At 35.2% G+C, this 265,244-nt stretch overlaps 1 protein-coding gene, 1 non-coding gene and 1 pseudogene across 6 annotated transcripts; 2 read left to right on the forward strand and 1 right to left on the reverse strand.

The window, feature by feature from the left end:
* Nucleotides 1-8,479: 8,479 nt before the first annotated feature.
* On the reverse strand, nt 8,480-241,352 carry KIFAP3 (kinesin associated protein 3). Of its 5 annotated transcripts, none has more exons than XR_011645490.1 (21): nt 206,672-206,827; nt 164,043-164,174; nt 159,819-159,973; nt 157,229-157,284; nt 156,514-156,655; nt 145,488-145,587; nt 144,247-144,371; nt 142,076-142,174; nt 132,177-132,355; nt 116,059-116,221; nt 82,850-82,950; nt 75,420-75,528; nt 74,075-74,187; nt 73,491-73,656; nt 72,757-72,882; nt 69,454-69,552; nt 64,883-64,968; nt 61,515-61,629; nt 46,003-46,192; nt 38,905-39,004; nt 8,480-8,940 (listed from the first exon to the last, which is right to left on the reverse strand). XR_011645490.1 is itself a non-coding variant. In XM_058310103.2 (21 exons), the coding sequence occupies exons 2-21, from the start codon at nt 206,749-206,751 to the stop codon at nt 8,832-8,834; spliced, it is 2,430 nt and encodes an 809-aa protein (XP_058166086.1). In that variant the 5' UTR covers nt 206,752-206,791; nt 241,334-241,352; the 3' UTR covers nt 8,480-8,831. The 5 variants fall into 5 exon arrangements, 4 of the variants coding, with proteins under 4 accessions (XP_058166086.1, XP_058166087.1, XP_004464209.1 ...); XM_058310103.2 differs by lacking the exon at nt 61,515-61,629 and adding an exon at nt 241,334-241,352 and having other exon boundaries at nt 206,672-206,791; XM_058310104.2 differs by lacking the exon at nt 61,515-61,629 and adding an exon at nt 12,956-13,024.
* Nucleotides 98,201-98,677, forward strand: LOC101439044 (small ribosomal subunit protein uS17-like; annotated as a pseudogene).
* On the forward strand, nt 177,623-177,752 carry LOC111765527 (small nucleolar RNA SNORA31). The gene has a single exon (XR_002797841.1). It is a non-coding gene; the product is annotated as a small nucleolar RNA SNORA31 (small nucleolar RNA).
* Nucleotides 241,353-265,244: the final 23,892 nt, after the last annotated feature.

The raw sequence follows: 265,244 nt of genomic DNA on the forward strand, positions 1-265,244 counted from the left end.
TCCTGGTGATGCCTCTTTATTGCGAGCGATTTAAGGATGCTGCAGATTGGCAGCCAGGCCTAGGGGGCGGGGCTCTAGCTGGAAGTGCTGATATTTCGTGTCAGAAATCCAAAATTCCACACCTCCCAAAAAACTCCGTCTGTCTCACCAAATCGGTTTCCGAGGGCCTCCTGCCCTGTAGGCCCCTGAATAGCCTGCTCAGGGCTTATGAATTCCCCAGCACCGCAGAGCCTCCAGGAATCCCCGCCTCAGTGCCGCGGTGCCTCCCGCCCCAGGGGGGAGCGTCCTGCGCACAGCCCCTATCCCCCTGTAAGAGAGCCTCAATTTTACCTTTTACACAAATCTTCTCTGTTACTGTTCCACCAAATCAAAGTCCAGACACCTCCTGCCCTGCAAAATCCCAAAACAGCCTGGTCCTGAAGAATTTCCAACGCTGCCCAGCCACTTCTTTGCAGGAGAGACTATAAGGTTCACTCACTCAGACACCATCTTGCCCTGCCTCTGACATCATCTTATACATAGAAAGATTCTAGTTAAAATTTCAGTCTTTGCAGATGACATGATCCTATACATATAAGCTTCTAGAGCTTATAAATGAGTTCAGTAAAGTCACACGTTATAAGATCAATGCACAGGGAAGCAGACTTGGCCCAGCGGTTAGGGTGTCTGCCTACCACATGGGGGGCCCATGGTTCAAACCCTGGGCCTCCTTGACCCATGTGGAGCTGGCCCATGCACAGTGCTAATGTGTGCACGGAGTGCCGTGCCACGCAGGGGTGTCCCCCACATAGGGAAACCCCACACGCAAGAAGTGCTCCCTGTAAGGAGAGCTGCATGGCGTGAAAGAAAGTGCAGCCTGCCCAGGAATGGCGCCACACACACGGAGAGCTGATACAAGATGATGCAACAAAAAGAAACACAGATACCCCATGCTGCTAATAAGGAAAGAAGCAGTCACAGAAGAACATACAGTGAATGGACACACAGAGCAGATGACTGGGGGTGGGGGAAGGGAGAGAAATAAATAAATCTTAAAAAACTATAATGAGATATCATCTTACACCCATTAGACTCGTGGCCATTAAAAAAAAAACAGGATTAAAAGTTTTGGGGAAGATGTGGAGGAATGGGAACCCTCATTCACTACTGGTGGGAATGTAGAATGGTCCAGCCATTGTGGAGGACAGTTTGGCAGTTCCTCAAAAAACTAACTATAGATCTGCCATATGATCCAGCAATTCCACTGCAAGGTATATACCCAGAAGAATTAAAAGCAAGGACATGAACAGATATCAACACATTAATTTTCATAGAGGCATTATACACTATTGCCAAAAGTTGCAATCAACCCAAATGCCCATCAATTGATGAATGTATAAACAAGATGTGGCATATACATATCATGGAATATTACTCTGCTGTCAGAAGGAATATTACTAACACACAGGATAACATGGATGAATCTTGAGGACCTTATGTTGAGTGAAGCAAGTCAGGCATTTAAGGACAAATATTGCATGACCTCACTGTTATGAATTAAACAAATCAAGCAGACTCAGAGAGCTAGAGTCTGGAAGATAGGTTTATAGAAAACAGAAGGGAAGAAGGTTGTGAGCCAATGCCCATATGGGCAAAATCTATGATAAAGTGGAAGTGAATAGTTGTGTTTTCAAGGGATATGACAGGGGTGTAGTGACAGTATTGGGTTGGGCAGTGCATATTTGACAGGGGGGTAGAATGGGGAGAGTAGGTTGGATGGTCCATGGAACTGGGTGGAGGGTTGGGGGAGGAAGCAGGTGAATACTGTGGATGGGTGGGTATGTGGTTGAAACTACATTGGGAAAACTCTTTGGCAATATGACAGGGAAGGATTTCTGGTTTAGGGTGTTGGGGGGGGGCATTTGGAACATGGCACACCTGGGGCAGTCTTCTAGAGAATGTGTGATTATTTTGTCAGTGCATTGTATCAGTGGGTGGTGACCCACATAATAAGCAGGAAGGAGTTGGCTTTCATCCTGGGGAGACTGGATATGTTCTCAAACAAAGGGGAGGGTGTCTGAAGAGTATGGGTGGTTCCTAATAGGGGAGGACAGACCAGAGTGTCAAGCCCTCAGTGTTGTTAAAAGTAACTATGCACGGAGGAATACTGGTGTGGGATGTTATTGACAGGGGACACATGCTTGGCAAGGAGTTCTACAGGGCATATATCCAGGGTACATAAAAATGGTTGGATATTTTCATAGTGGCTACAATTAAAAACAACAACTGAGGGAGTGCTGAGTTCCTAGCCAGGGGAGCTCTATCACAGTCCCTAAAAGAACAGCAACAATCCCCCAAGTGCAACGGCAAAGACCAAAAAAGAATTAAGGTCCAACAATGAGCCCTTGATACTAATGACTATGCTTGTGAGCTTGTGCACCTGAAATAAGAACAAGGCCTAGAGCTGCAGGGTGCCTAAGAGTTACCTCCTGAGAGCCTCTGTGTTGTTCAAATGTATGCAGTCTCAAAGCCAAACTCAGCATGTAAATGCGTTGCCTTCCCCCCAGTGTGGGACATGACTCCTGGGGATGAGCCTCCCTGGTGCCGAGGGATTACTACCAAGTACCAGCTGATGCTGTAACTAGAAAATGACCTTGAATAAAAGGGTCAACTTGGACCAGCAGAATATCTCAGTCAACATATAATACCAGGAGTTAAAAATGCTTTTTGACCTGAATCAAGGGGGAAATAGAAAGGACAAATGAGTTTATATGGCTATGAGTCTCCAAAAAGAGCCAGGAGGTTATCAGAGGGGTTGCCCTTATGCACACCTTACTAGAGTCCCAGAGACAGATAAAGTAGATACAACTCCAGATATTGGTTCTTCTGAGGGCTAAAGAGACCCACAGGTTCTATGGTCATGGCAGATGGAGTTCACTGCCATGTCAGTTGGCCCTTCTCTGGAGTTGGTGTTTCTGCATGATGGAGCTGGACTCAGCTGTGATCTCTTTTCACAAGCCTTTCCTGCTACTTTACTGGAATTGTAGTTGGTGCTGGGGTTTAAGATGTATCTAGGGGATCTGAATCTCTGGACTGACAATATGATAGCCAGGCCCTGAGCCTCAACAGACTTTAGCTCCTACACTCTGGTTTATTGGACTTACTCCACTCAGCTAACATGGAGTTGAAGAATGTCAACCACCACACCATGGAGCCTAGAGTGCCTACAACTGAAAGCAGGAGGATTGCATCCAGCATCCATGTGGAATCTAAGCCCCCTCTTGACATAGATGTGGAATGGACACAACCAAGCCAAGGTCCACAGGAAGGAGGAATACAGTAAGGATTAGAGTGGACTTACTGATATTCTATTCATGAACTATTGTGGTTAGTAATCGAGAAAATGTGGCATTGGTGTGGAAAAAGTGGCCATGGTGGCTGCTGGGTGTGGGGAATGGGAGGAAGAGATGAGATGTGGAGGCGTTTTTGGGACTTGGAGTTGTCCTGGGTGATGCTGCAGGGACAGTTACCGGACATTGTATGTCCTCCCATGGCCCACTGGGTGGAACGTGGTAGAGTGTGGGCTATGATGTGGACCACTGACCATGAGGAGCAGCGGTGCTCAGAGATGTATTCACCAAATGCAATGAATGTCTCATGATGATGGACGAGATTGTTGCTATGGGGGGAGGAGTGGGGTGAGGGGTTGAGGGGGTATATGGGGACCTTATATTTTTTTAATGTAATAAAAAAAAACAAAGACAAAAAAAAAAAGTAACTATGAATTTTGTCCTTCAAGGAGTGAAGCCTGGTGGACTCTGTGGGTCCCAAGGGGAGGGGGAGGAGGAATAGATGGAAAATGGGGTAATAAGGGGGCAATGGAAGTGTTCTGCATGATCTTGCAATGATGGATAAGGCCATGTTGAATTTCATAAAAAACTTATATAAGTGTGTGGTCTAGAATGTAGACTATAATGTAAACCATTGCCCATGGTTAGTGGTTAGGTGTCAATATTCATATGTCAGGTTTAACAAATGTACCATCTACATATTAAAAGGTTATTTTTATGAGAATGGGGAAAAGGGGGAGGATGTCAGGTATATGGAAGTCCCCTGTGTTCTATATGTAACTTTGCTATGACCTAAAACATCTTTGAAGGCAAAATGAAAAAAAGTAAGACACTGGGGAAGAAACTGAAGAAAATGTCACTGTACATACAGGACGAGAGATATTATAGTGATGGAAGGCAAAATGCCAAAAATTTTTTAAAAATATTTTTACTATTTTTAATATCCCAATTAAAAAATTTTAGTTTTAGTTTTTCTAAATTAGTATGTATTTTATTTCTTATTTTAAACCTATCATTATTTCATTTTCCTATTAATTGTATTTGGCAATATTCTTGGCTTCATTTTTGAAGAAGTTTTAGATCACAGAAGGGTTACAACTGTGACAGGGGAGGATCACTGGTGTGTTGTGTCAGTGATGGGGATACATGGGAGGAAGTTCACCTTGGCATACATATAAGGTATACAAAAGTGTTCAATGTTCATAGGGCATTGTCACAATGGGTGGAAATTCACACAATAACCAAAGAATATTGATTTCCCATCCCGGGGAGCTCTGCTTTATTCTCTAATGGAAGAACAACAATTCCCCAAGTGCAGGGGCAATGACAAGTGAAGGAGAATGGTCCACTGATGGACCCTTGATATTGATGACTGTGCTTATGAGCCTTTTCTCTTGATATTACAACTTAGCCTACTGTTGTGGGGTGCCTAAGAGTTACCTTTGGAGAGCCTCCAAACTCAGCATATAAATGCATTACCTTCCCCCCAGCATGGGACATGGCTCGTGGGGATAAGCCTTCCTGGCATTGGGGGATTACTACCAACTAACAATGCAACTGAAAAAAGACCTTGAATAGAAGGGGAAAAGTTTAAAGACAAATGAGTTTATATGGCTAAGGGACTTCAAAGTGAGTCAGCAGGTCACCCCAGAAGTAGTGCTTATGCCCATTTCAGCAAAGTAGATACTCCACCAAGTAGTGGGGCTTCTGAGGAGTCTGGAGTCATTCAGGTACTACTGTCATGGCAGATAGCTCTGGAGTTTGGTGCCTTGCCAGTGGGCCCTTCTTTGGAGTTTGTGCTTCTGAGTGTGACAGAGTTGGACTCAGTTATGACTTCTCTACACATGCCTCTTCTGTCCCTTCTATGTGAACTTATAGTTGGTGCTGGAGTTCGTAGGTTTACATCCAAGAGACTTGAATCTCTGGGCTGTCCATGTGCCAGCTGGGCTCTGAGCCTCAGCTGAGTTGCAACACCTACTCTCCAGTTCATTGGCCTCACCCAGGACAACTTACAAGGAGGTGAGGATGGACAACCACCATACCAAGGAACTGTGAAAGTCTACAACTACAAGCAAGGGTCCCATCCATCAGCTATATGAGTTCGAGGCATCCTCTCAATTAGAGGTGGAGTGGGCATCACCATCCCAGACTCCTCAAGATTGGGGAATAAAATATGGACTAGAGTAGATTTACTGGTATTCTATTACAGACTGATTGTGATTCTAGCAATGGGAGAAATTTTATCATTGATGTAGAGACAGTGGCCACTGGAGGTGCTGGCACCAGGGAGAGGGAAAAAGAGGTGTAATATCGGACCATTTGCATTTGTTTCTTCCAAGTACTCCGGAACTTCCTATATAATGATACTGTAAATTTGAACTCCACATTCAAAGATGTTCAACCTTTTGTTTCACTTTTCAGGGAGACTTCTCCTTCCTCATCCAGAGCCCAGGCTAGATAGTCCAGATTTTTCTATGACATACTTTCTTAAAGGTCCTTGCCTTAAGCTTTGAACAGCCCACTTTATATGCATCCAAAACCCCATTCTTCTGTCTCTTCCATAGGCTTTAAACCTAAGGCTAGGTAGCTGACACTGTCAAATGCTCTCAGGGTAGGCATGGCTTCAGAGCTCACTTATCACTCTTGCTTCCTCCTTTCTTTTCACATGTGATACCCAAATAATTTCCAAATTTTTTTGCAAGCTTACGAAGCATTATTCCCTCAATCCACTTAGGTTTTAGAACCATGTCATCATCACTGAATTATTTTGCCATATACATTTTTTCAGGAATAATGTTTTACTTTTAAATTTAGTTTTGTAATCATTATATATATTTGCAAATGTTTGATTTCACTACCATTTTATAACTTCCTTTTCTAGAACTAAATTTGCCTTATTTTTTTTTTTTTAAGATTTATTTATTTCTCTCCCCTTCCCACCAACCCCACCCCGGTTGTCTGTTCTCTGTGTCTATTTGCTGTGTTTTCTTTGTCCACTTCTGTTGTTGTCAGCAGCACAGGAATTTGTGTTTCTTTTTGTTGAGTCATCTTGTTGTGTCATTCTCCGTGTGTGTGGCACCATTCCTGGGCAGGCTGCACTTTCTTTCGTGCTGGGCGGCTCTCCTTACAGGGTGGCTCTCCTTACGGGGTGGCTCTCCTTACGGGGCGCACTCCTTGCGTGTGGGGCTCCCCTACCACTAATAATAGTATGTTATTTTGTGTAATATACTTTTCTATCACTACTGAAATTTCTGTGAAGTCACCATAAAACATAAAGCTCAGTTCTGTCATGCTGTGCATAATTAGGCAAGAGGAGAGGCCTGGATATAGAAAGGGATATGAAAGGGGAGGGCAGCGTTTTCTTCTCCAAGCCCTAAGTGGAGGTAGTGGTAGCTCTCCCCTGTGGAGGACATAGCTCATGAATATGACCAACATGGTCAGCAGTGTGGGGGAAAGAGGAGGAGCCAGAGCAGGAGGAACCTGTTCCTGGCCCTGAGAGAACTCTCAAAAAGAGCAAAAACCTTGTGAGAAGAAATAATTTTCAGCTATAAACCATGGCCTAAAACCCTGACAATTTAGTTATTAAAAATACATCTTAATTTGTAGTTAAAATCTGATGAGGACATATAAATGGTGTTTCTAAAAGTGCCCAAGGCCAAAACCTTTTGTTCTCTGAAGTAAAAAGCAATTTTAGATATTTTTATTAATTCCTTTAGCAAAACTTTACTTCATAAATAATGCATAAGTAAGCCAGTTCATGTCTGTGGAAAGGTCACAATTTCTAAATTTGTAGAATCCTAAAATAATGGAAAAAAAAAATAGGGAGTAAAAACATATAAACTTCAGTGAGCACTACCCTAAAAACGTTTTGAACTATCAGGAATGTTCTTCTGAAATCAATTTATAACAGTATGAGAGGAGTACAAACTGTAGATTTTTACTTTACCTTTATATTAATGTCACTTATTATGTAGACTTATACGTTGTATATATAGCAAATAATGGGGCAAGATATTTAGTATTGAGACTACTAGATTGTAAGAAAAGAGACAGGTTATGTCACTCACTAAGTACGTAAGCTTGAGCAAGTCATTTAACCTCTCTTGGCCACAGTTTTTTTTTTCAACTGTAAAAATGAAGGAGGGGGAGAGGGCTACTTCTAAGGCCCTTTTCAGCTTTAATATTCTATGGTTAAAATATAAACTGTGTCATATAAATATACATTCTCAGAAAGATCAACTAGATAGTGAGTTCAAATACACAAACCATTTCTTAGATTCACATATTCCCTAAGGAACCTTATATTATTTCCTTACACATAGTCAAGGTAGTCAAGAAAATATCTGTTCATATTTAAATTTACATAATTGGGTTTCTCAAATAAGTAGATGGACCTTTTCATCTTTACTATCCTGTAGATAAAATATAAATCAAGCCAAATAAATATGTGTAGTTAGATCAATGAGATTTTATATTCAAGGACAGAAGCCTTGTCTCTGATGTATGTATTCCCTTAGAAGTCTCATATAATTCCTTCCACAGCAGGTGCTGGATATTTTCCTTGATTAGTTTATCAAGCAAGTTTCCTCACATTGTAACATCAGTGAATTATCTTCAAAACTCATTATTAATCATGTCTATAAATTTTTATTGTCTGAATTTATCTTAGGAAAACAAATGAACAAATGGGAGAAAGGTATATAAATGAGCTAAAAATTCTCTTCCTTATTTTTCCTCAATGAACCTTGTAATTAGCCCTTCTATTAATTTAGACCCTAAATTTCATTAATAATAAAAATGAACAATTTGCTACTAATCTTGTGTCATTTATATTGTTCCATGTTTTCTCTCCATAAAATCTGGACGACATGAGTTCAGATCACTGAAGGAACCATAGTCATATATACATCATTTATGGCATATGATCCATTGTTAATTGAGAATGGATAGTAAATAACTGGGAAGGAACCTTTCAGGCACATGGTAAGGAAGAAAAGGTTATGTTATTTTTATAAATTTTGAAGGTAGCAAATATCACATGAATGACTCAAAAGTTTACAAGTGGGAAAAAAGAGCAGAGAAAAATAAAATTCATGTGCACCCTATGCAACTTCTAAACATTAAATAGAAACATATGACTGACTCATTCATTTGTACTTTGTGTTTCTTTTTAATAGAAATTAAATTAGTCACTTAATATACATAATGTACTGTTTGTTTTCTGGTCTAGGAGCTTTTCAACATTTACTTTTGAACCTCATAGGAAATATTATTCAACATCAAGATGTGGTTTGATAAGTGAACAGTGTCAACATCAACTGTACTTAACACAAGACAGGGTTAGCATTAGGGATTGCAGTTAATCTGCAGCTAACAACATGGAAAAATAAAAAGAAACACAGACCCATCATAGTACTAACATGCATTATTAGACCAAGATTAAGTTAACCCAACCCACACAGATTTCTTTTAAGCAGCGAGTACACACGAAAAAGGGTGAATTTATCGAGCTCCATAACCATAGTAGTAAGGTTCATCAGGGCGGAATCCATAAGCTGTGGCTGGACGTCCAAGAATGCCAACTGATTGGCCAAAGCCGTCCATTCCAAGGCTAAAAAGAGAAAAAGGAATTGTAAGTTAAGTTTTTTACTACACATTCATAGGGCAGGTCAAGTAAGAGGCCTGGAGTGTTATACCTCCAACATCGTCTTCCTAGCAGTGATAGTGATTTATGTGGCTATCATTAAACTTTTTTCTTCTTTAAGTTAATATAATCATAAAAATGTATATAATAAAATGTTTACTTCTAAAAATGTGTTAAAAACATTGGAACATATTGACATATGACTTGCAGCAGGTACTATTCAAGAGAAAATGGAAGAAATCAGATGAGAAAATTTTTATTTAATAAATTACATCTATATATGGTTTTATGTTAGAATATGAAAGGATTTTACATGCTAGTATTTATCAGTAACACATTGCTAGGGAAGGATAAAATTTAAAACTGTAGCAAACTGAGCTTTTTAAATTTATAATCTTAGTATGTCCTTTTTATATGAAGATATAGGATTAACCTGCCATTGGTAGAAGAATGAAATTTGCGTTTTAGCAGTAAATCATCACCCAGGGCAGAATCATATGATGAATGAGTTCATGGCTGAAAAAGCAAGGCAAGGAATTCTACAAAAGTTGAAAGTCAGCCAAACTATATCTGCAAAGCCTTCTTCCGATTCTTCGAGGCAAAAAAAAATATTATATAGTAAGTTTCTTTTGAGTGACAATTATAAATTCTGCTTAAATTTATTCTATGCAAATAATAGAAGCCCCCCCCAATCTGTTTTGACCTAATAAAATGTTTGCAATCTATTACAGTGTTGTCAAGATAGCCTGAAGCATAGCTAAACTTTATGAAATTTCTGATTATTTGGTATACCAATGAATCACTTAGAAAAAAATTTGTTTTACAAGAGACTGTTTAAGGACCAGGGAATTATCCAACACTTAGCAAAATGATAAAATATTTACTTTGCTAGGCAAATATGGAAGATATAACATGCTCATGCATAGCTCATGCAGTGAATGCTAGTGAGCTTATTTCCAACCAAAAGAAACTATTTATAACGCAGAAATCATATGCTTTGAAAAAATATATTTAAATGATTTAAGGTTATTTGAGAATTCACTAGAAAGATACACTTTTTACCAGCAAAATCTCAGTATGCTTGAAAATAAATTCATATAAGCACTAACTTCTCACAACTCAAAGTGATATTAAGTTAAAATACTTTAGAAGGAACTATTAAAATGTTAAGGACTTATATAATTTGTGTGTGTGTGTGGACTGGGATAGAACTAAAGAATAAAGTGTAAAGAATCAAAATACATATAGGACACATAGTTCATGTGACTCTTCCTCTCAGTGAGAGAATTTCTGAGATACAACCTATAGAATTTGTACTGAGTGATACTGGACAAATCAATCTTTACTGGGTTCTTTCTATATTAAAAACTTTTTATACTTTTGAAAGTTGGCTAAAGTTTTTAAGTTTGAATTTTATTTTGAAATGGTAAAAAAAAAAAAAAAAAAAGCACCCACCCCCTTACTTGGTCCCATGGGAAGGATTACATTTTATGATGAAGTAGGGAAATAACATTCTAACCATTTTTTCAACAATGTTTCAGAAATTAAAGGAGTTCATTAACAAACTAAAATGATAACCTGAATCATTTTAACATTAGAGGAAAAGTTGGCTGTTGAAAATTTTTCTTCTGAAGTGCTAACAAATACTCATGTATCTATATAAATCATTTATATAACGGTTGCTTATATAGCTTGTGGATTTCAATTCCTTCCTTTTTCAACTTTGTATCATTTGCTTCCATCTACTTCCTATATTTGTAACATCTCTCCAGAGACTGAACAGCAGTAGACATGACTACACTCAAGTTCATTTTATCATGTGTCAATTCTAGGGCCTATGGTGAGATTTCTTTCAAGAACTTGGAAACAAGAGGTACATAGTGGATCAGAGAAGAAATATGCAAAGGCACCTTTAAAACAGAACACCTTACAGAGGACTCTATAGTGTTATGACTGTAATTTTATATAAAAATTTTTGATCATCAGAAGGGCATCTGTCAGCCATGTTGGCACAGATCAAGGAGCTTTTTGGGGGCAATGTTGCAAGTACCAACTGAAGCAATTCCTTGGAGAGAGGGTGACCTATATATGATACCATCAGGAGAATATGACTTTTTTGGTAGACTTGTCCTCACTGACGAAGAAGACTTAACAGGTTCTCAGAGTCTGAAGTCATTATACAAATTGTATTAACTTTCCTTTTTTGCTATGATCATTAAGCAAATTTCTTATTCATTTTTCCCATGTGGCTTGAGGGTAAAGAGTAGACAATAACCAATCTGCCTGATAGTTATACATTTCATAGCAAATTACACATATTCTATGTTTTCCCCTTTTAAAAAAATATGCTAGTCACATTGTTGGTAAGAATTAACACCTCCAAGTTAGTGAGAGTAAGACTGAAAGACCTTTGAAAACTAATGAGTCTGAGCTCTGGAGCCTCCAAAGCTAGGTCTGGAATAGTCTTTAGGTTACTACAGTAAAGTTCTGTTTATGCAGCCAATGGTTCATTCGGAGACACCTGTGTATATTACAGTGCATAGAACATGAGTTAATTTTTAGAACTCCCATAGATAATATGTGGGAAAAGTTTTCAAGAAGGAAATTTTGAAATTAACTGCTAACACGACCTTTTCTGGAATTATCTACTATCTATTACAGATGAATCTGCTGTTTAAAGAAAAGAATATCTGAATCATTTTGTCTAATTTGGAGGTTACTTTGATATAGGTCCTAGTTCTTTTGTTTATGAAAAATCAACTATGAGTAATATAAAATAAAATAGACTCTGAAACAGAATAGTCTGTTTCTTATTTAGTAATTAATATAGTGGGGGAATGGGGGTTTTCAGGATGCTAAAACCTGAAGGCATATAATCTTTTGGGATAGGTGGACACTACTCTACCTTCTCCCTTGGGATGAGGACATAGCCTTGCTAATGCTGAGTCTGGCTGAAAACCAGGAGAGCCTAACAGCTAAAGCATTCCTTTCAACGGACACAGATTCTTCATGCATGTTTTTCTGGAAGGGACAAAACATCAATGTAAAAGGACAGTGTCTCAGCAAAAATTCAGTACTTTCCTGAACCAGTTAAGACTTGAATTAGGTCAACCAGTATCACAGGCAGTTGTATGCCCTGATTAGGGAACCCTGAGAACGAAAGGAAACTATGCTCAGATATGCTGCTCCTGCTCTTCCCTTATGTGACTATTTAGCTTCAGATAAGAGTTTGTATATTTGGTTATTTATATTAGTAACTCCAATCTGGCATTACATGTGTACTCTGTATGTACTTACTCTCTTCCTGCTATCCCTAACCTACATGAAAAGCTGCGTGTTTCCTCAGACTAGGATATGCCACTACTACCCTACTTATTCTTTACAGGAATAGTTATTTGTGTCACTTAACCTTTGTCTTCAATGTTTAGATCTCATATTTCAGACATCTGAATTAGAAAAATAGCAAAATGCAGTATCACTTGAAAATACAGAATTTCAGTTTAAAGAAAATAGTTAGTTTGTTGTAAAAAAGATAACTAGGAAAGGTAAGACCAACAAATTAATCTGCTATTAAGTTTTCTGTCCTAAGAACAATGATTTCTGGGTACCTGGAAAGGAAGAGGACAAATTCTTTATAAATAAAAAAAATATTTAAAATTAAATGAAAACTATAAAACCACAACCAGAGTTTGATTTTAAATCAGCAAATTTAGACATCTGATTAGCATTCAGCAAGCAGAAGAATGAATTTTCTCTAATATTTACAAGGCTTCTGACCAAATCTAACAGCATTCATTATAATTCTAAACTTGAGAAAATTCATAGGAGGAAAAAAGAAATCTAGACAAGACAAGTGGTGCTTCTCATGCAGCACATTACAAGGGAAATGGCAGCCAGAAATGAATCCTAGGCACTCTGAGGGTCTTATTAAATTTCTGTGCCAGAGTTGACATTCCTGCAGAAAGGGAAGAAAATCACCTACCTCTGGCTGTTTGTGAGGCTTAATTAGTGCATATTTGTAAAGCACTTTGAAATCCTTGGATGAAAAGTGCTGCATAAGTGAAAAGTATCATCATTATTTAAAATTAGTTAAAAACAACAGATTGTTTTCTTCTTTTAAAATCCTTAATCAGCCATCTGAATGCAGAGCAAGTAATGAATACATTAGTGGATGATACAAAAAGAACAGAGAGAGAGAGAGAGAGAGAGAGTAAATTTCAAGCCAAATTCTTTGTTTAGGCTTCCAGAATCTTTGCCTTGGAAACACTTTTAGAAATAATCTAGTTACTATACTTTCATTCACAATATCTTTGACAGGATATTGTTCAAACAGCTCCTGTCTGAACACCTCCAGGAATGGAGTCCTCACCACTATTTCAACTAGTTCATTCCATTTGTAGATAGGTCAAACTGTTATAAAGTTCTTTATTACACTGAGCTGAAATCTGGTTTTATTAGTCTGAAATTACCCTCCGGAACCATGCAAGAAGTCTAGTTTTTCTTTGATATGACTGCTTCACAGCCTTTTTTTATTCACTCCTAATAATATGGTCTCCAAAATCTTTTATCATTTCATTATTTGCTCTCTAAAATCATTTTGGTTTTCCAGTATTTATCTTAAAATGAGACATACATATAATTTTCACTTTTAACTCCCAGGTTGAATTTCATATTTTTAGTTTGGTTCTGTCTTTAAAGATTCTCTTCTCCATAAGACAAAATCCTTTATGATAGTATTTACATTTATAAATAGGGAATAGTGATTATTAATTACCCATCTTTATGATTATAACAAAGGCTGAATTCTTTGGGGATTGTCAAATGAATGACTTAACATGAACTAACTCTTTTGGGAGAAAACTTTTCAGGATATTACAGCACCATATGAAATGATGCATTAATTTTCTGGAGTAGTTTGTTATTTTTGTCCATTGTGCCAACTTATTGATCATAAAATAAAAACCAGTATGTTTCTCTTCCTTTCTAAGTAGATGATTAAATTGGTTGTCAGAGAAATTTTGGCTTAAAGTCTGATTTGTCATGGGAAATTTATGTCTATATAATAGTGATGTTATTGTCCATTCATCCATTCATCCACCTAGCCATCCATCCATCCATCTATCCATCCATTCATCCACAGCCAACCATAGTACGTTTACTGAATTTCCATGATGTTAAGTATAATATTGGGAGCCAATATGTAAAAACAAAAAACCCCACACATAGTGCTAGGAAGGGAATGATGAATAAGACTTGGACCCTGACCACAGGATTGGAGGCAACTAACATGTAACAAACATTATGGTGTTGTACTACCCTAGTATATGTATCAATTGCTACAGTAGAGGAGGGCCAAATATTTATTATAGTGTAGGAGTATATTAGAGATGTGTACAAATTGCTTCAGAATACTCTAGGAGGTTAGAAATGCTTCATAGAAAATATTTCAGTTGTATGCACCTACCACTTCCTGATATTATATGTTTGTTTATTGTCTTTCATCCCTATTGGAATGTAAGCACATAGTGGACAAGACTGTCCTATTTATTGATATATCCCTCGCATCTAGCACTGCAACTGACATGGAGTGGGCATTTAAAAATTATTTGATTGCATGAATGAATGAATCATAAAGGACAAGTAGGAGTTCACAAGTGAAGAGAGGGAATTCCTAATGTATGGGCAGCCTGGGGAAGAGAGAGGAGGGACTTAAGGAATGGTTTATTATGGTTAAAGTCTTAGCTTCAGGATATAAATGATAGGAAATAAGACTAGAAAGGGAGGTTAGGAACAGATTTTGAAACTTTTTATAATGCCATGCTAAGACATATGTTTTTGGAGAGTTGTCTACAGTTTTAAAGAAGGGAAATGACCTAGTTCGGTGGTTTAGAAAGATAAATGTGGTAGCAAAGGGAATAGAGGTAAAAGCATGGAGAATATTTAAGAGACTATTATGGCTGTCCTTATGTGAAGGAATAAGGGCATTGGTAGGAATAATAATGATCAAATACGCTATCTTTCTCAACAAAGAATGGTAACTTTTCCCTTTTGAATTTTTTTTTTTTATTGTTAAACCTTTACTACTTGGGAATTGAGAATAAAGAGAAAGTATCTTAAAATTGTCCAAAAACTTAAAGGTTATAATTGATTAGCATGAAACAATTTTTGCCTGTTAGGATGGAAATATACTTTATCAAATAACTGACAGGCTGTGGTATTCCATGCCAATGAAATCAAATCATAGAAGTAACTTGCTTCTGTATTCAATAGTAAAGACCGGAGTATTCAGGCAGTATAGAACTTTTTCTTCTTGACATTCTCTATATAGTACGAAGAGAAGTGCAGATTGAACAGGATCGATAATACCTATAAAATACTTAACATTTGTACGGACATATTAAAGCTAGATCTAAATAGTTGTAATTTATAGATTAACCACTAGATGGGGAGCTTGTCTTACCCTTCTGTACTTAAGTTTTAAAGCTAGACATCAAATTTAAACTTCTCAGCATACTTAATGTTGACAGGATATGGCTTTCATTGCTTTCTCAGATAATCAATGCCTTCACTTTATAAATGTGAAATAATTTAGTTAAAAATGAATAGTTTTATGAAAGTGGGGGCCTGTGGAAAAAATGGTAGAAGAAATGTTGCTGATTATCTTAGACACTGAACAATGTAATGTTAAAGTATTATTATTACCAAGGAATAGCTTCTAAAATTTTCATTGAACCTACACCTATGGACTCTTGTTTCTGCACATTTACATGTAATAAATATCTATTTAAGTTTGCTGAAAGATACTACTATTACTTTGGAGTTGAAACCTTTGTATTATTGAGAAATTGAAATCCAAAAGCACAGGTTAAGCAATCTTTATTTTCATCTATATAAAATTTAGCTGTCACTTTCCATTTAGTTTTCTCTTTTTCTTAATCTATTATCATGCATAATTATCAATTTTCCTTTTGTTATACAACCAAATGTCTAAAGACTCTTTAAGAATCACATTTTCATTGCAATCAAACTAAGTAATATTTTTCCCAAAGTCAAGAGCAGTTGATATGAATGGAGGGAGGCTATAGTTAAAGCACTTAACTGGAGTATGTAAGAAAAATTAAAAAGACATCTGTCAGTTCTAAGGGGACAAATACCACCTTGGGCACAGATCCTTTCAATTTTTTTATCACACTGATGGTGCAGATATAAAGTAATTTGTACTAATGATGGAGGAAGCATGTGTGAAAGTCATTAATTTATTCCAAATGGTAAAGAAATTCCATTTCATCGATTCTCCTCTTATCTCATCCAATTTGCACTTTTCTTACTATCATCCTAATAAACTGTTTAACCTATCTCCAGAGTCTGTTTTAATGATTATAGTTTTCATGTTGAGAAGTTACAGTTGGTACTTTTTCATTATATATCATCTTTGCATTGCATTTTCTATTCCTTATTATTTATATTTTATGGTCTCTTTGAGATTCTTGTATTAACTCTAGTTCTTGGGCATCCAAACTCTTTCTTGGTTTTTGCATCTTATGATTATAGTCCTTTCTTCATGAGTTTTCTAATATTTTATTCTGTGTTCAACTTCAGAGTTGTTTGGTTTTGTTTGTTGCACTTTAGGCTGTGGAAGTATTCTACAGAGTGATTCTCTACTTGTTCGTAATATATCAAAGGTTCTTGGATTATCAGTGTTCTGAATCAATTTGGATTAATTTCCTGACTTGGGGTTCCCTGAATTTGATGTCCCTTACAAATTCTGAACCCACTCATGTGCATGAAGCAAGCGTGCAGTTTCTCTTTCTCATGGGTTACTATCTTCCCTTATCTAGGGCTTTAAGGGAGAAGGCAAACGTATGCCATGTCTCTAGGCTGAACTGGTGAATTAAATTCATCTTGCCTCTTTTCAACTGACAAGAAAACGCCAGCTCTTTGAAGTTTCAGGCTTAACATAGGGATCTTAGGTCTTCCTACTCTTTATAACCTATATCTAGTTCAATACTCCTGTGGGTGGTTCTTTTTTTTTTTTTTTTTTTTGGCACCTGGGAGTGTTCCGTATCTTTCTGATGAACATGGAAATGTATTAGCCTATAGTCTTGGTGAAGTCCTTTCCATTTTAGGCTTATCTGCTCTGCACATATAAGGAAAGATTTATAAACCTTGTATTACTGCTACTCAAAATTGGCGTTCTGGAAGAGAATAATGACTTGAAAGAAATAACTGGAGCTACTAAAAGTTTTTTTTTTCTTTTTACTTATTTGTAGCAATTAACAGAAAAAAATACTCTAATAGGTGTCAAATGGAAGTTGTCAAATGTGATTATCAAGCTGATGTGCACATTTACTTAAACTTATAATGAACTCAGGTTTTTTATCACCATTTTTAAATGAAGGAAAGCCATCTACTCATTTTTTATATTTCTTCAATTAGGTTCAAGGACTTTTTGATATTGGCAGTTCTGTAATACCAAGCAATGCCTCATTTCACACCATCAAATGTTAAGGGAATTTAGCTCTTAAGTAATTTCTGGGTCAATAAACTGAATCATAAGCATCTCCTAATGTTGTTGGTTCAACATTTACATAATCTGTCACAATACCTTGGTTTTTTTGAGGTACAAAAATTACTGCTGTAGGCTTAGAGTAGAAAATATTTAAATAGCAACATTTTCTCAGTGATAGTTCAGCCGTACTGTTTGGTACTGAGTGAGTTAAAGTTTGAACACCACAACTAATTACTATGTAATGCTAACCTAAGTTGCTGGTTCATTTTGAGACTCTTTAAAATATGAACTGTGTATTTTACCCCTATGCACTCTCTTAATGATTTGTTTTTTTAGACTGAAATCACTTCCAGCCATCAGTTATACTCTTGGTTTCTACATATGCACTTCTCCAAGTACAAATATTTCTTTTTCCTATTGGTCTGCCAGCCCTGTCAGAGCAAATTTCACTTTAAACTAAATGCTATGATACTTAAAACCTCTTGGATTACTCGGGCTGCTAGTGTGATCTATGACCTTCCAAGAATGACAGCTGAACTTTCCAATTTGCTTATACTGCTTGGGGAACTAGAAAGCACATGCCAAAGAGGAAAATGTTTCTGATGTTGAACAGAGAGGAGAGCTCTTGTAAGAGGTAGAGGCAGAAGACTATTAAATACTAAAAAATACTAATAAGAAATGAAAAGAAACTAAATATGCTGTAAAGTCTAAGACCTCAAACATAATTCAAAAGGCAATACTAGTATTAAAAAGTCTTTAGCCCAGTTAAAACATGAATAATGACCTTTAGTTACTGAAATTCAAGCACCAATCTAAATCTTAAGTGGTACTGTACTATCAAAAAGAACAAGTTCAGGAGATGGAATAGAATCTAAAATTATCATGAGTACTATACAAAAGAGGCTATAACAACTCCCCATTTTTATAAAACAGATAGAAATCTGACATGTGGACATAACCAAAGGTAATATGGCCATATGACATGCATGCTAGTCCTACTGACATACTATCAGTCTCTCCTAAATGAAAAATTTCTGTTAAGTTTCTGGCAGAACTCATATCTCCAAAGTTCTTAAGTAAATAATAGAGTTTAGGAATACCTTGCTATATTTTTGAAACCTTTCTTTTTTCTTTTACTACCTCCCAAAAGAAGTAGACTGATATCTATATTTTTAAAATTCTCAAGCTTAATATAATGTTTCCAATTTATGTCACAGTATGCTTACTAATTTATTTTTCTCTTTCTGTAAATATATTTAGGTGAAATAAATTAGTTTTCCTTTGATAAAAATCAAATAGTGGTTAATAAGTAAAGAAAAACTTTTTTTTTGCACAGTTAAATCAAACTGAGTAACATTATTCCAAAATTAAGGGCAAAAACATGGATAACAGAAACTATTTAAATACATTAGAAGTGCTAATGTAAGTGAGCATGAAAGTTTGGAAATATGATTCTAAATAAATTTCTAATTTCAAATGTACAACGAAAAGGCATTTCCCTCCCTCATTAACCAGGCTATTCTTGAACATTTACATTGGGCAGTGTTATAATATATTTGATGCTTTCTACCACAAATTCGGTAATTTCAGTAATCCATATGGGTCAGCTAAATATTCAGCAGTTATTTAGTGTCCCCTAGAGGACTCAAGGATTTCAGAAGATTGTGTAATCTACTAGCATTGCACTTAGCACTAGAAAAATAGGTACTAAAGCAAATCTCTTTAAATTTCATAAGCTCTCTTGGTCCCTGAGAATAAATTTGATTTACATTATAGGTCTAGTAAAAAAAAAAAAAAAAAAAGGAAATTCACTTCCTGTTTGGATCCAAGGCTAATTTTAGATTGTCAAGATATGGGTTAAATGGTTTAAGTCTTTCTGAATAACTGGACTACAAATCTTCTAATGTTGAAGCACATATTTCTGTATTATCTTCACAGAATAAAGCACCCTTTGGGCAGCTGCTGCAATGATATCAAGTAAATTTAGTGTAGACTGGATGCAGAGGTATATGATTTTAATTATTTTTCTGGCTTGTGCCCTATTACATTTTAAATCAAAATTACTATTTTCAATGTGGCATACGGAAACACCATACTTTTTCCCCCTTTATCATTAACATACATGAACATTTTCCCCCTTAATTTAAGGACTGATAATTACATTTAAATTCAACAAAACTAATTTAAATATGAACTGAACTAATAACTCCTGAATTTTATTAAAATTAGTGGGGTACAATTACCTCAAATCCAGAATAACTAGATGTGATTTTTGTCTTTTGTTCTGATAGAACTTGTCTCAGTCTATATCTGTAACATTCTTTGTCATTTCCTCCTTTGTAAAATAAGAATAATAGCTATTTCTTTTATTCTCTCTAGACTTCGAGATTATTATATACCCTAGCCTCTTATAAGACCTCCTTATATTGATAGTATATGCCTGCTGCTATTGTTATGGTATGAAAATTATGATGGAGCCTCCCCTATAAATGCTTAGGAAATTCTGCCTCCTGCCATACAATCTAGAGAGTTAAGAGGTATTTTATCACACTTGGCATGCTTTTTACACACGCTGTTTGCCTTTATAGAGTTCTTACATAATTCATAGCGATTTATGTCTATACATTGGCATATTAATTTTTGTTGCACTAAAATAATGCCATGGCCAATCATATGTTCTTTTTACAAGTGTGAGATGGGACTGCTTATAGGTTATTTAATCAAAATCTTTCAGATTCTATGTCATGATTGATGAGAATGACACAACACTTTAGGGATAAAAAATACTGGGAAAGTCTCTTTACATGGCTTTTCATGTTATTTTACATTCAGTGAATTTATTTTCAAAGCAGTAAATCAAGGGTAAGATTTTTAGTTATCTCACACAAATCATCACTTCCTACATTGCACAAATTTTTGTATTCAAGCTTATTATTCCTGTGTTGGCTTCTCTTAAAAAGGACACGGGTCATGGAAATGTTTAGGGTAGAGTATTTTTATTCTGTGACATTCATGCTGTCTTTGGGGTTGTGCCAATCCCCAATTTGGGACTTAAAACCAAGCTGGGCAACTATGAGAATTCTTCAGGGAAATGGGAATACAACACATTTTTGAGATTATCTTATTACATGTAGATTTTAGGAAGTATTCCAAACTAGCATATAGATACCTATACTGGTTATTTCAAGTACATAGGACAAGGAACAAACTACAAGTTGATTCAATTTAATATGACAATGCTGCCCACTTGCTGATGAGAAACAGTACCTCCTCTGTCCCCAGAATTTAAGGGAAAAAGGCAAACTGTAACTGTAAGAAACTAAAAATTTTTTTCCTCATAGTGTAGATACAGAGGACGAGTTAAATTCTAACAGTCCAATATTTATAAAGGCCTTACAACTCAGAAACCTTTTTTTTTCAATAAGAATTTATTACCTTACCAAAGATCTCAGCACGAAGTCTGATCACCCATTTGAAAAACCTATGTAAACACAGCTTTATCGGGTATTCTATCAAATTGAAAAGATGTAATTTTTAAGTTACAGTTGCAATTTAAAAATTTACTTGCCTAACTATGTTCATAGAAGCCTCCTCTCATCTTTTCACATTTGAGGGGCTCTAAATTAGCCACTTGATATTGTCCAAACAAATCTGGATTCCTTTTTAAGATTGCTTTGCCTTTTAATTTCTGATAGGTCAATATTAAGGTGCTTTGTTTTTGGCTGGAAAAACCTAAAATGGAAAGAATTTCTGAAAAAGTCGGATGTATCAACACTAGATATAATTTTTTCTAAAGCTAAATAAGAAAACAGACTTAATACATATTCATTTACATATATACATATATATGTTATATTACTTGAGATGGGATGCTGACTTATGTCCAGAGAAGAGAAGATATACAGGAAGTCATTAATTATGCTCCTGTTGCTAAGTCTATTTAAAAGACTAAGATCTTTAACCAGATCAAAGATTACTAATTGTGCCTCACTCTTCTGAAATGAGACCAAATATGTGTAACTTTTATTTAAACCAACATAGATATAACACAGCCTTTACACACAATGAGTTTTAGTAATAGAAGTATAAAGCTTAAAAAATTACTAATCATTCTTCTCAAATATAAAAAGTAGCATTTGAAATAATTTGTATTATAGAACGCCACACTCTGAAGAGGCTCTGCATTGTATTTAATTCATGGAAGCTCTGAGAAGTTTTTAGACTACCAAGTGATTTGGACTACCAATGACTATTAAAGACTATTGACTAAAATTCATATAGGCAAAATCTACAGAATTATAGTTACAAATTAATCTCTTTAATGCCAGATATCTCTTTTATTTTCAAATAACCATCACTGGAGGTTTATTAATTTTTTTCTTAATGAGAAAACCTTGTGCGTCTTAACAAATTCTTTGTAATCTAAAACTCTTCCAAATAGAAATTATATTTGTAAGATTCATTTATACTTATGTCAGTGTTCAAAGACTAAAATGTATTGTCATTTGTTCCCTTAGGAATAAATGTTTGTCTGCCCCATCCATCCATCCATCTATCCAGTTATTATCTATGCAAATTGCAAGATCAGTTTCTACTCAGTGTATCTTTGCCCATGAGATGGGAGGCAGAAGACATGAATATTTACACTAAACTCTGTATACAATGGCTCTCTCCAAACCTCACAATTACTCAAATTACATTTCACAGGACATTGATTAGTTTCTAAATAGGCAAAGCTCTATTACAGAGGAAGAAGTTGTTGTTTGGACTAATCCCTCCAAAATGCTTCTTATGATGAAGTGACTGAACTCTAGTGAATTATGAGACTATCAAAGAGCAATGTTTTATTAAACAGGCTACACAATTCAGGAAGTTGTATTTCAAAAGCGATTCTCTGTCAAATATTGCACTACTTAGTTTAAAATACCATAAAATTTGAATCTATGAATCTTTTACTTTTTCCTAAGACAATTCACCACATTATCTAATTAGATTGTGCCTATTCTGCAAGATAATACTAAAAATCTATGCTATTATAACTGAAGTTAATGAATGACAACACTCCAAATAGCAAGCCCTTCAAAGAATGGGTTCATAATTTAAGATAACACGGCATTCTTTTCTAAAGATAATTAACTTGGTTGCTTCTTAAACTTAAGGACAATTAAGAATAATGTTTGAGATGTTTATTCCACTAGAATTACAAACATAAATATATTTTTATAAAAGTGTGAAAATAACATAAAAGTAGGTATTAACAGGTTGAAGACAATTGATATCTAAATACTAACACTGTAGTATTAATTACTTCTCTAAGGCCGATAATAATACAATCCTTCAACATTTTCAAGAAAATATTTTCAAAATCGAACACAGGACATTAGAATTGTTCTGCGTGATCTTGCAATAAATTAAAATTTAAAGGCCATTTAAAATTTCGTCAAAACCTATAAAAGTGTACACTGCAAAACATAAATCACAATGTAAACCATTGATCATGGTTAGCAGCAATGCTTCAATATTTGTACATTAATTGGAACAAATGTACAATCCACATGTAAAATGTTATTAATAGGGGAGAGTGGAAAAGGGGAGGGTGTTGGCTATATGGGAATCCCCTATATTTTCTCTGTGATCTTTCTGTAACCTAAAGCTTCTTTGAAGACAGAATGAGAAAAAATAAGACACTGGGGGAACATATGGAATAATTATTACTGTACATACAAGACAACAGATATTACAGTGATGAAAGACACAATGTATAAAATTTATTAGTTTCAAATTTTTAAATTTTAAATTTTTGCATTTTTTTGGATTCATTTTTGGAGAGGTTTTGGATCACAGAAGGGTCACAATTGTGGCAGTGGAGGACCACTGGTGTGGGGAGTTGTGATGGGGAGTGTGTGGGGATGGGTGCCGCTGGGGCATGTCTCTAAGGCAAGTGTTCATGGGGTGTTGTCTTGCTGGGTGGAGACCCACACAATAACAAAAAGAGTATCGAATTCTCATCCTGGGGAGTCCTGCTACATTCTCGAATAGAATGGCAAGAATTCCCAGAGTATATGGGCAATGCCTAGTGAAGGAAGACAGACCATTATGCCAGGCCCTTGGTACTGATGATTGTGCTTATGAGTTTTTCTTGTGAAACTGAAAGTTAGGCTAGTCTTATAATTGCCTAGGAGTTACCTCCTGAAAACCTCCTTGTTGCTCAAATGTGGCTTTTCTCTAAGCCAAACTGAGCAGATAAACACACTATCTTTTCCCCGGCATGGGACATGACAACTGGGGATAAGCCTCCCTGGCACAAAGAGATCATTACCAAGCATCAGGTAGCAATGCATCTGGAAAAAGAACTTGACCAAATTGGGGAAATATTAAATACAAATGAATTTTTATGGTCAAAAGATTTCAAAGTGAGTTGGAAGGTCATTCTAGAGGTTACAATTATACACATCTCAGCAGGATCTCATTGACTGCCACAGTAAACAGTGCCTCAATCAGGGGCTTGTGAGGGCTCCAGAGACATCTAGAACTATAAGAAGGGCAGACAAGCTCAGGAATTCAGCATGCTGTCAGAGGACCTTACTTTGGAAGTTTTGCTCCCCTTTGTAACAGAGTTAGATTCATTCATAGTTTCCCTTCACATGGTTCTTCTGCCCCTTTTATTTGAACCTATAATTAGCACTATACTTGTTTAATGCATGTCCCAGAGACTTAAATCTTTAGTCCATTCATATGCTGGTTGAGCTTCTGAATCCCAGCAGAGCTGCAACACCTCCTCTCCAGTTCACTGGACTTACCCAGGACAACTAACAAGGAAGAGATGATGGACAATGCCCATCCCAAGGAACAGAGAGAGTCTGTAACTGCAAGGAAGAAAGTTCCATCCAACTGCCCCAGGATCTAAACCCCTCTCAATTAGAAACAAAGTGGGTATCACCATCCCCAAATGCTCAAGATTGGGGAATGAACAATGGGCTAAAGTAGACTTATTATTCTCTTATACTTATTCTAGCAATGGAAGTACTTTTTTTTTTTTTTTAATGTATTGGGGGCTGGGGATTGAACCCAGGACCTTGTATGTGGGAAGCCAGTGCTCAATCACTTAGCTACATTGGCTTCTCTGAGTTGACTTTTCATTTGTTTTCCTTGTTGTTTTTGTTTTTTCAGGGGGCACCAGGATCCGAACTCTGGACCTCCCATGTGAGAGGCAGGCACTCAACTGCTTGAGCCACATCTGCTCCCTGGAAGAACTTTTATTATTGATATAAAGGCAGTGTCCACCAGAGTTTCTGAGGGGAGGGAGAGGGAAGAATAGATGTAATATTGGGCATTTTTGGGACATAGGAATTCTTGCATAACAGTGCAATGACAGATACAGGCCATTATACATTTTGTCATAACCTATAAAATTGTTCAGGGCAGAGCATAAACTATAATGTAAACTATAGTCCATGGTTAGTAGCAATGCTTCAATATGAGTCATCAGTTGTAACAAACGTACCCCACTAATGAAAGATGTTGTTAATGTGGGAAAGTGTGTATGGGGAGGGGTGGGGCATATGGGAATCCTGCATATTTTTTATGTAACATTTATTTAATCTAAAGCTTTTTCAAAAATTAAAAAAATTAAAAGAATAAAGTGTAATATATAGTATGCTTTAACTTCTCTCAAATATTATATTTTAAACCTGCACTATATCTCAAAGGGAAAGGGACTGTTTTTTCACTGATCTTCCTAACTCCAGATCCCAGTCAAGTGCTTGTCAATGAAAAAGGTTACTGAATAAATGAAGGAAATTTAAATGTTAAAACATTAAATACATATTTAAATAAAAGTAAAAGTTAAGGAAAAGTTAATATCTTTTGGAAATAACAAAAACCAAAATATCCCAACAGCATTTCTCATATATGTCTGATTTATTGATTACCAATAGTAAGTAAGGCATATCTGTGTTTGAAAACTAGCTCTGATATTTATAATTTATTAATTAAATAAACATCTATTGAGAATTTACAGTGTGCCAGTCACTGTGGATACAACTTTGAATAAGACCAACAAAGTCCTTGCCTTTTTAGAGACTATATTCTTTTGGAAGGAGGCAGATAAATAAGTGAACCAAAAAACAAATAGTGTGGTGCTATAATAGATAGTAACTGTAGGATGAGGGAGAAGAGATAGCACTTAGATAGTTTGGTCAGAAAAAGATTCTGAGGTAGTGATATTTGAACTCAGACTTGAAAGATAGAAGCCAGTAATGTAGCGCCAGGTAAAGAATGTTCAAGTTAAGTACAAAGGCTCTGATGAGAGAAAGGACTTAATTTGTATTTGAAAAACATAAAGGAGACCCGAGTGAGCGGAATTAAGAAGGAATTGGGAAATCTGTAGGAAAAGAGACTGGAGAAGTAGATAAAAATTGGGTAATTCAGGGCCTTAAATAGGCCATGGTAAAACTATTTAAGGCAGGTGGAAGAAAATCTGATTTATACTTTTAAAAGATCACTATGGTTACATGATAAAAACAAACAAAAAAATCACAGATTACAAGGTAAGGCAAATGTAGAAGTAGGGAAATACTTTAGGAGCTATTTAAGTGGTTCAGGCAACAGAAAATGATGGTGATATTCAATGAGATGGAAGACTGGGAGAACAATCTCTGTGTCTGATTTCTCAAAAGTTTGATTTCTCACACTCAAACGCAAACGGTATGAAAATTTTATTAAACATTCAGTTGGACAGGATTCAAATAGGGAGGGGGTAAATCTGGTGCTCAGGTAAAAATATAATCCTTTAGATATTACTTAAAACCATGGGATCTGGAAGAAATCCTCTAGGTTGTGAGTGTAGTTAGAGAAGAAGGCTCCCAGACAGGTAGAGAACAGGCTCAAATCACTGAATTAACTAAAATTCAAAGGTGAAGAAGAGGAGAAATAGCTAGCAAATAAGAATGGGAAGAAATGGAAGACTGAGGAAGAAAATCAGAAAAATGGGGTGTTTCAGAGCTGTGAGAAGGGAATTTCAAGAAGCAGGGCCTTGGGAAGTGGATTTGGCTCAACTGATAGAGTGTCCGCCTTTCACATGGGAGGTCCAGGGTTCAAACCCAGGGCCTCCTGACCTGTATGGTGAACTGGCCCACACGCAGTGCTGATGCGCGCAAGGTGTGTGCCCTGTAAGGAGAGCCACCCTGAACAAAAAAAGTACAGCTGGCCCAGGAGTGGTGCTGCACATACGGAGAGCTGACACAGCAAGATGACACAACAAAAAAGAGACAGATTCCCAGTGCGATCTACAAGAATACAAACGGACACAGAAGAACACACAATGAATATACATAGAAAGCAGACAACTGAGGGGTGGGGAGAGAGAAAAAAAATCTTAAAAAAAAAAAAAAGCAGGGCCTGGACAACTGTGTCAAACAGTACTGAGAGTTAAAAATGAGAAAGGCATATGGAGATCACTGGTGGTTTTGACAAGAATGGACAAGTGAATGGGAGTTTGGGAGTGAACTTAATTTGATAGGAGTTTAAATTGGAGATTTCTGATTATATGCTGACAGAAATCATCCAATAGAGGGGGAAAGAGTAATGACTTGAAAAAAATTCCTTGAGAAGGCAAGGGATGGGGTCCAAAACACAAGTGGACTGAATGGACTTTGAAAAAAGGACACTTCTTTAATTGTAACAGAAGGGAAGAAAGAAAAGGTGGAAAAAAATAAGAGTAGTTTATAGACTGAGTGTTTGATAACCTTGGGCAAACTGCTTAACTCTACAATTTTCAGTTTTCTCAATAATGATTTCTGTCCTGAGCTGTTGTGAAGGTTAAATTAGATGTAATAAATTGCAAATAACATACTGCCTATTACTCAGTTAACATATTTTAATAAATGCCATTATCAGTCAACAGATCTCAGATTGTGTTCAGATTTGAAACCATTTAGAGAATAACATTTCAAATAATAAAATTAGAATGGAGATTATAAGTCTGCATGATACTGAATCCTGCATTATTTTTAATTACTTTCTAGTAATTTCATTTAAAACTGGATTGGAGTGTTTCTGTCCCAGAAACAAACTCTTTCAAGCAGCTTTACTTAAGATTTTTTTTTTTAAGAACAAGAACAACTTAAAAAATTAATGTTTATTTTGTACAGAAATTTTCTGTGGACTTTCAAGTTCAAAATTCTGGATGGATTTGGACTAATGACCTGACACCGATTTAAAATTGAAAAAAAAAAGAAACAAACTATGGAACAGGCTACCAGATATTCAGAGGCATAAATACTATTTTAGCCTCTATCGCTTTTTTCTCCACATGTAAACTATGATATCACAATTAATTAGACATAGAAAGGCTTATTTGAAAACACAATAATTCTAAGAATACAGGCTACAAATTTGAAGTTCAACATTTCTACAGTATACCTAATACTTTCCAAAAGGCTTATTAGTGTTGTACCTCTTTCTATCTTTTAAAATTTTCAAACCATTTCACTTTCTTACCCTTCTTTCTTCTTGGGAGGGGGGGGAAGTCTAGGAGATTGGATTTTACAGTCCTCATTTAGAAAAAATCTTTTGAGTTCTCAATACTCTTTAGTTACTGTTTTCATGGCAGTTATCTAAATCAATGGAAAGGTATTATTCCAATATTTTGATTTTTACAAAATAGAAATTATTTATTCTGTGAAATAAAATAAATGGCCATAATTGCAAGTGACTTCAATGGTGAGAAAACAGAAACTGATTTACTTTATATATTTAAAATTACATAAGCAAAAATGATATATAAACACATAACACAAAATATATATTATTAATGGCTGTCATCTAAAGTGGACTTCTGAGGGTGAATTTCTTGACATAGGAATTTCTTGAGGTAAGAAGTTGCTAAGTTCCAATTGCCAACAACAAAATAAGGCATTATAAAAGCAAGATAAATGGTGTAGGTGAAAATAAATTTAACATATATTAATTGTATGAAATAATGTCTCAACAAAGAAGTTTCACTTTAGAACAAAAGATTTTACTGTACTTCATTGTATATATGCATCTATTAAAAATGTATACTACTCAGGTGTTTAAATGTGATTTTGAAATTCCACTGAATTATTCAACAGATATTTGTAATTTTTCACTATGTATAAGAATCCATTTGATAAAAATGATGGTCAGTGGATATTTAAAACAAGGTTGTTTTTACTTTAAGAATACCTCTTATAATGTAGAGATCAAGTTTTTTAAAAAACATCTTTGGATGTCCTTTAAATACTGTGGTATATTCTCTGTAAACAAAAGTGAAAAATAATGTTCTGACTTATCAAGTAAATTCATTAAGTGCAAATTTATGTTGAAACTGAACATATAATATAATCCCAAACCGGTTATTTTGAGGAGAAAGGTATGGTCTTTTAAAAGCATTAAAATAGACCCAGTTTGAATCTTAATGATAATATACATGCACATGCACAACTCCCACCTCACCCCACCGCACACACACAGACACACACACATAGACACACACACCCATTTTCTCAGTTTATTAACATTCTAAATCTTCCAGGTTTGGCCTTGTAACCACTTAACTTGATAAAGTAAGTCACTTAAAAAGGAAGAAAACTCAATAAAATGAATTACAAAGGCAACAAGATTAAACTGATTGCACTGTTTTCATACATTGTAGTTTAAATTCTGCAAATAAGCAGTTGGCTGTGGGTTGGCATTTAACAGCATGTGATCAGTAAGTTGGAGGAAATTTTATTCTCATTAACTGTTGCAGATTTACTGCAGTGAAAAAGAACTATGTAACCCGAGATGTGACAGTACAGAAAGATCAAAGCCATGGGTTGGAAACTAAATAAACCCTCTGGCTACTTCCTGCAAGGAAAATTCACTTTGGCAATGTAAAACAGAGCCCAGTTAAAAACTACTCTCAGTTTTATGAGCTGTCATAGCAGCTCAAGTGGTTTGGATTGGCTGAGTTTAAAACACTGTATTTCCTTGTGTTTTTTTTTTTTTTTTGTCTTAGATAATTCTGTAAGCAGTTTCATAGTTTTTTAAAAAAGTAAAACAACAACAAAATAAAACTTTTTTTTTTGGTTGAAACTGAGAAGGTAACCAATAAACTCATTAAAGGAGGCAGTCTTCATTTGTACTTTCCTTTTTCATTTACTACACTTTAATATTTTAGTTTTAGATTTATTTAGCAATATACATTTGTTTTAATAATTCATCTGCATTTTGTATAATTTCTATTCAAAATAGGTGCAAATCAGTTTATAGAGTTCATATGGGTTATATCTGAGGCATGAACTATTTTTTAACAGTACATCTGGCAGGATGATGGGCAATATGAAGAATATGGGGATTAATTAATATTACTTTTTAAATACTTATATGCTTTAAGTTTTAGCTGTTTCTTTAAAAATATTTGAGTTTTTAGTTTAACACTTCTAATATAAGAAATATTTAATAATTGTTCATAAATATTTAAATCACATTTAATCAACCTTAAATTAGAAAATATCCCTGAGTTTAGGAGTTAGCTACCTAATATTATTAAATACAAGCTTAAAGAAAATAAAAGATGGCATGCTCTACTTCTCTTTTCAATGTGGTATTAACCCCACTGCATACAATTTAGTTACTCTCATTAGAATATGAATAAGCAAGCTTTATATTAGTAATTTGTATCTTATTCTTTTAAAATAGATCTCATAATTTTTTTTTGAAAATAAGAACATTTTATAGATTTAATAAGTCGAAGAGTCATATTCGCTTAAGGACTTTCTATTGTCTCTCCATTTAAATTTACAACTAATTTTTATATATCTGGACAACCAACAGATGCTATTAATACATGTGAAAAATGTATGAACTTTAACATTAGATAATCAATTTTAATTGGTGGTGATATAATTAATTTACCAATCATAACAGAATTAATTCTGTCATTTCTTCAAGTACAAAGCTATACCATAATTGATGTATTACATTTTAAAGGAATCAGTTATATCCATATTACTTTTTATTTATTGATTCAGTAATGCGGAACTTCTTATCCTTAATGAAAGTCCTATTAAAGTGACAAATCTGTTTTTTCTTGGGAGTATGTTTGGACTAACTTACAACAAATGCGCATGTCTACAAAAACTTCGTTGAGATCACCAGATTGAAAATTAGCAAAAACTTGATGAAGGCAGTTCTGTCACCAACTTCTCTTCCTTCTAAATTTCCAGAGGAAACTTAATCACTTAAAACATTTTTCTAAGTCAGGAGAATAATTTCTACAGGATATAACATCTTCCAAAATTTCTAGCATTCTAAATCTTGATTTTTGGCTCATATTCCTATATTTCAGTGAAGTTTACAATTTGCTAATGCTGATATGTGATAATCTAATAAAATCTAACCTTAAAGGTTATGGGCCCAATTTACTAGTAAAACCTAATTCAATTCTCCTTGGGAAATACAAATCAATTGTGCCTAAGCAATGGAACTGAATTTCCTTGCATTTTAAAGGCTAGAAAGAAGAGGTCTCTATAAAAAGGCTAAACAAGTAAGACAAATGAGACATATATAATAAACCCATGAGGATTCACTTACAGGCATAAAACAGTATTATCAAGCATTTAAAAAATCAGATTGGTTAACTAGCTAAATAAAATAATTTTGATGAGACAAACAACCCTTCTGGACTGAGATTATTCCACTCATTTTATCCCTATTTTTTTTTTTTACACAGCTGGATTTAATTTGTAGAGAACTTAGTGAACTGACTACTTGAAAGAATTTAACTGTAGGGATACAACTACTTAATGTGTTAATAACTTTTAGCAATTGTCTCTAAGCAAATCTGAGGCACTAATTTACAGGAAACCATGTCAAACATTAGAACAAAATAGATAATATGTTGTGTTGCACAACAAAACTTACATATCTTACTCTGAATTTTAATGTTTGCTCTAAAACGTGTAAAGCGCAGTTCACTGATGGACTGATATATTTTCTTGTTATTTGGAGGCAGTATGGTGGAACAGTAAGGGTGCTGGCTCTTACTGAGCTTAAAGGCTTCACTATTTATTAGCTACCTTGGTTTTGGGCTATATTCAAAATCGCTGAGCTCCTTAATATTATTAAATCCAAACTTAAAGAAAATAAAAGATGGCATGCTCTACTTCTCTTTTCTTTGGAGAGGGTAGTGAGATCTCTGAGCCTTAATTTTGACATTTGTTAAAATAGGGAGAGTACTACTCTGTCTTAGCTAGCTCACATAACTTGCTGATGATCAAATGAGATATATGAAGATATATTCATAAACTGATAAAATGCTAAATAAATTTGAGTTATTTCCTTTTGTTTACTTAGATTTTAAACTAAAATAAGCCTTAAACATTTTATTCTTTGAAACTTTTAGGAATATTCTACTTTCTTAAATAAAAAAGTAACTGACAGAATCGCTATCAGAGTATTCAGAATGAAGAATAAAATTTGTTGTAAGGATTACTTTAGAGTAAGAGCTTCTTATTATAAAAACATTTATTTGCCTTGGTTTGATTTCCTCATCAGAACTATTACATAGCTATTGGTACTCTTGTTCTCCTGTTTTCACCATTGCAAACATATAAGAGTAAAAAGACCACTTAGGTACAATTTTTACCTCTCATATGGTATTATTCCTTTTGAATTATTTTATTCATTTCAAAAAATTTTACCATACATTTCTGCTTGGTTAATAATGATTAAGGTGGGAAGAATGTAAAATTATTTCTGCTGGTCATGTATTTATACCTTGGTATAACATTTATCAATGGAATTGAAATACATGTTTATATATTCTAAAAATAATCTTATTTGGATAACTGAATATAAGAAAAGTACACAAGATCTGGATATTTTAGATCAACTCATTCTTAGAACAACTTTTTAAAGTAAACAGGATAATGTCTTGTTATTCAACCCCACTGTTCTTCTGAATGTATTTTAATCACAGTTTAACAAAATTCTATTTAAACTGAGAAGCAACTGTTGCAAATATCCCAGCGCAGATACAGCTAAGAACAAGTATTAGGGGTCTGTGAAAATATACATGTCAAGAATCAAGAGTAGTAAAATGTATAAAAGTGCACTGCATATACAAGGCATTTATCGAGTTTTTGTTTTTTTAATATTATTTATTGTTTAACAATAGGCTTATTTCAAAATGAAAATATATTTCCACATCAAGAGTAAATCAAATATATCATCATAGTTTTATAATACATGCAAATGCATATAAATGGAATGACCAAATATTCTTAACAGTATTGTGTACTCTCAATTATTATAATTACAGATGTGGCAGTGGTGTACCCAATTTTATGCTATTCAAACATCATAGGTGAATAACATTTTTATATAAAAAGAATTAACAATAAGGAAGCAAGTTAAAAACTTTGTGGTCAAACTTTAAGAGAGCGAAAAATTTTATGTAAGATGAATAAATACTGTTAAATGTAGCTATATTTTTAACCTATTTTGACCAGCAAATATTGGGTTTACTTAAAATTAAACACTGTATAATATAATCTAATATGTGGACAAAAGGAGATATGGAAAATTATTCACAATTAGATAACTGTACCTTAGTATATGAGTATATTTTCTTTGATACACACAAATTTCTTTATTCAGTCTTCATCTCTACCTCATAAGGATATATTTTTAGAAGTAAAGTTATTGAGTTAAATAAAAGAAGTGAACAAATTAAGAGTCCAGTTCTCTATTTCCAAATGTCTCTCACAAAGGTTTCATCAATTTAAATTCCCATCAGAGGTGTTTCAGAGTATCTCTTTGTTCCTATATATAAGTATTAGCATTAAAATACTGTAGGCAATTGATAGGTAAAAATGTTATCAGGTTGCTTTATTATGTAACCATTAAGTCTCAAAAAACTACTAAAATCAGGAGGTAAAGGAGCCAAGAAGCAGGTTCTCCCTGAGAAAAAGTCATAGGAAAAGAAATCTATAAATAACAAAAAGGCGATGATCATTTTTGATAAAAGTTTAATCACACACTAAATACAGTAGTATTCTAGTTAATGATTATCTTTTAAGATTTCATAAGTATTTATCAATAATTTAGTCCTTACAATCTTGCTGAGCAAATGAGCAACTGGTCTCAATATCCAAGGAAAAGTTTCTGGGAGGTTCTTTCCACGTTCTTTTGATTTTTATACTTTCTATACTACTGCTGTAATAATGAAAGTTGCTAAAATTTAAATTATTAGAACAAAATTGAAGAGGTTAGAGTTTCATTTATCAATTAAAATTGATAAGGGACTAATCAATGAAGGGAATTTGTAGGCATACTTACATTCCTCTCCATATAAAGGAATTTCTTGCTTGGTCAAATGAAGAGTTGTAATCAGGAAAACAATTTTAGTTCTCCTTTGACTAGATGCTTTCAAGAAACTCACAATATGTAGTTCCACTAATGATTTGTAGTTTTATACATACCACATGATGACTCTTAGGCAGAGAATATGTAATTTTGAGGTTGCGTGATCAAGTGAAAAAACTGAGTAAACTAAATAGCTAGGTATAATTAAGGTGGCCTTATAGCTAAGGAATTAGTCTAATTTTTACATGTAGAGTTTTAGTCTTAGGAAAAATCATACATTAAAGAATTTGGACAAAAGATTATTTCTTATATTTTAAGGAAATTTACAAGTTCTCTTCGATACTATTTCTAAATGTACACTATCATTATAACTGATTTAATATTTGAAAATAACTAAATCAGACAGAACAGAATAAAAGACACATATAATACATATAATGAACAAAAAGTTAATACTCAAGTACTTTAGAAGGGAAAAAAAGGCTATAACACACACACAGAAAATAAAGTGTCAGAATCAGATGGCTCAGAAAATGTACGCACTGAGTTCATCTTTGACCCCAGTGAAGTGGTCAGTAAATGACACTCCCGTGCCAACCACAAAGAACTCCAGGCTCTCTGAAAAATATTTTTCAAAGCCCCAAGGAAACCTAAGCAGTCTCTGCAATTTTTTTTCCAGTTTATGAAAATTGGATTACTATAAAAGAAAAATGGACCATTTTTACTGCAACAAAAACTGATTTGTGAAAGCTGGGAGCAGTTTAAAAATACTCTTAACATGAGGTTCTTGTTAGTCTTGAAAAGTAAGAGTTATAATAAAAAAAAAAAACAGTCCAAAAATATGGTGTGGATACATGGTATAAAAGGGGGAAAAGTCAGTCTTGCTCCTATTATTTTTAATTAGCTTCAATAGCAAGTAACACTTCACTTTCTAACACCAGTTCAGGTTTTGGGAGGGGAAGATTTACATCTGACGTTCTGGGATTGGCAACTCCATAGCTGGTGCCTTGGAGCCCTAATGCATTTTGCATTAGCTCTAAATGTCGGCAAACCCTGGCGCCAAGAGGTTTAAAACGATAGTGACATATGTCTAAAACCAGGATTCCCTGTCCAACTGCCAGTATCTATTTTATCAAACATCCAGTCTCCCTGTAGAATGGGATAGATGAGTTTAACAGTTTTCACTGTTTCCAATTAAACTGCCTTGATATATTATAAAAAAAAAAATTCAGATTAAGAAGGAACCCCTGACTTAGATTTTAAGAAAATCCCAAATTGAACATTTTCAAACAGTTTGTATCTGGCTTAGTTTCTCTATTTTAACAGACTGTCCTATTAATAAACTATGTCTTTTTTGGAAGAAAGTGAAGAATTTTTCTGTGGGCAATTAAAAAATATTCTTCATATAAATCAGAAATTTATTCTTTACCCTGCAGGGAACTGGGATCTCTATTTCACAAGAATCTACTCAAATTGAAATGTAAGAAAACAACAAAGACCAAAAAGCCGTGAGTACTGGCTGAAGGGTATGCCCCTTGGCACTGTCACATTTTGTTTCATATTTCATCCCATGCCATTGGCACTCAAATAATTTTAAAAAATGGTAATGGTAAAAATTCACATTTTATACATTAATCTTTCATTATTCTTCCTTCAGATAACTTGACAGTACATATTTATCAAAGACATATGATAAAGAGGCAGGAAAGGAATTTGTAAGTCATCTGGACAATTCCATTGATTTAAAAAAAAACAAACCCACAAAACACCAAATGGATAACATTTCTTCTTTTTAAAGGCATCTAAAGAATATTCTATCAGCTTTTTCAACATTTAAAATTCAGTCAAGACATTTTTTTCATAGTTAAGTCAAATTCTTCATTTCTAAGTCTGATTATTCTCATCTTCATAGCAGAGATGAAAAGAGAAGTTTCACAATTTGTTTGATGAACTTGCATTTCTTAGAAAATATTCCTATTTTGCTTAAAATCAGCTAAAATGAAAAAATTCAGAGTTGTGAGGCAATGTTATCTGAGCTAATTAGCTCTGAATTTACTTATTGGATATCAGAAGCTGAAAGGTAGTTTCTAGTTTAAAGTTTCACATCTGGGACATTACGCAGCAAAATTAACATACCCAAATATCTAAATAATTATGCAGAAATTTAAAATACTTAAATATTTGCAAAAATTTAAAATATGCTAGAATTAATATCTATGGTAACTATCAAAAAAGCCTAGAAATCCTATTAAAAGAAGAACCAACAAAAAATGATTTAATAAAAGAAAAAGTAAATGATCCCAGGGAAGGTCAATAAAAAAGAATGTGGAAAAGAACAACTATGAGTCTTTGGATGCTGTCTGTATCTTTGCTGGTATCATTTAGAGTCTCTTTTCATTTGCTCTACCACCTCCAAAAAATTGAGGAAATTCATTGTAAATTATTTCTGCTTGAAATAAAAGAGAAAAGATACAGTGATGTGATTTAAGGCCTGAAAAATTAAAAAAGACAAGAGATGAAAGATGACTTTCTCAGGGGAAGTTCTTTTTAAAGGGCAAACAATTCCCAAATCAAAATGATTATAATAAGTATATCACTCTTGATTTGAAAAATAAGTCTACAGCAAGTTTCATTACCTTTAGACCAACATTATTGTAACATTTCTTTAGCAAAGTAAAAGAAGGTATTTAAATATTTTTACCCTTGAAAAATAATTTAAGGTACATAAATAAAGGATTTTTCTAAAGGCGTTTTTAAAAAGTTAACAGGAGAACTGTGGAATAAAATCCCACATAACTTAGTCACTGTGTACAGCTGTCTTTTAAAACATTTTTATGGTTTTCTAAAATGATCAATTTTGAAAGCCAGCAATAAGAAATTTTGACTTGATGAGCTCAAGATCATTTAATCTGTATATTCAATTTTGCAAAAATTTTTAATTTCTAAAAAATCACATGTATATATAAAAAAATTAAAAGAAAGTCTTTCCCAAATACATAATGCATGATTAGTTAACAGGTGCCCTTCTTTAGATTAACAATATCTGCATAAGATACAAAAATAATGGTTTGCTAATAGTGAAACATAAATAGCCTATTAACTAATCTTATAAATACTATCAGCAAAATTCTTAGATATAAATATTTTAGCATCACATACCCAAATTGTTTCTTTTCTAGTTTCAGAAAACATTTGTGCAGTGAATTGTCATGTGTAGTACACTAGTTACAATGATTAAACAGAGGCTCTATTTAAATAATTATAGCTAATATAGCCAAATGCATCAGAAGTAATCAAAAGCCATATGCTTTTAAGTATTTAGGCATGTTTAGCTTGTATTTCCTAAGGGTTACCATGACAATCCAGTATACAGATGAAACCTAGGTTTTAAAGTGCTATTATTTATTTAAACTCCACTACAGAACACTAAACTACATGTAAGGAGCATTATATATATATATATATATATTCACATTTTATATAATACTCCCATGATTTTCCACCATGCTCTTAAAGTTTTGGTCAGAATCATCAATGAGTTGTGAAATCAAATTATTGGGTTGTAATCTGCGTTTATAAAAAAATGAAACCGAATAGAATAAAGAAGAACATACTAAAGTACATTACAGGTAGTAAGAGAAAATACTTTAGGGAATTTTTGTTTTATGTGTACATGTCTGTACATGTATGTATACAAACATGTAAATTAGGTTGCAATATAAAGGGCATTTCTTAATATGGATTGTGGCACAAATATCTCAAAAGTCACAATAATATACTATATCTCCTTTCAAATGAGGCAGCATATTGTACTAGAAAGAACATAAGTTTTGGAGACATATAAGCCTGAGTGCAAATTCTTGTTCTGTCTTCCTACCTGTGTGAGTTGGTTACTTAAATTTAAATTTTTAGAGCCTTGATTTCTTCACCTGTTAAATGGTTTCAGTGATGTCTGCTATAAAATGTTGCTGTTCAAGTGAAAATAGGATGAATATTTGTAAAATAGATTGAACACTACAGATAATCAGTGGTTGCAATTGTTATAACATGTTGTGACCCATAATAGCTATTCACCTCCTCTTGTGGCAGTACTGAAATTCTAAAATTTTAGCTAGGCCCATGGCCATCCAAAATATAGACTGCATTGGTCAGGGTTTGCCAGGAAAGCAGAACTATTACAACAAGGAACTTATTATAGGGACAATTATAAAATTGTCATAAAAAAAAAAAAAAAAAAAGGAGTTGTAACTATTACAATTGTATTCTTTCATTTTAAAAATACATCAACACACATTCCCCCCAAAAAAAGTCATGCTAACTAAACATAAAATTTTAGAAGAGGAAATTAAATCAATAATTTAAATAAAAACTTCAATGTCTAAAGGGAAATTAAAATTTTATTTATTCATTGGACTAGATTAATGTGAAATTTCAAGAGTCAGCCTGAATGAAACCATTACACCTCTAGGAATGATATGGAGGGGGAAATATTGTTTGTACTTTCTGGCAAAACTTTAAAAAATCTATGACATCAGTAAAGAAGCTGGATAGCTGCTCAGCAGGAACTTTACTGTAATTATAGAACAATTATAGCATGTCAGATTTTTTTCCCTTAAATATTTTAATTCAATGCCATCTAGGGGGGAAAAGTCTTTAATCAAAGCACTAAGGCTTTTAAAAAATGATGTCTGGATTATTAAAATACATGCCTTGTATTCTCATTTTCTATTATACTTTATTGATTTTGGAAAGCACAGGAAATAATATATGTTTATTAATTTGGCAAAAGTACTGTCTATTCCAATAAACAGCCCATAGTTTCCAGGGTAAGGTAGTGTGTGTGTGTGTGTGTGTATATATACATATATATATATCCCTCAGATCTGTGATTTGTTTTTAACATAGAAAATAGGATTTCATAAGTAAAAGTCAAATAAACCTATTTTTTAAAAGACTGAGGAAAACAGAAGAAATTTTGGCTTTTCAAAAGAGAAAGTATATTTCTCTCCCAAAACTATACATTACATTTTTCTTAGAAAACTGCTTACCTGCCAGGAAATGAATGCTGTCCCACTACATCTCCATTTTGAAGGTGATAATCGCTGAAGAAATCTGGACTAATGGCTCCTTCAGAGGCAATTAACCCGTCTAGGAAGAAGATAAGTAGTAAACAGTGAAACACATTTGTGGGAATGAAAAGGAAACTAACCTAGCAAGCAATACAACAGAAAATTACCTAGATTTTTAATTTGGAAAGAAAAATGTTAACATAATATGCTATTCTTTCTGAGTATGAAGAGAAGACCATACATACTTAAATGTTCTATTTCACATTAGTTCAGTACAAAAATTCAACAACCATTTATTTATCTGCTATGTGCTAGGTACTATGCTAGGACCAGAAATGAATAAGATAGTCTCTGCATTCAAGAAGCTTATAATCTTGTGGTGAAGAAAGACACAGAAAAAGATAAGGGGCTGAGGTGAGGGAGTAAGGATGGTATAGGCTAAGGAAAAAGCAAGAGTAATCATAGCATGGTATCAGTAAACAAGTGACATTTTAGTATGACCTATGTTTTATACCAAGAGTGCTTCGTTTATATAGCTTGATTTAGGGAATCCAGTATTTCCAATAAGTTAATTTCTGAATAAGCACTGTTTGACATAAATGCCAAACCTTAAAACTCACACACAAACACTTAGGTTAGAAATCTTTGTAAAAGTATATTTTACATTCCCTGTGTTCTTAAAAGAGTATACACAATTTAACCACTTCTTTATGAATTCAATCTTCATTATAATCATCAATTATTATAGTCACACTCTAGGGTCATTAGATATATTTGACTACTCATGCTGAATGGCTCTTTACTATGCAGCTTTTGAGTCTTATTTGCTTATAAAATACTTTTTTTTGTAAATTTAAGTCTTTGCTATAACTTTTAATTAATTATTTATTTATTTTTAGGTGTCAGGGCCGGGGACAGAACCCAGGACCTCCCATGTGGGAAGCAGGCACTCAACCTCTTGAGTCACATTTGCCCCCTATCACTTTTTTTTTAATCCCCCCTTGTGGCTTTTTTTTTTTTTAAGATTTATTTATTTATTTATTTCTCTCCCCTTCCCCTCCCCCTACCCTGGTTGTCTGTTCTCTGTGTTCACTTGCTGCATCTTCTTCTTTGTCCGCTTCTGTTGTTGTCAGCGGCACAGGAATCTGTGTTTCTTTTTGTTGCATCATTTTGCTGTGCCAGCTCTCCGTGTGTGCGGCACCATTCCTGGGCAGGCTGCACTTTCTTTCGCACTGGGCAGCTCTCCTTAGGGGGCGCATTCCTTGTGCATGGGGCTCCCCTACATGGGGGACACCCCTGCATGGCATGGCACTCCTTGCGCACATCAGCACTGCGCATGGGCCAGTTCCACACGGGTCAAGGAGGCCCAGGGTTTGAACCACGGACCTCCCATGTGGTAGACGGACACCCTAACCACTGGGCCAAGTCCGCTGCCTCCTTGTGGCTTTTTGATTGCTGTTTGATCTCTGTGTCCATTCACTGTATGTTCTTCTGTGTCTGAATTTATTTATCTTATTTCCCCTCTCCCTTTGTGGTTTGCTTGCTGTCTGCTCTCTGTCCATTCGCTGCATGCTCTTCTGTGTTTTTTTTGCTTGTCTCCCTTTTTTTGTTGCATCAACCTTGCTGAGTCAGCTCTCTGTGGTGCTTGTGGGCTGGGGGCGCTCCACGGAGTCTGTGGGCAGTGGCTCTCCACAGCATGCAGGCAAGCCTGCCTTCACAAGGAGGCCCTGGGACGTGAAATGTAGATGGGAGCCCAAATGATTGACCCACAACCGCTTCTCTCCCTATCACTTTTAATTGATTTTAGAGTGGTATCACTCTCTCATTTTGTCCAAAGGAAGAATCTAAATGCCAATTTTTTATTGAATTACACATAAGGTAAGAATAAAAAGGATCTGAGGGGAATAGCTCTAAGTGATGGTTTTGGGCTGTCCCATATATGAAGTGAATACATTTTTGGATGTGGTTTTTGTAATAACTATTTGGATAGCTCTGAGCCATTTTAAACTTCCCTTTTCTGAAAGAATGCTTATTGCTGAATAACATCTAGATAAATGTTGGCTAGGTCAACTTATCACACTGCTTATAAATTTGGCACACAGTATGCTAATTGCTCAGTTACCACATGATCATCTTACATAGATCACATGTATAATAACATTATGCTAGGTCCTGTAGGAAATATAAAAAATTACAAACCATAATCTCTGTTTTCACAAATTTTAACTTAAGTGAAAGAATGTAAGACAAACATTAATATGCAATTAAATAATACAGTTCATTAAAAATAATATGCAACAGGAATGGATATATGTACCAAATTGGTGGTAGAGTCAGTAAAGGTTACGGAGGGATTACTGTGTTCTATGGGGGTTTGAAAATGTCTACTTGGGGAGGTGGATTCTTGAAAGGTAGGATTCAAACAATGAATCTGTTTGGGGGAAAAGGGTATTAAAAATTGAGGAAATGGTACAAGTAATAATGTTGACAAATGTATAAGCAAGTTGATTTCTATTTCCATAACACTCCCTGCACTACTCATTTGTTATATATATACTTTTGTTACATATCACATATTAATGGCTTATAATATTATATAATTGTTGAATTGTTAATGATTATCTCAGGTATTTGTCTTATTTCTTCACTAAATTTAAAATACTTGAGAGATAGCATGAGTCTCCAGTAAAAGTGTCACTCATGTATAGTACAGTTTTTATGTCCCCTAGAAGGTAAAGATTCTATAAATCAAAAGGCCAGCTAAACACAGAAAAATTACAAAAAATGAAGTTATGGGACATTTAAAGCCACCAGAGATGGAACATTAAGCAACTTTAAAAAAATCAGTTTTATATGGATGCAGGATTTTGTGAATCTGGCTAAAATTAACAAGGTTAAGACCACAAAATCAACAAGTTCCTTTGATAAATGAAAGCCAAATAATTGAGGATCAGGATTTAAGAAAGCTGCCAATTTTTGAGGAACAAAGCAAAGTAGAATGCCAAAGTAAAATGTATGCCACATTTAGAAAATGAATGGAAAGATATTCAGCATGCCAGTAGAATGAAGGATTTTAAGATGTAGAAATATTTTAGATATAAATACAGCCAAATGAAAAGATACCTGAATTATGTAAAAAAGTTCATATGATATGAATCATGACCTAGTGAAGAGAGCCAGATTAGGAAAAAATTAAATGAAAACTGTGATCAAATTATCAACATCTTTTTAAATTGTAGCTACAATGAGGAGGTAGCCAAAGGATACATGGAATATAGGGAACTCATCAAATAGAAATCAAACTAAATTTCTTGAACTTAAAAGATTCAGTTAGAAACTGTATAAGTCCAGAGTATAACTAGCTTAATAATATAATAAGTCTAATTTAAAGTGATTAAAAAAGTAAATTGTTTAAAATTTTGAAGTTTGTTTTTAATAATTCCAGGGCACTACAGTTCATTCAGTAAATTTTAGCCTCTAGACTGTAGCTCTAGAGTGTCCTTTAAAATGGCTTGACGAAAGTTAGGCAGCTCTGACATAAGAGTAATCTTTCTTCCCTAGAATGAGGTATAAAGGTTCCATTAAAGTCTTACTTAAATACCTCAATTTCTTTGGAAATATTTGTTTCTCAGCATTTTATATTCCAAATTAATTATTTTACACAAATAGTAAAAAAAAAAAAAAAAATCATATCTCCTTGATTCCAGAGCACAGATAAACATAGAATTGTCCTTCTCAAGCTCCTGCTCTTAGCCAACAAGTTTCAAAGATATAACAAGGAACCTAACAAATTCATGTGACATTTAAATGAACAGAGAACAAACAGAAAACAGAGGTGATATATACCAGAGCACTCTGTATGCTGTAATGCATTTAGATTATTAAATTATATGAAACATTTTAGACCAGTTATATAAAATACCCTTCTGAGATATTCCAAGTAATAAAGATAAAGGTATTCATGAACAAAATGGGGTATACACTGGAAGAGGGATGAAAGCCATAATATTGGGCTCTTCAATGAACTAGTTATAAGTGACATTGTGATTGTGTGGGAGAAAACAGATGTCAGTAGCAGAAAAAAAGAAATGACTAAAATGATCAATCATAACTTATTTGGCTGTACCTTATACTACTCATCACAGAAACACATAGGTAAATGACAACAATGAGTTTACAATGCATGATCCTGAGGCAGAAAAAAAAACAGTTTTAGCTTCATATTCCAGGAATACAGTCACATAACAAGAATAAGATTCTCCATTATTGATGAAGAACAATGAAAAAAAAGTAGTTGAGAAGTATGTAGCAGTAACACAAATTTATAAATTATGCTATATTTCCAGTATGGAAAAAAGTACTAAAGCAAACAGCTTCATTTTCATGATAGAAAAGGAAGTTAATCAGTGACTATAATTACAATAATTTTAGATTTTAAGAAAAAACTACTGTAACTAAAAAGACATTAGATTCTTATGTCATAGGACAACACAGATTTTTTAATTAAAAAAGTAAGGGAGGGAAGTGGACTTGGTCCAGTGGTTAGGGCATCCATCTACCACATGCGAGGTCTGCCGTTCAAACCTGGGGTCTCCTTGACCCATGTGGAGCTGGCCCATGTGCAGTGCTGATGCGTGCAAGGAGTGCCGTGCCATGCAGGGGTGTCCCCGTGTAGGGGAGCCCCATGCACAAGGAGTGCGCCCTGTAAGGAGAGCCACCTAGCACAAAAGAAAGTGCAGCCTGCCCAGGAATGGCGTTGCACACACGGAGAACTGACACAACAAGATGATGCAACAAAAAGAAACACAGATTCCCATGCTGCTGACAACAACAGAAGCGGACAAAGAAGACGACGCAGCAAAAAGACACAGAGAACAGACAACGGGGTGGGGTGGGGGGGAAGGGGAGAGAAATAAATAAATAAATCTTTAAAAAAAAAAGAAAAAGCAAGGGAGAAACAGATACATCCTAACATATTTTAATAGTTTGAAAATATAGAAGGCAATTATAAAGACTAGGATGTTGCAAATGCCATTCATTTAATTTTAGAGTAAAAGATTAGACCCAGGGAATCATGTGCCAGTCAGCTTAACCTCTGAGGCTAAAAAGCTATTAATGCTGCTTTTATTGGAAGCAGCCTAGTTTCATGGAGACCCAGGGGCTTAAATAAGAGGACTAAAACATTCAAACAAATCTGTTGTGCTACGATATTTTTTTCTAAAGGTATAATTGCTTATAATGAGAGGTCAACAGTATGTAGTTTTCCATATGACATAGGAGATGCTAGTTTAGTAGGTAAACCATTAATGGAATGAACTTAGTAAATAATTCATAAATTATCAAAAATATCAAAACTATCAAGAGCTTGATATAAGAGCTGTATCTTTAAACTCATGGTATGTAATTTCCACTGTTAAATGACTATTGCACCTTTAGGTTACAGGTATTAAAAAGGAAACCCATGAAGATATCTAACTATAATACTTATCTCACACCTCTCAATTTTTAAATTTATTTTTCCATCAGCTTAAATTTATTCATTTATTATTCTATCAACTATTGCTATTTTTAAAAATCTGGATATATAAAACTATATATATAATTCAGTTTCCCCACAAAGGCATATTATACATTTTAATTATGAAATATCTCATAGAAAAGTATTAATGGTTGTCATTTTAAGAGGTTAATTTTATGTACATTAATTTAGAAATGTGGTATGACTTTTTAGAACTACTTTTAGAAATAAAATTATATTGTATTAAAAAACTAATTATTTTTAAATACAATTAGAATTGAATACTAAGGTGATTAATAGTTTTACTCAGTTTTGGAAACTGATAATTCACACTGACAGGTAGCTAAAAATCTTCAAAGCAAGAAACTTGATTCTAAGAATACTCTGATTCCTATTAACCAAATAACTCATATCATATATATTTTACATCATTTTACCTCATGAATATCTAAATATGTAAGAAACAGCTGCTTGCCATTACTGAACTAAGAAATTCTGGTTGGTTAAAATTAATGATCTACTCCATCTGGTTTGAAACACAAAGCAGTATCTCATAACTACTGTAAAGTTCAGTTAGGAAGAAATCTAATTTTCAAAGCAATGCAGCAATTTTACAGAATTCAATTATCTATATCAAACATAAAAGAATATTTTCTACTAGCTTAAAAATAATACATCGTGTTTATGGGTAATATTTGCATAATACACAAATATGCAAACAAATACACAGTAGGAAAAAACAAAAGATGAACCATTAATTCAGATACAATTACTTTGATGCTTTTTATTTCCAACCTGCCACAGATTTTAATGAGAAATCCTTTCCTTCTTTGCCGCAATTAAATGCCTTCAATGAAGCAATGTTGATATTGGCAACAGTGTAATGGATTCAAAGCCAGAATCTGCGAAACTTTACCAATCTCTGTACCAAAAACTCATCCCTGGAAAAAGGCACTATGGCAGAATGATAAAAGCAATACCTGTAACATTTATGTAAAAATTAAATTTTACCTGGAAAGCACTGGCAGGGTTTAGAAAGAAAAAACTAGTGCTGGTGCTATAAAGTATCTAAATCTTTTTGACCACCAAATAGAGTTCAATGGTTTGAAAATAAAGCAAAACCATGACAAAATTAAACTGTTAAGATTAAATACATTGGAAGACAAAACATTTGGTATAAATTTAACATAAGTTATAAATTTAACGAATATAGACTAGAGAAAAATGAGTATCACATTTTCAAATAGAAGTCAGAAATCTTGAAGATGTCAGTTTAAGTTATACATTCTAGAAAGTAAGAAACTTCTAAGAACAATTAATTTTCCTTCCTACAGTCTTTCTTATAGAGATTACATCAAAAACTAACTAGGAAAAGAGTAATGGCGAGTTAAGAGGTTTGCTTCATTTGTATAGATGTTACATCTGAAGTCATTATGAGAAGACCATTTCATTTATAAATAAAAAGAAGTGCTTACAAATCTTGGGAATAAGCAAGGTTGGCAGATCAAAATTCATAGTATGCAGAAAAGAGTTTTTAAAAATTTTTTATATCATCTTACCTGAGTTGTAGAAAAGGTCAGGTCTTTCAAGAATATCTCCTTCATGGATGTATGGTTCAATTCGATCATCACCATATAAGTACTGTTCACTCTCATCCATCTGACGACTCTCTACCATCTCCAGCCACTGAGAGTTATGCCAGCGAAACTTCTCACTCTGAATTTTCTTAGCCCATTCTTCATCATATTCCTGTTGAAAACAAGTAGGGGGCCTTATTATATAAGTTTACTAAAGAACTTCCTTGGTACTCAGATAGCAGTACTTTTGTCTCATGAAAAGAATATCTTTGAGAACTGTCTTATATAATTATGAATAAAAAGCAATAAAATATGGATATTCTTTATAAGTCTTTGTCTGGGTTACCAATAACTAATAGCAGTGGCAAGCCCTGAAAGAAGTTTAAGTTTCACAGATTATTTATCTAAGTGTTGCCAGAATTTATGTAAGCAAGCAGGCTTTAGCTTCCAGAGTTCTTATGGATATAATTTGTAGTACCAGTGACAGGTGGCTAGCATTAAAATGATATGTTTTGCTAGGTATTTTTGTTTGCATAACATCTTTCATGAGGGGAAAAAAGCACTAATATTTCTCTTAACTTCTTAAGTGGTTTACTTTTGAAAACAAATAGAACTGAGTTTAATTTTGTTCCAACCACAAAATTACTGATATCTTATTTATTTGTAATTATTTCTTTAAATGTCCATCTCTTGCATGGAACATGAACTACTGAAGAGCAAAACTGTGGCTCATTCATTGCTCTATCCTTAACACCTATGGTGGATTGAATTGTGTATCCCAGTTTGGACATGTGGTCTTGGTCCACATTCTGGTGGGTGTGGACCCATTATAAGTAAGATTTCTTCAAGATATTACATTCAGTGAAGTGTGGCTCAACTGAAATCAGGTTGGGCTTTAATCTGGATTACTGGAGTCCTTTATAAGTAGAGTGAAAGTCAGACAGAGAGAAGCCATGGGAGCAAACAGAAGCTGGAAATCAATGGAACCCAGAAGAGAAAGAAGACATACTCATGTGCATTGCCACATAACAGAAAAGCCAAAGAACCCCAAAGACTGCTGGCCAGCCAAAAGATATTGATCCCAGGAGGAAGCAAGCCCTGTAGCCTCTGAAACCATAAGCTAATGAATTTCTGTTGTTAAGCCAACCATTGCATGACATTTGTTTTAGCAGCTAGGAAACTAGAACAGTTTTGGGTACCAGAGACTGGGGTGCTGCTCTGGCAAATACCTAATATGTGGAAACAGCTTAGGAATTGGGTAATGGGTAGAGGCTGGAAGAATTGTGAAGCATTTGATAGAAAAGGTCTATATTGCTTTGAAGAGACTTGGTAGAAATGTGGACATTAATACTGCCAAAGAGGACTTAGAAGGAAATGATGAATGTGATATCGGAAACTGGAGGAAAGGCAATCCTTGCTATAAAGTGGCAGAGAACTTGGCAAAATTGTTTTCTGATATCCAATTTGAAAGTGGAACCTGGAAGTGATGAACTTGGATATTTAGCTGAGGAGATTTTGAAGGTAAGTATGGAAGGTGCATCCTGCTATCTCCAGCTAATTGTGGAAGGTGCAGCCTGGTATCTCCTTGCAGCTTATATAAACAGTGAGAGGAAAGGGATAAATTGAGAATCACTCCTAAGCACAAAGGAACTAGCAACTGATGATTTTGAAAATTCTCAGCATAAACAGGTTGTATACCCTGAGACTAGAACCAGAAGCAGCTCCATCAGAGACCTCCCTGAGCTTTCAGGAAGTGAGCCCCAAGAGGACAATGCGCCAATGTAAAGGTGTAACTGAACAACCTTTTGCTAGTGTGGGAGTGGCAGAACATGGGTCCAGTCTGCCATGTCAGTGGAAATCAGGATTGGAAATGCAGTTATCCAGGAAGGATCTATGGAAAGTTGTGTTGTCTGATAGTTCGGATCCATTTGTACTTTACAAAAAGTCAACAAAGCAAAATTTGTATAAACAGAAGCAAAGCCTGAAAGGGACAGAAAAAGGACAAACTGAAGGAAGAATGAGTTCAAGAGCAGATCCATGAAAGCTGAGGTCTGGCCTAAAGATATCTCGTTGGGCCAAGACAGTGGGCCTACCCACTTGAATGTGAATAGGGCAGGCCCACCCCTATGCTTGAAGGGGGCAGCCCTTGCACTTCATTGTTCTGGGACAGTGCTGCCACTGCTTGGAGATGGTGGGGCTTGTGCCCCTGTATTGTTTGGGAGCCTGGTTGCCATTTCAATGCTTGGAGAGGCCTGGACCTAAACCCCAGTGTTACAGGAGAGCATGGCTACTGTGCCAAGTGCCTAGATGGGGTGGGGCTGCCACTCCATCAGGCACAACAGATGAGGAATCAAGTCACATATGTCTTTCAGAACTTGAAATCTAATGGAATTTTGCCCTTCTGGGTTTTGCAGTTGTTTGGGACCCATGATTCCTGTTTTCCTTCCAACTTCTCCCTTCTGGAATAAGAATATTTATCTTATACATATTCCACCATTGTATAGTGGAAGCGATAATTTGTTTTCTAGGTTTCACAGGTCCATCAGATAGAGGATTTTGACCTATGACAGACCATTGCCATAGCTAATTTTGATGAGATTGTACTTAGCATTGTTACTGAAATGACTTAAGGCTTTTGGGATGCTATGGTGGAATGGACATATTTTGCATGTTGGAAAGAACATGTCTTTTGGGGTCCAGATGGTACATTGTGGTGGACTGAATTGTGTACCCTAGTTTGGAAATGTTCTTGGTCTTGATCCATACTCTGGTGGGTGTGGACCCGCTGTAAATAAGATCTCTTTGAGATGTTACCTTCAGTTAAGTTTTGGCCCGACAAAATCAGTTTGGCTTTAATCTAGGCTATTGGCACAGTGAAATTCAAGAAAAAAGGGAAGTGATAGGTAACAGACAGAAGTCAGAAGTCAATGGAACCCAGAAGAGAAAGGAGAAGACATTGCCATGTGCATTGCCACACAACAGAAAAGCCAAGGAACCCCAAAGATTGCTGGCCAGGCAAAAGGTACCAACTTTGGGAGGAAATAAGCCTACTTCCCTCTGAAACCATGAGCCAATAAATTCCTGTTGTTAAGCCAAACCATTGTATGGTATTTGTTTTAGCAGCTAGGAAACTAAGCACCACCTATTACAGAGAAAGTCCTTGGGGAATGTTTTTGAAGGACAAATAAGCAAATTACTTTAAGTTGCAGCCAAAACTATCTCCCTACTTGTCCCATACGTTGTGGTTACTTCTGACTACTGAGTTTACATAACAATTAATGGACTGTGGAAATAATAGCATGGATGGAAGAAATGGCTTCAGAGATTTGTCATTCTTTCTCTAGGGTTCTTGGATTTAAATTCCTATGTCATATCTTTAAACATTTTTGTTTCCAGTAGTCTATAAAGGAGTTGAAGGGGTACTGGGCAATAGCACTGTCCCCCAGGGGACATGAACAAATAAATGGTTTAGCTAAGCAACTTTCAGCCAAAGCTGTAATGTAAGTAAAAAATCACTGAAGAATGAATTTCTGGGATGTAAAAATAAATTTAAAATACTTAAAATAAATGCAATTACTGTAACATTCTTGCTAAAATTTTACTTATTAAATTTTAAAACTTTCATATTATCAATTTTGTAGTAACATCAGCTGTCACATTATGGGCTTTATATTGTACATTTGTGAAAATATGTAGATGCTGCCTTTCAACCACAGTTGGTGGAGGTAGAAGAGATTTTTTGGCTATAGTTCTGTTAACAGCAATTTTGCCCCTAAATTATCAAGCTTTCCATTCTTTTCTTTTAGATATCTATCAATGTTCTTATTAGTTATCAATATATTTCCTAGTATAATTACTTAAAATTGTTCTTATAAAATTAAGATCTATCAAACATTAATTATTGCATATTATTTTAAAAATAAACATCATTCAACTGATAGAATTGTAATATTTAAAACACTAAAGGAGATTTTTTACTCTAAGAAACATCTACAGGGCTAACTTATACTTAAAATTGATTATTCAGGTTAAACAAATCCAAATGACATACTTTATTGATATTATTGATGTGGCTACAATGATTAAATATGATGGTACTTTAAACAATCACCCAATCACTGATCCCACACAAATTGTTCTGATAAAATGAGATAATACATGTAAAGCATTTAGAACCCCTATACTGAGAACATTTAATAAATGTTAGTCATTACTGTTCATTAACTCAAATAACAACTCTGAGGTAGGTATTATATGACTGTTATTATACAAATGAGAATATAAGGACCAGAACACTGGAATAACTTGATCAAGTATACATGGTTGGTTGTGGCTATTAAAGCACTGCAAACCCTGGGCCAGCAATGTGGAAGAGGCAGTGAGAGAATAAATGAACATTTGTTAGGGTCATTAATTGATTTTTTTTTTTAAGATTTATTTTATTTATTTATTTCTCCCCACCCCCTTGTTTTTCACTTGCTGTATCTGTTCATCTTCCTTGTCTCTTTAGAAGGCACTGGGAGCCAAACAGAGGAACTTCGACATGGGAGGGAGGTGCCTAATCGCCTAAGCCACCTCCATTCCCTCCTTTATTACGTCTCTCATGTTTTTTCATCCCTGCTTAGTTCTGTCTCTCATGTTTTTTCCTCTTGTTGCACCATCTTGTGCCAGCTCAGTGCACCTGCCCGTCGTGTCTGCTCACTATCTTTTTTAGGAGGCACGAGTAACCTCTGCTTCCTGCTTTGTGTCCTCATCATGCTTTTTCTTCCTGTGTTTCTTGGGTCAGTTTGCCACACTTGCCTGCTGCATCAGCTCGGTGTCTTCCTTAGGAGGCATTGGGATCTGAATCAGAGACTTCCCATATGGTAGGTGGGAGCCTAGTTGCCTGAGCCACATCCATATCCCTTATTCTTCATTGAATGAGAATATAATAAATGACCTCCAAGATCAACCTTCAGCACTGAGGCTCCGTGAATGGTCTGAACTGTTGATCAAGAAGTGATAAGGGAAGTAGCTTCTAGTCTGGTAAGTGTATATATAACAAATTCTACTCTCATCATAGTCTTCAACCCTGGCCCCACTTTGGGAGGGTGCTGGGGAAAGAGGGAGTTGGAAAAAATAAGCACAGAGATACTGTTATCAGCACTTTCGTCTGCATAGCTATTGGTGGTTCACTTTGGATTTCCAATATTAAATAAAATACTAAATAGAGACTAATTATATAATATAGGCACTGTGATTAGTTTCAAGGTAATTTAAGCTGAATGCTAAAAATAACTCAGAACTTCTTTAAAGTGAACTGACTTCACAAGTTTAATTACACGTAAACTTATATGTGGCATACTGAAGGCACTCCTTTAAAGTTAGCTGCCAAAAGGTATTAGTGTCATATCAGAAGTGGCCAGATAATTTAAAAATTGATCACATACACTTATATTAAAGGGAAAGTATGGACTTGTTATATATAGAGAGATAAAAATCTAATTCATTAAAAAAAAAGCAAAATGATATTTTGGGCAATAAATTCTCCATACCATTGGCATTTTTTTTCCTAAAAGAAAAATTAGTCATAGGTCACCAAAATTCCTAGCAGAATATGCCTTAGAATACCAGAATTCCTATTAAATCTACATAAAATACTGAAGTAATTTGAGTGCCATTGATTCTTTTAAGAACAGCAGCTTAAATAACCAAAGTGTCTGCCAACCAATGAATAGATATACAAAATATGGCATGTACATATGATAGCATACTGTTCAGCTATAAGAAGAACTAAATTAAAACAATTGGGGAACCATATGACAGCACTGAGGAACCTTGAAGACATTATGTTGAGTGAAACAAGCCAGACACAAAAGGACCAATATTTTATGGTCTCACTGATAAGAACTAAATATGATGAGTAGACTTATGGAGTTGGACTATGGAGTGTAGGCTGGTGGGAGATGGAATGTGGGTTGAGAAGGGGAACTGATGCTGGATGTATGTAGAATGTTTAATAAGGTAAATTTTAAATATGTGGTAATGGATGGAGTTGATGGTATAACATTACAATGAGTGTAACAAACACTGCTGATTTATGGATGTGATTGTGGCTGAAATGAGTAGTCTTGGGAGGATAATGTTAATTGGAGGACAGCTGGAGGATAATATAAGGAATGTATAGCAGTAATCTTGGCAGTAGATGAAGATTGTGGTTAATAATATAAATACAGGAACGTTCTACAAGGTGTTAAGAATATGGTGATACATGGGAAAATACAACTCATGTAATTTATAGACTATAGTTAACAGCAATGTTGTAATATTTTTGAAGCAAAAGCAAAGAAGGTACTATACTAATGTTAAAGGTCAAAAAAAGAATACAGAGTTTGGTTTTGTGAGATATGAATTAAGCAACTTTTTCTCTTCTTCATTTTTTTCATTAACAAGGAATATGTCATCAAATTAATCTGTGCTCACTGTGTACCTTTCTGAACACTGCAAGAACAAATGAGTTTGCTTTGGGATTAGATGAGATAAAAGTGCCTGGACAGAACATTTTTGGAGTAATGCTTCCATAACTTGTGGTCTGTTATTTTATTTTTTAAATTTGAAATAAAGTTTGAAAAAAAAAAAAGATTATGGCATGGGGCATAAAAATATATTCACTTTGATAGAGAAATTGGCAATCTGATTAATTATCTAAATGAAGTGGTAGTCAAGGAGATGATAGAAAAACAAATGATCAGACTGTTTTATTTCAAATTTCTAGTAGAAGAAAAGGAATAAAAAACTAAGTTTTACTAAGAGTAAAACTTGCCTCTTACTAATCCCTGAGAAATGTTACAGAGGTAGTAAAATTAAAAAAATATATCCTTGAACCACATATGCATAAAATGTATTAAGCTTAGTAAGGAAAGCTCTATACCAAGAAAAAATTCCTGCTTACTCCAGGAGTTATGATTTTACATCTTCTAGAAGATTATGCTCTCTTAAATCATCCTAATTTAACAATAACAAAAAAACCATCTTCACAAACAGCTCTTCAAACTTCAGCCTTCTTATTCTATGAGCTTGCAGTAATACTTATTAATCTAATCATATAAGCCTGAGTTGCTTTAAAGACTATTCACTCCATTTGACAGAACTACAACACGATAAAATATCCACAAGCACCCATGGCTAACTTCTGACAGTTCAACTTTGACTTGTCAGTGTCTTGGGAAAATAGATTTTCTAAGGCAGTAAATTAGCATAGAACCTTGCACTAAATGCAATAAGTCCTCCCTTACCCTAATCTGAATCCCTTAAAAAATTTTTTTCACCTTCCCTTTTATCAGTTCATGATTGAATTAACCCTTAAATACAGTGCCATCTCTTAACATCAGAAGTCAAAAAGGTATGGTAGCAATGATACAGGTCGTCCTGTCATTTTTCTTTTAAAAACAATTTTATTCTGACTTTTAAGCATTTTTGGACTAAAAATAAGTCTTAATTTCTATGACTAACATAATGATTAACACGTGTACTACTGTTAACAGGACCACAATGAATACACTACAATTATTTCCTCAGTTCTTTGAAAAAATGAACAAACTGCTTCTTCAGGAAAAATGAGATTATATATTATTCTACACCAAACTGTAATCTTTTAGGATGAAGAAAGTTATGTTTTGCAAAAGATGCAACAAAGATGATAGAATCCTACTACAATGAATCCACTTTAGTGACAAGTAGGGTTTTCACAAGAGGTGCCCTTGAGATTTAAGAAGTAGGTGTGGCTTTCTGTTAGATTAAAGTGAGAAGATGGCAAAAAACCTTGACCAACCAGTATCAAGATCTTAAAGGGCCTTCTTTTTAAAGTCCCAAGCACTTATAACATGACTTTTGAAAAGAATATTTGGAGATTTATCATTATAAAAGTATTATGTTTGATTCTAAAATTTGAAAATTACAGAAAAAATATCCATGATACCTTTACTTAGATGGAACCACAATAAATACTGATATATACCCTTCCAGTTTTTAATGGTTTTCTTAATTCCAATTTTAGTGTCTAACTTTGTAAAATATTTAAAAACTTGTCACTTTTAAATTTAGAGGTGAAGTATGAAACATTATTAAGATATGATACTTGTGTCATGAATGTTTGCTCTGGTTTTTAACAATGCAGTCCCAGGTACTCTAATATTCACCAAATGGAGGAGCTTGGAACAAAACTTTATAAGGAACATACTATCCATTTAAATATTTTCATTTTTCTTTTTCCTTGGTAACAAACATTAGTTTGAATTAAATGGATAGTATTGTCTTGCTAAATGATGCTGACTCTTAATCTTTATGTTTCTGAAAGATTTCTTGAAAATCAAATATTTTAGCTTATGGTTATTGAGATTCTACTTAGCAAGTATGGTGAATTAACAGGCTAGAACAATGGTCCAAAGAATAAATAAAGATACTTTCTCAAGTTAGAACATGTTGACACCCTTACATTCTCTCTCTCTCCCTCCCTCCTCTCTTACTCCCCCCTCCCCATGTGCATGTAAACACACACACACACACACACACACACACACACACACTTTTTTTCTTTTTTCTCTCCCTTCCATTTTGGGGAAACTGCTAAAAGCTTTATCATATTCCAATGTCATAGCTATTAAACTATATTCATTGAGGAACCCCAGAATACGTACATAAAATAGCTGAGGCTGAGCCTCAATCCTCAATGAATATAGTTTAATAGTTGTGGCAAAGTCATAGGTTCTTTGTGTCAAAGTCAGGATTTATACTTATTAATAATATGCTATGGTATAATACAATAGGAGTTAGGAGACTTGGGTTCTGACTGTACCTCTGCTACTAATTGAAGTATGTCATCTTCTAAAGGTATTTTAATCTAATTGAAAATAAAATCCAAAAGAGGACTAACCAAACCTATCCCATTTGATCTTATGGAATTGGGAAATGAAAATCGAACTTAACAAAACTGACAAATGGAAATTTATCAAGACTGTAAAATAAGCAATCTCTCTGATGCTTTATTTGTAAAATGAAAAATCTAAGATTTACTATTTAAGCTCTAATCTATAGATAAAAATCTATGATAAAAATCATTACTTTGTAAGGTTACTGAAACAATTATTACAAATAAAATCTTTTAAAAAGTTAAATACAACTCTAAATGAATACAGTTTCAATATTTTAAAAATAAATTCAACATATTATTAATTAAAATCAATTCCTGCCACTCCCCCCATCGTCTTCTTCCTCTTAGCCAACTCCTCTACCATATTCAGGAAATAACTATCAGAATTCAGCTCAATCACAGTCAAAATGTGTCATTAAAATCTATTAAGCCATTGTGGAAATATTAGGATGCAGCTATTTTTTCATCCTTTGGAAATATCAATACTATTTTTCACAATGAATGTACCCTTATATCCTTGTGTTGAGATTTGAGTTTATCCTATATTTAAAGGAAAATAAACTTTATTTTAAAATTTTCTTCTTTCCAGCTCCTGACATTATGGTCTTAACCACTCAATTTTCATAAATTCTAAAATGTCATGAAAGACGTATGGTTTGATTTTACATGGAATGTACCATCTGTTTTGAAGTCCTGCATCATTTTGTTTACTACTTAACCAATGAAATATTATGAAGCATTAGCCAGACTATTATCAGAGCCTGCTCACTATCAGGAAAACTCTTTGTCACTGGCTTCCATCACACCTTGTATCTGATTAACACACTATAGGATAACACAGAACTACATAGATCTGCTTTGTGTTCTAACAAACTGATGGAAAACAGATTTTCCTTTCTCCTTTAATGTGGCAGCCCCCCTAAATGAGACTGTAATATGGTTTATTTAATACAATTTTCATACTAAATTAAAGTGGTCTAGAGTAATTTAGTGGCTTATTAAGCTTAAGGTAGTAGCTGCTAAAAAGCTGTCTTTTATAACCTAGAAAATATTTCTCACAATGATATATATATATAGATAAACACATAATTAAAAACACAAACAGTTGTTGACTTTTATGTACATACTATCATAATTTCTATTTCTTAAAAGAATTGTACCAAGCGCTGCCCTTCAGTTTTCACTGTGGTGTTTTCTAACCAGACCTCAAAGTACAATTACCTCCACTAATAACTTCTGCTTAAAGCACTGAGGAGGTTAATTTGTGCAATGTTATTTCAAATATCATATCAAGTCATACAACACAGTAAAAGATTTAACTAAAGATTTATTTAAACAAGAAATTATGATTCTTACCTTTCATAGTGTGCGTGGGTTCTTTTAAACCCAACTGTTTCCAATTAAAAAAACAATAAAGTAACATGCATAAGAAATAGGCAGGGAACACATACATACACAGATGCATATCTATTTATGTGTATATATGTGGAAATTCTTACAAACTGGAAAAATATCTTAAATTTCTGCATTTTGGTTTTATGCAACTTAAAAGTGAAATCCAAAAGAGGACTAACCAAACCTATCCCATTAAACCCAATTTGATTTTATGGAATTGGAAAATGAAAATTGAACTTAACAAAACTGACAAACAGAAATTTATCAAGACTGTAAAATAAGCAAAAATAAGTTCCACCTGCTCTGGAAAGAGAAGATCTACAACGTTTCTGTCAATATCTTACTTGAAAATCTCTGCTCTGTGCCCATCTCTCAACTTTCAGCCAATTAAAAGTGACTTCCACCTACCCATTTCTACCCAGTTCTTAGCCATGCCTTACTTTTGAAAACCTATCCTGAAGTAATCTGAATTCTGATGGTAACCCTAGCCCTAATTCTACAAAAACTTCCCTGTAACTTCCCCTTTCAAGATGTTGTGAAATATTTTTTAAAAGTGTTCTCCCTTGCTGGTAAAATTAATAAACACAGTCTTCTTATCTGATACGGTCTTTCCTGTAATCATTATGAGGGCCATAAGAGAACTGATATATCTTAGAGTCTATATTTAAATCTACATGGTTTATCCCATTTTAATAAGCCATTCTTATTAAAATAATTTGGTCTGTCATGGAATAAAGATAGCGCTTTATTTTCCAAGTTTAAAATAAAGTTTTGGAAATACATTGTATATATCAGAGTTAGTTTATTAAGTTCAGATTATTAAAACTCACATGATCTGCCCATGATCACATGATCAGAATTAGAGTTACAAAAAGAGAAAGCGCTACCATCCAAAATCTCAGTGAAACAAACCTTGTACTTATTACCAAATCACTTTGCTGGTCTGTGTTTGGGTAGAAAGATAACAGACGTCTGTCTTTAACCAGAGAATCTAGTTACATTCCCTTTCCTGTAAACACCCTGTGATGAAGTGTACCATTTACAGACCATCTATAGCTAAGACTATATAGTAAGTACTTCTCCTGGAATGTTAGTTCTCATGTCCAGGGGACAGCGTCTGGTATTCCCTACAGTCTAAACAATAAACTTTTAGATACTAGAGACTTTGTGTTGTTGAGTTTTGTATTCCCAGTCCCTATTACAATGTTTAGCACATAGTATATTTTTAATAAAATGTATTAAATGTCTGATAACCTGGAAATGTCAGGGGAAGGATTTCCTATTGATTAGGGAGGAGTTTATAAGGTTCTCAAATACTCCATGATCTGAAGGACACAGAAATTAACTGCATGTTTAGAAGCTCTCTATATTGGATATGTAGAGGGTTCTGGTCTTCCCTTAATAATTCCCAAGGTTGGATGAGAAAAGGTAAGGGTCAATTGCCTTATAATCCCCTTCTAAGACTGAGTAGCTAGGCTAGTCTCTCCTTGCCTCTCTGCATCTAGCCCATGTACCTGCCTCCCCAATCAACAAGTAAGTCCTAGTCACACAGGCGATAATTTGCTGATGAGACCAGAGACTTCATCACCATGCTATGTAATTCTCCATGGGACAGAGTACTACCACCACACATATGTGTCAATTAATCAATTGAAGACATGGACCCAACTACATTAAACAAATCATCACCAGAGTAACATTTCCATAATTTTTGTGACAATTACTTTATTGCAAAAGGTATACTTCCCCTTAAGCCTTCCAAGACATCTACATCTATTTTTTCTGAGTATTATTCCATGCTGTCTATCTTGAGTGGAAACAAGTTTGTTTTCTTAAAGATAAAATACTCTGAGCTACCAATATCCCCAATCTCCCTATATATATATATATATATTTATATATATATTTATATATATATAAATATTTAAATTATAGAACATAGTCATGCTGAGAAGACTAGAAAACCAAAATCTAGGTATGAAAAGAGTCTTAAGAAATCATCCACTCTTATCCCAGACAGGTTTCTAAAAAAATGATCTTATCTTCTAGTTGGTTATTTAGCCATTACTAAAGCTAACTGAAGGGCAAAGACTACATTCTTCCTTAACAGTCTATTTCTAGTGTTTCATCATCCTTGCTATAGCCAATCAAAGTATCTCTTGCTTCAATTGTTAGTTTCCTCTTGTTTTCCTTTTGGAAAAAGATTCAGAACAGGCAATTAACACCCTGTAATAAAAGTACCCTCTACTAATAAAGCCCTCACTCAGAGAACCAAAGATTGGCAATGATTTCCTTAGCAGATCAGAGAAGTTGTCTGTTTGCTGATGCATTAAATTTGGCCCACTCCTCAAATTTCTCCAAAATAAGGAAGCCCAGAAAGCTAGGAGTGTAACTTTGGTCTGAGATTAATTTGTAAACTGAGTCCAAATCCAAATACATCACCAAAGATTTCAGAACATGGGCAATTTAACAGATGAAGCACTTCTACACTATAATAGGCAGCTACCTACTTACTAGAATGCCCTAAGGCAACATTTCAATTAATTGTTTTATTCACTTAAATGCACTGACATAGCTTAAAAATGCCAAATTCAGTCATTTTATAGGATAATCTCAAATATAAACTATAAATTGTAGTATGTTCAGCCAAAACACTTGCTCCAAATAAGTTTCCATAGTTAAATTCCATATAATAGATAACCTTCCTGAACCATATAAAATATTAAAATTAACAGTAAACAATATAATTGTACCAAGGAAAGAAAAGAGTCCAGATATTTAATATACATATAAACTCCTTGGTTAGCTCTGAGTTTTAGTCTAGTTTGAAGAAAAACATATTAAATGCCCATTATGTGGTAGATGTTTCCTACATACTTTCTCTAATCCTTACAATAACTTTCTAATCCTTAGAAGTGCCATTGTAAATTGAGTCTTCAAAAAGTTAAATAAATTGAAATTATTTGGCAGGTAAGTGGAAGAACTAGAATTCACTTGTATTACAGATGCACTATTCTTTGTATGAGACCAAACTGCTACTTCATGGAGGTAAAAAATTGAAGCTAAGATCAGGTCCCTTACCCAGTTGAGAAGAAAATGTTTTAAGTAATAAGCCGCTCTCAGGGATACTTTTCTCTATTATCATTAAGCTAAGATACAGCCAGAGCCTTGAATCTTACAGGAGTATAATAGCAAAAAGGTAAAGAAACATTTGCCCAAAAGAAAGTAGGCTGTTTCAACAGCCTGCTGTCCTACTGGTGATATGATGAGTATCACTCAGTTGTGTGTTAGAGTGGGATTCCCAGATCACATGAATCATCCACACATGGATATCTTTAAATATTCTCAGTTTAATAATTCTAGCTTTTCTAAATATGTTTCATACTCAACTCTTCCAAAGTGTGAAATATATTTATGTGGTTTTATATCAAATACTTATTTTGTAAATCAGTGTAGAGGTTCATAGAAAGATTAAGTGAACTAAACTCCTCAAATTACTTATACAGATCTGTTTTTAAACTAATGCTAGTAATCAGTCAGGATTTTAGGCAGTCATATATAGCTGACATATCACTAGTTTCATATTGCTTATTCTTTTCCTTTGAAGTCTTGCTATCAATGAGGCTCTTTATGATTGCAATAATCTAACATAATTTTCTCTGTGATTTAACATTTTAACTCTGACCAGGACCAGTATTCACAAGTTCCTTCAAGGAGAGTAGGATCAACAAAGTAAAATGAAGACTGAAAATATGCATTGGAATATTGGGCTTCACTTTTCAGGAAGTTTTGTGTGGGCAAGTCGCCGACGCCTTGTTAGACGTAGGAAAACCTCTCTAACTATAAGGCCTTTGGGGTTCCACCCAAAAGATGGTGCCGAGACATGCCTTCCCCCCAGCAACTAGAGCATATGAACCAATCAGCCTCGCTAAATTAGCATAGCCAGTAAGCTGCTTGCACGTTGCCTCACGGTCTATAAAAGCTACTACACTTCCTCAATAAATCAGACCTGTGTCACCAGCCTGCGTCTCCAGAGCAGTTACTGTGTGCTGTCCTGCTCTGTTCGTCCTTACCTCTTCGGGAGTGGAGCTGCTGGACGGCACCGCAACATCTGGTGCCCGAACAGGGACCTGAAAACCCCGGAGACAATATCAGCGAGCTATCAAGTGCAGCTCAGCTTTGCGGTTGGTAAGTGACCCTCGGAATGGGTAATCTTTCATTCTCTGAGAAGGCTCCACAAGCGCACACCCTACATGCCCTTTTGGTAAGTAGGCACATCAAAGTTTCTGAAAAGGAACTTAATCAATATTGGGACCTTGTTGTTCATTTTAACCCCTGGCTCTCCACAACCGCCTTATGGGATCCTGCCACATGGGCGAAGCTGCTTAAGCACGTGTGCTTTGCTGAAGTCCATGAGGGAAAAACCTTTTCTCTAGGGCTCATTCCCATTCTCTTAGCCATTCATGCTTGCCTTATGGGTCCTCCGCTAGATGTACCTTCCCCAATCCCGCTTTCCGTCATGCCCGCAACTCCTTCTACCCCCGCGTCCCCTTACGTACCACCTGACCACGATCCCTTATAACCATCGCTCAAAGATATATCCCAAAGCCCCAACTGCTCCCCCTCTGAAACTTCCCCTCTGCTCATCCCGACACCTGCTACCAACCTTTCTCAAGCTGCGAATATTTTTGGCCTCGCAGTCCTGCAAAAAATGGAGAGATATACACCGTGCCAGAGAGCCTGGCTGGTAGCCAATGATGGGTAAGATCCTCAGAGGAGGACAACCTAAGACAGGCACAGTCACCTTGACACAAAACAACACTGGCGCTTCGCCTTGCCTCTAATAAAAGAAAAAAGGGGGAACTGTGGGCAAGCCACAGATGCCTTGTTAGACGTAGGAAAACCTCTCTAACAATAAGGCCTTTGGGGTTCCACCCAAAAGATGGCGCCGAGGCACGCGGCGGACATGCCCAGGCATACCCGGGCATGTCCCTTGGAAATCTGCCTTCTCCCCACCAACTAGAGTGCATGAACCAATCAGCCTTGCTACATTAGCATAGCCAGTAAGTTGCTTGCACGTTGCCTCACGGTCTATAAAAGCTACTACACTTCCTTAATAAATCAAACCTGCGCCATCAGCCTGCGTCTCCAGAGCAGTTACTGTGTTTTGTCTTGCTCTGTTCATCCTTACCTCTTCGGGAGCAGAGCCGCTGGACGGCATCGCAACAGTTTTGGATCACAGAGAGGTTCAACAATGGCAGCAGAGGAACACTGGTTGACAGGGGACACATGGTTGGCAAGGAGTTCTACAGGGCATATATCCAGGGTACATAAAAATGGTTGGTTATCTTCATAGTGGCTACAATTAAAAACAACAACTGAGGGAGTGCTGAGTTCCTAGCCAGGGGAGCTCTATCACAGTCCCTAAAGGAACAGCAACAATCCCCCAAGTGCAATGGCAAAGACCAAAAAAGAATGAAGGTCCAACAGTGAGCCCTTGAAACTAATGACTATGCTAGTGAGCCTGTGCACCTGAAATAAGAACAAGGCCTAGAGCTGCAGGGTGCTTAAGAGTTACCTCCTGAGAGCCTCTGTGTTGCTCAAATGTGGGCAGTCTCAAAGCCAAACTCAGGATGTAAATGTGTTGCCTTCCCCCCAGTGTGGGACATGACTCCCGGGGATGAGCCTCCCTGGTGCGGAGGGATTACTACCAAGTACCAGATGGTGATGTAACTAGAAAATGACCTAGAATAAAAGGGTCAACTTGGATCAGCAGAATATCTCAGTCGACATATAATACCAGGAGTTAAAAATGCTTTTTGACCTGAATCAAGGGGGAAATGGAAAGGACAAATGAGTGTATATGGCTATAAGTCTACAAAAAGAGCTGGGAGGTTATCAGAGGGGCTGCCCTTATGCACACCTTAGTAGAGCCCCAGAGACAGATAAAGTAAATATAACCCCAGGTATTGGTTTTTCTGAGGGCTACAGAGACCCACAGGTTCTATGGTCATGGCAGATGGAGTTCAGTGCCATGTCAGTTGGCCCTTCTTTGGAGTTTGTGCTTCTGTGTGATGGAGCTGGACTCAGATGTGATCTTTTTTCACAAGCCTCTCCTGTTACTTTTACCAGAACTGTAGTTGGTGCTGGGGTTTAACATATACCCAGGGGATCTGAATCTCTGGACTGACCATATGATAGCCAGGCCCTGAGTCTCAACAATCTTCAGCTCCTACACTCTGATTTATTGGACTTACCCCACTCAGCTAACATGAAGTTGAAGAAGGTCAACCACCACACCATGGAGCCAAGAGTGCTTACAACTGAAAGCAGGAGGATTGTATCCAGCATCCATGTGGAATCTAAGCCCCCTCTTGATATAGATGTGGAGTGGACACAACCATTCCAAGGTCCACAAGATGGAGGAATAGAAAATAGATTAGAGTGGACTTACTGATATTCTATTCATGAACTATAAAGATTAGTAATCGAAGAAAAGGTGGCACTGGTATGGAGAAAGTGGTCATGGTGGCTGCTGGGTGTGAGGAATGGGAGGAAGAGAAGAGATGTGGAGGCGTTTTGGGACTTGGAGTTGTCCTGGGTGATGCTGCAGGGACAGTTACCGGACATTGTATGTCCTCCCATGGCCACTGTGTGGAACATGGGAGAGTGTGGGCTATGATGTGGACCACTGACCACGAGGTGCAACGGTGCTCAGAGATGCATTCACCAAATGCAATGAATGTCTCATGATGATGGATGAGATTGTTGCTATGGCGGGGAGGAGTGGGGTGAGGGGGGTAGGGGGTATATGGGGACCTCATATTTTTTGAATGTAATATTAAGAAAATAAATAAAGACAAAAAAAAAAAAGAAAAAAAAGAATTAATGGAGAAAAGGACATAAATTGTTTGCACATAGGAAAAAAAAAAAGAAAATATTCATTGGATTTAGAAAAATGAAGGTCACATTAGTGAGTGTTATTGCAATGCAGTGATAGAGGCAGAAGTCTGAATTGGCATAGCCTGAAAGAAGGGTGGGAAGAAGTGAGGACATAAAGTAAAATTGAGACAAGTTTTTCAAAATGTTGGCTCCAGAGAGAAGGAAAGAAATAGGATAGTATTTAGAAAGAAAAGGGTGGTGGTACCTCTGGCTTAAAAGAGATTTGAGGTCAGAGTTATGAAATAATTGGGAATAAAATATTTATATTATAATTAATATTTTTATACCATACACTAAATATTTTTATAATAAGGCTGGATTATCCTTAAGGAATTATCACTAACAATGTATGTTCTAAACAAAACATACCTAATATGTAAATCTAAATATATTATTACTTTCCATCTATCTTTTCTCAAAAGAAGTTTTTTAAAAAAATTATGCTGAAGGCAATTCATAATAGGCTGACATATCTCACCTTTCTTCACTGCCTAAGGTAAGATAATCACATAGAGTACTTTGGGAAGTTTCTTACTCTTATACTACATACTTAATATGTAACAATAACATTAGTGAACTACTATAAAATAGTAGATTATTGCTCTACAAGTAATAAATGTCAAAAGCCCCAAGGCATTTGGCTGACAGGTATGCGATATCTTGGTAGGGAAAGGATTTAATATGTAGTTTTTTCTGTATTCAGATTTAGAGATCAAAGTTAAAATCTCACGGTATCCATTTAATTCTAGACCAGTAATAAGATATACAGTTAAATCCAAAAAGCAGATGATATCAAATAAGATGAATTTCTGAAATAAAATGTGGAGTACTAAGAAGAAAATTGAAGCAACACCTGATGGTGATCATCAATTTCATAATGAAATCACTACCAGAAATGTTAATTTAGAAGATTTCCAATGAAGGTGTTTAATGATTATTTAAAATGTTATTCTGATTTGGTTAAAAAGCTTAAGTTAAAGTTTAAAAATCACTGAATAGGCAATATTTAAGAAACTTTTTATAGGGCATGCAAAATAAAAAAGTATAAATCCAGTTCAAAGAAGGAAGTAAGCAGTAAAAGGCATGATTGGAAAAGAAATCAAAATAATCTAGTATCTGGCACATTGCTGGTACAATGCCTGAGACCAGGCAGAAGGCTGATGGGCAGCCAATTTCTTGAGAAAAGTCTGCAGGATCAGGATTCAGATCAGAAATTGTCAACTCCCTGCTCCTATGCAATAATTTTTCAGAAAAACAAGTGATTCCAAGATGATGTGGAGACAAGAACCTAAAGATCTGGATACATACAAAATCTTTTCTAGTTAGGAACCTAAACTTAAAACTTGAAAGCCAAAGGTCTTAATGTTTAAAAAGTTTATAGTATCATCATATTTCCTGAACTTTACCAAAAACAAATTTGTGTTTACATTGAATACATAGTGCAAACTAGGTTTACAATTAAAAAAAATTTTTTTTAGGAAGTACTAGGAATTGAACCTGGGACCTCAAATATGGGAAGGAAGCACCCAATCACTGAGCTATACCTGCTTCGCTATAATGTATTCTCCCCACCAAATGAAGTCTATTATACTTTGTGTAGAAAGAATAATTACTTACCGCTATAATATCTAAAGTATTATCACAGACCTTTCGGATTTCATTATTTTTATCATGCATCAGATCTATGAGGTATGCTGGAGCCTCTGAATAAAAATAGTTAAAGATACAAACTGCTTTTGAGAGTGAGGATATTCAATCATATTAGAAAATCCTGCATTTTTCTAAATTCAAATGCTAAGCTTAAAATTCAACTTCAAATTGTAAAGTAAGATCATAAATACAGGATGACCAGAAACATTTAACATTTCATTTGTGAAAAAAAAACAAAAAACAAAAAACAAAAACAGGAATAGAAGGGGCATAAGAAACTCTGAATACAAACGGATAAGAAAAACTGAGCTAGTAAACCTCAGAAAGCAAAAGGTCATATTTTGTAAACATAAAATTCATAAAACTATTTGAGGGAGCTCTTGAGCTACATAGTTGTTAATAGCTTTTTTTGGTCCATCCAGTCCTCCTAAAGTTCTTGAAAACTAATTTCACACATCAGTTAGCAAAAGGAAAGAATCACAGTCAAATCGCATAAGGTTTTTATGAGAAAACACGTTAAATTTTTACATAAAAAATAAAACTGCAACCTAATATTTCAAAAAGAGATAAAAGAATTTAATGTTAGAATATAAATGAACAGCATAAATCAGAACTGGAAAGACCCAGAGAAATAAAAGTTCAATAAAAGATTAAAAATAAAAGTAAAAAGTCTTTTCAGATATATAGACTAAACTTAAAGTAATACAAGAGTAAATAAACACAACAGATAAAACCTTAAGAGAAATTGAAGGCAAAAAGGAAAAAAAAAAAAGAAAAATGAGAAGAGTTAAAAGAGATTAGAAAATGAATGACATGCAAAGACGATCCAAAATAACAGAAATTCAAAGAAGACAACCAAAGTAACAGAATAGAACTAATATTAAAACCTTTAATTCAAGAAAATGTACCTGGAACTAAAAATCCTTAAAACTAGATACTAAAAGAATATACTTGCATATTTGGAAAAGTCCACCCAAGACTTTTCTAGTAAAATTCTAGTAAAACTAGTTGATCTTAAGAAGAATTCCTCTGGTAATCCTGGCAAAAAGACCATGTCATTTACAAGGGAAAGAAAACCTGTCATCAGACTTTATACAGATAACAATAATTAGAATAACTACAAACTTCTCATAAGCATCAATGCAGCGCAGAAGACAGTGGAAAAATACTTTTAAATTGTTGATGGATATAACTGTCAACCTAGAATTTGAAATTCTGTAAATTATTAAAGAGGACAAATTAGTTATTTTCAGATAAAGATTTTATTATTTATAAGATATTCATTAAAATAAATACAAAAGAATGTACTCCATTAAAAAAGGAAAATCCATGCAGGAAGAGGAACAGAAATCAAGACAAGAGAGTAAATGAGGAAATTGGTCAACGTATTGTAAATCTTCAGCACTCACTTTTTAAAACAATAATAAAAATGATTAATTTTGATGTTATAAAATTTTATAAAAATGAGGTGAAATAATTATATAAAATAGTTAATGTCATAGAAGATGAAGTAGAGATATTTGACTTACAAGCAGGAGAAGGATAAACCCCTTAATTTAAAACTTCTTTTCGAAAATGTATGTTGAAATTTGAGTGTAACTTCCAAAAGAAAAGAAATGGGATGTAAAAATTACAAATAAGGGTGGTAAAAAAGGAGAATAAAGAAAAGAAATCAATAGGAATCTTCAGTGAATCTAAAAGACTGTGAAGAAAGGTTATTACCTCCAATACTTTCATTTAGTCTTGGTTAAACTTACATTTGCAAATTGCTACAAATTTCTGCCAAGAAACTCTAGCACATATTGCAAGTAAAAAATATTCATTATAATACTGATTATAAGGCCAAAAATATTTCATCAATAGTTTCATGACTAACAAGTGGCAAAGGCAATACTTAACCCACGTCTTTTACTGTTAGTATTATTATTCTTTGGGAAAAAATACACATATTTAAAATAAAGAAAAAAAAATACAGAGGGCAAATAAAATATGAGTGAACATTCTGAAACTCATTTTAAAAAATCTGTAAAGAATATAGTGCTTACTGCCTCACCCCTTCACTGGATCGTAAAATCATTATTGCAGGAACTGTTTATTTTCTTCACCATTGCCTCCCCAGCTTCAAGAACTTAACAGGTACTCAATAAAGTTTTGTTTAATGAATTAATAAATGAATTCTACTCTACCTACTTCACATGGTATTTGTGATGATAAAATGAAAATCAAATTCTTAGGAAAATTTGAGAAATTCTCAGGGGGAATCTAAGAGGATCTAGACAAATCTGAGTTATTTTTATTTCCCATATTGTAATTGTTGGATTATATAAAAATTAATGATCATGATAGCACTGGTTCTCAACTTCAGGTGTTAGATTGCTATGTGATTGAGTTGTGTTGAGAGCCATTTTAAATATTTCAAACACTGTAATATAAATCATATATCTATAATAAGCCTACACTAGTCATCTGAAATATCAACTTTATTTCATTCTGTTTGAAATTATAAAAAAATGTTTCCCAATCTTCTGATTAAAAAAATGGGAAAAGGAATGAATTCTTGTGTAATAAATGCTTTATTTAAAATGTTTTAAAATACTAGTTTCATGGGGATAATCACAATAAAAAACTTAAAATCATGATAAAATGAAATACTTTTAAAAAACTAAATTATGTCACAAGCTGCAACATAACAAGCTGAAGTGGCATTCACATGACCCAAAATCCTGGTTTTTGAACACCAAAAACATTTACAAGTTAGGTATTTTGGCAAAAAGCACTTTAGCAATTTTTATATTAATACAAACTCTGGACATGATGAGCAGCACCAGATCTAAGTATTATTCCTTGAGGCTTCTGTAAAAATTTTTAACTTAGCAGGTCTATTATCTCCCATTCCCACCATTATGAAAATATTGCAAGTTTAAAATAGTATATAATGACACAAAAAATGTGTCAATGGCAGCTTCATTAGAACAACAACAGAAAGTTCTCCTATGGTATTACTTTAAAAAGGGTATTATTTAGATACAGTAATTCACTAAGGAAACAAACACATCCCATATGTGAGGTATTGTGTTAGAAAAAGAGTGTAGACAAAGCCAGTCCTTAAGCTTAAGGAGCTAAAAATCTTTTGGGGAGAGACAGGCATATAAATAGATAAAAGTAATTTATTAGAGGTAGAAATAAAGAAATTAGTTCTATGTGGGGTAACAGGATTAGAAAGGATTAACTGAAATGTGGCACATAAAGTAGTCTTTGAGGAGTGGGAGACTGTCTGGTAAAAAAAAGGAGGAGGAATTTATCCGAGGTTGATGAGGCACACAAAAAGGCATGGATTGTAGCAAGGCAGGTCATGCCTGATAAATGACAAAAAATTTGGATATTGTGGGACTGAAGGGAGAACATAACACTTTGGAAAAGTTAATAGGTTAAGATGTGGTTATGAAGAACTATGTATGTTAAGCAAAACAGACTTTTTTCACATTGGTAATGAGGATTTAGTACAGTAAAGTTAAAAGATTTTTTTTTTTCAAACACAAACAAACAACCACAACTAAAAAGCAAAGAAAGATTCAGCTTAAACACCACTTCCTATGATATTCCTATCCTCTCATGTGCCCTGTGCACCTTCCTTTATGATGCTCATCACACTGAATTCTAATTAATTTTATATTTCTTATTTGTCTATCCCTCCAATTAGACTATAAACTCTTTGAGGGCAGGGACAGACTTTCTTATACATCCAACACTTAATGTCTGTTAAATAAATGATCAGCCCTTCATAAATGTTTGCAGAATAAATGAGTGATTAATTACAAGTCAGTGATGATATAGCAGACACCAAAATTTTCAATGTAAGAGACTGTGTGGATGATACTGTTATCTGCATGAATACCAGAGGCGGAACAGTTTTGTTTTGTTTTTATAGGAGAGTATGTTGGTAATACTGAGTTCCCTTTTGTGTGTAATAATGATAAACTACCATTTACTGAGTATCTGTTTTGGGAACTAGTATAGGAACTTTAAACCCCTTAATACTTATAATCTTCCTAATCCTGTACACCCCACATAGAACTAATTTATTTTCACCTCTAATAAATTACTTTAAATTATCTATTTAAATGCTTGTCTCTCCCAAAAGATTTTCAGCTTCTTAAGCTCAAGGACTTGCTTTGTCTATACATCTTTTAATATTATGGTCATTTTATAGATGTGACATTTTGTGCTCAAGGAGGCTAAGTAACTGATAGTCCCAGGAACCTCTGATATTTAAGCCTGTTAGTGGAGAAGGAAATTCTGATAGGTTTGTTAAATTTCTTAGGAATCACAGCCTGAAAAGTTTAATAAAGTTGTTTCTATATTTTATTTATAGATTGATTTGGGGCAAGTGTCTATGGAAAATAGCTTGTTCTCTGAAATTATTGCAAAGTTAGATATTTTCTATACTATTTGAGCGTTTGTAAAAACAAAAAACCAAAGATGATTCTTTTCTGAATTATCTGAAATACCATTAAGTATAATAAACACTGAAAGGATACGTGTTTCCTTGATTATGACATCTCTGGTGGCTTGGTGGAAAACCATCTGGTAAAAGACATAAATGATCTGACACACAAATTCATCATCTTCTTGTTGTGCTGAAAGGAAAAAAAATCAAGTAAGAGAATACTATGTTTATATCCCAAAATGAAAAACTGTAAGGGAAATAATGAGAATTAGAAAAATTAAAAGTGACAAGGAGGCAGGCATAGGACAACTAGTTTAAATTATTTATTATTAAGACATATCATCTATGTCTTAGGTATTTTTTCTAAATTGCATGATAATGATTCAGTGAGGAAATTTTATAATAATGTATCTTCAAAAGTTTCAGAAGAAATTTTGTTATAGTTGAAATAAATCTGTTAAATCACTTTGAAGTATAAGAATTAAAAAAAATGAAGATTTTGAAAAAGAGAAGTTCTATCATCACTGACAATAGACTAGACAACCTGAGATAGTTTATCTCAAAAGATCAGGTTGTATCTAGGAAGGACTAAAGGCTAAGACTCCTTTAAGAAAATAGTGACACTGTTTCTGTATAACTTTCGCTATGCCACCTGGTATGATGAAAGTGATTACATTAACTTCTTTGCCCCTAATGTGAAATGACAACATATTTACCATTGTTTTTTTGGTTCATAATTATAACTGACATAAAAATCATTCTAGTTTGTCTCTATAATGTTGATTTCACATGAGAAAAACAGTTCTTAGAAGAGATCACATCCTCTAAACTAAGTTTTGCTAGAAATTGGAAAACTATAAAACAGTATTTTCAATGTTACCATAATTAAACTACTTATTGGCAAGAAATAATAATGGATTTTAGTTTCAACTTTAATTATAATAATACAGAATGTTACATAATCATACAGGCTAATTAGTAAATGTTTAATATCATATGAAGAATAATTTAATAGAATAGCTGATATCCACTGATGACAAAAGCAAATTACTAATAGAAACCTAATTTTAGGTACTTGTTATGAAACGTGGCTTACAAATAGTGTAGCTTACTATCAACTATTGGCAACAGTTTGATGATAGCCAATAGAAAAAGATTTACATGTCAACAGAGTATCCAACTAGTTGTATGAAATAAATTATAGCCCCTTTTAAGTCCAATTTGTCCTAAATGATTTCTCTCACAAACTTGTCAAAGTATTATTCTCTCAGACTTCTTGGGCTGAAAATTCTCAAAATTAAGTACAGTTTCAGTTTATACAGTGTCTTCTTTCTTAAATCCAGGAGTTTTAACCACAAAAATCCATATTTTTTTTAATAAAGGGTATAACATAGTCTCTATGATAATTTCATATTAGAGAATGTCATCACTTAGTAAAACACTCTGAGCTAGCTCTGTCAGCTCTTTAAAATATATCAGATCTCTCAAACATAATGGACATGGGACAACAATTTCAGAACACAGGTTATGATGCTTCAGCTTTCTCCAGCAATGTTCTTCAACTCCCAAAACTACATTGCAAAATATTCATTCGTACTCTGCTAACTACACTATCTTCACCTTCACTTCTCAATTACCTAGTCTACCTTGCTTTTTAAAATTATTTCTAATCTGAAAAGTCTTGACTGTGAGCAAAGTGTGCCAAAGTAGATACATATATAGCATAATTTTGGGAAAGAATGTGTTAAAGAACTTTCAAAGCAACAACAAAAATTAAGAGAAAAAACAGGCAAAAGACTTAAAATGGCACCTTACTTTATTGGATATGTCTAAAAGGCCAAGAAACACAAAGAGGTACTCAACTTCATTTGCCATTAGGAAAATTCAAATTAAAACTATTATGTGATACCACTGGAAAAGCTACAATAAAAGATATTGACAATGCCCAGTGTTGGTGGTTATGTAGAACAACTAGAACTCTTGTACATTTCTGGTGGGACTAGAAATTGGTATAGCCATTTTGTGAAACAGCTAGGCATTTAAAGTCAAATATATGTAATTCCATTCCTAGGTATATGTCTAACAGAAATGAATATATATATATTCACAAATGAAAGTTTAAGGATGTTCATAGTAACATTTATAATAGCTCTCTCCTCAAAAAACAATAGCTACTATCTTTCTGCAATAAAGGGATAAATTGTGGTATATTTATGCATTGGAAGACTACCTACAGCAATGACAATGAAGAAACTACTGCTATATATAACAACATAGATGAATTTTATAAATATATGTAGGGCAAAAGATACTCATTTCCATTTATACACTTGGTCAAAACCAAGCAAAATAATGGATGATAAAGGATAGAAACCACTTTGGAGGAAACAGTAAAAACTAGGAATAAGCAGAAGAACTTTGAGGGAGTTGGTAATGCTTTAGCTCCTTATATGGGTGTTAATACCATAATGGCATTAGTGTGCTCACTTTGAAAATTCATTAAATTATATATTTATAACTTGTGTCTCTTTCTTTATGTAAGCTAAACTTTAAAAACAATACAACATGCATATATATTATACGTGGTATAGGAAGGACCAAGATTATGCATCTTCTTTAGGCTTCCCATATTAGCATATTTACTTCTACAGAATTAGCTACTTTTAATTTATAAGATACTTAAGAATTTAGCCTTGATGGACTAACATATGATTCATATAAATTTTATATGGCCCTTAAGAGCAATGTGAGGGTAAGAGTAGGACTCTAAACTTGCACTGTCCAATACTGCAGCCATAAGCCACTGTGACTAATTAAATCAAATTAAATTAAAAATTCAGGTTCTCAGTCATGACAGTTATATTTCAAGTGCTTAACCATCATATATGCTGGAAAGTGCATATAAAGAACATTTTTATCATGGCAGAAAGTACAATGGTCCATACTGTCTGGACCTAGGGGGGGTTGTGATATTTAGCACCAACTTCTGAATCAAATTTTCTGCTTAGAAATCAAGATATAAAAAGAAGGGTTTGCATAAGAAAAGATATCCAATTCAACCAACACAAAGCTCAATAGAGAAAAGAAATGACAGAATATTAGCTGTTCAAGGCTGGTGGGAGAAAGACAGTATATGTAAAATTGGTTTTGAAAATTTGGTTTTATCATAACATTCTTAACTTTGCAACCTAAAGTTCTGATATTAATCTATCCAATTCCATTAACAGGTATATTTAATTAGTTTTTCTTAACTATATAATTTAACTTTCTAGATGATTAATATAACAAGCTAAACACTATTTCATGATTGCAGCTCTGCATTTTATTTAAAAATGTAAACTAATACCCTATTCAGGCATTAGCATGAAAGTAAATTAAGATAAATTATACTTACCATTTAGCAATTCAATGAGTGCAGGGATTATCCCAGATTTGGCTAGCAATGCAGCACAAGAGTCATCCATAGATACAGTTCCAATCATTATAACCACTTCTAAAACAAGGTCATCTTCTGCAGCACCTAGATAAGTCAAAGTTTTCACTGAAATATCCTGATTCAAATCCTTTCATATTATCAAAATTTCAATGCAGAGGAAAAATATTGAAAGCTATTCGATCAGTTCCTATGAATCTTTGATATATTTATAAATTTGTCCTTTTTCCAAATGTCCATGTTCATTGATGACAGTGGTGGTGGTGGTGGTGGTGGTGGTGAGTGGGGGAAGGGGGAGTAAGAGAAGTGGAAATAAGTCTTTGAAAATACAATGTAGGCACTGAGAATAGGAAACTCATTTTAGTGCCTCAAAGGATGCTATGTATATGTGCATAGAAGGGGAACATGTTTGGCAATTTTTAAAAAAAATGGTAGGCTCAACATCAACAGTAACAAAAAGGCAGGATAAGAAAGGGACACTAGTATTAAGAAACCATACTGGTAGGAAAAAGACAACATAAATCTAAGAGAAGACTCCATGACCACTACTCTGGGAGAACATCCGGATATAGAGCTTTGGGAAAAAAAGTGTTAGCTAGTATAATGGAAGTTATAAAATACAGCTCTAGCAGCCACATATAAAATAGAAAGAAATAACTTAGTGCTTATACAAAAGTGAAATGTTTAGCACAGACCTGGTTTTAGTTTATCCTTGAGGTATGGAACCAACTTGTACTCCTTAAGAACCAATTCCCAGTCTAAGTCTGGGATGGTCAGATTTGCAAGTGTTCCCAAACATTCTATCACAAACTCCTCCTCTTCATCATTAGAAATCTGGGCTGCAAGGTCCCCAACATAATCCTGAAAAAAAGAAAAAAAAAAAGAAAAGAGAATTTTCATACAAATTTAAAATATGATTCTTGTAGAAGAGCCAATACAATGATTTAACATATGGGAAGAAAAAATAAGTTATCAATCCCTATTCTCTTTTCATTATTTTGAGCTATTTCACTAAGGAGACCTATGGTAAACTGGTTTAAGGCAAGAAGATTGGGAGTGGGGGTAGAAGTAGGATGCAAAAACCCAAAACAACAGCATTAAAACTTGAGTTGGGATTTCTTGGAGCTATACTTACAAAGAAGTTCCTAACAGGAGAGCCAATATTGGTCATGAGTTTGTATTGAGCAGAGTTCCATATGAATGAATCTCCAGGTGCAGCACCTTCAAACTTCAATTTTCAAACTATTTTAAAGGACAGTAAGCCAAAAACTATACTTACAATAAATAAATTTTTAGTTGGTCCATCATGCTGGGAAATATTCCTAATCATTTTCATCAGTAATGGATCTTTGAATTTCAGAGCCCTCTTCATGAGCATCTTCAGCCCATTTCCTAATAGAGAAAAACAGAAAATTTCCCCAATAAAATTAAATTTAATGATTTTTTTGGGTTTATTTAATACATTTCTCAAAAAAATTTTACCTATACTGAGATGCAAAATCTTAATGTGCAATTTGATTAATTTTGACAAATAGAAATATATGTACTGATGGAACCCATACCCAAATCAAGATATGGAATATTTCTTTCTAGTCACTCGAGAATGTATCCCTTCTAGTCAATTCTATTCCCTAGATGCAATCATGTTCCTCTTCCATGTCTTCTTATTTTTTAATACAATAGGTTAGTTTTGCCTGATTTAGAACTTCATATAAATGCAATCATTGAGTATTTGTGTTTGGACTAAGCAGCACAAATTTCAAAAATGTAAATACTTTTTGACTCAGAATAATTCTACCTATAGGAATTTATTCTAAGAATATAAAAATGGAAATGAATAAAGATTCAGAAAAAGGATATTTACTACAGTACTGTTGTAACAGAAAATAACTGGAAATGGACCAAATATCCAATATAGAGATTAAACTATAGCAAATTCTTTCAATGGACTATTTTGCAGCTATTAACAATGATGTTTTATAAAATCATTTAATCACATGGAACCATATTCAAGAAAAATATTAATTAAAACACAAGTTACAATATATAGAGAATCTGATTTTTTAAGATATTCAGAACATTACACCAAAATTTCACCTAAGATTATTTTTGGATGGTAGAAGTAAAGATTTTAATTTTTTCCTGCTTGCTTTTTTGTACTTTTTATAATGAACATATACTACTTTTTAAATAAGAAAAAAATATCAAGCAGACTGCAAATTCCTAATGTATGCCAAGCCATTTACCAAGATAGTAACATAGAAACAATAACCTAATACATTTGGATTGTATAGTCTAAAAAAAAAACTTACATTGTAATAGATTGTTTCTTTAATAAAATACTTGAATAAAAGATTTCATTTCATCTAGAAAAATATTTTTAAAAATCAATTTTCAATTAAGGCTATCCCACAATGGTTCAAAATGTCACTGAAGGGTAAGTGGCTCCACTCATGAGGTAATAATATTCTAAGTCTATTTGGCCTTTAAGGTATAGCTATAATAAACGATTTAAAAATAGGATTTATATAGTTATTATCATTCCTAATTCTTATTATCTACTTTTCATTATATGCTAATTGCTACATGTTAAAACATTACCTATGAAGCTCAAAGACACTAACCTTCACAAATAAGCTGTACATTCCTCTTGTTAGCAGCAAGATTAATGCAGAAAGAAATGAGTTCCAAGTCAATTCGCTCATCTGAACATTCAAAGAGCATCTTCATTAACTAGCAAGAAGTACAGAACATATTTCACTTCAAAATAAAACCAAAAACCCAGAAGCTATATTTTATCACAATATGTCATTTTTAGATTATGCATTAGAAATATCAAAATATAATTCACATTTCCCAATGCACAAACTGGGTAGGCTCTTGCTGTTGAATAACTAAATAAATGAGTAATGAATTATTAGATGCTCATTATGAAATATAAACTTCCAAGTGCAGTGAAGAATACAAGAGAAATATCAGACAAAACCTCTTCACGTAAGGAATTTAAAATATTGCTTAGAAGGAGAACATACAAAGCAAAGCAAACAGCTTGTGCACAGGTCACAAGGCAGGAAAGAACACGATTCTTCTGAAGAACTGAAAGAAGGCAAGCCTAGTTGGAGTGAGGGAAATAGTGTTGAGAGATAAGACAGTAAAAGCCAGATCATGTAGGGTCTTGAAAAACAAAAGGATCTTGGGCTTCATCTTAAGGATAACAGGAAGCCATTAAAGGTTTCCAAATAGAAAAATGTCAGGATAAGGTTTGTATTTCAGAAACCAGTGTAGAAATAGGATTAAAGAGGGCAAAAAAAATGTGGGAAACCACTTAGGAGAATAGCAGAATAGACTGAGATGATGGCTATCTGGACTAGGCTAGGGTAGTGGGGACAGAGATAAAAGGATGAGCTCAAGATATATTAAAATGGGATTTAATAACTGACTAGATGTCAGGGCTAAGGGAGAAGAGGAATTGAGGATTATTCCTAGGTTTCTGCACTGAGCAATGACAAGGATGGTGGTGTTGACATTTACCAGAAAAGGGAAACTGGGTTAGGACAAAATTTTAAAGAGAAGATAGTGATTTTGATTTTAGATATTTGAATTTCAGCTGCCTATGCAATGGTCTAGTGCAGATATTTAGTAGGAAGTTAGAAATGAGGTCCTGAGTTTAGAAGAAATGTCTGGCATAATAATTTTAGGAATTTTCATACATGGTTGAAAGTAATTTGTAGGCTGGACCCAATTACTTGGGCAGGGGTACAAAATGAGAAAAGAACTCTATTTAATATAAGAGAAAGGGAAGATGGTTCTGAAAAGCAGCAGCCAAAAAGGTAAGAGGAAAAGGTAGGTAACCAAGGCCATTTAGCAGTAATCCATGGAAGTTATTCCTAAAATTTATAACCTCTAAATTTTCTTATGTTTTATCTCAGGGTAATTACCATTTTAGGTCGATATGTCTTCACGAATCTAGCCCAGAGCTTTGTATATAGAAAGTGCATAATAAATATTTATTGACTGTTTAGACCCTAGTCTGTTAAATATTGTTTTGAGTACTCTCTCTGTTAGTTCTAGACAACTTCTGAATTTCAAAAAAGACACAAGGACAATACATGAAAATCAATTGTATTTTTATATGTTACCAATAAAACCATTGGATATTAAACACAATATCATTAACAATTGCTCCAAAAACTAAAATAAAATACTTAGGTATAATTCTAACAAAACATATACTGGATGTTGGAAACTGAAAAACTCTATCCCAAGTAAATGGTTGGCATATATTATGCTTTTTTCCAGAGGCCAGCTCTTTACTCACAGATGTTGCTGTTAATGGAGACTTTGGATAAAGAATCATTAAGGCTTAAAAATGCTACAGAATTAAAAGATCCTATGCTAATCATAAAATAATCTTAATTTATTCGATATATATTTAACAGATTAACAATTCTGTAATTAGAGTAATTAGCATGTTTTTTATACTCTAATTCAAATCTACTATAGATTTCCTCGAAGCTTTTATTGTTACCAACAGTTTTATAATAATGAAAATCTATTATATTAAAACACTGCTTTAACAAGGCAAGATAATTGTTGCTAACAAGAATAATTTACTTCAAATTAACCTTTGTAATATGAAAACTGCCCTTAAAAACTGGGCTATTGATATCTATCAGCCATGTGGGATTGAAGCCCCCTCTCAATTAAGAGGTGCAGTGGGCATCACCATCCCAGAGTCCTTAGTTTTGGGGAATAAAATATGGACTAGGGTGGACTTACTGGTATTCTACTACAGAATTACTGTGACTCTGACAATGGAAGAAATTATATCACTGTCGTGGAGACAGTGGTCACTGAAGGTGCTGAAGGCAGGGAGAGGGAAAAAGAGGTGTAATATGGGGGCATTTTCAGGACTTGGAGTTGTCCTAAATGATATTGCAGGGACAGATGCAGGACATTATATATTCTGCCATAACCCACTGAATGGAGTGGGAGAGAGTGAAAACTACAATGTAAACTATAATCCATGCTGTGCAGCAGTGCTCCAAAATATATTCATCAAATGCAATGAATGTACTACCATAATGAAAGAAGTTGTTAATGTGGGAAAACCAGGGGTGTGGGGAGGGGGGATATGGGAATCTCGTATATATTTTTAATGTAATATTTGATGTGATCTATGTATCTTTTAAAATAAATAAAAATATATTTTAAAAAATTGAAATCATTACTTTTTTTTGGTAATTTCTATGTGAAATTCTGTGTAGAAATAAATACTCATGAGTTCTTTGTTTTTTTTTAATAATGCATGGTTTGAAATCTTACCAATCCCTCTCAAAAATCAAGAGAAATTAGGAATAAATGTGAATGGAATATATAGTGATATAGAATTAGTTTTTCAATATAATAAAGAGAAACACTTCAATTTAAATTACATTCACATTTTAAAATAATACTTTAGTTAGAACTTCACATGCAACATTATCTCTATTTAGTTTGATTGCTACTCATGGCACTTCAAAAGTTAACTGTAACTGCTGCTGACTAGGAAATATTAAAATTAGATTAAAAAAAAAAAACTGTGTCCATTGTCATCTTTTACTGATTTAACAAGAAGGCACTAAAAGGGCTTCAGCCTGTGAATGAAGAGGCAATAGCGTTCAATCAGACAAGTCCCATACTGAGTATCAGATACCAAAGACCCACGACTGAAATCACTGTGTCTAGACTCTCTGGCACCTGACTTCACTTATTTACCAGTGACCAGAGGCCAACCCCCACCGATCTCTGTATTCACATACACCTCTACCACCCCCACCTCCTCCCCAAACATCTTTGAATGATTATGCCAGAACTTTGCATGCCTCAGGAATCTCTTCTGACTGGCTACTCCCTGACTCTGCTGTTTGAAGTGATGCTCTGGTTTCTGAACTTCGGCAGATAATGGCAGGCAAGAGCAAAGGGGGCTGTCAGAAAGGACGTTTACCAGCATTCAGCTAAAAAGAAGCATGTAGATCAAAGAGGGGCCACATAGGACAACTGTGGTGGAAAACATGTGGATAGCTATGAATATTCTTGCACACTGTACTAGGGTAAAATATTAAATAACACCATGACATCACTACCTAACCAAGTACTTTGATTGGCCTTTCTACTACCAATAAATACTTTTATAAGCATCTGGATGGCATTTGCACCTATTTAAACAAAGCATGCATCTCAGGGGTCTAAATAACAATGAACTGTTAATGTGTACTTTTAACTATTATTAGAATACAACCATTAACTCCTGTTTATTCCAAGTTTGCTTACCTAAAACAATCCACCAATTTACATCATTAAGAACACATATCAAGAAAGACTTGACCTGGCACAAAGATTTTGCAGAAGTGACAAAATTGGGAAAGAAAAGTTGAATATATTGGATAATTAGAAGCAATAAAGTACAAAGGAAGCAAAGTAATATAATATGGGGAGAGATTATGAGGCATGTTGTGTATATAACCACCTACTCTGTATGTTAAATATTTTATAAAAGTGAACTGTAATGTAATTATAGGTTTATCCTATAAAATATGCTTAAGAAAGGCAATATTTAAATCAGACTATGAATGGGTCCAAAATAAGGAAGACTTCATGTTTTCCTAATATTACTGTACTATAGTACTTATAGAGCTCATTTACATATACTGTCTAATGAAACTAAAGACTACAACCATATGCCCACAATTCTTTTTGATCAATAAAATAGGAATTACTCCTGAGTCTTGTTTTAGACTTCTCATTTGAAAAATTCATGTGCAATAGTTGGAGATATTTACTAAACAAAAATTAACATGCATAATTTCAAAGTGAACAGAATATTACATTAATTCTAAGATATTCCAAAACTTGGATATAACTTTAATAGAAGGTTAATAGTTTTTGTTGCTAAAGAGTTTTAAGTTATACTAGTATTATAAACATTACTTTGAGTAGTAATACCTCTGAAAGAAGTAGCTTTTTAATTCCTGAAAAAAGCTTTGAGATTTCAATTTAATTCCTGATTTGTTTCCCATGATTCTTTTATTCTGCAACGAATTTGGCACTGGGTAGCAATGAAAGCATGTCCAATTTTTCCTGAATATGTCAAAATTGAGCTTTGAAGTATAAGTTGTAGGTTGGAAAGCCCTTTAGAAACACATATATTCTAGAGTATCACTTAATTTTCTCGAAATATGTCTTCACACTAAAAAAGCTGGATGTTTACAACATAATTTCATATAATAATTCCATAAAAGTTGAACTTAAAATAAATAAGTAAAAATTTTTGATGCTTGAGTGCATTTTGGAAGATTTTTGGGTCATGAGATATAATGTTCAAAAACTCCAATGCAGACATATTTGATGTTAGAAAACTATCTGGCAAGAAAACATTCATGAATATTGACCCTGAAAAGTTCTGAGGGAATTTTCTACAGTTTAAATAATAATAATAATGCCTCCAAAGTAACCTCAAAAGGCCCTTATTTCTGCTTCTTTCATTTAAAATAAAATTTATATTTTATATTTAAGATTACATATTCTCAAAGAGGTGGATAAACTCCAAATTCAAATTTTAACAAAAGTTTTCCAACACCTTCGAGCTTGCACTTATTTCTATTTTATTTGACTTTATTCTCTTTTTAATCTAATCTGGATAAAAACAATCTAGGCAAGAATACTATCCTTGTTTGGCTGTTTTCCAATTCATATTCTGTAGTCAATGAAGTTCTGACACTAAATAGGATTGGGAAAGGAACACCCTTTGAAACTGCAAAGCAGAAACCCTTGGAACATATGGAGTGAGACCATAGTAAATCACCTGTAATCTCCCTTTGACATAGCTACTCTTTTATTGAAAACTTGTTTGACAAAAAGTTTGATTAGGCTTAGCATTGGTTACAGTCTGATATCTGTTATCTTTATAAGAGCCCTGTTTCATTAGGTAACATGTGCTCTATATTCTGTGAAGGATGTCTATTTCCAATAAACAAGCATAATTAGTTTATCTTCTGATATTAAAGGCTAAGAAATTATCCTTGAGAGTTTATCAATTTTTTAAATTGCATGTAGGTAAAGTTAAAATTCTGGAACAGCAAGTTCAATTTTAGCAATGTTTCACAAATTTGGAATGAATAGGAAGATGGTCAATACAAATGAATAAAATGGGAAATTATGATTTTTAAAATTTTAATTATTTTCAAGTAATACAAATTTAAAAAACTCACATTAAGCTAAACAAGGAATTGCCTAGTAGAACTCATAAGAGAAATTGTCTGATTTACAACTCACTCTTCTAAAGTGTTTTAGAAAGTGTATTATTTTTATTGAATATTTATCCTGCAATTTTGCTTTTCCTGTTTTAGAAAAACATTTTCTAAAAAATTAAGGCAATATTAAAAATCATCCTAACTAGTGTTCCAATCATCTATTCAAATTAGTGCAGTTCAGTTTAATAAAGATTTATGGTCCAATAGTGGTTCTATGAATGTAAATTTCCTAAGAGCATAAATATATGTATATAATCTCTACCTTTATAACATATTCCATGTAAAAAATCAGTAAACTCCTTCAAAACAATTAGACATAACACATGAAATTTACCAAGCAACTCAGTTATACCAAAAATCTTTCTTGAGAGCAGAGCTATCAAAATAATGTGAGAATTTTGGTATTTTACCATCAAAGAATACAAAGCATTTAAAATCAGCAACCATAAACAAAATAAAAAGGCAAATGACAAACTTGGAAAATATTTTTAATATGACAAAAAGTTAAAATAGTTATTAAATACATAGATCTTACTTACCAATAATAAAAAATATTATAATGGCAATATAAAAATGGACAAGGAATAGAAGAAATTATATCAGTGATACAAATTCAGTAGCCACTGGAATTGCTGAAGGGAGGGAAAGGGAAAAAGAGGTGCAATATGGGGGCATTTTCGGGATTTGAAATTATCCTGAATGACACTGCAAAGACAGATATAGGGCATTATATATCCTGCCATAACCTATAGAATGGAGTGGGAGAGAGTGTAAATTACAATGTACACTATAATTCATGCTCTGTTGCAATGCTCCAAAATGTGTTCATCAATTGCAATGAATGTACCACACTAATGAAAGAAGTTGTTAATGTGGGAAAAGTGGGAGGTGTGGGGAGTGGGGCATATGGGAATCTCCTATATTTTATTATGTAACATTTTATGTAATCTACGTATCTATTAAAAATAAAAATACATTAAGAAAAATGGGCAAGGGACCTGAATAAACAATTTGTAATAGAATATGGATAATAAAACTATGAAAAAAATGTTCAACCTCAGTAATTTTTACAGAAATGTAAATATAAAGAAATAGGACACCACATTTTTACAGAAATGATAACATCCATTGCTGTCAAAAGTGAAATGTTAGTTGGAAATATAAACTTATGCCTTCCTAGAAGGTAATTTGGGCATAATATATCAAATACACAGTATTTATACCTTTTGGTATTTGATATTACACTTTTAGGAATTTAAAGAAAAATTCCAAGATATGAATAAGCTTTATATACTACAATATTCATTTCACATTATTTCATTTGCTTACATTTGTCTACGTGAAAAACTAGAAAACTATCTAAACACAAAATTTAGTAATAGTTAAATTATGGCACATCCATGCAATAGAGTATTATAAAACTATGAAAAATAGCTTTTGAGGGATGTTCAGTGACATGGAAGAATACTTAAAATGCATTAAGAAAATAAGGTACTATACAATTATATATACTCTTTTATTCAAATATGTGATTTTTTTCAAGTATGTTGAAGGAAATGTATAAAAATATTAAATATCTTTGAGTTTGAGAAATTTATTTTCATTTTTATACTTTCCTGTGTTTTCCAAATTTTCTGTAACAAATTTGTATTATTAATAAGAAGCATATATTTAAAAGGAAAAGTAGATAAGGCAAGATCTAGAGAAGAGAGTAAAAAATCGTACTTCTTGAATGCTTTCCTTAAAACACTTAAACTACTTACCTGTGGTATACAGTCAGTGTATGCAAACATTGATTTAAAGCGGTCATCCATGCTTATGTGGTAAAGAACACACATTGCTATTTGCTTGTAGTTTTCATTTCCTGGGAATAAAAATAACATTGTGGACACAGTGAAGTAAATCTATATTTACCTATCTATATGTGTGTATATGTACATATATATACATGGCATAATACACTCAGATTAATGCACAAATGCTTTTAACTACCAAATCAAATATAAAGGAAGTATTTTGAGCTTCCTAATTCAATTCTGAAGTTTGGAGTACATGTATGTTATTTATAATGTATCACTAATTTCTAAGAGAGAATGCCTATCTTGCAATATCTATGTTTTTGGGGAAAAAATTAACCACAATTTTAAGAATTATTTTCAGTAATCCAACATTGGTCTCCCACTCAGTATTTTATCAAAATATGTGATTAACACAATTCAATGACTGTAATGATGTATAAGAAGTAGTAAACTAAAATATTAATTTTATTACTATGATTCAGAAACTGGAAAAACTATCAAAATGAAGGAAGTAGAATAGCATTTGTAACATAAAAAAAAACCCCAATAAATACATGCCTATAAAATAATAAATGCAAAACTAAGTATAGTCTATGGGTTGTCTCAGAACTTCTTAGGTAAAGTTATTCTAGTTTTATATACCCTGAAACTGGAAAAAAAAGTGAATGACACATTATAGATTTGAAAAATGAAATGGGACTTTAATGTCATGCAATCTTTTTACTTGCTTTCAAAGAGACTACATTTTATGGACTCAGAGTCAGTGACAAAATTAGAGATAGAAAAGTTGTTCAGCTAAAAGTTTTACTCAAATAAACAATTTTCATTTTTAAAAATTATGGGATATGAGAAATCCTTGAGGATATCTGGAGTTTTAGAAAATTAAGTATATAAGGGATTTTAGTTGGCAAAAGATACATCAAGAAAAATTTAAAATACATTTTAACACAGAGGATAAATTTAGAGCCTTTATCCTTATGTCTACCACAGAACAGAATTATTAAAATACTTGTCATTTTAAAAAATACTGTTTTCTAGTCATATTGTTTCCACACATAAGGCATATATTCTTTTTGTTTCCCTCCCTCTCCCCTCACCCTGCTGTTTTTGCTGTCTGTGTCCATTCGCTGTGTGATCTTTTGTATTCTCTTTCTCTTTCTGTCTTTTCTTCTTGTTTTTCTCCTCTAGGATTCACTGGGATTTGATCCTGGGGACCTCTGATATGGAGAGAGGTTCCCAGTCACTTGTGCCACCTCAGTTCCTCTTTTCACCTTGATTCTCCCTTTTGTCTCTCTTTTGTTGCTTCATCATCTTGCTGCATGACACACCTGTGCAGATGCTGGCTTATCGTGTGGGCACTGGCTCGTTGTGTGGGCACTCAGCTCACCACGTGGGCACTTGGCTCACCACGCAGGCACTCCCCTCACTGTGTGGGCACCTGCCTGCTGCACAGGCATGCTTTCTCTTTTTCTTTTTTATCAGGAGGCCCCAGGGATCAAACCCAGGCCTTCCCATATGGTAGGGGGAAGCCCTACCACTTGAGCCACATCCACTTCCCGGCATATATTCTTAAAACAGAAATTGTTTAGAGGACACAAAGTTTTGTATTTTCATAAGGCTTAGCACAGCACATAGAAATTGCCCAATAAATATCTGATTGACTGTATTTTTAACATTTAAACATCAGAGATTAAAAACAATTAAACAAACATATTTCAAGACAGAAATTACTGGTTCTATGAGAGCTTCAGCTTTGAGAGGAAGTCTTTCAAGGAGTTTTAAGTGCCTGTTAAAAGTAAGTGAAAATTATATACGGGACCCTCTATCTCCCAACTTTACTTTGTTCTTCCTTAACACCTGAAATATTTTTATAACATATAAGCTCCATAAAAGCAAGAACTTTATTCACTGCAGTATTCTCAGCCTCAGGAACAGTATATGGGACAAAATAAGTACTTAATAAATACTGGTTTACTAAAAATAATCATTTATTGAAACATGTACCACACATCAAGAACCATACTAACCCTACTGCATGCTATTTAATCTTTAAAATAATCTGTCAGATAGGTATTACCATCCCTATGTTTTAGATTAGGAAGCTGGATTTTTGAGGAAAATAAATATATGCCACACAAGTCTCCTAAGTGGCTGAGCAGGAACTGATTCTAAAATCTTCACCAGGTTATGTTACAGTAGCACTCTCAGAGTTAAATATTGTTTATATCCAAAGGTGAAACTGTTTCTTACGATATTATCACATATGAATACTAATACATAGAGATCATGAGAGAACAAAACACATTTTTTAAAAGAATTCTTTTGAATCCAGATTTTAAAATTATGCATTTTAAAAAATTGAGTGGTAAAAGCCTATTCCCTTTTGCTTTCAATATCAATGTAAAACAACTCCTTGGGATAAAACAAAAACAAAATCTATTATATGTTTGTCAGATGAATAGATACTAGTAAGTATTTTCACCTTACCTAAAAATCTATAACTTAATTCAACCCCTTGGAAATACAACATAAGCAGGAAATAAATTTTATGTGTGAAATAATATTTACGTATTTCATTCTGATATTTCAGCTTTATAATTTACAGAAAACTTGACAGCAGAATAGAGTGCAGACCATGTCATTTTAGGTAAATCTCAGGTCATTTCTACTGTTTGAAAAACTTCAGTACACATTCTATAGAAAAGAGAAAACCTGAATTAGAGTTAGAGACTCTAAGGTTAATGACCAGAGACTTAGATAAAATGTTAAGACATAATGAGAGATATATATTTAGTAATCTTAAGATAATGACCAGGAAGTCAGAAACACAAGTAATAGCTCAGAAAATATAGCATTACATTATACCAGGTATTTTGTGGTAAGAATTTTCTTTGGAGGAAATTGTAATGCAAAGATTGTGAAATTATTCCAAATAAGAGACTGAGTGTTTCCTAATTTCATCATTTTATTCTTAGAATCAGAGAAACCTAAGAATAAAAGATCCATAATTTTATGAATTTATGATTTTAATAAACCACATTTTTACACTGTTGAAGGCAGTAATTTATACTTCTTCTAGTATAAAGCACACTTGCCATAGGAAAACTCAACTTTGCACAGGTTTCAAAATATGTAGATTAAAAATGAAAAATCCCAACTTTATTCCCCAAGGATACAGGCATCCCTTAGGTTTTGCTCAGGCTCTCCTTCAGAGCATTTTGTTCTCCATGAATATATTTTTAAATATTTTCAATAGTTTCCCAAAGCAAACTCATATTCTGAATTCATGTCTCACTCTCATTGCTCTTCAAGTGTCTTTCAGTTTTTCAGCTGTGGGTACAGTTATTAGTGTTCAATTTTTACAACATAATATTTGAAAATATTTTTCCTATGCAAAGGATTCAATGAAAAGTAGGATTCCAAGCCATACAACTTGCTAAATGGTAAAAGAAATAAAGAGAAATAAAAAACCAATATAAAAGATTCTCCAATAAAGTATATTATTAAAAATATTAAAACTCACTCTGTGACTAGGAATGAAATAGGAAGCTGTTCTAAGCTCTAAGAGAGTCTGCCTGCTGCCAGTGTCAATGAAAGGACTCTAAAAAGCAATGTCCTAAGGTTCATCATTCATGTAAAGTGAGATGAATGAAATGCTTCCCTTTAAGAGACATACACGCCATAAAAAGAATATCAGAGAAGGTCCTCTAGATTTAAGGATATATACAGCTTCCAAAGGACAACTCAGCGTAAGGGGTAGGTGTTAGAATAGAAAATCTGGAGAAGAGTCCAAAATTACAATTATTTTTAAAAAGTAAGAAACAGGTTTCAGAAATAATAACTCTTATTACTTTTACATAGCAAAAACTAAATATCTTTCAAAAAGTAGGACAATTCATTCTGCAGCCAGTCTTAATTCTGCTCTTATGTGCCTTCCCTCTCCTTTTCTTTTAATACACATGGCCAAAGATGAAAGCTCCTTGCAGTTTTCCTATACCTAACTCTATCTCTAACTGTGATGCTATATGAAAAAAGTCTCTGAACAGTTACCCATAATCTTTATCTAAAAGGATTAGGATACCAAAAAGTATGCTGAGAAGTAAAGGACTCAAGGAAACAGATGCTCAAGGGATGCAATGCTGTAAACAACCTATCTTTCTAAAACCACAATTTGAGAGAAAAGGAAAGAGAAAGGTTAAGCAAACAGTGATACTGTTACTACTACATGTTCAGAATACATTTTCTTTTTTAGGCCTTACAACAATTGAAGAGACAGGTCAGTATTTTTTATTTGGAGATGAGGCAATTACATTAATTGAGATGATAAATCTTTTAAAACGAACCACAGCTGTGAACTGGGATTCAAACTTAGGATTCCAACTCCATGCATACACTTTCTATTAAGCCCTCCAGGAGGTAGCAGAAAAGTGAAATCAATAATGCCAAATAAATGTTATTTTCATCATTACCTAGTGGTACAATACAGAAAGGAGATGCAATTAGAAGGGACTGTGTAGGACCTGGGAATTCTGGGAAAGATGGTTTTAGGAGATGAGGGGAGAGAGGAGATGGAATGCAGAAAGACAATCAAGATATTTCTCAGTAGACTTGAGCCAGACACAGTAGGTATCAATGATGAAGAAGTTCTTGACAGGGACAAACTGCATTATCTTCTAAGCAGTTCTGGGGACTAGACCCATAGTCACCTAAGTTCTAAAACTCACTCATACTAAATTGGAGGATAACTGATATCAAATCGGTGCTTGATTTTATGATAAAAGCAAGGAGCTAGAAGCTCCTAGAAGCTAGACTAGTAGGGTTGTAGGTATAGACAGTATAATATTGTGATTAAGAGCTCAGTCTGTGCAAGAGAGCACTTGGGTTCAAATTGTGGTTCTACCACTGACCCATGTTATTTAAACTCTCTGTGCTTCCATTTCCTCATCTGTGAAATAAGGATAATTAACTATATCTACCTCAGAGGGTTGTGAGGATTAGGTGAGAGAATCCTGGTAAAGCAATTAGCATATAGAGTCTGATACACAATAAACCAATAAGATTTTTCTGTTTTACCAGTTGACTATATACATGCTGCATTTATGTTTTTCTGTCCTCAAGACTAGAACTGTAAAATATAGTTAGAAATAAAGTAGGTTGGAGAGACAGACAATATTTCTCTGAGATGAGCTAGGAAGGGTCCAGTGGTATACTGTGAGCCTGTGGCTAAGCCACTTGTCCTACCTTGTCACTTTCCTAAAAAGCTCAGCGATTCCCAATATATGGGCTTGGAAGAGTAGATATAAATTCCTTAATGAAAATAAAATGAGAGAAGAAAATGATAGACCACCTCAACCCCCCAATACTATGAGTCTCTCCTTTTATGCTTCCTATCTGTTACAGAATATTTACTCTCAGAGTAGGGAATGGTGGTGGAGATGATGGGCTGCCATGTAAATAAAAAGGTCAGAAAGAGACGTCTAAGAACACTAAAGACAAACCTCATTATTAACTATATTAACTGATTTACCTTTACACAGCATGGTCCAGACAAATAAAACCTATATGAGCAGGAGTACTTTCCCCCTCCTATGGGCTGAGCACAGCTGAGCGAAAGAAACCGGAGTAAGACTAGTGCAACACCCAGACGTATTTTTTTCCCTGAAGAAAGGGTGTGACAGGAGGTGATGAGAGATCTGAGAGACTACATTATCGTATTCAGAGGTCTAGCTAACCCAAGCTGCTGATGTGTCTTCTGATTTTTGTCTAGGTAAAGATTCTCCTAGATAGAATCAGAACATAAATACCTACATGATTATTTTACAAATTTTTTTTTTAAATTTAGGGAATGAAAATAAAGGTATAAACTGGAACTTGCTCTTTTATTCAAAGAAAGATGTAAACATTTTATAAATCATCATCTTACCCATATGCTATATTGATGAGATCATATTTTATTGTTGCAAATCACATATTTTCTTTCTCCCCTAATGAAAACCAATCTATAAATGATGACTACACTATATAAAATACAGGTATCTTATTCATTGAATCATAAATGATTATATAAATTAATTGATAAAAATTTAATCTAATTTTATGGCATCTAGCAGATTTCTGTCAGCTACAACAAAAGGACAAACCAATTTAGGATAACAGTGAATACATGGAGTGGGAAGATGTTCAGAATTAGCCTGAATTCACCTCTTCATACAGAGCTGTGTACAGAACATAGTAGAAGCTCTCTGGCTAATTTGCAGATCACATCACAATAAACAGCCATTAAGAGACATTAAATGGTTCGAGAGCTTATCCTTTATTATAAGCTATTTACTCCTTTCATTTATTGGAAGAAAGGATATCTGAGTTCTTGCAAAACATGCCTCAAGAAAATAAATTTTATATACCCAAAATGAATTTCTGGAAGAAACTGGGGAAGAGAGGGGGATTTTCCCTAAGAATTCATCACTAGGAACCATAAACTCGAGCTAACCAGCTACGATTCCTCCACATCCTACAAATGGTAGGCATTTCAAAAAGGCTCCTTTAAGATGTATAGACATCAATTATTCCCTAATGGCATCCCAAGTAAAAACAGCCTGCCAACAGTCGATATGCTGGCATAGCACCAAAGGCTCTGTGAATTTTAAGTGGAGCAGTGAAAAGACTGAATAATTTGAGAACTAGGTTCTTAATGACTGGAGGTAGATTAGTCAAATCTGTTCAAGTAATAAGGGTGGGTTGGAAAAATACAGCCTAGTTATTATGATGCCTTTGGTATTTATAGTAATAAAGATGAATCATGATGAACTCACTGACTATTAAATGCAGAGGTCATAAGTACTTCAATAGGATTTCCACAGGAATTCTACCATTAATTAGCTGGATCATTATTTGAAAAGTATTACTGAATTATTTTTGCACTTATACAGACATTCCCCCAAAATTGGTCCTTCCCAGCTGAGGGGCAGTTAATTCCTTAACAAACTGGTCATTAACTCCAGTTAACTGGTTTTGTGGGAATTATTGCATTTATAAAGTTCAATCAAAAGTTTATAAGAAACTGCCTTTTTTTTCCTTTCTTTTTAAAGACATTTTCAGCTGTAATTCAGCTGGAGGAGGAAAAAAGTCAGTTCTCTGGACAGTTCTCACAATCGATTTTCTGCCAATTAAAGGGCAAAACACATGTTGATAGGTTTTGAATTTTAAGTGTTTTCAACTTTTTCATCTGTGATTAGTAAAAAAGTCATTCAGCTACTAATTTTGTAAGACACTTGGGATTTTCCATTCACAATTTAGTCAAGCAGAAATATGATTTCTGAACAGCAGAACTCAAAGCCAAATTTCTGCTTCTGAGAGTAGACCCAGCTCAAAACTTGTAAAAACAGAGAACATAGTTATGGGCATTATTAGTCAGATTCTCACTCCCTTCTATGCCCCATGTCTTCTTGCTAGAGAATCCTTTTTGAAGTCACAAACACTCCATGAAAAGATCAGAGAAAAGTGGGAATATAGGATACCTATATTAGAATAGAATGGCATTAGGGTGATATATTACCCCTAGAAATCTGTATGACTGCAACATGATTAAAAATCATAAGTGACAAAGTTTACTATGGAATTAGAGCCTTTAAAGCCCTATCAACATAATGAACTATCACAGGGAAAACCACCACTTACAAGATAATTGTAATAATTACTGAACATATATATTGACTATATTGAAATATACTAAACATATACTGAAAGTATTTTAGAACATCTTTATTAGATTTCCATATACCTTTATGCTTAACTTATTAGAACATAAACTATAGATGTATATCAAGGACAATTAGATAGCCTTAAATTTAAATTTGGACAAATCAATTCTTAAAAACACAATTATACCAGATGGTTTTCTGTTTTATAACAGATTTGTCTACAGTTTGGGGTTCTCTATCTTTGAATCCAATAAAGAGCTGAGATGAATTAGATTAAAAACCAAAAGTTAAGGGGGGGAATGACAGAATTTATAGGTTACAATGATTAGCATGAAAATATCAAGTGTAAACAATTTTGTGATACCACAATTTATGGAAAAACAAATTTTGAGTCTAAATAATTTCAAAGCTATGAGAAACCGAAATTTTAAATTTACCATTAAGCTATTATAGCTCTGCTACACTTTTGCTGGATTTTCATTGTTTTAGTATGTACAACTGTACATTTTGCCATATAGCTTATTTTGCAAATATTTCTGTTTTCAATTATTTTATTACCTCATCTGTAGATTTTTTATTACATCCAGAACATACTACAAGTTATTTGTAATACACTCTATAAAATATGCATATTTGTGCTACAAATGATAAGGACTGAAATGAAGCCCTTAACAATAGGTGCTTTCTAGCTATTACAGGTTCACATCATTGGCTTAATATACTTTGGTCAACTCTTACCATATAGAAATGGAGACACCCCAGGCAAAATTCACACACACAGTATTGGAACCAGCTGGTAATAGAAGAATCTTAAGAAAAAAGGCTTCTTGACTTAATTGGGAAAACAGGAGGAAGCATAAATTTTACTGCCATTAATAACTTCAAGCAATCTTGATATGACTCGACCTCACCCTGACGGCTGGACATGTGCTTTTTGTTAAAGTGTTTGCCACATCTGACCCCTATTGTTTGCTCACTTGATCAGGTAAGAAAACGCAGGTTTCTTTATAGGATAAAGGAGGCCTATTAAAATTGAGAAACGGGGCAGAAGTCTATGAGGAATTGCATTCTGAAACAGATGTGTGAAATTCCCTAACAGTTTGGTAATAAACACTCCAAACCATGTTATTAAAAAAGAACAAAAAAACCACCCCAAAACTACTTCAAGTTTCTTAAAGAAACCATCATAAGGGCAACCCCCCAAAATAAAACAAAAACCAAAAACCTCCTAATTGGAAAACATTATCCTACCCATTTCCAGTTTTTAATAAACAAGTCAGAAAAGGCCAGCTACAAAATATTGCTCTCTTCACAAAACAGAGTTGATTTCTTCATTTTATGATATGTTTGATAACTTAAAAATTGGTCCAAAGTTATATATCATGAAAAAAGTGAATTTTACATTATGGGTAAATTGCAAAGGTGTTCAGAATTTACCTTTTCAATGTTCCTTTAAGGACATATGACAGAATGGTCAAAGGAAATAACCTTTAACTTCTAAGTGATTGAAGTGTAGAGTCCAAAAGTATCTGTTCTGGTGAACTCCAATAATAAAGGAAATCAGACTTGTCTCAACCAGAAGAAATAAAATATTTATCACTTAACTCTTGACATGATCCAACTTTCTACATAGTAATGAAATCATTCTACAGTCCTGGAAAATGCCCTAAAACCCAGATTATCTAAGTGTAATCTAGATCAAAATAAATTAGGCTCTATTCTTACTCTTAAAATCAATTCTGGGTCTATTCACACAATATATAAATACTCATATCAATACATAACATCTTCAAAAACTCCAATTTATCTTCCAAAAAAAACAAGAGAGTCTAATATTACTCTGTCTAAAAATTTGGATCCTTTTTGAAATGATTCATGTGGCATTGTGAAACAGGCATGACATGTGTTATTGAATCTAGAGATCCCAATTTTCCTGCCATAACCAATAAGTTAGTTTCTGCACAACGTCTGTGCAAATTGTCATGGGTTACAACTTTCAAACTGAGAAGAATTGGAATGTATTCAGACAGGTATTTGAATCAATTATGGCTCAAACCTTCATACTAGTAATATTTAATGCCATATATGTATCATTGACTATCGTGACTGGTGATTAAAGTACAACTTTAAGAAAAACATCTGAGCTGGTTAACTTTTTGAGTTAATTTGTGCATAGTTTCAGAAACTATGTGTACAAGTACCTAAAACACTTGATATTTATTGAGCATGACTCTTGATAAATATTTATTGAGCTAATTATTAATACTGAAAGTTTAGCAGCGTCTCCAGATAACACTACTGGTCTCTAATTTTTTGGGAAATGTTCTCATCTCTGTTTATAAATGAGGAAAGGAGGTATCCAGAGATAGAATAACTTGTGATGCTAAATTCAACATTATAAGGATTTTTACATACTTCTAAATAACCATTTGCTTATGTAGAATCAAAATTATCCTTTTGTTTATTTGAATAGGGCTTCCAAAACTATCTGTGGTGGAGGACCAGATTTTTATTTTATACTCCAAAATGCCAAGGACCAATACTTTTATAAAGTAGAATAAAAATGAAATAAAAATATGTAAAATAGAAGTCCAAAATTTTTATTATTAGATGCAACAGACATAATTCTATCAAACTGCTATAAATGTCTAAATGCTTACTCAATTTCTGGATTTAAAGGTTATAGACCAGTAACAAAGTTTATGGCTGAGCACTGGTTTGTGGACCATACTTTGAGAATCACTTTATTAGACGTTTCCTGCCCTACAACTCACTAAAGAAGGCAATGTAATATAATGTAAATAAGAGTACTTTCAGTGTTTAAAGCAAACCCCCTATAACTAAGCCTAGAAATACTCAAAACTGTGAAAAAAGGAAACTGTTTTTTGTACTCTTGATCTATTTCATTCAGTGACCATAAGCCTCTTCAAGTCTTTCTCTTCTTTTTCTTCCTCCTCCTCATGACTAACATTTGTATAGGGCTTTATAATTACAAAATAAATACACATTTATTCTCTCTTACGATTCTCACAATCCTGTAAAATAGGCCCTATTTTATTCTCTTATTTTCTGAACAGGGCAAATGGTTCAGTGAGGACTTTCTTAAAGCCCCTTAGCTAAAAAGGGGTTAAGGAAAGACTCAAGCTAAGATCTTTTGATGTTCACTCATTTTATATGTTCCTTTCATCCATTCATCCATTCACCCATTCAACCACTTACCAAGTATTTATTGAGAACCTACAATGTGCTCGGCATGGTTCTAGATGCTGTTGAATAAAACCAATAAACAGCATTCTCATGGAGCTTACAGTCTTTGGATTGGTATAGGGATGGTGTAGATAATAAATGAGATAAATATATGAAATTATCTAGTACTTAAGTGCTATGGAGAAAAGTAAAACAGGAAAAAGACAGTGTCAGGAGCCATGGGTTGGAATTTTAAATAGGGTATCTGGGCAGCAAAACCTGAAAGAGGTGAGAGAATGAGCAAAAAAACTAGAGAAGAATATCCTAGGCAGAGAACAGGAAGTACAAAAAGCCTAAATGTAGGCATCTGCCTATTAGGTTCAGAGCAAGGAGGCCAATGTAGTCTCAACAGAAAGAACAAGAGTGAGAGTACTAGAAGACATAGTCAGAGAAATAAGGAGTGGGGATAGAACTTATAAAGCATTGTAGGGCATTGTGAGGATTTTGGTTCTTCTTATGAGATTGGAAGCCATTGGAGAATTGTGAGCACATGATTTAACTTTTAACAGAACCACTCTGTGTACTGTATTAAAAAGAGACTATGGGTGAGGACAGAAGTACAAAGACCAGTCAGGATGCTACTGAATTAAAGAGAGATAACGGTGGCTGGGACCAGGGTGGTAGCAGTAGTAGTAGCCACATTTTGTACAGTTGATTAGATTATCTGACATAATGAATGTAGGGGAGAAAGGAAAGAGTGGAGTCAAGGATAACCTTCCCTCCAACCCCCAGGGTTTTTTGGTTTGGTTAACTAGAGAGATGAAGTTGTCAATTACTATGATGGCAAAGACTGTGAAATTTGAAATAGGGAATGCTAAGGAATAGAGAAGGTGGAGATCAGGAACTTAATTCAGAATATGTTAAATCTTATGATACTAATAAGGCAAGCAAGTGGTAATGTTTGAAATAAGGAAATCAGAGAAGATGTTGGTATTATCTATTTTTCTATTTATATTTGGGTCATCAGTATAGTCATAACATTTAATGGAATGGATAAAATCACTAAGGGAGTGAAGAAGTTCAAGTACTAAGCCGCGGAATGGGCTGATGGGGTATTCTCATGCTTAGAGATTGGGGAGATGAAAAGGAAGCAGAAAAGGAGACTGATAAGGAATGGCACTTAGATAGGAGAAAAACCAGAAGAATACTGTACCTAGGAAAACAAATGAAAAAATTAAAGGAGCAGGGAAAGATCAACTGTATCAAATGCCGCTCATAGGTTGAGTGGTATGAATGCTGGGAATTGACCACTGGATTTAGCAATGTGGAAGTCACTGGAACTTAATAATAGTGTGATGGTGTGTGTAGGAGAGATGAAAGCCTAATTGCAGTAAGTTCAAAAGAGTGTAGAAAAATGAGAGAGAAAGGGAAGGAGGGCAAAAGGGAAGGAGGGAGAAAGTAAAATGAGGGAGGAGGGGGGAGAGAAGGGGGAATATGAATAGGTATATGAAGGAGAGAAAAATTGGAGACAGGAAATGAAGACAACTCTTTTGAGGGATTTTGCCATAATGGGAGAATAATGTATATAATATGTCCCTGTTTAAAACAAAAATGCATCAAAAAGCTACTAATAGTAGTTGTCTTCAGGAAGGGAGATGTAGCAGTTTAACATTATTGATGAATTCCAAAAAGAAATATTGGATTATGTTTGTAAGCTGGTCTTTTCCTCTGGGCATATGATATTATACTGGATTCAGAGGTTTACTTGATTAAGTAATTGTGTCAGTAGTGCATTGACTCCCCGTCCCTTGGTGGGTGGGGACTCACAGATAAAAGGCAAGGTAAAGGCCAGAGTTGAGGGTTTTTGATGTTAGAGTTTTGATGTTGGAGTTTGATGCTGAAGACTTAAGCTGGAGCCCTGGGAAGTAAGTTCACAGAGGAAAGAGAAGCCAGCCCCAGGAAGAAAGGAACCTTGAACCCAGAGAAAAGCAAGCCCCAGGAATGTAGGAACCCAAGAAGCCTAAACCTTTGCAGACATTGGCAGCCATCTTGCTCCAAATAGACTTTGGTGAGAAAAGTAACTTATGCTTTATGGCCTGGTATCTGTAAGTTCCCACCCCAAATAAATACCCTTTATGAAAATCAAACAATTCCTGGTATTTTGCATCAGCACCCCTTTGGCTGACTAATACAGGACACAAGTGGTTTTGCAGTAAAGGGGGACTTAACTTTTAATTTTATTCTTATTTTACCAAGTTTATGTGCTACTTTTTCAGTTGAAGAAAAACAAGAAGAAGAAAAAAAAAGGAAAGAAAAAAAGACAAATGGAATGATAGCTGGAGGGTGAAAGAGTTAAGTGGAGGTCAAGAACAATCTTAAGATGGAAGAAATAATAGCATATTTGAATGTCGACGGGAATGTCGATGCAACAAGACTACTGAGTAGGTGAGAGGGAATGGATGGAGAAGGAGAATTGGTCCATTGTGAAGAGTAGAGGCAAGTTCATTCACAATAATGTCATAGAAGGAAAAGTACAAAAGCAGATGTGGGAAAAAAGGTAAAGGTGGTAATGTAATCAACTCATGGAGCTCTCTTCTGATTGATTCTATTTTCTCAATAAAATAGGAAGGAAAGGAATCAACTGAATGAGGTTGAGGACAGAGGTACTGGATACATGAGCACAAAGTAGAAGGAATGAAATTCTCACTTAGGAGAGTAGGAGACTGACCAGGCTAAGAATATGCAATGTGACTGCTGAACAGTATTAAAAACCTAGTAATGGCGGTGGACTTGGCCCAGTGGTTAGGGTGTCCGTCTACCACATGGGAGGTCCGCGATTCAAACCCCAGGCCTCCTTGACCCGTGTGGAGCTGGCCCATGCGCAGTGCTGATATGTGCAAGGAGTGCCATGCCACGCAGGGGTGTCCCCCACGTAGGGGAGCCCCACGCACAAGGAGTGCGCCCTGTAAGGAGAGCCGCCTAGCGTGAAAGAAAGTGCAGCCTGCCTAAAAATGGTGCTGCCCTCACGGAGAGCTGACACAATAAGATGACGCAATCAAAAGAAACACAGATTCCCATGCCGCTGACAACAACAGAAGCGGACAAAGAAGAGGCAGCAAACAGATACAGAGAACAGACAACTGGGGTGGAGGGTGGGGGAAGGGGAGAGAAATAAATAAATAAATAAATCTTAAAAAAAAAACAAAATAAAAAAAAACAAAAACCCAACCTAGTAATGGTTAATTATCTTGAATTCAATATATATTGTTGTCCCTTTGTGCTCAGTGTCCTCAATCTCCCTCCTCCAACAACATGATACATCTTCCCCAGGGCCTTCACAAAGCACAAAAGACATTGTTAAAAATAATTCTAGGCGGCGGACTTGGCCCAGTGGTTAGGGCGTCCATCTACCACACGGGAGGTCCGTGGTTCAAACCCTGGGCCTCCCTGACCCGTGTGGAGCTGGCCCATGCACAGTGCTGATGAGCGCAAGGAGTGCCCTGCCATGCAGGGGTGTCCCCCGTGTAGGGGAGCCCCACGCGCAAGCAGTGCACCCCCTAAGGAGAGCTTCCCTGCGTGAAAGAAAGTGCAGCCTGCCTAGGAGTGGTGCCGCACACACGGAGAACTGACACAACAAGATGACACAACCAAAAGAAATACAGATTCCCGTGCCGCTGACAACAACAGAAGCGGACAAAGAAGACACAGCAAATAGACACAGAGAACAGACAACCGGGGTGGGGGTGGGGGGAGAGAAATAAATACATAAATAAATCTTAAAAAAAAAATAATTCTAATTTGTGGGTGGTTGAATACCCAAACACCCACAGGACAATGCAGGCAATGTAACTAAATGTCTAAAATAAGAGGAAGTAAGAATTACCCTGGGAGAATGGGACGGTAAAAAATAAAAAAGTGAAAAAATTAAAGGATATTTTTTTGTCCAGCCAAACATGTCAACTAGCTGAATTTGTGCTGTTAATTTGAAACGCCCGGTATAATATTACTACTAGGGATATATGCATTTCATAAATATTAAAAACTTAAATGATATGTTCTAAATGAGTGGTTTTCAAAGTGCGATCCTAGTATTCCTGGATGGTTCACAAAGTCAAGTCATTTTTATAACAATACCAATAAATTATTTTCCTTTTTCTACTCTCATTCTCTTATGAGTGTACCATGGAGTTTTCCAGAGGCTGATACCACATGTGATATCATAATATATTATTGAAAGAGATAGGTGAGCCAGTTGCCATCTATTAAACCTAGCTTTAAAGAGATTTAACATCACTCTTCTCACTGATTTTTTTGTTTTCTGTTTTTGAAAATATGGTTATTTTTCATGAAAACATTTATGCTAAAATATAATGGTTTGCTTTTGTTATTTAACAGTGAATACCTTTCCTTTTTTCAAGTGGCCCAGAAAATGGCAGACATCCGGAATGAGCATGCCTACCAAAAAGTAGCTGACATTCTTCCAAAATAAGAAAAGGGTCTTGCTTGGAGAAACTGGCAAGAAGGAGCTCCCACATTACTATAAGAATATTTGTCTGGGCTTCAAGACACCCAAAGAGGCCACTAAGGGCACCTACATTGACAAGAAATGTCCCTTCACTGATAACGTCAGCAACCGAGGGCACATCTTGTCTGGTATGGTCACCAATATGAAGAGGCTGAGTACCACTGTCATCTGCAGGGGCTACCTCCATTACATCCGCCAGTACAACCACTTTGAGAAGTGCTACAAGAACATGTCTGTGCACCTGTCCTCCTGCTTCAGGGATGTCGAGATCGGCAACATCATCAGGGTGGGACTGTGCTGGCCCCTGAGCAAGACCCTCCACTTCACTGTGCTCAATGTTGTCAAAGTTGCGGCACCAAGAAGCAGTTCCAGAAGTTCTGAGACTGGACACCTTCTGGCCCACCCTGGCTCAGTATAAATAAAGTTATTTTCCTATCCAAACAAACAGATGAAAAAACAGTGAATAGTTCACTTTTTTGTTTTATTTCTGAATACAATAAATATCCACAGATAAAATCCCCATAAACAAAACTCTTTGGGATTCTCAATAATTTTTAAGAGTATAAAGGGGTTGTGAGACTAAAAAGTATGAAAATTGATTCTCTAAACCCTGAATTTCTACAATCTTCTAATGGACAGCAAAGACTTAAAATTTACCAGAGAAACTGTGGAAATTGGTTGATGCCCTATAATTCACATGTAACACTCTGAACTGCCCAACCTATAGGCTGTACCTATCCTATTTTTAACAAACACAAAAATTCACATATGAAGGATGAGACTTGTATACTTTATAGGTTTATTCCCTCAAGTTTAAATTCCTTTGAGAATCAAGTTAAAATTTTAAAAGATGACATCAAAGCTCAGAACATTACTTAATTTAAAAAAACATATATACCAATATTATTCACAGAGGGACAAAAAATACAGTGTAAACTCAAAATTGTCCAAAAGAGTTTGCCAGTGAATTCTGTCCTTTTTTTTTTAAACCCTGTTTTTTTTCTATTTGCATGTAGATGAATGAGTAATTTGCAGTGTAATATATTTTGGTGAGTTGTTAAAGGATGACTTTTCAAATTCTTTTCAATTTTAAGTAAAATAATTACATGAAGGTACAAGTATGTTCCTGTCACATGTGTTACTATTTTATATTTATAACAGCAATTCCTCTTTTAAATAATAAACTTACTTTTAGAGCAGTTTTAAGTTTACAGAAAAATTGAACAGAGAGTTCCCATTTATACTCCCCTTAATATACTGCATTAGTGTGGTGTATTTATAACAATTGATATTAAGACAGTATTGATATATTATTAGTAACTAAAGTCTATAGATTAACATTCTTTGAATATACACTTGTATGAGTTTTGAGAAATGTGAAATGTTATGTATTCAACATTATGGTTTCATACAGAACAGTTTCACTGTGCTAAAAGTGCCTTGTGCTCCATTTTCTTTGTCCTCACTTATCCTGTGTCAATCGCTGATCTTGTTACTATCTCTATAGTTTTGCCTTTTACACAATGTTATATATATAGTTGGAAGCATATAGTATGTAGCCTTTTCTCACTGGCTTCTTTCATTTAGCAATATGCACTTAATGTTTCTCCATGTCTTTTTATGTCTTGATGGCTCATTTCTTTTTATTGTGAATAATATTCCACTGTATGGCTGTGCCACTGTTTGTTTACCCATTCATTTATTGAAAGTCATCAAGGTTTCTTCCAATTTTTGGCAATTATGAATAAAGCTGCTATAAACAATTGTGTATCGGTTTTTGTGTGGACATGATTTTCAACTTCTTTGGGTAAATATGTAGGAGTAAAATTGCTGGCTCATATATGGTAAGCTTATGTTTAGCTTTGTAATAAACTGCCAAACTGTCTTTCAAAATGGCTGCACAATTTTGCATTCCTACCAGCAACGAATGAGAGTTCCTGTTGCTCCACATCCTCATCAGCATTTGGTGTTGTCTGTGTTTTGAATTTTAGCCATTCAGGTATGAACTGGGGATTTTTTTTTTAAAGTACGCAACTCTATAAAATACTTCCATTACATTAAGTTTAAGCTTTATATGTAAGAAAAGATGTCATGATGAACTAGACCCTTCCTAAAGAACTCATTTCAGTTGGGTAATTATGTTTGCTTTTGTGCTAATATCAACTGCAAAAAAATCAAACAATCCTCAGCTTAAGAAACATCCAAACCAAAGCAACTGAAAGGTGCAACAAATATGAACATGAGGTGGCGGACTTGGCCCAGTGGTTAGGGTGTCAGTCTACCACATGGGAGGTCCGCGATTCAAACCCTGGGCCTCCTTGACCCGTGTGGAGCTGGCCCACGTGCAGTGTTGATGCGCGCAAGGAGTGTCGTGCCACGCAGGGGTGCCCCCGTGTAGGGGAGCCCCACGTGCAAGGAGTGCGCCCTGTAAGGAGAGCTGCCCAGTGTGAAAGAAAGTGCAGCCTGCCAAGAATGGCCCCCCACACACAGAGAGCTGACACAACAAGATGACGCAACAAAAAGAAACACAGATTCCCGTGCCGCTGACAACAACAGAAGCAGACAAAGAAGATGCAGCAAATAGACACAGAGAACAGACAACAGGGGTGAGAGGGGAAGGGGAGAGAAATAAATAAATAAATAAATCTTAAAAAAAAAAAAAGAGATTCCAAAAAAAAAAAAAAATGAACCTGGTTCAACAGACATAAAGCTAAGAAAATTTAGTTTAAGTTACTCTTGAAACACTATCTATACATTCTCCAGGGTACTGAAGAATACACTATGGCAAGAAATTTCCTCACAATCTTCCAACCCAGTATGCTCTGTCATAAGGAAGCACTCTGAGACACATCAAGGTCAAGGGACTTCAGGACTTGTGACAAGGGGATTTTTTTCTTTTAATGATCTGATTTTCAGATGAGCCAAAAAAAATCTTTGAACACACTTTTAAAAAATTACTTCTCACCATGAAAAAAAATGGAATAAACTTGGTCTGACAGATAAGTAGAGCCAAGTTTTCTAGGCCCAATCCAATTAGCATTTAATGACATTTGCTGAAACCACTGGCAATGGCAGATTTCTAGATGGTAACAAGGTTGCCAGACATAATAAACTAAGAGTCAAAGTATCATATAAGGATGACCAGAACTGAAAAGATACATAATTGATACTGAACCAAGCAGAGATAGGTTTAAGATCCTTATAAACTCTCAGGAAAATAACACCAAAAAGTACAATAAGAAACAAATGAATAATTTTGGTGGAATGAAACAAAAGGAAAACAGACAAAGGAATATTTATATAGAAGGTTTTCCATGGAACCAAATAAAATTTTTGAAGCATTTCAAGAGATAATACCTTTTTCCTCTACCCCTAGGAAAAGAAAATTATTCAAAGACGACATGACGTAAGTGAAGAGAGAAAATTTTAAATATTTAAAATTCCTTATGGATCCCTTTCATGTTACTAGTGTCAAAGGAAGAAATTCAAAATTCCTAATTGAAAATGCTTTATATGATAAAACAGAATATTAAAATATTTTTTGGTTCTATTGAAATAGAGTTCACTCAGAGCCTCACGTGACAAAAGAGGTGAGCTGTAATACAACTTCCCCTCAGCCTTTAATAATTATTCAAATCATATAACCCTCTTTAATTATGTATTTTTTCAGTTTATTCTTGAAGAAAATGTGGAAATCTGTATGAAGAATGCTATTCAGTGATTAATATCAATCTTACAACAGCAGGGGTCGCAGTGTACTAGTTAAATGCTTCAAGAGAAAGGAGAAGGGGATTAACTGTTCATATAGCCCAGATTTATTAAAGCTTGAACGATTCATGATTCATTGTACTCTAGTTAAAATAATCTATTATTAACTTTAAAAAAGATGTTTTAGTTATGGGTCACCAAATAATAATAAAGAAATTCTACTTAAAATCTTATAGCATTTCCAGTTGAAACAGCATCCCTTAAAAATCACTTCTGAAAAGTTCTACCTCTTGCTTTTGCATTTTTGCATCTTTTTAAAAATAAGGAATTTCTAAGTAATGGGTAATTCTTTAAAATAATTATCTGTGAAATCTGAAAATATATTAGACATTGAATTAATTTCTGAAGGTAAAAGCAAGCTGACTACTGTTTCTACTGTATGTTCTTTAATTCCTCTATGAGTACAATGAAAAAAATGTACCCATAAACTCTTTGCACATAGAAAAGGTAAATACTGTTTTGTGAACATATTATTTAATTACATATATTAAACAAAATGTATAATATATATCATAAATAATATATAATGCACTAGAATAGACACATATGGATATATATATATATACATCTCATATATGTGATCTAAATGTGTATTTTACTATGTAAAATGTGTCTCACTACGAATTGGGGCAAAAAATGTTTGAAAGTCACTACTGTACATGAGTGTTTCCTATCCCTTTAAAATCCATGCTATTGCATCTTTATCTTCTATATAGTTATAGCTGTCAAAGATCAGAAATTATTACATTGACTTACTCAATTGAAAAGTTTAGCTTATTCTATTAGGAGTTAATGATTCGATATTCCATATACATAACATATATGTGACCAAATATTTTTTTTGACCATTCTAGTAATCACTTATCAGGAACTCAATTATACACTAAATGCAAATTCTCTGAACAAAGCAGAGTTGCTATCAAGAAAAAGAGGTTTCTTCACTTTCAAAAGATGTGCTACAATGTCCATGCAGTGAAGCTCAAGAACATAACTAAGAAGAGAAACTTCGGGGTATTCATCTGGAATTGATTTTTTAAAGCATACAGTTCAAGTAAGTTTAGTTGTTGGTTCCAAGACCACAGGAGATTAGAAATATATCATTGATCTGCCCAGGTCAACTGTTTGGGGGTCTCTGGAGACCAGAAGAAAAGAGTACACTATCCAAGGAAGAACTGGATGAGAAGACTGATTATCTATGTTGAAGATTCATCCTCTGAGTCTGATTTGACTGGAAAACTAGTGTTGGGAAGGTTGTCTCCAGGGTAACACTTCTATCAAAACTAGCTCTCCAGGAAATAGCGGTGAGAGAAGACCATAGGTGTATTAAAAATATACAGAGGCAAATAAATACAAACAGAACAGACTAACATTTATGGAGGAGGAATAGAGAAAGCTTTAACAAAAAGCCAGCCTTGGGCTAAAGAAACTGAGAACAGAATGAACACATAAAAAAAAAAAAAAAAATCAGATGCCAAGAACAGCAAAAAACAAGCCATACTAAGAAACAGAAAGACATGGTGCAGCCAAAAGAGCAAATTAAACCTTCAGATGAAACACAGGATTTGCGACAACTAATCAAAGATATTCAAACAAATCTCCTTAATATATTCAATGAGATGGGTAAAGAGATTAAGGATATTAAAAAGACACTAGCTGAACACAAAGAAGATTCTGAGTTTGTAAAGGAAAGTAAAAGATCTTATGGGAATGAAAGACACAATAGAAGAGATTAAAAATACACTGGCAATATATAATAGCAGATTGAATTGGTTGAGGACAGAATAAGTGAGTTGGAGGACAGAGCATCTGAATTTGAAAAGATAGGAAAACAGAAAGAGAAAAGAATGGAAAAAATGGAACTGGGTCTCAGAGAATTGAATGACAACATGAAATGCACAAACATATGCATTATAGGTGTCCTAGAAGGAAAAGAGAATGGAAAAGGGGCAGAAAAAATATTTGAGAAAATAATGACTGAAAATTTCCCAACCCTTATGAAATACATAAATATCAATATCCAAGAAGGACAATGTACCCCAAACAGGATAAATATGAATAGACTTACTCTGAGACACTTACTGTTCAGAATGTCAAATGCCAGAAATGGAAAATTCCAAAAGCAGCAGCAAGAGAAAAACAATTCATCATATGAAAGGGACACTCAATAGGACAAAGTACTGAATTCTCATGAGAAACCATGAAGGTGATAAAGCAGTGGTATGACATATTAAGCGTTCTAAAAGAGAAAAACTGCCAGTCCAGAAATCTTTATCTGGCAAAAGTGTCCTTCAGAACTGAGGGTGAGTTTAAAGCCTTCACAGATAAACAAAAACTAAAAGAGTATGTCACTAAGAGACCAGATTTACAAGATAAACTAAAGTGAGTGCTGCAACCTGAAAGGAAAAGACAGGAGAGAGAGGCCTAGAAAAGTGTGCAGAAATGAAGATTTAAGGGTAAGAAAAAGGGTAAAAGCACAGATACTAGTAAGATAGGTCAATGGAAAGTCAAAAGATATAACGGACAAGGTAATGATTTTACGGGAATAACATTAAATGTTAATGGATTGAACTCCACAACCAAAGGACACAGATTGGCAGAATGGATAAAAAAATATCAGCCATCTATATGCTGTCTACAAGAGACTCACCTTATATGCAAGTACACAACGAGACTGAAAGTAAAAGGGTAGAAAAAGATATTACTTGCAAACAGTAATCAAAAAAAGAGCAGTAGTAGTGATACTAATATTGGATAAAATAGACCTTTAAATAAAAAACTGCTATAACAGATGAAGAAGGACATTTTATATTAATAAAAGGAATACTTTACCAATAAGAAATAACAATAAATATTTATGCACCTAATCAGGATACCTCAAAATACATGAGGCACACACATGCAAAACTGAAGAGAGAAACAGATGTCTCTCCAGTAATAGTGGCTACCACACTCTCATTTTGGATTGAACAAATGGATAAAGGATCAATAAGGAAACAGCTTGAATAATATGATAAATGAACTAGGCCTCACGAACATATATAGAACATTGTATCCCAAAACAGCAGGATATATATTCTTCTTAAGTGCTCAGGGCCTTTTTCCAGGATAGACCATATGTTGGGTCACAAAACAAAGTCTCAATAAATTTAAAACGAGTGAAATTATACAACACACTAGCTCTCATCACAATGGAATGAAACTGAAAATAACAAGTGAAGAAAAGAAAACTCACAAATACATGGAAGTTTAATAACACACTCTTAAACAATCAGTGGGTCGAAGAAGAAATCACAAGAGAAATCAGCAAATAATCTTAAGATGAATGAAAATGAGAATACAACATATCAAAACCTATAGCATGCAGTGAAGGCAGTACTAAGAGGGAAATTTATTTATAGTCCTCAATACTTACTTTAAAAAAGAAGAAAGAGTTAAAATCAAAGATCTAAGTGAACACCTGCAGGAACTAGAAAAAGAACAGCAAGATAATCTCAAAGTAAGCAGAAGGAAAGAATAAAGATTAGGGCAGAAATAAATGAAATTGAGAACAAAAAATAATAGAATCAACAAAACCAAAAGTTGGTTCTTTGAGATCAACAAAATCGACAAACCCTTAGCTAGAGTGCATAACAAAGAAACAAAGAGAGAAGACATAAATAATTAAAATCAGAAATGAGAGGGGGACATTACAACTGACCCTGCAGAAATAAGAGAGATCATAAGAGGATACTATGAAAACTGTACATCAACAAACTAGACAATGGAGACAAAATGGACAAATTCCTAGAAACAAATATACAACCCACATTGACCCTAGAAGAAACAGAAGACCTCAACAAACCAATTACAAATAAGGAGATTGAAACAGTCATCAAAAAACCTCCCAAAGATGAAAAGTCCAGGACCAGATGGCTTCACAGGTGAATTCTGACAATCATTCAAAGAATTAATAGCAGTCTTATGCAAACTCTTAAAAAAAAAAAAAAGAACAGGAAGGAACACTAAACTCATTCTATGATGCCAACATTACCCTAATACAAAAACCAGATAAAGATAACATGAAGAAAGAAAATTATAGACCAATTTCAGTAATGAATATAGATATGAAAATCTTCAAAAAATGCTAATTGAATCCAACAGCACATTAAAAGAATTATATATCATGATCAAGTGGGTTTTATCCCAGATATGCAAGGGTGGTTCACACAAGAAAATAAATCGATGTAATATATCACATTACTAAATTGAGGAAGAAAAATCACATGATCATCTCAATTAAAGTGGAAAAGGTATGTGACAAAATATAGCACCCTTTCTAGATAAAAACACTCCAAAAGATAGGAAAAGAAACTTTCTCAACAAGATAAAGTGCAAATATGAAAAACCCACAGCTAACATTGTACTCAATGGAGAAAGACTGAAAGCTTTCCCCTTGAGATGGGAAACAAGACAAGGACACCTACTATCACCACTGTTACTCAGTACTGTGCTAGAAGTTCTAACTAGAGCAATTAGGCAAGAAAGAAATAAAAGGGATCCAAACAGGAAAAGAAGAAAAATTTTCACTATTTGCTGATGACATGATTCTATATCTAGAAAACTCTGAAAAATCCACAAGAAAACTACTAGATCAAATAGACAAATTCAGCAAAGTAGCAAGATACAAGATTAGTACACAAAAATCAGTAGTGTTTCTACATACTATTAACAAGCGATCTGAGGAGGCAGTCAGGAAAAAAAAATCCCACTTACAATAGAAACTAAAAGAATCAAATATTTAGGAATAAACTCAACCAAGGACATAAAGGACCTGTATTCAGAAAACCAAAGAAGACCTAAATAAAAGGAAGGACATTCCATGTTCATGGATTAGAAGACTAATTATTGTTAAGATGTCAGTTTTAACCAAATTTACCTACAGTTTACACTCCAACCCATTAAAACTTTAACAGCCCTTTTTACAGAATTGGAAAGACAAATTATCAAATTTATTTGGAAGGGTAATAGGTCCTGAATAGCTAAAAACATCTTAAAAAAGAATGAAGTTGGAGGACCCACACTTCCTGACTTTAAAGCATATTACTTAGCTACAATGGTAAAAACAGCATGATACTGGCATAAAGATAGACAGATTGACCAATGGAATAGAAATGAGTGTTCAGAAATAGATCCTCAAATTTATGGCAAAGTAATTTTTGATAAGGCTGTCAAGCCCATCCAGCTAGGCTATAACAGTGTATTCAACAAATGGTGCTGGGAGAACTGGATATCTATATACAAAAGAAAGAAGGGGGACCCCTATCTCACATCTTATACAACAATTAACTCAAAATGGATCAAAGTCCTAAATAAAAAAGCTACAGCCACAAAATTTCTAGAAGAAAATGTAGGGAAACAACTTCAACATCCTGTGGTAGGCAGTAGCTTCTTAAACTTACACCCAAAACACGAGTAACAAAAGAAAAAACACTTTTGTGCTTCAAAGGTTTTTGTCAATACAGTGAAAAGGCAGCCTACTCAATGTGAGAAAATATTTGGAAATCACATATCCGATAAGGGTTTGATATCCATGCTATGTAAAGAGATCATACAACTCAACGATTAAGACAGGCAACTCAATTAAAAAATGGGCCAAATACTTGAATAGACATTTTTCCAAAGATGAATTACAAATGGCCAAAAAGCATATGAAAAAATACTCAACATGATTAGCTATTAGGGGAATGTAGATCAAAACTACACTGTGATATCATTTTACACCTTATAGAATGGCCATTATTACAAAAACAGAAAAATGTAAATGCTGGAGAGGATGTGGAGAAATAAGAACATCCCTTCACTGTTGGTGGGAATGTAGAATTGTGCAGCCTTTGTGGTTCCTCAAGAAGCTAAACATAGAACTGCTGTATGATCCAGCAATCCCATTACTAGGAATACATTCAGAAGACATGAAAGCAAGGATGCAAATACATTTGCACACCAATGTTCATAGTAGCATTATTCACAATTCCTAAAATATGGAAACAAACCAAGTGTCCATCAACTTCTTAGTGGATAAACAAAATGTGGTATATATAAACAAAATGTGGTATATAACAAACAAAATATGGTATATACATACAATGGAATATTATAAAGCTGTTAGAAGTAATGAAATCAAGATGCATATGATAACATGGATGAACCTTGAGGACATTATGTTGAGTAAAGTTTAAGTCAGACACAAAAGGACAAATATATATGTCTCACTAATATGAATGAATTAAATGATGAGTAAACTCACAGAGGCAAATTCAAGAGTATACATTACCAGGAAATTGAATGGGAGTTGAAAATGGGAGCTCATGCTTAATAATGTATGGAGAATTTTTAATAAGATTTATTGTAAATGTGTGGAAATGAATAGAGTTGATGACAATACATTATAGTGAGTATAACTAACACTGCTGATTTATAAATGTGATTGTGGCCAAAAGGAATGGTCTATGAATGTAATATTTCAATTGAAAGAAAGCTAGAGAATAATGTAGGGACTGTATAATAGGTGATTTTGGTGGTGGATGAAAACTGTGGTTAACAGTATAAGAATTTTCTTCCTTTACAAAGTGTTTAGTATATGGTAATACATGAGAAAATTACAACTAATATAACTTATGGATTATAGTTAACAGTAATATTGTGAAAAATTTTGCAGGAATGGGAAAGAAGATATATCAATTCTAAGGGACCAATGGGAATATAAGGGGATATGGGATTTTTCCTTTTGGAGTTATGAAAACATTGTAAAATTGACTGAGGTGATGACAGCACTGATGAATATGAGAACCCCTGAGTGTACACTTTGAATGGATTGTACAAATCATGGGACTGAATAATACAGTGAGTCCTGTGTTGGAAGATGGACTGTGGTTAACAGAAACAAATATGAGAACATTCTCCCATGAAGTATAACAAGAATATAATACTAATACAGGGTATCATTAACCATGTGGGTTGGGGGAAAAATACACCAAATATAAGATATTGGCTATAGTTAATAGTAATTTTTTTTTTTTTTAGGCAGTACCAGGGATTCAACCCAGGACCTTGTACATGGAAAGCAGGAGTTCAACTACTGAGCTACATCTGTTTCCCAATGAGAGTTGTTTTTTTCTTCTTTTAAATTGTCTTTTTTTTTTAAAGATAAATAGATCACACAAAACATTATGTTAAAAAACGTAAGAGGTTCCCACATACTCCACTCCTCATGGTTTTTTCCTTTTGTTTGTTTTTAGGAAGTATGGCGGCTCAATCCCAGGACCTTATACATGGAAAGAAGGTGCTCAATCTCTTGAGCTACATCTGCTTCCAGTAGTAATGTTTTGACGATGCTCTTTAGTAGTTCATAAAAATTGTTTCACAATAATACAAGGTGTTGGTGGTGGGGTAATGTATGGGAGCCCTGTATCATGTGATATGCATGTTTGTTTTTTAAGTTCACAACTTATACTATACACTTATTGTTTATGGATATTGACGTATGAATGAGAAACTTCAATAAAAAAATTTAAAAAGAAAGATGAAAAATAATAAGAAACAATAAAAAAATAAAAATGCATGGCATTCTGGGGGACATTTAGCAAAAGGAAATCCTTGAGCACAGTAATAACATTTATAGCCCTGCATAATAAATTAACTTCAGAAGTGCAAACTTGAAGCAATGATAAAAATTATAATAGCTAACACTCATGTAGCATTTGAACCAAGGCAGTCTGGCTGGGTCCAAGCTTTTAATTACGTCACTTTTAAATAAAAATTTAAATTATGTTCAGGGCATAAAAATAAATTTAAGAATATATTTAAGAAAACAAAGATGTAATTGATTTTAAAAAGAACTTCACACAAAATGATTAAACACCCTTAGTGTTATATATCAATATATTGATAAGTGTTACTTATCAATAAAGACCCATTTATGAATATCTATTGTTCGTAGTGTTCATCTTTGACAATAATTTTTGCATATTTTTATTTCCCTAATATTTATTGCATTATCTCATGTACTCTTCTCTATTACATGCATCATTTTATCTTCTTATTGCAGATAACAAAACTGACATATAGGTTAAATAGTTCGTCCTAAATCACACAGCTAGTAATAGATGAAACCAATATTCAGAACCATACAATCTTTTTGATCTAATCATAAACATCTCAGCAAAATCATTTTGCTTTCAATCAGCTGTTATAGATCAGTCAAGAACAGAGATGGAAATTTTTAAGAGTAACCATCTCTAGATATGTAATATAATATAAAATAATATTAGCTTTTAAATATTCTTCATAGAGTAAATCTGATGCCTTAGGAATTTGTCTTAGGTTGCTAAAGGCTGCAATGCAAAATTATCAGAATTGGGTTGGCTTCTATAATGGGAATTTGTTAAGTAAAATCTTATAGTTCTAAGGCTGTGAAAATATCCAAATCAAGGCATCATCAGAGATTTTCTCTCTTACCAAAGGTCAGCTGCTGACAGATTCTGGACTCCTGTCATGTAGCACGGCAAAATGGCTGCTGGGCTCTGCCTTCTCCCAGCTTATTTTCTCCCTGAGTTCAGCTAAGGGCGATGAGGCATATGACTTGTCTCTCCCCAGGCCTTGTGTCTCTTGAGCTTTAGGCTGCTCAACTGATTCTAGCCTCCGGTCTCTCTCTCAGCCTCTAGGGGTTTCTTTGTAGGATCACTTTTTCCTGGAGCTCAGGCATATAGCTAGTCTTTCCTCTGGCCTTGTCTCAGCTTCAGGATGCTCTGATTCTTGCCTCCAGCCTCTCTCTCAGCCTCCTAAGGTTTCTCTGCCTTTCTGTGGCTGTAGGTAATCCTGGAGTCCTCTCTCACAAGGCAGGATGAAAATGGCAACTTTTCCTCTCCTGTCTTCTTCTGTTTATGAATCACTCCAGTAAATGGATTAAGACCCATCCTGGATCCTGCAATCTAATCAAAGGCCCTGAAGTGATCTAAGCAAAAGTGATCTAATTAAGAGGTCTTTCAACTGAATCTAACCAAAAGGTCCTATATACCTTACATGCACAGGAATGGGTTAACTTAAGAACATAATTTTCTGGGGTCCACAAAAGAATCAAACTAGGACAGAATTAATATTTCAAAGAAAATAATGAAGCAAACTATGAAAGAATGACTCGAAAGGAGGTAGAAAAGTTTTCAGTTGCTCTCCTTATTTAAAGCATCCTCATTTTTCCACTAGGTGAACATGGCAAAGAAATCATCACTGCTCATTAACAGCCTATACTTGATGTAGTTCTGATGTATTTGTTTAAAAATAAGCTAATCTATCTCACTGCTATGTTTCTTTCAGTGGTTTCCTCTTTCAACTCTTATTCACCTATCTGACAATTTTTAAATTTTTAAGCTTTATCTCTCTGGAGCTCTAGATTCATATTTCTATCTGCCCACTAGAAGTCTTTGTCTAGATTATCTCTGACATGTCTCAAATTAAATCCATCATTTATTTGGTCAAACCTCTTCCTTCAGATTTCTCTATTTTTGTCCCTGGTACTAGTATTTTAATAGCCATTGAGCTTTATGGCAACTTTATCACTACTCACCTTTATGACTATGATATCATATTGATTTTACCTCTGCGGTATCTCTTTTCCCTCATAACTGACATCCGACTTCTTCTCTAATCAAGGTTTTCTTTGTTTCTTGTCTTAACTACTACAACAGGTTATTGGTCTCCTTGAATCTTTAGATTCATTCTAGTCTACCCAATATGATAATATCAGGTTAATTTCCCCTGGAGCAGGGCTCTGATTATGACTCATCCAGCTCAAAACCCTGCAATGATCCACCATCAAATATATTGTTTAAATTTCTTAGTATAGCATTAAACTTCATAATAACATATAACAATATAAACATGCTTTTTAAAACCTATCTCCAACTATTTCCTTAGTCATACTCTACGCTCAAGTTGAGATAGCAATTGTATTAGTCAGCCAAGGGGTTGTTTATGCAAGTAACAGAAATCTTGTGGGTTTTATAAAGGGTAATTATTTGGGGTAGAAAGTTATAGTCACAAGGCCCTAAAATGTAAATTATTTCCCTCACCAAAGTGTATTGCCACGTGTTGGAGCAAGATGTCTGCCAGTCTCTGCGAGAGTTTAGCCTTCCTCTTCCGGCTCTGTAGTCTCAGCTTCTTCCAATCTCAGCTGTAGATTGGGTTAAGTCTTGTCTCTCTCCTGGGGCTCGGTTCTCTCTGGGCTCAGCAGCAGCCACAGGCTATCAGGCTCATTCTCTTCATGGGAACTTTGCTGTGTCTATGGAGCTGTCTTTCTTCCTCTTTGCTCTTTTCCTGTGTATTTATTTTCCAGGGCTCCAGCATCAAAAACTCAAACTCTCTCCTCTGCCATGTTGTTTTCTCTGTGAGTCCCTACTGATGTGGCTGAATCAAAGCCTTAACCATAATTTAATCATGTAAAAGTGAAACCTCTGAATCTAATACTAGCTAATACGCCCAGAGGAACAGATTAGTTTACAAACACAATTCCAATATCTATTTTTGGAATTTATAAACAATACTAAACTGCTGCAGCAATGCATCATTCCTCATATTGATCTAACTCCACTTATGCTTTAGTTAATGTTGATCACTTATCTGAAATACTTTCTATAGCCTCTTTTCTTCATCCTTTATAATTATCACCACTGACAAATTTTTCAATGTCCATCACAAATGGCACCTTCTCTAAGAAGAGTTTTCTAATTTTCCTGACCAATGTGGGAACTTTCTCTTTTTTGAACCCAAATAAATACACAGATTTTAAAAACACTTCTCTAAAGTACTTAGTAATGTGTCTTGTGACAGTATATTATCAATATATTCCTGAATTTATTAAATTGAATTGAAATACTCACATACCACAGGGAAATAATAATAAAGTCATCTAATTTGTCAAAAAGGCTATAAAAAAAGATGACTATAACTTAGAGAAAGCTGAGTTAGCAGCACTAAGTTTGTACAATTAATAGTGATGTGGATTAGAAAAATGATAATAATTGCTAACATTTTTTAAGAAAATATAATGCAACAGGGACTATTCTATGCACTTTCCATACAATACCTCATTTAATCATCAAATGAACTCTTGATTATAATTATTAACCCCATTTTAGAAATAATGAACTGAGTCACAAAAAATTGGGGTAATTTTGCCCAAGATCACACAGTAGAAGTAAACAGTCACAATTCTAATAGGACAGTCTGACTCCAGAAACTGAGCTCTAAGAGAGACAAAAGAAATATTAATTTACGTATTGAATATTATGTCTTACATCCCAAAATTTATCTAATTTGTTAATAGATTATAGAAATGGTTACCATACAAGTAATTTCAGAAAATCTCTTTTAAATTATTTGTTTCCTCATCAAATCTTACAAGGCAAATATTCCATAAAAGTAGATGACTAGGTACTGAACGAACCAACCAGACTATGAATTCTTCAAGACAAGGAGCATAACTAATTAATCTTCATACACTGAAGATATGACCTCATGTTTAACATAATTCCACTAGATATATGATAAATGAGAGTATAAATGAAAGCCTGTCAGTTTTAAAGTATTCCTATTTTCTTCCTAAATATTTTCACTGTTTTGGTTCTCACAAAAATTTTTTTTCAAAGTGTTCCTCAGTAGAGTATCTTTTAAAATTTATAATAAAAGTTCTGTGTAGTATCTGTGTACTGACCAACAGAACAAACATTCCTAAACTGACCAATGGACTAAAGGTTTTCCTATTCTGAGAAAGGAAAAGGTGGGTCTTCCTTAAAACTTATTCTTTGAGGGGTCTTGGAGACCTGAACTTTTAATTTATACTTCTTTCTGGCCTACTTAATCATACAGTAGTTAATAAATCAAACTTTGGCAGCAATTAGGCCTGAGTTTGGATTTAAGCACTGTCTCTTATCACCTCTATAATCATCCTGAGTAAAGTAAATTACTTATCTCAAATGGTGATTCCCTGAGATAATGTACTTTAAGCACATAGCATAATGACTGGAAAAGTATTCAATAAAGATTAACTAGTTAACTGTAATTAGTATTAGAAAGATAATGATGTCAATGAGATACTGAAATTCATTGATATGGCCTAGGAAAGAATAAACTTAAATTTTAAATCATTCTGCTACTTAAGAATAAATTACTACTTAAAATTTATTAAAAACTTTCAATATATAGGGAGAAATATAAAAAAGAAAAACTGCACTGCTGAAACAAAGCACCAAAGTCTTAAAAAATGAGAAAATTTGCTCTCTGGTTAAGAAAGGCAATGGCATTCAAGGTACAGAAAAAAGGTGGAGGGGGAATTAGGCATGATAGAGCTTGTTAAGGGAACCGCAAGTACTTTAGTGTGACCACAGAGTAAAGTATATTTTGAGGAGTGGCAGTAGCCTATAAAGATAGACATCCACCAGATCATTAAGGACATTTAATGCTCAGCTAAGAAGGTTATCAGTATATATGAGAGCACAGAGAATTAACTCTTAAATCTACCCTTGCTACAGATAATGTTGCTGTTAGCTAAAAGAAAACTTTATTATAAACTGTTTCCTCCAATATATTTATGAATTTATGATATACAAAAATGCCTTTCTTTTACTTAACAAAGAAAAAATGCCTCCACTTACGTAGGAGTTGATATTATCTATGAATTCTAAAAAAGAAGGATTATGTTTGTAAACTGGTCTGTTTCTCTTGGTGTGATACCCTTTGACTGTATTAGACTCAGCAGAGATGTCTTTGATTTAATAACAGATTAGGGCTTTGATTCGACCATGTAAGTAGGGCATGACTCAGATTGAGTTCCCACCCCCTTGAGGCTGATATAAAGAGACACACACGGAAGAAAATGCAAGAAGAGAGAGAAAGCTCCATAGATACAGCAGAGGACAGAATTTTGATCCTGTGGCCCTGGTGAAGAGAGGTGAGCCATTCACCTCAGTTTGCAGCTGAGCCTAGAAAGAAACAAGCTCTATGCCAGTCTGTGGCTGAGAGAGAGAAGACTGAACCCTAACAGAGAATGCCTAGCTATCTTGCATCGACATGTGGAAACTGACTTTGGTGGGAAAGCAGTCTTGAGTTTGACTCTTCAAGGTCTTATAACTGTAAGCTTTTACCCCAAATAAATATGTTTATAAAAGCCAACAGGTTTCTGGCACTTTGCATCAGCACCTCTTTGGCTGCCTAATACAACATATTAGTATATTTGTAAACATTATTTAAAAAGTATGGCAGAATATAATATCACTTAAATAACTGCTTTTTAAAAAAATGCTGAAGAGAAAATAATTTTTCCTACTTGTTTCATACTTTCACAGGTAAGTTAAGTCAAAGTGTTAAAAGTTCCTCTTTCATTTCCTTCCATAGCACCATGGAAATCCTGGCACAGATCATTTTCATTATTTATTCTGCTTATTTTAGTATTCAGTTCCCAATCAAAGAACATATATAGAATGCTTTTGTCCAGCAGGCTTTTCTATACAGAGTTCAATTTTCTACTATTGTTGGAAAGTACAAGCAACACTTCCTTCATTTGTTCAAAGAATACCTAGAGGCGAGTGAATGTGGCTCAGGCAGTTGGATGCCCACCTCCCACATGGGAGGTTCCGGATTCAGTTCCCAGTGCCTCCTAAAGACGATGAGCAAGGCAGCAAGATGACATGACGGGCTGCTGCAGTGAGCAGATGCAAGGAGCTGATGCAATGAGATGACACAATGAGGAGACACAATGAGAGAACAACAAGAAGGGAGCAGATATGGCTCAAGCAATTGGGTACCTCCCTCCCAATGAGAGGTCCCAGGTTCAGTTCCCAGTGCATTCTAAAAGACGAGTACAGAGAGCACACAACAAACAGAGTACAGAGAGCAGACAACGAGCACAAACAACGGGGTCAGGATGGGGGAGAGGAATAAACAAATCTTTTAAAAAAAAAGCATACCTAGAAGTGCAGTGAGTTTGGGAAGTAGTCCAACTTGAACCATCTTATTTCTCAGTCCTGTGTCAAAAGATAGGTTTAGTAAAAGTCGGAGGGTGATATTCAGCAGATCTTCATGCTCACAAGGTATCATTTTTACCAGTTTTTCAACAATATCCATCTCGACCTATAAAAAATATTAATGTAAATGCAATAAGGTGTTGCAAAACAAGGCAAAAAAAGATTACAAATAATTTTTTACCATAATGTATATTTATTTCATAATTATGTGCTAGTCTATATATTCCCATTTTAATCTATAAATTTTCCTGAAATAAAATTTTGAGGAAAAAAAAATATTCCCATATTATCCCTTCCCCTCTATCACTTAATAGCTTCAATTATGAGATGTATTACATTTGATTCTTATTATTGAACACCTTGACCCTACTAAGCATCAGGCTCTATGCTAGATCAAACAAAATATGGTCTGGGCCTTTAAGATTCCACAGTCTAAAAACAGCAGACAAGTATAATGAATAATTACAATACAATGTGATAAAAAAAAAAAAAGGAATGCACAAAATACTCTGGAAGCAATGTAGAGGGAACTACTAACCTACCCAGGCCATAATAGACTTCATAAGTAACAAAGGCTGCAAAGATGAGTAAGAAGTTACTATCTGGTTAAGAAAGGCAATGATATTCCAGGGAGAGGAAAAGGCAGGTAGAGAGGCACTTAGGCCTAAGAGCCTATTTAGGGAGCTGCAAGTACTAAAGTACGGCCATAGGATGAAGTACATGTTGGGAAATGGTAACAGCCTAAAAAGACAGACATCTGACAGATCATAGAAGGCTTTTAATTCTATAGGCAGTAGAGTGCCCTGAACGACTTTAAGTGCAGTGGTCAGACTTAAATAAATATTGAGAGACACTGAATAGGAGATCCTGGAATAGGTAGAGACTAAGGCGGATTATTAGGTGCATATGGCCTTGGGCAGGTAAAATGGGATTAAAGTCTGAGTCAAAGAAAGGACAAAGAGGTTGAAGAAGAAAGAATAATTTTCGAGGTATTTAGGACATACGGTTAAAGCATTTGGGTTAGAAGTAAAGATGGAAGCGCTGGGAATGACTATCAAGTTTTTGGCTTGGTCAATGTGTTGGGGGTACCCATGACTATGCCCAGGTTTGGGATAGGAAGACTAATAGGAATCAGCATAGAGCTGTACTCAACAGCTATGATTCATTACAATGAAAGGCTACAAAGCAAAATAAGCAAGGGGAAAAGTACAGGGCAAAGCCCAGAGGAAACTGGGTTCAAGCTTCCAAGACTCCTGTCCACACAGAATCACACAGGACATGCTTACTTCCTCCAGCACTGAACTGGGACAACGTGTGGAATGTTGCCTACAAGAGAAGCTCATTAGACTCAGTGTTCATTAGACTCAGTGCCCAAGGGTTTTATTGGGGACTGGTCAATTTGGCACTCTCTGACTAACATATACCAAAATTCCAGACTCCCAGAAGGAAAGCATGTGTTCAGTATAAACCACATTGGTCATGCAAACAGTTTAGGCACAGTAAACTTCCCTTATCAGGTAAGGAATAATGGGGACAGTCCCTAACTTCACACACTAGCCAAGGGCAATCCTTGAAAGTAAGTCTATTCTCCAAAAGAAGAATAAAATTTCATGGTGTGAAAATTATATAAAATCCAATATTTTAGTCTCCATAAAGTTTTGTTGGAACACAGACATGCTCATTCATTTATGTATTGTCTATGGAGGTTTTCATACCACAAGAGCAGAGTTGAGTAGCTGCAACCAAGACTGTATGACCTGCAAAGCCTAAACTATTGGCTATCTTGCCTGTTAAAGAGATAAAGTTTGCTGACTACTCTAGATTATGAAATAGTTACAGTAAACCTTGGTTTACTGTGAGAAAAATCACAGAGGACAGGCTTATTTGGTCATGGAAGCCCTGCATTAAAGGGTGTGTTGGTGATTAAATCATGTAGCCTATACCAGACATGTTCCAGTCCGTGTTCCTGTGGATTTGAACCCACTTGTAAATAGAACTTATGAACATGTTTTTATTAGTTAAGGTGTAGACTCATTTGTGAAAAGGATCTTTGAGGATTTAGATAAAGCTAAAATCTGGTGGGCCTTAAACCATATGACTGAAGTCCTTAAAAGGCAGAGGAAATGTGGTCGCAGTCATCCAGAAGCTGGAAGGGAGAGAAGCCAGAGAAAGCAGCAGATCATGGTATGACAGATGAACCCCCAAAACAGCAGAAAGCTAATACCAGAACAATAAACTCCAGAAGAAAGCATGGACTGTTGCCCCGATTTTGGAATCCTAGCCTCTCAAACTATGGGACAATAAAGCCTTGTTATTTAAGCCAACCAGTGTGTAGCATTTATCACAGCAGCCACAGCAAACTAAGGCAGGTAGTAACAGAAAAATTTGATGATAAAAGCAGACATATCTCACATCTTTTAGTTATAAAATGATGGCTAAAGAGATATCCTATATAAGTATGTATTTTTTTACATTGTTACATGATTTACAAATAATCTTACTCTACTTTTTTTTTTTATTGAAGTCTGTTTTACACATTCATCATTATACCATTTTCCATCCAACCATTTTACACATTCAACAAAACCCTTGAGGGCTGCTGTAGTGTATTCATGGATGTTTCCTTCTAGACAGAGCACTCACTCTGAAATGTTTTTGTAAGTTCCTATGTTAGAGTAGTGAAGTGTTGGGGAAAGCAATGGAGCTTTGGTGTCAAGACAAACCTGGATTGGAATCCTAGGCCCACTGTTCACTAATTGTGCAATTTGGGGAAATGTATTTAACTCTTTAAAATCTCAAGTTTCTTCATCTGAAGAGTGATCTTGAAGAAACTTGAAGAATGGCTGTAAAAAGTAAGTTAGACAATGACTGTAAAGAGTATGGTGCTCTGTAACCCTCAGCCCTCTTCCTTATGGTTCTCCAGTCTATAGTACTCACTTTGCTCCTTCCAGCTCATGCTTCCTTTACAGCTAGCTCCCTGTTTCTTCTAGACTATAAAAGCAGAGACATCCCCTTACACATCAGCGTATCTCCAATCCGTGGTGCTGCCACTAATACCTGCAAGTATGGGCTCCCATAAGATACCTGTGCTTGAATCCTGACTCTATGACTTTCTACTGGGTGATCTTGGACAAATTAATCAACTCTTCACTTCATTTTTCTCATATGTAAAATGAAGGGAATCCTAATACCTACCTCATAGGATTAAATTAGCTATTTATGTAATTATCACTCACACCTAGCAAATACACAATAAATGTTAGTCAATAAATGCCTTAGTTACAATCTACTAATGCAAAGTATCAACAATAGGGGGGTTACATTTAAACACTGCTTTTTCGACATGACTTTTCTGTAAACCTACAACTTCTCTATTAAATAATAATAATCATCATATATGGAGAAAAAAATGCATTGCTTTTAACCTGTAGCCTGGGGAATAAAGTAATGAAGCTTATTAAAATGAGCTTAAAATATAAGAAATTTTTCTATTAATAACATTCATGAGATTTAGTGCATAATTTTTTTTTAAGGTAAGGACGTCTTTCATACCCTTTTTTTTTTTAAATTAGAAAAGTTGTGAATTTACAAAACAATCATGCATAACATATGTGATTCCCATATATCACCCCACCACCAACACCTTGCATTGCTGTGCAACATTTGATACAAATGATAAAAGGACATCATCAAAATATTACTGCTAACTATAGTTCAGAGCTTACATTTGGTGCATATTCTCCATAAAACACTCTTTTATTAACACCATGTTAATTAGTACTGTATATTTGTTATAGTTCATGAGAGAATTTTACCATATTTTTACTGTTAACCATAGGCCATCATCCATCATTCTACTTCTTAAATTGGAAGTCCAAAGCATTTATCTATAGCACCCTTTCCACCCTTTATCACTATTTACTGATTTCATAAGTCACATTAATAATTGAGCCCTCAATATTAATTTTTTCTCCTATACTCCATGCCAAGGGTATGAACTTAAAACTAAAACAACATCAACAAAAACAAAAACCAACCAACACCTGATTTTTCTTTCAGACTTTTATCTACACTGCACACCCACACTGCAATCATATACTAAAGGTCTTCATTAAAGAGTGCAAATCTCTCTCCAAAGACACTCTAATTTTCGTTTTCCCTTTGTTCTATTTTAGTCTTCCAAGTAGGCTAGGCCCACCATTCATCAAATTTCCTAGAACAATTTCCACAGAGGCCAGTTGATATTTGTCACATTTATATAAAACTACAATTCTATCATTAGCTCCATTGAACACAGCAGATAGCTTTTTTTCCCAGTTTTATTTATTTATCTATTCATTAAAAAATGTTTCTTGACTAAGCACAAGATACATATTGGTCAATAAGAAAGAAAAGGTTCTTTCCTTCATCTAGGTTATATTCTAAAGGGGATGAAATGCAGTAAAGAAACAACTCTGCAATTGTTAATTATAACTATTATATGGGAAAAAAGAATGGTATCTTGAGAACATACAAGAGGAGGGCTTCCCAAAATATAAGTAGGGGGATTTGTCAAAGAAGACTGCTCTGAGGAAAGATATAATCTTGTAGATGCCTAGAAGTTATCTGAAGTCAGCTGAAGAGGTGGGGAAAGAGTAGTCTAGGCTAAATAAACAGGGTTCTACATAACCTTTGTATGAGTAAAAGGTGAGGCAGAAAATACGGCATCCAAAGAACTCTAGAAATTACCATTATAATGACAATAAAGAGAATGGATTAGGAGGAGGCAAGAATAGAGAAAATGAGATTAATTTAGATGCTGTAGGTCTTTTGCCATATTAGTGAAAGGAGAAACCACAAACAATATTAGAAAATACTTAGAGATGAGTGAAAAAGACACAACATATCAAACCTTAAGGAATGCAGTGAAGGCAGTGCTCAGAGGGAAATTTATGGTTAAACATACCTACATTAAAAAAGAAGAAAGATCTCAAAAAACTTAATTTGACATCATTAGGAACTAGAAAAAGAAGAGCAAATGAAATGCAAAGTTAACAGAAGGAAAGAAATAAGATTAGAATGCAGATAAATGATATAGAGAATAGTAAAATAATTAAGAGAATAGCAACAAAAATGTTGGTTTCTTTGGTGGGAAAAACAGTAAAAGTGACAAGCCTTATGCCAGGTTGACAAAAAAGAAAAAAAATAGATGCAAATAACTAAAACCAGAAATGAAAAGTATGCTATCATTACTGATCTTACAGAAATAAAAAGGATTATAAGAGAATACTATGAACTATACAACAAAAAATTAGTAACCTAGATGAAATGAAAGAATTCCTAGAAATATAAAAATTTCCTAAATTGATTCAAGAAGAATTAGAAAACCTCAACAAACTAAGTAAGAAGTATAAAGATTCAATGAATAATCAACATTCCACCAAAGAAAAGTCCAGGACCAGATGGTTTCACTGGTAAATTTTACCAAACATTTAGAAAAGAATCAATACCAATCCTCCTTAAATCTTCCCAATAATTCAATAGGACAGAATACTTCCTAATTCATTCTATGAGGAAGCATTATCCTAATTAGCCTGTTGAACAGATCTTAGAAGACCTTATTCTTAAATAAGAAATAACACCTTAATTGATAATACACTGTCAAGTGGGTTCACATCCACAGGAACACAAATTAAAGTTAAGATATGTCTTTGGCTGGAACACAAATCTAACAAAGTCTGCCCTCTGAATCCCACAGACATGTTCTACCCACATGAAAAATACATTTACTCCATTCTAATTTTCTAAAAGCATTCAGTCACTTCAGTACCTACTCAATCTCATCAAAATCAATAATGATCCCACATGGCTGACATTGCCATCCAGGGTCCTCAGGATGGAGGAATAAAATATGGATTAGAGTGGACTTACCGGTATTACTATAGAATTATTGTGACTCTAGCAATGGAAGAAATCATACCATTAATGTGGAGACAGTGGCCACGGGAGTTGCTGAGGGCTGGGAGAGGGAATAAGAGGTGTGATACGGGGGCATTTTCAGGACTTGGAGTTGTCCTCAATGATATTGCAGGGACAGATGCTGGACATTATATATCTTGCCATAACCCACTGAATGGACTGGGAGAGAGTGTAAACTACAATGTAAACTATAATCCATGCTGGGTAGCAGAGCTCCAAAATGTATGCATCAAATACAATGAATTGCCACACTGAAGAAATAGTTTAGTGATGTGGGAGGAGTGGGGGTGGGGGTGGAGAGTGGGGGTATATGGGATCCTCTTGTATTTTTTAATGTAACATTTTGTATGATCTATGCATTTTAAAAAAAATCAATAATGAAATTTGGCCCATCTAGGGAAAATTTCTCTCCATCTGTGGACCTGGGAAACCTAGAATATAATTTATATATTTCTAAGATATGATGGTAGGAGAGACATGGGATGGCTTTTACCCTTCTAAAAGGGAGACTCTGTGAGGCAAATTGTGCTTACAGGATCCAAACAAGTGTGAACTCATCAAGGCAATTTCCATTAAATTTCAAGGTGTGAGGGTAAACCATTGAGGTTGTCCTCCTGCCTGTGGGAATGGCACCCTACATGTCCCAAGGCCTCTTCCTGAATGCTAGGGTCTAGGTCCAAATCTCTCTAAGCATTGAAGTGGGGACTTCCTCCAAGCATCCTCAGGTCTTGCCCAGAGGAGATGTCTTCAGTTCAGATATCTGCTCCAATGGTTCTGTCCTTCCCAACTCTGTTTATCTACATCCAGGCTGCCGGTGCTTCTGCTCCTACAGAATTCTCAAAAACCTTGTTTATTCATCAACTGTAACAAATGTACCACTCTATTGTAAGATGTTATTAATAGTAGGAATTATGGGAGGGAGAGGGTGTGGGATATATGGGAAATTCCTTATACTTTCAATGTAACTTTTCTGTAATCTAAAACCTCTTTAAGGGAAGTGGATGTGGCTCAACTGACAGAGCGTCTGCCTACCATATAGGAGGTCCAGGGTTCAAATCCAGGGCCTCCCGGCCCATGTGGTGAGCTGGCCCACACGCAGTGCTGAAGTGTGCAAGGAGTACCATGTCAAGCAGGGGTGTGTCCCCCACGCAGCGGAGCCCCATGCACAAGGAGTGCGCCCTGCAAGGAGAACCGCCCAGCATGAAAAAAGTGCAGTCCACCCAGGAGTGGTGACGCACACATGGAGAGCTGATGCAGCAAGATGATGCAACAAAGAGAGGCACAGATTCCTGGTGCCGCCAAGAATGCAAGCAGACACACAAACACACAGTGAATGGACACAAGAGAGCAGACAAAGGGGAGCGGGGAGAAGGGGAAGAGAAATAAAATAAAATAAATCTTTTTAAAAAAATTCACTGACAAATTCATCAGCAGCCTTTTCTTTTAAAAAAAAAAACCTCTTTAAAAAGTTTATTTTGCATGTTTGTGTATGTATATATAAAGCCTGACAAAGAAATCACAAGAAAATTACAGACCAATTTTTCATATGAATATAGATGCAAAAATCTTTAACCACGTACAGCAAATCAATCCAATAGCATATTAAAAAGATTATAGTGAATAATACATAGTGAATAACAACCAAGTGAGATTTATCAAAGGAATGAAAGGGTGGTTCAACATATGAAAAACAATGTAATACACAAAAATAGAACAAAGAGGAAAAAGCACCATGTGATTATCTCAATTGATGCAGAAAAGCAATCTGACAAAATTCAGCACCCATTCCAGATAAAAATGCTCAGATAACTAGGAACAGAAGGTAACTTTTCTCAACATGATTAAAGCCATTTATGAAAACACCCCAGCTAACATCATACTCTGGTGAAAGACCCTTCCCCTTATGATAAGGAACAAAACACAGATGTCCACTTTCATTACTGGTGCTCAGTATTGTATTAGAAACTCATCCAGAGCAATTAAGCAAGAAAAAGAAGTAAAAAGTATGCTAATTGGAAATAAAAAGGAAAATTATCTCGATTTCCAGATGATATGATTTTATATATAGAAAAATCCAAAGGAATCCAAAGGTGACTACTGGAGAGAAACAATTCCAGCAGAGTGGCAGGGTACAAGATGAACACCCCAAAATCATGTGTTTCTATACACAAGCAATGAATAATCTGAAGAGGAAATTAAGAAGACAATTCCATTTATGACATCATACGAAAGAATAAAAAGGAATAAATTTAACCAAGGATATAAAAAACTTGCATACTGAAAACTACAAAACACTTCTGAAAGAAATAACGAAGACCTAAGTAAATGGCAAGACACCCCATGTTCATGGATTGTAAAACTTAATATTATTAGGATGTCGATAATATCCAATGTGATCTACAAATTCAAAGGAATTCTTATTAAAATTCCAGCAGCCTTTTTCCACATAAATGGAAAAGCAATCCTCAAATTTTTATGGAAAAAGTTGGAGTACTCACACTTTCCAAGTTTAAATTGTACTACTAAAGCCACAGTAATCAAAAGACTGTGGTAATGGGATATAGAGAGAGTCATATAGACCAATGGAACAGAACAGAAAGTCCAGAAATAGACCCACTGATAGCCAATTGATTTTTGACAAGGGTGCTAAGTACTTGCAATGGGAAGAAAATTGGATATCCACATGTAAAAGAATGAAGTTAGACCCCTACCTCACACCATACATTAAAAGTTAACTCAAAATGGGTCATTAACCTAAATATAAGAGCTAAAAGATAAAACAGGAGCAAATCTTTATGACCTTGGATTTGGAAAGGAGTTCTTAGATATGGCACTAAAAGAATGAGAAACAAAAGAAGTAATAGCTACATTCAACTTTATCAAAATTTTAAACTTCTGTATATCAAAGGGCATTATCAAGAAAGTGAAAAGAAAATCTACTGAATGGGAGAAAAGAGTTGTAAATCATATACTAGAAAAGGAATTATATCCAGAATATATAAAGAACTTTTATATCAACAACAAAAAGACAAAAATCCTGTTAAAAAATGGTCAAAGGAATTGAATCTTTCCAAAGAAGATATACAAACAGCCCATGTTCACATGAAAAGATGCTCAACATTATTAGCCATTAGGGAAATGCAAATCAAAACCACCAGATACCACAATTTACACAAGGACAGCTATTATTAAAAACAAAAACAAAAACAAAAACAAAAAAACAGAATATAAGTGTTGGAGAGAATGTAGAGAAATTGGAACGCTAGTGCATTTTTGGTAGGAACATGAAATGGTACAGTCACTGTGGAAAGCAGTATAGAGGCTCCTCAAAAGTTAAATATAGGATTACCATATGACCCAGCAATTCCACTTTTAGATATATACCCAAAGAAAGTGAAAACAGGTACTCAAACTGATATTTCTACACCAATGTCCATAAGAGCATTATTCTCAATAACCAAAAGATGGAAATAACCCAACTGTCTATCAACAAATGAATGAAAATAGCAAATGTGCAGAGTCAGAAAGTGGATTAGAGGTTACTAAGGTTTGGGGAAAGGAGGAGGGTATATGCGGTGGCTATGGAATATACTTTAGTAAATTAAGTTTTTAAAAAAAGATGCTATGGAAGTATTCATGTAGAAGCACTGTGATAAAGCTAAATAGATAGAATGTCAAACTTCCTAGGAGGTCAAAATCTGGAAAAAAATGTGATCCCATCCTAACCACAAGAAAAGCCCAGATAATCTAGAAAATCATAACTTTTCTTGAACCTATCGGAGAGCTGAGGTGTCAGGGCAAGCAAACAGCCTGAAATTTAGGAAAACAGGCACCCCAAAGGAGAGACAAGTCATGAGCACTGGCTTACATGGGTAGAGTGCTGGAGGAAAATAGAACTGGTTAACAAAGAAGCATGAAAGAAGATTGCAGCTAAAGTTTTCATTAAAATTTCAAACAAACTGCCAAAGGCCAAGTGTGGACTAGCCTGAGAGAATAGAACCTTTAACTTGCAGATGCTAGGGGAGTTTACACACACTTGAAGGTTCTTTTCAATGGACCTTGTCAGAAGCTCACAAGAAAGATTGGGGACAGGATGCCAGAAAGAAGAAAATTTTCCTCAGTGGTGTAGACCTGGGAAAGGGGCACAGTTTCTACTGGGGAAAAGACAAAAAGCCTCATCTTTTTCTCCTAACTCGTCTACCAAGCAAATAATGGAAGCCATTTGGGGAAGGGTAGCAAACCCTGTCACACCTAAGGTACAGGTGAAGACGCAGTGCAGCCTCTACCCCTGGGAACATGGGTAGAATGACTCATGCAGCCCTACCCTGAGACAGAGTTACAGAGCTAGCCTAAGATTGAGACTGAATCAGAACAATGAAAAATGCCTTCTCACCCTACCAACATGCTTCAGCCAGACTAGCAAGAGCCAAGTAACAATAGCAGTATACTGCTGGGGGAGAGTTAAGAATGAGAATAAAGATCCTGATGGGCATCATGAACACTGAGAAAAAACATCTGGAAACCAATCCCTACCAAAGGACAAGGTAATGCTAGAAAAATTTTCAGCTGATGGTCCAGAGAGGGTTACCAAATCTAGCTAGATTCCTGAGAAAATAACAATCCACCACATGAAAATCTAGTAAAAGAAAAGGTCAGCCCATCTCCAAACACAGACACAATAGACTCTACTGTTGTATACATGGTATCTGGCATTCAACCAAAATTATAAACATATTAAGGAGCAAGATAAACAACCCACTGACAAGAGACAAACGATCGAGAGAACCAGACTCAGATGACCAATATGTTGGAATTATCAGTCAGGGGATTTAAAATAACTATGATTAATAGGTTAAAGGGTTTACTGGAAAAGATGGGCATCGTGAATGTCAAGACAGGAAATTTCATCAGAGAAATGGATACTACAAGAAAGAACTAAATGAAAATGCTAAAAACAACAACAGCAAGAAACAAACCATGACAATAGAGATGAAGAAAGCCTTCACTAGGCCCATTAATAGACTGGATATATCTTATTACAAAAGAAGTGACCCTAATAGTAGGTCAAAAGAAATTACTCGAACTGAACAACAGCAACAACAACAAAACACAGTGTCTTAAGAACTGTGAGACAACATCAAATGGACTAACATGTATAATTGGAATCCAGCAGAAAAGATAAAGAATTGCAGAGAAGAAATAATTGAAGAGATTATGGCTGAGTATTTTTCAAAAATAATAAAATACACTAAACCACAGATCCAAGTTCAGAGAACCTCAACCACAGTAAACACAAAATATATATACACACCCCTAGATATATCATAATTAAATTGCTGAAAACCAAAGATAAAGATACAATACTGGAAATAAGCAGAGAATAAAGGTTCATTTCATACACAGGACAAAGATTACATCAGATTTTTTTGTCAAAAACTCCATGTCATAAAATATTGAATGACTTTTATCAACTATAGTGAACTATACTGTCCATGTAGAATTCTGCACTCAGTAAAAATATCTTTCAAAAATCAAACTTTAAACCAAAAACTGGTTCTTTCAAAATATCAATAAAATTGATAAACCACTAACCAGACATTGAACCATATACAAAATTAACTCAAAATGAATGGACCAAGAAAATATACCTATAACAACACAAATACATTCATAACCCATATAAGAATGTTTTAGTTCCTTGTTGCCATAGGTATGTTTTCTTAATAGACAGAGGTCCACACGGTAGCTAACAAAATATTAAACTTCCATCATGGGAAAACCCTGCTACTTTCTTAAATAAAATGGCAAAAATCATTGGCCGATATAAGCTGTGCCTAAGAAAACAGGCCTATATGTCAATCCCTCAATCTTCATACTTGTACTTATGAAACTCATTCCTCTAAAAATGTAACTTGGTCTAATTATAAACAATGTCTAAGAGTCACCTCCTGAAAACTTCCTTGTTACTCAAATGCAGCCCCTCTCTAAGCCAAACGGCAAATAAACACACTACCTTCTCCCCAACACAAGACATGACTCCAGCGATGAGCCTTCCTGGCACCAAGAGATTATTATCAAGCGTTAACTAGAGCTGCATTTGGAAAAAGACCTTGATCAAAGGGGGAAACATTAAATAAAAAAGAGTTTTTATCACTAAGAGATATCAGAGTGAGTCGGGAGGTCATTCAGGAGGACACATTGATGTAGCATGCAGGCTTCAGGCAGATTTCACTAAGTGCCACAGAAGACAAGGACTTAAACAAGAGTGCTCTTGAGGGCTCTTGCAAGCAGCAAGTCACACAGCCTCAAGAAATCAACACCCCTTTAGCAGGCCGTTTGGCAATATATGACAATCTATTTTCCCAACATAACATAGTTATACTCATTTATAATTCCCCTATTCATGATTCTTCTACTCCTTTTTTTGAACCTATAATTTTCAATATACCAAATTAAACATATCTCTCAGAGACGTAAATCTTCGGATTGTTTATATGCCAGTTGAGCCCTGAATTTCACCAGAGTTGCAGCCAACTCTTACTCTCCAGTTCTTTGCGCCTGCCCTGGACAACCAACAAAACAAAGATGAAGGACAAGTCCCATCCCCAAAACAAGGAGTATGTACAACTGCAAGCAAAAAAATTCCATCTGTCCCATAATATCTAAGTTCCCTCTCAGCCTGAAGCAGTCAGAATGGACACCATCCCAAATCCCTCAAGATTGAGGAATGAACAAATATAAGGAGGGAGTATAACCACAGACCAAAGTAGATTTACTGTTACTGTAGTTATTATCTTGTGTTAATGGAAGAACTTGTAAACATTTATATAAAGATAGTGGTTGTCAGGGATTCAAAAGGGAGGGGGGAGGGACGAATAGGTGGAACACTGGCAAATTTAGGGCAGTGCAATTGTTCTGTATGATACTAAAATGATGGACACATGACATTATACACTTGTCAAAGCCTATACAAAATGTAAACCATAATGTAAACTGTAAACTTTGGTTAGTAGTAATGCTTTAGTATTGGTTCATTAACTGTAACAAACGTATCACACTAATGTAAGATGTTAATAATAGGGGAAACTATGTGTGTATGTGTGGGAGCTTCCTATATTTTCAGTGTAAGTTTTCTATAAATGTAAGTCTAAAACTTCTCTAACAATTGTTGTTTATTGCAAAAAAAAGAAAAAAGGATGGATCACAGAAAAAGAACCAAAAACCAAAACAACCAAAAAAAAAATCTATAAAATGACTTGAAGAAAATGAGGAATTCTTTATAACCTTGAGTTAGGTAAATGGGTTCACACAGAACACAATTCTTAGAAAAATTTTTTTGCTATACTAATCTTCAACATTAAAAAACTTCTGTTCTTTGTTAGAGAAGGTAAAGAAAAGCCACAGACAAGGAGACAACACTTGCAAAACTCATAACTGTTAAAGGACTTTAAAGAACTCTCAAAACTTAGTAATAAGAAAACAAGTAATCCAAGCAACATAAATCCTCTCTGTTGTTCCTTAAAATCATATTCTAATAGATTTATATTTGCTTTTTTTGTTATGTATGTTAATTTTACACTAAAATATGACAATTCAATTTTAACCATTAACAGATTTTTAAAAATAAATGTCTTAAAATAAATAATGCTAAAAAGCAAATTTCATTTATAGTAAAATGAACTATTGACTCATTAACAATATAAATAATACATTACAAATAGATAACTTTTTTAAAAAAACAAAATTGCCAAAGGCTTCATCTGATACTAATTATATTAAGTAATATATTTTTTTGGGTAAAGCAACAGTACACACTGGTTATTACAGCAAAACTTAATAAAATAACCTGGAGAGTTTGTTATTAATTTGTCTTTCCATCACAAAGAATGGAACGTGAAATATGTGCCATGCAGTCCATCAGACTGTTAAACATAGGACTCTCATTCATTTAACGTAACATTCTAGTCATGTCTTTGTGGTTGATAAAAGCCTAATCCCAACAGCTAAATTTAGTAATTGCCTCAACATGCAATTCCCTCTCAATTCTATTTCTATAAAATGAAATTTATATTTAATTAGCATTTTTAATAAATGTTAATAAATGACAATTGACCAGCAAATTGACTGCAGCCTTTAAGTAATTCTTTTTCACTATTTCTGAAAGGCAACATGTAAAAATCACTTATTGCTAATCTTGCTAAAAAAGATAAAAAAATAAAAAACATAAACCTGAAGACTTTTAAAAAATATTGCCAGGAGACAGAGAAAAAGAATATGAAGTTGAGTCCCTGGAGATCTGTTTCCCTGGGTGAGTTACTTAACCTCTCTGATTCTCTGTTACTTCATCTGCAAAACTAGGAGGCTAGATTTACTAAATACATGTAAAATCCAGTCAAGCTCTAAAAATCTGATTCTATAAGATGCCCATAAAAAAAACTACATTTCTTCTGCAGTAAAGGATGAAATGCATACCATCTACATAAAAATCTGGCAACTCAAATCATTCTTCTGACCTTGGGTGAATAATTATTTTTCTGAATCTGTTTCCCCTTCCTCAATAAATAACAAAGTTTGATGAGACAATTTATATTGCATCCAGCTCTATAATCTTACCAGAAAATAAATTTGATAATATTCTTGAAAGATCATTTTTGATAAAATGAACACATAAGAAATGCATGACTTAAATACAAATCTCATACACAATAGTAGATACATATTAATGGCAAAATGAATTGTAAGAATCTATTAAAGGCAAAGTTGATCAAAACACATTTATGGAACAACATATTTCAACTTATTTATAGCAAAGAGAAGCAACAATTTTGCCACACCTTAACTTCTTAAGGCCTTCTTACATATAAGAATAATGAAAACAGAAAATATAATTTTGATTAATCCCTATCTGTAAATTCAATCTCAAAACACTATCAGGCATACAGTTAACATCAATAACTATGTACTAGTAATGAAAATGACAGATGATACTAAATGTCTGTGGGTAAAATAAAATTTCATATGCTTCAAGTATCAGAGTTCAAGGCACTTATTAAATTCTGATACATCAATGTCAGGTTTTCAAAGAGGATGCCATGTAATTTAATACAGCATAAGCTACTTCCTAGTTCATCTGATTTTGAAAGAATAATAAAGTTTAGGCAGAAACACTATATATTTAGACTGTTTTAAGGAGAATCAATGACTTGTAGTAGCATATAGTTCAAAAAGTAATCTTCAATAGAATTAAGGGCAATGATCCACTATGCCCATTTCTAAGAATCTATACTAAGAAAATAATTAAAAATATGGACAAGGTGTATGTGTAAGTATGCCAATTGAAGTATAATTTATAATTGCTGAAACCAAGGTATGGTTAATACATGCTTTGTTCAATATAACACTGTTTCCACAAAGACTTTTTAATGACATGGTAATAAAATAGATGACATTAAGAACTTTTAACTTTTACCATTTCTGTATGATATATATTTTCCAGAAGGGGAAATAATATACACTCAATTTATATTTGTCAAAGACTATTTTGATTGTGTCAACACAATGAAAGATGGCAAAGGATAATCAAGATAAAAATTCAAACAAAAAAGAAGAGGGTGTGACTGAAGAAGGTATAAAGTAATACAGTGGCACTGGGAATGGAAAGAAGAGGTGGCTTATGGAGATATTTGAGAAACACAATAGGTTGTGCCTACCAATTGGAATGGAAGGAGAAGAGATTGTGCTGAACTATAACTCTAAAGTCTAATATCAGAAATGCAGTAAGCAAATAGTTTAGGGGAAACTAGTAAAGTCGGATGACCCTGAAATACAACTCTAAGTTTAAACTACCCTCTAAATTCAATGTATAATATGGCAAGATCTATTCAATATAATATGTTAGGAAAAGATTTTTACCCAGAAACCTTCTATTATCTGGAATATTAAGTAATATAGAATACATTTTCTGATGAAGCCATTGAAGTAAGGTATTCCTATTGTGAAATTTTCAGTCAGAATGATATCAGAGGAGGAATAATGTGTTTATTATTAAAGTACACTCGCTTTATATAGCATGGATTGTTTCAAGAAGGAGCTTTATAAGTTACCATGTCATTTTTATTCTCCATAAAAATGCTGAGCTTCTTCAAGAATGACACAACTAGAATAAGCAGCTCGAAATTGTCCCGATCAAGAGCCTTCACCAGCATGTGAACTATGTTCTTATTCCTCATCTTCAATTCTGTACGAGTATCCTCAGCAAGATTCAGAAGCAAGTAAAGAGCAACTAAAAAAGAAAAATAAATGAGAGTTAAGTGACTGGTACATTGAATCAGCAATTTAAAATGTCATTTCTACTCATAAGGTAACAAATATAGTTAAAACAAGGATAATATATATTACTTTGAAAATTAAAAATACAGGTTAGTAATTAGTTTGTTAGAAAACATGCATGTATACAGTATAAAATATGTTCTAAAAACTCCAAAATATAATATATATAAAATAATATTCTTGAGACGCTGAAAAGGACACAACCAAAGAAAGACAATGATTCCAGCCCTCTTGGAGCTTAGAGCTTAATAGTAACCAAATGGTGATCAAAGGTAGAAAGTCAGCAAATAATAATACAGGCAAAGGGAAAAATAATTTTTATTCATACAGAAAACAAGGTAAGGTATTATAAAACTGCAGTAACTAAGGGCTGCTGTTAAAATATATTTATATATCCAAAATATAGCTAGAGCTAAATTTGAGGATACTAAGAACTTGTTTTTCATATTCAAATTGATTCTGACTATGAAATTCAGTATAACTACTGTTGCACTAGATTAAAATGAAGTCACTGCCTACTAATCCTAAGTAAAATTTCTTTTAGAAACTTATAAAAGAAATACTTAACTTCTCATAAGAAACTCATATGATTGTTCCCTTCTGATAATGAAAATTATGAAACAGATGATGTTTTCCATTTTGCCTTTACTGATAGAAAGCTTCAGAGTCAAATTTGAAAGGTTCCTGTTAAAATCATGTAGGCTATTTAATCGACATAATGTTTTTCCTATCCGATGGCCTTGATTTTACTCATTATTTTAATTTCATATATTCGTGTAAGCCACCTGGCTACCTTACAAAAATAAAATAAAAAGTACATGTATATGTATATACATAAATGGATAAACATTAAATTTAGTATTTCACAAATATTTGGGATAGAAAGGTAATTAATATTTAATAAGTACCTATTGTATGCCAGTTACCATACTAACTGATATGTAAACAGTAATTCTAAAATAAACAATCTTATGAGGGCAGAAGTATTATAAACACTTTACAGATAGGGAACCCTAGATTTGGAGAAATTAAATAACTTGCCTTAAGCTATACAGCTAGTAAGTGGCAGAGCTAAATTAAAATTCAAGCTCATCAGAATAAAAAACTAACATATTTACATTTCTGCATCATGCTGACCTTCCATGCAAGGCATTATTAAAAGGTTTTAAAGTTGGGTTGAAAAAGCATATAGACTTATTTGCAGTCAAGATAGATGGTGTGGGTTGAATAGTGTTGTCCAACAATTCATATCCACCCAGAACGTCAGAATATGACATTATTTGGAAATAGGGTCTTTGCAGATATAATTAATTAAGGAGGATCACACTGGATAAGAGAAGGCCCTAAATCCAATGACTAGTGTTCTTGTAAGAAAAGAAGAAAATATACAGACATAGAAGAAAAGAGGTTATGTGAAGATGCAGAAAGATTGGAGAAATGCAGCTGTAAGGCAAGGAACACCAAAGATTGCTGGGAGCCAAGAGAAGCTAGAAAGAGGCAAAGGATTCTTCCCTAAAGCTTTCAAAGGGGGATGGTCTTGCTCTCATCTTGGTTATAGACTTCTATTTCCAGAACTGTGAGAGAACAAATTTCTGTTGTTTTAAGCTCCCTCATTTGTGTTAATTTGTTACAGAAGCCCTAGGAAACTAATGCAGTAGAGTAATAGGGACTGGGTTTTAAACTCTTCCCTGAAACACCCCCTGTCCCACAATCCCCTCAAAGCAAACAAATAAACAAAAAAGACAGGCAAAGACACACAAAACAAAGGCTTTTTACAACCTTAGACCTCAGGCAAGGAAGGGCAGTGATCCCTGAGAGACAAGAAACAAATGAAGTGATCTAACGTTTGCCACGAGTACTGTCTTGAGAGTTTCTAGGCTGTGAAATAAGGATGGAGAACCCAAGCACAGCGTGGCAGACTCTCTGAGTTGAGAAGATGAAACTGAGAATTCAGGAAAGCCATTGTGTCTAGAGTTTAGAGATAAAGAGTACTGGGGAAGAGAAAGCAGCAGAGAGAGAATTCCTGAGTATTGAGCAAAGTATTGATTGGTACATGTGTGTTAGGAATCTAACTAAGGCTGGGGTTGGAACAAAAGGGTAAGAGAGTTAGAAGAGTTAGTGTACCGTGGTTACTTAGGACTGGGAATAATGCCTGTTTCCACCAGCCAGACTGGACAATTCATAATTCACAGGGCAATGTATAGAATAACCAAAAGGGTCTTCAGTAGTGGGAAATAATTATCTCTAGACTAAACGCTGCTCATGTCCAGACTAACAAATCTTACTAGCAAGATCAAAATGGATTAAATGATTCCAAGTAATTTAACTGTGTCCCAGAACAACGCTCAAGAAATTGACAGGAAAAAAAAAAAATCCAACTTTCAACAACGTAAATTTCACATTGCCTGGCATCCAATCAAAGATTATCAGTCAAGTAAAAAAGCAGGAAAGTACAACCAATAAGGAAGACAAAAATCAATTGATTGAAACTGACACAGATCAGACACAGAGATTAGAAATCTCAAACAGGAACATTAAAATAATAATTATATCTGTATTCCAGATGTTAAAAATGTTAGAGACATGGAGGATATTTTAAAAAAAAAGACATGAATGAAACTTCTAGCAATGACAACTTTAATGCCTGAGATTGTACACTAAATAGATTAACAGCAGTTCAGACACTGGAGAAGAAAAAATAAGTGAAAATGGAATATAGCAATAAAAACATTCCAAAATTAAACATACAAACCCGTTTCCAGTCTAGCATGTAAGAAGCTTGGAATTCAGTTCTCTAGCCCCAACCAAAATAAATAAATAAATAAATGCTGAACAAACTTGAAACAATTCTTCTTAGATCCATCAGAGAAGTGGGGTCACAAAACAAACTACTTCCCAGAAAAGAGGAAAAAGTCAGATAAAAGGAACCACAACTTAAAAGGAACCACAACTTAACTGAAGAAGCAGCCCAGGAAAAGAAATTCTCTGCTGGAGCCAGTACCAGTAGGAACACTTAAGTAGGAACACTTAAATGGTAATGGATAAATTGATAATAGGAATCTTAGTGTAGTCTAGCTGGAGAGTTAAAGATTTTGGAGGCCCAGTTCCAGGGGAATACCTATACTTTCCTGAATTTTAATTCCAAGTACCTGGTCAGGTTCTCACAGTGAAGATGGGGGAGAATCTGCTTGAGTTTCCAGCAAGGGGCGGGGGAGGGGGGTGAGTAACCACACTGAAAAACTCAGACTGGTATTTCTTAACAAAAGACAGTTCTTAGGGGAAACTCTTTTACCTTCACCTAACCAACCTGGCTTTTTACCAGAGCCTAAAGATGTGGGGGACGTAAATGCCAAACTCCAACCCCTCTCTCACCTAAATGAGAGGGAGAAAAGGCTGAGAAGCATATATGAAGTTCATAGCACAGCAGCACAGGCTCACTAAAAGCCTAAGACTAAATCATAGGATTACAGACTACTTCTCTTCCCATGACATCTTAATACAACATCAGTAGGGCTCCTATATATTAACTCAGGATTATTATGGGAAGAAGTGCAAGACTCAGACACAACAGGGGGATAACCAAAACAAGGACCCCAGAGGGAATTTTAGCCTCTGATACCAACAGCTACAACAAATAGTAAACACAGCTTAACTCCTAGCCAGATAAACAGAAAACCTCACATAAGGTCCATTGACCTCAGTTTCTTTCACCCAGTACAAATCATGTCTCGCTTCCAACAAAAAATTACAAGACATACTAAAAAGCAAAACACACAGTCTGAAGAGTCAGAACAAGCACCAGAACCAGACTCAGATAAGGTAGAGATATTGGAGTTAGCATACTGGGGGGTTAAAAAACTATGATTAATATGTTAAGAGCACTAATAGGCTAAGAGTTCTAATATGCTATAAGTTTCCAAGAACAGATGAGTAATATAAGCAGAGAAAAAACCTCTGAGAAAAAGAAAACCTACAAACCAAAAACACTGTAACAGAAATAAATAATGCCTTTAAGGACTCATCAATAGACTGACACAGTCCAGGAAGAATCAGTGTGCTTGAAGATATGTCAATAGAAACTTCCTAAATTGAAATGGAATGAGAAAAAAAGATGGAACAGAATATCCAAGACCTGTAGGAAAATTACAAAAGGTATAATATACATGCAATGGGAATACCAAGGGAAGAAGAAAGAGAAAGGAAGAGAAGAAATATTTTAAGTAATGATGGCTGGGAATTTTCAAAAATTAATGGCAGATACTAAATCAAAGATGCAGAAATCTCAGAGAATACCAAGCTGAATACATATCAAAATATAAATACCTAGGCATACCATATACAAACTTCAGAGAATGAAGATCTTGAAAGAAGCCAGAGAGAAAAATATCTCACCTAGAGAGGATAAGAATCACATCAGACTCCTCTTTAGAAACCAAGCAAGCAAGAATTATTTAGTGTTGAAAGAAAAAAAAACCATCAGTCTAAGATTCTGTACCCAGGAAAACTACCCTCTAAAAGTGAAGGGAATAAAGACTTTCTCAGACCAAAAAACAAAACAAAACAAAAAATCAAGAGACATTGTTGCCAGTAGACCTGCCTTGCAAGAAATATCAAAAGAAGTTCTCCAGGGAGAAGTTAAATGATATAGGCAAGAAACCTGAATCAACACAAAGAAAGGAAGATCATTCAAGAAATAAATGAAGGTTAAATATTTATTTTTATATCTCTTAACAGATGTAATATAAGTTTGTTTAAAATTATAATAGTAAAATTATATTGCATGACTATAGCTTATGGAAAAGTGAAAGAATGACTGCACTGGTATAAGGGATAGGAGGGAAGAATTTGGACTACTCTGTAATAAGGTACCTGCACTACATGTAAAGTGGTATCTTGTTATTTAAAAGTGGACTTACATTAACTGTAAATATATATTGCAGACTATAGGAAAATCACTAATTTTTTTTAAAGGAAGTATAGTTGTTAAGCTAAGAGAGAGAAACAGAATCATATTAAAGGCTCCTTTGAAACTATAGAGAGCAGAAAAAAGGTGGAAGGAAAAAATAAAAAACAAAAACACAAAGAACAAGGATAAGGAATAGAAGACAGTCACAAATATGGTAGATATTAATCCAACTACATCAATAATCACTTCAAATATAAATGGTCTAAATATACCAATTAAAAGACAATGTCAAATTGCATAAAAAAATAAGAGCCAAATATGTTGTCAAACAGAAATTTACTTTAAAAATAAAGACACAGATAGATTAAAAGTAAAGGGATTGGGAGTGGATATAGCTCAAGTGGTTGCGCATCTGCTTCCCATGTATGAGGTCCTGGGTTCAATTCCCGGTACCTGCTTTAAGAAAAAGACCGAGAATGATAAACCATGCAAACACTAACAAAAAGATAGCTGGAGTAACTACAATACTTTCAGACAAAGCAGATTTCCAAGCAAGAAAAATGATTAGGGATAAAGAGAGGTATTGCATAATGGCAAAAAGGTCAATTTCTCCAAGAAGATATAACAATCCGTAAAGTGTATGCACCTAATATTTGTGAGGAAAAAACTGACAAATTCACTATTACAATCAGATATTTAAATACCTCTTTACCACTAATTGACAGATCCATCAGGCGGAAAATCAGTAAGGATATAGGTGACCTGAGCAGCTCAACCAACCAACTGGGTGCAACTGACATTTTTGGAACATGTCATCCAACAATAGCAGAATGCACATTCTACTCAACCTTATACAAAGCTTTCACCAAGTTAGTTAACATCCTGGGCCATAAACACAAGTCAACAAATGTAAAAGAACAGAAAACATACAAAATCTGCTCTCAGACCATAGTGGAATCAATCTAGAAACCGATAACAGAAAGACAGAAAATCTCAAAATATTTGGAGATATACAATTCTAATTAACCCATAGGTCAAAGAAGTCGAGAGAGAAATTAAAGAATATTTTTAACTAAAGGAAAATGAAAATAAAAATTATTAACACTTGTGGGATACAGCAAAAGCAGTACTTAGAAGGGAAACTGATAGCACTGAATGCATATATAAGAAAAAAAGAAAGATCTAAAACCAACAATCTAAGTTTCTACCTCACAAAAATAGAAAAAGAGCAAATTAAATCCAAAGTAGGCTGAAGAAAATAAATAATAAAAATTAGAGCAGAAACAGGAAAAGAGATAAAATCCATGAATCTGGTTCTTTGAAAAGGTCAAGAAAATTGAAGCCAAGACAATGAAAAATATGGAAGACAAAAATTATTAATATTATAAATTAATATTTATATAATTTATTATATAATACTGATTTGGTGGATATTAAAAGGATAATAAAGAAATATTATGAACTCTGTCCCCACAAATTTGATAACTTAGATGAAATGGACAAATTCCTTGAAAGAAACAACCCACCAAAACTTATCAAACAACTCAATTTAAAAATAGGCAAAGGCTGAACAGATACTTCAATATCTGCTACCATAAGATAATACCATTATATATCTTCTACCAGTGGTCAACAAGCATATGAAAAAAATGCTCAACATGAATTTCATTAGGAAAATGCAAGTTAAACAATAATGAGATACCACAACATTACTATTAGAATGGCTAAAACCTGAAATACTGACACCATCAAATGCTTCCAAGGAGGTGGAGCAATAGGAACTCTCATTCTTTGCTAATGGGAATCCAAATTATACAGCCATTTTGGAAAGCAGTTTGGCAGTTTCTTACAAAGCTAAACATAGGCTTACCATATGATACAGCAGCTGAGCTCTTTGTTATCTACCCAAAAGAAATGAAAACTATGTCCACACAAAAACCTGCACACAAATGTTTATTGAAGTTTTATTTATTATTGCCAGAAGCTGGAAGCAAGAAAGATGACCTTCAATAGGTGAATGTAAACAAACTGGTATATCCACATAATGGAATATTATTCAGTGATAAAAAGAAATGAGCTATCAAGCTACAAAACAACATAGAGGACCACATCAGAAAATGAAAGAAGACAGTCTGAAAAGGCTATATATGTATGAGCCCAACTATACGACATTGTGAAAAAGGCAAAACTACAGAGACAGTGTTTGCCATGGGGTGAGGTGAGGTAGAGGAAAGGAATGAATACGTGAAGCATGGACATTTTTAGGGTAGTGATGCTATTCTGTGTGAAACTGTAATACTGGAAGCATGACATTACACATTTGCCAAAACCCAAAGAACTGTATTCATAAAAGGTGAATCTGAATGTCTACTATGGACTTTAGTTACTAATAATGGATCAATACTGTCTCATCAATTTTGACAAATGTACCATACTAATACAAGACGTTAATACCAGGGAAAAGTGTGTTTGGGGGAGATGGAGAATAGTCAAAATAACTCTAAAAAAAAATAAATTTGGAGGGATAACACTATGTGATTTCAAGATTAAAAAAAAATAAAGCTACAGTAAGATATTGTGGTATTGGCATCAAGATATACAAGTGCACAGAACAGAAGAGAAAGTCCAAAGTAGGCATATACATATGAATAAATGATTTTGACAAAGATGTAAACAACAGTACTAAAATAATGGGGTATCCATATATTTAAATATAGAGTAATTTTGGTTCATTCCTTATACTACAGACAAAAATTAACTAAAAATGTACTACAGACCTAAATGTAAAATATGAAACCATAAAACTCTAGAAGCATACATGGGATAAATTCTTCGTAATTCTAACTTAGGGAAGGATTTCTTAGATAACATAACAAAAGCATGATCCATGAAAGACAAAATTAATAAATAAGACTTCAAAAATATTGTTTGTCAAAAGATACTGTTAAGAAATCAAAGATAAGTCACAGACTGGGAGAAAACATTTGCAAATTACCTATTTGATAAATGGCTTGTATTTGAAATATATATATAAAGAACTCTCAAAACTCAATGGGAAAGAATCCAGAAAAAATGTGGAAAAGACTCTGATACATCAACAAAAAAAGATATGGAAATGGCAGATAAGTACTGGAAGAGATGCTCCAATATTTTTAATCACTAAGGAAATGCAAATCCAAACAACAATTAATATTATTGTATACTTTTTAGAATGGCTAAAATTGTAGCCATTGGAAGATTGGCTAAATCAAGTGTTGGTAAGGATGTGAAGTAAATGAAACTCATATACTGACAGTGGGAATGTAAAATGGTATGACCAGTGTAGAAAACCATTTGGCAGTTTTTTATAAAGTTAAATATGTATCTATCATATGAATCAGTTATTCTCTTGCTAGGTTATTTCGCCAAAAGAAAAGAAAGCAATGACCATCCAAAGATTTGTATGTGAATGTTCATAATAGCTTTATCTGTAATTGCCAAAAACTAAAAACATCCCTAATGATCATGAACAGGTCAATGATATACCATTAAATAATAAAAAGGGATAAATTATTGATACATGTAAGAACACAGATGAATCTCTAATTATGCTGAGTGAAAAAAGTCATATATGATTCCATTTATGTAAAATTCTATAATTGCAAATTAACCTAAAGTGACAGAAAGCAGATCACTGGTTGCTGGAGATGATGGGAAGGGGACAGGAAAAAGGAGGGATTACAAAAAGGCAAGAGGAAATTTTTAGGGATGATGGATGTGTTCTTCATCTTGATTATAGTGATGGTTTCATGGATATTTACATATGTCAAACTTACAAAATTGTACACATTAAATATGTGCATTTCATTATAAATCATAAAAAAGAAAGCCTAAAATATTTGCATAAATAAAATATTTAATTAGGAAGAGAACTTAAAGTGTTAAAAAATCAACTTAGGGCTTTGAATCTTTGACATGAAAACTATTTCTTGAGATCTGATGCATTTTATATTACATGCTGACATGGATAATACTTAGAATTTTCTAGCTTATTTTAAAATTAATTTTTGAAAGCCTGTCATTTCTTTTAATAGGCAGAACCAAATTATTCAACTTCTAATATTTAAAAAATACAGTACAGTTAAAATCACCAATTATTCTCAGGGAGGAAAATATTTTGGGAGTTATCAGCAAGTATTTCCATGTACAAAGTTAAAAAAAAATAACCAATGAGCTGAATTAAGAATCAATAACCAACTACAAACCAGGAATTGAATGTACACAAAGCTCCACATCATTCCCAATAACCATCATAAGATTTCATGTCTTAGCAATGACTTAGCAACCATAATATTGAAGGTTTACATCTTTCAATAAAGCTCAGAAACATGCAACTGTTTTCTCTTAAATAAGAGGAGACCAATTTCCAAGAAAAGCAACAAAATAATTCACTATATTATATATGACAAGTAAATTAGGTTTTGCAAGACAAAAGGATTCTTATTATTGAAAAGGTCACACACTGGATTGAAAAATCCTCTCTGAGTAAATAAGTATTTATACATTTAACAGTTGTATGGGGCCTTTAGTGAAAAGGTAAAGATAATGGGAGTGAAATTTAAAATACATTATTACCCAAGCCAAAGAAAGAAAAATTAGTACATTAAAATTTATAGAACTTTAAGTTATTTTGGTATTAGATTTACTGGTTTGATTTAAAAATCGAATGAAATAAATGTATTTAGAGCAAACACTTTGTTGCCTTCCTCATTGTTTAGGAATTCATACCTCTTAAGAGCTGTTCCTGTTTTACCACAAGCCCCTGGTATTTTTTTAAAGTTTTTTCATAATCCTTTTTCAAGGTTTGATTTTCAGGGTCTTCATCAAGTAAACAACTTAAGTTAAGGATCATGTATATACACTGAAGGAAAGAGAATCTATTGAAAAATACTATAAAGCATTATGACATTTCATATGCAACTTTATTCAGTTATTTTCAATTATTTTAACTAAAAGTTTCTTCTCTGCATGATAATTGTGCTTTAAGAAGACTTCCAAAGCTTAGGACAAGGCTCCTCTTGGAGTTCTTGGATAAACGTATGTTTGGACTTCACCAAATATTAGAATCCCCAGAAATTGTATGTAAATATTTTATACAGATACACAGGTCTATAATTTTCAACAGATTATCAAATGGGTCCATGATCCAAACTGACTGCTACCTTAGGGAGTACTTTAATTGATTCAATTTCAGGCAGATTCCCAAAATATTCAAAGGGCATTAGATCTAAAGACTAGAGATGCCAAAAGAAATGTACCAAAGTTAGAGGTAAACAAATTTTAAAGCTCATCTTATGCTTATGGTCTGTAGTAGTCTCCTAGATACCCACAGAAATAACCAGTTACTTCAGTTTTACTTTAGGATCCCCAAGACTTAAAAATGACTCCAAAATGAGTCAAAGCAGTTGACCATGTTGAATGCTAATGGCATCAAAACACTTAGGACTTAATAAAATAGTACATTTCAAGAGAAATAGCTAGAATTTTGATAGGCCATCTTTATATCTCATTATAATCCATTGATTTTAAAATATACAATTTCCCCACATTTTAACATCTGCAAAATTGTGAAGTATCTTATAATACACAATGTGTCATAGTTTAATTGGAACCATCTTTTTCTTTCTTAATGATTCATAAACAAAGGTGCATCTTATAATCAATGGTGTCTGAGATTTTCAGAAACACAGTATGTCCTAAAATACCAGTTCTTGTCACCAAACAATCATAAAATACAAATTATATTATTGCTTAAATACCCCAGTAATGGTTTAAATCAATTTTGGATACCATGAACCATTTTGGATACCTGGGACTCCAGGACTGGTCTTAAGTCTCCAGGGTTACTGAGTTATCCTAGTTCAGTCCAGTACCAATATAGATGCTAGAAACTTATAGCACACATAGAAAATTTCTAAATCTAGAAAGATCCTAATTAAGAAAATTCAAAGACTGGGGATGGGTGCATTTTTATAGTCTTGGGGATTCTAAATGACAATTGTAAAGGCCTAAAAGAATATACAGAATTAACCATATATCACAGCCAAAATTAAAAATGTATATTTTTTTCCACTAAGGGGAGGTAAGAAACATCTGATACTCTGCACAATAAGAATAATGTTTTCACTTTCTAAAAGAATCAATAAATATTGGATCCAAAAGAGAGTTACCAGCATGACTTGCTGATCTGCAAAATATATCATATATGGGCAGGTATAAACTAAGGCCTAAAATCTAGAGGAATTGAGTTGCAGAGGCAATATGCTAAATATCTTCAAACATGAGAATTTTAATGTTGAAGAGAATGTCCTTATTCTATATTGCTTCAGTATGCAAGGCTAGAACTAAGGAATAGAAGTTATAGGGAAGTGAACTTTGGTTCATTAAGCAAAAGAACATGATGGTAAACATAATGTCAAACCATAGACTGGGCTAACTCACCAAACAGTGATATTGTTAAAGAATAGTCTAATAACCATTTGTTAGGGATGTTGCAGATAAGATTCCTATATTGCAAGAGAGGTTAAAATTGATCATTTCTAAGGTCCTTTCACAGGTTATATTCTACAGGCCCCTCAAATTTTTATTTCTAAGAAGAGAAGACTAAATTTAAACCCATTCCACTTAGATACTCTAATACTCAGAAGTGCAGAAGTAGGAATGGTGAGCCGGGCTTCAGCTAACCAAAGATTCTTAACTCACCAATTCAGTTATCTATAAACACAATTATCTGCTCCCTCTGCCACATTAACTAATCAAAGTCGTGAAAAGGCAAAAGTGTATGTCAAATAATCTGAATGGTAAAAAAAGAAAAAGAAAAAAGCAATAAAACCATCCCACCCAACCAAAGTTTATAGCAACAGGCAATAGTAGGGTGAAATTCCACTCTAAAAGGATATCAGCTTTCTTCTTCTTAGAAAGTTCTTCTTGCCAAAGCTCATGTCTTTTTAACTCATGATCAATGATATTCATACACAGGGCTCCAATTTTATAATGAGTGATAAGTCCATGAAACTGAGAAAAGCTTTAAAAACGAGATTTTAAAATGTATTTAAAGAATAGATTCTCTGAACTGAGGACATTTGTTTTGGGCAAACACAGGTAGGAACAATGTAGAAAATAAATATGATACAAATATTTTAATCAATGAATATACTCACAGTGTACTAGGAAGACTTATAAGATTACTTTAAATATATTTTAACATACCTATCCTTAACTGAAATCACCTGTTAATTACTTTTAAGAAGTTAGAATTAAATAAATTTTTGTAATTAACTACCTTATTAAGTACTCAGATACTATCAAAATAAATTTTCACAATGTTGTCTAACAAAACTAATAATCCAATACTAGAAATCCATTTTATTTCTTGTATAAAACTAACTGATACCAGAGAATAAACAAAGTATAATGTACAGATTATTAAAGTATAAAGTATTAGTAAAGCATTAGTAGTCATGTTTTGCATGTTTCCCAGACATATTCAATTACTTCACTCAACTATTTTTTCAATAAATACTTATTTGTCAAGGCTAGCACATTTTAAAAATAGAGACTAACAATTCTCTAGGAACTGGATGGAAACTTTTCACAGAATATATGAATATAAATAACATATATGGACACATTTGTATGTATGTATATAAATAACAATAACATTTACAGAGCACTAACTCTGGGTCAGGCTTTATTCTAAGTATTTTAATTCATTAATTCATTCAATCCTCAAAACTACCCTAAGAGAATGCTCCTATTAATATCCACACTTTACAGATAAGCAAATAGAAACAGAGAAGTTAAGTAATATAATCAAGGTCTCACAGTAAATACATAGCAAGCCTGGTATTCCGATCCAGATGGTCTACTCTAGAGTTCACACTCAAACTATAAAAAAAAAGATTATACTGTCCTGTTTTGTATATGTGTGTGTGTACAAGCATGGATGTGTGCAGTGTGCAGATCGAATGAAAGACAGTAAAAGACAGCAAGCCAGTATGTGAAAAAAATAAAGAGTTCAGGAGCAGAGCACTGGCAGACACACAGAAAGACCGAGAAGCAGGGATTTACAGACTGAACCAATGACAAAGAAAGAAACATAAAAAGACTAATAATTTTATTTCATAATTTTAATACATACCTGGAAAAGCAAAAAAAGATGTAAATTATATTCGTAGCTAACTCAACACTTTGCTTCCAGTCTTCTCTCAGGACCCTTGCTAATGCACCAAGGGCAGTTTCTAAAGAAAAAGAAGTTGTACAAAAATTAGCATTCACTTTGCCTCTGCTATAAAAGGTAATTTGGTTATAAATATCTAGTTAATAATAAATTAAAAAGCTAAAATAGAACTAAAACAAAAAAAAAGTAGGATGCTTCTTTCTAACACAGGAAGTTATACAAATATGTTTTGGTACGCGCATCTTTTGCGCACAATACTTTTTTTTAAAAACAAATCATTTTATTGGTACATACTAGTAAAGCATAAATCCATTGAAAGTGTACAATCAATGGTATTCGGTGTAATCACATATTTGTACATTCATCACTTCAATCATTCTTACAGCATTTTCATTATTCTATTAATAACAATAACAACAACAACAAAAAAACCTCATTATCTCTCAATGTCTCTATGCTTCCCCTCCTGTACATAGTTGCTATTCTTTTTCCTTCTTTCTAGTATATTTTTATTTATATTTTGTAAAAAGTCTTATATTTGCGATATCACCCATATTCATGTTTTACATGAAGTTTTACTCTCATATATAGGTTCCATTTACAGTTTTTAGCTTTCTTTCTAGTAATATACATGACCTTAGACTTGCCCTTTCAACCACGTCATATCCATACATTATAGCACTGTTAGTTACAAACATCATGATGTGCTTTCACCATTTCTATTCAGTTCCCAAAATTTACAAAAAACCTTTTTACCAATTCTACACACATAAAACCTAAGCTTTCCATTTTCTAACATCATTCTGTTTTCTGGTGACCTATATTCTAATTATTAGCTCTATGAGTTTACATAAATATTTAGTTCATAACAGTGTGATCACACAGTATTTGTATTTTTGTGTCTGGTTTGCTTAACTCAACATGTCTTCCAGGTTCATCCATATTGTCATATGTTTCATGACTTCATTTCTTAAAGGTGCATAATATTCCATTATGTGTATACCCCACAACTTGTTTATCCATTCATCAGTTGATGGACACTTGGGTTGTTTCCAACTTTGGCAACTGTGAATAATGCTGCTATGAACATTGGTGTGCAGATGTCTATGTGTGTCTGCTCTCAGTTCTTCTGTATATATACCTAGTAATGGTATTCCTGGGTTGCACGGCAAGTCCGTATTCAACTTCCTTAGGAATTGCCACAGTGGTTGTACCAATCTACATTCCCACCAACAGTGAATAAGTGGTCCTAACTCTCTATATCCTCTCCAACATTTAGTTTCTGTCTTTTAATAATGGCCAGTCTAACAGGTGTGAAATGATACCACATTGTCATTTTGATTTACATTCCCCTAATCTCTAGCGTATTACTCAGCCAAATGGGTACTGATGCAAAGTACCAGAAATCTGCTGGTTTTTATAAAGAGCATCTATTTGGGGTACAAGCTTAGTTACAAGGCCCTAAAGAGTCCAACTCAAGGTTACTCCAACTCAAGGTTACTTCCTCCCTAGTCTGTTGCCATGTTTGGAAGCAAGATTGTGGGCGAATTCTGCCTGGTCTCTCCTTCCTTTTTCCTCTTAGGGTTCCATGGGCCCAGCTTCTTCCGATCTCAGCTGAAGGCTGGCATAGGGCTCATCTCTCTTGCCAGGTCTTTAGCTGTTTTACACTTCTCCTTTCTGTCATGTGGCAGGACTGATGACCAAGTTCTTTCCTTTCCTGTATCTTCTTCTGTGTGTCTTCTTGAGTAAGTGTCCATTTATATCAGCCCACCAAGGGGGCAGGGACTCAACCCTGAGTGAGGCCCTACTAACATAGTTGGATCAAAGCCCTAAACTGGTAATTTAATAAAGACATCTCAGCTTAATTTAATACAATTAAAAGGTATCATGCCCAGAGGGAAAGATCAGTTTACAAACATAATCCTTATCATTTTGGGGGTCATAAATAATCACAAACTGCCACACCTAGTGATGTTGAACATTTTTTCATGTGTTTTCTACACCATTTGTATTTCTTTTCTGGACAATTGCTTTTCAGGTCTTTTTTCCCATTTTTCAATCGGGTTGTGTATTAGTCAGCCAAAGGGTTGCTGATGCCAGATAAGAGAAATCTGTTGGCTTTTATAAAGGCTATTTATTTGCGGTAGAAGGTTACAGCCACAAGGCCCTAAAGAGTCAAATTCAAAGTACCATAAGAGGTATTTTCTCATCCAAAGTCAATGGTCATGAACTGAAGCAAAATGGTGGGCGATGTCTGCAAGGGTTCAGCCTTACGACTTTCCTCTTAAGGCTCCATGGTCCCAGGTTCTTCTGATTTCAGCTATAGGCTGGTGTAAGGCTCATCTTTCTTCCCATGGCTTGTCTCTTTCTGGGCTCAGCTGCTCTGCTCTCTCCACAAGGCCAGCCTGTAAACTAACAGGCAAATGGCATGGCTCTTTCCCCTGGGCTCCAGCATAAAAACTAAACTTTCTGTGTTTACCTTCTCCATGTATTTACTTCCTTGTCTTTCACTGAGCATCCGTTTATACAGCCCACAGCTGTAGGCTAGCTGTAGGTGGGGACTCAAACTGAGTCGTCCTAATGATGTGGTCAAATAAAAGTCCTAATCTTGATTTAGTAAAGTAAAAGTGAAACCTCTGAGCCTAATAGAATCTAATACGCTCAGAGGAACAGAGGAGTTTATAAATACAATCCAATATTTTTTAAATTCATAAATACCAAAACTGCCACAGGTTGTCTTTCTATTGTTGAGTTGTATGATCTGTTTGTCTATCATGGATATTAAACCCCTATTGGATATGTGATTGCCAAATATTTTCTCCTATTGACTCAGCTGCCTTTTCACCCTTTTGACAAAGTCCTTTGAGGTGCAAAAGCATTGAATTTTGAGGAATTCCCATTTATCTACTTTTCATTTTTTTACTTGTGCTTTGGGTATAAGGTTTAAGAAACTACTGCTGACCACAGGAGGTTCAAGTTGTTTCCCTACATTTTCTTCTAGTTTTATGGTTGTTGCTTTTTTATATTTAGGTCCTTGATCCATTCTGAGTTAATTTTTTAAATATATGGTGTGAGATAGAGGTCTTCTCTCTTTCTTTTGGATATGGATATCCAGTTCTCCCAGCACCAATTGTTGAACAGACTGTTCTGGTCCAGCTGGGAGGGATTGACCACCTTGTCAAAGATGACTCGACTGTAGATGTGAGGCTCTATTTCTCAGTTTTCTATTCAGTTCCATTGGTCAGTATATCTGTCTTTATGACAGTACCATGCTGTTTTTAAAACTGTAGCTAAGTACTATGCTTTAAAGTTTGGAAGTGAGAGTCCTCCAAGCTCTTTATTCTTTTTAAAGATCTTTTGGGCTACTCAGGCCCCTTTTTCATTCCAAATAAATTTAATAATTGGTTTTTCCACTTCCGTAAAAAAGGATGGAGTTTTACTGGGATTGTGTTGAATCTGTAAATCAGTCTGAGTAGGTGTGACATCCTAATGACATATAGTCTTCCAATCAAAAACAAGGAAAATTCTTTCATTTATTTGAGTCTTCTTCAGTTTCCTTTAGCAATGTTTTGTAGTTTGCTGAATACAGGTACTTTATATCCTTGGTTAAGTTTATTCCTAATATTTGATTGTTTTAATTGCTATTATAAACAGAAATTTTTTTTTCAGATTTCCTGCTCAGATTGCACATCAGTAGTGCATAGAAATATTATTGATTATTGTGCATTAATCTTGTACCTCACCACATTGTTGAACTATTAGTTCTAGTAGCTCTGCTGTGGATTTTTCAAGAGATTCTGGATATAGGATCATATCATGAGCAAACAGTGAAAGTTTTATATCTTCCTTTACTATTTTGGTGACTTTTATTTCTTTATCTAATTGCTCTAGCTAGAACCTCAAGCACAATACTGAATAATAATGCTGACAGTGGGCATCCTTGTTTTATTCCTGATCTCAGTGGGAAAGCTTTCAGTCTTTCACCATTGAGTACTCTGCTAGCTGTAGGTCTTTCATATATTCACTTTCCATATTGAGAAAGCTTCCTTTTATTCCTATATTTTGGAGTGTTTTTATCAAGAAAGGGTGCTGTATTATGTCAAATGCCTTTTCTGCATCTTTTGAGAGGATCATGTGATTTTTCTTTTTATCACTGTAGTTTATTATGGTAACTGATTTTGTGTTAAACCATGCTTGCATATTTGAGATAAAACCCACTTCACTGGTGTATAATTCTTTCAATGTATTTTTTTATTTTGTTTGCAAGTATTTTGTTGAGGATTTTTGCATTTATATTCATTAGAGATACTGGTCTGTAATTTTCTTCTTTTGTAGTACATTTATCTGGATCTGTTACTAGAGTGATGCTGGTTTCATAGAATGAGTTTGGTAGTGTTTCCTGTTCAAATTTTGAAAGAGCTTGAATAAGACAGGTACTAGATTATCTTTGAATGATTGGTTAAATTCACCTGTGAAGCCATCTAGTCCTGGATTTTTCATCTTTGGGAGGTTTTTGATGACTTTTTCAATCTCTTCACTTGTGACAGGTTTGTTGAGGTCTTCAATTTCTCCTAGGGTCAGTGTAACTGGTTTGTGTGTTTCTAAGAATTTGTCCATCTCCTCTACATTGTCTACAGTTTTTTGGAATACAGTTATTTATAGTATGCACATATGATCTCTCTTATTTCTGTGGGGTCAGTGGTAATGTCCCCTCTCTCAGTTCTGATTTTATTGATTTGCATCTTCTGTTTTTATCAGTCTAGCTAAGTGTTTGTCAATTTTGTTCATCTTCTCAAAGAACTTTTGATTTTGTTGATTCTATTTTGTTGTTGCTGTTCTTGATTTCATTTATTTCTGCTCTGATCTTTACTATTTCTTTTCCTTAAGCTTGATTTGGGATTCATTTGCTGTTCTTTTTGTAGTTCCCCTAGGTGTGCAGTAATATCTTCAACATTAGCTCTTTCTTCTTTTTTAATATAAGCATTGAGGGCTATAAATTTCCCTTTCAGCATCCCCTTTGCAGTGTCCCATAGGTTTTGATATATTGTTTTCATTTTCCTTCATCTCAAGATATTTGCCAAATTCTCCTGCAATTTCTTCGATACACTGATTTGAAAGTGTTTAAAATCCACATATTTATAAATTTTCCCTTTTTCTGCCCATTTTTTATTTCTAGCTTTATTCAATTATAATCAGAGAAACTGTTTTGTATAATTTAAATTTTTAAAAAATTGAGACTTGTCTTGTGACCTAACATGTGGTCTATCTTGGAGAAGGATCCATGAGCAGTTGAAAAGAAAGTATATCCTGCTATTTGGTGGTGCAATGCTCTACAGATATGTTAGGTTTGCTTAATTTATCATATTATTTAATTTCTCTGTTTCTTTATCCTCTGTCCAGGTGTTCTATCCAATATTGCAAGTGGTGTATTGAAGTCTCCAACTATCACTGTAGAGATACCTGCTTCTTTCTTCAGTTTTGCCTGCATGCCTCATGTATCTTGGGGCACTCAGATTAGGTGCATAAATATTTAGTATAGTTATTTCTTCTTAGTGAATTGTCCTTTTATTAATATATAATGATCTTCTTCATCTCTTATAACAGATTTGCATTTAAAATCTATTTTGTCCAATATTATTATCACTACTCCAGCTCTTTTTTGTTACTGTTTGCATGGAATACCTTTTTCCAACCTTTCAACTTTAATCTGGTGTGCCCTTATGTCTGAGGTGAGTTTTGTAGAAAACATATAGATGAGTCATATTTTTTTTATCCACTCTATCAGTATGTCTTTTGATTGGAGAGTTCAATCCATTAACATTCAGTGTTAATGAATTACCCTAAAGGCATTACTTACTTCATCCATTTTGCCTTTGGCTCTCTGTTGTAATATCATTCTTTTGGCTGTCTTCTTACTCTTTAGTTTACCCTTCCTAATAATCTTCATTTTTAAACTCTTTTCCAAATCACGCTTGTTTTTTCCTTCCAAGCTGCTGTCACTTTAGTATCTCTTTTAATTCTGGTCTTTGGTAACATATTCTTTTTTGTTTGTCTGTGAAGACTGTGAACTCACCCTCATTTTTGAAGGACAGTTTTGCCAGATACAGAATCCTTGGTTGGCAGTTTTTCTCTTCCTATACTTTAAATACATCATTGCCCCTTACAGAAAGCTATTTTAAACACTACAATACAACTTTTGCTTAATGACAGAAAATATGGAGCCTTACGTCTATAAGTATAAACAAAAAATAAAATATGATATAGATAAAACAACATGTACATTATGAGTGATAATACAATAAGACATTTATTTCTTGATATGCTTTTCCATTTATAATTTTCCTACTATAGTAGCAATTGTTCTTTAACATATGATCTCCTGTATTTTAGATAAGGAAAAAACCTAGAATAAGTATAGAAAAAAATAAACAGTTTTGCAAGCTTACGCTAGCTCGATTAAAAGAAGTTAACCAAATAAAATGTATATACAGAAAAATATGTACCATTTCAGTATCACATTAAATTTATGTCAACAGAAATAAATAAAACTAAATTTCTTTTACCAAATTAGCTTCAGGCTAGCCTAATAAACATTTTTATTAGATTTTTATCTTGAGGAATATAAAATTAATGACTTGACCAATGAGAATTATCATATATTATATATATATATCATACATCATACATTAAATAAACAAATGTAATGATAATCATTTCAAATTAGACCTGTGTGGCTTACTAATTCTTTAATTAAAATAAAATAAAAAATCTGTATGTTAATATAAAAACTATAAATCAACTTTAATAGGTACTCAGGATCATGTCATTTGACCTTTCTGACCATTCATTCAGATTATAAAACAACAAGAATTAAATATATGGCTATTAGTCTATTTAGTTAAGAATTATTTTTTGAACAAACTAAAAAACTCGCTATGACAAACTTCACAGTGCTATCTGTACTCATAATGTACAGCAATTATCTAGAATATACTTTGAACACATTGATTCTGGAGTCAAATAAATAGGCAGCCAGTACATATTAATATGTAAGGGCTCCAAAAAGTCCTACTTAATAAGAATCTGGGATAACCAAACACATTTGAACACTATAATACCAAGAAAAATGATGTTCGATAATGTCATAAATTTAGGCATAAATTTAGTGACCCATTTGTAAAATTTTATTTCATTTTCTTCCCTTAGCACAGATATAAATATAGCATAGAAAACTGTCTCAATAAAAATATAGCTACAGTAATTGTAAACAGGTTATCAAGAAATAGCCAAAAGAAAATTACTAAATTTATAAAAGAAATCCAAAATTAATTTATAAATTGATGGCGACCACAAGCAAAATCCCATTATGATTTTTAAAATAATTTGATGAAGAGATTTATAAATTAATATATCAGAAGTGCACAATATCAATTAAGCCAGTTTTGAAAAAAAAAATCAAATTTCAGCATGTCTTTCATATTCTAAAGCTTTAGTTCAAATACAAAAAAACAAAACATACTAAAGATAGAGTATTAGAACAGGAATTCGTCAAATAGATCAATGGAACAAGAAAGAGAGGACCAAACAGATCCATGCATACAATGGAACAGTACCTGAGACAGAATGTGTTCAGGAAATACTGACTGAGTAAAAGAATAGCAGGTATAATGTAGAGAAGGCATTTCAAATCTTTCAGCAATGAAGGAATCTTCACTAACACCTTACCTGCTTTCAGCATACAATGGAGGAACAGACATAGAATAGACATTCCCATTCCAGTAGGAAGAAAACTGGGGCCACAGATCCCAGTTTTTAAACCCAACAGGACAAACTCCATTAGGTTCCAAGATCTATATTTATAGATCAATGTTTTCTCCTCCAGTCCTGATGGAGTGGCAACTCTACCCTTTCTAATCGTTTGTGTAGTAGATGTGTTCTCCCTGAACACTGGGGTAAAGACTCCACCCTCTCCAATCAGGGTGGTGGCCAGGCTTTCTGCAAACCCCAAGGCATAGGCCTCACTCTCTCTGAGCATTTGGGTGGCAGCCAGACTCTCTGCAAACCTGAGGGCATAGGACCAACCCTCTCCATGCACTGGGGTGGTGGTTAGATGTTCCACAAATGCCAGGGCACAGGCTCCACCATCCCCAAGCACTGGGATGTCAGCACTCTTCCTGAACAATAGGATGGAAGGCCCACACCCCCTCCAAGCACAGGGGCAGACCACGCCCTTTCCACATACATGGGTCGGCCCACTCTTTTGGACCTAGGTGATGTCTTCAGTCCAGACCTCACCTTCCACGGTTCTGTCCTTTAAGCCATTCTTCCTTTACTCTGTCCCTTTTAGTCCACGGTGGCAGTGGTTCCTTTCACACAAATTTTACAAAAATTGCTAGCTTTGCATGTAGATGAGAGTAATCCAATCCATCAGAGAGAAGGACTTTTATAGATCCTTCCTGCATTACTGCATTTCCAATCCTGACTTTCCCTGAAATGGCTGACTGGTTCCATGATCAGTTAAATCCTCACACAGAGCATTATTCTCCTGGCACTTCAAAATAATCTAGGGTTTTCCATCAAGCACCTCATAATTCTTCTAGCCTCTACCCACTTCCAATTCCAAAGCCATGTCCACATTTTTGGTATTTGTAATAGCAGCACCTCACTATTCTGGTTCCAAAATTTGATATAGTCCCCTTGGCTGCTTAAGCAATTATCATGTAGTAATAAGGCAGCTTAAACATTTTCATAAACATGCTCATATTTTGGGACTGGGCAAAAGTTCAAATCAAGTTGTCATCAAGGTGATACTTTCTCTCCAAACACCGCGGCATTCTGAGGCTACGGAGATTTTTGGTGCTTAGCTTGTTATGAGGCAGGGCATATAGTAGCATCTTCTGGTCCTTCCCTTTTCTTCTGGGTTGTACTGATGCTTCAGCTTCTGGCTGCTCCCTCTGTAGCTTTCTCTATCTCTGTCTGAATTTCATTCTGCTTAAATATGACTCTAAGGAATTAAGGCCCATCCTGATTGTGGTGAGCCACATCTTAACTGAAGTCACCACATCAAAAGATTCTACTTAAAATGGGTTCATTACCATAGGAATGGATTAAGTTTAAGAACCATCACAAGAGGCAGCATATGGGGACTTTGTATTTTATGTATGATTTGTCTATAAACATACAACTTCTCTAAATAAAAAAAAGGATTAAAAAATCTATATCATAAAAGATACTGGACAAAAACATAAGACAAGTACTTGTTCTAAGAACATAAGAGGAAAAAAGGATATAAATATATAGGACATGAAGATCACATATATGTGTATGTGTATATATAGTACTTAAGATACGAATACAAAATTCACAAGAAGGGATCCCAAAGGGCAAACTCAACTTAGAACAATGACAGACTATTTATTACCAACTAAACAATAGCAAAATTTTAAAGTCTGATACCTTCATATTCTGGTGGTATGGGGATATATTGGCACAACCATTTTCAAGGGCAATTTGGCAATATGCCTTAAGATATTATGATTTTGTAAGTTTATGTCTGCATACACACTCTAAAAAAACCCCTTGCTTACGTATATAAGAAGATATGTACAAAGGTATAAATGAGGCAATATACCCTATAGAAAAATCTGAAAGCAATCTAATGCCCATCAACAAAGAATGGCTAATTAATATGCATACATTCAAAAAATGCAAAACTATTTAAAAGAAATTAATTACATCTCTATATATCTATTTGCATATAATCTCATAACATTACTGTATTAGAAAAATTAATAAGTATTTTATACTATTAATACTAAATTCATAAAAGCATTTTAATATGGAAAAAACTCATAGACATACATGTAAACTTATGAAAAAGATCTGGAAGAATGTACTCCAAACCCATAATAGATTAGGGGGTGGATGGTCAAAGGGAACTTTATCTGTAATAATCTAATTCTTTTTAAAAGGTTATTTTCATGCAATAATTGTATAGTTTTAAAAATAGGTAAAATGTACAAATTTCCTTATTGGAATATTGGTAATGTCCAAGGGTCTCTGGAAAAATCTCCAGATACATGTTCCAAGCTACAAACTATTGGTGAGCACCGTCCAGTTTCTATAAAAGCAGTATGACAACAAACAAAACTATAATTTTTCACATGTGCTAGAAATCAGTTAATAATGACATCTTCCATATATTTATCTTTTTGGCAAAGAGGAAGATCAGCAAACTACACTTTAGAATAATTCTATAGGGTTTAAAATATAATGTAAACTAATCCACACTTAATGGCAATGTTCCAACAAGTGGTCATCAATTGTAACAAATGTACCACCATAATGAAGGATGCTGTTAATGTGGGAAAGGGTGGGAGGGGTAGGGAGTGGGGCATATGAGAATCCCCTACACTTTTTATGTAACACATAATCTTAGTATCTTTAAAAATAATAATAAAATAAAATGATCCCATAGGGTTATTATTAAGAAAAAGGTTTTAAGAGTATTATATCTTCTTCTTTTATTATCAAGTCAAGTACTTTTAGTGACAGGAAAGCAAACACCTAGTGCCAAATTCAATCAAATGAAATTATAAATATGCACCGCTTTTGCTGTGCAATTGAGAGAAAACTAATGTTGGAACTCTAATTTAATAACATTATATACATATATGTACAAATGTCAAAAGTTTCATCTTGTATCCTAGTTGGAAATAATAAAAAGTTTTACAGAGTAGAAGATAAACTAGGAAAATCAAGCATTTGGGGTAGTGTAAGTTAAATGGTTTGTTGATTCTGTAAAGAATATTTAAATGCTACACTTCAACATTTAAACATTTGATTAAGAAGAAATGTAATAGAGAGCTGGAAAATATATCCATTTTCAATTTTTGTACAAACAATTTTAGATTATTCTTTATAATAAATTTTAAAATCATGCTTTACAATTATATTTTTTGCTTTAATACTTATTGACATAAATCACCATTCAATAGTAGTTCTTCCAAGTTATCAGGATTTCGAGCAAGTTGCAGGATCAAGGCAGAACCCCGAACCTTGTCAGGAATATCTTCATATAATAATTCAATGTATTCATCCATATCATTGATGTTAGCAACTTCATCAATCTGAAACAAAGGAGAAGCAGGAAAGACTCCAAAGGAACAACAATGTTCAACAGACCCAAGGTCAAAGGAATGATATTTTGTAACCAATACATTGCCCTTTATAACAATAAACAAATTTCCAAAGAACTCATAGTAGTCTTCTTTTTGTAGTGGAAATTAGACTTTTGGATGCTAGCCCTCCAATACAAAAGTAAGTTTATAAATCACATGATAAAATGGAATGTACATAAATTATAAAAATTTGTCTATCAATATAAAGTATCTTAAATGCAATACTTTTTATCTACCACAATAGGTGAAATAAGATTTCAAAACTTATTACAATAAGAGTATTTAAAACATTTTCCACAATTTATATAATTTATCAAAATAAATTGCTAAATTTTCTAAGAAGCGCATTCAATAATCTTTGTCTATCAATTTAAACGTTAATTTTCCACCATTTTCAGGTACTTCTAAAATTCAATAATTTTTAAAAATTCCTCATCTGATTAATGTAATTGTGTGCATTATTGATGATAAAAAGGCAACACTTTACAATCAATTCTCTATTAGATTAGAATATAGTCTTACTTCCATTCCTTCAAATGGAGGTGGATCTTTAGGCTTGCTTGATTTTTCTTTTTTTTCTGTAAAAAGATTTTTTTTTTAAAAATGAGAAGAATTAGTTTTTTGTGTTTCTGGGTGAATTTTTATTTTCAGTAGCTGAATTTAATTCTAGCTAAGCTGGGGATATTAAAATGGAATTGTCTATGAAATACTCTTTTTCCAAAGAATAAAAAAAATGCTCAGGTATAATACATCTGTTCTAATCAGGATATCAAAGAGAATATAAATGAATAAAATCTGTAAATGCTCTATCAAGTTATTTGAGGGGGTAGTTTTAATTTCCTCCCTTGAGTTTATGTGTATGTTTGTGTGTGTGTGTGTGTGTGTGTGTGTGTGTATATATATATATATATATATATATACGGCCAGATTTTCCAACAAGAAGCAAATAGCCTATTTCTCTTTCTTTTCTAATTTACACTTATGAAGGAAATAGGAAAATCTGTGGCAAAAGGAAAAAGAAATGACTTGTGTAATATGAAAACTAAAATGAAAATTAACAATGGAAAAGGAAAAGAAATGACCTGGGTAATTTAAAAACTAAAACAAAGAACAGTTGCTAACTGATGGTTTTTATAAATAAAATTAAGATCAGAAATTAAAAGGTAAATATGCAATGTTTGTATTAGTTTAATCCTAACCTGTTTCCAAATGAATTAAAGAGGTATTAAAATGTGCTGTACACAAACTAGAGCCATTTGCTATACTGTATTATCTTGGTAAATAATTCATTTTACAACACAAAACTAGTAAAAATACTTAAATGAGCTCGCTCAAAAAAAAAAAAACTAAATGCATACACATTAAAATAAGTTATAGTGGCAAAATTTTGATTCCATAATTAGCAAATATATTTTACCTACAATAGCAACTAGCCTTTATTAATTTCAAAAAGGACTATATCCATTCTGGATAAGGTCAAGTTTTCTCAAAAGTAAATTTTACCTCAAACAGATAATTTACCATGGCAGTGGTTTTAAGTAAGCAAAGATAAATCACTTAAAATACAGACTTACATAGTCAAATATGTATTATTGTTTTGTTTTAGTCACTTTTAGGGCAAGGCTTCTGGCTTTGAAATAGTGAATACTAAGGTGAATACTAAATAAAAACATTAAGAAAAATTGAATAGTTATTTCTAAATAAGTGTATATTTAATATAATAAAGCATTTCAGTATTTTCTCATTTCCTCTAATTTCTGGGGAAAGGTGAGGAGACTAATTTGCCCTGAAAATTCAGTGAATTATAGTAATCTGGTATTAGGAGAAATTAGTATTAACATGTTGTATAATCTACAATAAATACACAAATATCTGAAAAGATTACAGCAATTAGGTTGCTTACTTTGCATTTAATTCAAGATGCTACCTCTCATCAGCCACAGAGATATCTGAACAAGAATATTCTAACACAAAATATTTTTTATAAAAATTCCTCATAAATAATATTTCTTTATCCATATAGACCTTGTTATTAATAAACAAGTATATACTGAGTGCCAATTATGTGGTCAGAAGCAATAAAGTTCAAAATGGCTATTTTCATATTCATATTCATAACGACTCAGTTTATTCAACAAATATAGACTGATCATTCAATATGCATGACCACTCAGTTTATTCAACAAATATAGACTGATCATTCAATATGCATGAGATACTATATTTAGGGTTAACTACTAAAAGTGCATATTAGTCACAGGGCCTTTAATTTGCTGTGAAAAGAGAAGACTAATTTGGAGAAAAGTCTAAGAAACTGTTTCTTTCATTTTTTCTACTTAGTACAATGAAAACTTGAGCATTTAGTTATTTCGGAGGCACTACAATTCAGAACTCATCAATGGTGAAAGAAAGATATGTTATCGTAATAAATACTATAAAATGGGATTAATAACCGTTCAAGAATCTGAGATGATCATTTAAATATCTGTGTTTTTGTTTTTTTTTTGCTTTTGGTTTAGATTATTTGAAACTATCTTCTAATCATTCGCTTGGCTCTTAGCATCTTAATGGCTTGATTCTTTTAAGAGGGAACTGAAGCTAGGAGAATGGCAACAACAGAGACACTGAGGAATGAAAAGGTATTATTTTCCTAAGAAAGATATATTAAAGTAATATAATTAGGATAGTCTAAAGCATATAACATATATTGTAACATTTACATACTAAAATAATCCATTGATTAAATAGAATTATATTTAACTAAAATTAAATATCAATAAGAAATTTAGAAAAATAAAATTTCTGTCCTAAAATTCTCTAAAATTATTCTAGAATCAATATGACAAACATTTCCTCTTTTACTCTTTATTTCAGTGTTTTATATGTATACATACACATAGTGTAATGAAACAGAATCAGATCATCTTATGTGGAAATATCTAATATAAAGTCTAGTATATATATAAAACCTAGCTAATAAGTTTGTTTATTCTTTCATTCACATATTCCCAGTGCTATTGAAAAAAACTCAACATTCAAATAAATATCAAAGTATAAACTATAGTCAAACAACTCTGATTTTGCATTAAAAATCTAGAAGTCTTCTATTTACCTTTTCCTGATAATGTATCACGACGGTTCTGTAGATAGTACAACAGTTGTTCTACCTCATTTAGTTTTGAGGGATGAATGAGTTTACATTCTTCAACTACCTTCCGTGCCAGGGAAGTTATATCTGTATTGGCATTCAAACTCTTAAGACGAATGCTGCAAGCAAATGAGAATTTACCAACTCAAGTATTATAAAAGTAAGCAACAGCTTCAACAATGCTTCTTTTAAATAAATAATTAATAAAATACTTAAATGTATTTGGGCATAGACTCCTTTAGTAAAACATAATAAGGTAGTAAATAAAATTGGATTTAAAAAAATAAAAAGTAATGATTTTATTTGAGCTGGACAAGCAAGGTAAAAAAAACAAGGAGCATTATTAAATAACATCTGACTCTTTTAGGCAGGCCAGCATTTTCAGAGATCCTGTTTTAAAAAAGCTTTTCTAATGCAAAATATATAGTAAGTAATTATTATTGGATGTGAGAATCTGTATCACCAAAAATGAATCACTTTCTTAAACATACCCTCAATCACTTACTTTACTTAGGAACAAAAGAATATTGATAATTTTTGGATTCAGTAGTTCTGGTGATAATTATATAGATGATAGAAGAGAAAAAATTCAGATGTATTTTAAGACTTACATGAGAATCTCTGAGGAACAAATGAATACATTTTTTACTTGCATTAAAAAAAAATAAGCCATCATCCCCTCCTTCCTTTTTAATTTAGCCCAGAAGATTCACTGGGAGCCCAATAAAAAAAGGTTGTTCAGAGTTTGGAAGCAACTGCCTATTTACATGGATTCTTGGCACCAGAAAGAACTATAAAGACATAAAATTAGGTCCAGGGTAGAGATTCAACCTCGTGGTAAAAGACTGTGAAGCAGATGCAGCCATGCAAGGCTTTGACTCAAAAAGAAAAACACAAGAAAGTAGCCACTGCAAAGAATTGTTTCTTGGTTGAGAACGGCCAATTTTTGTGGAGACATTAAGGTATTAGAGGCACCAGGGGCAGAGATCTCAGAGTAATGTTCTATGCTCAACATCTGTGAAATCACTATTCAGAGGGACATGATCTCTCCAGAAACCACTTCAGGAGAGTGGTTTAGATATTATTCCCAAACCCAAATTACTGGCTTCCAAGATTCTGCAAGCCACCTCACAGACTTTAATAAATTCCTTTTATGATTAAATTTGCTTGAGTGGTTTCTAATGTTCACAACAAAAACTCTAACAATGCACTGTCCCTTTATTTTAACTTACCTACTTGTTTTGTTGTTTTTTTTTTTGTTCCTTTTAATTCTTTTAAATTCATTTATTTTTGTGGTTTTAGCTGTACCTCAGAAGGCAAAGATAGAAAGGAGGTTCCATGCAGACAAAAACTCTCAAAAAACTTCTCCATGTTTAGTTTTAATAAGGAATTGGGAATCTTGGTACTCTTAAAACTGATTCAGAAGAGGCACAAAAGACACTCTATAAACAGGTTTTTGAAAAATCTTTTTAGATGTGTTTTCTACCAACAAATATATTGGCAACCTGATTCATCATCTTTCTACCCAGGGCAATAAACAGATTTTCTCTTAATGTATAGGTCCCTCTCCTAAACCTTTTCCTTATTATAAAAAAGAAGGAAAAAAAAATAATTCTTAGACAATAACAGCTGAATTATTCCTAAAGTCAAGTAGAATCTTCATTAGGCAGTCTATGCCTATTAAGAACACTAAAACCTTAACAAGAATAGTACCCACAGCTTTTATGGACTAGAAACATCAGTTATTCATAAAGAAATCTTCAGAAAATTGGGACTCTGTTAAGGATGGGCTTGTACATTCCTTTACCCAGCATGAAATATAAGTCTTCTGGACCTGTATCACAGCACTGACTAATTTAATGACCTTTTTACTTCATACTATCTCAATATACAGGAGACTCAACTCCCCCACTCCCCACCATAGATAAAACCTCTTCAACTATCAATAAAACACATTCTCCTTTTTTTCCATAATATGATCCTTCTCCAAATCCTAGTGCACCCAGGGTTGAGTATCATAGGGTTGAGAGATACTCAGATTTTTCTCTCATAGGTGTTTAAATCCACTTACTCTAAGGAGTTTGTAGTAACTCCTTTCAGGTAGCTGACTCTCTAGTGAACGTACGCCTTGCACAGAAAGCCAAACTAAAAACTAAATTTCTCTCCTGAAATGTGGACGTATGGGTTCTAAAGGCAAAGGCACTGATCTGCCAGCTTTTCACTGGAAGTCAAATTAATAAAATCTCAAGGGATTTCCACACTTCCTCAAAATATACAAATTCAGGCAGCATTCATACACACATGGAACAGAGAAAGTGTGAGAACAAAAACTGAGCATATGAATTAGTTTCTACAGTTTGTGTGTATACAAATGTACTTCTCTTCAATCTAGTGTATTATCTAGAAGATTCAGTTATCTTTAATGAATTATCTATGTAACTTAGTCTCCTTATAATCAAAATGAAAAATTTTAGGACATGAGTTCTTAACTTTTTTTGTTCCATGGACACCTTTGCCAGTCAGGTGAAATGAATACTACTGTAATTTATTTATTGCATACATTCATAAGTGAAGGAAATGCTAGATTGCAGTTAGAGGTCAGAGAAAATAAAGATAGTAAGTTGATTTTTTTTTTCAATTCAAGCTCACAAGCCCCCTAAAATCTTTCCACAGAACCCCAAGGAACTACTGGTTAAGAACCCTGTTTTAGGCTATCCTAGTAAAATCCAGCTGCTTTCTCTTTGCAGGGTTTCTCAACCTCAGCAACACTGACATTATGGGCTGAAAATTCTTTGTTGGAGGGTGATATCTTGTGCACTGTAAGATGTTTAGCAGCATCTCTGGCCTCTACTCACCAGATCCCCGTAGCACCCCTCCAGTTATGACAATCAAAAATGTCTCCAGAAGGTGGAGTGTGCATCACCATTCCAGAAGCCTCAGGATTGGGGAATAAAATATGGACTAGAATGAACTTACTGGTGTTCTACTACAGACTTGTGATTCTAACAATGGAAGAAATTATATCACTGATGTGGAGACAGTGGCCACTTACAGTGCTGAAGTCAGGGAGAGGGACCAAGAGGCGTAATATGGGGGCAATTTTAGGATGTGGAGTTATCCTGAATGACACTGCTTTGACAAATATGGGTAATTATATATGTGGCCATAACCTACAGAATTGAGTAGGAGAGAGTGTACACTATAATCCATGATTAATGGCATTGTTCCAAAATGTGTTCATCAATTGCAATGAATGTATCACACTAATGAAAGAAGTTGTTAATATGGGCAAGGGTGGGAGGTGTGGCGAGTAGGGCATATGGGAACCCCTTACATTTTTTAATGTAACTTTTTAGGTAATCTAAGTATCTTTTAAAAATAAATAAAAAATATATTAAAAAAAAAAAAGTCTCCAGACATTGCCAAATGTCTCCTGGAGGAAAAATCAGAACCACTGCCATATAGTCAAAATACAGTGTTTTTCAGTGTGATAAATATTATCACATGCACTCCTAACAGCAAGTAATTAACATTTAATACCAACAAAACACAGAATAGATAGAAATTTCTTCTAACTAGTCCCCAAATCAAAACTTTTATGGGAAGAGGAGAATTAAGAGAGACTACTGGGCAATCTCAGACTTTCTCTACTTCCACAAACTATGAAAGGAAGACAATCACCAGCACAATCAAAGGCTAATGAAGAAGGCCAAGATTTCTGGAAGGATCAAAAAAACAGGAAATACAGTGTAGAAGAGGATACCAGGAGATCTAAGCCTAATCCATTGAATCAGAAAATGCTGGTTTCATTACTAATATCTTTCAAGGGATGAATTCAAGGTCTGTGCCTCATTTGACAGTTTTAAAAGTTAGACTAAAAAGTCCTACATAAATATATGATTAATTTCACAAGTTAGTTTATATGCTTTATATATATTTACTAAATGGACAGAATAGGTATTTTTCAACAGATTCCCATTATGCTTACGTAACCTGATTTTCTCTGGAATAAATATTCTCTAAATTTATGTTTAATTATAATCTCTGATTCACTAAATTGAAGATGTCTATAAGAAAGCCATAATCATTTATCATCTTCACAGATTAAAATAATACTAGATGTGTATAAAGTTAAAGTTTGTATAGGGTTCACTACTTTCAAAATATGCATGAATGAAGAAAACTTACATTTTTTGGCACTCCTTTCGTTCTCCCAACATAGGATCCCCCATTTCTCCAAGAATGGTAGCTTCCACTTCATATTGAACAATGAGTGCTTTTTCTGATGGATGTACATCAATATTTCCCCCTTTAACTTTCCTATAACACAAAATAAAAAAGACATAACCAGATTAAATATGCACAAAATGTCCATGGTTTTTATCCAGCAATTTCTAGCTCTAAAAACGTGGGCTGGATTAAAATATGCATTTAATCAAATTTTATATTGACCTGGGCCAAGAAATAATTTTTTTATATAGGTAATTTTTGGTCCTGCAAAAAGTACTTTTATAAATGATCCTACCTGGGAAAAATACATTTAGCCAAAGAAGCATGCATAAAAGAACAAGCTAATGAAACAAATAGTTAAGATGGTTTTGGAGCAAATGACCTCAAATTCAAAAGCACTTCGAAAGCAAAGACAGGTGTTCCACATCACTTTATTTTTTTAACCCACACAGGAAAACTAGAACCAAAAGGGTGCTAAATTAATTTAGAAAAAAAAAGTTTTTTTAAATCTCAATAAAAAATCACACTTCATAGAGTGACATAAAATACCACCTTCCATAACTGCATTGTTAAATTGTCACTATTGAGCAGTGTTCTAAATTATTTATTTCTAAAGGAGATCCTGATGCTTTTGGAATTCATGTGGTTAGTGATATTATTATGACCCCTTTAGGCAGATAATGCTGGCAAATGTTGTGTTACATGTATCATCAATTTGGAGAAACAAAAATCCAGTCCTTAATTTTTCATTAAACAGGTTACATTTTTAAAACTTAATATTGTCAAAAGAATTTATTACAAAATTAATAAGCTTTATCAAATAAAATAAATGAGGTGTTGTAGGTTTATTCCAGGCAACAAATGATAACACCACTGTATGAAGTATTGGATTAGTCTCCAGGTGCTTTCTGGCATTTTTTGTTCAGCTTGTTTCCTGTACATATTTCATAAAAATCAAACTTATAAGTGTCCATGATTCCAAATGATCCTACCAACTTGCAGCCTAGCATAGTCATGCATCCTGCATTCTGCAGTATGGGTATGGTACAATAGACTGATTAATATGAGAGCTCTATTCACTGCTTATACATCTCACATACTAGACAAGACCATGGCAGAGGCTGGAAATACAAGGTGGAAGTCTATTAATAATGCTTCATCAAAAAAATTTAAAACTAAGACAAATGCCAAACCAGGGCACACAGAGCAACACCTGAAAAACAGGACTGTCCAGGGCAAAGCAGAAGATACTATCACCCTTAACCAAATCATATCCTTTCTTGCCCCCTCAGGGATCTCTCTCCAAAAAGTATTTACTTGTTCATTTCGATCTGAAATTAAACACAACAAAGTCTCAAACTGAAAAAACAAAAAATAAAAGCCTACCTTGATCCTATAAAACCTTCAACTAACATTGCTTTTCTTTGTTGTCTTCAAAGTTCTTTAGAGTTTTTGATAGTTGCTCTAATTCTATTCACTTAATGCCAATTAGTGCTCTGTTGAGGTTATCAGTTTCCTCTATATTGTGAAATGATTAAAGCTTTGATCTTCACATTCAGGTATTTAATTTACTTGTAAATTGTTTTTCAGTGGGGCTAGGAATACAATTTTAATTTTTTTAATAGAGCTAACCAATTGTTTAAGCCCTTTAGCAGTGTCTTTCAAACTTTTATTTTCATAAGCCATAGTAATCACAGTATCAGTATATACTAACACATAAATGAAACAAAAGTAGCATGAAATAACAACTATTTTTACTATATGCAATGCATTCTACTCTATTCATAACCCACTGACATAATGTGACCTGCAGTCTGGGGAAAAAAACTAAATTTATTGCATAGTCATTGTCTTCACCACTGGTTTGCATTGCTACCTCTTTCATATATTAAGTATCCATCTACATGTTGCTCTATTTCTAGTTTTACTTTATTCAATTTGCCTAATGATCTCTTTCTAACATCAAAACCACATTGTCTAAACTTAGTTTAAAATGTCTTAATATCTGATAAAGGAAATGCCCCATATCTGGTTCTTCTTCAAATTTTTCTTGGCATTCTAAGACCTATGCTCTTCCATTTAAACTTTTAGGATTTGTGTGTGAAATTCAGTGAAATCCCTATTGAGATTTTTATTGAAATAACATGAATTTATAAATTAAGGCATACGTCCATGAGCATGTCTATTTAAGTAACTTTTTCAATGAAATTGTACAAATGTCTTTAGAAAGCTCATTCTCATCTTTTGTTAGCTGTTTTTGTAAATACTTTTTTCTAATTTAGCTCAGGTATATCAAAATTAATTTCTTTTTGGTATATAGATGTCATATCCAGACATTTTTTTTTTCTAATTTAGCTCAGGCATATCAAAATTAATTTCTTTTTGGTATATAGATGCCATATCCAGACATTTTTTTAAAAATAAGATTTATTTATTTATTTCTCCCTATCCCTTGTTGTTTGCATTTGCTGTGTCTGCTTGTTGGGTGCTGGTCTTCATTTCAGGAGACACTGGAAACCGAACCTGGGACCTCTGTTGTGGGATGGAGGTGCCTAATGGCCTGAGTGACCTCCATTCCCTGCTTTGTTGTATCTCTCACTGTGTTTTCCTCCTATCTCTTGTTGTGTCAAGCTCATTGTCTTGCTTGTCTTCTTTGGGAGGCACAAGGCACTGAACTTGGGACCTCCCATGTAGTAGGCAGGAGCTCAATCACTTGAGCCACATCCACTTCCCCAGAAATTGTTTAACCTGATATTAATGCCAATACCTTGAACATTATTTTGGAATTCCTATGCAGACAATTATACTATTTATGAATAATATGTTTTATTTCTTCTCTTCCTATCATAATACCTTTCAATTTTCTTATCCTACTATCTGTTTAGGACCTCTGGTAAAATGTTAAGGGGATTATCATTGGCATCATTCACTCATTCTTGATAGTAAAAGAAATGCTTCATGAAGTTACTTCATTAAATATGTTTATATTAGAATTCTTTATTTTCTAGTTTGAGTTTATTTTAATCCTGAATGTGCACTGTACATTATCAAAGGTTTGTTTGTAACCATATTTTATTCTTCTTCCTTACTCTATTAATATGCTGAATTAAATCCTTCAAATACATTAAACCATATTCCTAGGAAAAACACAACTTAATGCTGTATTTTAATACAGTGTTAGATTAAGTTTGCATTATTGTTCAGTGATATTGGCCTGTAATTTTTCTTTCTAAGGATATCATTTTCTGGTATTCATAAGGAGATTATTCTAAAATCTTAAAATGAATTGGGAAGTAGTATATACTTCTCAGAACAGTTGTGTAAAATTGGAATAATCTGTCCCTTAACACTTAATTAGAATTTGACTTCAAAACTGTCTGGGCATTGCAGATTTATTAGTATAAAATATTCCTCTTTATCTTTGGCAAAACTCTTTTTCTTGAAGTCTTTTTTACCTAATATCAATATCGCCATTCTAGCGTAAGTTTACTGTTTAATGTTTGTATCCATTTTAACTTATCTGTGTCTTTATATTTGAGAAAATATGCATCGTGGGTGTAGCATATTGTTTTAGTTTCCTAGGCTGCTCTAACAAACCATGAAATGGGTTGGCTTAAGCAACGGGAATTTCTTCGCTCATAGTTTTGAGGTAGGGAAAACATCCAAATCAAGGAAACATCAAGGCAATGCCTTCTTCCTGAAGACTGGAGGCTGGCGATCCTTGGCTCCTCTGCCACCTAGCAATCCATATGGTCATACCTGCTGGTGCCTCCCTTCTCTTTTGAGTTTCATTGATTTCAGTTTATTTATTTATTTTTCTCTCTGTATTCATTCCATTGTAAAGGATACAGTAATAGGATTAAGACCCATCCCAAATGAGGTGGATCACAACTTAACTAAAGTAGCCTCGTAAAAAGCCCCTACTTACAATGGGTCCACAGCCATAGGAATGGGTTAAATTTAAGAACATGTTTTTCTAGGGTACATACAGCTTCAAATCACCACACATATAATTGAGTCTTTTTCTTTTTCTTTTTTTAAATCCATACTGATAATCTGACTTTTAATTAGAATGTTAAGACCTACACTGACCAAAACAATAGTCACTAGGTGAGTCTATCTAAAATTAAATTATTTTAAGGAAATAATTAAAAATGCAATTCCTTAGCTGAACTAGCCACATTTCAAGTGCTTAATAGTCATACAGCTAACTGATGGCTAACTTATTGAACAATGCAGATATAAAAAAATTTCAACCATTGAACACAGTTCTACTGGGTAGCACTGGTTTAGACCAATAACATTAAATGTTAACTATTAATAACGTTATATCCAGGTCTACATTTTATTATTTATTTTCTGTTTGTCACCTCTGTATTTTGTTTCTGTCTTCCCTTTTCCTAATAATCTTTTGGTTTATGTGAAAAAAATTTGGAATACCATCTTAACTTGACTACTGGCTTTTTAACTTATCTTTTTGAGCAGTTTTCAGTGATTGCTTTATGAAAAACAATGCTTAAGTTTTTACATTGTACTTAGTTAATATTATACCACTTCATACAATTGTTGGCCCATTTACTGCCTTCCCATCCTCCCCACTGTTCTCTACAGTTGTCATATGTATTACATCTACATACATTATAAACACCACATGGCAGTGTTATAATGTTTGCTTTGAAGTCAATGTATTTTACAGAAATTAAAAGGAGAAAATAATCTTTTATATTTACCGAAATATTTACAATTCCTTAAGCACTTCATACGGATGACACCAAAATAAGTTTGGGGTTCCTTTTAATAAAATAAGAAATAGTAATGCATAATAAGAGGCTTAGGTAATTTGAAAAATGCACCTACTAGGAAAATATAAAAAAACTGGGGCAAAAATGTGTGTGTGCATGCATGTGCATCTGTCTGCTTAAAGGCAGAACTATCAAGGCAAGAAAATTACTGGGCCAAGATCCAGGAGAAAAACAAAATGAGAGAGGTCAGCAATGGTTCCAGAGAAAGCAGAGTGAAACTTGTTTCCAAATTACTGAGTTTGTTTAGAACTGACTTGGGTTTCCCCAAAGGTCTTCTGCTAGAGGCTTTCCTTTCTTTTGCCTAACTTGGAAATTCATCAGGGTGCTATGTGGTCTTCAAAAACAATGAAAGCCAAGTAAACAAGTCACTACTGTCTGGGGCAAAAAAATAAGTTGGGGCAACAACAGAGATCCTGAAAGCCTGAGGAGGAGAAATAGGAAATGAGAATTTTGCAGTGAACTGGGTCTTTGAAAAACTACCTCATATACAGGGAAACCTTGAAAACTACATAAATGCTCAGGGCAGGAAGCATGCACAGAAAAGACCTGAGAAGCCTGTAAGATTTCACATCTGGCATGTCTTTAGGTTCAGCACAAGCTGGAAGTCATAAACAGCCTGGCTTAACGTTGAAGTAGTGCCCAACACAAGCCAATCTGGAATGGCCTAGAGAGTAAATTTTTTCATTTTCTTTTACTTTCTCTCACTCTTTTCACTTTATATTATTCAAAATGCCCAGTTTTAAATTTTAAAAAAATTATGAAGTATGCAAAGAGGCAAGAAAGTATATATCATTTACTGAAAAAAAAAGGAAATTAGCAGAAACGACCCCTAAGGAAGGACAGACAAGGACTTACTACATAAGGACTGCACACCAACTGTCTTAAATATGTTCAAAGAATTAAAACCATAAACAAAGAACTAAAGGAAACCTAGAAAACAATGCCTAAGTAAATAAAAAATATCAGTAAAGTGATAGAAATTTTTAAAAGGAGCCCAATAAAATCAGGAGCTGAAAATACAGTAACTGAAATGAAAAAATCATTACAAAGATTCGACAGCAGATTTGGGATTTGAGCAGACAGAAGAAAGAATCAGTAAATTTGAGGATAGGTCAAATGAAGGTATTCAGTATGAAAAGCAGAAAGAAAAAAGAATGAAGAACAATGAGCAGAGCCACAGAGATCTGTGGAAGAGAATCAAGTGTGCCAACATGTGCACAATTGGAGTACCAGAAGAAGAGAGAAGAAAAAAGGGCAGAGAAAATATTGAAAAAATAATGGGCTGAAAATCTTCCAAATTTGATAAAATACATGAATCTACACATCCAAGAAGCTCAGTAAACTCCAAGTAAAATAAAGTCAAAGCGATCCACTCCAAGATATAATGCAATCAAAAGATAGAGAGATAATCTTGAAAGTAGCCACAGAAAAGCAACTCACCATGTACAATGGAGTATCAATAAGATTAACAACCTATTTGTGATCAGAAACCATGGAGGCCAGAAGGCAGTGGAATAACATAAAGTATTGAAAGAAAAAAATACTGTCAACCAAGAATTCTGTATCTGGCAAAATTATTCTTCAAGAAAGAAGGAGAAATTAAGACATTCCCAGATAAACAAAAGCTGAAGGAGTTTATTAATAGTAGACCTGCCCCACAAGAAATGCTAAAGAGAGTCCTCCAAGTTGAAACAAAAGAACATTATGCAATAAATTTTTTTAAAGATTTATTTTTCACTTATTTCTCTCCCCTTCCCCTGCCCCCCCCCCAGTTGTCTGCTCTCTGTGTCCATTCACTGTGCGTTCTTCTGTGACCACTTCTATCCTTATCAGTGGCACCAGGAATCTGTGTTTCTTTTTGTTGCATCATCTCGTTGTGTCAGCTCTCTGTGTGTGCGGTGCCATTCCTGGGCAGGCTGCACTTTCTTTCACGCTGGGTAGCTCTCCTTATGGGGCGCACTCCTTGTGCATGGGGCTCCCCTATGTCGGAGACACCCCCCGCGTGGCAGGGCATTCCTTGTGTGCATCAGCACTGCGCATGGGCCAGCTCCACACAAGTCAAGAAGGCCCAGGGTTTGAACCATGGACCTCCCATGTGGTAGGCGGTCGCCCTATCCACTGGGCCAAGTCCGCTTCCCAACTATGCAATAACTTGAAGCCACATAAGGAACGAAAGAATATTGGTAAAATTAACTTTCATAGGTAAAAAGGAATTTATTATTATAAACATGTATTTATCAATACAAATATATATTCATTATTATAATAAATATTATATTTTTGGTTAACTTCTTTTTCTATATGATTTAAAAGAAAAATGCATAAAACAATTAACTATAAATCTATGTTAATGAGAATACAATATATAAAGATGTAATCTGTGACAATAACAATATAAAAGGAAAGGGATCAAATGGGTACAAATAGGGTTTTTGGATACTATTGAAGCTAAGCTGATATTAAAGCAAATGAAGTTGTTACATGTTCAAGATGTTAACTGTAATCTCCAAAATAACTACTAAGAAAATAAAAAAATATGCAGAAAAGTAAATGTGAAGGTTATCAAATTGGTACACTATAAAAAAACCACTTAAATACAAAATAAGGAATTTTAAAACTATATACATATATGACACATATGGAAAAGAGAGAAAAATGGCAGAAATCCTGCCTTATCCGTAATTACTTCAAATGTAAATGGATTAAACTCCCCAAATAAAAGGCAGAGATTGGCAGAATGGATAATATGGTCCATCCATAGGCAATCTCCAAAAAAACGTACTTTAGTTTCAATGATACAAAGAGGCTGAAAGTAAAGAGGATTGAGGAAAATGTATCATGGAAATAGTACCCAAAAGACTGCTGGAATGCCTATACAAATATCAGACAAAATAAGAATTTAAGTCAAATATTGTTTTAAGAGACAAAGGAGGACATTATATATTGATAAGTCAATCCACCTAAAAGATACAATTATAAATATATGTGCACACCTACAGTAATAAATACATGAAGCAAAAATGAACTGAAGTGAAAAGTAGTTCTATACAGATAATTGGGAGATGTCAAAACTCAACGAATTACCCAGAAGATGAATAAAGACATAGACTTCAGCAACATTATAAACTGAACACATAAATATACAGAATACTCTATCCAACAAGAGCAGAATACAGGTTCTCTCATAAGTCAAGCCACAAAACAAGGCTCACTAAATTTTTAGAAGATTGAAATCATACAATGTATCTTTTCTAACAAAAATGGAATACAACTGGAAATAAAAAAAGGAAACTGGAAAATATACCATTTGGAAGTTACATTACATGCTTTTAAAAACCAGTGGGTCAAAGAAAAAAATCATAGGGGAAATTAGAAAATATTTTGAGACAAATGGAAATGAAAACACAGCATATGGAAACTACAAATGGCTACATTAAAACAGAAGATCTCAAATTAATGATCTCACTTTACACCCTAAGAAACTATTTTAAGATGAAACTATACCTGAGCTAGCAGAAGGAGGGAAATAATAAAGATGAAAGCAGAGATAAACAAAATGAAGAATACAAAAATAGAAATAATGAAATAAAACCAAAAGTTGGTTCTTTGAAATGATCAACAAAATTGACAAACGTTTAGCTATAGTACCTTCCCCAAAAATAAAAAGTTAAAATTGCTAAAATTAGATATCAAAGTGGGGACCCTGCTTCCAACTTTCAAAGATAAAAAGTCTACAAGACAATATGATGAACAATTGTACACCAAATTAGATGAAACAGACAAATTCCTAGAGAAGAAAACTACCAAAATGAATTGAAAAAGAAACAGACAATTTAAATAGACTATAGTAAAGAGATAGACTCAATGACCCAAAACCTCCCAATAAGAAAAGGCAAGAACACATGGCTTCACTGATGAATTCAAACATTTAAAGAAGAAGTAACACCAATCCTTCTCAAACTCTTCCTTAAGATAGAATAGGAGAGAATACTTCCTATTTTGGGGCCAGCATTACCCTGATATTAAAGCCAGACAAAAAGACCACAAGAAAACCATAAAGAAATATCCCTTATGAATATAAAGAGGAATATCCTTAACAAAAACACTAGCAAAACAAATCAAGAAGCATAAGAAAAGGAGTATACATGATGAATAAGTGGAATTTAGCCCGAGAATTCAGGTTGGTTTAGCATAATAGAGTCAAACAATTTAATACACCACATTAATGAATGAAGGGAAAAAAAACTACATAATCATCTCAATTGATGCTGAAAAAGCTTTTGAAAAAATTCAGCACCCTTTTATGATGAAAACAGTACATAAACTGGAACAGAAAGAAATTTCTTCAACATGATAAAGTCCATATATGAAAAATCCACAGCTAACTCAAAAGGTAAAAAGACTGAAAGCTTATCCCTATCCCTAAGATCAGGAACAAGGCAAGGATATCTGCTTTCACAACTTCTGTTCAACATTGTACTTTAAGTTCTAGACAGAGAAATTAGGCAAGACAAATAAAACGCATCCAAATTGGAAGGGAAGAAGTAAAAGTGTCTAATCACAGATGATATGACCCTTACATTTAGAAAACCCTGAAGAATACAAACACACACACAACTATCAATAAACAAATTCAATAAAATTGCAGAATACAAGATAAATACCCCAAAATCAGTTGTATTTATAAACACTAGCAATTAACAATCTAAAGAGGAAATTAAGAAAATTCCATTTATAATAGCAACAAATCCTTAGAAATAAATTTAAGCAAGGAGCTAAAGTTCTTGTACTGAAAACTATTAAAATATTGTTGAAAGAAATTAAATAACACCTCAAAGTACACACAAAGATATCTCATTTTCATGAAATGGAAGACTTAATATTGTTAAAATGGCAATAATCCCAAAGCAAGCCACAATTTCAATGCAAGCCCTTCTTATCAAAATCCCAAAAGCCTTCATTTCAGAAATGGAAAAGTTTATCCAAAAATCAGAAATACAAGGGATCTTAAATACCAAAACAATATTGAAAAAGAAGAACAAAGTTGGAGGACTCACACTTCCTGATTTAAAATCTTACTACAAAACTACAGTAATCCAAAGAGCAAAAAGACATACAGATCAACAGAATAAACTTGAGAGTCCTGATATAAGACATCTATGGTCAACTGATTTTCAATAAAGATGCCAAAACCATCAAGTGGGGGAAAGAAGTGTCTTTTCAATAATGGTGCAGGGACAACTAGATATCCACAACTAAAAGAATGAAGTTGAATCCTTACCTCATATCATATATATAACAATTAACTGAAAATGGATCAAAGACTGAAATTTAAGAGCTAAAAGGAAAAATTAGGAACAAATCTTTATGACTATGGATCTGACAATGGTTTCTTAAATGTAACACCAAAAGCACATGCAACAAAAGAAAAAATAAATACACTGGACTTCCTCAAAATTAAAAACTTTTGTGATCAGAGGACACTATATAAAGACAGTGAAAAGACAACCCAAAGCATGGGAGAAAATCTCTGGAAATCACATATGGGATAATCACATATCTAGAATCCAGAATATAGAAAGAAATCTTACAACTCAACAACAAAGACAATACCCTAATAATAAAATGAGCAAAGGGTTTAAATGGACATTTCTCCTAAGAAAGTGAACAAATGGCCAATAAGCTCGTGAAAAGATGATCAATACCATAAGTCAAAATAAAAAATCACAATGAAATACCATTTTACACCCACTAGAATGGTTGCTATTTTAAAAAATGGAAAGTAATGAGTGTTGGAGTGGATGTGGGTGGCAATGCAAATGGTATAGCCACTGTGGAAGACAGTTTGGTGGTTCCTCAGAAAGCTAAGTACAGAACTATCATAAGACCCAGCAATCCTATTACTAGGAATATACCTAAAGGAATTGAAAGCAGGGACTCGAACAGATATTTGCACATTGATGTTCACAGTGGCATTATTCACAATAGCCAAAAGATGGAAGCAGCACAAGTGTCCATCAACCATGAATGGATAAACAAAATGTGGTACATACATATAACGTAATATTACTTAGCTGTAAAAAGGAGTGAAGTTCTAATACATGCGACAACAAGGCTGAAACCTGAAGACATTATTTGAATGAAATAAGCCAGACACAAAAGGGCAAATATTGTATAATCTCCCTGATATGAAATAATTAGAGTTAGCAAGCTCATAGAGTCAGAATCCAGAATATAGATTACTGAATGGGGTGGGGATAGGGAATGGGAAATTAGGGCTTTAAATGTACAGGGCTCCTATTTGGAATTATGGAAATATTTTGGTAATGGACGGTGGTGGTGGTAGCACAACATTGTGAACATAATAAATAGCACTGAAATATTAATATATATCTGAATGTGATTAAAAGGGGAAATGTTAGATTTCATATATGGTAACAGAATAAATTTTTTTTTTAGAGAATCCATGGAACTATACTACATAGTGAATCCTAAATTAAACCATGGACTACAGTAAATAAAAGTACAATTATAAAAATGTGCTATTATCAATTCTAACAAGTGTTCCACATCAATGGAAGTTGTTAATAATAGGGTGGTATACAGGAACTCTGCATTAGTTTTGCATGATTGTTCCATAAACCCACAACTTCCTTAATAAAGAAAAAAAAATGTAATTTGCCTTATTTTGCTAGGGTTGTTACGACAAATACCCACAGTAAGTTAGCTTAAGTAACAAAGATCTACTACGTCACAGTTTGGGAGGCTAGAAGTCCAAAATCAAGGTGTCAGTAAAGCCATGTTTTCTCCGAAGTCTGTAACAGTCCTGTAATGGCTTTCTGGCAATCCTTTGTCACACGGCAATCCGTGTTTTGTGTACTTCCTCTGGTCTCTATTTCTGTGCCCAATTTCCATTGCTTATAAGGACTCAAGTCATATATGACTAAGACCCACCCTTATCCAGTTCGGCCAAACCTTAAGTAAAAGCATCTTCAAAGATCCTATTTACACATGGGTTTACAGCCATATTCTGACTCATTTTAACTAATAACATATTCACACATCTTATTTGCAAATGGATTCACACCCTCCGGACCTGGAGTTAGGGCTTGAATATGTCTTTTGTGGGTTGTGAGGGGCACATCATTCAATCCCAATTGATATCATTTCATACTCACTAGGATAGCCATACTTTTTTTTCTAAAAAAAAAGGAAAAGAAACATGGAAAAATAAGGAGTACTGACAAGGATGCAGAGAAATTGGAATCTTTATACTTTTCTTGTGGGAGTTTAAAATGGCTCAGCCACTGTAGAAAACAGTTTGGCAGTTTCTCAATAAGTTAAACATAGACTTACCACATGATCCAGCAAAATTCTACTCGTAGGTATATACCCAATAGAACTAAAAACAGGTGTCTAAATAAAACATGCATATAAACATTCAAGGCAGTTCTATTCACAGCAGCCAAAAGTTGGAAACAACTGCCCATCAACAGATGAATGAATGAACAAAATGTGGTATATTCATAGAATACTACTCAGTTATAAAAAGGAATGAAGTATTGATATATGCTATAACATGGATGAAACTTGAAAACAGGTGAAAGAAGCCAGACACAAAGGGCCACATACTACATGATTCCATTTACATGAACATTCAAAATAGACAAATCCAGAGAGACAGAAAGTAGATTTAGTGGTTACTAGGGGCTGGTGGCAAAGAAAGAATAGAGAGTTACTACTGCTTAATAGGTATGGGATTATATCTATATAAACTCTCCTCCTACTAAGACTATTAAGTTGTCGTTGCTGTACATTTTGCCACCAATTATGGCTATGAACATGTCTTGATTTTCCCATTCAGACTACAACCTCTGGAAGACAATGGTTATGCCTTTTTCATTTTCAGACTGCTCAAAGCCTAAAACTGCACTACCATGGAAGACTGTCTATAAATATGAAGTCACAGGAGTTATTTTTATACCTATTTTATAATAACAAATAAGATAAACTGAGGGAGGAAAATGAACTGTAAATGGTACCAAATATGATTCAAAGTAAAAAATAACTGAAGCAATGAGACAGCTTAACAACTAAAAGCAAACAGTTTTGAGAAAATAATTGCTTGGATTTAGAGATCCTCAAGTATTTTTATGTATAATTCAAAATAGGTGAGCAATTTTATTGATCTTTGTAGTCACCTTATATATTGGGGGTCAGGAGGTAGGTATTGTAATCTGCCTCACTGCTATTTCCTTTCATGTGAAGGAAGCTTAAATATTTTAGCATCCCTGACCTCACCACTTTTCAGTTCCTCTGCCCTAAAGGAAGCATAGTGACTTATTCGATTGGGAAATTTAGTAAGTGTAAACAGACATGTTGAATGAATTCCTCCCTCTGTCCTCTTAGGAACATCCTTACCTCCAGAGAGTAGATCTCTTCGAATTCTCTCTTGCTGATTGCAGAGGGTAGGTGGTAAAAAGGGAAGGTGGTCTGCTATTGAAGGGGAAGCCCACTGCCCAGGACTGCGTTAATCTAATCCTTAAATAAAATCTTTTGTATTTAAAAAAAAATTAAGTTTTAATAGATGTTCTTGCCTGCAGAGCTACGGTATATTCTCCAACCCTAGTCTTTATTAATAATAAACAAGATATTTAGCTCTCATTGTGTTGTCTTTCAATTTGTTCAAAATTTAAAAAGAGACCTATTATCACGCCTCCTCAAAAACCCAAAATCATGCATCTCTGACAGATCTGGAGCAGTTAATGTCTGCTAAGGTTTCCACTACAGATGCAAGTAAAAGAAGGCCCTGGCACTTTCTGTCTGTCTGGTTGTGATAGCCAAGATTGAATGGGGGAATACAGGAAATTCTAAAAACATGAGGAAGGGGAAATAATCTTTGCAGCTTAGAAATAAACTTGTAAACAGAAGAAAAAAAATTATCAGTTGGTAAGAAATTCTTACCATTAACAATATTTTATAAAGTAAAGCATAAATATGAAAAAGCTGTTAATTCATTCTTAAGAACCCACTAAAAAATTAATCATTTCCCTTTCTCATCTCCACATCCCCTTCTGAATCACTGCTCAAAATTTCCTGTTTTTCTTATTTCAGTAAAGGATAATACCATCAAAATTAATTCATAAGCCTGAATCATCCTTAACACATCCTCTACCTTGTCTGCCACATTCAATCAATAAAGTCCAAAAATATGACACCTCCTAAAAAGTTCCTAAAAATACCCATTTCACTTCCACCTTCACTGCCACTTAACCTACTTTAGGCCAAACGTAACCTGAATTAATGTAATCAATAACTGCAGTAGCAACCAGAGTAATCATTTTAAAAACTAAGTTAAATCATTCCATTTCTCTGCCTGAGAAACTCTTTAATGACTTTCCCCTGCTCTTAGGATAAAATCTAAAATTCGGTCGTGTATAAGATCTATACATGACTGGGATCCCGTTAATCTACACTGAACCCTCTCACATATCTCTCCTCATTATCTCCTCATTTCTGTGGTCCAGTCTCTTTTTTTTTTTCCTGCAATGTACCATATTCCTTTATTTAGAGTTTTAAGGTCTCTTGGTCTGTCCTCTCTTTTCTTAATCAGATTCTCACTCAGTTAATTCCTTTTCATCCTATAGATTTCAGCTTACATTAAACTGTAAAGTTTCTCAAAGAAACTTTTCCTTTCCCTCAAGATTAAGTCAGATCCCCTTTTTATATGTGCCCTATGCTTTCAAAATTAGTTATATCCTTTTATTATATTCACCTTATACTTATTTTATATAGCACTTATCATAAATACAACAAAATAATTCTGTTAATATACTTCTGTTAATATATTGTTTTGAATCTGTATTCATTGCTGGGTTTTTTTCCCCTTGATATATTATAAGCACCATAAAGACAGGGACAGTGTATCTCATTCATGTACTATTTCTCAGCACCTGGCAGAGTGATCTATACATACTAGGATCTCAACTACTAAATGACGAATAAATGAATATCATTCACTCTTAAAATCCTTCAATGGTTTTCCATTGCTCTTGTAATAGAGACTTAACTCATTATTTCAGCTCATCAGTCCTATATGATTTGGCCCATATTTCTTTCTAGCCTCACTCTCACTTCATTTAAAAACTAGTGAGTACCTATGTTCCAGGCACTGCGATGGGTCTGGGAATATACATAGTATCTTACACTTATGAAGAATATACGTAGTATCTTACTCTTATGAAGCTTACAGACTATCAAGAAAGACAAACAATAACAATAAAGTAATAAAATTGGAGAAAGTCAAGGTATTAGGTATTATGAGAATCTAGCTGGTATGTCTGGCCTGGATTGTGTGGTCAAACAGGGAGGCTCAGGAATAGGTTACTGTAAAATGGGACATTTAGCTAAACAGGAAAGATGAGGAGTTAGCTGAGAGAAGAACAAAGGCAAGAGCATATAGGAAAAAACACTGAAATACAGAGATCTAAAAAGTTATTTTTATAAGGCTTAAGTACCAAATTATTGGAGGTGAAAGAGGTTAAAAGGCAGGAACAGAGAGAGAGGAAGTTGAAAAGTAAGTGCTCTTACTCTAAGAGCAATGGAAAGCCATTAGAGTTTTAAGTGAAGGCAGAAAAAAATTTTTTTTCACTGGCTGTAATTGTCTATTTATTTGATAGTATATCTCACCAAGGATATTGATTTAGTCATATCCCAGTGACTAAAACAATGAGAGGCACACACTATATATTTGATATTTATTCATTACTATTGAATCAAAACACTAACTGGTAGCAGAAGAAAAAATGAAACCCAGTATTTCTTATTCTATAATCTATTATACATGTAAACATATACAAGTATTACATATGCATACATAGAGACGAGATTCCTCAGTGATAGAAGCTATAGCGAAACCTCTGAAATTCAAATAGGAGTGAATCCATTAAATTAAAAGCTTATGGCTGGCTCATTAAAAACAAAATATAGGTCAAAATATTCCAAAAGGAACATATGTAATCATTATCAAAGAACCAATAATTAAAAGGAAAGGTTCTGCCAGACATCATAAACCTGTACCAGTATCTGTCCATCAGGCCTGGATCAGTGTCTGTCAGCTGCATTTTTCTAATCTGAAAGCAAGAAATGCAAACTTTTTGTTCTTTATATTGCCAAAGTTAAACAAACTTGAGAATATATAATTTTCAGCCTTTCCAGATTCTGGCCTTTTTTCACTTCAAACACCACAGCAATTGGTTCCGTTTATTTATTTATTTGTTGAACTCTAGATAATATGGCTTTAAAAATAAGCAATAGTTTGATACTTAAAAATCATAGTATGCCTAAAGGCCTATACTGGTAAAATAATCCTAAGAAAACTACCTTCTGGCACAATGACATTACATGAAAATCAAGTGAAGGAGTATGTCTGTGTTTGAGTAGCTCCTTGATCACCACTCCCTTGAGAATGGAAATAGAAAAATTATAATAAAGAATATTTGCTCTAGAACAATCTTGCATTTAAAGTTCAAAGTGAAAGAATTTATTTTCTTTAGTCACAAAATTTTTCAACCAAGGTATTTTAAGTGATCAATATAAGCAAAATTCAGCTAGGAAATCAATCTTGACCATATCCTCAGTACAATTAAATATTCATTTTTTTTTTCTTTTTACTTAATAAAGCCTAGCTATTTGTCAGTTTCAGATATGTTATATAAAATGAGAATAGTCAATACATGCCCCAGTCCTGCAAAGACAATGCAGCTGGTTTTGTTTACAAATATTTTCATTGCTTTTAGAGCCTGTTAACGCTTGGAAGATATTTCTCTGATGATCAGGGTCTCGCCAAGCCAGGATATTTATATTCAGTATAAGTACACTATGAATCCAAATAATATCACTACCTTACATGCATGTTTTATCTTTTAAAAGTATTTTCATATTTGGTCCTCTTATCTCTCATAAGGTTAGTATTTGCCGCATATTCAAATGAGGAAATTCTGCCAAAAAGAATACAAGTGACTTTGCCAGGGTATTGATCAAATCAGTGACAGACAACCAAAAATGGAGAGTCCTAATTAAGATCGTTTCTGTTGAACCACTGCTAAGTCTTGGTCCAGTGCCAGGCGTCCTTCTCAGGAGGAATGATCTTATCTTTTAAGGGAGTCAAATAAATTAAGAAATAAACTCAGATTACAATTTTCTTTTTAGAGTAATTGATACTACAAATATTTTTTAAATTAAAGAAATTATGGCCTGTTCCACCGCCATCTCCAGAACAAACCTTTTGATAATTATGTACCTCCTACAAAAATTACGTTGTATGCATGACAGTCAAATGGATGAAATGGATGATGAAAGCAGAAATAGGATGTAAAGCAAGAATCTCAGCCAGCCTCCCATAAAACAAAAGCCACTACTTCTTTTCCCTCTATCATTGCAAAACCCCTGGGCAGCGAACTCCAAATTAGAGACAGAAAGCGGAGGCAAAAAGACTTCATTTCCAGGCTCCCACGGGGATATTTATTAGGGAAAACTGGAGAGTCCGGGCGGGGAAGGACGCAGTTTACCGTCCCCACCCCCAACAATGTAGCAAAGAAAATCATCCCACAGAGCCATCAGGGCCTCCCTGAGCCGGGTAAGCGGATTTCCAGGACTAAGCACCCGCCAAGGGCCCTTTCCTCATTTTCCCGATTCACCTGTTCTATCCCTTTTTTCAGTGTCTTCTCTCTGTGCCTCCCACCCTCACTTCTAAACTTCTAGCTTCACCCAGTGACACCTCACAGCCAACCCAAGAAAATGTGCAGGGCCCCGGCGGGCCAGGTAGGGCGGATCCTTTGGGAGTCACCTTTTGAGGTATCTGGCGTCCTCCCCTTGCATGGCGGCGGCGGCGGCGGCGGCGGCGGCGGCGTGGGGGGGACTGGGGGTAGCTGAGGGAGGCCGGTGGGCTATTTCCGGGAACGGTGGCCAAAGTACCCCCAAACCCAAAGGCGATGACAGTCCCGGGACCTGCAAGGAGGGGCGGCGGCGGCACTGTGGTTACCACGGTGAGGCCGCCGACTCCTCCCACACCTCCTGGGCCCCAAAACACTGGAGCTGCCCAGACCCGCCCAGAGCCTTCTCAGCCAGGTCTCCTCAAAGCGCATGCGTCTGCTCGGCCGCACCAAAGTGCGCAGGCTCACTAATGAGACGCGGGCTTTAGAGGCTGACCTGACTCATCCCGGACTGAGTGTGGAGGTTTTAGTGCAGATTTAGGACCTGTGGTTAAATGGCTTCCTGGTCACTGCACCTTCGAGGATGGAAAGGATTCTCCCAACGTGCAGAATTGGAATTTCAGGGCCTTAGCTTGAAAGGAGGAAAAGGAAATCCTTTATGAGATCATGCTATAGAGCAGTCCAGCCTTTGGCCAATAACTTGTAAAGTGAGGTTAATATTTTGGGGCATTGTAGCAAAGATACTGCATTAATAGCACTGAGAAGCTCACATTTGTGGAGGTACTCTGACCCTAGTACAAAACGGTACAACCAAGTACAACCTTGAAAGTGTCTTACATTTTGGTATCCTAAATCTAGAATACATATTTTTTTTGAACTCCTCCACAATTTCTCCAACACAAGGTACGTTTAGAACTGCTTCCTCTGAAGCCGGCAATTTGTTGGCAATGTAAGCCATAGGGGAGATGGGCTGGTTTGTACCCATAGCCCATCTATGAAATGCCCTCTGCTTTCAGATCTAATGCCAAGAGCTCAGCTATCACATCTATGCAAGTCACTTAACGTTCATTTATTTAATAAATATTGAGGTCTTGCTTTGTGCTAAGCACCAAACCAGGCTCTAGGAATGCAAAGAAAACATCCCCACTCCCTCTCCACCTGTAATCAGGCCACTTATTCTATTCCAGTTCTGTACTTCTAGTTACCTGGGGCCATGTATACATAGTTTTTCCACTGACTTTTTCAAATGCAATATATTGGTACAATTATCTTTTATGTGAAAATACCATGGTAATACACTTCATGGGATAATATAAAGAGACACACAGTCCATACCCTTCAGGAGATACTATTTTTATCTGCCAACTATTCACTTTAGCTACACTATTTCTATCAGTGTTGTTGTTTCTTCAGTCTTCAGGGAAGAAAATTGGAGCTAACTTTGACTCCTCCCTCTAGATCAGGCCCGCTTCTTACACTGTTACACAATTCTATCATTTGTTTTTCCTTGAAGATATTCTTGGCATCCTACATTTCTTCTCCATCCTCATTTTTACCTACTAATCACTGCATTCCTGGACTATTGCAAGTTCTTTCTTAACTAGACTTCCTAATTTTTGTGTTTCCCCAAATATTCGTTCTGGAAACTAATATAAAATTTTTACAAAATACCAAGGACACCCTTAACAGTAATATAGCAAGTATAAAAATCTTACAATGCTTAAAATTTCCAGAACAACATATACCATCTGTTAAAATTTAGCTGATATAACAAGTATTCTTCAATGTAAGGTTCTTAAGATCAGAGAATCACTTTTGTTTACTTTTGTATCCTTAGAACAGAATCTGGTCCATAGTTGGTACTGAATAAATATTTTGTGTTGAAAATGCATAACTGAACTTGTAAAACAAAAATATCTAGGAGTAATGCCAAGGGACCAGAAGGGAGGAGAGAGCTAAAAACCAGAGCGAAAAAGCAGATAAATTGAAACGGGGCTGACCTAGAATCGCTGTTAATCTATGGAAGGAAAAGTACAAGATGAACCTGGGACATTTTTGGTAGAAAGTAAGGAAGCACTCAAAAAATAACGGGATAGTGCAAAAAAGACACATCAATTTTGAGACAAATTGTGCATCAGAAAGAATTACTATAGTTGGATTAACCATTAAATCAATAAAAATCCAGGGGTCTGTAATGACACTCAAAAGAACAACAGATAGATAAAAGAAAAATTTTATTTATATTGAAATGCTTACTCTGAAAATTAGCAATTAAAGGCAAAAATTAAGCATTTAGCCCTGTCTTTTGGGAATTAACTGTAATTCACTTCCACTTGATGAAGTTAAGATCTTTTTTTTCCTACAAAAGAGGCCTGCTAATAATGGAGAAATATAATGATAGATAGTTATCACTGCAAAAATGATACAGTTTTGCAAGCTCCAAATTTGCTGCTGTTGGAGAAAGGATATCCACATGTTGGCAGAGTTTCACCCCACAGATTACTTAGTTGTTCTAAAGAGAAAAAAAAGTTACTTTACAATGGGCAGATCTGGTTGTCAAATTTTTAAACAAAGCAACAGCATACTTGAAAGTATGTGCAATGTGCAATAGGAAGCACACAACATCATCTATGAAATATTTTTTGCCAGCAATTAACTTGATTCTAATCAAGCTGTTAGATTTAAAATCAAGTACTAAATGGAGAAGAGGATCCTAAAGAATGGGGAACATGCCCAAGACATAATTGTAACTGAATAATGTTAATCTGTGTAGTATTGCCACAGGAATAGAACACTAATGGAACAGAAAATATAATCTAACCCATGCATATATGTAAACTTGAAATATGACAGAAGTGACTTTCCAAATCATTCTGGAAAATATGAATTTTTAATAAATGGTGATGTAACAACTGGTTATGTGCTGAGATCAGCTCAGTGATAGGTTGGCTCAAAGGGAAGGCAACGCAGAGCTTTACAAAATAAAGGACGGAGAGAAAGACACAAGAGAGGAGTTAAAGATGGGACCAGGGGACTTCCAGCTTCTAGAACTGAGAACCTCATCCCTAGTTTCCAGGTTGTATTTATTGGAAACTACCAAGCAGCTATTTGCTATTAGGACTGCAACATCATCTACAATAATAGGGAACAACTGCAACATCTACAATAAGGAACAGGTCATACAAAGTTCAAATACAATTTAAACTCTTTTTCCAATGGTTATGCATATGTCAAAAATTAAATTGAATCCCTATCTCATACTATATATAAAAGTCAAGATTGAATAAATGCTTAAATGTCAAAAATAAAACTATTAAACATCTAAAAGTAAAAATAAACAATCTTTAAGATGCTTAGTTAAGGGCACATTTTTTAAACAAGATTCAGAACAGTACTAAAATTAAATATTGTTAAATTTAACAATATTAAAATGAAGGACTTCTGATTATCAAGACACCATAAACAAAGAAAAAAGGCAAGTGACAATGTGATATAAATTATTTGTGTCATATAAAATCTAACACGTATAAAACATATCAATATAAAAATTAACAAAGGATTAGTCAAAGATTAATTTAAGATGCAACATGAATAAAAAAAAAAAAAAGAACAGTGTTAATGGTAAAAGGGCAAAAAAGAAAAAGAGGAAATAGTACCAGAAAAAACAAAACATGAAAATATGTTCAGCCTCAATAGTAACCAGGAAAATGCTAAATAAGACCATGAAGAGATACTATTTTAGGCTACCAGGATGACAAAAATTAAGAAGTTTGACAATACAAAGTGTTGGTTGAAATATGAAGTCTTGGAAATTATTTGTAAACATTTCAGATGTGAGTGTACATTGTGACAAGCACTTGAGAATAAAATGTTTTGCATTATTTTTAAAGTTGAAAGGCATGTACCCTGAATCTCACCAAGTCTAATCCTATACCTCAGAAACTTTTTATGTGTAAAATGAGATCTTTTCAAGAATTATCAGTGTAATAATATTCATAATAGGAAAAATTCCCTGAAAAACAAATACTTTCTTTTTAGGAAAATGGATAAATATATTGGAAATAATCACAGTACAATGTTACACCATAGAGACAGTTAATGAACTAGAGTTACACATGCAACTTTGATGATCTTAGAAACACTACATTGAGTGGAAAAAGCAAATTGGGTAATATTACATACTTTCTTGAAAATTAAGATATAATTAACATAAAATGCATTTTCTGGGTGAACAGTTCTATCAATTTTGAAGACCATGTAAGTCATATAACCATCTGAATAATCAAAATATATAGTAGTTCAATATCCATCCTCCCCCCAAAAAATTCCCTTATCTTCATTTGGAATCATTGTCTCTTCCTGATCCTCAATCCTGGTAACATTGATCTGTTTTCTGTTTCTATCGCTTTGCCTTTTCCAGAGTATCATGTGAATGTAGCTTTCTGAGTCTTGTTACTTTTACTCAGCACAGTGCTTTTGAGAGCCAACCATGTTATTATATGTTTCAGTAATTCTTCCTTTTTATTGTTAAGTGATATTCCTTATATGGACATGCCACAGTTTATTTATTAACCAGTTGAAGTATATTTGAGTTGTCTGTAATTTTGGTAAGTATGAATAAAGCTGCTATTAATAGGAACATATATATATATATATATTTACATATATAAATAGGTCCATTTTTTATGTGAACCAAAGTTTCATTTCTCCTGGGCAAACACCTAAGAGTAGGATTGCTCATTTGCATGGAAAATATTTGGTTAGATCTGTAAGAAACTGCCAAACTGTTTTCCAAAGTGGCTGTGCCAATTTGCATTCCCACCAGCCATGTACAAGAGTTTAGACTGATTCACATCTTCACCAGTACTTGACATTTATTTGCTGTTGTGTTGTTGTTTTAGTATTTAGTATTTGATCACTTGTTTGCTGTAGCTGTTCTAATAGATATGTAGGAGCATCTTATTTGATTTTAATAGCATTTACTAATAGCATAATACTAATAAGAGCATTTACTAATGATAGGAACATATTTTCAGGCACTTATTTGTCATTCTTCTACCATTTTTGATGAAGTCTCTTCAAATATTTTGTTCATTTATATATATATATATATTTTTTTTTTTTTTGTCACACTGATCATAGAGACAGTGAGAGATGGTCCTGTGGGTGTGAACCCATTTGTAAATAGGACCTTTGAAGATACTATAAGTCAAGGTGTGCCCAAATTGAATGAGGGTGGGCCTTATTCCAATATGTATGAGGTCTTTACAAGCAAAGATTATTTGTCACAGAAGTAGCGATAGGGAACAACCAGAAAGTGGAAGCCAACAGAACATGGAAGAGAAAGAAGATACTGCCATGTACACTGTCATGTAATGGAAAAGTCAAGAAACCCCAAGATTTCCCAATTAGACAGAAGATATTGACCCTGGGTGGAAGCAAGTCTTCTAGCCTTTGTAACATGAGTTAATAAATTACCTTTGTTAAGCCAATCCATTGTATGGTATTTGTTTAGCAGCCGAGAAATTAATACAGAGGGCTTCACTGACAGTCCACAGATATAAAAATGATAATAATGAAATATTTTGAACAATTTTATACCAATAAATTAAAAAAATTCAATTAAATGGGCAAATACCTTGAAAGATACATATTATTAAAAGTGAGACAAGAAGAAATAGAAAATGTCAAACTCTTTTAAAAACTGAATACATAAAATTACAATCTTCCCACAAAAAACAATCCAAACACAGACTCCTTCACTTATGAATTCTACTAAACAGCTAATTAAGAAATTAATGTCAATTTACATAATTTTTTCAGAAAATAGAGGATGAAGAAATACTTGCCAACTTATTTTGTGTGTTCACATTACCCTGATATCAAAATCAGACAAAGGCATTACAAAATAAAAGCTACAGCCAAATATCCCTAATAAACATTTATGCAAAAATCTTAACAAAACATCAGCAAATCAAACCAACAAATATCAAAAGAATACTACATCATAGACCAGATGGGGTTTATCATAGGAATGCAAGGTTGGTTTAACATGAAAATCCAATAATGTGATTGACCATATTAACAAAATCAAGGTGAAAAAACATATGATAATCTCTGCAGAGGTAGAAAATTAATTTGGCAAAATTCATAATTAAACTTTTTAAAGCTATCAACAAAGAGTAGAAAGTGACTCCTTCACTCTGAGAAAGGATATTTATGAAAAACCTGTAGATGACATCATACTTAAAATAAATGATCACCTTTTCTCTGCGATTGGGAATAAGGTAAGCATGTGCAGTCTCACATTTATTGAACATTTTCTTGCATGCCCTAAGAAGTTCTGTTAGGTAAGGGAAAAAACAAAACATAGAGACTGGAAAGAAAAAAGTAAAAATTTTTTTAACCCATTGTTTTTTTTTAAGATTTATTTATTTATTTCTCTCCCCTTCTTCCCCCGCCCCCCGCGCCAGTTGTCTGTTCTCTGTGTCTATTTGCTGCATGTTCTTTGTCCACTTCTGTTGTTGTCAGTGGTACTATCCACTTCTGTTGTTGTCGGCGGCATGGGAATCTGTGTTTCTTTTTGTTGAGTCATCTTGCTGCATCAGCTCTCCGTGTGTGCGGTGCCATTCCTGGGCAGGCTGAACTTTCTTTCGCACTGGGCAGCTCTCCTTACGGGGCACACTCCTTGTGCGTGGGGCTCCCCTGCATGGCATGGCACCCCTTGTGCGCGTCAGCACTGCACATGGGCCAGCTCCACACGGGTCAAGGGGGCCCGGTGTTTGAACTGTGGACCTCCCATGTGGTAGAAGGACACCCTAACCACCGGGCCAAGTCTGCTTCCCAAAAGTAAATTTTTTGATTCACAGATTACAAGATAATTTTAAGGAACCTATTAAAATCTACAAGAACTAATAGTAATGACATAGGATGCAAGATTATTATGCAAGAATCAATTGCATTGATTCAGAAGTAATCAAAGATTAAGTAGAAAATGAAAACTTAAAATACCTGAAAATGGGGAGTTTTTGCTTGACTGGTATAGAGTGCTTATAAATAAAAATTAGAATAAAAATTTAAAGAAAATAAAAACAATAAATACCTAGGAATAAATCCATCCGTAATTATCCAAGGCCTGTACACTATGAAACAGTACTAAGTTAAAATAAAGATTACCTAAGGAAATGGGAAAGTGTGCCAGGTATATAGATTAGATGAATCAATATTGTTAGAATATTAATTTCCCCCAAATTTATCTATAGATCCATTGCAATCCCATTAAAATATCAGCAAGATTTTATTGTAGAAATTGCCAACCTGATTTAAATTTTATATGAAAATTCAAAGAACCTAAAATAGTCAGAACAATTTTGAAGAATGAATTTGGAAGTTGTTTCTTAGCTGCTAAAATAAATACCATACAATGGGTTGGCTCAACAAAGGTAATTTATTAGCTCACAGTTTCAGAGACTAGAATGCTTGCTTCCTCCTGGGTTGGTATCATCGGGCCGTCTGGCAATCTTTGGGTTTCCTTGGCTTTTCCACCACATGGCGATGTACATTGTTGTCTCTTCCCTTTCTCTACTGGATTCCATTGACTTTGACTTCCAGCTTCTAACTGTTCCTGTGACTTCTCTCTTTGGCCTTCTCTCTAAGGCCTCCAATAATAGGGTTAAGACCCATCCTGATTCAATTGGCCACACCTTAACCAAAAACGTCTCCAAATAGTCCTATTTACAATATGTTTGCACTCACAGGAATGGATTAAGATTACGAACATGTTTTTCCAGAGGACATAACTCCAGGCCACCACAGAGGACATCACATCATGGTGAGATTTTCCTGGTTGTTGACATGATGCATGATTTTCAAATTTTTGCCTATTTTGTCATGAGACTGAATTTTATTCATATCTTCCATTTTAACAGGCCTCCTCTGACAACTCACCAGTCTGGGAAGAAGGGATACCATCTTGCTACTGCTAGGTGGGAGTGTTAATGGAAGTTCCCTAGTTCCCTTCTCAGACTCTTTTGATGCCTTGGGGGGGAAGGTGCACCTCATTGTTGCTCCCCAGGTGGTCTTCCTGGAACCATAAAGGTGGAACGCCTTGCTACGACTGTTTAGAGGAAGAGTGCCTCACTAAAGTTCATCACAAGGGAAGACCTAGGCTCTCTACTTGGCTTTTGCTGATGTGGTTGGTAGTGGGCACTCATTTTTTCCATGTTGTTTGTCTGGAGTTGGGAAGTAGTTGTCTTGTTAACATGCCTCTTTCCTGGTGCTTTGGCTAGAAAGACTAGCATTTTCTTGGGGCTTTTTTTGGTCTTTCTTATTAGCCTTTCTGTATTGCCACCTTCTCCAGTACCCAGTTAAGAATATATGAGGCAAAAAGAAAACACAGAGAACTCATTGGTATGTCATTCCTTGGTTTCTGATATTTCTGGATGGTTTGCCTTTTTCACTTTACCTTTCAGAGACTTATTATGCTTGTTTTATATATGAAACCAAGGGACTTTAGTTGTATTTAGTGGGAATTATAGGGAGAAATGCCTCTCCTCCATCTTGGTCTTGAACTGAAAGTCAATTCAATTATTATTTTTTAATTAGAGAAGTTGTGGGTTTACAGAACAGTCATGCATCAAATTCCAGATTCCCATATACCACCCTATTATTAATACATTGCATTGGTGTGGTATATGTGTTACAATTAATGAAAGCATATTTTATAACTATATTATTAACTATAGTCCATGATTAAACTTAGGGTTCACTATGTTGTACAGTTGTACAGATTTTTAATAAATTTTTTACAACCTAACAACCTAACATTTCCTCTTTTTTTTTTTTAAGGAGACACCAGGGAATGAAACTGGGACCTCTTACATGGGAAGCAGGCCCTCAACCAACTGAGCTACATCCACTCCCCAACATTTCCTCTTTTAACCACATTCAAATATATAATTCAGTGCTGTTAATTACATTCACAATTTTGTGCTAGTATCACCAACATCCATTACCAAAATATTTCCTTTGTCTCAAATAGAATCTCTGAACATTTTAAACCTTAATTCCCTATTGCCTACTCTCACCCTGTATTCTAGATTCTGACTCTATGAGTCTGCTTATTCTAATTATTTCATATCAGTGAGCTCATATGATTATTGTCCTTTTGTGTTTGGCTTATTTCACTCAACATGATGCCTTCAAGGGTCATCTGTGTTGTTGTATATATCAGAACTCTGTTCTTTTTTATGGTGGAATAATATTCCATTGTATGTATTATTTTGTTTATCCATTCATCAGTTAATATAGCAACTTAGGTTGCTCCCATCTTTTGGCAATCGTGAATAATGCCATTATGAACATCAGTGTGCTAGTATCTGTTTGAGTCTTTGCTTTCAGTTCTTTTGGGCATGTACCTAGAAGTGGATTTTATGGTAATTCTATATTGACTTTTTTTATATTGTGCTGGATGCTTTTTTTTTTTCAGTAGTAATTTTAAAAATTATATATATATATTTAATAGAAGTTAATAGATCACAAGGAATGTTACATTAAAAAACATAAAAAAACAAAAAACATAAGAGGTTCCCATATAACCCACTCCCCATCCCCACCACATCATTTCTGTAAATGTATTTTTTTGAAGATATATACCTCATGAAAAAAAATGTTACATTAAAAAATATGAGGTTCCTGTATTGAGGAATTGCCAAACTGTCTTCTGCAGCAGCTGTTCCACTTTATGTTTGACCAGCAATGAGTGTCTCTATTTCTTTATATCCTCTCCAACACTTGAAATTTTCCATTTTTTAATAGTAGCCATTGTAGTGTGTGTGAAATGGTATCCGATTGTGGTTTTGATTTGCATTTCCCTAATGTCTAATGATGTCAAGCATTGTTTCATGTGCTTTTGGGTCATTTGTATATCTTCTTTGGAGAAATGTCTATGAAGTATTTGCCCATTTTAAAAATTGGATTGTCTTTTTGCTGTTGAGTTGTAGGGTTTCCTTTTATAGTATGGATATTAAACTCTTATCAGATATGTAACTTTCAAATATTTTCTCCCACTATGTAGGGTTTTTAAAAAAATTTACTTCCATGATAAAATCCTTTGATGTATAAAAGTTTTTCATTTTAATGAGGTCCCATTTATCTATTTTTGTTGTTGTCGCTTGTACTTTGTGTGTAAAATCTAAGAAATCATTACCTAACACAAGGTCCTAAAGATGCTTCCTTATGTTATCTTCAAGAAGTTTGATAGTTCTGGAACTTATATTTAGGTCTTTGATTTTGAGATGATTTTTGTATATGGTATGAGATAAGATTCACCTTCATTCTTTTGCAAGTGGAGATCTAGTTTTCCCTGCACCATTTGTTGAAGAGACTATTCTTTCCCATTGAATGTTCTTTGTTCCCTTGTGGTTCATGTGCCAGTTGAGCCCTGAATCTCAGCAGAGTTGCCTTACCTACTCTCCAGTTCATTGGACTCACCCAGGACAACTAACAAAGAGATAATGATGGATGATGACCATCCCAAGGAACAGAGAGAATCTGCAATTGCAAGCAAGATAGTTCCACCCATCTGTGCCATGAGGTCTAAGCCCTCTTTCTTAGAAACAGAGTGGGCATCGCTATCCCCAAATCCTCAAGATTGGGGAATGAACAATGGACTAAAGTAGACTTATTATTCTACTATAGACATAATATTATTCTAGCAATAATAATTATTATTCTACAATGGAAGAAATTTAATCATTGATATAAGGGCAGTGGCCACCAGAGGTTTGGGGGGGAGGGTGAGGGAAGAATAGGTGTAATATGGGGACTTTTTGGGACATTGGAATTGTCCTGCATGACCTTGCAATGGCAGATATAGACCATTATATATTTTGTCATAACCTACACAATTGTGTGGGGCAGTGTGTAAAATATAATGTAAACTATAGTCCACAGTTAGTAGCAGTGCTTCAGTATGTGTTCATCAATTGTAACAAATGTACCATGCTAATGAAAGATGTTAATGTGGGAAAGTGTGTGTGGGGGGGAGGGAATCCCCTACAATTTTTATTTAACATTATGTAATCTGTAGCTTCTTTAAAAATAAAAAATTAATTAAAAATAATAATAACAATTGAACAGAAAAAAATCAGTTGGACACACAAAATAAAAAAATAAAAAAATAAATCATTTGGTCATCAGTTGATTTCTAAAGTGTGAATTCAATTCCATTGGTCTATTTGACTATCCTGGTGCCAGTACCATCTGCTGTTGTTTTTTTATTTTATTATTTTTTAAATCAAATTTTACTGATACATATTAATAAAGCATAAACCCATCCAAACTGTAAAATCATTGTAATCACATATTTGTGAATTGTTCTGAATGACATTACAACAACAGATACAGGACATTACAAATCTTGCTATAACCTACAAAATTGTGTGGGAGAGAGTGTAAACTGCAATGTAAACTATAATCCATGCTTAGTGGCAATGCTCCAAAATTTGTTCATCAGTTATAATGAATGTACCACCATAATGAAGGATGATGTTAATGTGGGAAAATGTGGGAGGTGTAGGGTGTGGAGCATTTGGGAATCCCCTATATTTTTATGTAACATTTATGTAATCTAAGTATCTTTTTTAAAGAATATATTTTTAAAAATCACATATTTGTGCATTCAACACTTTAATCATTAGGGCACTTTCATTATTCCAATAATAATAAACAAAAAACAAACAGAACTCATCACCTCTCAATCTCTCTATGCTTCCACTGCCATAGCTGCTATTCTTTTTCCTTCTCTCTAGTATATTTGTATTTATATTTCATTAAAACAGTCATATATACAATATCATCCATATTAATGTTTAGTATGGGGTTTTGCTATCTTATACAGTCCTATGTTACAGTTTTTAGCTTTCCTTCTAGTAATATCCATGACTTTAGATTTTCCCTTTCAACCAATGTCATACACATGTAATAGCTCTGATAGATATAAACACCATATCATGCTGTCACCATTTCTATTCATTTCCAAAGATTTACAAAAACCTTTTTACCAATTCTGCACATACTAATCCTCAGGTTTCCAGTCTTTACCCTCCTTCAATTTTCTGGTGACCTATATCCTAATTATTAACTCCATGAGTTTACATAATATATTTAGTTCATATAGTGCAGTCATACAGAATTTGTATTTTGTGTCTGGCTTGCTTCACTCAGCATAATGTCCTCCAGGTTCATTCATGTTGTCATATGCTTCATGACTTCTTACTGTTGCATAATATTCCATCATGTGTATACACCACAGTTTGTTTATCCATTCATCAGTTGGTGGATACCTGGGTTGTTCCCAACTTTTGGCAATCATAAATAATGCTGCTATGAGCATTAGTGAGCAAATGTCTGTTTGTGTCTCTGCTCTCAGTTCTTCTGGGTATATGCCTAGTAATGGTATTGCCGGGTCATACAGCAAGTCTATATTCAACTTCCTTAGGAACTGCCAAACAGTCCTCCATAGTGCCTGTGCCATTCTACCTTCCCACCAACAGTGTGAATAAGCATTCCTAACTCTCCACACTCTCTCCAACTTTTAGTTTTCCAACTTTTTAATACAGCCAGTCTAATTGGTGTGAAATGATATCTCATTATACTTTTGATTTATATATCCCTAATTGTTAGGGATGTTGAACATTCATGTGTTTCTTTGCCATTTGTATTTCTTCTTTGGACAATTGTCTTTTCAAGTCTTTTGCTCATTTTTAATTGGGTAGTTTGTCTTTTTATTGTTGAGTTGTATGATCTCTTTGTATATCATGGATAATAAATCCTTATTGGATATGTGATTGCCAAATATTTTTTCCGGTTGAGTCAGCTGCCTTTTCACCCTTTTGACAAAGTCCCTTGAGGTACAAAAGTTTTGAATTTTGAGGAAGTCCCATTTGCTATTATTTCATTTGTTGCTTGTGCTGTGGGTATAAGGTTTAAGAAACTATCGCCTATCACAAGATCTTGAAGATATTTTCCGATATTTTCTTCTAGGGGTTTTATGGTTGTCACTTCCATATTTAGGTCCTTGATCCATTTTAAATTAATTTTTGTATAAGGTATGAGGTAAGCATCTTCTTTCTTTCTTTTGGATATGGATATCCAGTTCTCCTAGCACCATTTGTTGAATAGACCATTCTGGCCCAGCTGAGACGGCTTGACTGCCTTTTCAAAAATCACTTGACTGTAGACGTGAGGGTCTATTTCTGAGTTCTTGATTTGGTTCCATTGGTCAATGTGTCTATCTTTATACTAATACCATGCTGTTTTTTACCACTGTAGCTAAGTAATCTACTTTAAAGTTCAGAAGTGAGAGTTCTCCAACTTTATTCTTTTTAGAGATATTTTTGGCTATTTGGGGCCCTTTTACTCTTCCAAATAAATTTGATAATTGGTTCTTCTGATTTCTGCAAAAAAATGCTGTTGGAATTTTGTTGGGATTGCATTGAATCTGTAAATCAGTTTGGGCAGATTTGACACTCTACCAATAATTAATCTTCCAACCCACGAACTTGGAATGTCCTTCCTACCTGTGCTCCATGAAGAAACTTAAGTCTTCTTCAGTTTCGTTCAGTAATACTTTGTGGTTTTCTGAATATAGGTCCTTTAAATCCCTGGCTAAATTTTTTCCTAAATATTTGATTGTTTTTGTTGTCATTATAAATGGAATTTTTTTTTTCTGATTTCTTCCTCAGATTGTACATCAGTAGCATAGAGAAACACTGTTGATTTTTTGTGTATTAATCTTGTATCCTGCCACTTTGCTGAACTTGTCAATTTATCTAGCATTTTTGTTGTGGATTTTTTAGGAGATTCTAGGTATAGGATCATATCATCAGCAAATAATGAAAATTTTACTGCTTCCTTTTCTATTTGGGTGCCTTTTATTTCTTTATCTAGCCTAATTGCTCTGGCTAGAACTTCTGGCACAATATTGAATGACAATGGTGACAGTGGGGATCCTTGCCTTGTTCCTGATTTCAGCAGTAAAGCATTCAGTCTTTTGCCATTGAGTACATTGCTAGCTGTAAGTTTTTCATATATGTGCTTTACCATATTGAGAAAGCTTCCTTCTATCCCTATCTTTTGGAGTGTTTTTATCAAGAAAGAGTACCATATTTTCTCAAATGCCTTTTCTGCATCAATTCAGAGGATCATGTGATTTTTCTTCTTCAATTTATCAATGTGGTTTATTACATTAATTGATTTTCTTGTGTGGAACCCACTTAATTGTGGTGTATTATTCTTTTATTGTGCTTTTGGATATAGTTAACAAGTATTCTGTTGAGGATTTTTGCATCTATATTCATTAGAGATATTTGCCTGTGATTTTCTTCTTTTGTGGTATCTTTATCTGGTTTTATTAGGGTAATGTTGCCTTCAAAGAGTTTGGTAGTGTTCTCTCCTGTTCAAGTTTCTGGATGAGCTTGAGCAGGAAGGGTACTATAATGACTTTGAATTCTTGGTAAAATTCACTTGTGAAGACATATGGTCCTGTGCTTTTCATCTTTGGGAAGTTTTTGATGACTGTTTCAATCTCTTCTCTTGTGATTGGTTTGTTGAGGTGTTCTTCTGTTTCTTCTAGGGTCAGTGTAGATGGCTCATGTGTTTCTAGGAATTTGTCTATCTCCTCTATATTGTCTAGTTTTTTTGGCATACAGTTGTCAAAGTATTCTCTTATGATCTCCCTTATTTCTGCAGGGTTAGTGGTAATATCTCCCCTCTCATTTCTTATTTTATTTATGCATCTTATTGCATCTTCTCTCATTTCTCTTTGTCAGTCTAGTTAAGTGTTGATTTTGTTCATCTTCTCAATGAACCAACTTTTGGTTTTGTTGAGTCTATTGTTTTTTTTGGTTCTCAATTTCATTTATCTCTGCTCTGATCTTTACTATTTTTTTCCTTCAGCTCAGTCTGGGATTAATTTGATGGACTTTTTCTAGTTCCTCTAGTGTGGAGTAAGATCTTCAATTTTAGCTCTTTCTTCTTTTTTAATGTATGCCTTGAAGGCCATAAATTTCCCTCTGAGTACTGCCTTTGTAGTTTGGTATGTTGTGTTCTCATTTTCATTTACTTCAAGATATTTGCTGAATTCTCTTGCAATTTCTTCTTTGACCCACTGATTATTTAAGAATGTGTTTTTTAATCTCCCTATATTTATGAATTTTCCTTTTCTGTCCATTATTGATTTCCAGCTTCATTTTGTTGTGATCAGAGAAAATATTTTTTATAATTTCAATCTTTTAAAATTTATTGACACTTGTCTTGTGACCCAACATATAGTCTATCTTGAAGAAGGATCAATGAGCACTTGAAAAAGAAGTATCCTGGTGTTTTGGGATGCAGTGCTCTATAGATGTCTGTTAGGTCTAGTTCATTTATCATATTATTCTAGCTCTCTGTTTCGTTTTTCATCTTCTGTCTAGATGTTCTATCCAATATTGAAAGTGGTGTCTTGTAGTCTCAAACTATTATTACAGAGACCTCTATTTCTCCCTTCAGCTTGCCAGTGTGTGCCTCATGTATCTTGGGGCCCTCAGGTTAAGTGAATAAATATTTAGTATAGCTATTTCTTCTTGGTGAGTTGTCCCTTTTGTTAATATTAATGACCATCTTCATCTCTTATAACAGTTTTGCATTTGAAATCTATTTTTTCCAATATTAGTATCACTTCTGCAGCTCTTTTATTGGTTACTATTTGCATGGAATCCCTTTTCCAACCTTTCACTTTCAACCTTGTTGTGTCCTTACACCTGAGATGGATCTCTTGTAGACAATATATAGATGGCTCATATATATATATGTATATATACATATATATCATTCTATTAGTCTATGTCTTTTGGGGAGTTCAAGCCATTAACATTCAATGTTATTACTGTAAAACCATTACTTCTTCCATTTTGTTCTCTGTCTCTCTGTTATATCATTATATTGGCAGTCTTCTTACCTTTAGTTTGCCCTTCCTAATAATCTTCATTTCTAAACTCTTTTCCAAATCTCTTGCCCTTATTTTTTCTTTTTAGGCTGGAGCACTCCCTTTAGTATCTCTTCTAATTCTGCTCTTTTGGTAACATATTCTATCACTTTTTGTTTGTCTGTGAAGGCTTTGAACTCACCTCATGTTTGAAGGACCAATTTGCCAGATACATAATTCTTGGCTAGCAGTTTTTCTCTTTCAGTACCTTAAATACATCATACCACTTTCTCCTCATATCCACGGTTTCTGACGAAAGGTTAGCATGTTATCTTATCGAGGTTCCCGTGTATGTGATGCTTTGCTTTTCTCTTGGTGCTTTCAGAATCCTCTCTTTATCTCTGATATTTGTCTTTCTAAAAGTAGCTTTCTCAGGGTTAGTCTATATGGATTTATTCTGTTTGGGGTGTGTTATCCTTCTTGGATATTAATATTTATATCTTTCGTAAGGGTTGGAAAGTTTTTGATCATTATTTCCTCAAATATTCTTCCTGCTTCTTTTCCATTCTCTTCTCCTTCTGGGACACTGATAATGTGAATGTGTGTTTCACATTGTCATTCAATTCTCTGAGACTCTGTTCCGTTTTTTTCTATTCTCTTTCTCTTTTCCTGTATTTTCCAGTTTGGATGTTCTGTCTTTGAAATCACTAATTCAGTCTTTGAGAAATTCAAATCTGTTCTTATGTATTTTTAATCTCATCCATCATGTCTTTCATTCCCATAACGCCTGTTACTTTACTTTGCAGGCTTTCTGATTGTTCTTTATGCTCACTCCGTGTCTTCTTAATATCCTTTATTTCTTTAGTCATATTTTCTTCAAATTCTTTGAAGTGATTTAGGAGCACTGTATGATTATCACTGATTAACTGTGTTAAGTCCTGTATCTCTTCAGGATATTTGGTTAGTTCCTGTGACTGTGCCATCTCTTCCTGTTTCCTAGTGTGGTTTTTAAGTTTTTGCTGATGTCTAAGCTTCTGAATATGTTGGTGAATTTACTCTGATGGCCTATCATTTTTGTAAATTTTTGCTGATGTCTTGGCATCTGAATATCATTGTGAATTTTCCCCCTCGCCTATTGTTTTTTACACAGCCCTCCTTTGATATTTGGTTTAGCTTATTCTAAGTCTTTTAAATGCCAAGCTTAAGTTATGAAAATTGTGCAGGGACTCACTAATAGGGCATGGAATATAGAGTACCATAGTTTTTGTTCAGGCAATTTCCAGACTGGCTAGCCAATGGCACTATTCCACGCCGTTTCCATGGAAGTGTTTCTGTCTTGGCTTTCCTGTGTTCCTGTTTTGAATCTCCAGAGTGAAGATTCAAAGTGGGCTCTGCTGGCCTAATTCAATGAAGTAACCCCTCCCGCCCCCCCTGACCTTCCCCTCCCTTTTTCCTTGAAATAGCTGACAGGGAGGAAGATGCCTTTTCCACTCTCAGTCAGCTGCAGTGAGCCAGGGGTTTTACCCTAGCTTAATATCTTGGCAGTAGGAGAGCCCTTCCCAGCCATCACAGGGGCTTGATAACTCATGTTTATGGTTTCATCTTCTTAGTCTTTCTGTCCCTCATCCTCATGGGAATTGTGCAACCCTGTCCTGTCCTGGTCTGACCCCAAAGCAGTTCCCTTGGGCAGCTTTTAGCTCTTTCTCCATTGTTTTTGTGAGAGCATTGAGCTCTGCCTATTAATCAGATGCCATCTTCCCACAATCTCCTCCCATGCTGTTTTGATTATTCTTTGTAATAAGTTCTAAGATCAGAAGTATGAATCCTCCAACTTAAGTTCAATTAATTTTTGATAAAGGGGCCAAGTTAATCCGGAAAGTACAGTTTTCTAACAAAAGGTCCTGGGGCAAATGAACATGCATGTGGAAAATACATACACTGCAATCCTTTCTTTACATAAAATTATGCCAAAATTAACTAATGAGAATCTTAAATATAAGATCAAAAACTATAAAAATCCTAGAAGAATAGAAAAAGTATTTAAGATCTCTCGGTTGAAAAAAATGTTTAGACATGATACAAAAAAAAAAAGAAAAAAAAAGTAAATGAAATATGATAAGTTGGACTTGATGCCACCAAAATTAAAATCTTTTCTTTGAAAGACACTGCTAAGAAAAGGCAAGTTATGAACTGAGAGGCTGTACTTGCTATGAATACAACTCACAAAATAATTTTTTTCATAATATACAAAAAAATCAATTATAAAAATAAAAACCTAATTAAAAATGAGCAAACATTTTGTACAAACACTTCCTAAAAGGAGATATGTGATGGACCAATTAGCACATGAAAAGATGCTTAATTTCATTAATCATCAGGGAAATGCAAATTTAATCTACAAGAAGATATACTACTGATATGAGTTGTGTGGGGGGCTGTGTGTTTCTTGATAAATAACCTGGGCTGTGTGTGTAAGCTCACTAAACTTAAGATTCCAGCATAAACCATGTGTGCATGCAAACAATGAGAGCTGAAACCCCTCTAATAACCATGCCAACACTCTAGTCTGCCTAGTTCCTAGAAAGCCAATTAAGTGATATAGGCTCTATAAGCTTTGAATATTCAGGGAGGATGCAGACTAAATTTGCTAATTCAAGCTTACCTGGAATGTAGGGGATATGTGTTAATTCAAGCTTACCTGGAATGTGGGCAATATGTATTAATTTAAGACCTATCTGATACTCAGACAAATTCCTAAAACTCTAAGAAACTAACAAAGAAAGTCCTTTTGCATAAAAGCACCATTTGACTCCCCACTCCTGCATCTGCTATATAAAAGGAACCCACGGATCCTATTCAGGGCTCGGCTTTTTTGGACAGGAGTCTGCCACGCCTGACCAGTCATAATAAATCTTTTTTTCCTTCTCAAGAATATTTCTGAGTCCTGGTCTTCTAAACGTGATCAATGAATCTATCTGCTTCCACAACACTACATCTATGTGTGTGGTTTTTTTATCCCTGCCACTAGTGTTTTATTTTCATATTTTTTAATTGCTGTTATAAAATATTATCAGAAACCTGGTAATTTAAAACAGCACACATTTATTATCTTACATCTCTGAAGATCAGAATATGATATGGATTCTATTGGAAAAAATCAATGTGTTGGCAGGGATATATTCCTTTCTAGAGGCTGAATGGGATAATCTCTCTCTGCTTTTCTCAGCTCCTAGAGGACATCCACATTCCTTTTCTCATGATCACCTTTCTCCATCTTCAAAGCCAGCAATGGCAAGCTTGATTTGTCTAAGCCTAGCATCTTTCTGGTTCTCCTGTTGTACCATTCCTTTCTCAGCAGGAAAGATATTCCACTGTTAAGGACTCATGATATTAAATTGGGCCCATCTGGATAATCCAGAATACTCCCCACCTAAAGATAGGTCCTTAAACCTAATCACATTTGTAATTTCCCTTTTGCCATGTAAGATAACGTAGTCACAGTTTCTAGAGATTAGGAAGTGGACATCTTTGGGGAGTCATTATTTTACCTACCACAATACCCACTAGAATGGTTAATATTAAAATATCAGACAATATCAAGGGTTGGAAAGGATGTGGAATGTAGCAATTTGGTATTATTTATGAATTACAAAAATAGATTTTGAATTATGTTTATAAATTGGTCTGTTCCTCTGGGTACATTAGATTGGCTTGGATTCAGAGATTTCACTTTTACTTGACTAAATAATGATTAAGGTTTTGATTGGGCCACATCAGTAGGACAGGGTAGGGGCTCACAGAAAAAATGACATGGCAGAAGAGAAAGATGGAATTTTGATTCTGGAGCCTGAGAAGTAAGCACATGGAGAAGGAGATACATGTGGAAAGAGAGAAGGCTCTGTTAGGCAAGGCAGAGGCTCTGGGTAGAGAGATGAGCTGTTCACCAAATAGTCTACAACTGACCTTGTAGAGAGAACAGAACAGCTGAACCCAGAGAGGAATGAACCCTGGGAGAGAGACGAGAATTATCCCAACCTACAGCTACAAGCCTAAAATAAACCCTTGCAGACATTGGCAGCCATCCTGCTCCAACACATGGCAACAGACTTTGGTGAGAAAAGTAACTTACACTTTATGGCCTGGTAACTGTAAGCTTCCACTTGAAATAAATGCCCTTATAAAAGTCAACAGATTTCTGGTATTTTGCAGCAGCACCCCTTTGGCTGACCAAGACATGGAAGAAGTAGAGTTCTAATACATTGTGAGAACGCAAAATGGTACAACCATTTTGGAAAATAGTTTGGCAGTTTCTTCAAAAGTTAAACATGCATTTACCATACGGCCCGAAATTCCCCTCCTAGGTATTTACCCAAGAAAAATGAAAAAAAAAAAGTCCCAAAAATTCTTGTTCACAAATGCTCACTTTTATTTTTAATAATTATTCACAATAATTCATAATAACACAAAACTGGAAACAATTCAAATGTCTACCAACATGTTAATGGATATAAAATGGTGGGATATTCATACAATGGAATATTATGCAACATTAAAAAAAAAAAACCTGAGTGGATCTGAAAAAACATAATGAAAGAAGCATATTGTTTGATTCTACTTAACAGAAATTCTTGAATAGAAAACACCGACCAATTTTGAGACACTGCAGATACGTGGTTGCTTTGTGCCAGGATAAGGAAAGGACAGACTGCAACAAAACTGGAGGGAAACTTTGGGGTCATAGAAATATTATATATTTTCATTGGGGTAACAGTTACACATGCGCACATATTTGTCAAAACTCATCAAAGTGTATACTTAAAATGCGTTCATTTTATTGTATATAAGTTATACCTAAATTTATTTCTTTTCAAAGATATAACAAGGCAAAAAGTAGTAAGCTAAATGAATGAATTTACATAGCATGTTAAAACACAAGTGGAGAGAAAATTTGTGTATAATATGAAGAAATAATGCAGCACAAAGTGATAAAAAGAGAAAATTATAAAAAAGAGGTTAAGAGAAAGTATGTAAGGGTCTATATGCTTTTACTATGGCTTTTAGAAAGAAAGAATAGAACTGGACAAGACCATACTTAAGGATTTTAAAATGTCCCAAATTAATGTGAAAAACATGAATCCCAAGCAGGATAAATATTAATTAAAAAAAAATCATACTTAGACATAACATAGTGAATTGAAAACATGTCAGAGACAGAGAGATGATCTCAGAAGCCATCAATATTCTTTAATAATGTTATATTATTAATTTAAATTTAATTCTCCCTATTATTCCTACCTCCCCCAAATATTATAAATTGCTTGAGGTAAGGAACAAATCCCATTCAACATGGTGTAGTGTAGTGGGTAAGAGATTGAACTCTGGAGTCAGAACTGAGTAAGGGTTCCTGCTCTACCATTTGTTCACTTTTTGACCTTGGGCGAGTTAATTAAACTCTATTAGCTCCAGTTTTCTTATATATAAAATAAGGAAAATAGTCCATATCCACCTTAGAGTTATTGTAATATTAGTTTATTTCGGGGTGACTGTGACAGTTCGGAGCTAGGTGGATCCCAGAAAATCCTGTTTTTAAAGCCAATCCATTCCTGTGCATGTAAACATATTGTAGATAGTATGTTTTGATTAGATTCAGTTAAGGAATTATCCTTTTGATTAGATCACTTCAGTAGGGTATGACCCAGGTTGGGGCTTTTTTTTCATTTAAAATTTTTTATTGAAATATATCATTCATACGTGAGCATCCATAATGATAATAATAAGTGTATAGTAAAAGTTGGGAACTTAAAAAACAAACATGCTTAACACAATATAAGGCTGTTATACATCAGCCAGCCACCAACACCTTGTGTTTTGTGAAACATTTGTTACAAATTCTGAAAGGGCATGGTCAAAATATTACTACTAACTTACATCTTACATTTGGTGTATTTTTCCCAACCCATCCTATTATTAATACCCTATATTAGTGTTATACATTTGTTACAGTTATGAGAGAATGTTTTCATATTAGTTCTGTTTAACCACATAGTCCATCTTCCACCACAGGATTTACTGTGCTATACAGTCCCATGCCTTGCGCAATCCATTCTAAGTGTATGCTCAGTGGCTCTCATTTTTATTACAGATGTGCTGTCATAACCTCAGTCAATTTTAGAAAGTTTTCAGTACTCCAAAAGGAAAAACCCCATTCCCCCTTTTATTCCCCTATTGTTTACTGTTAGAATTTATTTAGTATCTTCTTTTGCATTGCTGCAAAAGCTTTACAATATTACTGTTAGCTATGGTCCATAAGTTATATTAGTTGTAATTTCCCCATATTCTTAAAACCTTGTAAAAGAAGAACACTTATATTTATACTACTAACCACAATTTTCATCTATCACTGAAATCACTGATAATTCCTAGATTATCTTCTAGCTTCCTTTCAATTTATGTTTACATCCCTAGACTAACCCTTTCAGCCACAATCACATTTACAAATCAACAGTATTAGTAATACTACTATAATGTGTTACCATCAAGTCTATTCATTTCCACACTTTTACAATAAACCTTATTAAAAATTCTACATACACTAGGCATCAACTCCCTTTCTCAACCCATATTCTGTCTCCTAGTAACCTATCTTCTAGAATTTATCTCCATGAACTTACTCACCGTTATTTGGTTCATATTAGTGGCACAATACAATATTTGTCCTTTTGTGTCTGGCTTATTTCACTCAATCTAACAGTTGGGTTTTAATCCTCTACTGGAGTCCTTTATAGAGGAATAAAAAGCTGCAGACATAGAACAAAGAAGAAGAGACAGAGAAAAACTTAGAAGCTGAGAGAGGAGTCTCCAAGGACCAGAAGCTGGAGTCAATGGAGCAGAAAGTCTGAGAGGAAGTCACTTTAGCCAGAAACTGAAAGAAACAAGGAACAAGGACCAGAGAAGGAAGAGATGAAGACAGCATGTCTGATGATGCCTTGATTTGGACACTTTCAGGGCCTCAAGAATGTAAGCTTTTAACCTAGTAAATTTCCACTTAAAAGCCAACACATTTCTAGTACATTGCTCCCAGAACCATTTAGCAAACTAAAACAGTGACAATCACATGATGGTAGTCGTTGTTATCAACTGAACTGAATGTCTGAAAATGTGGATCTAGCATTTATTACTCATATGACTCTGTACAAGTCAGTTAAATACTCTATTTCCTCGATTAGGAAATTTGGGAAAAATACCACACTGCAAAAAGAAAGTGGTGAGGAGAAAATGAGTTAATATTTTGTGAAAGAGGTTTTTTGTTTGTTTGTTTTGTTTTGCTTTTGAGATACCAGGGCTGAGATTGAACCCAGGACCCCATACATGGGAAGCAGGTGCTCAATCACTTGAGCTATGAAAGGGTTTTTTGATTAGAAAGTTATAATCAAATACCACTGGTCATTATTATTGGAACTTCAACTTTAATTTGTTATTCTCATCAACTGCATTTTGAACACTGTAGTAGCCACCATGAGGAGATTATAAAGGAATGACTGCTTTACAATTTTCTAATTTAATGGGGTGGGGTGGGGGAAGAGAATGAGAAAGAGTACAAAGGAGCATAAAACCAACTATGGCAGAGCCATTTACATACAAATCATCTCAGCGGTGGCACCAACATGCCAAGGATGGTTGCTGGAGACTTTGGAGCTACAGGGTTAAGGATAGGTTGCTTTGGGAAACCTTCCTGTTATTACAATGGTTTGCTCCTTCAGGCAAAATTCTCTTTCCCCTGAAGCTTCTTCTTAGTTCCAGACTTACTAATGTGTCTTCCTCCCATCTCTTACTGCATTTATTGCACTATTGTACATTATTTGTTTACACTTCTATCTTTTCAAATAAGGGTGATTGGTATAAACTCATGGATTTCTAATTATATCTCTAACCACAGTGGTTGGAACATAATAATCACTCAATAAATGGCAAATACTATTGATAATGAGCTGTGTGTGGGGGCTGTTCCTTCATAAATTACCTGGGCTGTGTGTGTAAACTTGCTAAACTTAAGATTCCAGCATAAGCCATGTGTGCATGCAAACAATGAGAGCTGCAACCTCGCCTCTTGTAACCATGCCAACCACTCCAGTCTGCCTAGTTCCTGGAAAGTCAATTAAGTGATATAGGCTCTACAGGCTTCAAATATTCAGGGAGGATGCAGATTAAATATATTAATTCAAATTTACCTGGAATGTGGGGAATATGTGTTAATTCAAGTTTACCTGGAATGTGGGGAATATGTGTTAATTCAAGATCTAGCTGATACTCAAACATCTAAAACTCTAAGAAACTAACAAAGAAGTTCCTTTTGCATAAAAACACTGTTTGACTCCCCGCTCCTATATCCTCTGTATAAAAGTGACCCAAAAATCCTAGTTGGGGCTCAGGTTTTTGGACAGGAGTGAGTCCCTGAGTCCAGCTGGTCATAATAAATCTTTTTTTCCTTCTCAAGAATATTTTTGAGTCCTGGCCTTCAACACACAATCAATGAATCTCTCTGCTTACACAACACTACTATATCATGTAGTTACAGCCTTCAAGGAGCACATAAACTAGTCACCAGCTATGTAAACAATAATTGTTGAATATTTTGGTGCATGCCATAATAGTGGTGTGAAATAAATAGAATATTGGCAAAAAGGAGGATGTAACCCCATGGGATGAGTAGGGTTCTAGTTAGCAGACAGGGTAATATGGATATTCTAAAGAAAGACAACAGTATATACAAAGACACAAAAGTATAAACAGTATGGTTTACTTAGGTAACTGCAAGTAGTCTGAGATTATTAGAGAGTTACGTTAGAGCAGAAGACCAGTGAAAGGTAAGTTTGGAAAAGCCAGCTGGAACAAGTTCATGGAGAGCCTGATATAAGAGAGTATGGTAGTTAGATTTTTCCTCAGGCAATGGGGAGTCATGAAAGAGTTTTCATATAGAAAAGTAATATTTTGAGATTTATTATTAATTCTATATTTTATTCACACAGCAACACAGTATAGAGAGTTAAGAATTACATTTTTACTTTCCTGATTTACTACAACACACCATAGGAAATATTTTCTTACCTTGTGACTGCCTTTGGGATGTCATCAAAAGGCCATTGTGGTACAAAGAATCCACATCCACCGGCTATTAATGCAGTCATCTTCCAACTTTTAAAGTTAAATTGAACTCATGCTGCACATCTTAATGTAAAGGAGATTTCAGTTAAAAGGACCTTTTAAAAGACATCCTCTTCTTGATAGTGATACCCCCTATTTTCAACTAGTATGACATAAATTTACAACTATGACATCATTGGGTTGACCCAAGGTTCAAGATGGGGAGGGAGGTAGCCCATTAAGAAAATGAGAAATGAATCCCTGGTTTTTCTTCTTTCCAGTTTCTCTTACAGCTTGAAACATACTTTTAAAAAATAGTTGTGTGAGATGTTAACCAGATGATCCTTAATGACATGTAGTCAAATTAATGTATAATCTAGTATGTTTAGATATGTGTATATAGTCTTTTTTTTTACACATATTTCAATTTATTCAAACTAGAATTTTAAGGGGGCATTGCATTTACTAGGTTCTCACCTTTAGCAAATTGTTGACAGCTTGTGACTCTAGGGTAGTGTTAACAGAAAAGGTTTGAATTTTATCTACATATTAATCTGCATGAGGTTGTTTCATTATCCATTTACAAAATTAAAAAGCAATGTCTTAATAAAAACAGATTACATGTGGGTTTCCTTTCCATGTCTGTAAAATAAGGTTTTTTTTTTTCTGGTTAATTTTCATCACCAGTTTTTCAGAATTAACCTCATGGCATGAACCCTCAGGAAGGAACTTCACAGCCAACTGGCCCCTCAAAAGATGCTATGCCTCACTTTCAAAAATGTCATGTCTTTACTAATTTTCACCAAATATTCTTCCACATTCTGCAACTTCGTTTTGCATCTATATGCTAGCTGCCAACTTTCAAGTCCCAATGTAAAAGCTGCATATGTAGTCTTAAACATACTTGGAACAGATCTGTAAAGTTGTTTATGTGGATGGTTGAGTGGATGGATGAATGGAAAGAAAGGAAGGAAGAAAGGAGGGAAGGAAGGAAGGAAGGAAGGAGGGAGGGAGGGAGGGAGGGAGGGAGGAAGGAAGGAAGATAAATGTGCAAGAGGAGCTTATCCAGCCAGGTCAGCTGTATTATTATAATAATGCATATATAAGTATATATTATAATATATAATTGGTTATATTATTAGAACTAAAATTTATTAACCAAAATTTGTGAGCAGGTATTGCTCTAGACTCTGGTAGGCAAAGATGAATAGACATAGTTCCTAACTTGAAGAATTGTGTCTAAATATAGTAGGATGCACAGACTGAAAAAAAAAAAAAGAAACTCAAAATAACACATTCTATGGTAGAGCCATAATGTGTCTGTGCGAAAACCAAGTAGGAGGTGGACTGTGGAAACACTAGACACTTAATGTCTATTCAATACAAGACACTCTTTTAAGAATTGAGGCTAAAAGAATAACATACAGACCTTACCCTAAAGGAGTTTCAAGTCTATGAATAGGCGATCATGGAACAAATGATTGATGTCTTAGGCAGATTTTGCATATATCTACATCCAAAGTAAAAATGTTTGGTGGTGGTGGAGATTCTGTTATTTTAATTTGCTCTTCCCTATTAATTTTGCTCTTATAAAGAAGATACCATCTCTTTCCAATTTATTGCTTCAATTCTTTCACCTCTCACAATGATAATTTCATTTAAATTGGAGATATTAAGTGAATACAATCTCTCATTCAGGACATGTTAGTTCAGTGCATATTACATATTTCAGGCACAATTCAGAGCTAAAGGAATAGCCCCAAAGATTATGATAGGTTGGGATAAATTCAGGCAATGGTTATTTTGGCATACAGATTTTTCTTCTGAAATCTTAGTAGGGGAATTAGGGATTTTTAGAGCTAAAAAGCATTAATGGCTACTGCTGGATTAAGTGAAAAACTGATTATCAGAGGAGTACTCCCTCCTCTTCACCTCTTTAAAAAAAGGTTTCACCTATTAATACAGGTGTTTGTGACATATCCTCTGGGTCATTAGCAACAGAACTGGAACTGCCTGTTCATTCCAGACCGGTTCCTAGCAACTGCCAGTTGGCAATAATAAATATGCAGTTGGGTGAGAAATGATTTTGTGCTTCCAGAGTTGGAAGATATTGTATTATAGTGGGTGACATAATCCCAGCCTTTAAGTATGGGGTCCAAATTAAATCATGTTATTTTTTAATTTGGCTATAAAACTTTGAACTTTTATTTTGTTTTTCCTCCCCTCCCCTTCCTCTGTTCCCTCCTCTCTCTTCTACTACCCTTCTCCCCTCCCCCCTTCCTCTTTCCTATGCTTTTCATTCCCTTTTCTTTCCTCTCATCCTCCCTTTCTCTCTCTCTCCTCCTTTCTTTTCTGTGTGTAGATAGCACATTCATCAAAAATGAGTGCATATTGGAAACAATTGGTTCTGATTTTGGAAATTTTCTAACAAATGTATGTTTCTTTGATATAGTCATACTTTAGGAGTTGAAGTCCATATATATTAAAGTCCATGACCAATGGTGGAAACAAATTTAGAATCTTTTCTGTGTTAGTGACAAAACATTTTAGCTCACACTTCAATTAATTGTTCAATTTGTCTTTTGATTAAAAAAAAAGAGGATAAGGTAGAAAATGAGATGCTGGTATGCTAAACTTCTCTAGTTATAAAATGTGTATCTCAACTCACTCTTCTTCCTCATTGGCTTGTGAACTTTTTCTTTCCAAATGAGTTGAGACTTTTGAGAGGATGTCAACATTGCATTGAATAAAAGATGTTGGTATACCATCACAAAAAACAAAAATGGAACAAAATGCTGCTTGTCTACTTATCTTTGTTCTCCTCAGGGCAAGGTGATATGCATTTCTCTTCAAATGATATCTTGACTGAACTTTATCAAATAACTTTTATGGTAACCAGGTGGACATGCTGATGAAAATTCCTTCCTCTGAGCTAAGGAAGCATTAACAGCTTAAATGTTTTTAGCCAGGTTGGTTTTGTTTTACTTTATTAAAATATTTTCATGACTCCTAGACTATCTTTTGTCTTTAGACTTTAAGGTGCTGGAATAGGATTGATTCCAAGGTGATTCTGTTGTCAGTACATTTGCTTTTATAATATCATTAAAATTGAACAAGTATGAACATTCTAAACTAGAAAGTCAAATGTAAACTAAAATTCACGTACTTTACTCTTCCATTTTGTTGGCCGACTTACCCAGAACAAAGAAAAACAAAGCCTCCTGATTGTGATGGAGTTGGATTCAGATGTGACCTCTCTACACATGCCTCTTCTGTCACTTTTACTGTACCTGTGATTGGTGTTGGGGTTTGTATGTGCTCAGAAGACTTGAATCTCTCGACAGTCCATGTGCCAGCTGGGTCCTGAGCCTTAGCAGAGTTGCAACACCTACTCTACAGTTCACTAGATGTACCCAGGCCAGCTGATGGGCAGGTGAGAATGGTCAACTGCCACACCAGGGAAACGAGTGTCTACAACTGCATCATTAGCCATGTGGGATCTAAGCCCCTTCTCGATTTAGAGGTAGAGTGGACATCCCCATCCCAGGGTCCACAAGATGGAGAAATAAAATATGGATTGGAGTTGACTTGCTGGTATTCTACTATAGAACTGTTGTGATGCTAACAATGGAAGAAATTGTATCATTGATGTGGAGACAGTGGCCACAGGAGTTGCTGAAGACCGGGAGAGGGAGGAAGAGATGTGATATGGGGCATTTTTGGGACTTGGAATTGTCCTGAACGGTATTGCAGGGACAGATGCAAGACATCATATATCCTGCCATAACCCACTGGATGGACTGGGGAACTATAATGTAAACTATGGTCCATGCAGTGTGGCAGTTCTCCAGGGTATATCTGCCAAATGCTTCACTGATGAAAGGGGATGTTGATGTGGCAGGAACAGGGGGGCTGGCGAGTGGGGTATATAGGAACCTCTTAGGTTTTGTTTTTTGTTTTTATTTTAAAGATTTGTTTATTTATTTCTCTCCCCTGTCCCCCCCCCCCGCCCCGGTTGTCTGTTCTGTGTCTATTTGCTGCATCTTCTTTGTCCACTTCCGTTGTTATCAGCGGCATGGGAATCTGTGTTTCTTTTTGTTGCATCATCTTGTTGTGTCAGCTCTCCATGTGTGCAGCTCCAGGAGACCAGAAGAACATCCTGCAACACCCTTGAAAGAATGGAAGGAGGGCACGGCTCATCTGTGGGGAAGATTCATAAGTAGAGCACTCCATTCCATGGAGGATGGTGCCCATCCTCCACTAGAGGCACAAGCTGCCTAGTAGTTATTCTGTGGCTAGAATTGGAAGCTCTATTTCCCAAAAATGGGGAAAGAAGAGATGGTTGGCCACCAACTTCAGCCATTGTTAGTACATTTGGCTGGTTAAGTTATAATCCTAAGAACAGCAAAAGTTTGAAACTGTCCAAGTCAGAAAGAGGCTAGTAGCAGCCATCTTAACTCTGCATCTGACACAAGGGGAACTGGGACAGACTGAAAATCACAGTGCTAGTAGGGACCAGCTTCTTTCCATCCAGATCAGATTGCAGCTCTAGCATAAGCCTCAGCCCCACCTCCAGCAGGGAGGTAGCTGGGAGGACCTGTGCCAGCATCTCTGGGAAACTATAGGTCATGCTACAGAGGCTGGTGATCATCCTACTTTAGCAGCACAAAGCTGCAGGAGCTATTCAGTGGCTATAATTGGAAGCTCCAATTCCCAAAAACAGGGAGGAAGAGATGGTTGGCCACCCATCTCAGCTACTGATTAGTTAATTCGGCTGGCTAAAGTATAACCCTAACAACAGCTAAAGTTTGAACCTGTCCAAGTTGGAATAGGCTAGTAGCTGCCATTTTGACTCAGCTTCCGGCATGATGAAAAATCAGAGTGATGGAAGACTGGTTTCTTTCACCCAGATTGGCCTGCACCCCTACCCTAGACTTCAGCCCTACCTCTGGCAGGGAGGAAGCTGGCAGGCCTTGTGTCAGCCTATCTAGGAAACTGCAGGTACTTTTGGCTGGCACAGACCGAATAATCAGAAGTCTACCGGGGCAACTGCGGTCATCTTGGAACCACAGTTCATAGATTGCTGCCCACACCTACAGCTCCATCTCCACCCCAGGCATGGGAGAAAGGGGTGTGAAGTTTCATCTGTTTCTCTGGGCAACTAAAGTTCAGGCCTGTATGACTTGGATTATTCCACACAGAGCTGTGGCTCTGTCCCTACCCCTGGCAAAGGAGAAAATTGGGAAAAGTTTCATTTGTCCCTTGGGCAATGAAGGCAACTTGAGCCTCCACAGTTTATAGCACCAACTATATCCTTGGCTCCTAGTACACAACCAGCAAGGGAGAAAGGGCAGGGAGCCCTAAACTAAAGAGAAAAACTGCACCCAGAATAAATGCTCTAGTAAGCTAGGTACCAAGACAACAGCAACAACAAAATTACAATTCACACCAAGAAACAGGAAGATATAGCTCAGTTAAAGGAACAAGATAAGCCTTCAGATGACATAAAGGAGTTGAGACAACTAATCATAGATGTTCAAACAAATCTTAATAAATTCAATGAGATGGCTAAAGAGATTAAGGGTATTAAGAAGACATTGGATGAACACAAGAAGAATTTGAAAGCATACAAAGAAAAATAGCAGCTCTTATGGGAATGGAAGGCACAATAAATGAAATAAAAAACACATTGGAATCATATAATAGCAGATTTAAGGAGGCAAAAGAAAGCATTGGTGAGTTTGAAGAAATGGCTTCTGAAATTGAACATAGAAAAGAGCAGATGAGGAAAAGAGTGGAAATAATTGAACAAGGTCTCAGGGTAATAAATGACAGCAAGAGATGTGCAAACAAACATGTTATGGGTGTCCCATAAGAGGAAAAGAAGGGAAAAGGGCCAGAAGGAATATGATAGAAAATTTCCCAAACCTTTTGAAGGACATTGGTATCCATGTCCAAGAAGCACAATGTACTCCCTTCTGAAAAAATCTGAATAGAACAACTCCAAGACACATACTAATCAGAATGTCAGTTACCAAAGACAAAGAGAATTCTGAGAACAGCAAGAGAAAAGCACTGCATCGCATATAAGGACTGCCCAAATAGATTAAGTGCCAATTTCTTACCAGAAACCATGGAGGCAAGAAGACAGTGGTATGATTTATTTAAGATACTGCAAGAGAAAAGCTTCCATCCAAGAATCTTAAATCCAGCAAGATTGTCTTTCAAAAATGAGGGTGAGTTTAGAATATTCACAGATAAACAGAAACTGAGAGGGTTTATAACCAGGAGACCAGATCTGTAGGAAATACTAAAGGGTGTGCTAGAGCCTGAAAAGAAAAGACAGGAGAGAGAGGCCTGGAAGAGTCTAGAAATGAAGATTCTATCAATAAATGAAACTAAAAATGTCAAAATAGTGGTGAAAATAAAATATGGCAGATAAAAACCAAACACTCATGAATAATCTTAATTAATGATGTAAAACACTTGTATTCAGAAACTAAAACTCATTGTTAAAATAAATAAGGAAGAGGCCTAAATAATTGGAAGATCATTCCATGCTCATGGATTGGAAGACTAAATATCATTAAGATATCAATTCTAGTCAAATTGATATACAGATTCAGTACAGTCCTGATATAAATTCCACCAGCATTTTAAAAATAGATGGAAAACATGATTATCAAATTTACTTGGAACAGTAAGGGGTCCTGAATAAACCCAGAGGTAGATGACAATTGTGGTTGATGGTACAGATGCAAAAGTGTGTCCTTTGTTAGCTAGAGTAAATGTACATCACTCTTGCCAGGTGGTGGGAATGTGGAGAAACATAGGAAAAATCCTGGAGTGACCTATGGACAGTGGTTTGCAGTAATCTGTAACAAATGTTCTACCACACTGTGGTGTTTTGATTGAGGGGTGTTGTTTGGGAATTCTTCACATGTGCATGATTGCTTTGTAAACTTACAACTTCTGTCATAAAAATATATTAAAAAAATAATAGGGTTGATTGGGGAAAATACACAAAATGAAAGATAAGGAATATAATTAGTAGTAAGATTTTGACAATATTCTTTCATAACTTGTAACAAATATCTCAGGACAATGCAAGGTATTGGCAGAGGGTTGATGTGTGGGGCTCCTATATGATGTTAGGTATTTTTGCTTTGTAATTTCACAACTTTTACTATACACTTATTGTTTATGTATGTTTGTATAAATGATATAAAAATAATAATAATGGGGTGGGTTGGGAGAAAACACTTTGGTTGCTAGTATATTTTGAGTATGCTCTTTAATCATTAATTAAAAATGTTTAACAACAATGAAAGGTTTTGGTGGTAGGGTGAGATGTGGGAGCCCTGTATTATGTTATATATGTTTGTTTTGTAAGTTCACAGCTATTGCTATACACTTATTGTTTATGTATGTTCATGTGTGAGTGATATGCTTCAATAAATTTTTAAAAAGTTCTTATGAAATCTTATGAAGGTTAGGAAAAAGGATATTTATTGATTATATGCTAGGGACTAAGCAGTAACAGGAAAATATTTTAAGAGAGAAAATTATTCATATGTTAGAGATGAGGAAAATGAGATAGACAGCTTATATGTATTAGCAGAGGTGAAAATATTTCAGTAAAATTTATCTTTGTAAAATCTTTTTATTATAAAAAAAAGACAGAGACAGAAAACCATACAAATAAAATGCAAAGCTTAGTGAATTATTTATAAGGTGCACACCCTCATCGGGTCAAAAAAATAGAACTTTGCCAGCCAATTCAGAAGTTCCTCCATGTGCCCCTTTCAAACACAGCCCATTTCCTATTTCCAAAGCTAATCACTGTCCTTTTATACTAATCACATCCTTGCTTTACCTTAAGTACAAACTCTTGTGTATATTCTTAGACACTGTAGTTTAATTTTTCCCAGTTTTAGAAACTTGACATCTGTTGTGTGTCTTTTAATCTACAGATTCCTTCTCTATTCCTGTCTTTTCCTTACAATATATCTGTTTAACAAACCAACACTACTTGACCTGTGGTGGTCCCACAATCTGGATTTGCTGAGCACACTTATGATGGAATTAATTATATCTTTTCTGCAAATAAATTTTTTATTCTAGCTAGAAGCTGGAACCAGAGGCTTGATCAGGCTAGGTTCAATTTCTTTGGCAATAGGTGATGTTGCATTATGTATTCTAGTGTTCACTTCTTTTTGATATTAACAGTTACGGATGCTCAATTCCACCAGTCTTTGTTCCATGTTTTTGTAACCATTTTGATTATCTGAAGGTTATTCTCTAGCATATTCTTTAGGAAGTGCTAATGGGAACAATATTCCTTGAGGTCTTGCTTTTTATACATAAAGGAAAGCATTAGTGTATACAAAATCTTTGGCTAACATGTTCTTTCCTTGTTTATCTAAGTATGTTATTCCATTTTCTCCTGGTATAAAGTGTTACTGTAACAAATCTGGTAATAACCTAATTTTCTTTCCCTTCTATGTCACATGTCTTTTGTCTAGACAGCCAAAGAACTTTTTATCTTATTTTAAATAAGCACAGTAATTTTACTATGACATGTCTTGATGTTGATTTTTCTGCATGAATAGTTGCAGTTACCTCCAGTACCCTTTAAATATTCAGTTCCAAATCTTTGTTTTAATTTCAGAAAATTTTCTTGAATTGTAATTTTTAATAGTCTGTTCTCTTGGTTTTCATTTTCAGGGACTTCTATTGTTCATATGCTGGATCTTCTTTGCCTATCTTAAAATTTTGCCATTTTCTTAAGTTATTTTTCACATCTTTCATTTCTTTATAATTTAAAATTTTCTGCTTTTGACCTATTTTTAATACATTATTTATTGTTCTCATTCACGCTTCTGTTTTAATATAGACTATATTTTAAAAATATTTTTAAATTTCTCATTCATGAATTATATCACCTCCTTTATGAGTTTCTAATGTTGATTTATGTTACTATTTCATGTTTTATACCCTTTTATTAATATAGCTTGGTTTCTTTTGAAAGAGTGCATTACAATTTTTATCTCTCCTTCTAATGTGCTCTCATTTTGCATGATATTTGACCTGGATATATTTTTGATTTTCATTTTTATGAGATTTTTCCCCTGGACTTTTAGAAACTGGTAGTTTTTCTAACTTTACAGAACCTCCTCTTCTGCTCCTTGCATATGCTATTTAAAAACACAGGATTTTGCTTTCTTTTGAGATTTCCTGGGTTTGTTCCCCTCTCCCACTTTTATCTCTGTCTTCTTTCCTTTATCTCTATTATCTCTTGCTCAATTATGATTACAGTCTTAGTAATTTCTTTTCAATATGGGATTCTGTACTAGAAGGAAGCCCTAGTGGGTCAGGTTTGAGAGTTCCTAGAGAGTATCTTGTTGCACCTTTAGTACAGCTTACAGCAGGTACTTACACTCACATGCTGCTAGAGTTAACAACAACCTTCTCAGTTTTTTCACTTCTCTCAAATTGGCCTGTTGTAGTTTTCAGGGATTATTTGTTGGGTATTTTGTGGTTTTCTTATTCTCAGGATTATCAAATGCCGTCATTCTTCCCTCCACTTTTTTCCACACAGATGCTGATGACACACAAGATTTCTGGCTTTTGTAGTTTGTCTCTACTTACTTGTATTTTGAGGTTTGCATTATGCTATCTTACCTAGTTTTGTTGCAAATATTATCCATGAACTTTTGGTTGCTCTGTATTTTTTATGTGGTGTTTTGTGAGGCTACAAAAAAAACATGCTGCTACTGCCTCCTTCCCAGAATTCCACAGTCGCTATTATTTTTAAAATAAATAAGGAACCTAAGTCCCAGGAAGGTTAAGTTATTTGTCCAAGATCATTTTATATGCTGTTTCCACCCCACAATATAAAATCACTGGGGCTTTTAATTCAGGGGAAAAAATCTAAGCAAAATTAGTTTTACTAAAACTTAATTTCATTATCCACTAAGAACCTTTTCCTCTGTTATTAAGCTCCTGTACTTTTCAAATGAACTCTACAAAAGACAGATTCTTTGATACCTACCTCATTAAAATATGGCTTGATAAAAGTAAATTGATGCCCTTAGTTTAAATAATCTATTTATGGGCATTTTATATAATCCTTTAAAAATTCTTTTTCATCTCCTCTCCCACCCTAGGAAACTTCATTTGATAAAGAGTAAATGAAATCTGAGCCTCAAAAATCTTGATTTCTTTTCCAAATTTAAAATCCACTGAATTTACAGAGTTTAAACTTGGCAAAATTCAAATGATATCCTGCTTTTGAAAAATCTTACTAAACCACTAGTTTAGTTAAAGAGCTATTCAGCTTGTAGACACAAGTCCATAAAATCACAAGCTCCATTAGGGTGCTGAACTCCTGATAATACTGGACTGAAACTAGATTTGTTAAAAAATTGAATATACAATGAAGGTGCCCAAGGAGTTTATACTGTTACATACTGTAATGTAATAACGCCAATTTACTAATTCTCCATAATCCTTTACAGAAGGCCAATTCATAATTAGAGCTTGGGGCACAGTTTTGCTTAAGGTATGACATCATCATACACGTCCTGAGGGATTCAAGTCAGTCCCTTTATGAAATCCTCTTCTAGTAGTTGACTCTGTATTTGATTTCCCAGGTTGGCAATACACCCCACAGAAAATACCATTTCTTTATTTTTCCCCCTTGAACTTGCAGCTCTTACTGTGTGGCTTAGTTTATATTGTTTGAATTTACTTATTGTGGTTCACATAAAATTATCCTTCACTCATCTACACATAGTAGATAATGGTTATTTGCCAATAAATCTAACAGGTACTGAGTTTTCTTTACTCTCCTGCTTTGTGGGCACTCTAAACAAAAGGGCAATTTTCCAGAACATTTGGAACTCTGTTTCTTCTTGTTGCTTTCTCTGTGTTTTTTTTAGCAGCTTGAGGCTCCTTCTTTCTTGGTGTTTACTCTGGAGCTGGTGTGAACAGAGGCTCTTGGAAACAGTAGAGTGTTAATATCCTGGAGTGTGTCTTGCTAGATGTGAAAAAATTGCTTCCCTAGGCTGCTGCTGGGAGCTGCAACAGAAGCAGGCCTTTCACCACACACACACACACGCACACGCAAAATCATGAACAGTCACACACCTCTACTCACCCTCTCATGCTCTCTGATTTCTCATGTGCAGAAATAGGCCAGGAAACCTGACCCCATGTTGACTGGAATGTTGTTCCACATTCAGTTCCAGAATATATGGAACCTCACAGATGTTTTTCATTAACACTCATGTTTGATTGTTCTCAGTAATTTTTAAAAATTAAATAAACCTGTATCAAAAATTGTCACATATATAATAAAGAAGCACAATTAGCTCCCTTTGGGAGAGCAAATGGAAAAGAAAGAATGAGATGAAATATTTGTTTCTTTACATACATTTCCATAAATGAGAGTAGTACTAAGATGTAGTAATACATTTGGGGTTCAAGGAATTTTAAATAGCTTTTGAACAAATCAAGCACAAAGTAGCATTACTTATACCAAAAAAAAACCTCATTTAAAACAGAGCCCATTAATGAAACATGGCTTAAAAGCATGTCTGCTTTAAATACATGTTCAGAATTAAGAGTTACTGGTCCAGAAACTGAAAGTTAAGTAAGGCGATACCTGAATATAATAAGTGCAACTTACAGGTACATTAATTGTTTCATCCTGAGGGGATTATTTGGTAAATTATCATACCCAGTATAATATGCTTAAATGACTTAATATATTTCAGAAAGTGCAGTTATTTGAATCCATCTCTATTTTACTTAATAACCTAAAGACCATCCCCAAACCAGCCTGTTAATGCTGTGTCCACTTTAAGACAAAAGGAAAATCTCTCTCTCTCCAAGTCCTATATATCTAGCCGTATATTTATATCTACATATGTATTCATCATCTCTATCTAACCTAGACATATATAAGTCCAAAAGGCTAAATCAAGTGCTTCAAGACCCAGGTATCAAGTTTGCATCACCTTCTAATCTCTTAGCTATTCTTTCAATTCACCGCCCCCCCCACCACCAAATTTTGGATAATGCTTTGGCACCATTCCTTATCATAGACTCCTGGCCTCTCTCTAGACCTTTTTGCATCCTATTCCTAAAGACCTTCCTTTGGACCATGGCTTCTGCTATTAGACACTACTTTTTGGTGAGGTAAAACTCCTATTGTAAAACTCCAGTCCCACAGGAATCTCTTAGATAAGGGGTGGTTAGATAGCAGCCTATCCTCTGGGTAACCCAAATTCCATTGCTACCTCAGGGGTAGAGATTTCAACTGTGCTGCCCCTCTCCTGTTGGTTCTGCCCCAGGCTCTACTACCATCTCAAGTCTTGCCTCACCAATCATGCTTCAGATTCCATGCCCCCCTGCCCCCGAAATATAAGACACTTTTGTCCAATCTGCCAGGCTCATTATTGCCCCTGCTTATATATTCTCTCCACCATGAGTGCCCAACGATCCTCTTATACAACCAAAGTTCCACCTGTCCTCAAATCCTCTATGAAATTCTCTCCAATAATATACCCCCTTCCTGCCATTTGATTGTATTTAGTTGAATTTTTTCATTTGTTGCCTTTTGTTCTCTATTTCATAAACATTTTTCTTGTCTATCTGGGTTGTCCAATTTAAAAATATTTGGCACTGTAAGAAAAGCTTGGGATTTGGAGTCAGAACATGTGTTAATCCTGTTACTTACAATCTGAGTGACTTATTGCACTATTTTTACTTTTAAAAATGAGAATACTATTAGCCAGCATTTTTCCTCAAAGCCTACCAAGGGGCTGAGCCCATGTTAGGTGCTCATACAGAGTTATGAATAGAATTTTAAGTAAAGAAATTTATTCTGCTGTGTATTTATCAAATGGACACATCAGGACAATAAGTAAATTTATGCTGAAATTAATTTTTCAGGTTGGAAGGCAAATGTTGGATATTAGCTCCTGAAAAGGCTTCCAATTTTTGCAGCTGGCACTTTTCAGGGCCACTATACAGAGGATGAAAAAGCCTACAGTGTTAATATCTCTATCTCTCCTGAAACAAGAAATTTTAAAAATATCTCCAGAAGGGATCATCCTATTCATTATACTTTCAATCTAACTGCATACTCTAGTACAAAAATCTCAGTGTTCTAGCTGAAATCTGGAGAGGTAATTTATAAATATGCACCATAGTTATGGAGCCCAGTTTTGTTCCACTTGGCATTTACTTACTTCTTTTGTATTAAATTCTGTCCTGTTCATTTCCAGAACTGTCAGATTCTGTCTTTTAGACTCTTATCCTGAAAGAACACAAATTCCTTTCTGGTGGATATTAGATCCAAATTAAAATCTCCTTTCCAGACTACCCCTTAGAACAAGCTCGTCATTTAATACTTCCAGTTTTCTATAACATGGATCTTTTGAAATAATATCCTCTGGCTGCTTCCACTAGTTATTATGAGTTCTTCCTTTGGTTTACTCTCAAATTTTACTGTTCTCACTTTCTGTTGCTCCATTTTTAAGTTCTCATGATATCCAGAGACAAATGCCTAGTTTTCTTCTCTAAACATTCTCCGTCATCTGAATTCCTGTTCTGTTAATGGTATAACTTTTCACCTTGACCAAATTAACAACCTTGGAATACTTCAGGAGTTCTTAGCCTTTTTTGTTCTGTGGACCCCTTTGCCAATCAGGTGAAAACTACAGACCCCTTACTAAGTCCACACTATACTGTGTATTATATATTTAATAAATACATCACACCTGCACCAACATGTCCCCACAAGCATAATGGTTTTTTGAATTTCAATTCAAGCTCATGGACCCCTTAAGAACCCCTGGAATATTTTGATTCCTCCCTCTTTTGTATCTCTCACTTGTAATTGATCACAAGTCATGATGATTCTGTCTTTTAAACACATCTGGATTAATTCTACAAGCATTTGTTGAGAACTTTTTTTATGCCAGGTGCTAGGAATTCAATAGTGAATGAGATAGAACTAGTCCTATCTTTGTTGATTATATAGTCTTGTGGACAATAAGTTTTCCACGAATGGGAACTTGCTTCCTACTCTGAGCTTGAAATTGCTTCCTACTTTGAGCTCATGGCAATAAGTGGATATAGGGGCAAAGGGCATATTTAAGGAAGAACAGATGCAAAGTCCTAGGGTTGAAAAACTGTAATGACTACCAGTGAACTCTATCTCAGAAATTACAATTGCCTTCTAAAATGCCTCCACACCTTTCTTCCCTCTAATTACTCTGTTCTCTGCTGGCAAACATTTTTTACAACATAGAACTTGATTATTATACCATTGTTGAAAACTGTTGATGGATTCCCATCACCTCCAGAATTAAAGTACAAACTCAGCATGAAATGCCTTTCCCACCACAAGTCTGTGTGTGATACTCTCTAGTCAGCTCTAACTACTTGCCATTTCCATAAAAAATGCATTTTAAACTTTCATGAGTTTGCTTCTTCCTCTTATATTTGTTCACCTGGCAAACTTATTCTAGAATCAGCTTAATCAAGACAGATACTTCTGACCCTCTAACTTCTAAGATAATATTAATTGCTTTTTTGTCATTGTTTTGTAGCTTGTCACAGGCTCTTTCTACTTTCTTCTCCAGGCTTATTTTCTCCCTGAGCTCAGCTGTGGGAGATCAGGCACAATAGCTCATCTCTTCTCTCTCCTCTGGCTTCATCTCTTCAGCTTCAAGCTGCTCTGTGATTCCAGCCTCTTGCCTCTTTCTCAGCCTTTTGGGGTTTCTCTGTCTCCATCTGTAGGCAATCCTGTAGTCCTCTCTCTCATGTCAGGGTAAAATGGCAGCTATCTATCTCTGTGTGTTTCTGATTTCAGTCCTCAGTTTACATATGACTCCAGCAAGAGGACTGAGACCCAACCTTGGTCATGCCTCACTGAGGTAGTCCCTATAGTGATCTAATCAAAAGTGACTGAATCCAAAGTTCCCTTAACTAAATTGAATGCTATCAAAGGATTCCACACAAGCTTAAAACTGTTACATTTCCTACTAACTGGCTTAAATACTTAATGAATTAATTGAATAAATCTAAGTGATGCTCAGTTGATTCAATAGTAGTCTTTACAACAAATTTGCAGAATGAAATGATAAGATCACCAAAACAAAGTGATTATTGACATATTATTCCATATCTGAAAATCCTCTGATTCCAAACTATCTATAATATATTTTTATAATTAAAAAATAAAGTGCTAATGTTCTTCATACAAAGAATGCTGCTTTACCTGCTCTGTGCATTTGCTTGTGCTGTTCTCCTGCCTTTCCAGCAGTTTCCTCTCATGGTTAAAAACTAAATCTGATAGAGTCATCAGTTTTCCAGAGTTGCCATAACAAGTAAATCACAAATAGTTGGATTAAACAAAACAAGTTTTTTGGTTCACAGTTTTGGATGTTAAAAGTCCAAAATCAAGGAGTCATCAAGACCATGCTTTCTCTGATCTATAGCATTCTGATGGTGGCTTGTCAACAGCCCTTGCCATTCTTGGCTTGTAGATACATCTCTGTCCCCATGACTTAGCAATATGTCTCTTTCACCTCCTATGGCTTGTATTTAGTGTCCAAGTTTTCTTTGTACGGGCACCACTTATATCAGATTAAGACCCAACTTGATTCAGCTTGGTCTAGCATAAGAAGGTCTTTGAATATTCTATTTAAAAATGAGTTCATACCACAGGACAGGGGCCTAGGACTTGAAGATTCCATTTTTAAATGAGTTCTCATCCACAGGGTCAAGATTTAGGACTTGAACATGTCATTGTGTGGAACACGATTCAATCTACCACAGTCATTATTACTAAGATTTAGTGAGGGATATACCATAGGAATGAATTTTGTAATTTTAGGTACCAAAACATGTGAGTAGGGGAGATATATTTTTTAGTGGAAATGGGGCTGCCCAGTTCTGGTAAAATTAAGGTTTTTTGATGAATTCTCTAGGAGAAGCTGATTGGCTGAAGTAGACATGGAAATTCTTCCTTCTCGCTGCTGAAATCACTAGTTCTCTTTTTAAATCCTTCAATCTATTGGAATAATGAGACTTCTGTCATTGTTGAAGGTAATATCCTTACTTGATTGTATATGTAGACAACCATAGATGCAATAAACTTACTGATGATATAAATCCATGAGACACCCTCACAGTAACAACCAGGCCAGTACTTGCTTTACCAAACAACTGGGTACTAAAACCTAGCCAAGTTGATGCATAAACTTAATTATTACAGTGTTTAATTGGTTGACTTGAGAACTCCTCAAAATATGAAATCCTATGATTCATGTGGTGTACATGACTGACCTAGGCAGAAGCTTGTGGGGGAACTAGATGCTGACCATGGTGCTGAAGATTTAAGTAGCATCTGATTAGCTCTTAAGTACATTTTCTTACACCACACAATAAAAATAAAATCAGTGCCAGTCTAGCACAGAATAATAATTTTATAGATTATACATAGAATATGTATTTCTGTATGTGCCAATATACAATGTTATCAATAATTATTGCCCACAACTCATGATCTGTTCTAATGAGTATTTCTCAACTCAAAGTGCATTACAGTGGATCATTTTGGAATCATTTAATTTTTTTCAGGTACCTAAAAGGGTGTATGTAATTATCCATCATACTCCTATTTCAGCTCCTTGTATAGATATTGTGTATGGCTTCATAAAGTTAAGGGGTTGTCAACCAAATTAAAATACAAGCACTAGCAGCATGCATGAATAAACAGGTTTCTACATTGAGGAAAATTACATTTAATGTGTAGACATTCATCCTCAAGTTTACTGATTGGATAACATTTTGCTTCCAGACATAGTTTTAATACATAAATTAATAAGTGGGCAAAGATGCTTGGACTAAAATGGAAGTTCTGGATTAAGTAGACATGATGATGTTTATTATGAGATAGATTGGGTTTGCAATATTTTTCCATCAAGAACTCTAATTGTTGATGAGTATTTGCATGTGTGTGTGTATAGCTTAGATTTACCTGAAACCCCAGTATGGAAGTATTGGAATCTCACTATGAAGATATCTCTCAAAATCTTTGTAGGTGATGACCCTGAATAATAGTTTCTGAATATAGAGGAGAATAAATAAAATAACAAATCTGTTACTATACATTTTTAAGATTATTTTTGGACATCGTTGGACATTTTTGGCTGTACTTTTGCCTTATACTATATGATTTTTAAGTGAGTGAATTTATATAATTTATACGAACATTTCGTAAACTACAACTTGCTATTCAAAAAAAAATACTGCTATTACTATTTCAAATTGGGCCTTGTTTTCTAAGCCTTTCCACCTTCTGTAAAATGAGGGTACACATACCCTTGACCTTCTCAGTGAGACAATACTTGAAACAGATTAAAGGAATAATTTTCTACATTCTTGGCTTTGATATATACCTGTTATCAAAATTGATTTGTTTGAGAAGAGAAGGTTTTATTTTATGACCTCCACTTTCACGTTTCCTTTTTTCATGTGGTGATCTGAAGCTATATGTACCTGAGAAAAATGTGTTCTTAATTTAATCTATTCCTCTGAGTGTGGATCCATTGTAAATAGGATCTTTTGAAGGGGCTACTTCAGTTAAGGTGTGACTCACCTCAATCAGGATGGGTCTTAATCATATTAACCCTGAAGACCTTTATAAATGGAATGAATACAGAGAGAAGAAAGAGAAAGCCACAGAACTGAGAAGCTGGAATTAATGAAATCTGAAAGGAAAGGGAGAGACCAGTAGATGCCTCCATGTATCTTTCAGTGTGGCAGAATAGCCAAGGATCACCAGCAGCTGGTCTTCAGGAAGAAAGCATCATCTTAATAATACCTTGATTTGGACTTTACTCAAACTCTAACCATAAGCAAATAAATTCCCATTGTTTAAGCCAAACCACTTCTTGATATCTGTTTTGAGCTGCCTAGGAAATGAAAACATCTCACTTTCCAAAAGAAAGGCATACTGCTCACCCATAAATAATATTATGAAGTTTTTTGGGGGGGGGGTTAAAGAAAACACCATGGCTCCAAGCAATAGTTCAAGTTAAAATATTAATGTAGATATTGAGGAGATGATTATTTTTCAGAATCAAGTTGTTAGCTGATATATTATTAAAATTTTTTGATGATAGATCATGTATTAGTCAGTCAAAGGGGTGCTGATGCAAAATACCAGAAATTGGTTGGTTTTTATAAAGGGTATTTATTTGGGGTAGGATCTTACAGATACCAGGCCATGAAGCATAAGTTACTTCCCTCACCAAAGTCTATTTCCACGTGTTGGAGCAAGATGGCTGCCGACATCTGGGAGGTTTCAGGCTTCCTGGGTTCCTCCCTTCCTCAGGCTTCTTTTTCCTGGGCTCGGGGTTTCTCTCTTCCTGGGACTTGTTCCTGTTTCTTTTGTGAGCTTACATCCCAGGGCTCCAGCTTAAGGCTTCAGCATCAAATTCCAACATCAAAACTCCAACTTTAAGAACCCTCAACTCTGTTTTTTTGCCATGTCTTTTACCTGTGAGTTCCTACCTACCAAGGGGTAGAGACTCAAGACCCTAATCATAACTCAATCATGCCCAGGTTACAGATCAGATTACAAACATCTATTTTTGGAATTCATAACCATCAAACTGCTACAGATCACATGATTTTTGGCATAGGCAATAGTAAATATAAATACATATATAAGTATACTACAATAAAAATTTCATTTCCTTACTACAAGGTTTCATTTCTCAATATCTACAACTCTTAAAACATATTAGAACAGAATTTATTGTGAAACTTGGCTCATCTTAAAAAGTTATTTATCTACAGATACATGAAGAAATTGAAAATATTAAACCCTGTGTATTTCATTAAAAGATCCATATTCAACAAAATTTTCTTTTTCTTACTTTAAATATTTTTTTAAATTAGAGAAGCTGTATAGAAAAACCATGCATAAATACAGATTTTCCAGAAACTGACCCCCAAATTATTAACACTTTGCATTAGTGTGGTAACTTTGGTAAAGCTGATAAAAGAATATGAATTATAATTGTACTATTAAATATGGTCCATAACTTACATTAGGGTTCACCATTTGTGTTTCACAGTCCTATGGTGGTTTATTTTTACATTTTATTCTAGTAACATCTATACAATGTAAAATTTCATCCTTTTAATTGCATAAAATATATAATTCAGTGATATTAATTACATTCACAATGCTGTGCTACCATCACCATTATCCATACTAAAACTTTTCTGTCACCCAAAATGGAAATTCTGCACTAAGTTCATTCCCTACCCCCACCCAAGTCCTTGGTAAGATGTATTTTAATTTCTGACTCTAAGAATTTGCTAATTCCAATTATTTCCAATTATTGACATCATACAATGTTTGTCTTTTTGTACCTGGCTTATTTCAATCAATATGATGTATTCAAGGTTCAACCATGTTGTCATATGTGTTAGAACTTCATTCCCTTTCACGGCCAAATAATACTCCATTGTGTGTATATGTATATACCACATTTGTTTATCCATTCATCTGTTGATGGACCCTTGAGTTTCTTCCATCTTTTGGCTATTGTATAATAAATAATGTTGCTATAAACATTGGTGTGCAAATATCTGTTTCAGTCCTTGCTTTCAGTTCTTTTGGGTATATAACTAGAAGTAAGATTGCTGGGTTATATGATAATTATATACTAACTTTCTTAGGAACTGTCAATTGTTTTACCCAGCAGCAACACCATTTTACATTCCCACCAACAATGAATGTTATGGGTGTTCCTATTTCTCCCCATCCTCTCCAACACTTGTTAGTTTCCATTTTTTAATAGTAGCCCCTCTCTGGGGTGTGAATTAGCATCTCATTGTGGCTTTGATTTGTATTTCCCTAGTGTCTAATGATGCTGAGCATATTTTCCTGTGCTTTGGGTCATTTGTCTTTGGAGAAATGTCTATTCAAGACATTTTCCAATTTTTAATTAGGTTTTTGTCTTTGCTGTTGAGTGGTAAGATTTCTTTATCTATTCTGGGTATTAAATTCTTATCAGATATATAGGTTCCAAATATTTTCTCCCATTGTATAGGTTATCTTATTTTTATTAATAATGTTTTTGTTAAAGAAGTTGTAGATTTACAGAAATACCATGCATAAAATATATAACATACAGCATTCCCATAAACAACTCCATTTTAACACCTTGCATTAGTGTGTACATTTGTTATAATTCATGAAAAGATACTTTTATAATTGTACTATTAACTATAGTCTATCATATACAATATGGCTCATTGCATTGTACAGTCCTATGTTTTTAACCACATTCACACATATAATTCAATGCTGCTAATTACATTTACAACATTGTACTACCATCACCACCATCCATTACCAAACTTTACAGTCAACCCAAATAGAAATTCTGCACAATTTAAGCATTAAATCCCCATTCCCTACCCCCAACCCAACCTCTGGCAAGCTGTATTCTAGATTCTAACTCTTTATGTTTGCTTTTTCTAGTTATTCCATATTTGTGAGATCATGCATACAGTATTTGTCCTTTTGTGTCTGGCTTATTTCACTTAACATGATGTTTTCAAGGTTTATCCATGATGTATGAATCAGAACTTCATCCCTTTCCTTTTTTTTTTTTTTTTAAGGTTTTCTTTTTTTGTCTGTATTTATTTTTTTAATATTACATTAAAAAAATATGAGCTCCCCATATCCCCATATATCCCCAACCCCCTCACCTCACTCCTCCCCCCATAACAACAATCTCCTTCATCATCATGAGACATTCATTGCATTTGCTGAATACATCTCTGAGTACTGCTGCACCTCATGGTCAATGGTCCACATCATAGCCCACATTCTCCCACAGTCCACACAGTGGGCCATGGGAGGATATACAATGTCTGGTAACTGTCCCTGCAGCACCACCCAGGACAACTCCAAGTCCCGAAAATGCCCCCATATCTCATCTCTTCCTCCCACTCCCTACCCCCAGCAGCCACCGTGGCCACTTTCTCCACACCAATGCCACATGTTCTTCAATTACTAATCACAATAGTACATGAATAGAATATTAGTAAGTCCACTCTAATCCATACTCTATTCCTCCACCATGTGGACCTTGGAATGTTTGTGTCCTCTCCACATCCACATCAAGAGGGGCCTAGATTCCACATGGATGCTGGATGCAATCCTCCTGCTCTCAGCTGTAGGCACTCTTGGCTCCCTGGTGTGGTGGTCGACCTTCTTCAACTCCATGCTAACTGCATGGGGTAAGTCCAATAAACCAGAGTGTAAGAGCTGAAGTCTGTTGAGGCTCAGGGCCTGGCTATCACATGGTCAGTCCAGAGATTCAGGTCCCCTGGGTGTATATTAAACCCCAGCACCAACTTCAGTTCTGGTAAAAGTAACAGGAGAGGCTTGTGGAAAAAGATCACATCTGGGTCCAGCTCCATCACACAGAAACACAAACTCCAAAGTAGGGCCAACTGACATGGCACTGAACTCCATCTGCCATGACCATAGAACCTGTGGGTCTCTGCAGCTCTCAGAAGAACCAATACCCGGGGTTGTATCTACTTTATCTGTCTCTGGGACTCCACTGAGGCATGCATAAGGGCAACCCCTCTGATAACTTCCCGGCTCCTTCTGGAGACTCATAGCCATAAAAACTCATCTGTCCTCTCCATTTTCCCATTTGATTCAGGTCAAAAAGCATTTTTCACTCCTGGTATTATATGTCGACTGAGATATTCTGCTGGTCTGAGTTGATGCTTTTATTCAAGGTCATCTTCCAGTTACATCATCAGCTGCTACTTAGTAGCAATCCCTTGGTGCCAGGGAGGCTCATCCCCAGGAGTCATGTCCCTCACTGGGGGGAAGGCAATGCATTTACATGCTGAGTTTGGCTTTGAGACTGACCACATTTGAGCAACACAGAGGCTCTCAGGAGGTAACTCTTAGGCACCCTGCAGCTCTAGGCCATGTTCTTATTTCAGGTGCACAGGCTCACAAGCATAGTCATTAGTATCAAGGGCTCATTGTTGGACCTTCCTTCTTTTTTGGTCTTTGCTGTTGCACTTGGGGGATTATTGCTGTTCCTTTAGGGACTGTGATAGAGCTCACCTGGCTAAGAACTCAGCACTCCCTCAGTTGTTGTTTTTAATTGTATCCACTATGAAAATATCCAAACATTTTTATGTACCCTGGATACATGCCCTGGAGAACTCCCTGCCAACCATGTGTCCCCTGTCAATAACATCCCACACCAGTATTCCTCCCCTGCCATTGTTGAACCTCTCTGTGATCCAAAACTTCTTGAAAAGTGAAGCCCAATATATTGCCAGGTTCCATTAATAGTAAAATGGAATATAGTGATGAGTTTAAAGGTTAGATATAGAATACATATTAATTTAGAAAAATTAAGGTAAAAATAAATTGGGGTATCAAAAAATTAAAAAATGAAAAAGCTTTGTTTTTGATGTTTTGCCTTCCATCACTGCAATAAGTGTTGCCCTGTATGCAAGTTGGCAAGGCAACTACTTCCGTCTTTTCCTCAGTGTCTACATTCTAACTTCTTCTTTTCTTTTTTTCTAATTATTAGGCTTATCTTCACAAAAGTTTTAGACCACAGTAATTCATATATACAATATACAGTACTTCCACATATCCAACTGAACAATATTCTCCATATGTAAGCACCATATTTTGTTATCTATTCCTCTGTTGATGGACAATTGGGTTGCTCCCATCTTTTAGCAATTGTGAATAATGCTGCTATGAACATCAGTGTGCAAACATTTGGAGTGTCTGCCTTCAATTCTTTTAGTGAAATTGCAGTGAAATGATAATTCCAACCTTAGAGCTCTGAGGACCATTTACATTCCCACCAACAAATGAATGAATGTACCTCCTTCTCCATATCCTCTCCAACACTTGGAATTTCATGTTTTAGTTTTTATTAGCAACCATACCAGTGGGTGTGAAAGGGTTTCTCATTGTGGTTTTGATTTGTATTTCTCTAACAGCTAATGATGTTGAGTATCTTTCATGTGCTTTTGGGTCATTTGTCTATCCTCTTTGGAGATATGTCTATTTAAGTCTTTTGTTGATTTTTAATTGGGTTGTTTGTCTTTATTGTTGAGTTGTGAATGTTCCTTATATTCTAGATATTAAATCCTTATCAGATATGTGGTTTCCAAATATTTTCTCCCATCGTAAGCTACCTTTTTTACCTTCATGCTACAGTTCTTTGTTGTTGTTGTTGTTTTTAAGATTTATTTTTTATTTATTTCTCTCGCCTTCCCGCCACCCCCTCCCCCAGTGTCTGCTATCTTATGTCCATTCACTGTGTGTTCTTCTGTGCCTGCTTGCATTCTTGTCAGCTACGCTGGAAATCTGTGTCTCTTTTATTGCACCATCTTGCTGCATCAGCTTTCTGTGTGTGGCACCACTCCTGCGCAGGCTGTGCTTTTTTTCCTGCCAGGCGGCTCTCCTTGCAGGGTGCACTCCTTGCGCATGGGGTTCCACTATGTGGGGGACACCCCCGTGTGGCACGGTGCTTCTTGTGCATGTTAGCACTGCACATGGGCCAGCTCACCACATGGGCCAGGAGGCCCTGGGTTTGAACCCTGGACCTCCTATATGGTAGATGGATGCTCTATCAGTTGAGTCAAATCCGCTTCCCCATGCTAAAGTTCTTTGATGCACAAAGAACTTTAAAATTTTGGTAAGATTCCATTTATCTTTTTTTTCCTTTGTTGCTCATGCTTTTGGTGAAAAGCTAAGAAACTATTGCCTAACAGGAGATCCTGAATATGCTTCCTTATGTTTTCTTCCAGTTTTATAGTCCTGGTTCTTATACTCAGGTCTTTTATCCATTTTGAATTAATTTTTCAATGTGGTGCATGTTAGATGCCTTCTTTATTCTTTTGCATATAGATATCCAGTTTTCCCTGCACTATTTGTTGAAGAGACTATTCTTTCCCAGTTGAGTGAACTTGGTAGACTTGTCAAAAATCAATTGAGTAGACAATGTAGCTCAGTGGTTGAGTGCCAGCTTCCTAATTATGAAGTCCTGGGTTCGATCCCCAGCCCTGATACCTAAAAAAAAGAGAGTTTATTAATGAACTATTTATTCAATTCCAATGGCCTTTATTTCTGTTCCTGTGCCAGTACCATGCTGTTTGACCCTTGTATCTTTGTAAGATTGGGAACTGTGAGTCCTTCTTTCAATTTCATTCTGCTTTTATCAAGAGGACTTTGGGTATTTGGGGCCTTTATTCTTCCATGTAAATTTGATGATTGACTTTTCAATTTCTGCAAAGAAGGCTGTTGGATTTTTTATTAGGATTGCCTTGACATCTTTTTTTTAAAAAAGATTAATTTTTATTTATTTAATTCCCTTCCCCTCCCCCGGTTGTCTGTTTTCTGTGTCTTTTTGCTGCGTCTTGTTTCTTTGTCCGCTTCTGTTGTAGTCAGCGGCACAGGAAGTGTGGGTGGCGCCATTCCTGGGCAGGCTGCTCCCTCCTTCGCGCAGGGCGGCTCTCCTTACGGGTGCACTCCTTGTGCGTGGGGCTCCCCTACACGGGGGACACCCCTGCGTGGCGCGGCACTCCTTGCGCGCATCAGTATTGCGCATGGGCCAGCTCCACATGGGTCAAGGAGGCCCGGGGCTTGAACCGCGGACCTCCCATGTGGTAGACGGACACCCTAACCACTGGGCCAAAGTCTGTTTCCCCAAAATTGACATCTTAACAATATTTAGTGTTTCAATCTATGAACACGGAATATCCTTCTATTTATTTAGGTCATCTTTGATTCTTTTAGCAATGTTTTGTAGTTTTCTATGCACGAGTTCTTTTTCATCTTTGCTTAGATTTATTCCTAGGTATCTGATTCTTTCAGTTGCTATTTTAAATGGATTTTTTTTTAATTTCCTTTTCAGATTGTTCATTAATAATGTATAGAAACACTATTTTTTTTTTGCATGTTATATTTCACCACTTTGCTGATTTCATCTATTAGCTCTAATAGATTTGTGGTAGATTTTTTAGGCTTTTCTGTACGTATGATCATGTTATCTGCAAACAGAAAATTTTACCTCTTGTTTTTCCAATTTGGATGTCTTTTATTTACTTTTCTCACGTTATTGCTCTGACTAGAACTTCCAGTACAATGTTTAATAACAGTGATAACAGTGGGCACCCTGATCTTATTCCATATCTTAGAGGGAAAGCTTTCAGTTCTTTCACAATTGAGTATGGGCTTTTCAAATATGATCTTCATCATATTGAGGAAGTTTCACTGTATTCCTAGTTTCTAAGTGTTTTTATTAAGAAGGAGTGCTGGATTTTGTCAAATGCTTTTGCTGTGCCAGTTGAGGTGATCATGTGTTTTTCCCTTTGTTCTGTTAATATGATATATTACATTATTGATTTTCTTCTGTTGAAAATTCTGGGATAAAACCTACTTGATCATGGTATATAATTCTTTTAATATGCTGTTGGATTTAATTTGCTAGTATTTTGTTGAGGATTTTTGCATCTATATTTATAAGGGTTATTGGTCTATTTTCTTTGCTTGTGTTATCTTTATCTGGCTTTGTATAATGGTAATTTGGCCTCATAGAATGAATTAGGTAGCATTCCCTCCTGTTCAATTTATGGAAGAGTTTGGGAAAGGTGCAAGTTAATTCTTCTTAGAATCTTTAGTATAAATCACCAATGAAGACATCTGGTCCTGGGCTTTTCTTTGTTGGGAGGTTTTTGGTTATTGATTCAATCTCTTTACTTTTTATTGGTCTGCTGAGATCTTCTATTTCTTCTTGAGTCAGTGTAGGTAGCTTGTGTGTTTATAGGAATCTGTCCATTTCATCTATGTCATCTAATTTATTGGTATACAGTTTTTCATAATATCCTCTATAATCCTTTTTATTTCTCTAAGGTCAGTAGTAAAGTCATCCTTTTCATTTCTGGTTTTAGTTATTTGTTTCCTTTTCCTTTTTTACTTTGTCAGTCTAGCTATGGTTTGTTAATTTTATTGATCTTTTCAAAGAACCAATTTTTGGTTTTGTCAATTCTTTCTACTGGTTTTAAATTCTCCATTTATCTGTGTTCTAATTTTTGTTATTTCCATCTTCCTACTCACTTTGTGTTAGTTTCCTCTTTTTTTTCTAGACCCTCTAGTTTAGAGGTTAGGTCCCTGATTTGAGATCTTTCTTCTTTTTTTACTGTAAACATTTAGAGATATAAATTTTCCTCTCAACACTCTCTTTGCTGCATTTCATAAATTTTGGTATGTTGTGTTTTCATTTTTAAAGGTAATTCTTTATTTCCCTTGTGATTTCGTCTTGGTTTCATTGGTTGTTTAAGGGGACATTATTTAATAAATGTCTTTTGGGTGAATAAATTGAGAAGTGATTACCATCTCCTTCTTCCATATAATGTGACAGAGGTCCTTCATTTTAATGGTATTTCTAATGCAAAGGTTACTTAAGCATTTAAACTTTACATCCATTCTACTCTCCATCTGTTTTCCATATTGTAGCTAAAACCATCTTCCCACAATGAAAACCTGGTGATGCTAACCCTATCTCCACCCTTTCCCTCTGCTTAAAAAAACCTCAAATTGTTTTCTCTGTTTTTAGAATTTAGACAGATTTCTTTGACATTGTCTATAAAGCTCTGCATGGATTCCTTCTTACCTAAGCCAAAGTGCCTTTATATAAGCTGTTTCCTCTTCCTTAAATGCTCTTCCTTCCTCTCTGCTTAATTAATTCTGGGGGCAGAGTGGTATTCTAACAGTGGGGCACAGAGCTTGGAAATAGAATCAGGCAAGGGGCTTGAGCCAGTCCTTTTGATTTGTTGGAGATCAAGCATGTGAAAAAAAAAAGGCATCAACTGTTCATACTGCTTCCTCTGATATCTTTTTATCCTAGTTCAAACACCCATTAAGTGAATGAGTTACATTAAAAAAATAACAAAGGCATTATCCATTTTACTTTAAGAGAGAACAGACTTCTTTCCCTCTAATTATCCTTCTGGTTAACTCCTGCTTATTTCTCAGATCTTGGCTCAAAAGCCACTTCCTTGGAGAAGTCTTCTCTGACTAGATCATATTCACCTCTGCAGGCTTTCACATCATTCTGTGCCTCTCCTTCTTAGCACTCATCATAGATAAACACACATACATACATGTGATTATCTGACTGGTTTCTCTTGCCCCCACTAGGCCATAAAATTCATGAGGATAAAGGACAGAAAATACTTTTGTTCAGCATTTGGTCCCTAGAGCCAAGCACAGGGTCTGGATCATGCTAGAGGAGCAATAAAGTATATTTTAACATTTTATTGTGGATATACATATATATACAATACAAAATTTCCCATTTTTAACCATTTTCATGTGCACAAATCAGTGATATTGAGTACATTCGCAATTACCAATATTTTTTCATCACTCTAACAGGAACTCTGTATCTTTCTATTAAGCCATAACTTCTCATATCCCCTTGTACCCAGCCCCTGGTAAACTGTAATTTCCTTTCTGGCTTTATGAATTTATATTTCAGGTATTTCATATAAACGAACTCATGCAATATTTGTCCTTTTTGTCAGGTTTATTTAACTTTGCATGATGTCTTCGAGGTTTATCCATGCTGTAGCATGCATCAGAATTCCATTCTTTTAAAAGGCTGAGCAATATTCCATTGTCTGTATATACCACATTTGTTTATCCATTCATCTGTTGGCAGACATTTGGGTTGCTTCCATCTTTTGCTATTGTGAGTAATGATGCTATGAACGTTGGTGTAAAAATATCTGTTTGAGTCCCTGCTTTCAATTCTTTTGGATACATATCTAAAAGTGGAATATTTGGGTAATATGGTAGTTCTCTGGTTAACTTTCTGAGAAACCACCAAATTGCTTTCCACAGAGACTGTGTCATTTTACATTCCCTTCAATAATATACAAGGGTACTTATTTTTCCACATCTTTTTTAACACTTGTTATTTTCCATTTTTTTATATAATAGCCATCCTAGTGGGTGTGAAGTGGTATTACATTGTGGTTTTGATTTGCATTTCTCTAATGGCTACTGATGTTGAGCATCTTTTCATGTGCTTATAGGTCATTTGTGTATCCTCTTTGGAGAAATGTCTGTTCAAGTCATTTGCTCATTTAAAACTGAGGTGCTCATTTTAAATTGCATGTTTTGGATAGTAAACTCATATCAGATATATGATTTCTAAATATTTTCTCCCATTCTGTAAGTTGTCTCTTGACTTTCTTGATAATATCCTTGATGCACAACAGTTTTTAACTTTGATAAAGTCCAACTTACCTATTTTTCTTTGTTGCTCAGTAAATTATTTTTTAAAAGGCAAAAGATTTATATGATCTGAAAAGAAGCCAGAGTATATAAACTCTTTTTAATGAATGCACATATACAAAATATTTTGTTTAGGCACCAACTCTCATTATATAATGGATCCAATTCAACCACCAATATTCCAGGATCTCCCAAACTGTTAGTGTTCTAAGCTTTAGTGCTTGCTCCCTCTCCCTCTGATATATACATATATATCCTGACATGCATTAAATTTTGTAAAGTCATAGCTGAATATACATACCTGCTCTTCCTCTTGTTTTTAATAACTGCCTATGTGGCTCATGAAATATGGGATTTTTATTTCAACCATTGTGCTATAATATTAATCTTATATTATTCTTGTATCACTTGATTAATGCTATTTTGAGTGTGAGTCTAGCTTTACTTAACTCTAAGAGTTACCAATTTGCACTGTTTACTAAAAATGTGTGTATGCTAAATTTTTTCAAAATTTGGTAAAACTGCTCTAATGGTTGCAGAACATTCAAATATCTCAAGAATTGACTATGCTTTTCAGGCCTCAATAAAAATTTTCACGATTCAGATAAAAGAAGTGTGGAGATTAGGATACGGTCAGGGACTACATAATGAAATGAAAAAATAAAACAGAAAGTAAGAAAGGAGTAGATAAGGGAATCAAAGTCAGGAATTTGTTCATACCAGGTTTCAAATCTTTTTTCTACAACACATGTGGAAATGTAAAAAAAAAAAAAAATATCTTGCAATCCTTGAATTACGACATTTGGCTTAAAGATTCATTTTGGTTTTGAGAGAGAAAATTTCCTATGTATAAAGTTCATTCTACTGACCTAGTAAATAAATCTATAATTTTTTTTTCCTACCAGAGTGGATGGATTTGCTGTGATCCAGCCACAATCTGTTACCTAGGCCTACCATTGGCAGATTTCTCAGATTTTGGAGATGAGTCAATTAGGAATCTGTTTGTGGCTATGTAGTGGAACAAATTTAGTAAGCTTCATTTAGCTTTAAATACAAGTCTGTCTTTTTCATTTTCTATATGCTCTGGATGTATGCATACAAATACAAATAAAATATGCACCATTTTAAATTATGTCCTCAAGCCACACAATGTTCACAACTGTACAAAACACCCAATGCCTGCCAAAGTACCCTTAAAATTAGTCTGGAAAAATGATCCAAGAGAATCAAATCATTTATAACTTGGCTGTCATTAGATATTTAATTCAGCCGTATTCCCCTTTTAAATAGAATGATAGAAGATTTTGCAGTGACCCAGGAATCTTGGTAGAAGTGCCAAGAGTAAATGAGGGATGGCTTTTCAGTCTCACTTCCCTATCATCTGGCTTTCATCAAAGAGTCGGAGCCACTTGCAAACCATCTATTGAGTTGGTGCAGAGACGGACCAGTCAGAAATCTCTGTTACCCTGGTCTAACCCTGGTATTTCATAGCAGTGTTTCTGTGCTATGTGTACAATTTAATTGCTAAAGTCACCAGCAAAAAGGATTAATACACTATTTTGGAGGTGGTGGAACTGGAAAAATAAAAACACACTAAAACCAATGTGTTCCTTTCTTAGTATCAATCAAAAGATATTTTCTATCAATTGAAAGAAAGCTAGAGAATATTCTAGGGGCCGAATAACACAGTGATCCCAGAGGTGGATGAGAATTGCGCTTAATAGTACAAATGCAAGAATATCCTTCTGTGACCTAGAATGAATGTATATCACTATTGCAGGGTTGTGGGAATGCGGAGAGGCATGGGAAAAATACAATTAATGTAACCTATGGAATATAGTTAATAGCAATACTGTAATATTCTTGCATCAATGCTAAAGATGTACTGTGTTAATAACAGGGGTGTATGGAAAAAATATGCCAAATGTACATAATGGACCATAGTTAATGGTAATAGTATGACGCTATTATCTCATAATCTGTAACAAAAATTCCACAATGGTGTGGTGTGTTGATGAAGGGTTGTTGTGTGGGAATTCTACACATGTGCATGATTGACTTTGTAAGTTCATAATTTCTGTAATAAAAATACATAGAAAAAAAAACAAAAAAGGAAAAGCAAAACATACTTGATGTAATAAGTTATTCTGTGTGAAAAAGAACGATTGTCCAAGACACATAAATCATGGCAAGTCCCTCTGCAGTAAGCATATTTTTCCCCTCAGCATTATCATTTTATAATCAGAAAAGCCCTAGAGTTTAAAGTATGCCTCGTACAAATGTCACTTCCAAGCTTCAGTGTTAATCCAGAAGAAATATTATCTTAGTGGTCTCCAAGGACCAATGTCTAGGTGTTGGATACATGATAAACTTACATGAAGCTTTCTTAGTAAGATATTGTCCTCCAGAGGGTTGAATTTTTCAAGGCTGAGTACAACCCAACCCTTTAAAATAAGATTTAAGCTTCCCTTGTCAGGTTCTTTTAAGAGCTTTTTAATTTTTTTTATTTTCTGCTTTGGCCATGTTCTAATTCCTAGTCTCCAGTGACAACCTTTGGCCATCTCAACTATTTCTTGTGTGGTTTCCTAGGCCCTGGGGTAACTTACACAATTGAGGACATTTTTTTCCTTCTCTCTCATAGAAGAGAAATAATTTGAAATAGAAAATAAATTTTTTTTAGAGGTACTGGGGATTGAACCCAGGACCTCATATGTGGGGAGCAGGTGCTCAACTACTGAGCTACATCTGCTCCTCATAGAAAATACATTTCTTGTTAGTTAAATAAAATTTTCTTGTTAATTTACTGATAAGATTACAGGCTTTTTAAGTTATCATTTTTCTGTTTCTTAAACAACTGTCATGAATAGATTAAATAATGACAGAAAACCAGTTACTGGAAATAAAGAGTGGTTCTGCCAATTTGAAGATGTCAAAGCACAGCTATATAATTTTACTGAGCAGAGACAAATGGTTCCCAAAGATTTCTAAGAGGTCTAGTAAGGGGTTGTAGATCATTACCTACTTGATCATTGATTAAAATAAACCATGATCAGGTGTCTAGAACATGAGCAATACCATTTTATACTATGCAGCGATATGAGATTGAACCACACTGCCCTTGAATTGCTCATAATCAAGAAAATAATAAGGCCTAGTGATTCTTACTTTGACTGGCAGTGTCCTCTCTGCTTTCCATGGGATGTCTGATAGCTCTGTAGAACAAGGGCAAGAACTGGGTTTCCTTAATAAATATCATGAACACAAATCCTTCTGTGGCCCTGGAATAAGTCAGCAAGCCTGCAATTCTTTTTCAAAAAGCGATTCTGGAATTGAACCCATAGACTACCACTCTGCAACATAACTTTCAGCAATGAAGGAAATGTTCTATATCTGTGCTGTCCTATATAGTAGCCACTAGTCACATGTGGCTACCGAGCACTTAGAATGTGGCTAAATGTGACTAGAACTGAAGTTTCAATTTTATGTGATTTAATTAATTTAAATTGAAATAAGAAAAATTAGTTTGGAAACAAGGACAGTGTTCTTTTGGTATTTGGAAAGTTTTCTGGAAACCTTACTGCTCTCTAGTGAAAAGCTAAATGCAACTTTGCTGTTTCACAACCCACTCTAGCATTGTTACCTGATAAAATTCACAGTTGAATCCAAGTATACTTTGAGTAGCTGCCCATGACCTGGGTCACCTGTCTTTCCTTATTTAGTCTCATATCCTGCAGAACTTTCTTGCATGAGGAAGACTTGGATATTGTCTTACTTTCTTCAGATATTGGAGACAAACCATTTACCATTATTATAAAAAGCAAAAGGCAAGAGCAAGAAGAAGGAGTAAACTGTGAGGTATAGATTCCTCTTCCTTCAAAATTGTGGACTGAACTGAATTACAAACATAGCCACCCCTCCCCACTTATTGCCTCACCATCTGTGCTATAAAGGGACTGAATTTCTGGATAAAGTATAAATAAAGATTAAAAGTAACTTAAAAATTTTAAATACTTTATTGTACTTGAAAAAAATATGGAAATTTCTAGGTGCCAGAAACAAAAAAGGGGCTTAAAGCCAGAATGAAAAGCTGGAGTTGACCCATGGGATTATATTGACCCTAGTAACTGGCGAATGGATTGTTAACCTGACAGCTACAGGCAGTGACTCCTTAAGCCCATGTGGTATGATGCAGAGACTAATAGAATGGACTCTAGATCAAGGCTGCTCCAGTTCTTCCACCTACTAGCTGTGTGACCTTGGGCACATTATATGACCTTTCAAACAATATTTGTATTTTCCTTTACATATTGTGGCAAGGAAAGTTTCCTTTTTTCAGTACTTAGGGTTCCTAAAGAATTATACCTGGTCCTGATAAATTTTCAGTTTCAGCTACAGTTTAAAAGAGTATTGTTTTAGTCTGCTAGGCTGCTGAAAGCAGATAACATAAAATGGGTTGACTTTTAACAATAGGACTTTATTACTTTACAAACTTACAGTTTTGAGGCCATGAAAATGTCCAAATCAGGCAGCACCAGGATGAAGCTTTCTTCCTGAAGCCTGGCTGCCAGGAGTCCTGAATTCCTCAGTCACATGGCAAGGCACATGGAGTCATCTGCTGGTTTCTCCCTTCTCTTCTGGATTTTCTTGCTTTCAGCTTTTTGCCTCCATGACCTTCTTTCTCTCTCTCTCCATCTTTATCCAGTTTATAAAGTAAGAGGATTAAGACCCATCTTGGGTCCCACGTTAATTGAAGTAACCTAATTAAAAGGTCCTGCTTGCAGTAGGTTTAAATGCTCAGGAATGGATTAGCTTTAAAAACATGATATGTATCTTTTAAAAATAAATAAAAAATATATTTACAAAACAAAAAGACCACATGATTTTCTGGAGTACACACAGCTTCAAATCACCACAAGCATTTAACACAAAATCTGGTTTGTTAAATGCACACTGGGAAGAGTACAGAGCCTCGCACAAGAAAACACTGTCAAGTACAAAATAAGGGGCAAGATGAGTCAGAGCCAGGATATCAGGTAAAGTGTGCATGGGGAGACGGAGAGTAGGGGGGAGAGTAGAACATTGTTTTCAAGTGAAATTCTATGCAAAATTTCCATATATAAAAGTAAAAGTCTGCTCTTTTGTTCTGTATGAATATGGGAAGACCAGTGCTTACTTGCTTCTCTGCCTCATCTTGTACTGCCCACCCCCCCAACCTATAAGGACCTATTATTCCTGGTAAACTTGATTCTCTGTTATGTTCCAATCCACCTTTCTACTTGTCCTGCCCCAAATTGCTTTTCTATTAAAATTGGACTTAAGGGTGATACACTGAAAGGAAAACTGAAATGTGAGGCTGTCAGTATGAGACTTCATCATATTTTTTAATTCTTTAAGTAAGACAAGAAAAAGAAGTATAATTTGACTTTCTTTTTTATTAACCATCTAATATCTTTCAGTTTGGGAAATGTACAAAGATTAATTTAACTAGAGTTCTTGTCCCCTGCTCCCACCCTGCCTTTCGCTTCCATGACACTATAAAACCCCATGTACTTCCCGAATAAAATCAGACCTGCGCATAGACCTCGTCTCCGTGGTTTTTCCTCCATCGAACCGCGCGTCCCCACCAAGCCTTGAGCCGCCCGCTGCCGCCCCGGTCAGGCCGTGGCGTAGGCCCGATCCCCGGCAGCGACTCGCCTGCAGTGACCCGCCTGCAGTGCCGCAGCGGAGGCCAACAGGTGGCGCCTGAACAGGGACCCCAGCTACGGCCCCTTGTCTGGCCAGCCCGCTGCTGACCCCTCGCACGGGACCCATCGCCGTCCTCCCGTGCTGCCGCTCAAGGTAGGGACTCTCCGGCGTTGCTCCCTTCACCCCCCTCCTGAGCCCTCTGCCGCGATGGGGGCTTCCCTCTCATCCCGTCAGGTTCCTCAAGTCCGCCTGCTCGCTGCCCTCTTAGAGACTCACCACGTGAAGGTCTCTCTCCGTCAGCTACAGCGGTATTGGGACCTTCTCCTACCCTTTAACCCTTGGCTCGTCACCTGTGCTCTCTGGAGCCCAGAGACCTATGAACGTTTAATTCAGCGGGTGACGTCCGCTATGGAGCACGATCGCAAGCAGTTTCCCCCCGGCCTTATCCCGACCCTCGTCGCTATCCGCGCCTGTCTCCAAGGTGTGCCCTCCCCTGCCTCCGCTCTCGCCTGTGAGCCTAGCCACCCTCTCACCTGCGATCCTGATGGAGACGACGATGCTCGTTCTCTGTCCGCCCAGCTAGAGGCCGCGTTCGAACTGGATCCCCCCACAGCCTCCGATCCGGACCCCAACCAACATGGCGACCCCCCGCCTTCTCCCCCCCCCACCGCGTCCTGCAAACAATGCCAACATGGCGCACCTCCTCCTTCTTCTTCCTCGGCGCCCTCTTCCCGCCTTTACCCACCTCTTCCTGTCTCGTCGCCATCCGGTCCCGTCCCGGATGCCTGCCGATTGCCATTTTCGGCTAAACCGGCAGAGCCTCCGGTGCCATCTTGGCCTGTACCTGGAAATGACGTGGCCACTCCTCCATCTTGGCCCGAGGCCAGAAGTGATGTCAGGCGTGACGTCACCGTGCCGCCATCTTGGCCAATCAGGAACACCGTTGCCGCCGTGCCCTCCTGGCCGGCGCCCGGTGGCACCGCCCATGCCTCACCTCCATGGCCCGCTTCACCTCCCGCCTGCCCCAGCAATAGCGGGAGCATCGGGAATCCTCCTCCACCAGCGTACGACACCGCCTTTCTCACCTCCCCCACTCCGCCTCTGGCTCAGATGTTCCCCCTCAATCCCGCTCGCACTCCGCAGAGCCCACAAGCGTGGGTCCCCTTTTCCCCCAAAGACATCCAAATGCTCCGCAACGCGATAAAAGAGGATGGCCTTGCCAGCCCTCATGCCCAAGACCTTCTCGAGCGTATGACCATCCCTCGCTGCATCCCTTACGATTGGATCTCCCTAGCCCGAGCGGTTCTCTCCCCCGGGCAATTCATTGACTGGCGAGCCCATCTCGGTGTCCTGATCGACAATCAGATTGCCGACAATGCTCGTCAGGGTGTGCATTACCCTGCAAATGCATTTCTCGGGTTCGGCCCTTACGGTGATCCCAGCGCCTACACTGCCACCCCGCCTGGGTTTTTCATCCAGCTCCGTGACTGTGTTTTTCGAGCCTTCCGTTCGTGCGCCGCGGCCGCCCCAGAGCCCCTCGTGAAGCTTTTCCAAAAACCCGAGGAGCCGTTTAATGAGTTCGTAGCTCGTGTGCAGGCCGCTGCAGAGAGGCGAGTCGTCGGCAATGCAGCCCGCGAGTCCTTCGTTAAGGACATCCTGCAGGAGGGGGCTAACCCAGCTTGCAAAACCATCATTCGTCCCCTTCGTGACAAGCCGCTCCAAGACTGGGTCCTCGCATGCTCCGGAGTTTCTGGGCAAGCATCTGCACTTGCAGCGGCTATCGTCGCGGCAGTCCAAACAGCCAACACCTGCTTCCGCTGCGGCGAGTTGGGCCACTTCGCACGGGAGTGCCCCAACCTCCCGGCACCGCCGCGCCCGGCCCCTCGGGGCATGGAGCCGCCATCAGCAGCCCCCGCTCCCCGCGCGCCCTCCACTCCTTGCCCGTGATGCGGGAAAGGCACCCCGCACGGCCCTGCCGACCTTCCACCTCCCGACCCCCTTCCCCCTGATGATTCCCCCCTGCCATAATGATGGCCCCTCTCCGCACCTCACCCCCCCCGTGAGGTTTTTCTCCTCTTGTCATTGCAGATGACACCTCCAGTCACCCAGTCGAGCCCGCCTGAGTCTGCCCCTCCTGCACCATCACCCGCAGGGACCACGCCAGCTCTCTCCCGCCGCGAGCGACATCGAGGTCGTCTTCTTGTCCGCCGCTTGAGCCGTCTCTCCCTCGAAGATGCCTCCATCGAGCAGCAAATTCTCCAGCTTCTCCGTCGTGCTCGCGCCCCCCCTGCCCCGCGCCCTCCTACCCCCCCCCCTCCTACACCTTCTCATCATTATGCTCTCCTTAGCCTCCTCAGCCCAGGCCACGCCCCTTTGGGCCGCCCTTCTTCAACCGCCTGGTTTCCTCTTCCTCTCCCCTCACTCCCCCACCTTCCCCACCATGTACTCCCCCAACTGCGACTTCCTCCCAGAAAGCTGCGACCCCCTCGCCCTTCCTGTCTCCTCGTCGTTGCCAAATGTCTCCATCCCTATTCCCCTCGACGCCTTGCAGTTCGTCACCAACCTTTCCACAGCTGTCCTAGTCCTCTCCCAAAGCCATCCCCTTCCCGAGGAGGCCCGGCACGCCCAGGTGTGGCTCACGGAGGTGGCAGGAGGCGGCCATCGATAGGGCCCATCGTGGCCACCTCGAGCTGCGGGTACGGGTTCTCTGCCCTCCGCATGGGGAATCGGGCATTTCAGCCGCCCTCCCCTCTGCTCACGCCCCCCTCGTGCCCCCACGCCCCCTGCCGGTAGCCCCTCCTCGTTCCTTTCTCTCCTATTTCCCCTCCTCTCACCCCCCTCATCTTTCCTCCCCACAAAATGTCAATCCCACAAAACCTGTGCGTTCTTATTTTCGAAAGAGGGAGCAATTGTCCCCTGCTCCCACCCTGCCTTTCGCTTCCTTACACTTTGCCCGCCTGTTCCTCGTAACCTCCCTGTATTATGGCCCTTCTCAGCAGCAGTTTGTGCTGCTGCCTCCCTCCGCCCCTCCTCCCAGCCACTGTTATCTTCCCCCTCCCAGCCGATCGCTGTTCTCCCCGCCTCATTTCAACCGCCCTCATCCCGTATCCGCCCCGGCACAACCTCGGAAACAACCCCCTCTGCCATCAATGGCTTACGTCATAAACCGCAGGTCCGCCCTTGCCTCTGCAGCCAATCCTCAGCTGCCCCGCGGACATGCCCCTCCCACAACCTCCCCGCCTCCATGACACTATAAAACCCCATGTACTTCCCGAATAAAATCAGACCTGCGCATAGACCTCGTCTCCGTGGTTTTTCCTCCATCGAACCGCGCGTCCCCACCAAGCCTTGAGCCGCCCGCTGCCGCCCCGGTCAGGCCGTGGCGTAGGCCCGATCCCCGGCAGCAACTCGCCTGCAGTGACCCGCCTGCAGTGCCGCAAGTTCTATGTACTTTGACCTGTCCAAAGTCATAATGAAATAGAAAATCATGGATATATGTGAAATCGATTATCAATGAGTTTTAAAGGAAAGAGGTTTAAAAAAAAATTATTCAATTAATATAAATCCTTAGGGAAGTGAGCAAAGTCCACATACACAAATACACTCACACACCCCACATACACATACACACCATGAATGTTTTCTGGGCAGGAACAGTCTTCCCCTTATTAAAGATGTAAATGTATTTTTTATTTAGAATTCTTGGAGAACCAACCTCCTTACTGAAAATCATGAAAGCCGGTTGAGAACTCTTCTCCCCAGTAAGAAAAGAAGGAGTTTTCTTCGAGGGCCACTCCAGCTTTTCTGTCTGTTAAATTGAATGAATTAACCTGGAAACTATGGGTTTAGGTATTTCTTGAGCTGCAAGGGGTCAAATACCTCACAGCCATTTCCATTTAACAATGATCATTAATTTGAAATCTGACTACTGATGTCAACCTAAGGGAAATTTGATTAGTTCATCTCAAAGGATGGCTTTTCTGTACTCCACAAAGAACTACAGTGGATGAAAGTGGTCATTTAAACTTCTCTTTGTATCATGTATTCCAAGCACATAGAAGGTAATGGTCTTTGTCAATGACTTCCAAGTTATAATCAGGGATAATTTTGATTGGGTACCTGTTTGTTAAACAAAATAGGATAAAGAGACACACACTCCCTGTGTAGTGGACCAGTGTATGTTGAAACAAGGCCCAGTGGTCTGTGTAAGAGTCTCAGTAAAGTTTGTTTGCATTATTTTTCACACTGCTCTCTCCTTCTAAACTTAAAGTCTACTTAAATAGCCCTTTTAACACAAATATATATTGTTTATTAAGCAAGGATTATCCATTCTACATTATCATTGCTAATGTTCACTAAAACTCATATTAAGAATATATATTACTTTTGTCCTGAATTTAATTTTGTTGGTTTTGGTCTGTTATTTTAACCTTCTAAATCCTTGGAGGGAATTTTGTGGGAGTCTTGAGTCAGCTATCAACATATTATTTTTATTTTCAGCCTTGTTTTATTCTCCAATTTTCAGAAATGTTTAGTCTGTGCTTCCTAAAGTCATTAATGAAGTGCTGAGTAGGTCTGAGCCAAGAAAGATGTTCATCCCTGAAAATAGACTACAGTACCAGTTTTTCCCCTTAATATACAAAGACCAAACCAAAATTTATTGCACTAAATCACACCACCTCTCAGTGATAATACTTACATTTGTTCAATAAGTAACTTATATCCTACTATTTATATGTTGCAAAACATACATTGGCTTTACAATCCAATTAAAAAATGGACAAAAGATTTTAATAGTCATTTCTCCAAAGAGGAAATACAAATGACCAAAAAGCACACGAAAAAAAATTCCATGTCACTAGCTGTTAGGGTTAGGCAGATCAGAATGACAATGAGATATCAGCTAACACTGCACAGAATGGCCATTATTTTTTAAAAAAGACAAACAGTAAATGCTGGAGAGGATGTGAAGAAATAAGACACTCCTTAACTGTTGTTGGGATTGTAAAATGGTGCAGCCTCTGTGGAAGACAGTTTGGTGGTTCCTCAGGAAGTTAAATATAGAACTGCCATATGACCCAGCAATTCCTCTACTAGGAATATATTAAGAAGAACTAAAAACTCTGACACAAACAGACATCTGCACACCAAAGTTCATAGAGGCATTATTCAAAATTGCAAAAAGATGAAAACAACCCAAGTGTCCACCCACCAATGAATGGATAAACAAAATGTCGTCCATACATATGATGGAATATTATGCTGTGGTAAAAAGAAATGTAATTGGGACACATGTGAGAATATGGATGAATCTTGAAGACATTACACTCAGTGAAATAAGCCAGACACCAACAGACAAATATTGCATGGTCTCATTAACATGAACTAAATATGAAGAATAAATGCATGGAGTTACAAGCTAGAGTACAGGTTATTAAGAGATAAGAGGAGGGTTGAGAAGAACCACTAATGCTTAATGTATGTAGAAGTTTTCATTAACTTGACTAAAAAAGTGTGGAAATGGATAGAGTTGATAGTAACATGTTACAGTGATTAGCAGATGGTTTATAAATGGGATTGTGGCTGAAAAGGGTAGTCTGGAATGTAAGCATCAATTGAAAGAAAGTTAGAGAATTATCTAGGGACTGAATGGCACAGTGAACCCAGAGATAGGTTATAGTTGTGGTTGATGGTAGAGATACAAGAGTGTCCTTTGGTGAGCTAGAGCAGAAGTAGGTCACTATTGCAGGATGGTGGAAATGAGAAATGTGGGGAAAATACAATTGGTGTGACCTATGGACTGTGGTTAACAGCGATACTGAAATATTCTTGCATTGGTGACAAAGATGTACTATGCTGATAATGGGGAGGGTATGGAAAAAGTGTGCCAAATATATGCTATGGACCATGGTTGGTGGTAATAGTCTAATGATATGATCTCATAATCTGTAAAAAATATTCCACCATGATGTGGTGTGTTGGTGAAGGGGTATTGATGAGAATTCTACACATATGCACAATTGTTTTGTAAGTTCTTAAATTCTGTAATAAAAATATATTTGAAAAATAGGGTGGGCTGGGGGAAAATATACCAAATGTAAGATATGGACTATAGTTAGTAGTGATATTTGATGATGCTCTTGCATAGTTTGTAATAAATGTATTACAACAATGCCAGGTGTTGGTGGAGAGGTGATGTATGGGACCCCTGTATGATGTTACCCATGCTTATTTTGTAAGTTCACAACCTTTACTATACACTTACTGGTTATGTGTATTCAATGTATGAATGATATACTTCAATAAAATATATTAAAAAACATGTATCAGCTTTAGTTAATTCTATCTGCACATGCACATAACATTTGGGCAATTACATTTTAAATGCTATTATTAATAGCTTTATTAATAATAAATGTATAATCTATACACTATAAAATTCACCCATTTTAAGTACATAGTTTAATGATTTTTAGCATATTTATAGAGTTGTACAGCCATCACCACAATCCAGTGTTAGAACATTCTCATAAACCCCCAAAGATTGCCATTCCCTAAACAACCATTTTGATAATAAGGTAATTTTTATTCTCTTTTTTGTTTTTAATTAACTTTTATTTATTTGTAAAAGATACTTAGATTATATAAAATGTTACATAAAAAAATAGAAGAATTTCCCATATTCCTGACTCCCCACACTTTCTTCCCTTCCCCACATTAAAGCTTTATTTTCAAAGGTGCTGTTGATTCTCTACAAAATCTGCATTATAGACCTAGGGGCCATTGCTGTATAATGAAAGTGATAGAGAAAAAGGAGTATTTTTTGTGCACATAGATGGAAAGTTCATAAATTTCTTGAGAGAAGCCTATATATATTCTTCACAGAGCTTGGAACAGTTCTAGTCACATAATAGACACTTGGATATTTGTTCAATTGAGTTTGAAGTTGTGTTTCATTGATGGTAATAAAGTCTTTTCTATTAATTCAAGAGTAAAGTTGCCCACTTTATAATCTTGTTGGCCCAAGTTTTGTCAAAGTATTAATATTAACAGCTAAGATAATCTTAATATGATCATCTCAGTTTTCTCTTAATTCTATAAATAAAGGGGTATTTGAAATCAATTCTGACTCCAGAACTTAGCTTTTTCTGCTGTAAGCATAAGAAGGTTTTAAGAGATGCACATTGGAGTCAAACAGGACTGAGTTAAAATTCTGACTCTGCAATTTATTTGTTGTGTGACATGGAACAAATTACCTAAACTTTCTAAGCCTCACTTTTTGGATCTATAAAATGGAGATATCATTGACCTCCTAGGGTTCTTGTAAGGATTAAATGGGCACTTATTTAAAGCACTTAGGAATCATTTTTTTTTAGTATCAGCCAGTTAATATTCTTGTCTCAGAAAAAAATAACATTTATTTTTTTCAAGAATCTAACACATGGACTCCCATCCTGGAGAGTCCTGTCATATTTTCAAATAGAGAGGCAGGAGTCTCTCGAGAACATAGGCAGTACCTAATAGTGGACGACAGGCCAGTATGTCAAATCCTCAATGTTGCAAGTAACTCTGAATCTTGTTCTTCAAGGAGTGAAGCTTGGTGATTGCCGTGGCTGCCAAGAGCGGGAGGGAGAAAGAGAATAGATAGAACATGGGGCATTTTGGAAGTGAAGGAAGTTTTCTACATGATCTTGCAATGATGGATATAGGCCTTGTTAAATTTCTTCAAAATTTATAAAAGTGTATGGTCCAAAATGTAAACCATAATGTAAATCGTTTGTCATGGTTAGTAGCAATGTTTCAATATTTGTACATCAGTTGTAGCAAATGTACCATCCACATGTAAAATGTTATTAACAGGGGAAAGGGGAAAAGGGAAAGAGGGTGAGTATATAGGAATTCCCTATATTCTGAATGTGACCTTTCTGTAATCTAAAGATTCTTTGAAGATAAAATTAAAAAAATAAGACACCGTGGGAATAAATGGAAAAAAAGTTACTGTATACAGAAGACAATAGATCTTACAGTGATGAAAGACAATGTCAAAATTTTCATTAATTAAAATTTATATCCTTTTATTATGCCAAAAATTTTAAATTTTTTTGTATTTTTTGTTATTTTAAAAACTATCATTATTATTTCACTTTCTTACAAATTACATTTGGTTATTTTGTTGGCTTCATTTTTAAAAAATTTATTTATTGAAGTATATTACTCATACATAAGATACATGAACAATAAGTGTATAGCAATTGTTGTGAACTTACAAAACAAACATATATAACATCCTACAGGATTCTCATAACTCACTCTACCACCAATAACTTACACTGTTAAACATTTTTAACTAATAATTAAAGATCATTGTCAAAATACTACTAACCAAAGCATTTTCCCCCAACCAACCCTACTATTATTATCTTTATATCATTTATATGAACATACATAAACAATTAAGTGTATAGTAAAAGTTGTGAACTTACAAAGCAAACACACATAACATCATACAGGGGTCCCATACATCAACCCTCCACCAACACCTTGCATTGTTGTGAGATGTTTGTTACAAATTATGAAAGAATATTGTAAAAATCTTACTACTAATTGTATTCTTTATCTTACATTTGGTATGTTTTTCCTCCAACCCACCCTATTATAATTTTTTAAGTACATTTTTTATGACAGAAGTTGTAAACTTATAAAACAATCATGCATATGTGCAGAATTCTCAAACAGCACTGCTCCATCAACACACTACACTGTGGTGGAACATTTGCTACAGATAAGATAATATCTGATTGTTACCATGTACATAGTGTACATTTGGCTCACATTTTCCACACTGCCTCATTATCAATGCAGTACATCTTTTGCATAGATGCAAGAATACTATATTGTTACTACTAACCACATTCCATGGGTCACTCCAGCCGTATTTTTCCCATGGTTTTCCACATTCCCAACACCTTGTACATTTGCTGTAGCTCACAAAGGACACTCTTGCATCTGTACCATTAACCACAATTCACATCCACCTCTTGGTTTACCATGCTGTTCAGTTCCTAGATTATTCTCTAGCATTCTATCAATGGCATGTTCACACCAAGACTATCACTTTCAGTCAAATCCCCATTTATAAATTAGCTGTTACTCACTATGTGTTACCATCCACTCTATACATTTCCACACTTTTACAGTAAGGCCAATTAAAACTTCTATATACAGTAACATCAGTAGTCCATCTCAGTCCTCCTCTTATCTCCTTTAAGAGTCCACCACCTACCACCAGACTTGAAGATATTTTCCTGCAATTTCTTCTAGAAGCTTTATGGTTCTTGCTTTTATTTTTAGGTTTTTGATCCATTTTGAACTAATTTTTGGAAAAGGTGTGAGATAGGGGTCCTCTTTCCTTCTTTCGGATATGGATATCCAATTCTTTCAACACCATTTTTTGAATGGTTGTGTGGGTTTGACAGGCTAGTCAAAAATCACTTGACCCTACATGTGAGGGTGTGTTTCTGGTCCAAAATTTGGTTCCATTGTTTTGTGTGTCCGTCTTTAGGCCAATACCATGCTGTTTTACCACTTTAGCTAGGTAATATGCTTTAAAGTCTAGAGATGAGGGTTCATTTTCCCTTTTTATGATGTTTCTGGCTATTCAGGATGCCTTACCCTTCCAAATAAATTTGATGATCGTGTTTTCAAAAAATTTTTTTAACGATGGTGTAATTTTATCGGGATTGCATTTGAATCTGTATATCAATTTGAGTAGAATTGACATCTTAATGATATTTAGTCTTCCAATCCATGAGCATGGAATGTTCTTCCAGTTATTTAGGACTTTTAAACAAATTTCTCTTAACGTTGAGTTGTAGTTTTCTGAATACAAGTGCTTTACATCATTGGTTAAGGTTATTCCTGACCATTTGAGTTTTATCTGCCTTTTTTTATTTTCACCACTCTTTTGACACTTTTAGTTACTTTTATTGATATAATCTTCATTTCTAGACTCTCTTCCAGGCCTCTCTCTCCTGTCTTTCCTTTTTAGGCTCTAGCACACCCTATAGTATTTCCTGAAAATCTGGTCTCTTGCTTAGAAATTCTCTCAATTTCTGTTTATCTGTGAATATTCTGATCTCGCCCTCATTTTTGAAAGACAGTCTTGTTTGATACAATATTCTTGGCTGGAAGTTTTTCTCTTGTAGTATCTTAAATATATCAGACAACTGTCTAACCTCCATGGTTTCTGGTGAGAAATCAGCACTTAATCTTATTGGATATCCTTTTATGTGATGCATTGCTTTTCTCTTGCTCTTAGAATTCTCTCTTTGTCTTTGGCATTTGACATTCTTTTGAGTATGTGTCTCAGAGTTGGTCTATTTGGATTTTTTCAGATGGGAGTACCTTGTGTTTCTTGGACATGGATATTTATGTCCTACAACAGGGTTGGGAAATTTTCTACCATTATTTCTTCAAATGTTCCTTCCACCCCTTTCTCTTCTCTTCATCTTCTGGACACCTATGACACATATGTTTGCATGCCTTTAGCTGTCTTTTAGTTCCCTGAGACCTTGTTCAATTTTTTCCATTCTTTTCTTCATCTGTTCTTTTGTATGTTCCCTTTCAGAGGCCATTTCTTCAAGCTCACCAATCCTTTCTTCTGTCTCTGCAAATCTGCTATTATACGATTCCAATGTGTTTTTAATTTCATTTATTGTGTCTTTCATTCCCATAAGATCTGCTATTTTTCTATGTATGCTTTCAAATTCTTCCCTGTGCTCATCCAGTGTCTTCTGAATATCTTTAATCTCTTTAGCCATCTCATTGAACTTATTAAGGATTTGTTTGAACATCTATGATTAGTTGTCTCAATTCCAATAATGTCATCTGGAGGCTTATCTTGTTCCTTTAACTGGGCCATATCTTCCTGTTTCTTGGTGTGGATTGTAATTTTTTGTTGATGTCTTGGCATCTGGCTTACTAGAGTATTTATTCTGGGTGCAGTTTTTCTTTTTAGTTTAGGGCTTCATGCCCTTTCTCCCTTGCTGGTTGCATACTAGGAGCCAAGCATGTAGTTGGTGCTGAAAGCTGTGGAGGCTCAAGCTGCCCTCATTGCCCCAGGGACCAATAAAGCTTTTCCCAACTTTCTCCTTTGCCAAGGGTAGGGACAGAGTTACAGCTGTGTGGAATAATCCAAGTCATGTAAGCCTAGACTGTAATTGCTTAGAATGACTGTTGAAGCTTCATGGCCCTTTCTTCCCTGCCTGGGGTGGTGATGGAGCTGCCAGTGTGGGCAGCAATCTATGCAGTGCAGGTCCAAGATGACAACAGTTGTCCTGGTAGACTTACATTTATTCAGTCTGTGCCAGCCAAATGTACCTGCTGATACCTGCATAGGCTGGTGCAAGGCCTGCCAGCTTCCTCCCTGCCAGGTGGGGCTAAAGTCTAGGCTAGGGCTGCAGGCTGATCTGGGCGTAAGAAACTGATTCCACCATCACTGTGATGTTTAGCCAACTTAATATACTAATCAGTAGCTGAAATTGGTGGAAAACTATCTCCTCCTCCCCTGTTTTTGGAAAATGGAATTTCAAATTCCAGCCACAGAATAGTTCCTGGGGTGGCTTGTGCTGCCAAGGTAGGATAACCACAGGCCTCGGACACTAGGCTCGTAATTTCCCGGAGAGGCTGGCGCAGGTCCCATAGCTTCCTCCCTGCCGGAGTTGGGGTTGGGACCAGGCTAGAGCTGCAATCTGACCTGAATGGAAAAAAGCCGGTCCCTACCAGCACTGTGATTTTTCAGTCCACCCCACTTCCCCTCATGCCAGGCGCAGAGTTAAGATAGTGGCTACCAGCCCCTTTCTGACTTGGACAGGTTCAAACGTAAGCTCTTCCTAGGAGTATACTTCAGCCTGCTGCAAGTACTAATCAGTAGCTGAAGCTTGTGCCCATCCATCTCTTCCTCCCCTGTTTTTGGGAACTGGAGCTTTCAATTCTAGCCATGGAACAGCTTTCAGGGTGACTTGTGTGTCCACTGGCGGATGGGCACTGGCCTCTGTAGCATGGAGAGCTCTTATGAATCTTATAATCTTCTCGGCAGATGGGCAGTTTCCTCCTTCCATTCCTTCAAGGATGTTGCAGGATGCTCTTCTGGTCTCCTGGGGCCCTCGAACAGGCGCTTCAGCTAGCTCCAGATAGCTCTGGGTGTTTACTTACTGCTCTGTAGGAGGAGCTGACTGTAGGAGTTCCTTACTCCACTGCCATCTTGCTGGTTCTGTCTTGGCTTCACTTTTTTTAAGTTTTGGATTATAGAAGGGTGACAACTGTGGCAGGTCCCAATCATTGTGTCAGTGATGGGGGATGCATGGGAGGAAGTTCACTTGGGGCATACATATAAGGCATATTAATGTGTTTAAGTGTTCATGAGGCATTGTCAAGGTGGGTGGGGATTCACACACTAACCAAAAGAATATTAAATACCATCCTGGCGAGCTCTGTCACATTCTCTAATAGGACAGCAAGAATCCCCCGAGTGCAGAGGCAGTTACTAAATGAAGGATAATGGACTGTTGACTGACCCTTGATATTGATGATTATACTTTGAAATTGAAAATTAGCCTAGTGTTACAGAGTGCCTAAGAGTTACTGTAGCAGTTTGATATAATTGATGAATTCCAAAAAGAAATATTGGATTATTTTTGTAATCTGATCTGTACCTGTGCATGACTGAGTTATCATTAGGGCATGGAGTCTCCACCCAGTCCCCACCCCTTGGTGGGTGAAGACTTACAGATAAAAGGCATGCAAAGGACAGAGTTGGAACTTTTGATGTGGGGATTTCTGATGTTAGAGTTTGATGCTGAAGACCCAGGAAGTCAGCATGCAGAGCAAAGAGAAGCCAGCCCCAGGGAGGAAGGAACCTTGAAGCCAGAGTAAAGCAAGCCCCAGGAACATAGCAACCCAGGAAGCCTGAATCCTTGCAGTCGTCAGCAGCCATCTTGCTCCAAATAGACTTTGGTGAGAGAAGTAACTTATGCTTTATGGCCTGGTATCTGTAAGCTCCTACCCCAAGTAAATACCCTTTATAAAAACCAACCAATTTCTGGTAATTTGCATCAGCACCCCTTTGGCTGACTAATACAATTTCCTTCTGAGAGCCTCCTTGTTGCTCAAATGTGGCCACCCCCTAAGCCAAGCTCAGCATATAAATAAATTACCTTCCCCCCAACATGGGACGTGACTCCTGGGGATGAGACTCCTTGGAACTGTGGGATTACTACCAGGCACAAACTAGCAATGCAACCAGAAAAAGACCTTGACCAAAAGGGGGAAAGGGTAAAGACAATTGAGTTAATATGGCTGAGAGATTTCAAAGTGAGTTGGGACGTCATCCCAGAGGTTATGCTTATGCATGTCTCAGCAGGATCTCATTGACTGCCAAAGTACATACTACCCTAAATAGCAGGGCTCCTGAGTGCTCTGGAAACATCCAGGAGTTTGGCACCCTGCCAGTGGACCTTACTTTAGATTTTATGCTCCTAAATGTGATAGAGTTGAACTCGGTTGTGGTTTCCCTACAAATGGCTCTTTTGTCCCTTTTTTTTGAACCTATAGTTAGTACTAGAGTTGACAGGTGTATGTCCAAGAGACTTAAATCTTTGGGCTTTGCATGTGCCAGTTGGGCCCTGAATCTCAACAGAGTTGCAATACCTACTCTCCAGTTCACTGGACTCACCCAGGACAACTAACAAGGAGATGATGATGGACAATGACATCCCAAGGAACAGAGAGAATCTGCAACTGCAAGCAAGATAGGCCCATCCATCTGCCCCATGGGGTCTAAGCCCCCTCTCAATTAGAGACAGAGTGGGCATCACCATCCCAGAAGTCTCAGGATTATGGAATGAATGATGGACTAGAGTAGACTTACTGTGATATACTGTGATTCTAGCAATGGAAGAACTTTTGTCATTGATGTGGAAGCAATGGCCACAGAAGGATCTGGTGGGAAGGAGAGGGGGAAAAATAGGTGTAATATGGAGGCACTTTCAAGACTTGGGGATTGTCCTTAATGACATTGCAAAGACAGATACAGAATATTGTATATCTTGTCATAATTTATAAAATTGTGTGGTAGAGAGGTGAAACTACAATGTAAACTATAACCCACACTTCGTGGCAATGTTCCAAAATGTTTTCATCAGTTGTTACAAATCTGCCACACTAATGAAGGATGTTAACGTGGGAAAGAGTGAGAGGGGTAGGGAGTTGGGCATATGGGAATCCCTTGTATTTTTTGTGTAATATTTATGTAACCTAAGTATCTTTAGAAAAAATAAATAAGTATATTCTCCCCTCTCCCCTGCCAAAGAATCTAACATAGTGCCATGTGTAAGAGAATGGCTTGGTTGTTTGTGGAATTGAGAAGTAGGCACACCATAAATACTTAAAAAAATTAGTTTTCTCTATGGAGGGCCAAATTTCTTTGGATAATGTACATTGTAGATAAATAGAGGTTTACCTAGAAATCTTCTTCATCTCAGACTCTGGTCTCAAATATTCCTGCCTTGATTTTATGTGTGCCTAACCTTCAATAAGTGATTTAGGAAACTGGAAATCCCCTAACTTCCCATAACTTTCTATAGTAGGTTAAAGATTTTTAACTTAGTATATAGGTTGTGAAAGAGGGAGGCAGAAGAGGAACAGAAAATTCTATCATGTCATGTATTTGATATTCAATGTGGAGTCATTGAAAGGTTTTACATAGGGGAATGAAAAAAAATCTAATTTATGGGTATTAAAATGAGATAGCACTTTGTAGCTTACAGACTGTTAGTTTTTATAGTAGTATGAGTTATTCTAGATATGAAAATTAGCTTGCTCAAGACATCTCCTGAAGGATGGCCTTTCTGAAAAGGTAGCCTCCTTCAAAGTTCTGTGGAAACTACTATGGCCCAGTTCTTAAGGCAATCAATCCTAGTTAACTACAAGGCTTGGATACTAGCCCATAGTCATGCCAGAGGTAGGACTGTGGCTTTCCCAACTACGAACACTGATCAGACAAATCCTGCAGCTTTGTCAAACAGCTCTGACTAGGACCACAGCTCTCTGATTATGGTAGGGGATAGGCTGGTGCTACCCTCAAATCACAAAAATTAAGCTGCAGCCAAGGCTCTACAGGCCAGAATATGGGCAGATGTTTCTCTAATCATGCAGCTTAAAATCACTACAATTCAAGAGTTGGAGTGACTCCCCCAGAATATAATGTCCAGTCCTGACAGGTATCTGTGCTCTGCTCTGGAAAGAATGAACAATGGGTAACTGCACATCTGATACTGACCCCGTTTTTTTTTTTAATCTACTTTTTAATTTAAAAAAAAAAATATATATATATACTTAGATTACAAAATGTTATATTAAAAATACAGGGGATTCCCATATGCCCTACTCCCTATTCCTCCCACATTTTCCCACATTAACAACATCCTTCATCCTGACCTTTTTTTGTGCATTGTCCACAATGAACCCTGCTTTAGGTGGTCTATTTGCCTTTGTTTGCATGGCTATTTCACATTAACATAATTATATAAATGTATATATAATATACAAATACTGATAAAGTGAATATATTTTTGTCCACAACTTAGCTTAAGATTTAAACATTGCCAAAACTATTGAAGACTCCCAATACCCCATCCCAGATACCTTCACACCCTATCTTGTAGGGATAACCAGTATTCTTACCCTTGTGTTTACTCTTTCCTTAAAATCATCCGCTTAGTTTTCTGTGTTTGAACTTTATATCCATAGTGGCATACTGTGACTATTCTTCTGCAATTTTCTTCTCATATAACATTTTATTTCTGAAGTTTCATCCATGCTTATAGTGGTAGCAGTAGTCAGGCACTAAAAGACAATGCAAGGCCATGACCTGACTGATTCAGCCAGTAAAAGTACAAAACACCACTTTTAGATTCAGCCAGTTTATTAGTTATGCAGCTAGTGAAGGAAGGGTAGTCAAAGGTATCGGTGCCCTGGGCCTTTGTCCCACACACCTAAAATGATGATCCCAAACAAAAGGGACAGATGACTGCAATACAAGAGTGAGCTGAGGTATACTCTGTGGCTAAGGAGCAAATTCTACACCCCTGCTATGTGCTTGTTTCCATAGTCTGCAGTTATCTGAAAGCATCCTACCTCATCAGAACCTGGGAGGTAATGAGCAACTATCTTGTGACAACTTCTCAGGGGAGACAGGGACATGAGTGGGAGTTGACCTGGAGGCATGTCCTCACAAGCCATCCTTTCACACTGCAGGGGGCTTCAAGGCATTCTGCCCAAGACTCGGATTATCTGTGGTTCAAGCCTTTGCTTTTGTGGCCTGTGTGGATATGTGCCAGGTGGCCAGGGTGTCAGGGTGAAGCCATTGCCCTATGATAGTTTATTAATCTCCATTGTTATGTTGTTTTCATTGTTTGATCATATAATGATCATTTGTCAATTTTAATGTTATTGATCATCCGGTATACTCTAGAGTTTTTTGTTTGTTTTTGGGGTTGTAAATAAAATTAAGCCACACATTCTTGTCTGTATCTTCTGGTGCATGAGCTTAAGAGTTGTTTTAGGATGTATGCCTAGGAATGAAATTGTATGGTCTAGGGTACTCCACAAGATAATGCCAAATTGCTTTGCAAAGTGTTTATATCAGTTTTCATGAAAACATATAAAGATTACCACTGCTCCACATCCTCACCAACACTTGACATTCCAGACATTAAATTTTGTCAACTGATGGTGCATCTTGTTATGATTAAAATTTGTATATATTAGGCTATTAATAAGTTGGTCATTTTTACAAATGTTTAATTGGCATTTGCATTTCCTTTTCTGTGAAATATGTTAATGCTTTTTCTCCATTTCTCTATTGGGCTTTTGTCTCATTCTTATTTATTTATAGGAACTATTTCTAGATTTGTATACTCATTTTTTATTTATTATTTATGCCCCAAATATTTGTTTTCCATTTGTTGTTTGAATTTTTACTTTCTTTATAATTTATTTAATACTCTAATTTTTTTTTTTTTTTAAGATTTATTTGTTTTACTTAGTTCCCCTCCCTCCCTTGGTTGTCTGTTCTCTGTGTCTGTTTGCTGCGTCTTGTTTCTTTGTCCGCTTCTGTTGTCGTCAGCGGCAAGGGAAGTGTGGGCGGCGCCATTCCTGGGCAGGCTGCACTTTCTTTCGCGCTGGGCGGCTCTCCTTACAGGGTGCACTCCTTGCACGTGGGGCTCCCCTATGCAGGGGACACCCCTGCATGGCATGGCACTGCTTGCGTGCATCAGCACTGCGCATGGGCCAGCTCCACATGGGTCAAGGAGGCCGGGGGTTTGAACCGTGCACCTCCCATGTGGTAGACGGACGCCCTAACCACTGGGCCAAGTCCGTTTACCTCTAATTTTAAATAGCTAAGTTAATCACCCCGTTTCTTTATGGATTTGTGATTGTTTTGCATGTTAAGAAATATAGCCTTTCTTTCTCTGGTATCATAAAGATGTTTTCCTATAATTTCTTTAAAATTTTTTAGAATTTAATTTTGCTTTTCATATTTAAGTCTTCTGTCTACCTGGAGTTTTATGTAGGAAATCAGTTAGGGATTCATTTATGCCAACAGTAGGACTATTATTGAAAGTATCTTTTCTTTACTATAATAGTGTCTGTCTGAAGTCAACTTACCATATTTAAAAAGATTTGTTTTAGGATGCTGTATTCTGCTTCATTAATCTTTCTGCCTATCCCTGTAACAACTGCGTTAATTTCTTCTTCTTGAAGTAGATATTTTAAAGTCATTCTTTTAGTAAGAGGATATGAGTGATAAATTATGTCTATTTTTGTCCAAAAATATCTAAGTTGTATAAGTGCTGTTGGATTTGTTTAAAGTATTATATAATTTTAATTTGATAGATTTTTGTGGATGTGGAGGCACTCTAAAGATAATATTCAGAGAAGGGAGAAGCATCAGTGCTTTGTTTCCTTGGGTATTTGGTAAATTTTTTTTTTTTTTTTTTGAGCTCAAATTTGTCTGGACTTAATCAGTAACAATTTTAAGGGCACTTAATTGAGGATGATTTCCTTCAAATATAGTTGCTTCTGCTAGTCATCCTAGTTGTACCACTAACTGGGGTCACTTTAATTCTTGACTTGGGGATTCTAGATGTACAGATAATACAAATTCACATGTCAACCTAATTGGAGGGCAAGCTGATGGTGCAAATTCATATTATTGCTAATTTTTTCCACCTGGAGCTGTCGCGGAGATCAAAAGTTTTCCTTCTTGCATTTCTTTGCCATAGGCAAGCAATAGCTTTCTAGCCTCCTTTTAGTGAGGCGTGTGCTCCATCAAGGGTTCTAGCTTTCTCCTAGAGTGTCAAGTTCTGCTTCCTTCTTCCTTCTATTAATACCTTGTTCGGAGACCTGGCTTAATCTCCCTTTCCTGAGAGGACGTTTGTTAATCCCCAAATATCTAACTTCCTGAAGTAGGCATTTGCTTTCAGTACTGTCCCTGCTTCTGGGTTTGAATACTGTTCTGATCTCTGCCCCTTATTTGTTTCTGTTTGTTCATTTGCCCTTAGTGATTTCTCTTAATTTTTTTTTTTTTTTTGTATGTATATACCACATTTTATTGATCCACTCATCTGTTGATGGGCATTTGGGTCGATCTCTTAATTTTTTGTGACCTTAGCAGTGCATTTAAAAATATGTGTTTGGATTCATGCAAAAGAGATATTTTATATTGAGTGGATTTTCCTAAGCATTCACTTTATCATACTACTAAATGAGTATGCTTTCTATTTGGCTTTTTTCTTTCCTTCTTTATCTTTCTTACTTCTGAGTCTCTCCATTTGCTGATTTGTTTTTTGACAGTAATATACTCCTTATCAAGAGTTTCCCCATAAGAAGGCAAACTAAACCAAATAAACTTGGAATTTCTATCTTCTCTTTCTACAATCATTTTTTATTCACCTATACTCATTGTTTTCCTTTTCTGCTCAGAATAGGACACCTGTGCTAGACTTGAGAGGCTAATAATTTTACTCACTCAGTTACCTTAGAATGAGTGTGGTCAAGAGTGGTGGGAGATGGTAGCAAATAGAGCATTTCAGCTATGAAAGAAAAAAAATTGGCATAAGAAAACAAAAGCCAGAAATTGGTTCAAACTAATCCAGAACGAGAAATATTCAAAAAATTTATTGTGATCCATAGAGATTAAAAAATCTGACAAAGGCATTTTGTATAGACCAGTCAGTCTTTTATCCTGGCTCAGGAATTACGGATGTGACATATGGAGATTGTAAAAACTTAATAATCCTTTTCCAAATATAAGTAATTAAGGTCCATTTTATAGTGGGAGAAAATGAGTTCTGTAAAAATCGGGAAATTGCCAATAAGAATTTCCAAAGGAAGCCTAAGGAGCTGGAGTCACTGATTACCAGTCTTTTTCCCAGGGCCAAGTGTCCTGATCTTTTCAGAATATGAAGTGTTATCAAAATATTACTATGATGTTGGGGTTAAGAACCTGCCTCCAAGAATGGAAGTCTGAGGGTTAACTTGTACAGAATTGGTATATTAGTCAGCGAAAGGGGTGCTGATGCAAAATACCAGAAATCTGTTGACTTTTATAGAAGGGTATTTAATTGGGGTAGAAGTTTACAGTTACCAGGCCATAAAATGTATGTCACTTCCCTCACCAAAGTCTGTTGCCACATGTTGACACAAGATGGTGGGCGATGTCTGTGAGGATTCAGTTTTCCTCCTCCTACCAAGGCCCAGTGATCCCAGCTTCTTCCAATCTCAGCTGAAGGCTGGGACAGGTCTTGCCTCTCTCCCAGGGCTCATTTCTCTCCAGGCTCAGCTGCTCTGCTTTCTCCACAAGGTCAGCTGTAAACTGTCAGGTGAACGGCTCATCTATCTTCCTGGGGCCTCTGCCGTGTCTAATGGAGCCTTCTTTCTTTCCTCATGTATGTGCTTCTCCATGTGTTTACTTCCTGGGCTCCAGGATCAAAACTCCAACTTTCTCCTCTGCCATGTCATTTTCTCTGTAACTTAGGCCAATCCTTAATCATTATTTAATCAAGTGAAAGTGAACCCTCTGAATCCAATCCAATCTAATATGCCCAGAGGAACAGACCAGTTCACAAACATAATCCAATATCTATTTTTGGAATTCATAAACAATATCAAACTGCTACAGTTGGTAAAAAGGATGTGTGTTAAACTTTGGAAATGATTCGAAAAGGTGAAAGCATAGCACAATGTTTGTAACTAAAGGATGATAGAATAGGAACGTAAAGAGGAGAGGCAGAAAAACTAATAAATTTCCAAAACACCACCTGGTAGAAAAAACTAAAGCAGCTTCCTGCTGGACTCACATACACAGGTTATCAGAAGGGATCTGGTGCTTGCTGACATGCACAAATAAGTTACAGTTTATGCCTGCTGACATGATGGGAATGCAGTTTATACCATTCATCCTTCAGCTGTGGAAACAACACTGGTGGTGTTTGCCCACTAACTGCAAGTCATAGGAATGCAGCTTGCAATGTCTATGCAGTAAAAGTAGAAGAAAAACAGGATATTTCCATAGTACCCACCCATTTTCACAAGCCCCTTGTCGGAGCAATAGCCAGGAGCCAGTCACCACTGGACAGCAACCCCTAATCCCCTAAAAGAATCAAATCAACCAGTAGAGCTTCCTTGCTTTATCTCAAATATGCCGATCAGTGCAGACCATGGAGTCCTGTACCATCTCCCCTCCCATAAAACAGGGGATCCCAGGGCAGAACATCACACTTCTCTCCCTTGAGAATGTCTGTGTTACACTCTAAAGACCTATTTCTGTTCTCTTGCTCTTACCCACAATAAATTCTCTGCTTTCCTAATTAATTTCTGGCTTGTCTTTGAATTCTTTCTTGCAATGAAGCCAAGAACCTAGACATCAGTTCCAATAATATAACTAGCAGTATTATTATGTGGGTATGGCAGTGGTTTAAAAGGAAAGTCCAAGGTCATGTATATTACTAAAAGCAAAGCTAAATAATGTAACATGGGACTGAATAGTACAGTAAAACTGCATGTGAAATATGAATATGGGTAAAATTGCATATATAAGGCTATTTTTCTTTGAAACTGAACAAATGTATGTTAACTCTATAAGATGTTAATATCAGAGAAAAAAACCACATTATACTAAGTGAAAGAAACCAGACAAAAAGTTCTACATATTGTATGATTCCATTTATATAAAACATAAATATAAATCAATCTATAAAGATGAAATTAGATTAGTTGTTATGTAAGTCTGGGAAAGGATAGAAGGATTGGGAGGTGACTGCTAAGGGGTATGGAGTTTCTCTTTTTGGAGTAATGAAATTATTCTAAAATTTTTTGTGGTGATAAATGCACAACATTGTGATTATACTAAAAGCCATTGATTATATACTTTGGATAGATCATATGGTATGTTATATTTCAATAAATCTACTTAAAATAAATAAATATGCAAGAATAAGATAGTGAGATTGAGATGTGAAGAATTTTTTGTTTTTGTTTATTATTATTACTGAAATAATGAAAATGCTCTAATAATGATTGAAGTGATGAATGCACAACTATGTAATTATGCCAAATACCACTGATTGAACATATCAGGTGAATTGTATGCTTTATTAGTATGTATCAATAAAATTGATTTGTTAAAAAAAAGAACGTGCCTCCATTTAGATGTGTTCACTAATACAAGGAACAAAGAGGATCCAGCAGTTTTCTCCTCTGCTGATAGTTTTCCAACCAGCAACAAATGATTCTGCAGGACAGATGAAGGAGCTCTAACAGCACATTTCATTTGGATTTCTTTTCTCTTAAATGCATCAAGTACAATTACTCTTCTAGATATGTGTTGAAATGGCATGGTAAAAGATGGTATAACAATGAATACAGCTCAAGAAGAGCCAGATAAATAGGAAGCATTTGCAGGATCTGTATCTTATCCTCAGCTCTCTTCCAAGGATTATAGTAACAATAGCTGGCACTTACTGAAGACCTATTCTGTACCAGGCACTGGGATGATTTCCATGGAGGATTTCATTTAATCTTTACAATAAGATATGGGGCATATACTATTAATATCTTCATATTACAGAAGAGGAAAGTGAGGCTCAGAGAGACTAATTGATTAATTTGTCAAGGTTACTCAGTAAATGGTGGAAATGAGATTCTAAATCAGATATGTTTGATTTCAGTTAATACCATGAAATACTGCCACTTGGAGATTCCCTGTTCTGTCTGATATCATCTACCTTACCTCTATTTTCATGATAATTTATTGAGTAAAATGAGGCAGAAAGGTATTTGTGTTAGAAAGATTCCATACTGCTAGTACAGAAAACCCAATTCAAACTGGAATTAAAAATAACAAATATATCATGTGCCCACTCTCATATGAAAACTGTGGCCTGGTAATTCCAAGTACTGATTGGCTTAGGACTATATGTTGTATACATCCATGAACCAAGAACTGTGGCAAGGGGAGTATGGATACCCTTACTGCAATCTTGGCAATCTCTGAAGCCAGGGATAAGGACAATCCAGTCAAAGCTGAATGACTGCCAGTGGAGGTGGAGTGAGAGGAAGTGGGAAAACAGAAGCCTACGGAAATTGAGGGAAGACAAATCTGAATAAACAAATGGAATCCTTATTTTCTTTCCCAACAATCCAGTGAAAGGTAACTAATACACAAATGAGCAAAGAAAATCTGTGACAAAACTTCATATCGTAAAAAAATTCCACTGATGATGTGTGAATTAGTTATTCATTGCTACATTATAATAAATTACTCCAAAATTTAGCTGCTTCATAGACAAATGTTTTTTTGTGTCATAGTTTCTGTGGGTCAATATTCTGCATGTGACTTAGCCTGCTCAGGGTCTCTCAAGAGGGTTCAGTCAAGCTGTTGGATGGAGAAGGATCTACTTCCAAGCTTACTAACATGGATGGTTGTTGCTGGGATTCTGTTCTTTCTGGCTATTTCCTCCTGAGCTGTTAAATTGAGGGTCTCAGTTACTCACTGGCGTTGGCTGGAAATCCTCCTGAATTCTCTGCCATACAAGCATCTCCAGAGGATGATTTACAACATGGCAGTTGGCTTCCCTCAGAGCAAGGAATCATGAGAGCACATGAGGAAGCCTAAAATGGAAATCACATTTTTTTAATGACCTAAGCTTGGCATTTCATCCTATCAGTTCTGCCATATTTTATTCTTTAAAGGTGAGTCAGCTTACACCCAAGGAGAAGGGATTACATAAGGGCATGAATACAGGAAGTGGGGATCATTAGAGCCCATCTTAGAAGCTGCCTACCATAATGTGTATGCTTGTGCCTGTGTGTGTGTGTATATTTGCAAGTTTGTGGGTGCGGGCTGGTGGTTGCACAGGTATGGGCTGGCAGTGTGTTGAACACTTATTCATTTTCCTGTTAGGAACATTTCAGGTTTAATGCTGTAGTCATGGTCCCTCATGGAAACAGATGGCATTCACAAATTGGGAATTTGAGGTGTTTTTAAAAAGGGACTGTTTTCAAAAGTGTGGGCATGTATTGGGAAATCACAAGGAACAGTGCACTACTTCAGGGCTTGTAATAGCCTGGCACATTCCTACCCCTAGACCTGGAGCAGTAAGGGGGAAGGAACAGTTATCAGAACCAGGAGAGGGTATATGAATGAGAAGAACCCCCGTTAGGATTATGATTTTCCACCAAGGGATATAGTCAGCCTTCCACACAGAGAGTGCCACGGGAATAAATACCCTGACCTCACTCTCCTCCAGCCTCTTGCTGGCACTGCCTATTGACTGAAGCCAACTAGAAACTGGAGGGCAAGAGGATCCGCAGATCAGTCTCCCAGGGCACACAATAGGGTGGGAAGAGTAGAGAGTAGATCTGGAGGTACCATCAGAAGATATCCAGCATAGAAGCCAAATGTACTTCAGAGTAAAATCATATCTACGATAGGCAGAGAGGGAGAAACAGGCTTGCATGATTAGGTGTTAGTAATAGGCTAGATGGAAGAGTTTGCTGACAGAGAAGAGTATTTAACATCAAAACAGGCTTTTAGATATTTACAGCTCTTAGAGATCCTTAAAAATGGGAAGCACATATCCATCTCTGTGAAATCATTTGGGTGAAGCTATACTGATGAAAGGAATGTGGGTAGCTAAGATGACTTTGAAGGATCCTTGTAACTTGAGGATTCAGTGTCCCAGGAGGAGTGATGGAAATCAGGGAACAGGATCTCCTGCAAAATATTCACAACCCTTTGAAATGGAAATTACGCTATTTCAATTTAGTAATGAAATTAAAGCAAATATATAGGGTGTTAGCTGGGTGTGTGTGCCTGTTTGA

This window comes from Dasypus novemcinctus, chromosome 13 (assembly GCF_030445035.2).
Source record: "Dasypus novemcinctus isolate mDasNov1 chromosome 13, mDasNov1.1.hap2, whole genome shotgun sequence".
Classification (NCBI taxonomy): Eukaryota; Metazoa; Chordata; class Mammalia; order Cingulata; family Dasypodidae; genus Dasypus; species Dasypus novemcinctus.

Coding starts and splice junctions, on each gene's coding strand:
- KIFAP3 (XM_058310103.2), bottom strand. CDS start 206,751: ATGACTGCATTAATAGCCGGTGGATGTGGATTCTTTGTACCACAATGG. Junction 144,372..145,487: donor ATCTTTTTTTGCTTTTCCAG/GTATGTATTAAA, acceptor TCGTTTTTAAAG/CTTTTCTCAGTTTCATGGAC. Junction 132,356..142,075: donor ACAGGAACAGCTCTTAAGAG/GTATGAATTCCT, acceptor TTTCTTTTTTAG/TTGCTCTTTACTTGCTTCTG.